Source organism: Lichenostomus cassidix, chromosome 5, assembly GCF_008360975.1.
Source record: "Lichenostomus cassidix isolate B80296 chromosome 5, HeHo_3.0, whole genome shotgun sequence".
NCBI lineage: Eukaryota > Metazoa > Chordata > Aves > Passeriformes > Meliphagidae > Lichenostomus > Lichenostomus cassidix.
This window is the reverse complement of record NC_139486.1, coordinates 26785593-27014564: the sequence shown is the minus strand read 5'-3', so window position 1 is coordinate 27014564 and position 228972 is coordinate 26785593. Positions and strand designations below refer to the sequence as shown.

General features: G+C 38.1%; 4 protein-coding genes across 20 annotated transcripts; 2 read left to right on the top strand and 2 right to left on the bottom strand.

The window, feature by feature from the left end:
- The first annotated feature begins 39403 nt into the window (after nt 1-39403).
- On the top strand, nt 39404-62739 carry COCH (cochlin). 3 transcript variants are annotated; one of them, XM_085061964.1, is made up of 11 exons: nt 39404-39756; nt 39836-39880; nt 45489-45645; nt 51964-52097; nt 53272-53334; nt 54192-54236; nt 54324-54471; nt 56194-56297; nt 57777-58003; nt 59741-60257; nt 60939-62739. In XM_085061964.1, exons 1-11 carry the CDS (start codon nt 39732-39734, stop codon nt 61112-61114), a joined length of 1641 nt encoding a protein of 546 aa, XP_084918090.1. In that variant the 5' UTR covers nt 39404-39731; the 3' UTR covers nt 61115-62739. The 3 variants fall into 3 exon arrangements, with proteins under 3 accessions (XP_084918090.1, XP_084918089.1, XP_084918091.1); XM_085061963.1 differs by having other exon boundaries at nt 39406-39756; nt 53269-53334; XM_085061965.1 differs by lacking the exons at nt 39404-39756; nt 39836-39880 and adding an exon at nt 42330-43199 and having other exon boundaries at nt 53269-53334.
- A 6158-nt stretch (nt 62740-68897) lies between these two features.
- STRN3 (striatin 3) lies at nt 68898-129064 on the bottom strand. Of its 6 annotated transcripts, XM_085061955.1 has the most exons (19): nt 128529-129064; nt 109977-110080; nt 104747-104820; nt 104035-104116; nt 103572-103751; nt 102974-103106; nt 101250-101391; nt 96096-96206; nt 90448-90588; nt 85360-85493; nt 80511-80686; nt 80318-80365; nt 78451-78572; nt 76649-76816; nt 76264-76404; nt 74219-74326; nt 71855-71941; nt 71540-71741; nt 68898-69068 (listed from the first exon to the last, which is right to left on the bottom strand). In XM_085061955.1, the coding sequence occupies exons 1-18, from the start codon at nt 128850-128852 to the stop codon at nt 71572-71574; spliced, it is 2445 nt and encodes an 814-aa protein (XP_084918081.1). In that variant the 5' UTR covers nt 128853-129064; the 3' UTR covers nt 68898-69068; nt 71540-71571. The 6 variants fall into 6 exon arrangements, with proteins under 6 accessions (XP_084918081.1, XP_084918080.1, XP_084918082.1 ...); XM_085061954.1 differs by having other exon boundaries at nt 68898-71741; XM_085061956.1 differs by having other exon boundaries at nt 68898-71741; nt 104035-104113.
- A 470-nt stretch (nt 129065-129534) lies between these two features.
- AP4S1 (adaptor related protein complex 4 subunit sigma 1) lies at nt 129535-149333 on the top strand. 2 transcript variants are annotated; one of them, XM_085061961.1, is made up of 7 exons: nt 129535-129820; nt 134215-134358; nt 136009-136209; nt 137619-137705; nt 138749-138817; nt 141907-141918; nt 148596-149333. In XM_085061961.1, exons 3-7 carry the CDS (start codon nt 136072-136074, stop codon nt 148722-148724), a joined length of 435 nt encoding a protein of 144 aa, XP_084918087.1. In that variant the 5' UTR covers nt 129535-129820; nt 134215-134358; nt 136009-136071; the 3' UTR covers nt 148725-149333. The 2 variants fall into 2 exon arrangements, with proteins under 2 accessions (XP_084918087.1, XP_084918088.1); XM_085061962.1 differs by lacking the exons at nt 129535-129820; nt 141907-141918 and having other exon boundaries at nt 134217-134358.
- Nucleotides 149334-150595: 1262 nt separating this feature from the next.
- Nucleotides 150596-212020, bottom strand: HECTD1 (HECT domain E3 ubiquitin protein ligase 1). Of its 9 annotated transcripts, none has more exons than XM_085061945.1 (43): nt 211866-212020; nt 209509-209784; nt 194441-194675; nt 193282-193509; nt 189705-189986; nt 189151-189439; nt 188754-188830; nt 188568-188666; nt 188134-188248; nt 187407-187581; nt 185859-185997; nt 185489-185659; nt 184191-184413; nt 184058-184102; nt 181291-181566; nt 181111-181187; nt 179586-179720; nt 179211-179357; nt 178751-178845; nt 178257-178362; nt 177189-177323; nt 176965-177104; nt 176127-176450; nt 175553-175719; nt 175203-175379; nt 171709-172545; nt 167867-168088; nt 166142-166275; nt 164157-164313; nt 163082-163304; nt 160589-160643; nt 160164-160346; nt 159598-159808; nt 159430-159515; nt 157740-157867; nt 156302-156503; nt 156020-156157; nt 155150-155757; nt 153596-153674; nt 153393-153486; nt 152932-153082; nt 151924-152068; nt 150596-151551 (listed from the first exon to the last, which is right to left on the bottom strand). In XM_085061945.1, the coding sequence occupies exons 2-43, from the start codon at nt 209646-209648 to the stop codon at nt 151414-151416; spliced, it is 7788 nt and encodes a 2595-aa protein (XP_084918071.1). In that variant the 5' UTR covers nt 209649-209784; nt 211866-212020; the 3' UTR covers nt 150596-151413. The 9 variants fall into 9 exon arrangements, with proteins under 9 accessions (XP_084918071.1, XP_084918077.1, XP_084918072.1 ...); XM_085061951.1 differs by having other exon boundaries at nt 171709-172404; XM_085061946.1 differs by having other exon boundaries at nt 181303-181566.
- Between the last annotated feature and the right edge of the window lie 16952 nt (nt 212021-228972).

Here is a 228972-nt window from a genome sequence, read left to right as displayed (position 1 = left end):
GGCCTCTGCTTAAAGGAGAGGTTATGCTTCACTCAGTCTTTTAAGTAAAATTGCATGTTGCTAATAAATATTGTGTGTGGCTGCATGGAAAACCAGGGAAGTTTGGAACTTTTCTAGCCCCTTCTCTCTTGATAAAGCTCAGACAGGGCCAGCTGGTGGATTCTGGCACAGCAGCTCCAGCCTCCACATCCCAGGACAGGCAGTTCTTCCCGTTTAGGTAAGTAAATTCAGCACAAAGCTGAGTGTCAAGTCCTGTGCCTGTCCTCAGGAAAAAAATTGGCAAATTAGCAGTCCAGTCTTCAGCTTTGGAAAATTGGTGCATCAATCTTTCAAGAAGTATGGACAAATCTTACAAACAGTTGCACACACTCACTTTAGAATTCATTCACATTTTGAAATTATAACCCTTTGCTTGCTTTCCTGTTTTAATTCAAAGGTTTTAGAGTATTTAGGTGGATATTTTGTGACTTAATGGTGAATTTAGTGCTTCTGTTTTTCAGAATTAGACACTCTAGGAACAGTTTCTGGAGACCAGCAATTCATTTAAATGCCCTTATTTGTATGGCACTTTCTTATGCAAATCAGATAGAAATCTTTCTTATGCTAGAAGTCATTTTTGCTATTGTTTGCATCAATCTGAATGGAATGTAAAATATCAGGGTTTTTCCAAAACCCATAGGTTCTGCAAAGAACCTACGAGGTTTAGGAGGTAAAAGGCTTATAAGTGGATACACAGAAACATACTTCAAAACTACCACAACTACATTCTTCAGATCTGAAATAAAAGGTGCTGGGCTGGAACAACCTCATATGCCTTGTTTACTGACAGTGGAGGCACTCACTCACTCTGTTTGGATCCTTCATTAGTTGTCAGTTGTTGCTGACAGATGGCTCTGGCTCAGAGAAAGCCAAGTCTGGCCAGTGTTGTGGTGGTGCAGAAAAGTTAGCCACAGTGTCAGTGAATTCTCTGTAGCTTCAGAGATCAGAGAAGATGTTCATATTTCTTACTGTGAATCACTAGATGAATTGACCCACTTCTGTTTTATTTGGAAGTGGCTTAGTAACCCTATTCTGTGCGGCAGTCTCAGTTGGTTTCAGGAATGTTCAGATATATTCTGCTCCTTAATGTGGTAGCATGTCACTGCAACAAACACCCTTCTTAAATGGCATACAAAAATCTGCATATTGAATCCACCAGTGCATCGTAATTTTTTTTCCTACAGTTATAAATCGTTAGGTAGTTCAATTGCCACACGAATTTTAAATTCTGATTATAAACTTTGTAGCTTTCCCTTTATCTGCCAGTGTCTTTCCCCTTATATAAACCAAGCAGGATTAAATTTTACATTCCCAAAATGTTATTAATACATTATTTTATTATTATTATTATTATTATTATTATTATTATTGTTATTCCAGCTGCTTCTCATAATTGCATAGGTTGACTTACTTGATTTGGTAATGGAGGAGTGATCTTTATCCTGTAAAACCAGACTCATATGCCCAAAAGTCTCAGAACTATCAGTTCCAGGTCCTACTTCAGTCTCCCCATCTCATGTGTTCGTTCCTGTTTCTGACAATATAGAAGGGGTAGATCATAGGCATAATGCTTTTACAGAAAATTGCTTTTAGCAGGTCAGCATGGACATGTAATATAACTACCGTTTACTGCTCTGAATTCTCACTTGTATTATGCATATATCATGAAAATAAACAGATGAAGATTAATGGATGAAAATGAAGTCCCAGAAGGGGTATGTAGCTTTCCTTAACAATAATTGGTGTGGATTCTTTCGGTAATTTTTGGGAGGTTTTGATTTGGTTTTAATAGCAATGGCCTGATATGAATGCAGTTCTCCATGGTGTTTCCTACAGCTAAAACCATTCCCCACCTTTTTCTCCCTCTCCAAATAAATTTGTATCTTCTCTCTACATACAGACCTTCAAAATCTTTCAAATCATACTGAAGATATAGTTTTAACAAAAAATAGAATTTTTCCTGTTTCATTTTGGAAAGTAAAATTACACAGGTCAGCTCAAATAATTTTTTGTGTGTTAGACTTAATTGAGCTGTTTAATTTACTCCCTGAAATGACCTAGGACCATTTGTACATTCAGCTAAAATGGCAAAGCTTCCTGAGTTCTTCCTGCATCTCTAAATCAGAATAATTGCATCACCTTGTATATGTTGCCAAATGACAATGGGAGCTCTGTTCTGAAATGTTGATTATATTCAATCTGATATGCTCTCAAAAGACTTTTGAGAGCATAAATAACCATAAATTAACACATACATATTTTATCTGTTTCAAGTGCAAACATCTATGTTTGTACACTTTTTCTAGACCCCAATACACATCATATGAAATAGATTGAATAAGGGCGACATTTTCTTCCATCTACAAATCCCATGTGATCAGTGTCTTCCTGCTTGGTTTGTTCATTATTTTATGCAGCATGTTCTCTGTTATGTGTCCGTAACAAAGGCTCTCAGATCGGGTCACAAAACCAAAAAAAAAAAGAAATTAGGGAGAGATGATGGATTATGACACAAAATGTTTCACAGGCAAGCACAGTTTTTTTGTGTAGAGCTTGTGTAATAGCAAAGCTAATTGTATTGCCAGTTTTGTTAGCATTGAAATAAACCCTCTCTTTTTATATGGGAATGAAGTGAAACACAGCTTGTGCAATTTTTTCTTCAGATTCCCTTACCAGTATGTTCCAGTCATCTCAGAGGATGTCTTTTGCTTCATTTTCCTGGGATTGTTGACAGCTAAACCGCTGAGCTCCAGCTGAGATGTGAATTCACCCTTGAACTAGAACATGAGTCCATTCCCACAGATAATTAATCAGCCATGGGCCCCATTCAGATATTATTTGAATTGATAACTCACAAAAAAAGATACCAACTCCTAAATGTCAAAGTCTGCCCAGCTGCAGTACTGGAGAGAATATTTTTTGTCTTCCCAGATAAGAAAGCTTTGGCTAGCCAACCTTCCCTCCCTGTAACCATATTTTGAAAGCAAGCAATGTGAAAATAAGCACTACTACACAGGGAAGATAACTACACAAATCTACCTTCTGTGGGTTTTTATCTCTGATCAGGCTGGAAGTCACTTTTAGCATATGAGAGATAAGAGGAAGAAACCCTCACATCATGCTGTGGGACTGTTTGGAAATTTTTACAGGGAAATTGTGCAAGACTTCAGTGACCACTTCACCAGCTTTCTGATGTTTCTGCAGACTGCACTTCTCCCCAGGGGAGGCATCTGTCAACCTTGCCTTACCAGCCCAGGGCTCTCAGGGAGGACAATAGTGCCATACTCACTCCTCACTGGAAAAGTTGAATTCATTACAGGCTCAGGGCCCAATGTGAAAACAGGTGACCCAGTAAGAGGTCACTCTTCCGCAGAGCCAGTTTAAGGGTTTTTTTAATGACAATATCTCTCACTAATTAGTTAAAATTACTTTTCTGTCTTTTCCTTATCTGTCCCTCTCAATTCACTGCAGTATTGATGAAAAGCACAGTCCCTATATTGTAGGATAGGATCCTGCTTAGTCAAACAGTCAGTGAAAACTTTGTGAAATCTGATGTTTTATAATCATGGCAGTCAAATCATGAACAGCAGGTCAAACAGTGATGTTTTCCAAATTGTTTTTCCTCCTGTAGGTGTCATTAGTAATTTGTTCTGCCATTCTCCTGGCCTGGCCTCCCTTTGTGCAGTCTCTCTCTGGTCAGGATCTGGGCTTCAAGTGCCAAGCTCACCTCTATCCCAGCCAGCCTCCAGTGTCCCAGCAGAGACAAGGATTTAGCCCCAAAATACTCGTATTGATACCTCAAAGGAAACAACTAGTTCCCTTCCCAAACCCACAGAAATATTTGTACAGCTAAAGTTCCTGAAGCAAAAACACATCACATTTAGAAGAATCCTTTGGCACAAGAAGACATTGCTTTCTGTTACCTATTTCTAATAAACACATTTTGGGAACAAAAACAGTGCTAAGAAAACAAGTGCAACTCTGGCTACAGAAAGGATGAGATCTGGACTGCATTCTTTGGAAATTTTCACAGTAGGATATTAAGGACACATGTCTATAATTTAGTTAATATGCCACATTTTGATGCTGTTCATATATATGTATTTACTTTTTCTACAATGACTATGGAAACGCTAAGTGACCTCTAAGTGTATTCGCTAAAAGGCAGTTTTACTTGTGTCCTCCTTCCTTTTACTTGAAATTATTAAATTAAAGGGATTCCTTTTGTTCAACTGTTTTTACCAGTTCCCCAAAATTTACCCAGTATTCCAATTTTTCTGAGCATGTCTAGTGCTCCTAAATGTAAGAAGATTTCCACTTCTGCAGCTGCATCCTAAAGAAGTCTGTAATTGAGCAGCCACTGTGTCCAAGTCCAAATTCTGAAACAGGTTTGCTGTTTATGGCTTTGGGTTTTTCCCTCCTCAGAATGGATATAAAACTGGAGAGGAAGGGCAGGAGTGATTACAACTTGCAGATGCCACCTGCCCACCACCTTTGTTTCCCGTGCTCTGTGGAGAACAATTTTGACTGTACCTGTAACCCCATTGCTGCCAGAGCATGACTCCCCAGCACAGCACGGCCGGGATCACATCCATGGCACACAGAGGGTCTGTGACAAGGACTCCATGGCAGATTCCCATGCAGCTGAGGCGCAGGAAGCCATGTTCAGCAAGGCTGGGGCCGTGGCTGAGCCAGGCAGCACAGAGAGCACAGCTGCCTTGGGAGGAAGTCAGCCAGCATCAAGGAGAGCCAGGAGGGACTCTCAGAGGGGCACATCCAGATGAGCCACCTTCCTCCTCCCAGCTGAGGGCCCAGATCAGAAGGGTTGGGGTGACACAAATGTGAGGAAGGGTTCATGCCTCTGGCAAGCCTTGGAGCCAATTTATTTGGCCTAGGGAAAGCTCTGGAGGAGTCAAATATTAAATGCTCATTGTTCAGTGTGGTGAGGATTGGTAACTGAAGTGGTTTCAGCTTGTCTTATGGAAGGAATGTGGAGACTGGGGCCATTCCCAAGGCATCAGGGTGTAGAGATCACTCAGGCAGCAGTGTGTGAAGGGGGAGGGATCATAAAAAGACTCCAGCACAAGTCCAAGGGGGAGAGTCTCCCCTAAAATGAAAATAAAGGAGACAAAGCAATCCTACCACTCAGCAAACCTGCAGAGACACTCCACAGGCTCCCGTGCCCTTCCCACAACCGTCATGAGTAGCAGATTTAAAAAAAACAGTGGGCTCCATCCCAGGAGTGGTCCCAGTATAGAGCCCTTCTCTCTCCCTTCCTTCTCTCTCCTTCACAGGAGGATGGCCAGGGGAAGATCAAAGCACTAAGTCATGAATCTCAGGTGACCACATGTGGTTGGAAGCCTCCATCACCAAGCAGAGCCAGGAGGGAAACTCCAGCATCCAAAAATGACACCCTGCTGAGCCAGGTATGAGACCAGATCCACACTGGCATTATTTACTAGAAGAATCAGCTAGCAAGGAACTGGTGAATAAATTCACATATTCGGGGACAGTACCGAATACCAGGAAGGGAGGAATGCTGCCCATACAAAGAGTATTTGTTGTCAACAGAAGCTATAAGCATAAAGAAAATGCAATTCAAGTGACTGCAGGTGCCTCTGAAATCTTGCACATTGTTTGGTGCCACAGCTCCAGTTCTACTGCATAAAATTTTGCAACTATACAAAATAAAGGTGGAGACGACAAACATTAGGTTGATCCTATGGTTTTATTGGAAAGTCTGGATTGAAAAGGAAACAAAATCTCAGCCAGGTCCACAATCAGATAGAAGTTGGACATTAACTAAAGTCATCTTACAAATACCACTACTGCTATTCTGACAAGAAGCACAAGAAAACATCCATTTATGCCCACAGTCAGGTTCCCAAGTCTTTTGGAGGGTAATTCTACAAGAATATGCAATTCTGTGAGGATCAAATTCTTGAAAAATAATGAAAGACCAGGTGTCAAGGAGTATCTAACTGCAGCACTGTATGCTGTTTTGTAATGGTGTGTTCTTTTGTTCATCCCCAAATTCATCAAAACTCATAAGAAACATCAGTACTTTATCTACTACAGTGGCAGACCTGCAATATGTATTTCCATACACAAATTTCATTATTAAATACAAAACATGGTTTTAAGAATCTTAACATTTTCCATATCACAGTGGTAATTAGATGAATGTGTTCCCTTCCTTATGAAGTGCTTTTATTTTATAACATCTTTGAAAGATCCGCATGTTTAAATTTAAGAAGTCAGTAGTCTGTTGTTTTGGGTATGGGTGAACTGTTGACATGATGATATGATTTAAAATAAAATTATTACTCATCAACTTACATCAAGTTATTTTGCTTGCTATTTAATTTAAACCTGACTGGTAGGTTGGTATTATGAGCCATACTTAAAATGGAATGCAATTAATTTGAAATAGATTTTTTTATTATTATTTTACTAAAAGTGTTTTTCATAACTCAGTGTTCCTTTTTCCATTCTCCACTGTGATCAAAATATAACTGCCTGAAAGTTCATCTGGCAGCAGAAATGTTTCCAGTTTGCCTACAGATACAGTCATTTCTCAGGGGCTGGCTCATAGCAGATGCTTTTGTAGATAGTCTTTAAACTTTGCCATTTCAGAGGCAAGCACTCTTGATCAAAGGATGAATAAAAAGAAAAGCCTCAGGAGATTCCCTCTCGGCTGACTACCTCCAAAGGGTCCTCTCAGGTTATGAGCTCTCTGAATCTCAAACCTACCTTTAGTTTCCATTTTTATCTTCCTAATTTCTAGACCTGTACACCTAAAAGCAACTGCAAGTCTTCCTTGTAGATTAAGCACACTTCATCTTGTTTCACACACTGCTTTTAAGGGAAGAGGGAAGGGGAATCGTGGATGGAAGCCAGCGCTGTAGCATAAATACCCAATTGATCCAGACCTCTCCTCCATAGGACAGTGCTGTCCCATGGACCACAAAAGAGGTTATGTTTGTAGGAAAAAGGCATGTTGCTTGTGTTGAGAACAGAGCCCAGAGAGCAGCAGGCATTTAGCGTGACGGTGCAAAGAGCAAAGGGAAAAGGCACCACAGCCACCCGTGTGAACACTGCCCCTTTTCAGGGACAGCGGGGCAATGGGAATGAAGGAGAGAGCCGTATGCACGGTGGGAAAGAAACAGCTAAGAGGAGTAAACAGCCACTATTTGAGTGAGAGTAGCTCTTAATGGGAAACTCTAAAAGAAAAGATGTAAAAGAAAGAACAGGCATGCACACATACAGAATTATCCTTGTAGGAGGAAAGTTTTTCCTACTTCAAGAGAAAAGGGCCTTATTCTACTGAAATGAAATACTGGCTACTTAACAGGACTTAACAAAAAAAGAAAAAAAGCATCTGAGAACAATGTATCTATTATAGCCTTGTTTTCCAGCAGATGTTTTGAGGTGACACAGAGCAGTTTAGTGGCTGGGTGTTCTGTTTTAAAGACCATGCTGTGAGTCCTTCCGGAACAGAGCTATTTTGGCTATATGGAGCTCTTAAATTACCATTTTTTAAATGTACTTAAGCTAGCAAGCTATGCATAGACTTTTGTTTGAGGAATAGAGGTAGGAGGCCAAGAAAGGTACCTCCAAAAGGAAAACAGGTTTTGTCAAATCAAAGTGCACAAAAAATACTAATCTTATCTGGTTTTTAACACAGCACTCTACAGCCTTAGTAAACTAGCGTATTTTACTTGAATTCAAAACTAACATTTCTAGCACGTAGAAAGAGCTTTTGCTTTGCAAAAATATTTTTGCAACAATCAGGTGTCTGAAAGCACTTCCCAAAGAATGAGCACATGAAGTGAATAATGATGCTATAAACTATGTTTGACCTTTCAACAGCTCTCATTTTTAAATGGGCCTTCACTGAAGTAGTGGCACTATTCACACTGAAAAACATTAAGCAAGGTCACTCAGCATGAACTTACCTTCCAGAAGTTTGAATAAATGAACTGTTATTTAAGTGGCAAGAAATTCAAGAATTTCCCCAATCTCATTAGTTCTTCCTATGTGACAAAAGGCCCAGGAGAGGTTGCAGGGCCAGTCTGGAGGTACCTGCACTGTGCTCAGACTGTGGGCAGTGTCCAAGTCCTACCCAGAGCTTATGCAAATCTGTGGGCAGCAAAGCACTTTATTTTACTCCTTAGAGCCCACCATAAATATATTGCTGCCAAGCCTCTGTTCTTGACCAGCAACTTTCACATCAATGTGATTAAACTATTTTCAGAGCTGCTCTTGCCCCTCACTGCCTGAAAAATCCTTGCCCAAAACACCTCATCTGAATGCTGTTCCACCATCCATGCTTTTATAGAAAAATATTAAATAACATAACTTCAAATGTCTCTCCAGCACCAGCGGCAATAAAATATTCAAATACATATGCTATAATTTAAAATGAAGATATGCGTTTATAAAAAGAAGTTTATTATAGCCAGCAATATTTACTGTTTTACTATTACTTCTGTCTACAGCAACCACTTGGAAAAGAGCATTTTCTTTCAGAGGTTAAACACACAAAGGTGTTTAATGTTCAAGCAGTGCCCTTAGGAAAATACATCTATCCAGGAGCTGTAGAGCTGTCTCTGAAGACACTCAGTTTATCTGAAGTCCTGCCTTAATGCTATGAGCTTTTGAACGCATCATGTTTCTAAGTCCAAATGTGTGAGAAAAATCAGCTGAGCTAAATCAATTTAAAATCCCAGAAATTGCAACCACAGTGAAAATCACAGGAGAAAGACAGCTTTCTATAGTTCCTGTCTGAGGGGTGAAGCAGTCTTGACACAAATGGGACATTCTCCAGCTGTGTCTGTCCGTGCCATGTCCACATTCCTGAGGAAACTCTGCTTCCAGCAGCCTCTTTGGTAAGCACCACGTGCACTGCAACAACCTGACACACACAGAGCCACCATGTTCTGCCATTTAGTCAGCCAGAATCTACACAAATGCTTAAATTACTGCACCAATTAAAACCTTTGACAGTCAGCTTAATTATTTTCATCAATAATGAAGAAATTACAGACATCACCACTACCAAACAAAACTCCAAACTATTGACATCTTTGCAAAGAGTTCACTAAGAAAATTTTAATAACCTTAAATGCTTAGTGATAACAAAGAACACTTAAAACTGTTTTCAGCCAAGTGTGTTGTATGTGTTCATTGTCACCAGGTATCATGTACAAGTATTTTTTCTTCCCAACCACTTAAATATTGAAAAGGTCAAGTGATTCACTATAGAGTCACACTTTGAAACCTTAAATACAAGAAGGTAAAATTCTAGTAGTAAAAACTGTTTCGTTTCTTCCTGACCCTCAAGCAATCCTGCCCTTTAACTTGAAGTTAGGATAATATTCACAAATTCTAAATCAGAAGATAAAGGGTCACAGTCTTGACTGAAAACTAATAACTAAAAATGACACATGGAAACAAATTATTTGACATTTCTACAGAATTTCCAGAATTTCTAAATAGCACCACAAAACTGAGAGTCTGATTACTGCACTACCCATGGCTTCTTTCATGAGCCTTTCAGAGCCTTTTACATACGTGGAAACTGTTCTATCAACAAAGTAATTTTAACCACAACTGCTTAACCATTATCAGTGAAAAGAAAGTCTATTCAACACTGCTTGTAGTTGCCAAAGCTAACAGATTAGGCCAATGTACTCATCTGGAAGTCCTATGTTGAGCTATTTTGGAGATAAAATGAGCCAAAACAGTTCAGAAAGTGCTCAAGCAGTGAGTTACTCTTATTTTTCTGAAGTAGGAAAATTTCCCAAATGCCTTTTCTCATTTGTCTCAATATTCATGAAATAAAATTACCCTTAGTGAAAGTTTACAGATGTACCAGATTAATTATTTTGGTAACAGTGAAGTCAGTGAATATGAAAAGTGAAAAGATATTTTTTAACATGGAAGTAAAGTCAGTCCCTGAAAAGTGAATGTAGAATAAAAACAAAAGAAAATTTATTTATAAGCATAAAACACTATCCACAGAAATTTCCCAAACCTACTACCCCAAACCACAGGAGAGAGAAAAGATTAAATTCTTAGCAGGTAAGCAAGTAGAAATATTACAAGAATCAAGTATTCTGTCCCTCTAATCGGCCAAGACCTTGGTTTTACAGAAAATTGAGGATGGGAAAAGGGGAGAAATGAAAGGACCTTAAGTTTCAGATGAAGAGGTTGATCTCTTCCTCTTCCAGAGGTCTATGGCCTCTGACTTTTTTGGCCATCCCTGTGGCAAGGAAGATGAAGCCCAAAGTATAGAACAAATAATCACAGAGGCGACAAAAAGGAAAGGTAAAAGGAGGGCAGAACAAATCTGAGAAGAAATATATATGGAGAACAAAAATCTGGGCTTTAAAGAAAAAAAGGAATTGTTTAACTAATGGGCATGAGGAAAGATCCTCTCCATAACACCTGACAAATTTAAATCATGCTTAAAAGAAAGCAAATGTTGTCAGGGGACTACATCTGGGGAAAAAAAACTAGTTACTAGATGTTGTGCAAACTGGGTAGCATTCCTAAATTTCATTTGAAAATACTTTTTTGAATTTTCAAAGTTGAAATTGAGTAGTATTTATTACAGTAAAGGAAGGAATGTTGCTCGGTGCTTGCTGGAGGACCAATTATTATTGAGACTGTCAGGTGAGAAGTGTTCTTCACAACTTGCTTGAAAATGATCAGGTTTATTAATGATCTAATAATAATCTTGGATCAATGCAATTTTAAAAAATCAGTCATTGAGAAATTAGACAAAAATCAAATAAATAAACAGCTCAGTGAAATAAGAATAGAGGGCTACCTAAATTTTTCCTGAAAGATGATGGTTTTAAAACATCCAGTCTTTTTCTGGCTACTCATGAATTTGGATCCACATCTGTGTGAATCAACACATACAAGTACCCAAGGGCAACCATTAGAGCACAGCTGAAATGTCATGAGTAGATTTATTCCATCACCTCGCTCACAGTGCCAGGCAGCACACAGGGGGACAGTGGCTCCATTGGGCTCAGTTCATCCTTGCTCCTCTCTGTGACACTGTGTTATCTCTCCACAGGAGTTCCACTTCTCCAAACAGGCAGAGGATGAGCAACACTGGGCATAAGAAATGGAGTTTTCCCACACTGACATTTTTAACATTCCCAGACACAAGGTCACTTTGAACAAAACTATTCCCTCCTCCTCTTATGATTTTAGCCCTTTCATCACAACAACATCCTAAAAATAATCTATTTTATATTAAAGCTTAGCTAGCATAACAATGGCAGTGAGTTTTTAATAACATTTACAGTAAATATTACTATTACAGTCAGTGAAGCTACTTGACATCATGAGAGATATTAAAGCCAGAATATGAAAAAAAACCCTTCTTTACACAAATTTACTTTCTTCAATCCTAAATTTCTTTTATGATCTAGTTATGAGGTTGATGAACATCTTGGGGAAGATAGGAGAAGAAAAGGGGTTTTACATAACAGCTATTCTAGTGCTGTCAAGGGGTAGGATTGGTGTACATATATGTTAATACACAAGAAAATCCAGTGTTTCCACACTGCTTCTGTTTGCAGATAAACCCTATTGCTGATGTTCTTCAACACACCCTGCAAAATGCTCTGCTTTTTCCTCGAGTTTGTTTGCAGTTTTCCTTCTGTCTGATTTAACACCAAAACTGTCAGTCACACGCACGTCAAGGCATTGCCAAGGATTTGTCTTTTGCTACATTTGACATTGATTCCTCTCTTACAGCTGACAGCCACCCAGAAGGTGGCAACCAGGACTTAGACCCTGCAAATCAATCTTTCTGGAAAAAGGGCAGAGCTGAGCTGATTTATGCAGGGCAGGAATATCTGCTCTGTCTAGGGCTAAGGAGAGACTAATGGTGCTGCACTCCAGACCACTGATCACTTGGAGCCCTTTACTCTCTAGGGTGGCAGCAGCCCTGGGGGATGTGATTCACACCATAGTAACCAGCTGCAACAATAGCAGAATGCAACAAATACAAAGGAGAGCCTGGAAAACGGTGAGTCTTAATCCCTTATGCTTCACTGCTGTGGTCACAGGGCAGAAAGAGGCTGGAAAGGCAGTGTCAAACGAGGCTTTGTTGCTAAAATGAGAAGTTGTGGGACTGCTTGCACACTGTGGAGTGCTTCCATCAGCACTAAAAGGCTTTCCAAGAAGGGTATAACCTATTCCAAATCACTTTCCTCAAAAACTGGCACACTCTTCAGAGCACATACCTAAACCCAGCAGACTTCAGGGCTACCTCTGCACTAACTAGAGCAGATCTGGTGACAGAGTGCTCTGGAGATCCCTCCAGAAGAAAATCTCAGAGCTAAAGATCAGAAAGGACTTTGGCTTGGGTTTAGCCCCTGGAACTCTGAAAATTGTAATTTTAATTTTTCCTCTCCCTCAGTCCCACTGGTGTTAGATTGATATTACATTATTATCTTTCTTACTCAAAGAGAGCAATTAACTCTATTAAAAATATTATGTAAATAGTTTGATGAAGGATGTAATTGCAGTAAAATGCAACATATAACTAACAATGTCAGAGCATATTGGACTAATTTCAAAACTCAAACAAACATGTCTGTGATTGACTTGCACAAACAATGAAACCTGATTAAATATGGTCTTTGTCACATTTTTATTTCAATATCATCACTTTCAAATAGGAGGCTTTTTGGAAGAGTGTGGCTCAATAGTATTTTGGCTGACACTATGAAACCTGGCAAAGTTGACACTAGTTGAAAAGCAGCTGGTAGGTCACCAGTGAAGCTGATTGATCACAGCTGGATCATGTATTTGCCATGTGATGCAGATGTTATCTTTCTATTTAGTAGAGGCTTCTGCATGCCTCTCCTCTCCTGCTCATCTCCAACCCATCTAAGCACACTGCAGTGCCAGCTCTGCCAGTGCCTGACCAGCTCCCAGCAGAGCTCTCATTTGGGTAGAGATCACCAGAGGTGCATTACAGCTGGTGCAGCAGTCATGCCCAGAGAAGTCACAAGTGTGGTTTTCATGCATTTATAGCAAGAATTTTGCAAGGATCTGAAGAGCAATGGACCTGTTCTCACACTAGGAAGGATAACATAGGTTGGACATTTTTCCTTGTTCATGGCGACACACATTTGCCACACAGAAAATGCCTTTACAGTAAATTCCCTTTACCAGTAAATTACCCTCACTCCTGTCTGCAGCTGGTTTAAAGAGAGCCTACCCAACACACTCACTACTTCTTACTCTTCACTAGCACTTCTTTCACACTTGTTAATGTGCTGGTGAAATTCTGCATTTACTTTACCAGCCAGGGAAACGTAATAAAAATAGTTGTTTATGTGCTAAGAAAATGTTCCAAAACTGGTACAGTTCTAATAAAATTCTTTTAATCCTTTAATCTTCAAAATAATCCAGAATGTTTCTTGACTCCTTCCCAAACTTCTCAAAAAAAAAAAAAAATAAGAAGAGGGAAAACCAGCCCAGTTATACTCTGTCTTTATTTGCATGCACTCATATCTCCACAGTGTTATTCATTCATGTCTTCCCAGGTATCACAGCCCAAGATGTTTTGCTCACATAGAAGACTGTAGTCCTGTAGCCAATAATTCCAGCTATTATTTAGCTGACATGCTAAATTGTCACTAGAAACAAAGCTTTATATAAGAGAACATTTCCCAGAAAACTACACTAGCAATTTGCTGACTGAAACCAGCAAAACAAGTGACTAAAACAAAACTAAGCTTTGATCTCATAACTTTTCCCACTACTCTTTTCCTCCAGTCTCCTTATTATCGTGCTATGTTACTTCTTCTCGACCCTTTTCTAAAATACTTAAGAGTGGGGTTTTTTCTAAGCATATGATTTCTAGCCTCCATGGACTGAAGCATTTTGAAGGAATTAGATTAACTATGGAAATTTTTAAGCATCAGAGGACCTGAAAACTCAGATAAACTGTTCTGTCATAGTCATGAATATCAGTTTTCCAAGTTGTAATATTGGTTTTTTACCCGAGCTTATGAATGTTATAAAACTACCATTAAGAAAAAAAAGGCAGGGGGGGAAAGGCAGTATTTTTCTACAACATCTACCAAAATTAGCTGCCAATTTTCCTAGGAATGTTACATAATTAAAACAGAAATGGCATGAAAGAATACTACAGCTTTTCATTCTGTGGCCCAACAGGGAAAAAAAAAACCAAAATAAACCCCAAGTATCTCTTACATTTATTTATTCTAGGTATACTGTTTCACTGAAATACAACAAAATATACAACATGTTCTCTTACTTGACTACATGTTTTACACCTTCTGCTTGCATAAAAAAGTGCATTTGGAATGACTAAATGTCAACAGATGTAGTGCAACATGATACAACACAAGTAAAACAGACATTGACTTACTGTGGGGTGTTTATATCCAAATTTTGAAACTAAGTGTTCTATGTCCCTAATCATAATGTTATATTGTTATGCTGCCACACTAACATTTTACATTTCTATAGTGTTTTCATCTGATGATCTAAACATAGCATGAAGGTCAATTTGGACTTTTTTTTTGTTTTTCTCATACTCAGGCTTACTATGACTTACAACTGTCATTTAGAGTAGGAAGCAAACTATGACTTTGTTTGGCATTAGTGCATAAAAATTGTAAAAATAAAGTGAAGAGCACTCAGTCCACAACTATGAAAGGAATCAGAGAACTGGCACACCACGTGCCAGCTGGTAGCACTGCTCTGGACAAGCTGGAATAGGCTAACACATAAGCAGTGGCATCCAGATGGTAACACATCCCCTGACAAGCCAGAGCAGAGACTGATTCTTGACAGAAGAAAACAACCCTTTGGATCAGGCAGATCTTGACCCCAGATCAGTGATACACTGTCAATCCAGTGTATCCCAGGAAAGTTTAAAGATTTCCTTGGAGAAAAGTTCTTGAGCCTAGCCAACTCAGTCTCACAGGGAAGAATCACCAAAACCCTCAGAGCCAGGGATGTGGCATCAGGCTTGCATCATCATATACTTAAGGGCTGACTAGTAACTGGATTCATGTCTGGGGTTCAGCAGATAATAGAAAAAAAAGCCTGTTATCTGAGGACAGGTGAATACTTAAAGATTTGAGGTTTTACCTGGTTTGTAGGTCTCACTGAGTACTCCCATCATGCTGGTCCCAAACTCACAAATAATAATAGCAGCAACAAGTACATGTGCTGCTGTCTTACAACAACCTCACCAAACAAAGACCTACTGTCCCTGTTTTAGATATGAGAAAATGAGGAATAGTGAGGTAGTAGCTGACTTTTTTCCAAAACTGGCATAGCTAGTAGCCCAGCCTCAGTCTTCTCAGAGCAGATTGAGAGGTTCAGCAGAGAGAACTGATGAGGCTTTGCCATAGCTCAAGGCCAGCAAGAGCAGAGGTTTCTACGCTGCTAATGAGGATCTGTATTGTCAGTCCAGACCCCAGTTCTATCCAGCCCTCTCAGAAATCCTAGTGTGTCCCAAGGATCACAAAAACCACAGATTCTAGTCATTTTCTGTATTCTTGCAAATAAATTGTTTCATCTCTCATTTTGTACCTCTCACCAGTGCATGCAAAATAAGCTGTTGACCTATCATGCTCTAAAATTTTGTGAAAGATTTCCAATTTCTGTGGTAGAATCTGTCTACATTATAAGTCAAGAGTTTCTCAGTGAAATTTCATTAACTTCCAAGTACCACTTTTTTCCAGGCCACAGTAACATGATGGCAGAATGCTCTGTAAACCTATATGTATGTGTGTACATAAGTCTTTTCTGCCAAGCCTTGTAGCTCTTGGACAAAATTCTGGCGGTTTGGAAGACATGAGGCTCTAGGATTAGTTACAACAGGACATTTGCATATAAATCTGTCTCTATTTATGAAGACTAAGAAGAGAAATGTCATTGGATTTTACTTTTGAAAATGAAGTATGAATATCTTCATATAAGTTGAGAAAATTGAACCTCTATCTCTAAAGCTTAAAGGCTCTCTAAGGTTTGAGTTAGGTTTCTAGGCATATAGATTATATCCATATTTTTAATGATAGGTGTTCAGATTGTTTCTATGGACTGGAACACAGCCACGTGTGTACACTGTGGAGGTTGAACTAGACTCATACTCTTCCCCTTCTTCCTTTTCTCCTGATGGATTTTCATTGTTTATTGATCCAGCTGGCTTGCTACAGTCTGCAAGTCAGCTTGCATGTAGTGGGTAGTTTGGATTTGGTTGCAAGCATCCAGATACACTTATAGTCATCTATTTTTACACTTAGTCACCACTTTCCAGGCAGGAAACTGGAGCAAGAGAGGCATATGAAACTAAGGAAGATGAGCCACAGGTTTTAGCAAAGTAAGGTGATATGCAATGTTGAAATTTGGAGTATGATTACTCATGTTGATACTATACCTGGGCTGCAATAAAGTCAGTTTTCCATACGTGAACAGAAACCCCACAACTCTGCTGAATCAACCCTACAATAACTGCAGCACTTCCTTATGAAATGCTCTTGGAAATCAGGAGTGTAATTTATCATAAAAATCCCTATATATTTTAAACTTATATTCAGCATCATCTCCTACCATTGCAGGAAAATGTGTCAGAGCTCAACACTCCCCATTACTAGCATTCCATTGGTGAAGTTTTCTTAATTTAAGAAGTTAAATTCAAAGTTTCTTCCAAGTAATTCTCAAAATCAGAAAAAATCTTAGATGGACATAGCATCCTTAATTTTGGATGAACAGATCAGTGTTATAAATGTGGTTTTAGAAGCAATACTTTATAACTGATTATTGGCTTCTTTCTACTCATTTTTGTGTCTGTCAACAGTTTTTCAGGGATTACTGACACTGTAATGGCCTCATTAAAATACCAACATCATAGATCTCTTGCTTCAACAGTACTTCTAATACCCTTAACTTCCCATTGTTGGCTCACTATCCTCCCTTAAAAACCACACAATCCTTCTATTAATATATACTTTAAAGTCTATGGAAATGCAGTTTCCTATATCTCTGCTCCATCCATGAAATAACATCTGCTCTAAGACAAGTAGCAAGCTGTCCCACTGCTTAAGCTGTATCTATCCTAGAACCAATAATGACAAAACAGCAAAATTAACCCCATTTTCACTGGCATGTCAGTTAATATTTTTCCAGGTATAATAAAACACATCAACTACAACTTTAAAAATTTATCAGCAATTTTTCATTTGAATTTGCCTTTAGTATAGCTTTAATTTTTAATTTTCTCATTAAATATCACTGAAGTCTAATGGAAGCACAGCAGAAATTATTTTAATACCCACACTGATACCCAGTAGCACATGTAGCATAAGGATCAGTTCTCTCTCAGCATCTCACCTCTTCTGCACACAACAGATTTTACAGACCAGTCTCCATGTGCACGGGGAATTCATGTCTGACAACTCATTTTACAAATCGCTTGTCTTACTCCTGGGCCAAATCCTGTAAGGTTTGTTAACTCCCACGGCACTGGACGGGAGAGACAGGTGGTGGCAGGGCTGGAAACTCATCCCTGTGTATATTGACACCTATTAAACACAAGAGCCACTGTTTTGCAATCCCCTGGATCAGTTTCTGACTGCGCTATACATATCATCAGGAGGATACAGCTGTTGCAGATCTGAAACAGCAGACATGGTCAACCTGATGCCAATGTAGGGAGACAGGGGAATTTGTCTTTCCATGGAAAAGAGGCTGCTGTGCAAAAAATGTGGAACAGGTCAATATGGAGAAGACAGCTGATGCAGGCACTAGGAGTAAGTTTTATCTCCTTGGATCCAAGTTCTGGATGTGCCTGTGAACAACCAATCTCCTGCACCACAGCAGACAAAGGGCAGAGAGTAGATGAAGGGGGTTGATGATATCAAAATTATCCACAAGAGCTTTATGAATTGAAACTCATGAATTAATACAGTTGAGTTCCAGAAGAGAAAATGTAATCAGACCTTGTAACCACAAGACTATGAGACTGGGAAGAGTTGAAAATTGTGGCAGTTCTTAATTTCTAACAAGATTCATTCAAGCACTATTTTCATTACGATAAATTATTCTAAATAACTGAGAAGAGAAGAATTAAAAGACTACATATTTTTTACAGCTCATAATGAAATGGAATGCATCTCCCTCTGCTGTTTTTCCTTTGGGCCCAAATCTTTGGATTTGTTCAGCAACTTCTAAGAGTGCCCTTCTGGTCAGGTTGGAGAGCAGGCATCACTCACTAAGTGCCCACTCAAACCGGGTGAATTTGTGTTTCTTGCTCTCACACAGCTTCACAAGTCTTCTATTCCCAGCCAAGTGGACTATATATAAATATTCCCCAAATTAATATTATAAAAATAAACTGTCCCATTGCACTTAAGCGATATGCAAGCCATGAGTCACAGTTTAAGAGAACAAATTTTTCAGAAAAACCAGATTGAGTTAATTTAATGAGTGACTGAGTGAATATGACCAAAAGGTCTATTTTTAAATTTTGAAATTTAAAAATCATAAATTAAATAAAATTTTTAAAATAATTTTGTGAATTATTTTTATCCTGTCAATTTTATGATTCAGAAACAGGAAAAAATTGTTGACATAGAAAATCCATTCAGCTGTTTCAAATACCTTGAAGACATCCAAAACCCTCTACTAAATTTCAATCACATGTTCTTTAGATATGTACCCAAATCAGAAGTAAATTTTGGTTTGGTTTATAGAATGTTAAATATGGGTGTTGGAATATTCTCAGTTGCTAATTTTTCACTGCAGATTTCTAATTTTACATACTGATATGCTATTGTCCCAAACAATCCAACACACAAACACAGAAAGGGATGATTCATGGAAGACAGTTGTAGAACTATTAACTAAGAGAGAGACAGCAAAGAATTCTCAGAGAGAAAAACCCACTAACAAACAACCTTGGCAGCTCCAGCGAGTTGAAATGAGATCACCTCCTTCATGCCCCTGGCTAACCCTATTGTTTTCAGCAAGAGCAGGATCAAGCCCATAGCTCCAAAGGTGCTAATGGCAGCAGAGGAGGTTGGCATCTGCTGCTCCTTCCCACCCCCGGCTGCGTGGTGCTTCCCTTCCGCTGCAGCTTCCCCTCTCCGGCTCTGCCACAACTGCTTGAGGAGCACAGGGTAAACCGGATTGCTGAAAATAACCCTTTGGTAGTGTTATATTTAACATGGATCCCTTCAAATTTTGTCAGAGTGGCCTCACAAGCCCTTGTGCACACGGGCAGTTGTAGAAGTGCAGGAAAATGAGTGGCCAAGAGCATGGCCAGGGGTGGAGGATGGAGAGGACCCTTTAATCTGGCTTTGCACCTGGAGGCAGGGAACTGTGAAACTACATCCAGGGTTAACAACTGCACTACAACAAACACAGCAGAAAAAATGCTGACCTTTCTCTCATAGCCATGAGAGAGCAATGACTTTCCAAAATGCTTAAAAATCATTAGAATATTTTTCCTTTCTTTTTCTATCCCCATAGCCAAATATATACACAGAGCTGTCTTGCAGTACTAAATAACTATTTCCTCACTTTTTTTAATCCTCTCAGTGTAATTAACTGCGTCTTCTAAAGAACTCCATCAAATCTGAGTCATGGGGTGTCAGAAACACACCCAAGAGAAATCTCTGCTAATAAACTGCATGGTCTTGATTCACAGCAGAAGCACTTAATTCCAGTGATAGTGACACAGCATCTTCTAGACCACTTTTCTAATGATGGTGTCAGAGAGGAAATAGTAGTACTTTTCAGATAAAAGTAAAAACATTGGCACACTGATAAAAACATGACGTTTTCAATCAGGAATGAAGAGGGGCACTGCTCTGAAAAAAATGGGAGAGTAGAGCTGTACTCGAGATTAGTCAGGGCTTTCCTGTCCACAGAGACCAAAAAGGTGTTTGTGTCCTTGCATTGCTTATAAGCACTGAATAAACACCAGAAGGAGGAATGAATCTTTTTCCTAAGAAGCTCTCTCCTTTATTTCTTGATTGATGAGTCCTACCCCTCATTCTCAGTAGCAACTCTCTTCTCCAAGTTTCTGGCAACAAGCTGCCAGGAGGAATTTTTTTAATAAAGAGGAAGTTTCCTAGCTCAGAGAACAGCAATAAAGGAAAAACCCACATCCCTGGATTATCGTTTCTCTCAGCACTTCCACGCATTCTTTAATAGTCATTTGGCTCCTAGCTGCCTATTTGAAGGACTGGCTGCATAAACAAACTGTTTTTCAGTTAATTCAATTGGTGTTTCTGCACTTAAACAGGACATCAATATTAGCTATTTTAGTCTTTAATTTTAGATTGTTGTTGATACTTTCGCAACTCTTGCACTCTGAGACTGATCTGGGATTGATATTGCAGCCAAAGAGGCTTTGGGGTGTTATTTTATCCTGTTTCTTTGCCATGTAACTAAAAGGCTTTTTCTTTGTTATCAATCCTATACTCCAGTTAAGTCAATAAATATTCACATCTGCCTGCTTCTTCTTGTAACTCCTGGCTGGACAAAATCCTCAAAGCATTTGAGGAGAGTACAATAAAATCAATGATTCCAATGGTAAGCAGGAAAAAAAGAACTAGAAATCCAGTCAGATCTCTTTTTTTCTGTCTTTCCTCTCCTTCTGTAACCCACTTGTCATCTTTTTTTCAACACCTCATTCCCTCCCTCTTCCTTTTCCTGGGCTTTTCTCACTTGGTCTCACCTTCATTTTCAACAGTTTGTTGCTTCTTTTTCTGAACTGCAGGTGACATCTTTTTGTGTCTTATCAGACATAAAAAAATTATTTCTGCAACCAGCTGCTGTTCTAGCAGAAGATTGTAGCAATACAACTCATTTACAATGCTAGTATTTGTGAATTTGCCCCCTAAATTTTCAGTGCTAACATTCTCATTACATGCTATTTCCTCTGTTATCTTTAACACGCTAAACCCTCCTGCTAACTCATCATATTTACTCTAGTAGTTTCCACACTTTATAAATATGTGTCTGTATATGATGTGTAGATAGATATACTTACACAGGTACAAATATAAGTTTTTTAAACATCTCCCCAAAAAAGTCAATCCATGTATACACTCTGACATGTACAGACTACTTCCTCCAATCCCCTGTTACCCATGTAACACCTGAATATTCATCTATCATTTTCCTGACTGCTCCTCTATCCACTAACATCCAATCTACCCCTAGCATACCAAAACTGTCACCTGGCTGGTGCTACACCACCTCCCTGATTTCAGCTTTCAATGCAAAATCATCTTGCACATTTAATAGCCTTTTCCATAACTTTCATCAGCTCTGACAGGTGGAACTCAGTTTTACACACAGTGCAAATCCATGCTTTACTTCCTACGGCTTGTGGAGATAGGGTATTCATGAGTGGCCAGAATTCCTGGGTCTCCATGGCATGGCAGGAAAGAGCAAATGGGGCCCCAGGCACAAGGCCACTAAAGGCACTTAATTATGGGAGAGAGAAATGTCATCTCCTGAATCACAGAATTATAGAAGAGAATCATAGAATAGGATCATTAAGGTTGGAAAAGACCTCCGAGATTGAGTCCAACCTTTGACCAAATACCACCATGTCAACTAAACTGCAGCACTAAGTGCCATGGCCAGTCGTTTCATCACTTCCAAGGATGGTGACTCCACCACTTCCCTGGACAGCCTGTTCCAATGCCTGACCACCCTTTCAATGGAGAAATTCCTCATGATGTCCAGCCTGAACCTCCCCTGGCACAGCGTGAGGCCATTTCCTCTTCTCCTGTTGCCAGCTGCCTGGGAGAAGAGACTGATCCTCTCTTGGCTACAGCATCCCTTCAGGCAGCTGTAGAGAGGGATAAGGTCACTCCTGCTCCTCCTTTTCTCCAGGCTAAACAACCCTCAACTCCCTCAACTGCTCCTTATATGAGCTGTGCTCCAGACCCTTTCCCACCCCATTGCCCTGCTCTGGACCTGCTCCAGCACCTCCCCATCTTGATTGTAATGAAGGATCCAGAGCTGGACAGAGGATTTGAGGTGTGGCCTCACCAGTGCTGAGTACAGAGGGACAATGTATAGAGTGTATACACTATTGCTGATCCAGGCCAGGATGCCATTGGCCTTCTTGGTCACCTGAGCACACACTGGCTCATGTTCAGCCACTGTCAACCAGCACAGCCAGGTCCTTTTCAACTGGGTCACTTCCCAGCCGCTCTGTCCCAGCCTGTAGCACTGCCTGGGGTTGCTGTGACCCAAGGGCAGCACCCAGAACTTGGCCTTGTTGAAGTTCATACTATTCATGCTCTACATCTCCCTGTCAGACATCAGTCACACTAGCTATGGGTTCCAAAATTTAAAGAAGGGTACGCTCCACTCATTCCCTCTCTTTTCAGCTAAGCACATCTGAATGAAATTACTCCTTTGCCTTTTGTAGCACCTGCAGAAAAAGTCAAAGGCAATTAACTTCTAAATTATCAGATGAGCTTGTAGTCCAAAACAAGGGGGTAATGAATATTTTCCAGAGAGTAATATCCAACATTCCCATTACAGTTTCTGCTTGTCAACAGCATGTAGGTGTATTCCATTTAACATTAGGGGGTCATCTCGTATTTGTAGTATATGACAAAACTTATGCTATGAAATACACCCTATACATTCTATTTTCTTCAAAATTTTATTCAAAAACCTGGAAAAGTGTGTCTTATCACTGTGTTTCCCAATGAGAAAATTAACTTGGCTAATTCAGTACTACGTATTGTCCCCATGAAATTATACACTTTGGAATTTGAATTTTTACTGAAAGTTGAATTGCGAAGTTAAAAATTAAAAATTAAAATGTCATTAAACTTGTAGAGATTTTCAAATAAACTAGTAGGTTTACATTATAAAAATGCATAAAATATGTATCTAATAATTATTCACAATGAAAAGAAAGCATTATCTCCAACAACAAAGGACAGAACGGGGAAACTCAAGAAGGGAGAGCTGCAGCACAATATATTTTTTTGTAACTGAAGTTGTGAGGAGAGGTTGTTTGTTTGGGTTTTCTTGCATTTGGTCTTTTTTCTCCTGGAAGCAAAGAAAAAACCCAAAACAGTTAGATGTGGCTTTGCATATGCCAGATGTGACAATGAGTTCAAATCCCTTTCTGGGGAAAGAATTGCTTCATGGAGTGTTTTATTTTGAAAGAGCTAGGATTCATTGTCTCTAAATTTTGCTGGATACCAATAAATGCTGGCATTAGTGTGACATTTCCCTTTGAAAGTTAGAGTACAGAATTAATCCTAATAAACAGTACAAATCTGCAGCCCTTGCTAAGGCAGAACAGTGCTCACTGTCACAGACTTCAAAATGACTCATGTGAACACAACTAACGGCTGCAGCTCCTGGGTCTTTTACCATCTACACTTTCATTTGCTACCTAGCAGATGGAATTGGTTTTTTTCTTATATTTGGATTATCTTTCAAGTGCCTGATGCATTATTCTTCTGATGAAGTACAGTGCTCATAGTGGTAACTTGCACATATTTAATCAGTTCAGCTCAGCATTTTTTGTAGCATTTACTAAATGATTAAACATTTCTTCAGATGTATTACAAAGTAACATCATAAATTTAGACATTTATTTCTTGCATTCTATCAGCTGTTTCACTAAGAAAAGCTTCTTAAAAAAATTAATGAGTTTATCCCCAAAGTGCCATAATAGGTTTACATCTCTCAGATTGGTCATAATAAAACACCATTTTCTCTCCTGCTCTGTAGTAAGTTACAGTCTACAAATAAAACTGTCTAAACACATTTGCAATGATTCTCTTTCAGGCACATGAAAGAAAAGTTCATGTGTGATCTGTTTGTTGGTGGTCTTCTTCAAACTATTTTCCCCAGATTTTTCATACACATGCATTTCATAGATGCATTTATATTGGCCTTCAGTCCTGCACATGGATCAGCCAACTTGTATTTGGTCTACATTGGCCTTAGCCCAGGTCTTGTGGGCCTTAGTGAGGCACAAAAATGTTTATAAAACTGAAGAATGGACCTCCTACTAATGTCCTTTTAAGAAATTGTCCATATTTGGATCAGAAACATTTTAAAAGTGTATTTAAGCATTCCTTTAGCATAATTTCCTGGAAGACATTCTTAATTTTAATGTAACCAATTAATGTTAATTAAACAGCTGCGGGACAAGCAAATAAAAAAAACTGAGAATTTAATCTTCCCCTGTTCAAGATAACAATATTTGTACTACCAAAAATAAAAAGAATCTTTCCCAGCAAGAAGCACTTGCAATAAATCAACTTGTGAGGGTTGCAGCAGCTCTTTTTGTGACACTGTGTGACATAAACAAAAAGTCTGAACATGAAGTACCATTCTTGGGAAGGAATTTGACAAAGCTGTAAGGTGGTCACCTCATTACAGAGAGACCCAATGATGCTAATAAAAGCAGATATTTTGGAGAGACAAATCCAGGGGAGGGGAAAAGTGAGGCTGCCACATCTGCTGCTGGCAAGAAGTACCAAAAATACTTGGCTTATGTCTTAGTGACTGGCCCTTTCCATTTATTGTTTTACCCCTATGCCATTCATATTTCATTGATTTTTCTTGTCTTCCCCCTTTACCTTGTCTGTGAGACCCTTAACACATAAATACAGTGTTTGACATTTTTTATGTTCTTCTTAATTACTTCTTCACAGTTCTGAAAAACAAAATTTTCCTTAATGGATTAAATTTTCCATCTTTACAGATACTGACTGCTTCACAAACACTGCGTTTGAAAATTCAGCATGTCTGTTTAATTTTGTGCATTAGAATCACCTACTCTATCAAGTGATATATGTAAATATTTCTTCCAGAATTTGTTTCACAGACACAAGCAAATGCATAAAACTGAAAAAAACCCTGAAGAATTATATTTTTTATGAATAGTGAATTATTCAGAAAACAGAACTGCAGAGAGATGCTCTACAAAGTAAGATTAAATCTGGTGAAAAAAAATCATATTTTTTTGTCTTTAACTAATAGTAATATTAGAATATTCTAATACATTAAAATCAGATGTTTCATTTCAGAAAAGCAGAGGGTTTTCAGTGCTTTAAAAATAAAACTGCTCACATTTTCAATCAAAATTTCATTATTTTTAATTGAAACCCTAATGTGAAAAAACCCCACTAATTAACTTTTGATCAAATTGAAATAAAAAACATTAAATTATGGTTCAGATACAAACTTTAAAAATCTATTATTTACTCTTCTAACAATAATCAAAATATGTCACAATTGTTACTACAAAAAGAAATTACTTACATCACAGTGCAAAAGTCATGCTATGCACAAATAAATGTGCAATTCAGAGACAGTGAATAATGATGATACCTGAGGTAACAAACTAAGAACTTCAAATCCTATGCCACATTCCCATTTTAAGAATTAACCAATCCCCCTGCCAAGCTGGACAATACAAGAACATACTTCCTCTCTTTTGATATCATGATCTGAGTGAGTTTTTAAGAGCCAACACAGACAGCAGTGTCAAAAGAAAGGAAATAAATATCAGTAAAACCAGAAGGAATTAAAACAAAAACCTGAGAACAAAGCGTACGAGTTTATGGCCTTTAAATCCTTTACAGGGTGTGAGTCTCAGAGACATCAAAGTAAACATTGTCATCCTAAACAGTTCCAGCAATTCTATCATAACACGTTGCTCTTAATATTTTTCCAAGCAGTTCTGAATTTAGGAGCTCAAACAGATCCTAGTCCTACAAAACTACGCCAGCTATACGTGAAAAAAATATCACGAATTTCTATTGCAAAGGGTTATGGCAACACCTGTTTTTAAAAATTCTCTCCATGGTAAGAAAAAGGAATGACCATTAATTTCTGTACTGCTTCTTTATTTCAAAATATTTTCTATCTCTTTCTAACTGGCAATAGCTGACAGAGAAAAAAATAAAGGTTTTGCACCAAAGTGAAAATCTGTATTCATCATTCAGCATGACTTTTTAAAATAAAAGAATCATTGTTTTTTTCTATCTTTTAGTCTCTGCTGTTTTGGAGGGGAAAATATTTCCTCTCTTTGATTTCATGATCTGAGTAAGTTTGTAAGACTCATTTAATAAGACAGAATACAATGTTAAAAGACAGAAATAAAAATCAATAAAACTTGAAGGAGCTAATCCAGAAACTTCTGGTAGCTCAAAACTACCATTCACTTGAACAAGTTTTAAAGAAATTAGTTATTCACTCCAACACTGTGCTGAATACTCTTTGTATAATGAATCATCTCTCTGAATTGACTGGAACTGGCGGAGCTAAAGGCCAATATACTGTTTGCTTTCTCCTCTCAAACTTGTGTTCTTTTGAAAGAAAAGAAAGAAACCAGGCTTGTCTCTTCCCATACCAGTGCACACACTGAAATGGCTCAAAGAGCAGCCTCACAAAAGGCCAAACACACATACTCATAGAGCATAAAACATTAAAAGACTTCAGTACATCCTTAGAGGACCTTAAAACCATCTACCCTTGGTGTTAAGCATTCCCCTGAAAAGCAGGGTTTCACCACCAAAGGTATTTCACCACCAGAGCCAGTCTGTGGCTGTGATACTCATCCAACCAGACAGAGACCACTGCACTTCAAGGAAACCTTCCCTCTGCACATCCTGGTGTAGGTGGCACCTTTGCCCTCTCATCCTGCCCTCCACTTGTCTGCCCAAGCAGAGATGAGTGATAAACCTGGCTAAGGATGGGTTTCAAAATAATTCTAGTTTTAAACCATTGGTTTTGTGGCAAATTAAATGCACAGGGTGAGGTCTTCCTTTTGCCTGATTCAAGAAGAGTTAAACAATCTTAGCAAGCACCCGTTCACCCTTACACAAAACCCAGGCATCCTCAGCCACCACTATCTAATGCCATAAAATGTCCAGAGCTCTTTACTGCTGCAAGAAGAAAAAAGGTTGACCCTTGCCATTGCCTTCAGAGAAAGAAAAATGCAAGCAATTTGCTTTCAGCTCTGTGCCTTGCCCACCCTTTCCATACCTTGAATGCAGTTACTGGAGGAGTTGTGTTTTCATCTGTACATAACTTGGCGTTAGGGTAAATTAGTGTTGTGGGAAATAATTCCCATTTTAAGAAAATATATTCAAGTAACTACTGAAGGGGGGAAAGAAGAACAGTGAAGGACTAATAGAGAGAAAAATACTCACAGCTCCATCTGTTGCTGGAGATGGGTAGTAATTCAACTACAAAAAATTCAAAAGCCAAGTCTACTACCAATTGATCCGAGTTCTAGCTAAAAGAACTGAATTCTAGGGAATAGATCAAAATCCAAGTGTAATAAACAGTGATTTAACAACAAGTGTCAGTCTTTTTTAAAAATCACCAAATTAGGAACTATAAAAATATTTTAAAACCCACGTAAATGCTTACAATGCATACAATACAATACAAAGGGAAATCTGAACTGAAAATTCATCTCTATAAGTGGTAGATGACAATGCCCTTGATTTTTAAAAGGAGACATTTAATCTCTAGAGACTATAAGCTGCCTTAGATCAACAATTATTCTCCCACAAGCCTATATAACATTGAACATGACAGAAACACAATTATTTCTGAATTCTCTGTGTTATCAGAAGCTCAGTATTAAATACAGATATAATGGTACCTAAATAGAAATCCTAAATCTGTTTACTTTGCTGTCATTAGAATTCTGCAAAAATATTTTAAACAAAAGATTATAATAATACAGAGGTATAAATATCATAATATTTGTTCTTTCTAGAAACTGAAAAGTGGCTCTTTTCAACCATCTGTGTAGATTATTAAATCCTGCTCAGCAAAACCATGAGTTTTTTCATTCAATTCATGAAATAAAGCTAAGTTTATCTTCCATTGGTTTATGAAATTCAAAAGCCCAGTGAAATAAAAGAGTTACAAATGAGTTTGCATTTTGTTACAAATTATTCTGATTTTGGACAACCCACCAGTGACAAATTTCTGCTTGTCAAAATGGCCAAGTACTGGCTAGTTTTGGCAAAATGTACTTTTGTGGACTAGCAATAAAGGAATGTTACAGAGGGTCTTTGCATGTCATGCACATTTACAAATATTTCTCAACTATTTCTTTTTCCTAGATGGGTTACAGCAATCAAGAGAAGAGGTACCACTTCAAATTTTAACCCACAGATATTGCTTGTTTCATTCTACTCCAATTATAAGGGGTTAAAGTGGGTAAACTGAATTCACTGTGTCTTCGTTTTATAAAGTTAGTCAGAAAATGTCTTTTTCATTTATGAAGATTTGCAAATATTGTGTGCAAATGTTAGTGCGCGTGAAGGGAAGATGAGGAATTCGTGTTTTTAAGAATGGCTACAGTGTGTGTGTGTGTGTGTGGTGCCCTGGATTACCCTCAAAATGTGCAGATGACCGCTACTGAAGGAAGTGGAAGGAACAGCATGTTCACCAACTCCAGAGCCAGGAATAACAGAAGCCACACATTCAACAACAGCCATATGACTGCAGGCAGGCTCCGATCGGGCACTTCCATTCAGGATTAACATAATGTTTATACAAAGCAGAAAAACGCACCTTGCTTACAGAAAGATACATATTTCTCTAAGATATAGGTACCCATGAAACAGGAAGCAGGACCTCCAGCCTCCTGACTGAACAGATGGATGAACCCTCAGACTACAGCTGCTAGGTAGAGAAACAGGATTTGAAATTCAGTTTCCAGAAAGCACACCTTGTGTTTCACACAGAGATCAGCATCCCCAGTTCTCAGGGTACAAAAGAGATGTTCTGACTGGCAGTTTACTCCTGCACACAATGGCATTGCTGCACCAAGTGAAACAGAAGAGTGAATGGGAAGCAGAGGGAAGAGTAGCCCCATCCTTGTCTTTATTGATTATTTTGGAGTCCTCAATGTTTTAACACAAGAAAGTTTTCAAAATGTTAATAAAATTACACCTCCAGGCTAACAAAGGTCTTCATAATATCCCAAGCTAAGCACCCAAGGATGAGACCAGAGTCATTAACTACTGAAATAATCATTAGAATTTTACACGTGTTTTTAAAATTCTTATGTGAGGTATGTCTTGGATTGATGATATGATAATCCTTTATCCCCTATCGTTGGCTTATATGCCCAAGAAAGAAAAAAATGTGTGGTCCTGTCCCTTTAACTGCACCCAGCCGCGGAGAGAAACGCGGTTTTTTTTGAAAACATTTTCCCCAAGCCTCGCTCCAGGGGAGGATTCGTCGCTCGGCAGAGACTGCGTGCTGGACGGGGGTCGGAGTGAGCTCTGTTCCCGTTTTTCCATTCTTCTTCTTTTTTCCTCGTTTGGACCCCTTCTCTTCGATCTGCTTTGCCACCCGGAGACCCAGGAGGGCCAGAGGACAGCAGAGCTCTCCAGGGAGCTCCACCCGGCCCCGGGTGGGGGGCGAGGAGGAGAGGGACTGCGTCTGAGAAAAGAACTTTTTAATCAGGTTGAATAACTGCCTTTCACCTTGTTTTTTCCCCTTCCCCTGTGCCTTGCAGGGCACTCTGCGTGGTTTTGTTAAATAAATAGTTTTTTCTTCACTTCCATCTAAGAGGTTCTGTTGTGGGTGGGGGAGGGGGTGTCGGGGCCCTTCGCTCTCGGAGGAGAGAGAGTTTTATCATTAACCCGGGACATATTTGGCGCCCAACGTGGGGCCTTGATTACTTGTTCTACACCTTTTGTGGGGTTAGAGAAAGTGAAGAAAAAACCCTAATAATAGCATTCTGGTTTTAATCGCTTGGTATTGAATTACAGCCATCAGTAGTCACTATGCTGTTTGATGGGAGGTTGTTTGATGTAATACTGTCTGTTTGGCACATAGGTTTGTTTCCCTACCAACAGGTAGGGGCAATCCTGTCCCTAATGTATAATTTCCACCAATCAGGGACACGACTCCGGCTTGTTATAGTAATGTGTGTGATACTGACGATCTGTAAGAAGGTATGGGAAACAGTTAAAGATGTACATGCTCTGTTTCCTCCTCTAGTTTTAGTAACCTGTTTTGGAGTTTTGTTAGTAATATTACCCAACCTGTTAGAGAAGTAGAGGGTGAAGCTTCCTGGCTCCTCACCCATCTCTTTCCCTTTAAATCTGGTATATCAGCTTTTGAGAATATTCAGTTTCCCCTGGATGTTAAAGAGACCATTAACTTGGTAGTACAGGTGCTTTACCTAGGAGTTTCCGTGTATATGATGTTCAGTGTTACCAGAATGATGGCTGAGAAGTCCAGAGGGGCTGAGCAGGAGCAGGCACCTAATCCAGATGTGAGGAAATTTGAATGGTGTGGAGTATGGGAGGACATAGGTAAAACTTTAAAGAAATTCTCTGTTCCAATAGACTGGGAATTTCCCCCTGGACAAATCCTGAGACCAGCTGAGGTGGGGAAGTATCTGAAAGAGAAGTGCAGAGACAACTGCAGTGCAATATGTTGGGCCCTGGCATATGCTTATCGTACACTGTCAGATATTATAGAACAGGAAGTAAGGGAGCCTAAGCCAATGGCAGTTGCTCCTATTACAAGGAGCAGGAAAGCCCAATTTAAGACTGATCGCCCAGATGACAGTGGGGAGGGACCCTCAAGGCCAGCAACTGAGTCAGAGGTCATTGTTGAATCCATGAATGTGAGAGACCTTCACAGCCTAAGAAAAGATTATGTCCAACGAGATGATGAATCTGTGATTAGTTGGTTAGTCCGTCTTTGGGATGCTGCAGGCGATGTTACACTTCTAGATGCTACTGAGGCAAGGCATTTAGGGACTGTGTCACGTGACCCAGAGATCAACCAAACTATACGAGATGGGCCTGACTGCAGCAGCCTCTGGAGACGAGCTATCAGAGCTGCGAGGGACAGATACCTACATCCCGACGATCTCTATTCGCAACAAACCCAGTGGAGAACCATAGAACAAGGGATTCAACGCTTGAGAGAAATGGCAGTGGTAGAAATTGTCTTCCCAGAGGACATAGCAAACCCAGATCTGATTATAGACCCAGATAGGATAGAATGTACACCTGTGATGTGGCGGAAACTCCTAAAGCTTGGGCCATCAGGGTATGCTTCTGCTTTAGCCATTATGAAGCAAGATGATGGGCATGAGACTGTGCGTGATATGACAAGGAAACTCCGAGCGTATGCAGATGTTGTGCATAGCCCAATGAATGCAAGAATCTCAGCTGTGGAAACAAATCTGCAGAAACTAGAAGATAAGATAGAGAAGAATCATGAGAAACTCAGTAAAGAGATTAAAGACAGCCTTCTCCAAATCTCAGCAGTACAGACCAGAGGTTCTGCTACCCCATGCAGACGCTCCTCAGCTATGAGAACTGGATATATCCCTCGACATGAGTTGTGGTATTTCCTGTGTGACAGTGGAGAAAACATGAACAGGTGGGATGGACAACCCACTGCTGTCCTGGCACGACGAGTGCGTGAATTGAAGGAGGGCAAGACTCAGAGAAGGAACTCCACCAGAAAGGAAGTAGCTCTACTCAATATGTCTGATTCCATTGAAGGAACCTCTAACACAAATACCCACCATGGTTAGAGGGGCCCTGCCTCTAGCCAGGTAGAGGCCAGGGAAAACCGAATTTTTTGGACAGTGTGGATTTGGTGGCCTGGCACATCAGAGCCACAAGAATACGAGGCTTTAGTTGACACTGGTGCACAATGCACGATAATCCCATCGAGACATGTGGGGACAGAACCTATTTCTATTTCCGGCGTTACAGGAGGATCACAAGACTTGACCCTCGTGAAAGCTGAGGTGAGCCTGACTGGAAGAGAGTGGAAAGAACATTCCATTGTGACTGGCCCAGAGGCTCCATGTATTTTGGGTATAGACTTCCTCCGAAATGGATATTTCAAAGACCCAAAGGGACTCAAGTGGGCATTTGGGATAGCTGCTGTGGAGACAGAGGGCATACAACAATTGAACACCTTGCCTGGACTGTCAGAGAACCCATCTGCAGTAGGACTCCTGAAAGGGGAAGAGCAACAAGTACCAATTGCAACCTCGATTGTGCACCGCCGACAGTACTGGACAACTCGTGATGCCGTGATTCCCATTCACAAACTAATCCGTGAGCTGGAGAGCCAAGGGGTGGTCAGCAGGACCCATTCATCCTTTAACAGCCCCATCTGGCCTGTGCGAAAATCTGAAGGAGAATGGAGATTGACTGTGGACGATCGTGCCTTGAATGAGGTGACTCCACCTCTGAGTGCTGCTGTGCCAGACATGCTGGAGCTCCAGTATGAGCTAGAGTCCAAGGCAGCAAAGTGGTATGCTACTATTGACATTGCAAATGCATTTTTCTCCATTCCTCTGGCAGCAGAGTGCAGACGACCTCAGTTTGCTTTCACCTGGAGGGGCGTGCAGTACACCTGGAACCGATTGCCCCAGGGGTGGAAACACAGTCCCACCATCTGCCATGGACTGATCCAGGCTGCACTAGAAAAGGGTGGGGCTCCAGAACATGTGCAATACATTGATGACATCATTGTGTGGGGGGACACAGCAGAAGAAGTATTTGAGAAAGGAAAGGAAGTAATCCAGATTCTCCTGGAAGCCGGTTTCGCTATAAAAAAGAGCAAAGTCAAAGGGCCTGCCAAAGAGATCCAGTTCCTAGGAGAGAAGTGGCAAGATGGACGGCGTCAGATTCCTACTGAGGTTATCAATAAAATCATCACAATGTCCCCCCCAACCAACAAGAAGGAGACGCAAGCTTTCCTAGGTGCCATAGGCTTTTGGAGAATGCACATCCCTGAGTACAGCCAGATCGTGAGTCCTCTCTACCTCATAACCCGCAAGAAGAACGATTTCCATGGGGGCCCTGAACAGCAGCAAGCCTTCACCCAGATCAAGCAGGAGATTGCTCATGCAGTAGCCCTTGGCCCAGTCAGGACAGGGCCAGAAGTAAAGAATGTGCTTTACTCTGCAGCTGGGAGCCATGGTCTGTCCTGGAGCCTTTGGCAGAAGGTGCCTGGTGAGACCCGAGGTCGACCACTGGGATTTTGGAGCCGAAGTTACAGAGGGTCTGAAGCCAACTACACCCCAACAGAGAAAGAAATCCTAGCAGCATATGAAGGAGTCCAAGCTGCCTCAGAGGTACTTGGCACAGAAGCACAACTCCTCCTGGCACCTCGACTACCGGTGCTGGGGTGGATGTTTAAAGCAGAGGTTCCCTCTACTCATCATGCCACCAATGGCACATGGAGCAAATGGATTGCCCTTATCACACAGCGTGCCCATATGGGAAATCTGAATCGCCCTGGGATTTTGGAAATAATTACAAATTGGCCTGAAGGTGAAAATTTTAGTCTGACTGAGGAAGAGGAGCTGGAACAGGTGACCCGTGCAGAGGAAGCCCCACCATACAACCAACTGCCAGCAGATGAAACACGCTATGCTCTTTTCACTGATGGTTCCTGTCGTCTTGTAGGGACAAAAAGAAAATGGAAAGCAGCTGTGTGGAGCCCCACACGACGGGTTGCAGAAGCTAGGGAAGAAGAGGGGGGATCGAGCCAATTCGCTGAGCTCAAAGCCGTTCAGTTAGCCCTGGACATTGCTGAAAGAGAGAAATGGCCAAAGCTCTACCTTTATACTGATTCATGGATGGTAGCCAATGCTCTGTGGGGTTGGCTGGGAAAGTGGAAGAAGGCTGGTTGGCAGCGTAGGGGAAAACCAATTTGGGCAGCTGAAGAGTGGAAAGACATCGCTAGTCGGGCAGAGAGACTACCTGTGAAGGTCCGCCATGTAGACGCCCATGTCCCCAAGAGTCGAGCTAATGAGGAACACCGAAACAACGAACAGGTAGATCAGGCTGCAAAGATAAAGGTGTCCCAGGTAGAATTGGATTGGCAGCATAAAGGAGATTTATTCCTAGCTCGATGGGCCCATGATGCCTCAGGCCATCAGGGCAGAGATGCCACCTATAAGTGGGCACGAGACCGAGGGGTGGATCTAACCCTGGACTGCATCTCTCAAGTTATCCATGACTGTGAAACATGTGCTGCCATCAAGCAAGCCAAGCGGGTGAAACCCCTGTGGTATGGTGGAAGGTGGTCAAAATATAAGTATGGAGAGGCCTGGCAGATTGATTACATCATACTGCCTCAAACCCGCCATGGCAAGCGCTATGTGCTCACAATGGTAGAAGCCACCACTGGGTGGCTGGAAACCTACCCTGTGCCTCATGCCACTGCTCGTAACACCATCCTGGGCCTTGAGAACCAAGTCCTGTGGAGGCATGGTACCCCTGAGAGAATTGAGTCAGATAACGGAACTCATTTTAAAAATAGCCTCATAAACAACTGGGCTAGAGACCATGGCATTGAGTGGGTGTACCACAGTCCCTATCATGCACCAGCCGCTGGCAAAGTGGAACGGTATAATGGACTGTTAAAAACCACCCTAAAGGCATTGGGTGGGGGAACTTATAAGAATTGGGAGCGACATTTAGCAGAGGCCACCTGGTTAGTCAATACCCGAGGCTCCATCAGCCGAGCAGGTCCCGCCCAATCTGAGCTTCTACATACAGTAGATGGAAATAAGGTCCCAGCAGTACATGCCAGAGGCTTGTTAGGGAAAACTGTCTGGATTGATTCTGCCTCACATAAAGACAAACCCATCCGTGGGGTTGTCTTTGCCCAGGGACTAGGGTGTACTTGGTGGATAATGCAGGAAGATGGAAAAACACAATGTGTCCCTCAGGGAAATTTAATTTTGGGTGAAGGCCACATGTAAGGTTGGGATGGCAACATACCACCGTTCACCGGTCGTGACATTATTTGTACATAGTTATGTGTATATATGTATATATGTATATATGTATGTGTGTATGTATGTATATAGGTGTGTATATATATATGTGTGTGTTTGAAGTTGGAAGATGTTAAGGTGGGCCTTAAGCCAACGCTATGGAATAAGGGGTGGAATGTCTTGGATTGATGATATGATAATCCTTTATCCCCTATCGTTGGCTTATATGCCCAAGAAAGAAAAAAAAATGTGTGGTCCTGTCTCTTTAACTGCACCCAGCCGCAGAGAGAAACGCGGGTTTTTTTGAAAACATTTTCCCCAAGCCTCGCTCCGGGGGAGGATTCGTCGCTCGGCAGAGACTGCGTGCTGGACGGGAGTCGGAGTGAGCTCTGTTCCTGTTTTTTTTCCATTCTTCTTCTTTTTTCCTCGTTTGGACCCCTTCTCTTCGATCTGCTTTGCCACCCGGAGACCCAGGAGGGCCAGAGGACAGCAGAGCTCTCCAGGGAGCTCCACCCGGCCCCGGGTGGGGGCGAGGAGGAGAGGGACTGCGTCTGAGAAAAGGACTTTTTATTCAGGTTGAATAACTGCCTTTCACCTTGTTTTTCCCCTTCCCCTGTGCCTTGTAGGGCACTCTGCGTGGTTTTGTTAAATAAATAGTTTTTTCTTCACTTTCATCTGAGAGGTTCTGTTGTGGGTGGGGGAGGGGGTGTCGGGGCCCTTCGCTCTCGGAGGAGAGAGAGTCTTATCATTAACCCGGGACAGGTAAATTTAATCTGTTTGCCCTTACTTAAGTTATTTTGTCCCCAAGCTTCATTTTATCCTCATGCCAGTGAAACCTATAAGATAATTATTTGAATTAATACAGCACTAGAACCCACAGAAACAAACATAGTCAAAATTTTATCATGAAAATCTCTTCAGATATAATTGTAAAGACCAACTCTCAGGTTACTCTGGAGAGCACACAACAGGACAGGACAGAGGTGAGATCAGTACTGATCATGGGTGAGAGATGGGTGGTCTTCTCCCTTTTCATGGAGAAAGCCCTGACAGGAGAGGAGACAGATTCACATCTAGTCCCTCCTCACAGAGATCTGCAGTTACTCTCTAAAATAAATTATTAATCTAAAAGGTGTAAACTTCAGGTAGATGAGGGTTTGCTGCCCCTCAGGAACTTTTTGCTAGCTTGAGCTCTTAAACATGAATTTTGCATGCCTGGACTCTTAGAAGAGGAGTCCTGCATGCAGCCACCTGTGTTCCTCAGTGCTCAGCCTACCAGGCTGGTGCACTGGAGGGTGGTTTCGCACTCCTTCTGGCTGTGGTAAAGAGCCCACTCTAGAAAAGCTTTCCTGGAGAGTTCTCCAGGCTGTGCAATGCCAGGGAAGCTGCCTGCTGTCTCTGTAGCCCCTGCTGAGGTGTCCCCATGGGCTCCCTGCCGTGGGCTGGTGCCTCTCCATGCATGTGAGCACTCTGCCTCCAAAGGAGGAAGGCAGTGTTAGATTCCAGGCTGGGAGCCCAGCAGTGGTGGGGGCCAAAGAGCTGCCAAGGAGCATTTCAGCAGTGGCACAGGAACAGTGGCAGAGCTACAATGCTCCAGCCTGTGCCCTGGTGCTGCTTAATACTATATATATGTATGCATGCATGTATATTTACATAAAGAAGCCTTTCCTCTGCCACGCCACACAGAGGGTATAAAAAAATCCTGTGTTACAGTCTTTGCTTTAGGTGTTGCTTCCACAATCATTTGCTTCCTTCTTCTGGTTTGAATGTTTTTATTTATTCGATGTGTATTTCCTAAGTGGAAAAGATTCTGTTTTGTTTTACTATCAAGACACTAATTTCGGAACAAAACAAAAACTAATGTTCCGTAAAGGAGCCTATCTAAGGTGATAGTTTGAATGGACAAATTGAGCCCCATGATGTCAGGAAAAGGTCTGTGTCCACTGGCAATGTAACATTTGTTATGTGTACCCCTCTAAAGTCCCTTCAAGTCACCTGTCTCTAAGGCATCAAACAGCCTTGCTACAGATGGCTGCCCAGCACCAGGCACACGTGTGTGCTCCACCAGCCTGCCATCAGTTTGCCTGTCTCATACCAGCATTCCTGGCAAACCCTTAGTTCCCTTTCCAAGCCAGCATGCTTTCAAACAAAAAAAAAAAAAATTCAAGCACAGCTCAGAACCTCTTGAACAGAAAATTGAAGGTGACATGCACAAATCAATGCCAAACAGTTTGGAGGATGATTTAAGTAGCCTTTGGGAAGAAGGTGTAAAGGAAAGCATTGTAGGTCTGAAAGAAATGCAGGGACAAGCCAGAAACACAAAATCCCAGAAAATGAAGGGAAACGGAGGAAAGAAAAATGTCGAAAGGAGATAATAGAGGGCTGCAAGGACGATGGGTGAATGTATTTTCCCAGCGAATGAACTGCAAGTCACAGGAAGGATCCTTCCTACCCGAGTGGAATATAAGGCTTAAAATTTAATTAGTGCTTTCTTCTGTCCTTTTTGATCTTTGCACAAAGCCTTTCTTCACACAAAGGACAGAGAGGTTTCTGTGGGGCTGTGTGGCAAGGCAGCCAATCTCCTTCGGTTCAGGCATTTCCCGTATTTCCCGGCATAAATGGGATGCCTCTCCCTGCTCTTCCTGCCTGTCCCTCGACCTCCGGAGGAAGGTATTCCCGGGACATTTCACTGCGACAAACACCGCGGCCCGTGTGACAAAAGTTTCTGCGGGGCAATTCGCTCTCGCCACCGGAGAAGTTGAAACATTAGCCCAGGACCAGCCAACACCGTCTCCCCCGCCCCGGCTGGGCTTGAGCTCGGTTTTTGTGCCGCCTCCGTACGGCCGGCGGGAGCGGGGCTGGCGGCGGGAGCTGCGGGACGGGCGATTTGCCCCGCCGCTGCCATCGCTCCCTGCCTCCCGAGATTTGGGTCTTTAAAAATAAAAATTGACCAAATGTCCCTTCTCTCTTTAATACCTCAGCTCTGAGGAAACGGGGCCGAGGTTTGGCACAAAAGGTGTGCCGAGCAGACTGCACCTGCGGGAGACACCGCACGGGAGGAGAGCTCAGGGACACACCTTTTGGCCGCCATTGTCACCGAGGCGACAGGTGACCGACCCCTCCAGGGAACCTCTAGCTGAGGAGAGGGCCTGCTGGAGAGCAGGAATTTCTTGACAAGATCCTGAGAAGATGAGAGAAACGCCAGCAGAAGTTCCTGACATCTGCATCACCCGCCCTGAATAATTTTGCATTTTAGATGCTGCCGCAGGAGAAGACCGTGTCATGAAGGAAGCATCGCCACCTTTATCCTGTGTGGGAAGCATAAAAATGTGTTTCTGGGACGATCAAAGCTGTGGGGGAAAGGGGTATCGTGTTCTCACCCCTTCTGTGCCTTTGCTTGAATTAAACTCCGGAAAAGCAATAAATTCGGGGAACTTACTCTGTCATGCTTTCTATTTTGATTGTATGGGTGATGTACCTCTGAATGGATCGCAACATTTAAAATATATTTATTTTCAATCATACGAGGAGATATTTCACAAAAGGCATTTTAATACGACCTGTCAAAAATTAAAAGGGAAAAAAAAAAAAAAAAGCACTCTTAAGAGAGTTGTCCTGGGCAGCTGCCTCCCAAAGCTGGCAAAGCCCGCTCACACTTAATTTTCTGCCCCGGCAAATCCTAATTCCCATGAGGTCTGAGAACTCATTTTTATTTAAAAGTTCATTTCTGGGAACAGGCGTCGCAGCAGAAGTCAAACAGTGGGTGCTGACAACCGATACAACATGCGATTTTAAGGCATTCGTTGAAACACACGCACCTCTGCCCACGATTGCCAAGTGACCTGCCCAGTGCACATCAGCTCCAGCCGGTACTTCACAGCACACGTGTGTGTGTGCATTGAGTGAGGAAACGGAGCAGGCTCTGCAGGGGAGGGTTCGGTTTGGTTAGTTTGGTTTGGTTTTCGTTTGGTTGGGTTTTAGGGGGAGTGGTCGTTTTGATTTTGCTGCTTTTTTTCTTTAATTTAAGCAAAGTTTTACTTAAATGAAAAGTAGGCACCTGCAGCATTTGCGCTAACATTTTAGACCAAACAGAAACGATACCCGAAACGCCGGTTGGGGTATTTCTGTCCCTTCGGATGATTCAGTCAGGCTTAAAGCCCGGCTTATCCCCGCCGCAGTGTCCAGCGGGACTAGGTAGGGCCCCAGCACGGCGGCGGCTGCGGCCGGAGGGCTCGGGGCGGGCGGGGCGAGCTCGGCATCTCCTCCCGGCACCTCGCAGTGCCCGTGACAGCTTTGTCCCTTCGCTCAGCCTCGAGCAAGGGGCAGATGTTGCGGCGAAGTAGCTGATGCCCCGCTCGCATTTCCCAAGACACCTGCAGCAAAGACACCCGACACGGGGCTTTGGAGGACCGTGGGTGGAGGGGATATCGAGGGATGCGCGGGCCGGGCGGGAATACAAGCCGCAGAGGCGCTTCGCCGGGCACGGAACGTCCTCACGCCTCCGCTGCCCGGCCGGAGCGGGCGAGTTACGGGGCAGGGAGGCGAATCGCCGCGCCCGAGCGCCTAGGGAAGCGCGGGGCCGCCGCTCCCGGCGGAAGGAGCCGGCGGGGGGCGCGGCGGGGGAGGGACAGCAGCACCTGCCGGGCTGCCCAGCCCCGTGCCCGCGCCCGCCTGCCCGCCCGCTGCAGTGCTCATGCGCCCGCCCGAGCGGGTTTAAAGCGGGAGCGGCGGCTGCCGGGGCTGTGCCGCTCCTGGAGGTGCGGGCAGCGCGCAGCCACGGTGCGGTGCGGTGCGGTGACCCGGCTGGCACTCCGCTCTCCGCCGCTCTCCAGGCTCAGCTCCGCGCTGCCCCATCGCCATGTGGCTCTCGGCCCTGCTCCTCGGTGGGTACCGCGGGGAGCGGCGGGGGCCGGCGGGGCGGGCGCGGAGCAGCGCCCCGACCCGCTCCCTGTCTGTTCGCAGGCGCCTTCCTGCTCTCCGGCCCGGTGCGCGGCAGCGACGGCTCGGGTGAGTTGGCCGCTGTCCCCCTTCCTTACCCCGGCGGGGTTTCCCCCTCGGAGCGACTCTGCCCGGCCCGTCCCGCCCCGCCGGGAGGTGGCGGTGCCCGGGGAAAGCTTGGAAAGCTCGGCCGCGGGTACTCGCTCGGCCCTTCCTCGGTGCGGCTGCCTCTGGCCGGGATGCGCGGGGAGCTCCCGCCGGGATGCGCGGTGGGCAGCGGGGCGCCGGGGAGGGTGGCGCGGAGCCGGCCGGGGGGAAGCTGCAGAGGGGCACGGAGGGTGTCTGGGAACGCTTCCAGGCGGGGGTGAAAACTCCTTCCTGGCACAGGCTGAAACAGCACCGTGGTGACAAGTGTGCCCATCGAGGGCAGTGCCGGTAGTAAGAGTGAGTGGGAGTGTGTTTGTGTGTGTTATAAAGGCACTCGTACAGTGCTTGGCAATTTGAGGATCTCTGGCACATTTTAGACCATGGAATTGATTAAAAACATTTTAAACCTGCCCTGCCATTATTTCGACCTGGAAAGCAAAAGAACATCCTTAGGATGCCTGGCAGGGTATGGCAGGGGCTGCCTGCTGTACCATCCTGTGTTGGACTGCATCCTTGCTGCTGGAGAGCAGGCTCTCCTGGAACCAGAATCAGGAGCCACGGGAAGCAGTTGGAGAAATAATGTGACAGAAGGACGCAAGAAGTTTGTCTGCCCCTTTCAGTGGAACCTTTCACCAAGGGAGGATAGGAGCCTGCAGAACAATGTGCTTGCAGATGCAGGCCTGGCCTGCCGAAGGTGAGTGACCTCAGGCTTTTCTGAATGGTTGTTAATGATTTCACAGTTATTAGGAAGCAGGATTTGCTGCTTATTTTGTGTTGAATAAAAGATTTGGAAAATTCTTTTGTGCTAAACTGATAGAGGTGTATGTGACATGAGTGCTATGGCTAAAAAAGGAAAAAATGCACAGCAATAGAAAACCTATCCAAACCCCAGTTCCTTTCCATTTTTTATTTTACAGGTGCATTATAGATTAAATGCTGATAGTCTGGCAGGAAACAAATGAAAGGTTTTCTGGGATGCTTCCTTCGGGGCTGAAGGTATCTGGAATTAGTTAAAATAGCATTAATGTGAACAGTTTCTGTAGGATATCGCCTCTTACCATTATTCTGAGCCTAAATTCAGCAGCATTTAGTTATTGAACTAGAAACTTGCAGGAATGTTTTTAACAGTGCCTAAATTCTGTTGTTCAGAGTAATGAAAGAACATTAATTTCCTCAAGAATCTGCTGTATTTAGGCTCATAATGCTTGGGAAGATCTTAGAGGATCTTAAAACTTTCTTTATACTCCTACTGGAATGGATACAAATGCTGCCAGGTTCAACAGTTCTGGTTGTCACACACGAGGCTGTGAGGGTGGGTGAACAGTGCCATGTGATGGCAAGTGGCCTTAAGCTGATGAGAAAAGGGCAAGTTTCAGATCAAAATGAGTGATATAGCCCTGAACAGATTTCTTTAAATCCCAGTGCCCTTGTCCAGATCAGGATATGTACTCAAGATTTACCTGAATTAGTATGCAGTCTGTGAACATGTTTTTCAAAACATAAGCAAGTGTAGGTTTGCTAGTATGTCTTTTTGTTTTTTCAACTGTGAATAAGGTACATGGGAGCATTCCTTGTGTAAGATAGAAAAAAGCAGGCATATTTGAAGCCTTAATATATAAAAGGTAGATATAAAAGGACCTAAAATATTTATATTTTGAAAAGAATATTAAACATTAAAAAGAATGGGAAGCATAATAGGGATGTACTTCTCTAATTACAACTCGTAATGCTATTTTTCTTGTAAGAACCCCTGTTTTTTATTTTGTAATAATGTATGTAGGATTTCTTTTTTTTCCTTTGCATAAACAAACTGTTTTCCTGAAGCAATTCTTGGAAATTTCAAGATTAGAAAAGCTCAGATTTTTGCCTATGGATTTTATTTCTCTAGAATAATTTAAAGGAGTGATTCCCGCTAAAAATTAAGTGAGAACTTTTATAGATTGACAGAAGAGGCAGCTCTTCACAGCAAAATCAGAGTACATGGGAAGAGGCACCAAAAAGATGGAAGTTGATGGAGTGATGAGTGATTGAAAACATGGGGTTTTTTAAGAGAGAAGTGATTTCTTTTTTTTTTCTTTTTTTAGGTCAACAGTGATGGAAGACATTCTACCTACCCTACCCTCTAAATATGGCTTAAATTGGGAAAAATTACAGTTTCTCTTCTTTGTACTTTGTTTTTGTAGGGTACTCTGATGTAGTGTGTTTCTGTGAAGCTTGAAGGGTGTGTGTCTTGACAGGATGGAATGATAGCAATTTTATTGTGGTTCTAAAGCTCTAATTTTATGTAACAGAGCATAGGTCTCTAGTCTTCAACAGAGTCCAGAATGGGTAGGAGTCTAGAACTGAATCCTTTCCTTTAAATTGTAAGTTTGTATGTATTTCTTCCAAAAATACTTGGATTTAGAGTGTTGTATCACATAAGTATTGAATGAAATGCCTCCACAGCTACTGCTCTTGCATTCTTCAATTACAGTGATTAAAACGTGGGTTTAATCTCAGTTACTTTATATATAGATATAGCTCTTGGGCAGTTTTTGCCATGTTGAAATGTCTTGGATAGACTAACAAAAACAAGCACTTCTGCAATTTCAATAGTAATATCATATATGAAATTTCTGAGAATGAGTATGTAAGCCATCAAAGAACAATTTTATATATTCTAGTACTCAGACCACATTAATACATTTTCCTGTTTGCAATGAAATGATTGAAGGTTTATGGATTGGATGGCTGATGATACATTAACAAACAGGGAAGAGCAAAAACCAATGCAGAGCTGATACCGTCTTAATTTTTGGCAGCAAAAAAAAATGGCTCTTATTTTGATACTTCAAACAGTTTGAATGTTCGTCTTGGTTATAGAGTTATGGCTTAGAGAAAACTGTATCTACCTACATAGAAAACCAAAGTGAAATTGTTGGTTTTTAATTAACAGCATCATTTACTTCAAAGTGTGTGTTTGTACCTCAGTGCTGATCCAGCTGAGGTGTAAACTGCTAAATCCCCTAGCTACAGCATTTCAGCTCTTCAGTTCACACAGCAGCAAGGTGCACCCTTCCCTTGGAAGCCTGCCTCTCATGTAGACAAGGATCATGACAGTCTTTAGGCTGCCAGTACAGAAGAATACTGTGGCTGGGTTACAATGGATTTCTGTGTTTTCATTGCCAGGGAAAACACAGAAAGATTATTTCTTCCCCCCATCTTCTGTGCTATGCAAAAGCCTGCCACATGACAGTAATTAGTAAGTACTTGGTGATGAGGGAAATACAGATCTCCAAGCGATGCAGGGTTTGTTAACTAGACATGTCTAATTACTGTCTTTGTCTGCACAGCCAGCCAAGGAATTCAGTCAAGTACATTACATTGGAAGCGACAGGAATTAAAACTTCCTGTGGTGTCTTGCACTTTTAGAGGCTGGAAAAATGTTGCAGGGTGAGAGGTACACACAGTGCTGGGAGAGTACCAGTGGTGCTTATTTCAGTAACTCCTCCAAGGATTTCCACCCTTCCAACTGCTGTTTGATTTTGAAGGTCTTGCTAGGGGTCATTTGCTGGATACTACCTGATCAGTGCCCAGTAACTAGCAAACATGCTTGTAGAACATCCATGAAAGTATTAGGGGAGTCAAACAGCAAAGCAAGTCAACTTCTTTTAGCACATCAATAATATAGCCCTTTTGACAATGAAAATATGGAGCCTCTAGATATAAGCACTGGAGATTCTGCTTGATTTTTTTTTTTTTCCCCCAGTCTTTTGTTTTTAATGGAAATAAATAAGACTAAGCATGGAGAGGATGTGAGTAGGTAAGACTAAGTACTAAAAGAAACTTCTGTATTTCTTAGAATACTTGAGAATGAGATTAAATCACTTTACAGTGTCTTGCTAGGTAGACAACTTTTAGTACCTTGAGATGGGAAAGATAAAGAAGTGCTTACTGCTTTCTTTTCTTCTTACTCTGGACTATGTAGGTAGATTTAGCATATATAAGTCCCATATTTGTACTAACAAATAGCAAAGATTTTTCAGGAAGGTATGATCAGGTAGTTCAACATAGTTTCAGCATAGCATTAATGACTATTGTGTACAATTAAGAGTAAAACTACATGCATAGTTGATGAACATGTGAGTTCAATTTACACAACCAGAATGAACAGACACACTTCCCTCTGCATCTCTGGCTGTGACTGTTCTGCTTTTCAGCTCTTAGATCAGTGAGATTAGCAGGAGGGATCATCTTTTCCATCCCCTGATGAAGAACAGCATATGCTCCAAGAACTTTCTTTTATAAGCAGCATATGTTGGGGCCAGGAAACACCCTAGGGTGAGAGGGCAGAAAAGCAGGTGAGAGACAGATTGCTGATACCTGGAACATATAGTCCTTGGTTGGAATGCTGTGGTGTATGCACTGATACCTTGGCCAGCCTTTGCCAGCTCTCACCTTAACACTGTGCAAAGGTAGTGTTCCAGGTGCATTTAAAAAAGGTTCTTGCACCTTCTAAGTGCAAAGGCAACATGTTCCTTAGGTAGTTCAGAATAAACAGCCAGGCATGGTTTGGGCTTGGGCTACTGAATTGATAATGATCTAAGCCAAATCTCTGCTGTGCAACAGACCAGCTGATTGTGCTATCTTGTGTAGTAGAAGGATGGTAGTTACCATGCAAGATAAAGACCTCTATGTTTTCCAAAGAAAAAGCATCAGTTTGCCAAGCAAAATTGTGTACTGATGTTAATCTGTGTCTGCATACCTTCATTTCACACAGGCAAGAACAGTGAAAGATTAATGATGATAACCTGAGGAGCAACTTTAGAAAAATGCAGAGTTCTATGTAAAAAAAATGCATGTGCCTCAGCTGAATAAATAACTTTTGTATTACTATGTGAATCTGACAGTCCTCTGCACAATGATAATGATGTAAACCTCACTGTAATGAATTGGTACCAATGTTCTAGATCTTACTGTATTACTGGAGCAAGGAGATGGGTATTCTTTTTTTTTTTTTTTTCCCTCACTGGCCTCAGTAGGATTTATTGTAGAGGCTAAGGGAAATTCTGCTGTCAACCTGCTTCATAGATGCTACTGGAGAGAAGATTCAGAAATTCCCAAGTGATTTATAAATGCCTTATGGCTGGAGGTTTCTGTGGGGATGTCAGAGCCATTTAATTTCTCCCTTGGAAAGTGCCACACACATCTGTGGTCCACCAGCCCTCAAAGGTCTTTCCCTTGCCTTTCTCTCTCTGCATTAAACTTACAGATGTGAATTGTTTTTCCTTGTGTAATGTTCCTTGGATGTTAATGTTGTTCGCTCCTTTTCACCTTTTTCTGCCACTTTTTTTGCATAAATAATTTTGAGGTATGTGCTGCCTTGTTATAACTGTACATTTGTAAGCTCCAAAGACATCTCTGTAGTCATTGTACCTAATTTCAAATTCAGACATTGCTTTAAACTTGGAAACTGTAGAGACATTAAAAAAAGAAACCCCAACAACAAACCCTTAAGATTTTTAGGTCAAAATTCTTATTTTCTCTTTAGCTTCTACTGCTATCACGTGCTTTACAAGAGGACTTGACCTTAGAAAGGGGACAGAAGATGTCCTTTGTCCAGCAGACTGTCCTCTGTGGCAGTTTTATGTTTTTGGGGATGGAGTTTATGCCTCTCTTTCAAGTATCTGTGGAGCTGCCATACACAGGTAAGCCAGATGATTGCTAATCCATGTGCTGAATGAATTCATGTAGCCTTTGCCACACTTATAAATCTTAGCCTTTTGATGCCATCAACGTAAAAATCTCTCTGGATTTTGTGTGTCCTATTAACTCAGTAGGAATGCCACTGGGAGAAAAGGAAAATGTCTGTGCAGCTTGCAGGTTATCTGAGTTGTGTTTAAGTGTTCCTGAAAACCACTTTGTTCCTGAAATGGTGCAGCATTGTCCACAGATGTACTTTCATTGCAAAATCACTTGTGTCACTAGAGGCTATGGAAGGATACAGTATAAATAGTAACTAATTGAAGAATAAAGGGAGGTTCACTTTCTGACTTGCTTAGCTTGAGTCAAACAAACTATTTAAAGGAAATGCAGGAGTGGTTTCAATTTTTTTTTTTTTAACATCAAGCAACAGAAGAAAGCTCTTTCAGAATATATTGATGTGATGCTGCAGCTATCAGGGTATTTTTTATGTTAAAAATAAACTACAAACTTAAGACTTTACAGCAATATAAATGGCTAGAAGATAAATGGGGAAAACAAAAGTTTTGTGAGTTAGTATTCATTGCTTGACACTTTAAATGCCATAAAAAAACCATGCTAAGCATTTAAAATAATATTTAGGGGTCTGTCATCACTGTCTAGAATCTTATTTAAAGTGTCAATTAAAATTCCATAACTTCTAATAAGACTTCCAAAATTTGGGCTGTTTGTGTATTATTTGAATGCCTAGGTTAACTAAAATGAACTCTTTTTTTAAAAAAATCGACTTGAAGAGGGATTTTGACTAGAAACTCTGGAATTTCTCAAATGCTGTAAAAGAGTCAAAGGGCGAAGGTACTATAGGAGGAGCTAGAAGGAGCTTGAGAGGTATTGTGGGAGTCTGTTTCTATTTGTTTTCAAAGCTTGAGAGTTTGTCTCATATTTACATGTCTCCATATGTATTTTATTGTTAGACAGACTTCCTTCTAATGCTTCTGTAAAAAGAATGAAAGTCTCCATTTAGTGTGCTATAAGTGTCTTCGTAAGTGTTAAAAAGAATAAAATTACCCTTTGTTTCTTCACTCTTCCTAGTTAAGGTATATAAAAAAAGTTTGTGAAAGAATCTGGATCAAATGCAGGTAGTGACTTTGGATTTGCTTATTTTGTTTTTTCGTTTTTGAACTGAGGAAAACTGAGACTTCTTTCCATTGTCATTTTTTTCTGAGGCAATGTTTGTATTTAGTGATGTTGCTATTTATTTTAACATTCCATTTATCTTGACATTCCATTTCTTGCCAAAGATGTCTTTACTTTAAGAGAAAAAAGCTCTTGCTATTGACCTATTTTCTAAAGAGATTAAATAAAGACTTGAACATTTTGTAAAGACACAGAAGTTCTTAACCAGTTCAACTAGGCAGTGTTCTTGAACTTCCCATGCCAGGGCTGTCTGTGACTAACTGTTAGGAAAGTCCCACCATGAAAGCTGCTGGGACTCAGTTCTGTCACAGCTGGGAAATATTTCTACAAAGGGAAGAGGAACAAGAAATGGAAGATGTGTATTTCTTTCCATGATTTGCATAGTTCTCCCATAGATAATAAAGCACAAGCTTTATTTTATTATATATCACTTAGCTCTTCCTTGAGATCTGTACCTTATAAACTATGCATACTATTATTCTCCAGCCAGAAGCATGAGATTGTAGAAAAATCCACATTTTTCCATAGTAAGAGTCAATATAAATTGTACAACTTGTGAAATATGCAAACCTTTTTGTAAAACCTGCATCTGATAATCTCTCTCCACAGACATTGTGAGAATGAGGGTTCTAATAGCAATAAAGGGATTAAACTATTCTCAACTTTCTAATCTGGACTTCCAGAGTGGATGTAAATAATTATTGTTCAAGCCTTCTGAATATGGTAGACTATAATAAGGTATTTTGAAAAAGCAGACAAAAGGTGAAAAATTATTTATTTAGGTGAACTGCTGTTTTTGAAGACTGCCATTAAATTGGGGGCTATTAATTCTGTTTGCCTTTCATACTCAGAACAGAATGTGAGAACACTTTGGTGGATTTGCTGCAGCTGTTAACAGCCATGAATAGCCCTGGCAAGAAAGGATTGATGCATGGAGGAGAGGCAATAGCTGTTTAGTTCTCAGCTAATTTTGGTGCAGGCTGCAAAATCCAACAAAACCTAGAAAATACTTGCTCCTTCTTGCCCTGTGTTGCAATGTCTAAACTCCATACTGGTGTGAAAGAAATTTCAAGATGATATTCCCAATAGGTCATCATAGTTTGCTGTTATTCTGATACACGTAGATCCGTGCATTGCAAATTGTGTAAATTTCTTCCAAATAACTGAACTAACCACTGGTTTCAAACCAGGTGCACCCTGGATTTCACTGCCTGGGGAGTGCAGCACAGCTCTGTACCTTTAGCACTGTTGGGGACTTGCCCTGTGTCACCTGCTGGGGCTGTTGCTGTTATCTTATGGAAAGCACAGTCAGACAATGCACAGCATTTCAGCAAACATCAGTCTTAGGAGCAGAGCTTGTTTTGTTTTTTAAACAGAAAATGGTTGTGTGAGCATGGATCTTTTCCCTTCCACATACACTTTATTGTGCATGCTGGGTCTATACGGAGGTTGGATCCCTTAATTTTTATATAAATCAAATAAGGCTTAGTCCTAGGAGTAATTTCATTACTGTGAGGCAGTTATTAATGCAAGAAAATACTATGTAATGCATGAAAATAATTTAGCAGCATTCAGCTACAAATAATTCTGTGCAATACAGATGAATAAGCTTTCTCCCTGTTTTACCTTGTTATATTTGGCTTTTTCTCTCATTTTTTGTGTAATTACTCTTAGGAAACAGAATATTTATTAAATATTGTTCTTTTTCTGGGCAGAAGAATAAAAGATTTATTTGTTGAGGGAAGAATGGAGAACCTCCTACCAGGCTGACACTATGTAGGCATGAAAAACTGAGTTAAATCTACCACTGAGTGATTAATTGGATTAATAATCAGAAGGTCAAATGAAGGACTAGTTTCTCAGCTTGTGCAGTTCTGTTCTAGTGCCAATTCCACTAAATGGAGACATATCCCAATGTGCTAGTATTTGGATGTTAAACAGGCATGTAGATTTTTTTCATAACCTTCCTAACTAGTCACAGGGTGAAACCATTCCTCATTAAGCTCTGGGGTCCCAGACCTCAAGCCTAACAAAAGCATATCATGGTATTTCCAAGCTGGCCACAAAGTGCCCATAAACACAAATGGCACCTGAGCTGCCCTAGTGTGTGCTAGAGGAATATTGACATAAATATTCTGGCTAGAGGGATTTCTGAGCAGGTGTAGATCCCCTGGGAAACTTTGGGATAGTGCCTGCTTGTGCTGCTGAACTTTGTTCCTGCCGAAAGCAATAGGGGTGCAGAGGAGACAGACAGAAAGAACACAGCTCAGGGGTCCAGAGGATGCTGGCATGAAATCCTGATCAGGTCTGCATCGGTGACTGATGGCAATCAGGCAGCAGCAGGAGACCAGTTTGGAGATGAGAAGGATATTTCTTGGAGGGATGGAGAAAGGCTGGTTATTAGGAAGGAGTTTGCAGATGATGACAGTAGGAAGGGAAGATGGGAATTCAGGTAATTCAGCTGTCTTGTCTGAAGTCCCTGAGGATAAACTGACTGCAGTTACATCTATAAAGCTCATCCCCCATGGCCAGAAGGCTGTTTTTGGTCTAGGCATCAGTTTTGATATGTAGACTCCTTGAAAAATTCATTCAAAATTCAGCAACACCATGTTATCTCTTTCTCCAGGAGTGCAAGTAAACAGTTCTTGCACACTGAGGATCTTTAAAAGTTTCCATTTCATCTGGTGATTTGCCTCAATTCAATTCAGATTTTTAAGTATGTTTTAGCTGAAATTCCTGTATTTAAGACTTCTCTTCTGTCCTTGCCTGGTATACTCTTTTGTGAGCTGTTGCACAGTGAGGTATTGGATTGCTGTCTTGTGTATCTGCTTTTCTATTTCATTTCTTACCATTTTTGAGCCAAAAATACCATTTAGGTATAAATTGCAGATTGTTATTAACAAGCTAGGCAAGAGAATGGACTGACAGCTTTGACATAAAGTTGCTGTCAAGCAGCACTGGCTGTAACATAATGAGTAGGGAAGTGAAAGCTGTTCCTGGAATATCTGCAGGGTTCCAGTTTAATCAAAACAGCCATGGCATGCAAGTCAGTCACACAGGAGCAAAGCAAGCAGCAAAAGTCAAAGCAGATTGTACTGACATAAGTCATTCTGAGGAATACATAGGCACTTCACTCTTTAAAAATCATTGCAGACCCACACAGGATGAATCTTGCTGTGAGTCAATCGTAAATTATAGCAGAAAGGGATTTGCCAATCTGGTTCAGAATACAAAGGGAGACTGGCAATATGTGGTTTATTCCATGTCATCTTATATAAACATGCACTCTGAGTAGACTCACTTGAAGAAACTCCCAGGTAAAACTGATGAAATTGTAAAAGGTGGCCTTAAACTGTTAATTCACCTACAGAACAAAATGGCAAGAAAGAAGGAGTAACTTTCATAAGGCTACAGTTCATGTTATGTTTACACCTAATATCAGCCACTCACATTAAAGAGAGCAGAGCTGTTGTATGGAAAAAGTGTATCCTCAGAAGGCAGTATAGAACTCTGACTTGTGTTCAAATATAGAATCAATTGTTTTCAAGAAATAGTGAAGGAGCAAATAAATCTAATCCAGCTTCACTGTAAAACTTCCAAATACAATGGAGACTAGGTCGATTATTATTTTTCCTCTAGAATTATTAATTAAATTTAATTATTTACTATTGTTGCAATTGAAATGTAAAATGCAATAGACAAAATGGAATGATATAAAGAATATTGATCACAGAGTGCTTAAAATAAGCTGAAATCATTGTTTCCAGGAATGCTGCTTAAGCTGAGCTTTCAATCTGGATGTTTTCTTGAGTTCAATTCAACCAACACTCCAAGATGTGAGTCCACAACAAAGTGAGAAGAGACACTGAGCTCTTCTTAGGAGCTAGCTTGGGCATGGATGAGGTTTGCTGGTGTCAGAACTGAAACAGCTTCACTAAAATTGAGAATACAAACTTAAAATAGAAACTGTTCCAAATAAACACATTCCATTTGACAAATTTCCTTATCCATTAAGACTGAGACACTAATGAAGGCTTGAATGCCTAGGAGAAAAAAAATTGTATTCTAATTAGACTGAAATATTCTAAGTACATTTATGTGCTATTTTTCTCAAAGACAATTTTGACTTACTGGATTTTCATGTCATTAAAAACTAACCAGTTAATGGCTCTGGTCTGATTTTCCCTCACTGTTTTTTTAAAGAACTATAGAGTGCTGTTTGTATTTGCCAGCTTTATAATCTGATTTTAAATTCATTCAGGATAACCTTGCTGAAGTTCCTTTGTTTACATAACTCTATAAAGTATTCCTAGATGAGAATATATCTGCAGATTTTTAAACTGTTATCATAATTTTCCAAGCTACAAGAATTAAATATATATAGCTACAGTTCAGTTTAAAAGTGCAACTCACATCCATGAAGTACAAATGTCTTTTAACAGCAATCCACATAGAAATTTATGTGGAAGTTGCTTTTGCCACAGATATCTAGAGCTCATATTACCAGAAACACTTGCAAAATTTTCTAAACTCTGGTCTTGATTATTCTACTTTCAAGACACTTTTTAAATTCAATTAGGCTGGGGCATCTTTTCAAGCAAGACAAACAGAGTCAAAAAGTAAACACAAAGGTGCACATTGCTGTTTAAATAGTCTTGAAATGATTGCTTGTCTCCTAGAACTGTACCTGCCCATGTACTACAAAGCATTGAGGTTTTGCTGCCTCTTAGAGAAGCTCGGCTTTGATTTTTGGCCTCTAAAAATAAATGTTCTTTCAGTAGCACATAAAAAGAGATCTGACTGTTCTGATGCCTCTTATTATCACTTAGGAATTTATATGGCCTGAAGCATCACTCTTCTGTATTAGTCTAAACACTGCCAGAATTTTGGGCTCTCCTGACTTTTTTTTAAATTATAAATCTGTGTAATCTTTTCTTCTCTGTAGAACAGTTTCCTTTAAAAATCTTTCCAGGAACTTGCAGATTGTTCTAGCCTGAACACAACTGCCTGCCTATATGGCACGTTTTCGAGGAGGCTGGTGATGAAAATTCTAATGATGGCATACCTATACTGCATTTTCTTGTGACTATGATGTCTGGTTTATGCCAACTCTTTTTGACCCTTAGGGGGGTGCTTACCAATGCAGGAGGAGCTGTAAGGGTGCAGACTCTCCCAGGACAGGACAGCTACCCTGCTGTAAATGCCAATGGGATCCAGTCTCAGGCTCTCTCCAGATGGGCTTCATCTTTCTCAGTGTCTGGTAGGTGGATCACACCTATTGTTTTGCAAAGTATATTTGAAGCACTGACAGAACTGTAGGACACTTCTCCAGTGTTCCTGTATGCATAAAGAAAGTGATTGTCTGATGTGTAGCAACAGTTTTCACTTCTAATTTGTTATTGTATCAATTACATAAAGAAAAACTATTCCAGCTAGAGTAGCTAGTCTGTAGCAGAAGCTGATACATAAAAATGGATCCGTTATTGAGAATATAATGACATGCTAGCAGGCAGTTGACAGTTCCATGGCAGTTCAAGCTGATCAAAGTCAGTGCTCCAATCCTGCCATTGCAGTCTGGTCCTGCTGCCACTTCCAGCAATTTAGTTTTATCCCTTCTCTCCCCCAGCCTGTGTTTGCGCAGGAATATGTTGCCCTTTGTCAGACCTTTCAAATACCTTGTGCAGTGTTCCATGCAGAGAGAACTCTGACTCTCCCAAAATAACAATAATGTCAACTTTCGTGTGATGTGGTCATAAGCTACAGTGCAGTGCAGTGGTTTTGTCCAGAAGTTTTTGTCCCCATCGTTGAGATAGTTGTTAATTACAAGTTGCCTAATTGCAGACCAGTTGCCATGCCTTGTCACTTAGATGAGGTTAAACTGCCCTCATAAAAACATGCAGAAGCATATTGGTTGTGTATGTTGTTGTGGTTTTAAAAATATGGAAGTGTGTGTGTTTGGTGGTATAGAAGGTTTGTGAAGCAGACCTCTCTAAAGTGTTCTTTTAGCTTATTTAAGATTTAAGCTTATCTAAGATCCTAGTATTCCTTGTGTAGTGCTCCTTGTGAGTTACTAGCTGAGAACTTGGAATTACAGGTAGTTTTGGTGAGAGTGAAAGTGAAATCCAGTTCTCCAGATCAAGTTCTCCCTTTATCTGCTAGAAATAATGGCTACTACAGCTCAAAACCTGTCATCTGATAAATATGCTGTAACTACTCATCAGCTGCTGTTGTTTCAAATGCAGAAATTAATTACCTGTAAAACAAGGAGCGCAATACTGGATTACACCAAAGGTTTGACTAGGCTTGTATCTCACTCCCAGAGTAGCTCACAGCAGATGACAAAGAAAGGTTATTGGAAGTACAGTAATTCTTCAAGCACTTGTAACAACATCTAAATACACTAAAATCCAGTAGAAGTGTTCTTGTTTTAGCAGGTACCAAGAACACAGCGCTTGAAGCAGTTGGACGGTCAGTGTCAACAGCACGTCCCTCTACAGGTATGCAATCTCTGCTACAAGGGAAGCCTCTGGTGCTGTGATGCACTGCAGTGTGTGAGCCCCTGGCTTAAATAACCTGTTTCATATGATTAACTTATTTTTGAAGAAGAAAATATGTACAGTGTCTGATTTTGAAGTGTACTTTTCATCAGAAAAAAGAGGAATCGTATGTAATCTTGGAGATTGATTCTGATCTCACTAATGTCCATGCAAATTAAATAAAACTTGAATGATTTTGGAAAAGTAATACAAATAACACAGAGGGAGGTAAGATTTCATGAGGTCATGGGATATTAATTTTTTTTAAGTGATGGAGAAGACAGAGTCAATGCATTCCTTCTTACAGAACTACTCCACAGCTGAGTGCTGTCAGGACACATGTACCAGAAATGTAGTTGATATGTGAATTTCACCACAGAAAATGATGCATTTAAACATTTTTTATGAAGGTTTGTGCTATTAAAATGCTTGACTTGGATGTTGTTTCTGAGCAGACCACTTGGTTTACTGTTTAAGTAATGGTTTGCTTCCAAACCATTAAAACTGGGTTGTACAGCAGAGTTGCTGTGAAACAGTAACACTTGGGAAGGTGAGGTACAGAAATCCAGCTGGCTTTGTACGACTCAGTAATCATACAGGTGGAGAAAATATTTCAAATATATTTCAAACATACATTTGGAAAAGAATAATGTCCAAGGAGCAAAGCAGTAGTAGCAGAAATTTAATCATTAAACTGAATGACAGTTCCTACTGCAGATAGATTACACTCTAATTTTTGGAGTCAGAGCTTTTCTGCTTTAGTTCAGTCCATTCATCTTCTTGTTCTTAAATGATTCATGCTGTTTTCTTCACTGAAGGTAAAAGACCTAAGAAGACTCTTGATAAAAAGGCTGGAAACAAAGGTAAGAACACAGAGATTTAACTTTTGCAAAGCGGAATACTAATATTTAATGGGTGTTAATAAGTCTAATTATTTTGGATGTTCACAGACTGTAAAGCTGATATTGCATTTCTCATTGATGGAAGCTACAACATTGGCCAACGTAGGTTTAACTTGCAGAAAAACTTTGTTGGCAAAGTAGCTGTAATGTTGGGAATTGGAACAGAAGGGCCTCATGTTGGAGTCGTACAAGCCAGGTAAGAACAGATCCACACAAAATATAGTGGAGTAATTGATAAGAGAAATAAATTAATATATCACTTCCTATTTTGCAGAATAATATCACTCAATAATGGCTGATGAATAGCAAGGGAAAGCAAACTCTTGAGCTGTAGCACTGTTTGCTCTGTGCTATACTGACATGACAAATTTGAACATCTTCTGTCTCTGTTTGGTGTTTGGATAGAGAGCAGCTGGACTTCCCACAGCCCCTCTGCTGCCGACAGCTTTGCCTCTCATCTTAGTAGAACAGCAGGAAACTCCCTGCAGAGGAGAGATAGCCCTTCCTAAAAATTGTAGAGAATAGTCCCACATGGTTGTGTACATGTACAAAACAAAAACCTGCTCTCACCAACTGATAGGTTATTATAGCTAATGTTTTTCAAATTGTAACTGGTCACTTTTTTATTTAAAGATTGTTCATAGAATCTTTTAGGCTGGAAAAGATCCTTAAGATCATCTAGTCTAACCATTCAAGGTACTGTGTAGTTGAAAAGCCACTGCAACATTCAGCACAATGGCTGAAGGTTTTTTCAGCCACAGCTCAGTTTGCTTGTGCTCAGCAATTGCAGTTTTCCAAGGTTCAGCCACTTTGGCTATGGCATCTGGAAAAAAGGAAGCACAGAGAACATACTTATCAAAATTAACTAATTTCAAGAAGATGAAGCATCTGCTAGATTAGCACAGGGTTTCTTTAATCGCATCTTTCTTTCACCATTGAAGCCTGTTCCTCTCCCTGCCTTTAAACAATTGTAGAGCAAATATCTGAGTCTGATTTAATGACCTGAGCTTGCTGTTACAGTCTCAAGCAAGAAAGACCACATTCATGGCAAAAATCATCTGAACTGCTTTGGATGCCTCTTTTAGGATATGATGAATTCCATCCTGAAAAATCCAGTTTCTGTCCACTTTAGACATCAAAAGCAGGGGAAATGAACCCCACTCTTGCTGTCCCTACTATAAGATGAAGAAAAATTCATGGAGAAAATAAGTTAACAGTTGAACATTCAATTCTCCATTAGAAATCAGTCTTACAAACAATAATCCTTATAGCCCAAAATGTACCATTTCAACAGCTATTCTCCTTGGCACAGGGGTTCATTCTAGTGATTCTGATGCAGAATCAGGCCATTTATGCACAGCAGCAGCTCTTTGGCTTGCAGGTGTTTGTCATTCTACCCTTCAATTGGCAAAAATAACTTCATTTCTTTTTGCTTTCTACTGTAAATTAAAAGTGATATCTGGAATAGCATACTTAAAGACTTTAACTTCTTCATCAGTAGTTAGCTTACCTTGAACTTCTCAAATAAAAAAACTCACATTGCCTTTTGCAGGAATTTTTTATAAGGAAGGTATTTCTCATACAAATAGCAGAAAACCTACCGATCTTTAATTATTCAGATACATTTAGTTTAACACCTGGCATGTTCTTTTTTTTCCCTGTATGTATTTTTAACCTAATGTTTTCAGCTGCTTGATAGGCATATGAATCAGGCTGTTATTAACTTGCCCATTCAGGTAGGTAATTCCTCTTGCTAAGGATTGTTAGACAGACTTAGCAAGGAGTATCTTTCTATTTTAGTAAATAAAATCCAGAGAAAAATATGTATTATCAAGAGCAAGATGATTCCAAGTGTGTTTTAGCTTACTAATGCCAGTATGAAAAGTGAACCTTATCACTCTGACTTATTTTTCCACAGTGAACATCCAAAAATTGAATTCTATCTGAAAAACTTCACTGCTGCAAAAGAAGTTTTGTTTGCTATAAAGGAATTAGGGTTCAGAGGAGGCAATTCCAATACAGGTGAGGTCATACTCCCACTAAAATAGAAATTACTTCTTTATGTATTTTTTATAAATATGTATATGTATGTATATGTGTGTGTGTGTGTGTGTAAATATTGAAATTCTTATAATTCACATAGGTGAGAAATTGCTTTAGATGTCACAGGTTCAATTTATATATGTGTGTGTGTAAATATTGCAGTTCTTATAATTTACATTGGTAAGAAAGTATTTTAGATGCCACACTTACCTTAATCAGATTTAATGTTTTTCCACTAGAACATTGCCACGTCTCACATTTAATTTCCAGAGGTTAGGGCTGCTTATTACACATTTGATTAGAGTACACGTGTAAATGTAAAGTACAAGTAAAAAATGTCTCCTGCATTTAAACAGTAATTGACTTTTCCCTAGTAACAGAATGATATCTTGAGAGAAATTCTTAAAAGGATTAGTGGTTCCTTCTTGTTGGGTGGCTAATCAAAGAGTTAGACTAGTAGTAAATAGTAAGGAGTTGTGAAAAGACATTTGCCTGTCGTGGTTTAGCCCCAGCCAGCAACCAAGCCCCACACAGCTGCTGATTCACTTTCCCCTAGTGGGATGGGAGAGAGAATTGGGAAGATGAAAATGAGAACATTTGTAGATTGAGATAATGGCAATTTATTAGGGAAAGCAAAAGCCACTCACAGAAACAAAGCAAATCAAAGAATTCATTCACCATGTACCATGGCTAGGTAGGTGTTCAGCCATCCCCAGGCAAGCAGGGCTCCAGCTCACCTAACAGTTCATGTCACGACTCCAAATGTCCCCTCACCTTCGTTCTTCTTCCCACAGCTTTACTTGCTGACCATGATACCATGTGGTGTGGAACGTCCCTGTGGTCAGCTGGGCTCAGCTGTCCTCCTTGTTCCCCTCCAGCCTCCTCGCTGGCAGGGTGGCACAAGAAGCAGAAAAGGCTTGGCACTGTGCAAGAGCTGCTCACCAATAACAAAAGCATCCCTCTATTATCAACATAGTTTTCCACACAAATCCAAAACACAGTCCCATACTAGCCATTCTGAAGGAAATTAACTATCACAGACCAAACCACCCAAAGGTTGCAACTAATCATCTAATGATGTTGCATTTCACAAGCTGAATTTAGGTCTCTCCTGAACTTTCTTCCTCCCAGTCCATTTGGCAGGTACTAATATATCTACTTCCTAGTAGAAAACTAGACCGTGAGCAAAAAAAATATTGTCAGGGAATTCTACCTCAGCTTTATCTGTGGGATTTTTTTGGGGGGGAGGGGTGTTGATCTGGGGTGGTTGGTTTTTAATGTAGAGGTTGCCCAAGTTTCATTATTATCAAATTTTCTGGGGTACCATTTCAATACTGCACTATGTTCGACCTGTAGTCATAACACAAATCCTGCACAATTTCAGATGGGAAATGGATCCCAGAATGAATCACCACTGTATGCATTATTTCTTCATATGCTTTTTCTGTTCAAAACAAGGGAAAGCTTTGAAGCACACAGCTCAGAAATTCTTCACTTTGGAAAATGGAGCACGGAAAGGAATTCCCAAGATCATTGTAGTGTTTCTAGACGGCTGGCCCTCAGATGATCTAGAAGAAGCTGGCATAGTGGCCAGAGAATTTGGAGTCAACGTGTTCATAGTGTCTGTAGCAAAACCCACAACAGAGGAGCTGGGAATGGTGCAAGACATTGGTTTTGTGGACAAAGTAAGAAAGAATGTTATTTGGTTTTCAGCCATGAATGTAATTCTGGAGAACTTGCTTTACAGTAAAATTCTAATGAACTAATATATGTATGTATAATAACTCATATAGATGAATAGATCTAGAAATATGCTCTCAAACCAGCTGAATAAATTATCCCTGCTCCTAAGTAATTTAAAAGAATAGCAGAAGGAAGGTTAAAGAAACACTGGAGATTTTTCCCTGCTAAAGGGGCCACACTAAGGTACCACTGTCCTCCCAGTTCAGAGGCTTGGCCAAGTTGTAGCTCCTGGAATTTGTAATTGCATGAAGACTCTCAGTGCAGAAAATTCCCCTATCTCAGGTATGGTTGATTGTGCCAAAGCAATGAAATGCTGATATGATATATTCTCTCTCCTTAAAGAGCAGACAGGAAGATGCTTATTTCTGTACCTACTCTGTGGATCATTATTTACTTACTGTCACTACAAAGAGGACAAAAAATATGGAAAAACATATCCTACCAAGTTTGTGTACAAGCCTTTGATCTTGGAGACAGAGTTTTGGATCTTGTTCTGTTTGAGTTAGAGTGGAAATTCAAACACCAATCATCTACTCTAACATGAGCTTTTCTGATCAGTAGGTCTTTACTTACTCTGCAGTGAGAAAACCCCTAATTTCCCACAGGGAAGTTTTAGATGTCTAATTTCAGCAGAAATGGCATGAACAGAATGAAGCTCTGCCTCTTCTAGAGATATCTAGCTGCTGATTCCAAAGGCAGTGCAGGCAGGTCCAACCCTTAGGCTCTTACAGAAGCACCGCAGAGTGGTTTGGGTTGGAAAGGACCTTAAATGTCATCGAAGTTCCCTACCCCTTGCCAGGGGCAGGGATGCCACCCAATAGTCCAGGTAGCTCAGGCTTGGCCTTGAACAGTTCCAGGGATGGGGCATTCACAACTACTCTGAGTAAACTCTTCCAGTGCCTCACCATCCTCAGTAAAGAATTTCCTCCTAATATCTAATCTAAATCTCTCCTCTTTTAGTTTAAAACTGTTCCCCCTTGTACTATCACTGTCTGTACCTGCAGAGGCACAGAAAGACAAGACCTTAAGAGACTGAGGCCTGTCCTCCCCTTCTGCATTTTGATCTTAGCCAGATTAGTTATCACACCTTGGAGAGCTGATTTTGAATTTAACCCCTTTCTCAGTTACCTTGTATTTTATATGCATCTTATGGAAGGTAGGGGGAAATAAATTTTATTTTGGATGACCTGGAGCTATATTTCTACTCATCTCTATGTCTGTGTTTATGACACAGACATTTTAGATTACAAAAATAAAGGTCTTATCAAGTTCAAAGAGAAAACGCAGAGGCTAATTTTCAGTGGATAAGAAAAAATAAGGAACTTTCAATGCTTTGGCTAATCAGTATCATCATGACTTAGTTCCCATTCACAAAACACAATTACAATTTTCAGTTGTTGCCGTTTTTGTGAATAAAGCTAAATTATTTGAAAACTTTCAGAGCCTGGGGGGCAGGGTTGGCTTTATTACTGGATAAAATAAGCTATATTAGAGCTTTCACTGACTTCAAGTGCAGATGTTTCAATTTCTTTAAAGACATATACACAAAAAACCTCACCCTAAGCTCCTACCACAAGGCTTCATTTCCAACCTGCCTTTGAAAGAAAAATCATAAGTGTCTGAGTATTATCCATTGAATTGCTATTGGCACCCACCCACTACATTTTGTTTTCAAACAGGCTGTCTGTCGAAGTAATGGCTTCTTCTCTTACCAAATGCCCACCTGGTTTGGTACTACCAAATATGTAAAACCTCTTGTCCAAAAGCTGTGTTCACACGAGCAGATGCTGTGTAGCAAGACTTGCTACAACTCTGTCAACATTGGTTTCCTGATTGATGGTTCCAGCAGCGTGGGAGAGAGCAACTTCCGCCTCGTGCTGGAATTTGTCAGCAACGTGGCAAAGGCTTTTGAGATCTCTGACATTGGCTCCAAGGTGGCAGCTGTGCAGTTCACCTATGACCAGAGGACCGAGTTTGGCTTCACAGACTACATGACTAAAGAAAAGGTGCTCTCGGCCATCCGGAACATCCGCTACATGAGCGGGGGCACTGCCACTGGCGATGCCATTTCCTTCACAACCAGGAATGTGTTTGGGCCAGTGAAAGATGGACCTAACAAGAATTTCCTTGTTGTTCTGACTGACGGTCAGTCTTATGATGATGTCAGAGGACCTGCTGCAGCTGCACAAAAAGCAGGTAAATTACATATTTTGAGAGGTGGTAGAAGTTGATCCATCCTATTTCTGCTGCACTGCAAATGTTAGGATTTTAAAGTTTGCAAAGTATCATACTTGCTTTGAAGTCAGCAAAATGTAAGCCTCAATAAGCTGTTTTCCATTAAGATGAAAAAACCGCAGCAACCAGTATTATGGAGTCAGGTATGAGCAGACTCACCTATAGCAGCTTAGGGGTCAACATACACCCAGTCTTATTTCCTTAAACAGTAGAGTTAGAATAAAGAGCTGAGTAGCTCCATCATCATCTAGGAACAGAGTAAGTTTTGGCCAAAAAGCTCACTGGGCTGATGATGCTTGAAGTATAAGTCCATAAGGCACTACGTATACCTAAAGGAACCAAACTTACTTTCAAAATAATTTTACACAGTGTTACTTGAATTTCAAGACTGACATTGTAACTGCTACCTTCATATGTGTCACTACAAGAACAACTCAGACATTAGCTCTTATGATACCTCATACTTCCTTCAGGATTTTTCCTTAGACAAATCTAATTCCTGGTATTTAGTGGCAAAATCTGATTATCTTTGACAAACTGCAAGTGTTGAAACATGCTTTTCAAATCCACATATGAATGCAGAAATGGCTGGTTTTCTTGTATCTACAGGCAAAATGGCGTATTTTTTTTTCCTTTTTGTAGGAATAACAATCTTCTCTGTTGGTGTTGCCTGGGCACCTCTGGATGATCTGAAAGACATGGCTTCTGAACCAAGAGAATCTCATACCTTCTTCACCAGGGAGTTCACAGGATTGGAACAGATGGCTCCTGATATTATTAGAGGCATCTGTAGAGATTTTTTGGACTCTAAGCAATAATGCAAAAAATCTGCTGTTCGCTATTACTACTTTGAAACTAAAAATCATGAAATCGAAATGGTCCCCTAAAGTACAGATGTTGTATTCTTAAATATGCTATCATAATACAGAGGAAGAAGAAGGAATACTTTTTGTTTCTGTAATCAGTCAAAGATTATTGTGAGCTTGATAGAAGTTGTACTTGACACTGAAGTGCAGAATTTGGCCAACAGTTAATATTTTCAACAAGTATATTGAATCCCGAAGTTTAAAGCTTTGCATATCGTGCACTTAAGGATAGCAGATACCCAGAGGAAATAATGCAGCTCTGACATTTTTTCTGCTACTTTCTAGATACTTTCTCATGAGTTCCAAATAATATCATTTTAAATACAAGGTACTATCTTCTGTAAGCTTCCCGTAGCTTCCAATTCTGTATCTTTGCAAAGAGTTGTGCTGATAACATGAAGAACTTTTAGCACTCTTGTTGCACAACATCCATTATTGCCAGGCAGCTTAAGAAAAGATATGACAGATTGTAGCTGAAAGACTCGATTTTCACTAGTTGGGGTTTTGCCATTGTGAATGATACTGCCAGCTGGTTGGCAAATTTTACATCAAAAGTCATTTAACTTCTACCCACAGATTTCTGTGGATCTATTTGGTTAGTTCTTTTGGCACAGAACTTGAAAGGTATTTAAAGCACAGTAGTTCTTTGAGGATCTGGATTCTAATATATTAGCTACTACTACTGGTTTCTGCACCACTGAAGTCAATAGTGATATTCCAAATGTAACTGACAACCGGATATTTCCTGTCTGCTGCCTCGTACTGTCTTGATTTGACGAAGTTGTTATTGGCTAGACAGAGACAGGAATCTTGCACCAAGAGATTAAATTAGACCACACACTGGGAACTGAAAGCATTCAAATTCAAGCATAGAGGTATCTCAAACCTCGAAACCTAACTGATATATATCAGATTACATGCTTAGAAAAGAAGAGAGTAGGCAGACACATTAAGTGGGGTTTAGTAGTTCACAGAATAACAACTTCATAATGGTATTAAAAACATCTCTATAGATGTGTGAGGTTCTCTGAAGATGAAAGAATAGTTTTCTTGAAAAAGACTTTCATTTGATTACATACCTAATAATGTTGATGTATTTATATGTACACACATGTGGTTAAAATGTGATATTCACCAAGTTATTCCAGAGTCCTGGTGTGAATAACAGACTCCAAGTATTCTTCAGAAAATAAAGGGGGTTTGCAAGTAAAATGTATAGTAGAAAACAAAACAGCACTTTCCCTATCAATCTGGGGTCTCCCTTTTTTCCTCTCCCCCACTAGTGATTGTAAAATTTCTAGTAGTTACGGAGTGGCACAGAAGGGATTGTATTCATTGGGCTTTTGCTGTGCACTTTTTAATAACTTATAACTGGCTATATATTACTCTAAACATAAATGGCAAAGATGCCTTGTATTTTTCTAGTAACTGTTATGCTTAATTTTGTTACGTGTTTATAGAAAAGCGTATTCAGCTTTTGCTGTATAAATTCATATGCTGTATCAATTTTGTGCAAAAGTTTAATTCATTTAGTTTATAAACTTTTTATAGAAATATATATTGCAAGAAAACTGGGACTGCTGCTATCTGTTTTAGTGTCTCATTATATATATCTTTTTATGATGAACCTCATGTAGTTTAGCTTGAGTAAGTTGTATGCAATGCTTCCTAACTGTATTATCTTAAATACCAAATAATAAGAGTATTGCTTTTACAAATATTTTAATTTGAATGAGCCAATATCAAAGTTTTAGTCATTGTTCATATTAGGTATGATGCTAGTTAAATCTTCTGAATATAAACTGTGTGCTGGCTGATAGAATCACATTTCCCCTCCTACTTTGTTTTTATTATTGTTGCAGAGGCCCTTAGGCAAATGCAAAGAAATAGACAGCTTTAACTCACATCATTCATTCATCAAACAAAAAGCAGGTTTGGATCCCTGGGACACTGAAAGCTGCAGAGATAAGTGTCCACAAATTTCCATTTCACAGGAATGGTGATGCCATGTTACATGCCTTCCTACATTCCTGTTACACTCAGGGAGTATAGAAAATATTTTAAAGACACAATGGTTATGTACCAGCAAGCACTTGTGAGCACCGTTTGTTTCAGTCTGGGAAAAACATCGCTGGGATAGGGATGAAAGGATTGAGACCTGGTGAGATACCAGATGCTCGATGGAAAGGATGTGGAGTGTACTGTAAGTAGAAGGCAAATTTGGAGTAACAGCATGGTAGCAGAGACAGTCTGAAGCTCTGGTTTGTTTAACAAGGTAAGTAAACCCACAAACAAGGATTCAGGCTTACGCTGCCAGACCAAACAGTACAAAAAACATGAATAGAGCTGCACCTACCATCAGTTATGCAAACTTCAGTTGGAAAAACTGCTGCAGATTTAGGGCTGTCAGTCAAGAATACAGTCTGCAGGGTATCAATTCTGTTCTCTTGTACAAGACACTGATAACCATTGTAAAGGGGCTGGACTATGTGATCTTCAAAAGGTCCCTTCCCACTGACACCACCCAGTGATTTTCTATGCCCTATTGCCCTGAAGAGTACTCAGACTCAGGGGGCCTCAGATTTGCGATACTAGTCTTGAGGATACAGCATGTCAATTAAAAAAAAATAAAATTAGATTGCTTCATTTAGAAAAGAGTAGAAACTCCTGAGTTTAGGGGGTTAGGTACTTAACTGTAACTCCCATTCAGCTGGTTTAAATTTTAAATGAAATTATAACAGAGTTCAAAACTCATCCTTCTCACTTAGGGCAACCTAAATTTACGAAGTTTCATATATTTGCTGTCCTAAATAAATTGAAATTGCTTTTTGTACGATGGTAACTTCCAGGAAGAGCTACAATGTACAGCCGTGCATGCATTGGTTAGGTCATACAACTGAGCACTGGAAGCATTCCCTGCCACAAGATCTCTCCTGGGTAAATTCTCCACTCACAGGCTATTCTATAACAGAAAGAGCACACAACTTCCTTTGTCATTGGCAGTATATCTGTCAGTCTTAGAACGAAACTCAGGCCAGTGTCTCTGATTCTGGTTACAGATTTTCTGCACCTGGCACAAATCTTAGGCACTTAGGTGCCCTCTTTACCATGAATCACCTTGTATATATATATGTCTTGATAGCATGGCTATTTCTAAGTCTGATAAGTGCAGTATATAGGGAAAGCAGGTATACAATCTAGGATTGAATGTCAGTAAACTGCAGAGAAATCTTCATACAGCCAGACCTGCAACTGGGTAGCAAAAGTCCTCTATATTATATCCTCAAGCTGAGTGCAAAATGGGTCTCAGAAATTGACTAACCTTTATTGTCATTGTGAAACAATTAATATTGAACCAGCAAGAAATGAGCAAGACCCAAAAGAAAGACCATCTGAACATCTTCAAGAGAAAACAGACACTTTAACAGTACTTTGCCTTTTAAAATCAATGCCAATAAACAGCTATGCAGAAACGAGCCAAAATCATTTGCATCAAAAGCCAACAACTATAATTCTCTAAAACTTATAAAGCAATTTTGAAGTGGGAAAGAGAAAGAAGAACAGGGTTGGGTATTTTGGCACATCAGTATAGTCTCATCAGAACAGTAGATTCTCCTACAAATATTTTAATTACTTCCATTTACATTTCATATTAGCATTGTCACGTAAGCTTTCCTATCTATGAGGCATGGCCCCATAAAATACAGATGTTGTATTTTCACCTTCCTTGTCAGGAAGAAGTGGGCACAACTTCTTGTGTCTTGCTTTTAAGCCTTATTTCTTATGGGGCAACTCTCAGTATCACTACCTAGGCTCCACCAATTTTGTCAACACTTTCTTTCATTAGGCTGAAGGGTAAGTCAGCTCCAGCAAGCATCTAAGCCACAAAAATGACAGAAAATTTCTCTGTTCCATGCAAGTGTCACAGCAGGCCTGAGCATGCTGTCAAAGACTATCAACTTTATTCTTAAACAAACTGCCTGGAAACTGGGAACTTAGATTCCCAGCCTAATAAAATTAATGATTTTGGTTTGGTCCTGGGACAAAATAAGAGAATAAGTGGTATTCCCAGGAAGTGGAAGCAGAACATGGCTGAATAGGTTGTGACCACCTGTCATCCAAACAGAGACACCAAATACATGGAAACCTCCAGTGAACAGTTTATAACTGAAGTATGAGCAACTTTTCAGTTATGTATGTCTACCAACCGGAGCACACATTATTTTGCCCTCAGTGGCCTCAAGAATTTTGCCTCTAGCTTCATCTGAAGGAAGAAAAGGTCCTGAAAATTTGCTGTCTATGACTAAATCCAAGATCTTAACCTCTGCTTTGAAGCAAATGACCGTTTTAAATTTAATCTCATTAGGATCAAAATTTCCTTTCCTTTCAAACAATCAAGTCTGGTTAGTGAAGTGTCCTTGATCATAAGCTGCTTTCATGAAATGAAGGGTATTGTTTTATTACTCTATCATTTGTTTACATTCATCTGCATTGATATACAAACTAATACTGTGTCCTTACTATTTGTCTCTGGATTCTACAACCAGAGCAGTTGCCTGTTAACAGCAGAGGCAGCTGATCTTTAGCCATGTCAGGATGATGAGGGGAAGGAGTTTGTCTGTCACAGCCAGGAAGACTAGGTAGCATCGCTTCCCAGCTGAGGCTCACGCTGAGGGATCTATCCTGGAAGCCCAGTGCTGTCAGTTTGGATAGACCCTCAGCCTCGGGGGATAACTGAACCTACAGCTGAACTTCATACTGGACCAGTTCCTAAGGCACTAGCATGGGAATCCTGCACTGCTGTTTTTGCTAGCAAATGTTAACTAAACTTTTCCAACCTTTGCTGAGGTCAGATATGGCCTTTACTACTTAACAGCAACTGGAGTATGACAGAATGTAAGCAAAGGGATAAAAACTATTTTTCTGCCCTGGTGGATATGATCAGATTACAAGTATGATAAACAATTATCTGCCAAAGAATACACGTTAGAGACAACAAGAAGTCAAAATATTGAGAAAAAGACTGGCAAGATTTAGGAAAATACTTTAAATTAGATGGGAAAATCACAAAAATTACTAACGGCACTATCAATTTTTTAGCAAGTTCCAAATAAAACAAACTGTATTATTAAAATAGTAATCAAAATCAAATTCATAATTATGTAGTTTCTGAAATAATCTTTACATCCTTGGGTATTTTAAGAATATACTGCTTGTTAAGAAAAGGTAGATGGGAAAGCAGCTTTCTCTCATCTAAACATTCTAAATTAGGTGAGATACACAATTTGTTAAATAATTCTGATGAGGACTAGGAGCCAGTTTAGAAACAAAACAGACCTGTCTGGCATAGCACGCTGGTAGCAAAACTTCAACAAGGAATCTACTCCCCAATGGTCAGATTTGCACAAATCTAAACAGAGCCTTGACTAATACAATTAGGAGAAAGTGACCACGATCAGTGGCTTCTGTTAAGCCCAAGTATCTGCCAGAAAATGGTTTCAGCCAGAATATAACGCATATGCACCATGGAAACTGGCAGGTGTTAGGTCACTCACACTAGGGAAACTATTTCCAGCTTCTAAGAAATTCTTCTGTACAGCAGCTGTCAGCTAAATCTGAACAGAAAAACCATGCTTATTAAGATTAGTGGAGTCAATCACCTGGGCTATCTCAGGCAAGACAGTCACAGCAGTAACTCAGGAAGCCAACATACAGCTCCTGCTCTTGCAAACATCTACCCTAGTAAAGAGGATGCATCAGTATTTTAAAAGATTTGCTGTCATTAAGAGGCAGTAGTATTTTCTAAGTAACACCGGAAAATTCCAGCAGAGGGAATCCAGGGAAAACCTCTGGCTACCAGCCAGCCCACCAAAAGCATCTGGCACCTAAGAGAGACGTGATTGAGACTTGAACACATCCCTAGTGCATGCAGAGCAGCTGCAGGCCCTTCCAAGAGCTCCTGCGTTTGAGCTCCTGCCCCCACTGCCCTTCTCCCAGAGGCCTGATACTCCTCAGCAGCTGAGCTGCAGCAGCCTGGTCTGCACACCCAGCACCCTCCTCCCTGCCCACTGCACACAAGATACTTCCCCAACACAGCCAAAGGATCTGATTGTTTTCCTCCCAGCTATTGCTGAGATTTCAGAAAGGAAGATACTACTTCCGCATGAAGTAGGAGCTCTTTATTCCCACTGCATTATCAGTCACATGAGAGCTTAGATGCAAGATGCACCTAATCCAATAAGCAGCTCTTTAGGAAGAAAAAAATCCCATACAGCAATTAAGATAGAATTAAAAAACAAGATACCCACCCATTTCAAGTTACAAAAGAGCAATTGGAGAGGAAAGGTATCTGAAACAATACAAAAAAAGGTGCTTAAAAAAGCCAATGAGGCTAGTCACCCAAGAATGTCATCACCTTGGGCAGCCCTCCTTTCATAGCCCTCTTCTGTTTCTGTGAGGAAAGGCTCAGAGTACTGGGGTTGGCCAACCTGGAGAAGAGAAGGCTTTGCAGTGACGTAATTACAGCCTTCCAGTAGCTGAAGGGAGCCTACAAGAAAGCTAGTGACAGGACAAGGGGAAATAGCTTCAAACTGGAAGAGAACAGGTTCAATTAGATACTAGGAAAATATTCTTTACTGTGAGGGTGGCAAGTGACCAGCACACAGGTTGCCCAGAGAAGATGCAGATGCCCCATCCCTGGAAGTGTTTAAGGCCAGGCTAGATGGGGCATTAAACAACCTGTTCAGTGGAAGCTGCCCATGGTGGGGGTACAGGCTTGGAACTAAATGATTTTTAATGTCCCTTCCATCCACCTCAGGCTTTTTATGAATCTATGAAACAAAACAGAGCAAAAATGCAAGCAGTCAGCATTCTGACCAAGGGGCTTTCCACTGATGTGAAATGGGAAGTGCTAGAGCAGAGTGCTATCAGCTTTAAAGTAAACTAAAGCACATAACAGCATGCCTGGACAGAGTGTGCTATCAATTTCAAAATAAATTAGCATACAACATGTGAAATGGATGCCCTCTAATAGTGTAACCTCAAACCCACAGAGTTTTTCCACTTGGAAAATCTACCACTGTTCTCCTGGCAGATAAATTCATCCTTAGTATTTCTAAATTAGGGAAGGTTCTTAACCAGGGCTTGTTACACTCTTTCCCACAGTATATGCTATTTATGTGGACTGCATACTACCATTTATGCTATAGTAGACTACAGTCACCACTGATCTGCTTAAAACAGTTCCTACAATAAAAAGCAAGATGGAGACTAAGTTTGTTAACATCAATTACACCCTAAATGCTAAATGCATTATTAAGCACATTTAGATTATCTTTCTATTCCGGTTCTGAGCACCAGTCCTTTGGGTCTCACAAAAGAGAAGTAAGTAAATATTTTCATAAGTTGAGGTGGTCTTGCTAAATAAACATTTAGCAAACACCAGGTAACATTTCTTTCAACACTATCATTTTCCCCATCACCAGTCCTATAGCTCTCTGTTCTAAAAAACTCAAAACCAACAAATAAAGATTTTAGCATGTTATACCCCACAACAAATAAACTAAGACTGTATTAGAAATAATTGGCAATATTCAATAAATGATGCCTCACTAAAGCATTGGATCCACTATGCATTGGTGAACTAAGATAACCATTAATATTTCAATTAAGGAAAATAAGCAACTATTTTTGGTTTTATCATTTCAATTTTAATACAATTAAAAAAAAAAGTAAATGTTATGCATGGTAATGTTTATTAAACAATCACATTTCATTTAAGCATTAAAATGCAGCAGTCTGGAAAAGCTGCCAGAAACAATGTTTGGCTTCAGAAAAGGCGATTATGAAATTACTTCCAATAAAATTCAAATACTCTCTTGTCTGTTGATTAGTTGAATGCTTTAGACTGGAAAGAACAAAAAGTGCAAAGAAGCTGAATGTTATTTTCAAAAGTAAAGTCTTAGTGTCCTACAAGCAATTACTGAAAGGCCTCACCTCAATCTTCATGATAAAGGACAAAATTCTCCAATTCCTATACAATTATAATTTACTGTAACATTTCAAGCAATGCAACATTATTACTAAAACAAAATTAATTCCAAAATATAACTGCAGTATTCTGCCTACCATGAGCACCTCTTTCCTTTTTTTTTTTTTTTTCAAATTCTAATTTGCTTGACATGAGATGGCATGAAATACATTTTTACTGGAAAACTGGAAATTTACATGGAACATTGCAGTTAAACCACTTATAGGAACATGTTCTAACTTTAGTTAATTTATACCTAAACATACTACTTTACATGAAAATATTTATATTGTGGTATTCTGTTTCTGCTGATACACTTTGAGCAAAGTGACTCATCACAGAATAGTTAAATGTTGACCTTCAGTTTAGTTCTTTGTGCATCATCTTTATGGGAGGAATTGGAAAGAAATAGACAAAGGTAAGATATATGGGAAAATTTTAAGCATTTAGAATTTTTTTTTAAATTCAACACAATTATTCAGTGGCAGTTTGAAATAAAACAGAGTACCTTTCTGGCTCCTAAATCGCTTCAGAATCACTTCATATGCAAAGATAATGAAAAATACTGCAATTATTATCTTATAAGAGCTGTAAGACTACACTAGCAATTTTCATTTTGTTCTTGTACAAATATTTTAAAACACTGTGGAAACATGTTCTTATATGTGGGTACTGCTGCTTGAAACTGAACAGTTGGTCGACATCCAGACAACTATTACAATCTTGCAAAAGCAAAGCAGCTTATCAGCATAATGAACAAATGGTCATTTTGCTAAAATTGAGACCTAATTTAGTAATTTGTAGAATGACTCTTTCAAACTGTGCAACACAAAATAATGTAGCCAACAGTAACATACAGGTACACCATTTAATATTTATTATATGCATTTTATATACATTATTTTTCAACAGCTGTACTTTTGCTATGTGGTACAATCTTAAAAATTTGCTGATTCATAGTTTGTAAAACAGAAACCTTACAAAACTCATCAAAACTCGCAAACTGATCAGAAAAGTTTTGTGGAAGACTAGAAAAAATACTTTTCTGTATTAATCATGCATTACACAAACAAAATTTTTAGTTACACCATAAACTGAAGCACATCTGAAAAATAAAATAAAAGCAGGGAATAACTAGTCAAAACACAGCAGATTTATGAATCTTGAATTAACTACTTTTGTATTCTATTTGAAATGCAAATAAAAATAATTTTCACTCCAAAGGTTCTGAAACAAGATTGTTTTGTTGGAATCAACTTCACTCCAGGTACTTAACCAGAGGAAAAATAATTTCTTGGTTTGCAACTTTAGAATTATCAAATGTCCCATTTTCTCATCTATTTTAGACTGTTCAAAGAGTGCCATTACAGATATACAGGGCCCTTTAACACACTACATAAAAGGATATAAAGACCAACAAAAAGTGAAATAAATAACAATAGGCCATTAGCAAGATGGGTAATCCTTGATAAATAAACTCGTAAATACAGTAAGATGTACAAAATATCACATAGTGATAGGATGCCAAGATTAATTTTTTTTAAGAGTTCATTCAGGGGTGTTAACCCCTCTGTGTTTCATTTGAACACATTTTAAAGTCCTTTATTTATGAAGACAGTTATGCGATGATGATGAATTAGCATCCTTAAGCAAGGACTTAGCTGAGCTGTATTAGGCAAAAGAAGGGAAGATTGTGGTTACACAGCAGCGGGTCAGTGAGATCTCTGTGTTTTAGGGTTCTATAATGCAGAAAAACATTATCAATACAATCTTGAGCACTGTTGTGACAGGCTAAATATATAAAAAGACTTATAAAAACTAGAATTTTATCCAAACATTTTGTGCAACTAATGCTAAAATATTTTAAGTTAAATTTCCTTTTCTTTAAAGCAAAATAAAAGTTTAAAAGGGGAATCTGTGGTATTCAACTGATAAACAGAAGATTACTAAGAGATGAAAAGAAAGCTACTCTTGGAGCTCACTTCCCCCCACAAGAGCACCACATTCCTAACCCTAAGGCAGCACACAGAGTCCAAAATAAAAGTCTTTTGTAAGATCAGACTCCACGTTTGCTTAAAGACACCTAAAGAACAGACATACGCTCAGTTCATATCCAGTCAAGGCTACAAATACTGGTTTTCTTTTTTGTATTTGTCCCCAACCCCCCCCAAATACAGTAATTACAGTTAAATGAATGAGCCTGACATTGTTCAGGATGTGGTGACTTTTCACCAACTTATACCTGCCCCACTTAAGAGCCTTCACCCAGGCAGATCAGATGTAGTGTCTTATTGGTAACCTTATAATTGATGGCAGTGACGCATTCCCTCTTTTTTGTCCAAACAGACCTGCTGTTATGATGCAGGTTTGTTCTGCTATGTCACACAAATACTTTGGCAAGGGCATCAGCTCCTGCACTGGCAATATATGCTTTTGATGGATGAAATGCTACATCATAAATTGATTCATCCAGCTTTTTCCTATGAGCTGTTATTTCTTGCACACATGTCTTGCTGTCCAAATTCCACAACCTAATGGAACAATCATGGCCTGTTTAGGAAAGAAGGAACAAGACAGAAGACAAGGTTATATTTGTCAGACATTCAGTGCATCATAAATGCAAAATTTATATAGAGCATACAGAATATGAAAAAACCGCTTACTTCCAGACATTAAATAGATTCCGTTAGGATCTACAGCTAGACTTGTGACAGCATCCAAGTGAGCAACCATAGAATGGATCATTTTACCTAAAAGCAAAATAAACAGTGAATTTCCTGTGAAGTATTGTTAATTTTAAAAAAACCCCAAAACATTCCCATTAAATGCACTATAAGGTAACATAGTTATTTACATTCGAGTAATATTTGAATGGTCCTATTGCATTAGAAATAACAGAATTTCAACTGTAGACTCTTGTATAAACATAAGGGTAAATGACACACAACTCAAAATGGTATTCCCATTGTAAGCAATTTTTTAATCCACTTGGCATCTTTACTGGCAGCAACGGCAATGAAGACCAAGCCTAAAATGACTGGGTGAGAACCTCAATTTTTAGTCCCTTAAACATCCTAATAATTGCCCCAGTAGGAGAGAGTATGGATGAAGCTTTGTAAAATGAGACTTACTGAGCCATACCAATGGTCCACCTAACTCTTTCAATGACAGGAGAGAAAAATTAGGCAACTATAGGTGATTCTTGCCCAAAATACCGTGCAGCTTCTAAAAATTAACTGTTCGGTTATGTCACAAACCAGAAGGGTTAACTCTGCATTCCACTGCTCTTAATGGATTTCTTTTCATTGACCTCCATTCCAGGACTCTTAATAACATCTTTTAGCACCTCATGATGCTTTTTAGAAGGAATTCTGGAATGTTTAACTGCACAGAAGAACCACTACCTCTTTTCCATTTTGAGCCTGTCACCTGTTGGGGATTAGCAACTGAACCTTATTGTGTTTTCATGTGTTGAAAATGAGAGTAGATAAATGCCTGTAAGACCATGACCAACATGAAGAAAGTATATAAACTTTGTCCAGTTCTTTGAATTCCTGAAGAATCTCAGTCTATTTAGTTTCTAAGATTCTTCCTGAGGAAGCTAAAAGCTATTGAAGACCTTTGATCATCTTTTTAAACCATTCTTTGAAACATAATAATTTCGCTATATCACTTCTAAGATAAGGGACAGATCCCCTCAAAGTATTCATGCAAAGGTATTAAAAATGTTCCCTTTTGCTGTTTATTCCTTTCCCTCCTCCTAACATGCATTTTGCTATTCTGACTGCTAAGCAACAAACTGGTATTTTTATCCAACCTCTCATTATAACACCAAGGTTTTACTTAGAATAAGAACAGCCAGCCCAGTGATTATTATTTTATATTACAATGTTTATTTTTCCTTACATGTATCATTTCACATCTATCTACATGGAATTTAATTTGCCTGCTTTTATGTCAATTAAGATCTCCAGTTCTTCCTTGTCAGCGTTCACATTTAATAACCTGAATTAATGAATGTCAGTTAACTGCCAATATACCATTCTCTGTTCAGATGACTCATTATGTTGAACTATTGCTGATCCCTCCAGACCTGCTAATATTTTATTCCACAAAAAGATCATTTACTTGTACACTCTGTTTCCTGTCTTTGATCCAATTATTTGTTAATGCAGATATTTTTCCTTATTCTACATCTTTGTTTCTTCAAAGCAATATATCATCAGCAACATCAATGCAATGCATGTAATGACCACAATTCAAATACATACATTCAAAGTTGAAAAAATTTCCAGCCTTTTCCTTTAGAAAACAAAAACCTCAGGAACACCATCTCCTACTTGGCCCAAACCAAACACACTTCTAATGGGGGTTTTGCACGTGCTTACTTTAGGTGAGCTTATCTTGACTTTTTTTCTTCGAACTTTGATAGGATAACATGTAGGAAGTTAGAAGTAATTTACCAAATGGGAAGTTTAATTTTGTTCTTACAATTATTCCAACATTTTTGTCATGACAGAGAGTGCAGTTTTCCCCTATAGTCTCCTTTACCCTCTTTCTTCCACATCCTTTTGTGTTTTATAAACTTAACAACTGAAGTATAACACAGGAATTCATTACCACAATGAATTGCTCTAACTGGTACTAGGCAATCTTTTTTACTACTGAGAGGTGAAAAACACAGCTGACACATGCTTAGAGTTAAAAGCCTGGAAATGATGAAAGAAGGAAGAAAGCAGACATACTCTATAAATTAGGAAAGCCCTAAATTAAAGACCACTTTCTTGACCCTCACAACTCTCTCTGCCTGTTTTGAGAGTGTTTCCTGACATCTGAAGTCAAAATTGCAACAGACATCACTATTTCACAGAGAAGGTACTGAAAAAGTTTAATCCTAGAAATACCAAAAGTTCTGTTTTATGTAAGACGACATCACTAGCTACTTTTCTACAAATGGATTCTTCCTATATCATCCTGATTTCTTTCATCATATTTGTATGTACAAATTAGGTTCTCTTTATCCTTACCCGTTTTGTTGTCAAAAAATTTGATGTGTCTATCTTCATGTGCTGTAATAGTTACAGGAAGTGTGGGATGACTTACTACCTGGTTAATGTGAGTATTTGATTGTACACCTGAAAAAAAAATAGAAGATTATTCACCTGCCTTAAAGAAAGTGTTGAAGTTAAAATGACAGTATTTTAGCATTACACTTTAGACTACCATATTAGTTAATATTATGTAAGCAGTATTTTAGGATCAACAGATCTCCTAAGAAATAAAGCTTCTTGCTTTACAGGATGGGGCAAAATGAGGTCGATTCTAGCCAATGTACTGTAAGGTTAAATCTTACAAGTAGTTTACACACATGAAAGATTCTTGAGAAATAAAACTCAGCAAGTATAGCAGGGCAGCACTAGCCAAGTAGAAACAAACTGTAACATGTGTAATATGTGTTTAGCAGACAGCTCTTACACCTCCATGATAAAAAATATTTAGCTGGGGGGGGGGAAGACAGAATCATAGAGTGGTTTGGGTTGGAAGGGACACCTTCTACGAGACCACAGAATCCAAGTAACTAAAGTCAACCTAACCTCTTAGATCCTGTCAGATATATTTGTGACTTCAATTTCAACTCAAACAATGAATGGTTCAAAATTTCTTCAGAAGTCTACAAGATACTCCTTTAAAAAACTTTATCTTGATATCTTAATTTCTGTGCTTAATTTTTCTTGATTCTATTTAAAAGTTTCTCTTCAAACTAGAAAAGGTATTTCTCCAAACTGTGATGTTCCTTCTCACTTCAATGTCAGGCTTTGTATGAGACATCTGTAAGATAGCTTTTACACAGTTTTGTAACCTGTGTTGAACTCTGTAAATTTAATAATTAAAGTAAACTAGACTACTTCGAGGGGAGAAGCAAATTCCCTTCCACTATTCTTTTAGATCCCATTTTATAGAAAGGATTGACCAGAAACTGGAGGTTTTCCTCATGAAACACTTTTGTAGGTTCAAAAAAAAAAAGAAGTCCTCTCTATCTAGAGTTTCATCAGATACATGCAATTACTTCTTGATGAGCTACATCTCTGTAACACTTTATTTGCAGCAGCAGGATTTCTAAAAAGTTCCACAAGAAAGTATGTTTACTCCCAACCTGTGCAGAATTCTATACTGAACTAAATTTGCTGTTTAATTCACCTATTATTCACCTACTTGTCTTAACATCCTCCATGTCAAGGCTATATAATGAAAACTGGTTTAATATAGAAATCAGACAACTGAATCCTGAGAAATCTGAGAGAACAGTAACTGGTGCTTTCACTACCTTTAAATACTTTCAAATCCTGCTGATAGAATCATAAAATGGCTAGAGTGGAAGGGACCTTAAATATCATCTAGTTCCAATCTCCCCCACCACAGGCAGGGGTGCCATCCACTAAACCAGCTTGTTTAAAGCCACATTCAACCTGGCCTGGAACACTTCCCAGGGATGGAGCATCCACAATTTCTCTGAGCAACCTGTGCCAGTGCCTCACCACCCTTACAGTAAAGAATCTCTTCCCAATATCTAACCTAAACATACTCTCTTTCAGTTTGAAACCATTCCCCCTTGTCTTGCCACCACATGCCCTTGTAACAAGTTTCCCTCCAAGTTTCTTGTAGGCTCCTTTAGGTACTGGAAGATCACAATGTCTCCCAAGAACCTTCTCCAGACTGAACAACTCCAACCCTCCCAACCTCTCTTCACAGAAGCAGTGCTCCAGCCCTGGGATCACCTTCACGATCTTGCTCTGGACTCAGTGCAACAGGTCTATGTCCTTCTCATGCTGGGGGCCCCAGCAGACATAGATGCAGCACTCCAGGCAGGGTCTCATAAGAGCAGAATAGAGGGGCTAAAACATTTCCGTAGTCTTTGTTCCATGCATCTTTAAGACTCTAACCATCTTTCAAACTAAATGACGCAGAAGAGGAGTAAAACTTTTTCATTTACTACACCATACAATGAAGTACCATATAGTACCACAGGTACCTCATCCAATATGGGTATTTATTACAGAAGAGATCTACTTACCAGATTCTACTTGTGATGAAAACATTACCACTGACTGGGATGTTTCTAAATCATAGATGACTGTGCTGCCAGTGTTAAAAGATGCCACCATATGAGCAGGGTCACAACCTATAAAGTCGACTGATGTAGGTATTCCATGCTCTAGGAAAGAGCAAAAAATATCTTCAGGAAGAATGAAACACTTTTAAAATTTCTGACAGTTCAAACATTTAAGCTCATACTTAGAGAAGCAATTTGTTCCTTTCTTTAAAGTAATGCTACAGCACCACGATTATTTTACTAGAAGTTCTTCCTTTAGCTCTGTTACCTAGTTTGGCTAATAATGAACCTGGATGCATCATGAATTGCCTCATAACAGATTTTCAAAACCACTGCAAAAAGTTACCTTTCTCTCCATTGTAAGTGCAAATACAAGGTATTTTTTCCGGTGGGTTCCATAACCTAATAGTGCCATCTGCTGAACAAGAGAGTAAGTGATTCTTTACACCACTGTAAGCAAGACCCCAGACTGCATCTGTGTGAGCAATTAATGTGCCAGCTAGAACGTTTGGCTCTGGAAAAAAGAATTCAGAAATGAAACATTTTTAGTGAAGAAACATTAAGTGTTTCTTGTACCTCAACATAAATTAAATTCTACATAAAACAATCATATATACCTCCCTGCCCTTCCTGTTCAAGCAACAGCTAGAATATTACACAAGTCATTTTGCACAACCACTGCCACCATTCCCAAAAAAAACCAACCAACCAAACAGGAAAACAAACAAAAACTCAAACAAAAAAAACCCTACCAGACCAAAGCAGCCAACAAAAAAACCACCACAAGCAACTCAAATAACTACGTCCCTTTTTCCAGAATTATACACTGTTATTACCACCTCCTCTCTTATTTCTTCCTTTCAAATTCTACGTCTTAAAGATGCTTGATCACAGCCCTTCCTTTGTACAAGGCAAAGAAAATCAGCTTTTCACTTAAACACTGACGCTAAGTGCTGTTTTCACTCAGCATACTCTGCTGACACATAGATATGGTCTAAAACTCTCAAGCACACTAATCATAAAAATAGGATTAATTTTTTTCCCGTGGAACTTGGAATCTTATTTTCATCTCCCTGATACTTTATAGCTGCCTTTTATAGAGGGTTTAAAAATCTATTCTCTATCAGGATTTGAGTAGAGAAGCAAAAGTAAAAGATAAATGGAAAGGCATAAAGGCATGTAAATCATTAAAATTTAGTTTTGCAGAAAACTAGAAAGAAGTTGATCTTGTAACCCAAAACCCTGACCACAAGCTTTAGGGAGGAAAGACATCCTATTAGAGCTCTCTCTTTCAACAATAACTTTGTCACTTGACTAGAGATAATTTTGTCTGAGGCCCATAAAAATTTTACCAAGAATCCAACCTGTATTAACAAAAAGGACCATTTTTGGTGATTAAACTATATTGAATATATTTTTAACAGAGAGGCCTACTAGAGGTGTATATTAGCTTTAAGGGACAGGGTGTACTGTTTTTCCAACACAGCACCCATCCCTCACCTTCTCACTGCCACAGACAATGCAGCCTTAGTGTTCTATCAGCTCACTCATTACACTGACACAAGGGACAGGAGAAGAGTTCTTGACTCTGTCCCACTCAAACTGCAGTGGAATTGAACCCTTAAAATTACACTAAGGACAAAATGCAGATCACCATCAATGGCAGGAGAGGGGTATTTTCCAAGCAGTTATCAGCTATTTAATTTTAGAGACATCTAAAATTAAAGATGTCTAAAGTTAGGGAACTGCAATGCAAATCAGAAACATAGGACATAGAATCTGAATACATTTATCTTAGTTTTCTGGTAAATTTCCATCAGAAGAAATAAATATTCATTAAGAAGCTGTAATTCTGGTTCAAAATTTTTTTCTTCTCAAAAGTGTAAGTTATGATGAATTTTTTCTTTATTGCATAAATCTCAGGAATTCATAAGTCTCCCTATTACAGTTCTACACAAGGTACATCACCAGTGCAAGCAGGAATAAATAACTAATGTTTGCCACACATAAGCAGTTGAAAATGTGCAGTGTAACTGATAAATAGCAGTAATATTTTACAAAAGCACTAGAAAACAGATTAACATCAAGTGGAAAAATCAATGTTCAAGGCAATGGTCATAAGCTGTTTATCTTTTAAAAGGTACTTACCATAGGTATCATATGGATCCACATTAGGGCTAGGCATGTTCCACCACTGGATGGTTGCATCAATACCACCACTGAAACACTGTTCTCCATTGGAACTAATTGCCAATGACAATACAGGTCCACTATTGGGAGACAGAGAAAAAAGCTAATTGATAACTGCCTACAGGATAGAAGTGAAAATCTGGCTATTTTAAAAAAAACACTTGGATTCGCTTAAAAAGTTAAGAACCCCTTAAACTACATAGAAACAATTCTACTAAATACTTTTTAAGTCTCAACAAGTGATATCAACCTCTATTAAAATAAGTAATTAACTAAAACTACGCAAATTGAAGCAATTCAAAGAACAGCACCTCATTGCTCAGAAGCAACAGTAAGTACACCAACAAATGGTGAGTTTTTACAGTGCGTCTATGCCAATCTAAAGCTAGTTGTGTGAAAAGAGGTGGCTATAGCCCCCTGTCCCTGGCAACTATTTTCTCATGCTACTTTTAGGAAGTGGATAGTAATCTGTGCTCCAGCAAACTGGTTTACAGAAATTATACCTTATGGCCAAAGTCAGGCTCCAACAGGTTTAACTTCTTCAACATACTTGCTGTATTACCCAACATGCACAAGTTGTAGCCCAAAGGAAGAAACAGATCTACTACTCTGGACACGCTACTACCACAGGCTTAACTGTACTGTAAAAACACACCCCCAAAATTAGCTGTCTGGGTAATTTGACCGCTATGTTCATGATATAAATGAGCACAGATAAAGTAGAATTACATATTTGAAGATGTTGAAAAGAAAGACTATTGGCTGAATCCACCTATATATTTAGTAAAGAATTCATTCATTGAAGAATGAAGATAGGCAGAAAGGTAATGTTGCTCAATAATTGCCTGAGGGAAAAAAATAGTAAAATTACTGTGTTACATCACACTAGAAGTCACAGAGTGGGGATTAGCTCTGTATCAGAACTTCCCCAAACCTTACCTTTTGGTATTCACTATTCACTATTTGGTATTCACTATTCAGAAGAACAAATTCAGAAGTAACAGCCTACATTTCAACAGAGATCTGGACAATTCAACTGGTCAGTGACCCTCTATCACTCACAAGAACTTATATTTCAACATGAGGACAAACTGGTCACCCAGTTTTATGCTTTAGCTAGTAAGTGCAAAAATAAGACATTACATTCTATCATGTGGTGTAAGGGAAGGAGGAGGGTGATAATAGCATGTGTAAATTTCCTAAAACACACTAAAAATTAATTTTCCTTTTTGTTGTTTTTCAAGCCAGCACAAGAAGTGCCTTGCCTTCCACACTTATCACAGAACTCCCTTGAAGCCTACCTGCTAACTGGGTTGGAGAGTGGATCTTGAATTATATAAGCAAAGTACTACTCTGGCTATCAACTGTGCCTTTTTCTCTTGCCTTCTTATTGAAAGAAAGCAGAATTAAAAATCGGCAAGTGAAACTCAGGCAGTAATAAAGCACTGAACAGAATCTGAAAAATCACTAGGACTCAGACCTGCATCTGAAGATGCTAGCCAAGACTAGCCTCCACTTTACTCATTTTTCCCACATATTATTTATACAGTCCACAGTCCAAGACATGTCTTAGGTGATTTCATTAACATCATCTGTAATCTCTCCACCGCAACTAATCAAATTTGCCACTTTCTTGTCTTTGTGTTATCATGGACTCTGCAACTCATGACTGGGACTTGGTATTCAGCTGTTTTACAAAGTACAATGGGCATTGTCTAAACAACGTAAAAACAGTATAATTTGTAGCTTTTACACTGAAGTTCCTTATGAATACATGAGATAACAATCACATATTTATCAGCCATGAATAATGTCAAACACTTACATGTGGGCCCTAAATGTGTAGATGGGTTCTACATCTAAAGAGGCACTCCTAAAAGAGAAAGAAGAGTTATTACACTGCATGAAATCTCTGCTGAAAAGGTCTGAAAATGTAAGTGTTTAATCAATTTCAAAGGCATTTAAAATACAACTGATATAAAAGTTGGGGTTTTTTTTATAAAAACCCATATACTTGCTTTTTGGCAGGAACCGTTTTCTGCAAATTCCAGAGTTTTAGAGTATGGTCCTCAGAGGCTGTAACCAGCACAGGCTCTACAGGATGAAAAGCTAATGCTCGCACTCCATCAAAATGACTGCGTAGCGTATACTTAGGGTTCCATGTCTTTCGGAAGGCATCTTTATTAGCTGGCAACTTGAAAGAAGAAAGGAAAGGACTAATTTTATCTTGGATTTTAAAATAGGTATTTTATATATACCCCCCCATATTTTTGGAAAACAGCCTTTGCTTGATTCTGCTAATATATATTCAATCTTAACTTGGCATTTATCTATTGATTTGTCTAGATGCATCTATAAACCCATCTGGTCAGCCAGTCTCCACATTTTTCTGTTGTAACAGTTTCCTCTGACCTAGGCTGGAATGATACATAAGGTTAAATACCCAGACAAGAAGACTTGATTTTCAAAAACTGATTTTAATCCTTTTGTGCAATGATACTAATTCTTCTTCCCTCAAGAAAGGGAAATGTTTCATTGCCTATCATGTTGTCTGCACCCCAGGAAGAGATTATAGCTGTTAAAAGCTCATTTATCATTAAAACACAATAAAAATGAACTTGAGGTGCTCAGTGAATGATCTTCCTCAGGTGAGTAACTTGATTGAGATTGACAAGAAACATACATAATTCTTGAATATTGCTACACGTGAAGGCATGTACACAGAAATAGCTAATTGAAATTTCAATACACATTTGCCATGACTTTAAACACAACATTACACAAATATTTTTGAAGTCTAAAGAGTTCTAAATATATTTGTGAGATAGTAACTTAGCTGCTCTGTGAAGCAATATATATGAACTATGCATTTATATATTGTGAACATCCAATTCATAATCTTAACCTATAGACTGTTAGGCTAAAATATAATAATTATAGCTGCTTAATATTAATTATAGGTAACTCAGAAGAGTTGCCAGAAAACTTCAAGCCCTTCTAGTGATTGCAAGAGACTAATTTACAGCTCTGAATACAATTTGTATTTCTGCAGCAAGCAGACCCTTAAAAGACTACATCCCATCCTAAGCCTCCATCATAAAGACATAACATATCCAGGTACTTCTCTCTTCCCCTAAAAGCAGTTTAGAAAACTGACTTTAATCAATGACCAAAATAAGCAAACTAAGAATGAATGGAAGCTAATTGTATCCTTTGCCTTACACACTCTCTGTTCACCATGTAACTGCTACAGGCAGTTTCTCGACTGTAGTCCAAAATATCTTGACATCCCAAACTAATTTCTGCAACACTAGCAAGATATTAAAATCTCTGATACCTAATGAAATCTTATTACCTTATATCTGTCAGGACTGAAAATAATCAGATAATAGTGTAACGTGTACTGTAATAAGTATTCTTGGACCAAATCTATAACCTGGACTGAATTATCACTACTTACTCAAACCAAATTCAATTCTATCCAACAAACAAAACAAATAGGCTCAGACAATAAAATTCACTGTTCTGAGTTACAGATGTGCAGATATTTGCTTTTCTGTTATATTTATGTAAATTTCTGTCCTAAGTGCAAACTTTACCTAATTCAGATCAAGTCATAGAAATTTGTTTTACCAGACATGTAATCTGAATTTTGAGGGTTTTTAATACCAACCCAAAAATACATGTATTAACAAAGCATTTTGTTTGCAATCTTCCTACTTCAGAGTACACTGAATATTGCAATATTTTTACTGAGATTTAAGCTATTTAGCATTACACTGCATATCATACACAAGGTTCATAAAAAGAATAAACTTTTGTTACAGGAAGCAGAGTGGAATTCTGGAGTTCTGTATTAAATTTAATCGATTTTGGACCAAATTGTATATTTATTTGCCTCCCCGAATGTACAAGAGAAAGGGGGAAAAAAGAAAGAAAAGGTATTTTCCAAGCAAATAAGGTTCCTTGATATTTTAAATTCTCATTATGTAACTTATTCACCCACCTAGCTAACTTACATTGCCTTACATACTTGTGGTGATCTGGGGCTAAGAGAAATAAAAGCCAAAACCTTGAAACAGCAATCCTTAATTTTAGCACATGGTATGTCCCAGATTATGCAGAAGACTTTCAATTTTTTAGGTGCAATGTGCATCCACACGGCAATAGTTTCTACCACAGTTGTGATGAAAAGTCATTCCAGAAAACCAGAACTGGATACAGTGATCCTTATTTTTCAAAATATGAAAAAAGTTCATTGTATCTCTTTTTTTTTCATTTTTGTTAAAGGGCTGTTGCAAGGATAATTTTGTTTTCAGCAGTACAGTGAAACCTGCTAAAATGCAAGGTACAGAATTCACACAAGTTATGGAAAGTAAGATACACTTCCTATTTAAGTATGGCTTTGAAGCCTTAACTTTTTTTTAAATGGACTGGAACATCTTAGTTCTTTTAGAAGACAGCACATACACTTTACTAGAAATCTAGTTATACAGACACCTTTTTTTTTTTGTTTAATTCTTTTCCCTATCCATGTTTTTAATGAATCTTGACATTCTTACTGCAAGAGTAAGCAAACAACTGATACATCTTTAAAGAGCTCCTTGCAATCTCTAAGAAAAAAAACAGTAATGTATTTATAAAAACAAACAAAAAACCCAACCCCATCTCAGAAAAACACAGTCAAGGACTTGGAAAAGGGATTTGATGATTATAAAGGAAAAATGTGAGATTATTCCACAAAATGGGCCAGAGAAGACAGACTTGCCTAGGTCAGGAGACACAAAACACCTTATGTGTCCTAAAAACGTTTAATGCAAAATCTCCTTAAACTTGGAGCAAAATGAAAAAAACTATACAAGCCATAGATCACAAGAAATTGCTACACAGATTACAGGAGCAATCAGAATTGGAAATGACTGCTTTATAATTCTTGCTCAATCTAACCTAATAAAAATCTCTTTTTGTCTTTGTATTTTTGTCTGTATAGGATCACAGACAAACAACCCATTCATTCTGCCTTGGAAAGCACAGGCAAACCAGACTGAAACTACACCTGAGCTAAACAAACACAAACAAAAAACCAATTTCCTCCCACCAAAAAATAGGCACTAGGAAATGAAGATCTTCCTTGCCCCCGCAGTCAATAGAATCCTAACAGCAGAGTAAGGAGACATGCATTTTCCTATCTCAAACAAGTACTCCCCAACAGCAAACAGAAATTTTAGAAAACAGTAATGAGTAACTGCAGTGTCTTTTCATGTTTTAATGTTACTTTTTTCTTGATAATGTTGTAACTTGTTGGAGATTTCCAAGTTTACATGCTTTGATAAAGGAGGATTTTCCATTTTTCAGTCAGTCCTACTGCAGAAAAACACCACTCTCTGCAGCTATGGAATCCAAAAATATACAAATGGGAGCATTTGATTTGGCAACATTACTCCCTCAGCTTAAAAACAACTACATGCACTGAGGTCAATAGAAGTAGCTAAATAATGAGAAAGACATGACTTGAGATGGCTGTACTGTTTAACAGATGACTAGTCTTGCAGACAACTTGTGCACTGAATCAAATACACAGAAAGCTTTTGAGCTATAGTTGAAATTCCTAAGATTTACAATTAACCTCCATCCTTTATTCATATCCTCTCCTTTTCAAAATACAACACTTGTCAAGGAGTGATACATGAAAGCTAGTGGAACCCTGCTGCGGCTTTATTTATTCATATACTCTAATGGCTCAGAAAAGCTATTTGAAGGGCATGGACCTATTGGGAGGAAATGCATTAAGTGTTCTGGTTTGAGGTGGTTTTCGTTGTTCTCATTTTACTTAAACATTAACTTAGTGTTACACCTCCTTGTCTGGAGATACACTGGAAAAGGAGAAGACTTCAGCTAACCTTATGGGGCATTACACTAAGATGCCCTACAAGTACTGTATTACAGGTAAAAGGGAAGACATGCCCTTATGTGCTGCAAATCCATAGCTCTGAGGAAACATCTTCAGAAATTAAGGACTATCAAAGAATTTTTAACCTGAAGAAACACCATGAAGAACTAACTGCACCTGAATTTCATTTCCTCCAAATTCATGACAGGACAGTGTCTTCTTAAATAAAAATATTTCAAAAGTCTTGCCATCTGTGCTATTTTTTTTTTTTTTTTTCTGACACATGAAGTTAGAAGCCACTGTGCATTTTTCAGCTATGCTTTAAAAGAATGCAATACTTTTTGAGTTTAGTCTTGGCTGACCTGCAAATATCCTTCCATCCTGGGATAAGCAAAATGGCTACGCACTGTTCTATAACGAAGTTGTACTTCACAGAAGATAGCAACAGACTACAAAGTTCCAATCTGCAGTCAAGCCAATACTACAAGACATTTTAAATACAATACTGCATGCAAAACTTACCTGAACACTTCCCTAATGAGCCATCCAATGTTAACAGCCAATGAAAAATTTGTTTAACACTACTGGTAGAAGCTTAATGAATATCGTCATAGGAATGTCAGAACACACTCATAATTATAATTATAATACAAATACCCCCTTAAAGCTTACATCTGAAATATACTACTATATATATAGTCTACCTTGTTAACACTACTCACTCACCAGAAGGACAGCAAATAAGTTAATATCAGTGAGAAAATCTGAATTAAAGTAGAAAAAACTCAAGTCATCTCACTTAATTTTGGTTACCCAAATTACTTAGCTTATTTACAAGATGCTCTGTTTTTCCAAGTAACAACTTTTGCTAATGAAACCTCTGTTCTCTGCATCTGTAATGTTCAGGGTGGAGGAAAGGGGACCCAACTATTGTTGGTTAAACTGTATAAAGAATTTTAAAATAAAATTGCACTTACATCATAACTATAGTCTGCATCATTTGTTACTGTCAAGTCTGCAAGGTCTCCAAGGCCCAGTACACTTAACAACACATCATCAGAACCCATAATAAATGACTTGCCTCCTCCAGGTGGAAACGTTATTGGCTCAGCTACAAAGAACAAAACAGTTTCTTTAAGTCTCAATGTAGTAATTCAAACTGATGAAAAGCTGCATTATTCATCACTTAACAGCAAAGCAGAGCTTAACACTTGTATGTACTACATACAGCCCCAAATAAAAAAAACACAAGAGCATGAAGACACGCGCACATGTGCAAACACACACACATTATATACACAATTCTTGTATCATGCTTTGTCATTTGATTTCAACTTACTTCACAGAGGTGTTAATACTACTGACAAGTGACTTGACTGACATTACTTTAGACAGCAGTATCAAATGTACATCCCAGATTCCCAAATTCTCAGCCGAGTTTTTTATTCCTTACACCATGCTTCCTGCCTTCTGTCCACTTGCAAGTCTTTGTGTTTTATACTAGTTAACTAATCTCCACTTGCACATTGAAGTATTTTTTAATCACTCAGGCAAAAGACTCCTGCAAAACATCTCTTCTACTTTGAGTTTTTTCAGATGATGGAAAAAATGAAAACATCTATTAGTCCTTCATTTCCTCTCTTAGTTTCTCGGCATGATTTTGAATTCTAATTTTAAAGTACACTCAACTGATATTCATGTTGTCTACCTATGCCTTCCTCAAATTAAAATTTAACATTTCTGTTAATTATCATTTAGAAGGAATAAAAGTTATGTATAGCCATGCACCATGAATTCACATCTGAATAACAAAGTTAAAAATATTCACCCATCTTTACACTCTTCAAAAATTCTTCACATCTCCCTCAACCCACAAATATCAATTTAGCAGTACGGAATAGGAATGAAGCATTAAACATTGTAACATTTCAGGACATTTTAGAAGCTACTTTTACTTATCAGTTTTCCATGCAGAAATAGCAATACTTTTTAAGTAGAGTATGTAAAGTTAAGGTATGTGTGAAATTCAGCGAAGTACAAGCATATGCAAAATATGTTAAATGATATTTGACATCTTGAAAAATTAAATTTCCTTGACTTTTGAATTTCACTGATCTGGCAGAGAGAGTTATGGCCTCACTTTAATGCCACTCCTCATTTCTAATCCTCCTAGAAAACCCTTCAATCTCAGAGAAAATAGTTTCCAGTTTCCTGGTTTTTTGTCTTATAAAAGTAGTTCCAAACAAGAGGACTAATGATCAACACATTCCTGTTTAGAACACACATCGCGATTATTCTGTATTGTCACTATCTGAACCTAGATCTGTTCTAAAAGTGACTGAAACCAGGTGTAAAGTTACACGTCTGGCACTGATTCTAGGGCTATACAAAGAGGAGTCAGTTCAACTAGATGAGAATAAATCACTTCTCAAAAATAAAACAGGTTCTAATGCTTCAGAGTTACCGCACTATTAAGAATTGTAACCTCCTTAGCACAGTCAACGTAACTGTGAGAATCTAACATGTTTGTGAGAATCTAAGAATATAATCTATATAAGAAAATAGACTGCTGTTCCTACAATTGCATAAAAAGAGCAAACAATATTCTAAGTATGCACAATCACCTCTTTTAAAAATATTCACAATCCATACAGAGGTTTGACTCCTAAGAATGCTACATTACATTAACAGCCCAAAATGGCTTACCATGCCCTTACATAAACAAGCTTTTCATTTCCATTAGTATTTTACTAAAACTCTAGATTTGACAGTCTATTATGAACCATTTATATTTCATAAAAAGCCGCATTTCTACAACACACCTTTTTAGCTTCCTGTTACTCCTTTCTGATCTTTAGGACAGGTCCACAAGGTTTAGGTAAGCCCTGTAATTTGTTATACTAATTCTCTGTGAAATTAATGTCACCTGACCGTAACAGATCAACTTTCTTACGCTTTATACTGAAAATTAAAGACTATTAAGAACTTATACTTAAGAACCTATTAAGAACTTATATATCAAGACTATTAAGAACTTATACTACAAATTCATCAAGCTTTGTTTGCATGAGTAACTATCTCTTCATTTAAAGCTTCAAAATTAATGTTATCTGAAATTCAGAAGACTATTTCGCAGTACTAAAGTTGCCAGTAAGTACATACAGTATGTTGTATAATTTGTGTATTTTATTAAAGGCATATTTGAGAAGTTTAAAAAAATGGTAGCAAACTGCTTTTGTAAAAAAATAAAAGGCAGAATAGTAACACAATGAAAAATGCATGATGTTACAGCTACTAAAAATAAAGACCCACATCTTCACATATCAAAAACAACGCATCAATAGATATATGCAAATGACAGTTAAAGAAATTACTTCTTAATGCTTTTCATCTATAAAAAAAAAATCCAAGTATTTTTCTAACACAGTACAGTATTATTCTCAGCATAATATAAATGTTTAACTGAGTTTGCAATCAATAAATAGAAAGTAAAAATGTGATAGTACAAGTTCCTTTGTAGGTGAAACTAGGTGAAATAAATATTGAAATATAAAATGGTATTATTAAATATTTGCTTAGCCAATCCTAACCAGCACTTCTTACCTTCAAGTTCTTGACATCATACATAATTAAGCCAAAATCAAGCAGTAATATTTGTACAAACAGAAACTGCTTTAATCTCTGATCAGATATCTATGTTCATATAGGCTGCTGTTGTCTACTATATAACAGGGACATCTTAACCTTGTTTTCCATGCAGTTAATGTGTGATACACCAAAAGCAGCTATTCATACCCAAGCAATTAGCTGTTACTGCCTTTTTACTGTCAATCTGTAGATTGACACTTCTGCAACCTATAGATAATAAAAATTAAAAACAACCAGTGAAGAAAGTAGTTCTCTGTACACGGGATGGCAAATCATCTTGATACAGTTTCTGGAAGTCATGCAGTATGTTGAAATGGAAACTCTAATTTCTCAGGCAAAAATTATCAAGTGCAATTATGGCAAAACGTATTTAAACAGGCACTCGATAATGAAAAAAACAAAACAAAACAACAAAAACCAAACTCTCAGACCTTTAGAGGTATCAAAGTTATATTCCAAGCCAGTTAGAGCCAATTCCTCCCTGAACCTCCTTCAAGAAAAAATTATCAACCACTACCTCAGAACTGTAACATTTCAAAGTGTAGCATAAACCTTCCATAGAGTCACAAGAAAATTATCGTTTGATAAAATTAATCAGCATAGGCTCGTGTCCCAGGAAGAAAGCCTGAAGTTATCTGCAAAATCTTGGCCTTTAAAACACAGCTAAATCAGTAATTCAGTAAACTCTGTATTTGTACTGCATGGTGCAAAATCTGTATTTTTAGATACAGGTATGGCCCAGTATTTGGCCTTGTAACACACCTAGAAGGAATTCAAGTACAACACTGCCTTTTTGTTTGCAGCTTTGCACCATATGGTGCAGACAAACTCAAAAAGCCACATGGCATTCAGGATAGAAATAGCAAGATATACACCCTGATATTAAAGTTTAAAAACTGTGCAGAAACCACAATGAGCAGATGAATAAGAGAGATATTAATATTACTACTATTAATGAATAAAGGCCAAACTGCACTGACGAGTTAAAAACATATGGACATGTTAAACAGCATGAAAATATAAACATGAAAGCAGTTTATTTGAACAGCGTGAATAATCTTTATTTGAAGGCTAACAGTGTTTGTGCTAGAAGAACCAGGCAAAAAAAAAGTCAGTCCCTGTCAAATTCAAATTTAGCATCTATTTCTTCCAATATTATTTTAGATGTAAAGCCTCTGAGACAACAGCTCTGTCCGTAACAAGGTCTGTGTTCCTTTGCACAACATGTATGGCCTAACAAAAACAGCCTAGGACAGACTTAAAAATTGTAGCTCTAGGGTCACATGGCCCTAATACCTAGGCATGGCTAAAAGGCAACCTAAAGCATGTAAACACTAAACCTAAATGCACCCTAAATATAGGTATAGAAGTTTTAGCAAGTGAATTTTCATCAGTAGATTTTTCAATTGCACTCCACTGGTAAATTTGATACTGGTTCATCTTGAAGCTGGAAATAAATACAAAGATGCAAAGGAAGGCAGTAAAAAAGATGATTTTTGTAAAATGACAGTTTGGGAGAGCAACAAAAAAAAACTCCTTGAAATGTGGGTTTGGTTTTTTTCTGCTTGCCTGGTGACAGGCATTTGTGAGGCCAAGGGTGAAGGAAGAACAGCAGAAGCAACAGATTACTGGAATCAGTAGTAATGCAAATTGCACTTCTGGTATAGCTGATACCATGCCAGGGCTTACGGGTCAAAGATTATAGTAAAAGAGCCAAATCTGAATACATCTGAGTATTTTGAATGAACATGTTCTAAACAGACGACAATTTACATAATGGTATTCTAATTTCAAACCTAATACAGGAAAATCATTCCTTTCAAACAAAAAACTTAAAAACCGAATCTAAGATTTTTGACTTCTTATATAAGAGTTTACCTCTAACTGCCATTGTCAAAGATAATCCTGAAACTAAAACAAACACTTTGCAAAGAAAAAGATGGTGTCTTTGTAACCTTGTGTATGTACACCAGGGGAATTTTATAAAAGAGAACATTAAATTTGAGGAAAAGAGACTGATTAGTCCTGTAACTTAAATCACCACTTTTCATTTTAAAATCCAAACTGTGTGTCCAACGTTAATACTCACCTTTTTTGCCCTCAAAAAATACCAACCTATTTTGAAAGGTTTTGCTAATGCGAGGGTGTCTGCAAACAGGGATTTAATGGTGAATAGTGTTGGAACACACTGCTGTACATAAAGTTAATTAAAAATAACTATGAAATAATGGTGAGCTATGATAAGCCACAAAAACTCAAGCCATATTCTCATAAAACCATTTAGGAAGAATTGCAAATAAAATAATAAAGTGGCAATCTGCAACTGCATTAAGGTTTATAGAGGGGATAATAAATTACACTGTGTGCTTTCTAAAAGAAATCCCCTGAAATATAGTAAGTAGCTGAATTTTTTGTACCTTCCTCTGCTCTTGCACCTTCATGATCAGTCATTCTAGAAGAGGGTGACCTAGATTGATTAATGATTCCTGAAGGGATGTGGGGTATCTCATCATCGCCCAGATCAGCTATCATGTCGTGAAGTTTTGTCCTGTTGACTCCTGCAAATTAATGTCAGCAGCAAAAATTCATTTGATTGCTACCGCTTGACTTGACTGAAGTCTAAAAATCCATTAAATAAGAATAATTACTGATGGGACCTCCTTAAAACAAATAGTGCTTTGCTTTTGTTTAGTAATATTTTGGAAATCAAAAGCAGGAGTTAATACATCAATTCTGAAAACTACATGCAAACAATTTTAATTCACTAAATCAAATAATAACTCCTTTGTGTTCTGTAGATCTATTCTACAATTTCCTGTAGGAAAGAGAAAAGAATCATCTTACAGCCCTACTAAAAAGTCAAGCCAAATATTAAAAGAACATTAACTATTCAACAAAAAACGTATGAGTTAAACATTTTCTAATATTATACAACTTTAACTACACTAAACAATTTAACATTGAAAAACAGAGTGCAAATTAAAAATAAGCTTAAAAATGAGGGCAAAAGTACAGACAACTCATAATGGGGGTGCAACAAACAATTAACTTTCCCTGCTTTGAATGGTATTTAAATTGTATGAAGTGTTTATTAAACACAAGAGCAAGAATACTTTCATCACTGGTATAAAACTGCAGATATATATTACCCTTATTATAAAAGCATGCCTCTAGAAGCAAAGCATTCTGAATTACATGTGCATTTAATTAATTACATAGACATTAGCAAACAAAAATAGTACAATTTAAAGTATTTTCAAATTACGAAATCCATTCCTGCTTTCACCTTTATAGCTTCCATGTCAAAAAATCAAGCTTCAATCATAAAGTGCATTTCAGTGAGAGAGCTCCTTCAGAGAAAACAATCCACAATGATTGAACACACAAGTGAATTTTAACTAATAAAACAGACCTTTCTGGGACTGCAGGCAGAGATATTGCAGACCATTTAGCAAAGGAAGTATTGATGAACAAGTTCTTATACTGAGGTGACATGTACCACTTTTAATAAAAGCGAAACTGAAACTAAACCAAAGCCTTTACTGTCAGAAAAGTAAAATGTAAACATTATGATTACAGATAACTTATGAAAATCAGAACTGTTCATCCAAACAGTTAAACACTAAAAAACATTCTTTCAAAAAGTTATCAGATTTTTTCAGATCTTACTAGTTTAAATCAATGTATTCAAAAATAAGTATCCACGAATAACAGAATTCTCTAAAGACAACAGAGAATTTCCTGCAGAGAGTGATGACAATGAAAAATATTCTTGAAGTAGAATTTTAGGAAGTATACCTCACATACCCCTTAGAAGGATGCTATATAACTATTCTCATTAATATTTGCAAAACGTTCTCATTTTGCCAAGTCATAGAACTCCCTACATTTACTTTTTTCTGCTTTTGGTATTTTTTTTTCTTTCCTTTAGGGAACACTTTAATATTCCAGTTAAATATACAAAGACTGCTACCCAAAAGCAACTTGAGAATAAAAATTACTTCCAAAAGCTTTCCTCACACAACAGATCACTTAAGCAGTTTTTTTTTCACTCTCGTGTAGAAATTGTGTCTAAAAACCTGTGATCTCAGCTAATGAAGTGAGTGTAATATAATAAAAATGAGAAATGTCTCTTTTGAACCAACTGTTTCTTTGTTCTAACAGGCAATACGCTGAAAGGATTTAATTTCAAAAGAATAATACTTAATATTGCAGTCAGCAGGTGTGATATCATAAGAAAAGTCACTCTTGAAATGGCCAGATCTCTACACCATACAGACTACAAAGCTTGTCTTTGTCTTTAAACTGGTCAGCCATCAGCTAGGCACCACTGTGACCAGCAGCAGATATATTCTTGAAGATACTATACAGCAATCAATAAAATGACAGGATAGAAGTCATGACTGGGACCCTAAACTGTTTACTTTAATGAACCCTTTGCTTTCCAGAAGAAAACACGATTTGTCTTCTCCATGTCGATATACATGGACTTTTCAATACATTGATGAAAAATGCCAAAAATAGCTTATAAAATCTTCATAAAACTGAAAGCATCTTGTCAAGGTGTTTTCACACGAAACATACGAGCATGAGAACTTTACCTCAAAGCACACTCAGAAGCAACTAGGAGGAGCCATCTGCTCTGGTACCTTTATGCTGCCATTCATTTAGTCTGTCACTGATTAGGTATTTAAGAGTCTTGCCTTTTAACGTTTTTCGGTATGTTTGAGCACTTCTTGCCCTTCAGACATAATCTCAGAACAGCCCTCAATCCATCACACAGGAGAGAGGGACGTTTACAAAGGAGCAGCTGCTGTTCTGAACTACTTCTGCGCATTTCATGCTGAAAAGTGTGTCAATATTCAAGACTGTGCCACCACTACAGAAGACTGCACAGATTTCTCCTTTGAAGTACGTGCAAGTGTACCTTCACATAACTGTTCAAATTTTGTAAATGCTACAAAGAGATTTTTGAATAAAAGAATGTGCCATCTCTGCATAAGCAACTATTGCTCAAGGCACAAACAGGATGACCGTTTCACCCTCAAAAAAAGCAAGGACAAAAAAAAAAAAAAAAAGATGAACAGACCTGGTATGAACAGAAGCAAAACAGTTACAGTACCATCTCAGCGTACTGTCCTTCAGAGATCAAAGTGAAAGATAACTGAATATTCAGTGATGAAAAGTTTTAGTCTGAAAAGCCTTAAGCAGAGTTCTATTAGGTCCAAGATGTATTAGCCTAAGTCTGAATATAACACAGAGATCCTTATATATGAAGAAGAGGTGACAGTAACGAAGATAGCAACATTCAGATTTGCTTTCATTCCTATCAGCTATTACACTATTTCCAGAAATCAAGGCTAGGGAAGTGAATGGGATGGATCATATTTCATAAGTACAGAACAATTCCACTGAAGGAAAAGAGCAGGAAATATAAAAAGTGTGAATAGCTTCAAGGAAACTAAGGAAAAACAGTAACATTATCTTAATTTCAACAGTGATATACACATACATATATACAAGATGTGAAAACTATTTTTCAAATAGCTGAGAACACATTATGCTGACCTGATGGTATGAAATGAGATATACATCACCTCTACTATTACATCCTGCAAAGGTAACAGGCTATATCTGAAAAACAGTCATCCCCTGACTTACCTGCCAAAATCGATCTTATTATTAGCTGGGCAAGAAATAGGCCTTAAATTCAGCATACTACTGCAAAGGGAAGCCTGGTTTTGTAGAAATCAAACCTAACTCCTTATCTATGTATCACAGTAGGTCCAGGATAGGTGTGGCTAGTTTTTCTGTTTCTGGGGCTTTTTAATGTAAGAACTCTTCAATAAACAGATTTTGAATTATTTTACAGCTGACATTGAAAGGAAATGAAAGTGTGGGGTGGCGGATCTTTGTTGTTGTTTTGGTGGGATATTTTTAAAGATTCTTTCATAAAGATGCAGTATTTCCACACAACATGGTGACTACCTGGACAGACACCCTCTTCCTCCCCAGCAAACAAGAATATTACTTAATGGAAACCTATGTGCTGACAGAAGATGAGGGATACAGACTAGAGAAGTATCAATATAGAATCAGATCTATTTCTGTTCACTTATTTATGTCTACATGTGGAATGAAAGATTCCATTCCTGGCACCAGGGCTGACTGCCCCGATAAGTTACAATGTAAATACAGATTATGGCAGTTATAGATGCATATCCAAGAAAAGAACCCATCCATCAGAATGTCTGTCCTATTATGCTGTCTTCGAAGTATTGCAAGAGATGACAGTTAATGCACATTTGTTTGACGTTTATGATGATATATATTACCATGCAAGTAAGTTCTGATAGTGCTTAAAACAAATTCTGATAGAAGTCAAAATACAGAAGAGCAAAGTAAGAGATAGGTATTCAATAATGAAGTTACCAATTGATCAGCTATGAGAAGCAGGAATAAAGAAGGCTTTCAACATTATTTTCAGTCTCAGAATGTTAAAAAGCTGAGAAAAAAAAGTCTACAAATCTGCCCAACCTTGAATGCATACTTATACTCCGTGTCTGGAGTTCTTTCATTCAATTAGCTCGGTGATTTAGAGGCCAATTTTTAACCAGAAACTATAATGAATATGTGACAAGTAAATGTGACAAGTAAAGAATAGCACAAACCACCTTGTGAGACTACATGTGTTCAGAGTTTCCCAAAGAATTTAAACTTAAAATGCAAAAAAATTACTTAAGTAACTTGTCAGCACCGTAACACACAGTTGTCTCCTAAATATTTTCTTACATGAACAAATGAGGTCTAAATTACTTTAGATGAAGAAAATTTTCTCTTCTTTTGCAGCCACTATGGTTCAAAATGTCTAAATTGTGAAGAATTTAGTAGGAAAATTTTCAGATAAAAGAAGTCTGTTTTGATATTAAAAAGGAATTTCTAATCCTACCAAATAGTTCATGTGAATTTGGCGTCAACTGCTGATTTACATGTTAAATGCTGATACACATTAGCATGCAGATGACTACTGGAAGCTTCTCCTTAAAGCAAAGATGAGGTAAAAATCTTTGCTTTCTCAAAGCTTTTATGTTCATGTGTGGTTACACGTCATGCAAAATTGCTGAAAAAACAACCACCATGCACTAACCGACCTGTAATTGTTAGGTGGTACAAAGTAAATTCAAATCTTAATTACAGAATTCTTCATGAAGTATTATGTTTTGTTATTTTATTGGAACTAGATAATCTTTAAGGTCCCTTCCAACCCAAACCATTCTATGATGACAGATTTAATACCACTTTATGCACGAAGAACTTTGTATCATTGATAACAATTTCCAAAAGCATTTTTACCAGGTAGTTTAACACTGAAATTTGTTTTAAATTATATAGTTAAAATAGGTCGACTGGTCAGAAAACTCAAAGAGTAAAGGGATATCAAACAAAGCGTTGGTAAATGCACAGAAAAGTGAAGGGCACCATAAAATAAAGATTACCTCCTAAATAAAGCCACCAAAAAGTTTATATTTACATTACAGGCATTTTTTAATTCTCTATGGCTGGGACTGTAAAAATAATTACAAGCCCATAAACAGCAATTATAGCTTGATTCAAGCTCATATTAAAAAAAAAACCCTAAAAACCCCCAACCAAATAAACTCAACCCATCAACCCCTAAAAAAACCCCAACAACCATCACTCCCAGAACAGTATTACAGTATTATACTTTCAGAAAGCAGATAGTTTAAATATTTCAGAAAACCTCTCAGAATAGGAATATCCTCAAAATGCAAGTTGTTCATTATTTTTACACTAACATTTCAAAGCATTTAATTTACTTCTTTAACCTTGAATTTTTATGTTTTCAACATTTATCATTTATGAAATGGCTGTCAAAGGTTGTGACATTCATATTCAGCAGGTAGAAAGTTAAAGTTGGTTGCCCCCATTACAGAAAATGATGCTCAATGAAAAAAACAAAAACAAACAGAACTCGTGAGAAAAAATATCTGCTATACAGATAGGCAAAAAGTGTTGCATTACAAGATTCAGAATCTGCACTTACTCTTTACCCCTTTCTTCCCCTTTCGTTCCTTCTTGTACTGTTCCTTCAGTTTACTTATTAGTCCCTGGTCTACATCCCAAACCTCAGCAGTTGGGGACAGGTCATCTTTGTCTACATGCAGCATATTATTAAAAGAAAAAAAATCAGCAATTGGCAATGCAAGCTGTTGGTGATTTACTGTCATAGCTGTATAAGAGCATTAATAGAAGTTATTAATAAATCTTTATTTTAAAGGTGCAGTCTCAGTTTTAAGTTTATAAAAGACAAAGTCTCATTTCATACAGTTTTCCAAGGCACTGTATATTATCATTACATACTTTAAAATTGTACATTAATTTGTTACTAAGGAGTAAACAAATTAAGCTTTATAAGTAGCTGCTTATTTTAGATACTTCAAAATACACAAAAATTCATTGATGTTCAGAAACAATTACTGCATCTTTAGAAAGACAGTGTTAAGAAATTATTCAGCCAGTGTTGAATAAGCAAATAAAAGTATTCATGCTATATCTCTCATGAAAATGCAAGCTGAGTAAGTCAATGCCAGTTTATTCACGAAGACCACCATGCATCCTCTCGCATTCATTCTACATGCACAAGAAAGAAACTTTGGTCCTACATATAACCAGAGAAACAAGTCTATAAATACAGTTTTTCCACAGAAAGATGAGGAAAAGTAATTAGCACAGGTGGATATCCCACTGCATTCCAAATATTAAATCATAATTAGCACAAATATAACATTCCACAGTATTTTCAGAAGACATATCTTTTTCTGTTTGAAAATATTGCAGAGTTCATGATTCTTTATGAAAAGTCAAGTCTCCACTTTTCTAAACTATCCATGTCAAACATTTCTGGAAATTTAGAATTAGTGAAAACAAACCTGTTTCTAAGACAAGGCAAACATAACATTTGCAGAAGCACTTTTGCCAGTAGACAGCCAGGCAACAACCAAACTTGGTTTGTGTGCCAGCTCAGCTTTATGCTCACAAATTCCTTAGGCATAAAGTAATAAAATTTAGTTCCTCAATTCCCAACTTCCAATCATACTTAAAATATGATTGTTCCCATTTTTGAAGTTATAACCATCATAACCATTATAAAAGGGCACAAGAAGAGTCATACACAGCAGAAACAAATTAACATGCATTTGGGATCAAAACAATAGGAGTTATTCCAAGTTCATGGCAAAACATGACAACAAATGAGCAGACAAGATACCCTACGATACTGATGCATCTACCATCATTCAATGACAAACAATCTTGGTCACAGAGGTGAAATATAGAAATGCCAAGGGCAGTGAAACGTGAAAAGGGCAGCATAATGGCACAGTTCCCTGAGCTGTCCACAAAGAACTCTAGAGATGAGAAGGAAACAATAACATCATCCTACACCGAACTACAGCTACAACTACCAAACAGCAAACACAAAGACATCAATCTTTATGATCACTGGGCCAAAATATTGATAGAGAGGAATAGTGATTACTCAGGAAACACAAGAGGCACATAAAGATAAGTCAGAGGATATGCGCAATCAAAAGAGGAAAAAAACCACATCAAAATCCCTGAAACTCAATGAAAAGAAAATTCCATTGAAAACTAATTAAAACTAATAAAAAGAATTTCAAAGCACCATTAATAAAACGAAAATAATTAGCTAGGTTGGAGCATTGCAGAGAAGGATTAGGGAATTAAACTGAACCAGAAGATGACCACATGTAACATCAATGTAATGCTGTTGTAAAAAAGTCATTTTGGTATGTTTTTAACAGTGCAGTGTATTAAACCAGGACAGTGCTAGTGATGACAAAATTGAAGTAACATGTTCAGTCTGTGTTCTACACTAGAAGTTTAGAAAATGTCTGTAGAGTGCAAAACAAATAGGGCATTAAATATCAAGACAAAGAATACAAAGGAACTGGGCTCATTCAGTCAACAAAAGACAGGAAAAGCACAAGCGTGCAAACAAAAATATTCAAAACCAACACTCTTGGCTTCAGAAATGTAGGTTGTAAATAGAAAACTAGATAAAACACAAATTCTGATTATCTGGGTAGTCTGTGAAACGAATTTCAAAGAAGATTTTTAGGAAAAGCCAGCAGTGTTTCTCTCCAGCATGCCTAGGTAAACTAGGCTATTTCAGAACAGAGCCATGTAACTAGAAGACCTCTGCAATTCCCCCAAACAGTAACTTTCTCTGCACTAAACTGATACCAGGATAGCACAGAGGACCCAAGATGTCCACTGACTAGAATAACTGAGTGCAGAAAGGCTCTCTTTAAATTCTTCTATTTTTTTAAAGTGTTTTGAAGGTGATCCAAGAGACTGAATTTCAGTCACACTGCCACCCAGAATTCTGGGCACAGTCAGTCATTCTCTGACTCATGATCTATCTGTAAACAAAACTTTTGTGTTTCGTGGAGAAGAGAAATCCAGTGATGAACACATAACTACTGAAACCATAAGCAGAATAAAGAAACTACATAATATGTTAAATCTGTAACATGTAACACAATATATAACTATATATATATTCCTGTTTGCTTAAGCAAACTGAAATTACATGTGCATTTTTTCTTGATATTAAATCACCACAAGGAATTCACAGTTTTTTTAAATCTAAAACTGTACATTCTTTTTTAGTATGTCACATACTTTGACTCTTCATTTAACACTACTTGAACTTGCTCATCTTTCACTATCTTGAAGATAAGCTGTTCCTAAGTAAAACATGTTGCATGACAGGACACTAAGTCACAATGTTGGAATTAATTTAACACTCAAAGTATGTTAATTGAGACACTTACAAAAAGAGAATGTGCTCAAAAAAAGCCATAATATAGAAGAAAAGAAATGCAATCCAAACTTCATAGCACTCAGTGACTGGTTTGAAGACATCTCCAACAGCAACAATGTAACTATCAAATTTGGCACTGAAATATTTTAGGATATTGGAAGTTGGACCTACAGATAATACTTTGCAGTTAAGTATTGTAAATAATAATAAAGCAAGACTAGGCAAAATGTTTAGAGTCTACACATCAGATGTTTGTTTTCCAGATACTAAAAAAAGCATTGTTACTAATTAGACATGTAAATATTTACATTTTTTTTCAAAATACTTAAATGTTTGCAAGACTAAGAAGTGATAGGAGTCTAATGACAGGACAACTAAAACAGGAAGAAAAAAAAAGATGAAAACAGAACAGAGCAACTCCTACATTATGAAGAAAATTTTGAATTTCAACTGAAATATTTAAGTTCGCAATTTATGCAATTGTTTAGGAAGTAATGGTATGTATTAATTTAAGTTTCCCCTCAAATAACTAAGTGGATGGACCTGGATATTTGAAGTAACAAAAGTTTCACAGAGTTCAAAATAATGTGACAGGCAATAGGTTTAGGCAATGCATAATTTTATTTAAGAAAGCATTTAAGTGGGATTGTATTTAAAATTTTGTGATAGTTAACAAAGAAGCCATGTCACATTTACACACTGATCTTTAAAAAAGTAATATAACCCCACGATCTGATGGACTGTATCCTTAAATGCCCATTTAAGGAAAGAACATCTGTACTAAAATCAGTGACATACTGTGAAAAAATATTGCTACTACTAGTTGTAAGCATGTCTTTGACTGATTTAAACAGTAAATTACAAAATATACAATAAACTTATGAAAATTGTCTTCATATGGCAAAACTTAAAACATACTTTGAAAGATGAAACAATGTTTATGTTTTATTTCCTCCTTCCCACTTGCTTGTCTCAGACATGAGTTTTTTGGTAGCAGTTGGACTGCTGCAGTTAAATCTGTCTCAAACTCCTAAAATGCTCTGCCTCATTTTGCTTTAGGTTCATTTAAACTGTAATAAAAAACATTTAAACTGCTCTATGAAAAGTGTGGTGGGTAAATTTGATTTTTAAAATACACCTTAAAGTTGAGTAACTACTTGAGAGAATGACAGTGATAGAAAACACTGGAAAGTAGTCTTTGGAAACAATGACTTGGAATTTCAATGGAAAAAGCTAGTTCAAACAGTAGGTTTTAGCAGTCTGCTGTGGATAAATCTTTGTATGAATTACAGTATCTAACTCTCTTGCCTTTTATATACAATAATATGTGTAATAATAGAACCAGAACTTTCTACATTACTATTTATTTGAAGGGATGTTGCAAACAAAGTCAAAAACTCTGCTTCAGATTCTATGAGACATCTTACACCAAGAGATCTGGCAGTGTGCCTAAATAATCCAAGACTGGATTATTTTCCTGGAAGATGTGCCATTACTTTAACTTGCCCACTGAGGTGTTTACTGATGTATGACTTCATTGTCACAATGACATAAATTACTCAAACAACATGATCTAATGGCACTTTGGGGCTTACAATTTAAGACTTACAGTATGTAATTACAAAATTACTTGTGTCACAGTTAAGAAACTAAGATAGTCAATTTCCCATTTAAAGGCAGAGATTAATCACTTGTATCACTACTCTTTTTCCTACACAAATTTTCTCCTTTCAATCTCCTCTCTTGAAACATGTAGGTTGCAGTAGTTTTTGACTTAACATATTTTATTTCACATCAAATTACTAATAAAAAGTTGGGCTATTAGAAAAGGGTCGGGAGTTTTTGTATTTTACTAATGCAAGCCATATTAACAACATCTAAAAATCTCAGAAAAATAAAAGTACCAACTGTCCATTTTTCAAGTAAACCAAAGTAATTAATTTAACCTAAGTACAGAAAGTTTTAAGGTCCTAGTAAGAAACAAATAGGGGGAAAAAAATCTGTATTTGAAAGCAAATTTAATCCAGGTATAAAAACATTCAGAATCTGAGCCTTTCTTACCTAAGAAAGAAAATATTCTCTTCTTACTTTTGAAATCAAACCCAAAACCTGAAACAAATGTAACTACAATTGTACTTGTGGTACCTACAACAACATCTATCTATATATATATCTACATATATATAGATATGAAAGTTTCACCATACAGTATATAATTTTCTAAACACCAATATCTGATCATCACATTCATCCTCACATCCACACCATTTTAGCAGGTATTACAAAACTCTTAGATACTATCATGAGCAAGTGTCCCCTTATTTCTAAATGCTTTTGTTAGTGTCTTACCCCACTCTGTTCCATCTCCTGAACTTCGAGCTTCTCCAGCTCCCTCACCATCTTCAGCTGTCACTAAAAAGTCAAATTCTTTCAAAGCTTCTTCAGTATCAGGGTCGTCTGTAAGGTCAGCAGCTAAACCTTCATTACCAATCTGCAAGAAGATAAGTATTTCCCTGCATTTGAATCATGAATAGATTTTCTAATCATTTAGGTTAAAAGGTATATAAGGTATTCTCACTGGGTAATTTGTGGAGAAAACAACTTTTCCAATTTAAAATGCAGAAAAAGAAACTTAGATCTCAGTTGGCTTATCAAAACAAAAAAGAGAGAGGTGCAGCCTAGTGAACATCAGGGAACAAAAAGAACACGGACACTAGCTTTAGCAACAAAGATCCCACACACCCCAGTCTTCAGCTTTTTTATTTAACACATAACAATTAGAAAACTTTGTTGATTTCCTTGCACTATCAGTAGCTCTGCAGAGAATGCTTAGAAACAAACTATGCTTTCTACTGGTCCAGAAACCTTTCTCCCTTTTTGCTTTCCAGTTCTATTTCAGTGTCAAGAATATAGAGCACTTTAAGAAAACTGTCTTTTTACTGTTTCTAACCATACCTTCACCTTAAACAAAACAAAAAAACCCTCTACCAAGGCATCAGTGAAAGGTTCTGTATAATTTTTCAGGTGAAGAAAATTTCCACATCAGGTTATTAGCCCAATGATCTTATTTTTGCAAAAAAAGACAATTTTCATAAAGATAAGCATAAATGGTTCTTTTGCTTTCCACAAAAAACCCCAAGCTTTGTCAGAAGTCAAAAAGTGAGCATAATACCTTCATATTTGCTTAGAGATTTACCTGATAACCTTTTTATCAGAGTATCTGCTGCCTTCTAACAAAAGGGATTCAACTCAATCTGTTTACCCAAAGCCCAAGGTATGGTGGAAACCCTTCCTGACAAATCAGTTTGGGAGATTAAGATATGCATCAAGCCAAGCTAACGCTGCCAAATATTTAAGAAAATCCAATGCAGCTAGAGGGTCATCATGCTACAGAATACTGTTCTGAGCAAAAAGTAACAAAATTGTCAATACAATATTCTTAAATCAATAGAGAAATAAAGAAACCCCAATGACGAGAATTCAGCACAGGAGAAAGAATTAAAATGAGACAGGTAAATACCCTCTATCCTACCTAGAGAGCTGCCCACAGAATGGAAAACTAAAGACATAAACACAACACAACTTCATAGAACCTTAAATAAAAGGTTATTTGAGACATGTCTTGGCTACGTTCTTAAGGTATTTAGTAAAAAACTGCCTAAAAGGAGGACTTAAACATGTATTAGATATGGAAGCAGCTTTTTTTTTCACATTATGTAACTTCACTTCCTCTAAGGAAGTGCTCCTATCTTCTTCAAAATTCAGAAAGGATGCACATTGTACTCTGCTAAAGGTGACCCATAAAGGGACTCAAAGTATGCAGAGAAGGTGAGATGGCCAATTCATCAATTAATTCACATTTGCAAACAGCTTGGTTGATTGTTTTTAAGTTTACAATGTAATGTACAAACTAAACCACCGAATTTACTAATAATGCATCTGCTTATAATCCATTCAGATAACAAAAAGTGCAACAAACACTTTAACACACATTTATATCATCTCTGGAGAAAAAAAATCCCTTTCTAAAGGGACTTTCAGATCAATTAAAAAAAAATTTAAAGATCTTTTACTTTGTGTTTCTTATTTATCCGATGCTTTTCTTTTCCTTCTGCAATATCTTCTATCATATCATTCTCCTCTTCTTCATCACTATCATCAGCATTTTCTAAGAAGTTGAATGTTTCAAGAACATCACCAGAATTCCTACATAAATAAAAACATTAAGAGAGACTCTGTTTTACTTGCTGAAGAGATTTAGACAATTAACCAGGTTAAACAAAATTGCTACCTGACAGCTTAAGAGCTTTTAAACTAGCAAAACAAGAAATCACTGAATGAAAAGTTTCGACAGCTGCATAAGCCCTTATTACAAAAGCACCACTCAGCAGACTCTTTCCTTAAAAAAAAAATCTCCAAATATTACATAATTCAATATCAACACACAATTTTCCTGTATACAATATTAGTATAACACTCATGTATGCATTTAATAGGTGCATATGTTCCTATATATAATCACTTTCATTTAAGTTCATAATCATTTGTGGTCAGCTACACTAACACGTGTTCAGGTACTCTCCAGCCGAAAGTTCAATTTGAACTGACCAGTACATGGTCATCAATGACTAAGCAAAACAAACTTTATGCATGTCTTATCTCTTCACTTACCTTTTGATTTCCTGTCCCTTTTGTTTTGACGAAGGAGATTCACCCCCATTCAGGATCTGTTCTAAGTTCTTTGTCTCTACTGAACCATTTGGTTCTGAATTGGAGAGCCCAAGCAAAGACCTTACCCGCTGAGAGCGTACATCCAATATTGTATCTGTATAACCTACTTCCTGAAGATACCTAGATGTGTTAAGAGCAGAAAGAAAGACGAAAACATAGTTGAAGAAAAAGGTACTTTACTATTCACTGTTAAAAATGAACGTCTCTGTTGTATCATTTACGGAAAAATAAGCTTTGCTATCCATCACACAAGGAAAACCTTACTCTATTCTGCTTAAAGCTCAGGACTACAAGGTCCTGAAAAATGAATCACAATTTGCCCACCTCAGTTACTCTGTTTCACAGAGCTCCACGAACTGCAGAGAAAAGTATGAATACACCAATATCCAACAATGCTACTTACTGTCGCAGTAACTGTCTGCCTTGCTTCCAGGTCAATTGGCTATTTTGAGGTACTGCAGGAACCTCTGTATCTTTGGTATCTTCTGAAAGACACAGTGTCATAGTTAACATCTAAATTACACTGCTTTCAGACACAAACAAAAATTCCCATCAAGCCAGAAATACGCATCATGATCCCTAGTTTCAACTGGGTATAAAAATACCCCAAAATGTGGCACTTGTAAAACAGAAAGGGAAAAAAAGGGAGGGTGGCATATAAATCTGTAGACCACAATTTTAAGGCACACTATACAAATACAGGACCAAAGACTTCCCAAAGACAAACATTTCAAAAGAAGCCAAACACAATTCTACTTATTAAACAGCCCTGCATTGTTAGGAGAAATGCTTTCTTCCATCTGCTATACTTTGAAGAGCAAAACTGGTATTATCAGCTTGACATTAACAACTGCAAAGTCAGATGCACTCCAGAAAAGCAATAAGGATAGCCTATTTTTTTCTTTTGGAGTTTTTTCTTTGATTTAAGACAAAAACATTCAGAGTGCCTTCACAAAAGAAAAGGTCAATTAATTTTGATTTACAGATTAAAAAATATTTACCCCATGCCAAAACTTTACTTGATATCTTCCCTATAACACACCTAAGAGGGGGGTGGGGAGAAGACTGAAAGCTGCAATAAATTGAACAGACAAAATCTATTGTAAAGAAGTTACCTGATTCAAAAGTTGGCATTTTCAAGTCACCTTGGTTCAATTCTGTGCCATATTTTAATTTATGATATTTTGCCCTGAAAAAGTATGCAGATGTTTATCAAATTAGCATACAAGACTTTGATCAACTCAAAACATTCTACTGTTTCCATTTAAAGCGACCATACCAACACAGTACAATTAATCCAACTAAAACTGTTGTGATAATTATTGCATCAAACCATTCCTAGTCTTTCAAGAACACAGTTTTGACATAGCATTTTGACAATTATCCACAATTATCAAGTTTTGTATGCTCCCCAAGAATGCGGGGTTTTTTCCTGTCTATCAGCTAGTAAGAGACCCTTTCAAATACCAGCAGGTTCAAGAACTTAGCAGGAATTTTTCCAGTTGTACTACTGTCACAGGTAGCCAATCACACTACAATGAACGAACCTCTTTTTTGGGATTCCTGCCTATCTGCCACTTTCAATTTCCACTTCCATTTGTCTCTTGCTCTCTTTGCTTAAGACATGTATCCCTCTGAAGAACCATATTAGAGTGGTAGTTTCTCTCATCACCTGTATTCTCTTATGGATTTTCTCCTCCTCATTGACTGAAGGCTTAGCTTCCAATTCCTACTTAGTCCACCTATGCAAATGTGCCTCAGTCCTTCCCATCTTCTGATCTCTTCTCCTCCATCTGATATTGCTAAAACCCAAACAGCAAGCCTAAGCCTGAGTTGACTTACAAGATGAATCTTCAGCATGATGCAATTAATACCATCAAGATTCTTTAGTTAAAAATAGATGATCAAAACATTTATATTAGTTGCTTTTAATGCCAAGCCAGCTATTATAGAGATGTCTATATAACCTTGTGTAAGATAAATTAAGAGATTCTCCCAACTAATATCCCTAAAGGCTTGTTAGTAGGAGAAATCTTCTGAACCAATATCCCCAGAGGCTTGTTAGTGGACTATTTCAGGCAAAAACCCTCCCAGCCATGGCCTGGGCTCTGGCCCTGGCCAGCTGGGAAGTGGGCCATCAGAACCAGATGTTTTTTTGCACAAAAACTTAAACAAGTCATTTGGCATTGTGGATTTGGGCCTACAAAAGCTGGACCCCTGGCGAACCTGAGACCTCACCTACGAGTGGACACACCGTGTAGGATTTTCCCAATTACTGGGAAGGGTTCTCCAGGTCCTCACTGTGAAACAGGGCTCCCCAGCAATTGCAGACTCTGAATGATGAAGTATTTAGGCAACTGGTGATGTATCTTTCTCAATCACTATTCTCCTTCTCTTGTACAGTAATCATTACACATATTACCTTGCTTATTTTTGCCTGTTGCTAAAGCTGAATGAGTAATAATGTTACTGCTTTATCAAATGTATCCTCTTCTGTGTTGCCTCAATAGTAATAGCAAAACAATAGCATACTTTCCACTGGTGTCTGTGTCCATTCCATCACCCTCACGGACTGGCAAAACACTATCACTTTCTAAAAAATTGGTCTTGGTGATAATATTTCCATGAAAGTATGCATGAGCCTTCAAAATCTTATTCTCTACGCAAGCTGCCTATCAAAATGTCTTCAGCTCCCTTTATAACCACGAATCTCATCTGAACTACCTATGCCTGTATCCTGGAACTCTCAAACTTTACCATTGATCTTTCACAGTTTGACTTTTGCCTCATAGATCCTTTGCAAAAATACTCAAAATCTCAAGGTTAAGAACTCTTAGTGTTCTGCAGTAGAGCCAAGGTGAAAAATCTCTGTAAAAACATTACCAGACATATTTTAAAGAAGACTCTAAGAAATGCAGTTGCCTATTATTCTAAATGAAACATTTGACCCAAGGTAACAACTATTTTTGAATATGCAACTTCCCAAGTAGAAACACATAATGGAACACATGCTGGACAAAATCAAGGATTTCAAAAAAAACTTCTCAAATGCCTGAGTCACTATTGCAAGTATTTTCAAACTGAAGGAACAGGTACATCTCAAATGGTGCCTGACATATTTGACGGCAAAGATTTTCTTCCAGATTACACAAATTTCTGCTAAAATTGCAATTAGGAAGTCTCATTAACAATCTGTCAGTAGATGGCACTATTGACCCTTTTTAGTAAGATAAAAATCCCTCATTTCATGGCAATCACATTGTAACAAAAATTGTAAAGCTGCTGAAGACTTTTGTGTGACCTGAATCTGACTGCCAACTAAGTAGAATCATATCTTTCAACTATTTATGCATATGTTCACAGTTCATCCATGCACTACTGTCTACCGCAGGTGCTCTCTTTAAACAGAGAGACAAAGCTTTGAGCCACATTTTAATCGGGCAATGTTCCACTGAGCTTTCCAGACAGGAAAAGTATAGTGAAAGACTGGAGAAAGTAATCACTCAAGACAACTGAAGTGCGTCCAGTTAACTTAAAATTGGATGGGTTAGAGTTTGCTAAGTCAATGCCTTGTGAAATGCTTGCTTTCGATTGAATGTTTGGTTTAAAATTTGCCCTTTTTTTTCTAAATTTTGCCAGTAAAAGTTTGTTGTTTAATCTCCTGAGAACATTGTCGTATTTTCCCATGCACCTGCCTCAGAGTATAAAAACAAAAACTAAACCCCTTAAAGAAACTCATCAAGCAAGTCTGGGGCTTTACAAATACATAATATGATTTATATGCCCTATAAAGTACTGTCCATCTGGGGAGGGTAAAAGACCCCAAGCAAAGCACCATAAAAGAATGTGTATCTACATGCTAGATACAAACAAAAAACCTCCATGCATGTATCTGCATAGGACCTAATTTTATTACTGAAAAAATGATACAGAACTATCAAAGCATTTAAGGACACTAAAATATTAACATTTTACTTGTCTAAAACATTATCACACATACTTAGAGATAAGCACTAGAGATATCAAACAACTTTTTAACAACAACTGCATTTTATTTAGTCTTACACACTGATGTTCTGCTTCATAACCTATTTCTGAGAAATCACAACAGTTGTCTGAATGAGTTTATTCCTGACTCCTTCAAATTGGCATTTCACTTCATGAAACTTTTTGATGGCAACAGGGAATTAGCAACAAGAAAAGGAGAAAGAGGGTGGGGGGAATCTGGTGCAACACTGAAATTTGCTGCCAACAACCTTCACGCCTGAAATTCTCCGAATTTATTTTGCTTTGGAGCTGGTGTATTGTCATTAGTTCTGATTGCTCACCAAGAGCAAAAAAGGCAAAAAAATAAGATGTATCATCCTGAGCACTGAGTGCTACAAGCAAGAAACCAACACAGTATCATTCTCACTGGCAAGTCAGTACCTGCTAATTTTCAATTACTTAATCCATCATACTTTCACAGCTAGATCCCCTCAAACTACGGGGCATTTGTAGCTTCCTCATTGCTCCCACACATTCACCAGCCAACTCAAGTTTCAGTTCCCACTTCTAGCAATCTTCATGAGAATTATGTCTGGAACTTAAGCCAGAATCCTCCTCTTGAAAACTATGCAGTGTTGGATTGCACCCACTAGCCAGAAGAACTAAAGCTAACAGTATATTCCTGCTGTTATTCTTCTGGTGTACATGTTTACAAGTTTTTTTGCCCATTAGATTAATTTTAGAATTTCGTGGAAAGTCTATAAAGGCAGCTTCACTACAGGAAAGGAATGAGGTTTCACCAATGCCATTCAGCTTCAAATTGTGCATCCTGTTACAGGATGCCTTCACACCCCAGCTGAAATTAAGTGCCTCTGATTTATCTCAGTAACCAGGCAATTCTCACAGCTTTACGATGTACATTTGCTAAAAGTCTCTGTGCAGTACACAGTTCATTACTGCCAAAATAAGCAAAATCTTTTCCTTCAACTTCAGAAAGTTACTTACATGCAAGACACCTCCATGTGCCATAACAGCATATTATTCCTTTCCTATGCTCAATGTTCTTTACACCCCAAGATCCTGCATACATTTCATCTGCCTTGAATGCAGAGTGACTTATACATTACCTATAGGATATGACAATGTAACTTTTAGTTTTACACTGGCTGGAAACCTTCAGTCATTTTCCATTAAAAACACTGGTCTGAATGAGGTAATAGATCCTTTCTGCCTATCACTTCACCAGAAAACATGATGTGGTGATAAGGCTTTCTTTCGGTGTGAATACACACTGTTTTCTGAAGCACCTCTACTGGACACTTCACACAGTAGAATGAAGCTATCTTGCCAAAACATTAGGTTTTAATATGGAAACAACAGAAACTTATTTTTCTACTAGTCTCTTGCTCATAATACTGATTCATAATGTAAAATAGATTTAGACATACTTACATTTGGACAACTAACTTTAAAATATCCAGGTGAAGCTTCACAACATTTTGCTACAAAATTTAAGTTTAGTCTGGAAGGCATGTTCCCCCCAATCAAAATGAACAAGTAAAGACTACATATTTTGTTGCCTGGTTGTCAAGATGTTTCACTATTGGACTCAGCTACCTTTTAAGAGCAAGATAAAATTAAAAATAAGAACTGAGTCCACTATTGAAAGTATAGGCACATGACAAGATTATTTCCCAAGTGTTTCCCAAGTGATTTTGCAAAATTAAGTACCAATTTTGGTTAAATGAAATAACCAGGCAATAAAAGAACATGTAGGTTTGAAGGACATTAGCCTGTACAGACTGCACAGAGTTTTAATTTTTTAAAGCAGTAAATTAATGCTACAGAAAATGCACTTAGGCTAAATATGCAAACATCTACCACATTAAAAAAAAAATTCAAAATGCAAGAACAATTTTTAAAGGATTTTGTTCTGTCACAAAATATCATTTTCATCATGTGACACATACAATATGGTTGAAAGGGATCAAGAGAGCAGTATTTTTCACCCTTTCAAGTTTAATGCAGCTAAAAGCACAGATAAAGGTATGAATCCTTCGGGTATGTTCATTCTCACACAGTATACCGTAACTCTAACCCAGAAAAGGGAAACTGACCACTTTATCTATTTAAGACACGAGTCCAAATATTTTGAAAATTATGCAACTTTTTAGTGTGGAAGACACTAAGGATTGTCAGAAAACACAACGTGAAGACAACCAACCTTAAAGACATTTTACATAAAGTAACACAGAATCATCTAATAAAGACAGTTCACTTAATGTGAGGGAATTCCTCTTAGTCTACTAAGTTTTCCAGTTCAGAAAAAAAAAAAAAACAGACTATGCGTGTACCTACCTTTCTTGTTTTAATGCATATTCTAACATTTTTATTCTTCTCACTAAATCTTTCTTCAAATTTTCTTGACCCTTTCTTTCCCCTTGTAAAAACGCTATCCGAGCCTGAAAACACACACAAAAAAGGAAAAACATATTTTATTCCATTCTGTAACCAAAATACAGCAACGGAGTCTGCCTCAGAAGAAAAAAAAAGAAAAAGCAAGAAAGAAAAAAACTGTTTCACATTATTTCAGCAAGTCAGTAACAACAAAAGTGTTTCTGCTCTAGACACTGATTATTATTTTCTGTTCAAGATGAACAGGTATTAAAAGTCTGTATAGTACCTCTCCAAGAAGGCACAAACAGCAATCATATGAAACATTTTAATATATGCACATAGTTTTGTCCTTACAGCGTTGTTAGCATAAGTTCTATTACACATTTTCTTCCAAACCCAAAGGCGTAGTAAATTAAGTACACTGCAATTAGCAATTCAGCCTTTAATGGCACCATACTGAACAGATTAAGAAATTATTACATAAATTCAAATACAGAATTTACAAGTCCATTATACAGGCAACAACTATTTTATGGATTCACATTTTACTTACTACTGAAAACAGCTGAGTGTTAGAATATCAAGGGAGAACTGGGTTTAGTGTGCTGTTCTACATGGAGAAAAATAACACTTTTTTTTTAAGGCATCAATCATACTACCCACCGAATTTAAAAAGAAGCAAGGAAGATTCCTATGTGCCTACTAACCTAGTAGATAATAAATTCAACAGAACATATAAACCATCTCAACTAGAGCAAAAAAATTATAGTTGAAAAATGAAGGTAGTAAGTTTGTTGAGGAAAAAAGTAGTCTCTTCACTACAAAGTGAAAGGACTTGTGTTTTGACATTTGCAAGCCAAAATTCTAGGGAAGACAAGGGAATTTGCAGATGTGAAGACAAAATTTAAATGGTTAATGACATGAGTGGATTGGCCACCTTTACAGGAATATCATTAGACCAACTCATTTATCCACCCAATGACTTTAAGTTGACTGAAGTAATTGAATAGGTAATTAAGTACTAAATTCAATATAAAATTTCTTAGAAGAGGGATTTAAAACAGAATGAGTAAAGTAGAGACCACATTGCTCTACTGATCTGAAGAGCAACAACGCAACTTCATTACTAAAGGAGGTATGCAGGGGAGGGAGGAAGTGCTACAATCGGCACCTAATCTATCCTTGAAGATTTTTTTAAAGGGAGTGGTTGGACATTTTCATCACCCAGTGGTTACAGCCCGAAACAGTCTAACCAAGGGGAGAGCATTCTTGCATCACTCCTTTCTCGGCCCAAGTGATAGCACCAAGTGAGACATCATGCAGCAGCCATGATTTTAGCCACTCTGGCCTTGTGCTCAATGGTGAGCCAAATTAAAACATGTTCCTTTACCTTGCATAAGTTATCTACTGATTAAATCAATTAAAATCCTAGTTAGAACAAGGCAGTTATGAGTATTTCCATTAACAGTCTGTCATGAAAGCACACTCAACTAACAACTGTCACTTGGTGAGAAACAGTAAGGAATCAGCATATGGTAAGGGAGGAAGGGCTGAGGGGTGGGGAGGAAACAACACCAACTCCACACCAAAAAAAGCCAAACATACCCAAACAGACTTTGTACTGATTGCACAGACACTTCAAGATAAAAGGTAGAGAACAAAATCCAGAAACAGCAAACCCAACTACACTCAACTGCAATTATGCTAGAGTCTAAAAAACACTCCAAAACTGACTCTAATAAAAGAGAAAGTTAACAGCCTTCTGCAGAAAACTACAATTACACATAATTTGAGCTCCTCTAGTACCCAAGTCAGCAACTGACCAATTTCACAACCCTAACATACTAACCTAATTTTCACTAGTCAATGCACAGTTGTTCCACAAATGCCACAGTACACATGAAATAATTACAAATGAAGGTTTAAAAAAAAATGTTACCTGCACATATGCATAACAACATACTTCAAATATCTGGAAGTTACTGCTGCCCACAGACTCTATCTACAAAAACAAACTCAGAACTAAATACGTTGGTATTTAATGAAGGTTATGAAAGCTCTTATGCCCTTTGACTTGAAAGCAGTTCTCAATTCTTTGCAAAATCAAGGTCTTCTGTAAGTGATGGTCTTCTCCCCTCTCACCACTTTTCTTGCACTGGCCTATGGTAACTATTTGACAAAGCTTAGTTGCCAGCTGCAACTGTTATTTCAACCTCAGAGAGGAAAACAATGTAATTGTAACCTACACAGAGGAAGGCATCTGCTTCCTAAATGCTCACAGCCAAACTTCTTCCTTATGGAAATTCTTCTGGATACTTGGCCAAGCAGAATCAAGTCCCCATATTCAAAAGGTATTGACTAGATCTCATACTTTTCAACCAGACAATTTAACAAGCTACCTGATCTTGAGAATTATTATACTACAGAAATAAAACTGTATAAAAATAAAATTAAAAAAATCAAATTAAAAAAAATTGCCTTACATAAAAAGACAAACAACTCCCTTTTATATAAAACAGTATTTATAAAAACTTTTACAGGGTCCAGTAAGGTAAATAGAAAGGTTACCACACAAGAACACACTTTGTAGTTGAGACTCTGGCATTTTTGTCAATATTAGCAGACTTCTTTTAAAATTGATTTGTGTAATTGCTTCTATACATGTTTGACTGAGTCTGGGATTTAATAGTATTTTCTCATTGTAACCATCACATGGGTAAAACATCACAGAAGTTATCTCTGCAGAAGTTAAGAGCTCAATCTTTAGAAACACAGGAAATTAATTTAGACTTGAAGAATCTTAGTCATCAAGACCTTCAATACAAAACCAAGAATCAGATCACCAAAAATTTGCTGTATAAACTAATCAGCTTGTTTCCTTCAGTCTTGAACTAAGAAAGGACAAGTGTCAAAACTATCCCCTGATGTACTGCATGACCATGAGCCCTATTTTTAAAAAGCAGTAAATCTCAGAGTCGATAAAAACACAAAGTAAACAGATCACTCTCAGGGGTGCTGAACCTAGGTTCCATAAACAAACACTTAAAACATTACCTCTACATAATACAACTTTGACAATCCTTACATATTCATTTCCTTTGAAACAGTTCTCAGAAGAGATAGATTTGATACCATTTTTAAATATACTGATGATTTAAGATTGTCTAGCACTGGGAAAAAAGAGGGAAACAACAATCTCGTACTCACCTTTCCAGCCCACACTCCACTCTCCCCGGTTACAACAGAATTCTTTCCACTGCCTTACACCAAGTTTTAAGTCCCCAGGTTGATAACAACAGGAGCAATCCTTCTCATATTTCTGTTCCTTCTACTGTGCTGACACACATCAAGTCTACCAAGGAAATAATCCTATTTTTTTTTTTTTTACTTGGTTCTGAATTACGTCAGTTTCCTGATCCTACTCTGTCTGTATAGCCACAAGAGTAACTCAGGCTGGCACAAGGGATGCAAACAGGATACTGAAATAACAGCCCCTTTCAGTAACAACATGGTCTTATTAGATCAGCATAAACTGATCATGATATCATAACATGAATGTCCAGGGCACAAGAGCTTCAAACACATGAGCAGAGAGACTAAGAAAGTCAAATACAATACAAGTCTTAACTCTTCTAAATTGAAAATTCCATCAAAATGCACTTTAAAAAATGCATTAGTAACATTTCTCAAGGGGGAAAAAACCGCATTCTTTTATAAAACATGTAATAGGTCTGTAATCAAAAATATGGCCATTCATGGCTTAAAAAATTCCAGCCAATAATCCAAATTTAGTTGTGCACAGATTCTGTTAGAATGTTTTTCAACAGGGATAAGGACTGTGCTTCCGATTCTTCAAAGCATAGGCTTTCATTTTCAGAGCATGTACCTTCTCTTCTACCAGACTGTAAATTTTCATCTTTTCAGTATTTTCACAAATCCCCGAGATCCACTATGTTTCTACAAAATTGACATTTAATAATTCTCGGTTCCCTCTACACCTTGGCCCTCAGCTGCAAGTAAGAGTACCACTACACCAACTTGCTCAGCTTTATTACGAAAGTGAATTCAGGGAGCTCTGAGAAGTAGTTAAGAGTGACAGATACTTTGTATTTGTGCAAGGATGCATTAAATAATGCCTGAAACTAGGCAAGATAGAATTCAAGGATAAAAAGAATTACTGAATAGCTACTTGAACAGTATGGATCCCACGACAAAGAATTGTCTGGGGTTAAAAATCTACAGAATGCACATAAAGAAAGGAACAAATAAAAATTCTAACATCTAATATTCTAGACTTTGTAAACTTAGTATTGTTTTAATAGCATGTTGCATTTCAGACATACATGCATTTTGCAATTGAAAGTGGTTTTATCTTTTGAATAGGAAGTCTGACCATACTCAAAACAGTCAACAGTCTTTCACCCATACTCTAAGATCTCAAACAAGAAACTTAACTTTCCCTGAAATGATAGGAATAATTAAAATCACTTATTACACTGATACTCCATATTCCAAGTATGCAATTATTCTGTTTTATTCAAGTGTAACAGAAGATTTTAAGTAGTTTAGTAAATTACTTGCACATAACTTTAAACTATTAAAAATACTCTATTTCATATAGAAACTCATATATCAAAAATCAAAGAAAAAGCTTCCTGAGAAGAAAATGAGGATTTTTCCCCCTTATTTTGAAAGAATTATTCAGAATTATTCTCTACATTTCATACAGCACCACCTATGGCAGCATTCACATTAAAATTGCACTTTATTGCTTTAACTGCCCAGAAAAGCCTGACAATCTTCATATTGATCAAACATATTTCTCTTAGCCCTTGAGGAAAAAGGAGGTAAGCCATTGCAGCATTTTGGCCAGGTAAAATTGCATATGTAACCTAAAGTCTATATAATAATTAGGATATCCATATAGGATTTCATAGTCTTATTTTATTAATAAATCCTGACATGCAGTATTAGAAATATTTGTTCAGCATCTCAAACCTAGTAAAACATATTAAAAGGGAATAGGCATGAAAGAAACCTGGCTGGTAAAGCATGGTGGACTGATGAAAAGCCTTATCTTCCACTGGTGAAACACTAACACTTTCCCGTACAATTTAAACAAACAAATTCTAATGAGTTCACCAATACAGGACTACACTCAAAAAATCATCTCTTTCCATTTCAGTTGTAAGTACTGTTATCTTCTTAGTCTCTAAAAGTTCATTTGGAAAAAATTCAACTACATGTAAAGCAATGCCAGCTACAATGCAATGCCTGTGTTTTGTTTTTCTAAAGTCCATTCAGACTTCTAGAACGAAGGCAGGAAAGGCCTGTAGCAATTTTGGAAGAAGTGCAAACACTGAAACTACTCAGTGCACAACAGGAACATTTTATCACACCATAATATTAACCTAATCTTGATTTTTAGGTGTTTATTATGCTGAAGGTGAAGTAGAACACTCTTTTGGAAAACTGAAAAATACCAGGAAAGTGGAAGATTTGACTCCTAACAGTCATTTAAGAGTGAACACACCTGTGCAGCTATTAATGCTCCATTAACATTCCCATTCACAGAAGGGAAACAACATAAGAGAAGTCTTCACCCTCAGTTTTCAACAAATATAGTCTGAAAATTCATTTCCTTCAGAACATCTAAAAGCATGATTTTTAGTGCATTCTTACAGATCTGATTACATTTATATCTTTATTGTGATTACAACTAATCCTTAAACTGTCAACTGAGGACTAGAAGAAGAAACTTCGACTACTATAAATAAACATACATATAAATAAAGTAAGTCATTATTTTGTAAACTAAAATCTTGAGATTCTCTCTCTAGTAAGTTGTGCAGTATGACATGTCACTGGTAACATCAGGATCATATGTGTTTCAAAGGCATATTACTTTTAAAGATCCTGTAGAATAAAAAGTAATTGAAAGACAAAACAAAAAAACCCAACCAGAAATAGACACCACCTCATATCTTAACAGAAAATCTTTACTTCATAAAGTAAGCTCAGGTTAAAGATATGGAAAAAAAAAGATCTCAACAACTTGTTAATACCAGTATACATTTGAATAACATTTGCAAGTAAAGAAGGTAATTTTGGGCACAACCTTATGAACAGTTAGCTAAATACCAGGATAGTTAACTACTACACTTACAGTAGTAAAGCTACTGAGATGTTTCCCAAAGGTTACATTTTTACAGATCTTTTCCATTTTAGCTCATCATCATTTCTTGTTCCCCAATTTATATTTTTTTCAAAGACTCAAGTGATCACTTTCTGATAGCTTTTTAAAAGCAAATCCTAACCACTAGAAAAGTGACATGCTTGATCAACTATTGGACAAGAGCAGTAGAAACAAGAAACTCAGCTAGCTCTACAGAGGTTAATGACACAACTGACATATAAGAGGATTTCCTCATCCATAAGTCCCCGTCCGTCCAGCAATGCGTATGGGAAAGACCAGGCTTGCAAAACTTTCTCCTTTCCTTAATCTGTCCTTCCTCTTTCCAACTACCACCACATCACTTACATTCAATAGTTTGCCTCTTCACTACAGGGCCAAGTACTGTCAAGTTTAATCAGGTTCTTTGACCAACTTGCAGAAAATCCAGCCTTCAATTCCATCCTTTTCTGTGCTAGGGTCAAATTCCTAGGTTACAACTTAGATTCAGCATACAACTGCCTTCATTCTGTCACTCTTCCTTAGCATTTTTTCGTGGAATTTTTTTTTCCTAGGATTTTTATAGCCACTCTCTTAACCAACATGGTGTTTAGGAACAGAATAGTAACAGAACTCACACAATTAATAATAGTGTTTTCAAAGTCTAATAACCCTCTAAACATCATGGTTTGTAAACAAAGTAAACCAAGGGCCTGTCCATAAACTCGTATTCAGTACAGAAAAGCCAGTGCAGGGCGGGGCTGAAGAGAGACTATGTCCAAAAAAAGTTGAAGGCAGTAAAAGCAATGGATTCACACTCTGGTAGGATGTTCAAAAACTAAAATGCACAGGTGTAAAAACTGGAAACTAGAAAACCTTTTTTTTTTTTTAATAACAAATGTAACTGCCTTAGGAGTTTATTATTCATTGACCACTCTAGTAGTTATGTGCTCTTCATGCAAGAACAGGCTTCTAAAATTGTTTCAGTTAAAAACTTACCAAACACTGAGCACAGTTAAATTTATAAATTAGCTTTCCTTTTCAGTTTCAGTCTCAGAGACGCTCCTTCAGAAAGGTAAGCTCCTGCCTAGAAGTGAGTAAAAGAACTTTCATCTTCCTGAAAGAATACTCCATTCTGTAATACTCAACTATTACATTAACTTCAGGAAAAGTGAAAATGATCTGGTCATTATCATCAACATACTGTAAAAGAACTACCAAAATGCTCCATGCCACAATGTCAGAATATGGGTCACTGTCCCTATACACCAGCTCTCCTCTCCACAATCAGACATCAGACCCAAGATCCAGCAAATCTTATCTGACAGACATTATTTCTTTATTCAACTGACAGTTAACAGGAATGCTTGGAGCTGGACATCACCTAACTAGACACAAATGCTCATTTTGACCTCAAAAAATGCTCACTCATTTTTATCTCCACTGATTATTTTCTTCACCAGTATCCATATAATTCTACTGAGGAATTACAGTCTTTCCAATCTATCCAATTAAGTGTCTGAATACCATATTTCAACTGGATTTCTTAAGCACGCTGAATAATCCACAAAATGTGTTTGAAAACAACCTCCAATGACTTTCAGGCAGTCGTTCCTAATAATAATTTAAGAAAGCTCTGCAAACAAACACAAATTAAACTAATTCTCTTTACAATCCAGACTGATCATATATATTCCTTCCTCAAAGAACTTCTTGAAGATCAAGTCACAAAGTAAAACTAATAATCCTAACTCTATTTTCTGGACAGATTTCCTATGGAATTTTAATTTGTCTCACATCAGTTTTTCCAATAAATAAAATAACAATTTAAGTGTTCATATGCGTTTTACAGAAAAAGGTTAATACAAGATGTTAGGTGATCATCCATCTCATGATGTGTTTATCCAGCTGTGTGCTGGACATTTTGTCCTGAAGGACACTGTGAGAGATGGTACTAAAAACTTAACTGAAATCCAAAAAGATTACATCAGCTGGCTGCCCTAGGGTTCAACTAGGTGGGTTACCTGGTCATAAAAGCAAATCAGGTTTGATATGCAGGGCTTTCTTCTCATGAAGCTGTGCTGGCTGTGACCACTGCATTGTCTTTCAGGTGTTTTTCAGTGGCTCCCATTACAATCTTCTCCATAATTTTACCAGTTACTGAAGTGAGACTGACACTCCTGTTGCAACCAGGGTCATCCGTCTTGAAAACTGGGGCGTTAGCCAGCTTCCAGTCAACTGGCACCTCTCCAGATTGCAAGATGTAGCCAAAAATTAAAATATTTTTCATAGATGAAAAGAAATTCTTATTGGACTATTGTTTGCTAAGAAATTATTCAAGTTTTACACTTTTTAAGTCTATTAAGTCATGGTATTTTCCAAATGTCTGTGCTGGAAAAAGCCCACAACACAACTTCAACACCAATGACAAAAATATCAGCCAAAAATATCAGCTACCAACTTTAAGTATTCCCTCCCTCAACTAACAAGACTGTATACAGCATTTCCTATGTAAAATTTCTATTTTGAAACATCTTATACATTATTCCAGTCTGAACTGCTCACGAGATGCAAAGCTAGTGAGCAGTACCTTCTCTTCAGAAAAACTAATGAATGCCACAATAATCAGAGATTCAAAAGGAACCCTTTAATGTGCTTTTATCTTCTCTCCATATTACTGAAACACAGATAATAAGGGTACACAAGATAGATTTGCAATTTTCAGATATTGGTACAGAATGATCCTTACTTACAGCACTAACTGACTGCAAAACACAGACTGAAGTGCAGTGGAACCAGAACACTGGTAAGGGAAATTCTTAAAGAAAGGTCAGGATTACTTTGCAATTGAGTCTTAGAATTTACACTGTAAGGGTTCTTCTTTTCTTCTAACTTTAGTTTTTCAAGAACAGCTTCTGGCCCTGGACAGGCACATTCAACAACCCACCAACAAACTAGTGAGCTACCTCTACTTTGATACTTGCCTTCAAAAATCTGCTTAGGTCTCTGCTTTAGTTATTAAACGAAAAGGTCACTGCTTTGCTTAGTAGACACTAGCTCTGTTGACTACATTCCACCTATTACAATATAGATAGCCCTGGCTTCCTTCTCATTTAACACAGCCAATCTTAAGAATCCCTTATTAAGAACCAAGAAATCCCTTAGTTCCCTCAGTTCCAAGGGTCCAGTTCTTCACTTAAGTTGGATGCCTTAAGAAAAAGCATGGGAAGAACATACAAACTTAATACCAGTAGATTAGACTACAGAGATGGCTTCTTGTGAATCCATTTCTATTTCTTCTTTGTCTCCATGTAGAAAGGATTCATAAATTTTCATTGTATAAAAAATGTTTCATTGTTTTATACTTGCCTGATTATTTCTTTGGCTGTTGCACCAAAAGAAAAAACAAAAAACTCCAAAAATCAAATGATCAAAACAAAACAAGAACACCCCCTGAAATATCCACAAAAAGAAAACAAGAAACAACAACAAAAAGCAGTTACCAAACTTCACGTATGTATCTATCACACTATTTACACACCTTCACTGGGACTTTTTTTTTAAGATGAAGTTCCAGTCTGCTGTGTCACACCCCTTAAATGAAATCATTTTCTACTGTAAATTAAAAAACCTCTGAGTAAGTCTAAAACCCAGTGAGGCACCTAATAAGGCTACCTCTTAGACTGCTTTCTGATTTACCAAGACTCAATTCTAAACGGATCAGTCTTTAAGATGTTGATTCCAGACCTCAAACCGGTTCTATGACAAATTTCCAGCATTCTTTTCAAAACTATTACTAAACATTGCGGCATTATACTGCAATATTGATTTTGCCAGTTCTGTACAGACCACAAGACAGAAATCACTTCCCAGTTTCTGTATTTATAGCTCCCTTATAGCACTTATAAAGTCAATGATCATTTAGGGGATTTATTTATTTCTTTTAGCAGGAAATTCACAGAAGTCATGGAAGAAAACAACTCAGCATGACTACTTCAGCACAAGTTCATCTTCAGTTACAGTTGCTCATTCATTCACTATCATCTCTATTTTCCACATTTCTCTTAAATGTATGAGTCTTGCAAATAACATCTTTGAAACAAAACCTAAAAGTAGTTACACACTTGGACCATTTCTATCTGAAAAGATTCATACATAATCTTTTAAAGTGCTTGGCATTTTTGGGAATACATTATGCTAGTAAAAGAAATGTCTTTCCAATAAAGTAACCACTACAACCAGTAAGACTAATTATATGTATACACACACCAAAAGACAGTATTTGAATGTAGTAAGATTAAAAATATCTTTACTGTCAGCACTACTATATTGGCACATTATTCCATTAACATGAAGCTACTTTTGACAAAGTGCCACATTTGGAGCCTCATTAGATACTTAACACTAAATAGAAATAAAAATATTAAGCTCATTCTGTTCTCTATTACTAGTATTTGTAGTACAAGGGCACATAAATAAAAGTGAAGTTGTATACTTTGCAGCGTGGCAGGTTCTTACAGTCACTGTAGAGCTGAAAAGGAAAGGGAGGAACTGCAGTGTGGCAAACATCCTCAAGAATTTACACTTCCTTTCCAAAACCAGGAACACCTATTTATTACTTAGGAATAAAGAGGAAAGTATAATCCAGAGCAGACTGTGAACACAGTGATCTGAGCTGTTCCAGTGATGAACACTCATGTCAGTGCTCATCAGCTGCAGGTTAGTAGCACACACTCCTAAAGGACCATAGAAAGAAAGAAATAATTAAGTGTTTGAATGTAAGAAGCCATACGTACAAAAAAACATATATACATACATACATGTATAAAAGAATAGAATCTTACAGAGTGTAGAGAGCTTTGCATTAAGGCGATGGCAACACTGACAATAACAGGATCGAATATAATCAAGCTCATGGAATTAAAAGTTAAGGAAGAGTAAGACAGTTAAAATAAAAGTGTATAATGGAGTGTTTTCAGTGAGGCATTACAGAAAGTTGACAAGGAGCAGGCATTTTGCACCTCCTAAATATTAATCTGGCTTCTTGGCAGAGAACATTGCCAGCACTGTCTAATTTACACCACTTCACCAGAGAGTTAACAGAGCCAGTAGTCCTACCTTCTACCAATACAACTGTAGTAATCTTGCTAAAGATATGAAACAGAATAGGTATTATAAAATCTGTAAACATGTTTAAATGTTCTCCTTGAGCTTTCTTCTGAGAAATCTGTTTGCCAAAGCAGGATGTTTTCTTTTCGCAGGGTCTCAAGGTGTATTGCAGGATTCTGTTCCTGCACCCTGGGGTCTCATCCCCAGTGCAAACCACCACAGTTTAAGTTAAATATTGGAGTCAAGCATTCTCCAGCCTCTTATATTGGTCACTGGCATAAAGTCAAGGGACTTTCTTCAGTTTTTTTTCTTCTAGGAGGAATATTACAGGACAATCAACCTCAAATTTGGTAGCAGTTAAGGAGTGACCCTGTTTTGGGTGAAAACAAAACAAGGTGAGCAAATGGAAGAAATCTTACAGCAACCAACTGTCGGGGGGGGGGGGTGTCTGTCCTGCCACACCAACCCATTTAAATTTATATATATATATATATGTAATCAGAAAGAACTTCAGGCATCTGGACTTTCTAGAGTTCATTCTCTATTTCAAGATTATTTCACTCATCATTCAGAGAAGCACACTTTTTTCAGAATGTTACAGCCAACACATGCAGGATTTTTCCATGCAATGATGATACTATAGTGTCAGAAAAACCTACAGACTGCTTAAATTCATGCTGTACCTTCAGGACTGGTCCTGAAGAACAGCCAGCTTCATAATTGGCTCTTAATACCTGTTCGAATTGCATTGATAAAGGCAGAAGATATCATTAAACTAAGTATCCCAGTGAGCATGGCTTAGGATAATTCAAGAACAGTCTAAGTGACAAAAAGTAACCATCAGATAGGCAAACAAAGCTCTTGCAAGTCATATATTTGTCCTGAAGGTACATCAAATCACTGGAGGATCCAACTTGCCTAGCCAGTCTATTAATCAGTTAGGAAAAACAAATCCATCATCACTTTATCCTGACTTCTTAAATGACAAGAGGGATCAAGAACACCCACCACTACCTCAAAACCTACTTTCAGCATGAAATAAATAATTATACCAACAGATACTTCAACTTTCACAAAATATTCTCCAAAGTGAGATTTCCCAAAGAGCCCTTAAATGTGCATAGGTGTAATTGCAACGAAACTAAGAAATAAAATGCGTGCCCACTGTTTAAAAAAAGAAGTAATTCTTCACCAGGAAGTGTTATGTAACTTATCTGCCACACACTTCTACACTGTGGCTAAAAGGAAACCTCACCAGAGTAACTGTTACAAAATAACAGTTCTGTGCACTGATTCTAAGTAAGAGTATTATTACTGTAAATAATCATTTATGAAAAGGCAATTATTACACAGTAAAAAACACTTTTACACCAAGTGTTGCTGGAAGGGAGTTATTGAGAAACAATATTCCAGAAAAAGTGACACAACTACTACACTGACCAGTATCCCATATATAAACCTCATAGCTATCCAGGTATTTCCTGTTCCTGTTTTTACATGGAGCTTAATGTAATTCCATGTCCTGCACTCTTTTATTGTTTTGCCTCCACAAGACAAATACTGCAAGAAAATTTTACAGAAATGTTAAGTATCTATATCAACTGTTTCAAAAATAAAATTGGAAGAATGAGGTTATCCATACACAAAAAGCAAGCATCTCTGCAAATTTTAATTTGAAAGTCTTGCCAAGACACCTATGAAGAAAGACAAGATCTACCCAGACACACAGAAGAACAGACTTTCAACCTTCAGTAAACAGACACCTGAAGTTCTACCAGAGGCAATGTGCCTGTTCACACAGTTGACTTAACTGCTTATGGAAGCCACAGTAGGGAAACCCTTGATTATGTCTAATTGCCCACCACCCAAAATACACAGAACTCTCAATTCAGTGCTTCAAACTTAAAAGGGACTTAACTCTACAAAATATGTAGCTGTTTTCACCATTACCTTAGAAAAAATTATTAATGAACAGAAGTTTCTAGGTTTTAACTTCCTATGTGTATGCTATTTTATACAGAAAAAAGGCTTCATTATAAGGAAAAGGTATTATATATTCAAATACTTTATTACGTGAATAAACATTAGTTATTTGTACCACAAAGCACTTCTGCACCCACGACAGTAAGCACCTTAACAGTTTGCGCAAACAGCCAGTTCAGATGCATGTATTACCCTCACACCTTGTGGCATTTACAGGTATCACAGATAACAACGCTGATCAACTTTATACAACCTACTTCATTTTATTTTCAGTCAGTATCAGATCAAGTATCCCTTGGGGCTTTTTAAGGATTGATTTAGATTTAGTTAAGCTTAATTTCATAAAAATTACTGAGATCCACCTGTAAGATTCAGTGAAATAGTCTATCAACCATATTTCTAACTTCAGCTATCTAGAATGCAATAGCTAAATAATCATGTAGTTAAAACATACAGTGCATTTCCCAACAGCAGCATCTGAATTTCCTGTCTTAACCGTGCATATTATATCACAATTAATGCCCCTGATATCCATTAGGGTTTGTGTTTTAAGAGAAACAGTATTGAAACAGCATCAAAACAGCATTCAATTCATTGTCAAACAATCAAATCAAAGCATTTTCCTGCCCATGGCAGAGACGTTGGAACTAGATCTTTAAGGTTCCTTCGAGCTCAAACTGTTATGTGACTTCATAAAAAAGACAGTATCTTTGAATTTAGACACTCCCAGGAAATTTTTTCACATGAACTTAACCAAACCCTTTTTGATACAAGAAGATGTCAGCATTTATGGTAGTGCCCTGCACAAAATGCTGCTAATTCCTAAAAAGTCAGGGTTTTTAAAAAGAACTTAGTTTTACTGCATGCTCCCTAGTTGTTGAGACACAGATTGTTTCCAACAAACTAATGGCCATTCTACAATCCCCATAACCACTTCCACTTGCAATCTATCATCAAACTATTTGCTTGCCAAAAGCAAGGCAACGTCTATGTTATGAAAAGAATAAATTGTTCCCCCAAGTTTAAGAGAGAAACATTCCCAACATTACCCCCCTCCCCCTTCAAACCTGCAACAATGTAAACCAAGGAAATAGAGATAAATATTTCAGCAATTGATTCTTTCTACACTTTGTAAATGTTGAAATACAGCATGACTGTATATACAACACTGAATATGGTCTCATTCTGTTCACGATAACACTTTTACATGTTATCTGAAGATACATTTCTTCTTTAAAGAACGTGCTGTACAAAACTCCTTCAATGTGCCTGCTCTGCCACCCCCAGCAGACAGGGAAAGGGGGAGGCATACAAATAAAAACTGAAACCTATGGGGTTTGGTGGTTTGGGGTTTTTAAACACCTAAATAAAGAATACAAAATGTTAGAAAACATGCTTCCATAGTGTCTCTAAATATCTGGGGGAAAGAGCATTTGTAAAATAACAAACTAGGAAGTTTAGCTGTGCACCACCAAAGATGTCATTTTATAGGACAGAAAATGTATTAATCATAGTAATCTTCATGCACATTTAAGTTACTTAAGAGGCTGTATAATGTTTAAACTAAAATTGCATATATTTTGTTCTGAGTGTTTATGTTTCTTAACTATTCTTCCTATTCATTAAAGCATTTGGAAGTACCATCTACTGGTAATTCTCTCCCAACATATTCTTGTGTGATTCTGAAGAATCAGAGAATATTCAATCTGGTTTTCATCTAGTTCAGAAAACTGCACAATTGAGATCTTTATTCCAGACACGCATTATCAGCCTGTAAGCCCCATAAGAAAGCGGATCTCTCGATTTTTCCCACCAAGTTGCAAGCTTTCCTCTGATACTCTGTTTTGACACAACTTTATCTTCCTTAAGAGTTTCTGTAGTGCATCTCTACAGTGTTTTCCCATCCAAGTTTCTTTTTCTTTTAGGATACTATGGAGCCACTTACCACTTTGAACAAACAGTTATTTCTAACAAATGCATAACATTCAATATGGACTTGCTATACCTCCTCTAAAATGCATAGATGTCTTAGAAAAGACAGACCAATTTATCTCAGCATAGCAGCTACCAACATCAAGGTCATTAGACTGGCAGATCAAAGTTACACTGCTACAGTGAAAATCATGTAGTTCACCAAACAGTCAACAGGTCACGTCCATCACTTCAAGTGTGCAAGATGCTATGTAAGGCCAGACAGTTTATTTTCAACACAGCAGTCAGTGAACACTTAACAAGTCACTGCAGCAGCCAATATTACAAGTGAAAGAAGTGTACTATGTTTCAAGTACTGCACTCCTGATATTTGACATTTCTGTACTTGATACTCTCGTTTGCACACACAGATTTGTCCAATGATTATGCTGCTTCACTTTTGCACACAAGCAGAACAGCCATGCACCTGAGGTGAAAAGACAGCATAAAATTATCAGCATTTTAGATTCAAAGTCTGATGCAAATGTAGACTTAAGTCTACCAGTACAAGACTTCAGATTCAAAAGGCTTGAGACCCTCTATCAGCCATTACAGCCACAGCATAAATGCTTATACAATGAAGTAACATACACTTTAATTTATTTATAAAAATATGTCTTCTAGGTAGAACAAAAAAAAAGTCATTACAAGATCCCAGAAAGAATAAACTGTTACTGCAGATCCTCTCCCCCTTCACTACCACCCCACTGTGCAAAGAGCACTCCTAGTAGACGTGGCCAATTCTTGCAGTCACTTGAACTACAAAGGTGAAGAAAGGGAGTGGGTGGATAAACCACACAGGAATCCCTTTAATTCACACCACAGATAAGAATAATAAATTATTGGATTCAGAACACGTAACTAAAATCACACATACTGCTAAGTCATTTGGTTTTCCACATACTTTTTATAAAGCATGGTGAGCAAAGTTATAAAAAACTTGCAACTGCCAGCACTGAGAAACAATGTTTATAGAGTTTACTGCCATCTTGAAAGAATGAAGAAAAAAGAGGAATGAAATTACCCGCACCAGTAGAGTTGCAGCTAAATCATTCAACACCCACTTCCATATAAATTATCTACTGTTGTGCTATGGAATTACTGTTTTCCTTTCAACCCAGGAGGCCTCAATCATCAAAAAACTCACACTTGTACCTAGCATTACATAATATGATTAACACTCTCATTAGTCTCAGTGCACAAAACTGTTGTTTGGGGTCCAAACTATTATAGTTTTATTAGCCACAGAATATGCTGTGACTTCGTATCTTAAGTTGCACAACCAACAAAAAACCCCAAAGGCCTAGTAAACATTTATCTTCACAAAATATTCTCAACACATTTCCCCAGTCTTCACCGTTGTATAGGCTGAGACCCAAAATCCAAGGGTAATGTCTTCCCCTCTTCTATCCTGGGCTTCTGAAGTTATAAAAAAAAGCAACCCAAAACACCCTCGTGTATAGGAACCATGCGGCAACTCTGCTGTCTCAAGCCCATGACATATGCACACAAATGTGAACCAACACATATATAATCAGGGTCAGAACTGCTACCATACCTCCACAAACAGGCAAGTGAAACAGTATGGCCGTGGACAACAAACAGCAACCACAAAAAAAAGCAGCAGAGTGGCTACAGTGCATCAGGGAGTCTAGAGGCCATGTGAGTTCAGAGAAGCATGTTATCAGTCAGACACAACTTTTCAAGTCTCTGAACTGCTCTTCACGTTAGGGAACAGCAGTATCTCGTTTTAAACTAACAAGCCCCTACATAGAATAAATATTTCAAGATGGTTTTGTTTGGTAATGAATAGCACAAAGCAACTTATTTATAAACATAATGCTGTATCACTAAGACGCTAGAGAAAACAGAAGAAACAGTCAATTGCTCTCCACTAAAAACACCCACTGATGTCCACCACAGAGTTTAAATCCAGCCATTCCACGAGGTTTAAAATGGAAAGACTAGAAGTAAGTAAGAAAACAGTGAAACCTCTTCATTTGTTTTCCCTGGTGTTTTGGGTTTGGTTTTTTTTAATTCTTTCTTAATTATAGTTGTATCAAAAATAGTGCAAATTACATGCCTATTATAGAGCCAAAGCAGCTCTTAAAGAATTGCCCAGGCTCAGGTACAGTTCTTGGTTCTGAAATCTGAAAGTGAATGCCTTGCAAAAATCGCCTGCTGTTGCAGTGCAGTTTGATGGAATGTTACTTCATGACTGTAAACATTCACCCAGTACAAAAATGACCAAAAAATTCCTTGGAAGCAAAGAAGTCTGCTAACATTTTTTACCATTGTTATTGTGTACATTTCTGTCCTATAGGCTACTACATGGATACCTCACATTTAGGGGATTTTGTAATCTGTTCACAAACTTGTAATACTCAATGTCTGATTTTATTTTTACTTGCAAAATTAGTAAAGTTATTCTGTTACTAGAAGCAAACATTAGTGGCAAGAAATGTACACTGCAACCCCAACACTTGCTCTCTGTCCTGAGAAGTTAACCAATTTCCGTTCCCAAAATGCAGCTGGTATTTTTTTGTGTTCTGAAATGACCACGCTGCAGACTTATCGACTCCCCACTCTTCTCCGATACAAAATCTCCAAAGAAACGAGTCCGAAAGAAAAACACCTGCTTCAAACTGCATGCCTGGCTAAGTCCTTTACTTAAGATTTAGCTGAACTCCTTTTCCTCGTCCTGCCCTTGCAGGGCACTCCAGCCTCCTCCTAACTCCCTGTTTTCCCTCCAAAGCCAGAGCTGGCTGAGCTTCACGGAGGCGCCAGTCCTCCCTCGCAGGCCCGGCGGCTCTTGCTGGCAGCAACCCGCACGGGGCCGAGGAGCCCCGGAGTCATTGTGCTGCGGGAGCGGAGCGCAGCTGTCAAGGCGCAGCGCAGCTCCGGCGGCGGGGAGGAGGGGGAGGAGGGTCACAGCCCCGCGCCGCGGCAGCGCCCGCCCTTGCCCGGCCCGCTCCGGGCCCCACACCGCGGCTCCCAGCGAGCGGCCTGCGGGCCCGGGGCCGCTCCGGAGCCGGGCGGACGCCATGCTACAAACCAAAATGGCTGCCCCGGGGAGGGAGCCCGGCTCGGGCCTCCGCCGGTACCGCCGCTCCGTCCGCCGGACCTCGCCCCGGTACCGTCCCCGGGCCACGGCGACCGGCTCGGCCTCGGGGGCCCCGCGGACCCCGCTCGGCCGGGCAGCGCTGCCCTCGCACTCCGCGTGCGGCCCGGCCCCGGAGCCACCCGGGCTAGTCCCAGCTCGCCCTCGCCCCCCGTACCTGGAGCTCGGCCCGCTCCACCTCCCAGTGCGCCCTCTCCATCTCGAAGCGAGCCCACTCGTGCTGGATGTAGTGCAGGATCCCCGGGATGGTGTAGTGCTGGGGCCGGGACAGCTCGGCGGGGCCCGCCGCCTCCTGACCGGCCGGGGCCGCGGGGCCCTGGGGCTGCGGCTGTTGCCCTCCGCCTCCTCCGCCGGCTCCGGCCCCCACGCAGCCCCCACCCGACTGCAGGTTCATGTTCCCACCCGCTTGCGGCGGCGGCTGCTGCGGTCTCGGGGCGGCCGCCATCCCACCGCCTCCTCCGGCTCCAGGGTGCTCGTCCATTGTCTGCGGGGAGCCCTCCTCCTCGTCCCGCGGCGGGGGCCGGGAGCAGGGGCCGGGGAGGGGGCGAGCGGCGCCGACTGGGGCGGGGAGGAGGGGGCGGGCCGGGCGGGGGGGCTGCGCCGAGCGGGTCCGGGTGTCAGCGCAGCGCGGAGCCGCCGCCAGCCGCCATTACAGCCCCGCGGCCCTCCCACCCTCCCACCCGGCCGGGCGGGGAGCGAGCGGCGCCTGCCGGGAAACCGCGGCCTGGCCTCGCCGCCTCCCGGGCCCCGCGCGCCTGCGCGGAGGAGGTGAGCGCCGGGCCGGGGCGGCGGGACGGCCCGGGTGGGAGTCGCTGCTGGCGGCGGGCGGCCTCGGGCGCTCGCTCGATGCGGGCGCTGGCAGCCTGGGCCCGGCTGGGCGGCTCCCGTCCGCCCGGGGTGACGGTCGGAAGTGGCGGCGAGGCTCGGTTCGCTCCGCGCCTCGGGGTTGCCGAACGCCCTGGGAGAGTCGGCGGGAATGCGCCCAGGCCGGGGCCTGCGTCCTAAAACGGCGCGCAGCCCGCGCATCGCGGGTTAAACACTTCGGGTTTTGAGACTCTGCGCGGTTTAGTGATGCGTTGAGTTTGCCCTACAAGGAGGTGGTTTAGAATAGATGTATTAAATTTATGGAATGTTTCTGGAAGCTGGCTAATCTCTGGTCTTCATGATATCTCGGTTGTGATATGTGTAATGTATTCTCCCCTTGATGAGGAAGAGTGTACAATATACGCTGTTCAAAAGTCTTTTCCACGTGAGGACGGTTTTGCAAGAAGCTACTATTCTATTTTTGTCTGGCTCAGTTTTATCGGTAATAGCAATGCAGTGTTTGATGCCGTAGTTTGAATATGATGTAATTACCTCGGATGCAAAATACTACTCTGAAATGCAACACATAAAAATTACCATCCCATCCTATTTCAAATGATCCCTAGGTCACCCATTTTAAGTAAGGTATGTCTTTGGTTTTGCCTCTTCAGAATTTTCACGTGCTGTACCCATTTACAACATGGATAGTTTTCTAAAAAAGGTTCAGTCTTGACAGACCTGGAATTCTTTTAATTACTGGGGAAAAAATACTGTCTGTCTCAGTACTGGTGTTTCCTTTCTTTACAAATCTCTCTTTAGGTGTGTTTTGATAGTTCAGTTAGTTTATCCAGTCCTTCCATTCTTGTCCATTAAATCATTTCCTACTAAAATGTCATTGTACATTCTTCCTGATTCCATGCTGATTAGGCAATCTAAATCCATCTCCTTTCCACCTCAGCTGATCTCTTTTCATTGTCTACTGACAGTACCTAATCATTGTTAAAAATTGAGACTTAGCTCATAACCAGTTTAACCTTTTGTTTAGCTCAAATTGTCCAGGACATTCCTCATTCCTGAGTATATGGGAGTTATTGCAGTTTAATTCCGTTACTATATTCAGCCAGCATTTTGACAGCTCAACCACAAGGGAAAACTTTTTTATTCTTTCCTTCCTCTCTTGACTTCCCTAGATATTTAAGGTTGCTTTTTTAAAAATCCCTGTCCTGAAGTTGAACACAGTGTTTTATTTTGAAGCCACACAGATATACTTGTTTCATCTTTTTGATTAATTGATATGGGCACAGTAATAAACTAGAATACAAAAATTACTTTTCCTGATCAATTTAAAATTGTATATGGTTTTATTTAAAGCCTTGTCCATGGTCAGAACAAAAGTAGCAAGACCAAGTGTTCTGATTATGTGTGTGGTCTTCATTTGCTATATGGTTTTGTGCAGTAAATCTATAGGAAGCTCAGTAATCACATACATAAAAGATATTTGTTCCTGTGTTACACCTGCTTGTGCTTAATGCCTCTATTATTTAGCCATTTTAAAATTTACATTAATGTTTTAATTCCAGTTTAACCCATTTTGTTCTACATTTGGTGAAGGGGAAGAGAAGGGGCAGGTGCTGATCTCTTCTCTGTGGTGACCAGTGGCAGGACATTAGGGACCTGAGGGAATGGCCTGAAGCTTTGTCAGGGGATGTTTAGGTGGGGTATCAGGAAAAGGCTCTTCACCCAGAGGGTGGTTGGGCACTGGGACAGGCTCCCCAGGGAAGTGGTCACAGCACTAATCTGAATGACTGACAGAGTTCAAGAAGCGTTTTGCAATACTCTCAGGCCCAGAGTGTGACTGTTGGGGTTTTCTATGCAGGGCCAGGAGTTGGACTCGATCTTTAGGGGGCCCTTCCAACTCAGAATATTCTATGATTCTACATTTCATACACACATAAAGTGCCATTAGATCTCTGCATCCAGAAAATCAACTTGTTTAGAGTTGGACAGTGCAGTACATTATTTGCCTATAGTTCTTTCTAAAATTATTTTTAATTCTTGAAGTAGTTCTGTAAATACATAATCATGCATTTCTTCTTCGTGAGATTTGATCTCTTACTTACATTTTAGCTGAGAGCCCTAGAATGTTGCAAACTTTTCTTAGAGTACAATAACTAAAATACTTCTAAATCTGGAGACATTGACTGGAGTGGTTTTAGTTTGAGAGACAGATGTCTGATTTGTATTACAGCTGTACTGCAAGTACAATTCAAACTTATGTTGTGTTTCTTTTTTTAGAATTTGTGTGTCAGACTGTGTATAAATATTGGTGAAATCTGTGACAAACTAAATAGAGTGCTTATATCTATACCAGAGCAGTAATTAAAGTTTTGTTTAAAATATTTTTTATATTACTGCATGTAGAATCCACTCGGTTGGCCTCACTGGAGACTTAAGATCTTTTTATCTGCAGAACAGGTATTGCAGGCTTTGTCTCTCTGTGAGGTCTCAACTGTTATCTGAAAATGGGTGTCACTTAAACAGGGACAAGTTACTTTGAGGTGTCTCATGTGGTTATGCAGCCTGCACAGCTGAGATGTCCTGGAAGCTGATGCTGGCAGTGTGAGTCACACAGGCCAATCATGATATGAGTTTTCTCTCATAGATATTTATCTGTGAGAGATACTTTAATGAGGGTGAGATCTAACACACTGTAACAGCTCATATTTAAATCACAGTAGATAAACTGTATGTCATCTGTATGCATACCAAATTATCCTTACAGAAGAAGGATTTTGTAAGGGAAGTAAAGGAGGGTGCTACTTAGTCATTCCAGAAGGTAATTTCTTTTGAAGGAAAGATTGCAATTTCCAGACTTTTTACATCTTCCCCAAGTGATACCTTCTGAGGTTTTTGTTTATAGGGAGTCTTCTTTCAGTGAAAGAGTTTTGTAGTTTTTTTGTAGATTGGAGATGCAGTACATCCAGGAAGCACATACCATAGGCTGTTCTGGACAAAACTTCTAATGCATGGTTCACTGGGATGGAGAGAGCTGGACTTGACAATCCATCAGGATCTCGATAGTCTCTTCCAGTCTTCGGTTCCTAAGCACATTTGTGATGCAGATAGTTGTCCAGTGACCTGGAATGAGACAACCTATTCATTTCTGACAAACAGCCTTCAGATAGTAATGTCTTTTCATTACTAAAATGAGCAAAATAATGGCAGAGATATGAAAGGCTTGTATCTTGTCACCAATTCCCTTGAACCATTTGATTCTGCATGCATAAAAGCATTGTAATCTGTGTGTATGTGCATGGATACACGCAAGCATGTGCGTGAGAATGCTCAGAAAAGCCTGTAAGAGTTGTATCAGCAGAAATGTAGTTGGCTTTGTAAGAAGAGTACTGATTATTGATCATAAAAGGTAGTTTCTCAAATACATAGAACTTGAAGGAAAGGGGTTTCTTTACCCATCAACATGCACAGATATGCTTTTTGCTTGTTAATTATACTGCACAGGTTTCTTTGCACTCTCCACATGCAAAACTCATTTTAACATGTTTTCTATATCTGAAATCCAAGATGAAAAGAGAAGAAATGAATTTTGTTAGAAAAAATCCTCAGTCATTTCCCTTTTTTGCCTAAATTGTGCAAGCAAATGCTTTTATTACTACAAGTGACTTTTTTCAGAATTAGTTCAAAAGGAAATAAAGAAACCCCCTAAGATATTTTTAACACTGGCATTATTCTCACAGTCAGCTAAGCTTGCATGCTTTTTGTAAATTTTTATAAAATTGTTATTTGAATTTGTTAATTTATTCCAGTTTTTCTGCACAAAACTGTGTGGTTGTGGTGCCATTTATATGAACAAAATTTCTGCTTAAAATTTAAAGCTAACTTTGGGGCTGGTGGGAAAATACGGAAATGGTTACAGAAAGAGTAGACCTCTTTCCTAGAGATTGATTACCTGTTGATTACGTGTTCCAATCCTATGAATAATAGTTGTCTCATAAATGACAGATAACATTTTTGAGTGCTAATATGGTTCTACCTCTGTTACAACGTCATTCATTTTTTTCCTTTTGAATCTATTCTGGATAAGAGCATTTGTGCAGATTAAAAAAAACTAATCTGGTCTAAATATTTTCATTTGTAAAACAATCCAGGCCATTCATAAAAATACATGCAGATAAAATGGTCATAACATCAGAAAGGTATTAACCATGTACAAAGATCAGGTTAATAAAGGAATAATTAGGATTAGGGGCCAATCCTGCAATAGGATCATACATATCAATTCGTCATATGTTTTGTTGTTATATATTGCTTAACAGTAACTCAGAGTACAACAGCTGTGTCAGTGCTCCTGGGGTAGTTGTACTGTCCTCCCTGTTCTCAAGCCCTTGGTACCATATATGACTAAATTCTTAAAACAGCTTGGATCAAAACAGAGACCCATTAATTGTTGTTTCCGCAGTGCCAAACACAAAGATGACAAGTAAAACTCAGATGAAAAAAGAAAAGGTGTTAACCCTGCTATTATCTGTTTAGCATGGACAGACATGTTTTGCAGTTGGCCTCCTGTGTCTGAACTTGCTTAAAACAATGGGCAGCATTTCTTAGATTGTTTCCTTTCCATGCCACAGCCCTTTCTTAAGTAGCTTTAAAGCTTCAGGTTCCTTGTGTCATGAGGTTGACCCTTGTTAGGAGGCCTCATTCTGAGCTGGAAGGAGTCGTTCATTCTTGTCCTTGAAAGGTTTGTATCAAAAATTACTACTGTCACCTCACTGTGTCAACTTTATGCTTAAAAATATTATGACATCTTATTGCAACTCTAACTTCAAGCAGCAATTCAAAATATAATGTGGGAAAGAAAAAAGAACCACATACAAAGATTGTATAGCAACGATTGTATAGATGGTATTCTCCCATTTAGTCATCCCTGTCAGCCTACTTGCCAACCAATGGTGAAGATCACATTATACGTTTCTATCTGGGCCCTTCTTTGTCTTAATTACCTGGTTCATTCTTTCTCACAGACGAACTCATGCTGATTCAGAAGCCCTGGGTGCAGTGCACAAGCCACGTGCCCCTCAGCAGCAGCACTGACCAGCATCCATGACTCTTCTGTCCGAGTGACTCACGAAGTGCGTTCCTGAAGAGACTTCATGCGCCTGGCGGAGGTGAGAAAGCTCTGAGACTGTCATGATTCCAAACAGATTCTGTTGTCCTGAGGACTGATTCAGAACTATGTGCCACTTAACCAAGAATGAATTCTCAGTATCATGTCAAATTAGTAAAAAGACATTTGAAATTACATACAGAAATCTAAACTTCTTTGTAGATGGAGTAAACCACAATATACTGAGAAAAAGAGGGTCACTTTCTTGAGATCCAGGTGATCATAAAAGAGGTGGTTTTTCTTTTAGAAAACAGTGACCACTGTGAATCAGAAGAAAGCAATCATTCATGTCAGCACAATATATTGAGATTTTTTGCATCACTGTCATGAAAGATTTGTATGTTATGATGCATGGATGGTATATAGTTTATTCAAGTTGCTAATAATATGATGCAGCATCTATGCAAGCTGCCTTGTATTTTTTCCCCTTCTGCTTTTCTGCATTGATACACTATTTTTACATGAAGAGCTACACTGTATTGTTTTGTGGATTCGTGATACATTTTTTTCTGTTTTTATCACCGAAGCTGTGAGACCTTAGGTGGTAATAGTTGCACCAGGTACGGATGAACTCTTCAGAGCTGACATAAAAGGAGTATCTTTTGCAGTATTTCTAGTGCACAAACCTCAAGAGTATTTGGGCCAATAAACCGGGAGTGCAAATAGAGTCAGATGGAAAATGTTACAGTGATTCTTCTCAGGCATTAAAGAAAATAACTCAGAACTTCTATTTCAAAAAATTACATCTGCAGCTTACCCTATTTTCATGCTTTTCAAAACATCAGAGATGACACTTGTTTTAGCAAGCAGATTCTGATATATGCTGTGCTCTTTTTAATGCCCTTTTTCACTGTACATTGCACGTGGTATATTTGTATCCTACAGCTTATTTTTCAGTGGTGTTGGGTGTATTAATATTTATTTAGATTGAGATAAAGCTCTTTTGAGTAATTAATGTGAACAGATTTCTCTTTAGCTATTGAAGACCCACACTTAGTTTTCTTTAAGTGCAGAATCTACCTTTTGCATCACTGTGGGAAATTAGACAGAAGATGGATTTCAGTAGATCCTGGTCCAGCTCAAGATGTGTGTTGATACTGCAGATCCCCAAATATTTAGGAATCTCTCATTCTGCATTAAATAAATGATTATGTGGCTCTTGCATTTCCCTTTGTCATCTCTCCCCTTCAATTTGCCATGACAATGGTATGAAGGTAATTGTTAAATACAAGTTGGGGAAAAAAGGTGCTTATAGGCAAATTTTTCTGTTAGGAGCTGTATTTTGGTATTGAGCACATTTCTGATAATGTTCTCAACCCAGTTAGCATGCAGGAAGCAAATAGTGCATAGATTTATGGTTATGAAGAAGTAATTGTTTACTCCTCCAATTTCCCAAATCCTATCAAGAAATTAATTTGACTGAAATGTGAAAATTTCAAACGTGAAAGTTGTTATTTATTAGATTGTGATTAGTTGTATGGGGAAAAAATGGAGTTTTACCATGGGATGCATGCGAAAGATTCAAGATTTTTTATGAATAATCTATGTTTTGACAATAAATTCAGTCATAAATATATGCATATCTGGGCTGGCTAGCTTTTAGGAAGTCTTTACTCCTATGTATTACTAATCTTTTTTTTTCCCCTCCCAGAAATACTCTTCTTGATTCCTGTACCCAAAATTGAAATCTACCACTGAGATCAAGAAAAAAGAAATGATAAAATTTTTTCTTATGGTTAACAAACAAGGTCAGACACGACTGTCCAGGTATTATGAACATGTAGAAATCAATAAACGGACAGTGCTGGAAACTGAAGTAATCAAAAACTGTCTCTCCCGTTCAAAGGATGAGGTAAGTTTTGTAGTTTTTATTTTATCCACATCTCACACCTTTCCTGTTGAAAGTGCTGAAACCCATTTTCCATTGCAGGTCATTATTTCATTTCATTTGTACCAATGAAGAAAAAGATTGAGTTTCTAGATTATGGGTTGTCAGTTGAACTGTTACTCTGTATTGAAAAAATGTTTTTCTGAGGCTTACAGAGATTTTTGTGTTGTGTGTATCACTGTTGTGAACATTCATCTTGTTTGTTTGAAGAAGCTCAGAAGTCCAGGAAAAACTCATTTTATCCTTGTATTGTTTGTCTGGTGGAGATGGATGGAGGGGTATTACTGTTGTTTTGCCAGAAGGTAGAAAGCAGAGTACTGACAGCTCTGAGTTTGAACAAAAAACTTTGAGGATTCCAAATTATGAAAACCTTATCTAAAGCATAGGGGGGCGTTGGGAATACAATTTTTTAGGCCTCTGTATTAGACTTCTTTATTCAAAAAAAGTGTTCATATGTTCTCCAAGAAAGTCAGAAAACCCAGAAGTTGGAAAATTTCTTGGATGAAAGTTGAGATTTTCATGGCTTACTTAACTGAACCATTGGTTCTTTCAGAAAATCACCAAAGTTTTGTACGTTGACTTGAATTAGAGGAGAAATACGCAACTTAGTGAATGAAGTTTTTTGGTTTGTGTTTTGAAGTCAGCTTCTTTATTTTTCATTTAATGACGTGTGTTCTTGCACAGCGCTCCTCACATACTTCATTCTAAGAACCCTTCAATAAAAATAGCAGTTCTTACAAAGTACCTTAGCTCGCAGCTTTACAGCGGTGAAAGGAACGAGCCTCTCCGTGCTGCTCCTGCGGGGCCATTTCCGAGCGCAGGCTCCGGCGCAGAGCTGTCGGCGCTGCCGCTGCCATTTCCGGGCCCGAGCGCGATTACAGCGAGAGGAAAGGCGGCGGCATCTCCTCTAGCGGCGAGGAACGGCGCCATCTCCTGGCTCCCTCCTCTTGCCAAAGACGTGTTCGTTCCGCGCTGGCTCTGCAAGTCTAATATTCCCAATTTTTACATTAAGATATGGATTATTTTTGAAATAGGAAAATTACCCTTAGGTCTCTTTTTGAAAGGGCTTGCAAATGAAAATTATAGGGAAGTATTGGATGCCTTTTTAATCCCAAACAAGTCAGTTCAGTTCTGCATGTTTCAGTTTTTCCATTTAAAAAGTGGTGGCACGTTTTCTGCCAGCAGATAGAAAGTGTTGTTTAATAGTTACCATATTAAATTTCTTTCAAGTCAAAATTGATGGATCTTGGGAAATCCATTATTCTCTGTGGGTCTTATGAACCTGAAAGCTCAGGCCCTTTGAGTAATGTGCTTTATACTATTGTATGCTTAGATAGCTGCTGCTATATTTGACTCATTTTGCTTCTGCCTAGTGCTCTTTCATTGAGTATAAGGACTTCAAGCTGGTGTACCGACAGTATGCAGCCCTTTTCATAGTTGTTGGCATTGACCAGACAGAGGTAAGAAATTACACACCTTGTTGTAATGAAAGTTTATAGTGATTATCACAGGCTAGAGCTCAAGTCTCCTTCCAGTATGGACTTTTTCAATAGCAATTACAGAATTTCAAGGAGTCATTGTAAAAAAATTTTTAAAAACCCAAGTCAAACTAACAAACCCCCCTACCCCCCAAGTTTTATTTTCTGTGAAGTGAGAGAGCTATAAAAGCAAGTGTGCTATGTTTGACTTCGGTCTTTAGCAGTAGACTGAACTGTTACCATGAGGTAGTGTTCTTGAGCCTTGTACTGGTTCTGCACAAATTTATGTGGGGTGGGGTTTCTCAAAAAATGTTAGCATTACAGCCAGGTCAGTTGTCTCATCTGTAGTGATTTCCCACTGTTTTTGATGTTCTTGGCCTAAGAAAAAATTGCTATACTGTCAGCTACAAAGATGCCATTTTGCTTTTCAAAAACGGGGGGAAAAAGTATCTGAGAGCTGACAACTACTGTTATTTCATTTGTTCAGGTTGCACCTGGGAGGCCTTAGTTTTTGCATTAATTCCTGGTTCTCAGAAATTAATTCAGCACTTACTATTGGAGACCTTAACAGGGTGGTGTGGAAGGTAGTTGCTGCCCACCACAGTGTCTGCAAGTTGGGGTTATCATGGCAGGCAATTTGGGACAAATTATTTTGGCTTTGCTACAGAGATCGCCCAGCAGAGGCTGGCTTTGTGCTACAGCAGGCTGGTGTGGCTTCAGCATGGGCAAGTATAACCTAGTTAGCTGTGCCTGTCCATATAGCTGACCTGGGTGATGGTGGAACAAAGGCAGCCCTGGGGAGAGAAATCCATTGGATAGTGCAGTGCTGCTCTGTGGGGCTGAGCTGAAGCTCTGGCCTGAGCACTGTCCAGCTCTTGGCACCTCTGCTGGGTAACTGCAAGGCCTGAGCAGAGGCCTTACTGTATTATCTGGTTGCTTTGCATTCACCACAAACTGAAATAACACAAAGAATACTATTACATTTTCTAGCTATTGATTTAATATTCAATTGGTTTTAATTTCAGAATGAGATGGCAGTATATGAACTAATTCATAATTTTGTGGAAGTTTTGGACAAATACTTCAGCAGAGTGGTGAGTGAGACACTGAATCTATTTATTATGAAACTTCTTTTCTCTTTCAAAACTTTGGTGAAAGTGTCATTTCAGAGAATAAATCAAAGGATAAAAATATGTAATATTTTAGTATTTTGAATACTTCAGCATAAATATTATCACTGTGGGGGAAAGCAGTATGAGTTGATTTTTCAGAGAAGTATACATGGGTTATAAATCATCAGACAAGGAACACCAGAAATATTTCTGTTAGAAAAGCATGTTTTTATATGCTATGGGGTTTCTTTGGGTCATGGATTCTTAAATTAGCCATGGGCATTTTCCATGTTTTAAAGAAATAAAGAGGTTTTAGTTTGCAGTTCTTACACAGTTTTAAGCATTACATTCCCCAAATGAACTTCATTTATGATTAAGATGGTGTAAGCATGAAGCAGGGAACTGACATCACTCTCACTGAACAAGATCAGAGGAATCGAGCAGAAGAAACCTCAAAAACCAGTCTGTACTTGTACTCCCCATATTGTTGTCAGGCAACAGTGGATATCTGATAAAACAGCTATTATATAGTAATTTTGTTAAGGATTCAACATCAGACATAACTCCACTTAAAATGACACTGTTCCTTTTGGTGGGAGACTTTTTTCATGCTTGTTTTTACAGAGTTTGAAAATGCAGCATTATAATTCTGGTTACAACATTCATTGTTTAATATAGGGTTTGTCATAATCTCCTTACAAAAAAGAATTAACTGAAATCATAGTTCAGTGCAGTTTCAGTTAACCTTTGCTGAAATGTGTTGGATATCCCTCTCAGAAAAGAGGACTGGATAGTTTCCTCTGTAGTCCATGACTTGAGTACTTGAAGGTACTACATTGGTAACTGTACATACAAGATATCATTATGCAGGGTCTGCAACTGCTTTCCCAGTTCTAGAACCACAGTAGGCATGGCAGAGCTCCCTTGTGAATGCTTGAAAAAGTCATCTGCACCCTTCACTGTTTAGATGCTTGGCAAATCTTTTAGGCTGTTATCTCAACTGACATTGCCCCAGCCCACTGAAACTGCTGGTACTAAATATATCACCTTCTGACTGCACTGAGTTCAGAAGTTGTCTCTTAAAATTGCTGATTGCAGTCCCAAGCTAAGCAGTGATAACCAGGAATGCACAATAAAATTTAGTCACATCTTATTTGTCTGATTGGGTGAATAGTTGCTAACCACCTCTCAAGTTTTATTTTCTTCAGTTAAAGCAGAGCAAAAATAGATTTAGTTCTTATACGTAAAAATGTGCTATATGTACAATTCTTTGACCACACATATAACCTAACCACTGATAGCTGTTAGAAATTTGCTGAGTTCATCATACCAGAGAGCTTTTTTCTATTTTCCATAGCCTTTCAGGTTTGAGACTAGAGGAACCTAAAAGGGGGGTGGTAAAAGAAATCTCATGCCATTTGGTGGTTCTGTTTTTAATATCATGTAACACTATAAATGGCAGAGCACTGAAGACAAGGCCTGTAATTCTAGCTGGGGTTTCTGGCAGTAACCACAGAGCAAGAAAGTATAAATCTGTACTTTTACAGATTAATGTTTAGGATTTGCAGACTTTTAGCAGAATCCCAAATTATGATTATGGCAATGGAGACAGAACTCTGGGAAAGGAGAGAACATCTGTCCCACTCTAGAAGGACATTTTTTAATCTATTATTTTTAGACTTGAGAGCTTTAAACATTCTCACGTACTCTATTTTTATCTAATGGAGTTTACAGAGCTTGAATTCAGATACGAGAACAAATATTAATGGAATTAGGGGGAAAGCTTTCAAAGTTGCTTGTGAGATGTAATTTAGAGTCCCGTTCACTTTTATATGGCTACCCAGGGAAAATTCTGCATACTGTTCAGAATTCCAATGTCTCTAGCTACTTTTTAATCATTAGAAAGGTTAAACTCATCAGGCTCTTAAAATGCAATTTTTGTGATGCATTAAAAACTTCTAATTGAAGAATGGCAGCGTCACTCACAGAGGCCTGTAGACTAAAATTAGTCCAGTTTGGATCATCTTTAGACCACGGAAGTAATAGCAATTTTACCAGTAAAACCTTACCATCTTTACTCTGCCTTAAAACCAGATTTAGATCATGAATGAAAACTATGTTATCAAACTAAATTCTCTAGGTAGCAGATAAAGATTTCCTCTTTTAGTAGAGACTGGGTAATCTCCACCCAACTGTGCAAGGTCTTAAGTGCTAGGGCTGTGATTAATTGTTTCTAAGTTTAGATATTTAACTGAGGCACCTAAGTTAGAAATTTGGTCATCGTAAGCTCCCATTACTGGCAGTGGAGACCGATGAGTATCTCGAGAAAGTGAGTCATGCCTCAAGTGTGCCGAGTCAACTGGTGAAGATCCCCATCTCTTCTGCTGACTGCAGAGAGACCACGAGGGCTCCTAACTCAGACATTTTGGTTAAATGAATAATACTTCATACTTTGGCTTGGGTAAAGCCAAAAATAGAAGGGAGATGATGATTATATGAAGAATTGTGTCGCTGGGACTGGATAATACTTAGAAGTGCTAAGGGTCCAAAGCTTGGAGTTGCCTCACCTTTCCTAATATATGCAGTCACTACCACAGCCATGGGTATATCTAGTGTTTAGATTTTGCTGTTGAAATGATCTGCAGCAACAATTTTAACTGTGTAAACTTGACATTAACATCCTGGTTTTGCAGAAGGAGGAAGAGAGAATATAGAGCAGGAGCTGCCATGATTAGAGCTGCTGGTTTTCTACCCACTCACTCAGATGGCACTGCCTATATTCAAATTGTTACTAGTGGGTGACTTCAGTGGTTTCTTCTAGGTAAAACATTAGCTTTGATTACACAGGCAGGTAACATATGTAAAGCAAAGCAGTCTTGCATGAAAGTACATGTAATTGTCCAGTCCAGAACAGAAATCTGAATCACTCTAAAATTTTCTATCGTTATTTTGAAGACTTTCTTTCTCCTTTGAAGGGATGTGTAATGTTTAATGATTATGAGATGAAATGAGATCATCTGAGATAAGAGATCAAACTGTAACTAATGGCTGCCTATCTCTTTTCCTTGCAGAGTGAATTAGATGTATCCTTTTCAGTATGAGAAATACATTTGTCTATCGCTTTTTGGTGTATATTCCAATTCATACTGTCTTCATAGCAGTGACTGTCAGTCAAGTCAATGCAGAGGTTCACCAATTTTGCACTTGGAATAAGTAGCACCATTCTGGCACCTTTCTGAAAGCATAGCTGATGTTCACAGGGGTCACCTATTTAAATCCTACGTAATTAAGATAAACCTGGTTCCATTTAAAGTAAGACACAGAGAGCTTGCTTTGAGAGAACTAAGTATATGAAAAGTTAAATTCATGAGGGAACTTTCCAGCTTAACTAATTACCAGCACCCCCAAGTCCTTCTGGGCAGGGCTGCTCTGTTCATCCCCAGCTTGTGTTGATACTGGGGGTTGCCTTGATCCAGGTGCAGCACCAGCACTTGGTCTTGTTAAAATTTAGGGGATTCCCATGGGCTCACTTCTCAGGCTTGTCAAGGTCCCTCTGGATGGCATCCTGTCCTTAGTCTGCACTGTTTGGAGAAATTATTGCACTATATGCCAACACTAATGTTGGCAATGGGTGCAGAACCATGTCTGAATGATTCCTGTAGAAATTCGTCTATATAGGTCTCATCTGCATGATGGTGTGAATATAAATATTTGGAAAACAGGAGTGTGCATTACAAACTTACTTGGTAATAGTGGAAAAAATACTGGAAAAGTTTGTGTCTGATATGTCTCTCCTTAACAAATATGACATATGAATGAAGTATGTAACTTTAGCATTCAGAAGTGCACTTTTCTGTGATATATATTTCAGGAACAATTTTATAACAAAGCATTTTACTTATATATATGTACAAAATAATTCTCCCATTTAGGAAGAAGGGCTTTTCTTAAGTTGAAAGGCTACCTAAAATAGTCAAAATGAAGTGAGATACCCCACCCCTATTACATATAAAGTGGAGGTGTAACTCTGAGGAAGTGGGTTGTTCAGGACTGTGTTTATTTTTGACAACAGCTTGAATAGCTGACCGAGAAGAACAATCTGGACAAGTGCCTTAGCTATTATTGCAGTGCAAGAAATAAACCATCAACCTGCCTTTCATAATGTGTAAGAAAATATCCTCCCCTGAGATTAAACCACTGCCTTTGCCAAATGTCTCACACTAACCCTAGTACCCAGTACAGTTAGCTTGGATGCAATATATCTGACGGAGAAGATGTCTGATGGTCTGCAACCAGTGAGCACCAAGTATCTTTGTTTACAGAGTATCTTGCAGGAGACTCTCACAATTTCCTGACTCTGTGCTATTATTTTTGTGTACAGATCCATAGGAAGTTTATTTTAAATGTCATAGTGGCTATTCTATATAGCCAGTAGTGTTTACTAACATGAAAAAATAGCAGGAAATTACATGAAATCAAAACCAATTTAAAATAGACCATAATTACTATGACTATTCAGCCATGCACAGAGCAAAGCCCAGTTAAATCCAAAGGCTGAGAATACCACACAATTGAGATGTCCCTGGAGCCCACACCAAATCTGCAGCATGTGCACTGGATCTTGCAGCTCCCAGACACAGAGCATGGCCCCAGTATTCCTGGCAATGCAGCTCCAGCTGAGGCAGAGCTCCAGCATTCATTTAGGTCCACACCTGAATTCATCCAGGGCATCCACGCTGTAGCTCATGTCATGGTCTGTCTGAAGTCAGATGTCAGGAAAGGCACCTTGGGCACAAGGCAGGGACTGGGTCTGATGTGAATCCTTCCCAACAGGATTTACACATCATGTTGATATGTATGACATAGGCATGTATGATGTTCAACAATGCATGAACAATTAATTGCACGGTTCTCATGTATACTGCAGAAATGCACACGGATTAGCTACTGGCCAACTAAGTACTTGAGAACAGCCAGCTTTTTACAAAAGCTGTCATGTGTAAATTGTGAACCACTTAGTCATTATATGATCTCCACTTTGATTTTGAGAGTCAGTTGCACACTTAAGAGTACCTATGCTGGAATGACATAACATTCCTAAAGTTAATTGGATTGTTTTTAAAATATCAGTAAGCAGTGTTGTTGAGCCAGTTGAATGAACAAGTACTGAAATTGTCCTAGGGGTGTTGTAGGGTGGTGTAGGTACTACTTTCTTGCTATGATGAGAACAAAAGGGACTATAAAAATACAAATACTAGGACAGCAGCTTTATGGGGAACAGAACACTGGGAAGTATGACTGCTTCTAAAATTACTAAAGGTAACTTTCCTATTGCTTCAACTGAAGCAAAGCTTACTTGAAGACACATTAACTTCCAGAAGAAACAGATACTCATGCTCCCCTTGTGGGAAGGGAGGGGGTGACAGAGTGCTCCAGGACTAAGCATCTGAAGAATGTTGTCTTGATCCAAAAAAGCCATTACATTCCATTGCAACTAGCTGCTGCTGCTCCTCCTAGGATAGATAAGAAGCTTTGATATAGGGAATGCTTCATGAGAATCAGCCGTATTCTTCAGTCCCCTGTGGGACAACACTGAGAATACAGTGCATTTAAGGAGTGAGAAAATTGAATGATGAATTTATTCTGAGAATTTGTAAGGATACCTTTCCGTTTGCACTGTAACATAAGTGGATGAAATGAACATAGCTTAAAATTAGCTTAGTTGTTCTACAATTTCACAGAACTTGAAGGCACTTTGTCTCCTGTTTAATGTCAGCATAGTCATTTGAGGAAGAAACAGTCAGAAAGCATTTCATGGGTTTCAGTACCTTAGATGTGCCTGCCATTAGATAGGCTAAAAGTTATTGAATGTGAATATTAGCAAAGGTAAGTCAGAATGTGTGAGTCTAGACTAAATAAAGAAACAACTCCAACTAATCTCTAGTTGAAGATGAATGTACAGGATGGAAATGAAGGGTTTGTAGTGCTCTCTATTCAGTAGCAAACCATTTGCCCCATATGTACCTGTGCAGTAATCTACAAAGCCTTTGTTTGTACTCCTGGGTGTGTTCTGTGATCACAAGGTGCACTTCATCATCTCTTAAGCCTGGACACACCCTTAAATTACTTGCCTGGAAAATCCTGAGATCTCCTAAAATGTTCTATATGAAGAAATTATTTATTACATGCAAGTCCTAAATGTGCCTTTTTCCCTTCTTTCCTTCCCCTCTCCCCTGCTCAACTGTCTATATAATGTTTTGGGAAAGGAGACACTATACTTATGTCACATTTACCTTCTCTCAGGATGCATGTGCCATGAAAACTCTGGGACAGTAGAAAGTACCATTAATGTCTTTAGGAAGGGTGGATTAACCAAAAGCCAGCATAACATTTAAAATGCCAATTGTGTAGGTACCATTTACTTCTGCTGCTTGGTGTGCAGCTGCTGTAGCATTGCCAGAAATCGGGAAGCTAGAGCCAGGGAGGGCTCAACTTTGCCCAGGCTGGCATGCAGAGATTAACACGTTTTGTTCTGCATCCTTGTTTAAAAAGTCCTGTTAGCCTCTGCATGGATCTAGTGAAAGTCCCTTAATCCTCTTCTTGTGGGCAGCCAGGATTCTTACTGGAAGCAGGACCTTAAATGACAGCTCTGGGTGGAGCACATGGCAGTGCAAGCACCACATACAGCTTTTTCCTGTTGCCAGCTGCTCAAACTGGTTTGCTTTGCTGCTTTCAGTTGGGTGTGGATCTATGACTTCAGGGCTTTAAACCCTGAAATTTGGGGTCACTTGCCAAACAAGTGACAGGTGGGGAGGATGAGCTTTGCTAAGCATCAAATACATATCCCTCCCTGGGCAGGGCATTCAGACGTGAATGGCTGAGCTGTGTTGGGCAAGATGTAACCACAGAGCATAGGTGAAATTTACAGGAAGGGGAAAAGGGCCACAGTTGCTCCCTGTACAATCCAGTTGTTTGCCAAGAACAGCGTGGTGAAAGGAGGTGGGATGTTAGGTTGAGGGTAGGGGTTAAAGAATGCTTTGTGACCTTCCAAAATCAAGCTGATAGATCTTTCCAGAATGGTTATTAGTATCCCCAGTCAAAGTGCAGATGAAATTACTGTTTCTGGAATGATGACAGTGAGATTACCTCATTAGAGATGGACACAAATCACACCACTTCTCTGCATTGGAGTAGGCCCATTTGGAAAAAGTCTGGAAGGGCCTGCAGGGGAATTGACATCTCATTGAACCACACTGGGTCCAAATGGAACAGCTCCAAGATTGTTATTGGCGTGGGTGCAGTTTTCCTTTGACATGGTGTTGGTTCTTCTGGAAATACAGCAGGGGAAAAAGCAGTGCTAGAGGTGATTTAAATGTTTGCTTAAACAAGATGATGCAGAAAAATAAGACAGGAGTGGCAGGTTGCTGCATCGTCACTGATCCTGGTTGATTAAGTCGTCTGGGTTTTAAATTCTTGGAACTGTTAAAGGAAGAGGAAGGTCTGGACTCTGCCATGGGAACTGGGGCAGTGTGAATCAGTGGTAGAGTGTAAAAATTAAAAGCTAGAAGGAGTTGGCTTTCTCACTTGTTGAAACTTGAATGGAATGTTATCTAACTTCCTTAACAGATCCTGTAGCCCAGTGCAAAGCAGTGCCAGAGGTGAACTAAGCAGCAAAACAGATGTCTTTCTAAAAATTCTCACATTACTGGAATAAAGAAATCCTAACTTTTTAGATTAAAATATTTCTGTAAAGGCTGATTCACTCAATAAATTTAAACTACCAAGCCAAATAAAGCTACCACCTTTGTCACTGGCACTACAGAAATGGTGACTTGTTTGAAGTTGTAAGGACAGCATTGCTCCTAGGTATTAAAAGGCATGACTCTGATTTTTAGAAACAATGGAGGCCCTATGGTCAGATTCAGGAAGAAGTCTGGTATTTAAAATATAATTTAGAATTAAATTGGGTGGCTAAGTTGAGGTCAGCAAATTGGAAGCAATTTGATGAACCATGGGTATCCCCAAGGCCCTGTTGACAGCTATGGTTTCTCACGTCACAGTAACTAGTAGAAAAGTTGTTTGGGGACCTGAATTCTGCTACTACACATACCTAGACATGCTGTGCTCTTAGTCAAGTGGAACACTTCTGCTGGAGTAGAGACACAATTGCTTCCCCTTCTGCACAATTACACAGCAGCGCCAACTTCAGCCAAGAGCATTCACAGTAAGGAGGAACAAATACACCCAGATATGTGGCTCCTGAGCTGTTATCATTTGCATTTGCACTCACAATTCTCCTGCTCTTTGGCAGAGCAGCGTGGCTGACTGCTGAAGTCAGATCCACTGGCACTCATGAAACAGAACAGTCTTCTTCAATGCCTGAGTCATGTTCACAAAATAAGACTGATATTTATCACACTGAGCAGAGGAAAATGTTGATGCCTTCAAAAATCTGATGCTTGCAACTCCACTTTTAGCAGGGAAGTCCACTAACATAAATACATCAAGGACTACAGCAAAACCAGGCTGTCTTCCTGAGTTCAATCCATAGTGTCATTGGTAGCACAATGGGCAGAGAAGGCACTCAAAACACTGATATCAAAGCATGGGAAAAGCATTGAGAGATGTATTTAGAAGTTACTGTATGAAGTCTTGCTGGCTCCACTGCAGTAGTCATCAATACACAGGCAAGATACAGAAGGTACAAAATGAAGGCAAAGCAGATCTGTTGTGCTCAGCATAGAACACATGTAAAGAGCAGCAACAGGTGGAGAGTAAGGCGGATAAAGGGTTATTCATGCTCTGTATATGTATGTCAGTGAGGCATAACAGATGCACCCAGCAGGCTGCTTCGCTGTGCCTGTTTCCATTTCAGGTTCTGGTGATAAATGGCACCATCCGAATCATTTTTCACTGCATAACCCTTGGCAGTTGTTCAGTGGATGCACTGGGCACTCATGCCTGCATGTATGCACTCACGTGTCATGAATGCCCACCACTTCATACCCCAGTAAGGTCTGTCATCGGGTTTTTTGAGACAGATGCTGTTAGATAAAGGAAAGACAGATGCGGTTATGGACTAATTTCATATATCATGACTGTATTAATTCATATGGCTTCAGATTATTTTCCTTTAGGTGAATATTAGAGATTATAAATATATTTTATAAAATATTTAAAATATGAACCATTTATTTACTTTTGCTCCTCTTTATGAGATTTACTGCTAGATCAATGACTCAACTCCATGTATCAGCATATTCCTCTTAAGCTATTTCCAAGCAGATCAAATACTGTTAGTAAGTTAGGGTAAGGAAATTTTGATAATCTAGTTTTTAAGAACTTAGCAATTACTTTTCTTGGAAGAATGCAGAATTTTTGCACCTTCACATTCAAGGTTGTTACCCCTTGATAATATTTTAAATCCGAACAATATGTGGCACACAGGCAGACAGTAAAATGAACCACCTACCTCTAAGTTTAAGTTTACCTGGCTTTTGCTACTATGTACTACTTCTATATTCCAGGACAGGATACTGCTGGAACTTCAACTTGTCTACTTTTGACCACTGTATGATCAGAAAAAAGAGTCAGTCCAACTGTTTCCTTAGCTTAATTAAAATAATAGTAAATAAACTAGAATAAATTAAGAAATACCTGTTTTTCTACATTTTTATTAAAGACTTAGGTGCCTGCCTAAGATTTTTTTCTGAATTATCTTCACATTGTTCAAAATAAACTTAACTTGAAATGGTTCTAGATCATGTTCAATTTGGACAGAGTGCACATCATTTTGGATGAAATGGTGCTAAATGGATGCATTGTGGAAACGAACCGGAACAGGATTCTTGCTCCTCTGTTTGTGCTCGATAAAGTGGCAGAAAGCTAGGAAGATGCAAGACTAAAGCATTTTACAAAAGATGGAAAAAGCATCAAGAATGTACTCGTAGCAGTTTTCTGATGTTGCAAGATTGAGTCATGAAGTATTCAAATTAGGTGGAAAATATTTTCCATTTCTCTTATACTCCATATACCTTATGGGAAAGATACAGCTAAACATGTGGATGCATTCAGATGCAGCTTTACTGGCCCAGTAGAAATCTTCCTAGAATGGTTGACAATTTTAAAATATTTCGGGGATGAAAAAATGGAAACTTACCATGACTGACTAGGTATCACTTTGAATTATGTAGTATCATGCCAGACCTAGGAAACAAAACACATAGGAATATAAATTCAGACCGAGTTTCAGTCCTTTCCTTAAGCACCAACTTGATTTTCATACAAATTTACTGTTAATGATAGTTCTGTGACTTTTATGGCCACTTTTAAACTACATTCATCCTTCAAAAAGCCGGTATCTATCCCTTTGCTATTCAAGTCATGGACATGAAAGAAAAGTACAGATACACTTAGTATTTCTGCATACTATGCAAGTTGTAACTGGAATTATTTAGAACTTAAATATTATATTAATAAAATATTATTAAAATCAAAAGTCTAATGCTCATTTATCATGTTGGCTTCATAAATTACACAAAATCTTTTCTGTCTTGGCACGCTGGTGTATTTTTTTTTCTCTTGTGTATTCTATCCACACTTCAAAACCCTTACAGAAGATAAGTAATAAAAGTTCCTCAGTAAACACAAGTTTCTCAGTACCAGGTAGGCACCAAGTCAAATCTCCCTTCTTGAGCAAGAAGCCATAGCTACACTGAGTTGCATTCCCAGGCACACAGCATGCGGATTCACTCCTGCACGCTACTCTGTAAGTCAGGGGAGAGTCAGCAATCTAAGCTTACTTCCATTTACCTTTCTAGAACTGTTATCTGGCTCCTTCTTCTTAACCTCCAGCCCAAGCCTAGACATAACCTGATACTGAACAAGCATATTCTGTGTGAGCTGTGTGTGTGAAAGCACGTACTGGTCACATAGATACCTCCCAGAAACCAGGAGCTAAGGAGCAGAGTGTTGTGTGTGAGAATAGTCCACGGAGCTTTCACACAGTAGCATGTTTATCACAACAAGATGACATTGGGTCTGGAGCAGAGTTCCATAAACTTGGACACAGGTGTTTGACTGAAGCATGACAGTCACAGGAGTGGGTGGGATGGTGGATATTCCCCTCCAATTCTGCATTAGGGAATATCTAACAAACAATGCTGTAAAGTCCTGCAAATAATGCTAGGAAAAAAATCCGGCATCAACCTGATGTATATATGCAAGGCAGAGTCTTTTGGCAAACCCCTCTCAGCAGTGGCTCAAGAAAAGGTTGTTACAAAAGAGAACTGGCACAAAGCAAAACTTATTACATAGATTCAACTACACTAGGTTTTTTTTCTGGTTTGGAGTACTTAAATACCTTTCAAGACATAGTGTCATCTTGCTTTATGATGTAATCCACTTTTTACCAATAAATATCATGTGCTAAAACCAAGACAGCCACTCCATCTCAAGTAAAGCTGAATCAGCTCTATAATCTGACCCAGATTTTACTCCAGTGTGATGAAGAACTATAGTCCCAGGTCATATGGGCTCACTGAAGAGCACCAAAACCTGTCACATGCAGGTTTTATCACTGCCAGACTCATTCTTAAGAAGTTGCACTAATTCTGAAAAGATTTGAACACAGAGATGAATTTGTGAGATCAGTAGTTATTTTATGTAGTTCTTTTAAACCTTTAAAAAAAGAACATTGGCACATTGTTTGGAACATGTACAGAGATGTAGTAAGTACTAATGAAGTATTCAGAAGAGACATTTTTATATGTTGCAAACATTTTAATGATTACTTTTGAGCTTACACATTGGGATGTTTTTTTTTTAAACTTCAAACTGCAACAAGTTAAATAAATGTTTATAATATACAAAGAAAATACAACCAAAAGTAAAACTTGCTTTAAGTGTGCCTTGCACTAGGAACCAGTGTTTTTTAATAGCTTTATTGTTGAGCTGCACAAACACACTTAAGGATTTGATCTTTATAGCAGGGCAATTGAGAAATCAAAATGTATTCCCACTTGAAAGAAAAAGAAGGAAAAAAAATGGTTGTGCATGATTATACGCAAAAACCCACTAAAATACTCCAATAGTGCAGGCACCATTAAAAAAGAAAAGGCTGGAGATGCCCATTAAGTCTAAATTTTAAAGGAAGCAAGTTTCTGACCAGTTAGCTTAAAGCCAGCAAAACAGGGATCAGTGATGGCAACTGTAGTGTACAGGGTATTAAAAGACAAACTTTACACAATACACTGTTAGAAATTTGTATCAGTGAACACTGAAAATCTGATGATCTGTTCTTTGGAACAGTCAAACAGAAACACCTTAATTTCCAGTTGTGCAAGCCCTTGAAGCATCACACAGTGTTCTGTGCCAATTTCTTGCTGGCTGTGTAGTTACAAGGATTTATTTTGTCATTAGCAGCTAACAAACATTCCACATTTTCCTAAAGCCTCACAGGTGAAAAAAAGGCAAGTCTCATCAGAGCACAGCGTGGAGATCATATTTTTTGCACACAAACACAAGAGGCTTCGCTAGTATCAAAAAACACTTTCATGTCCCAGGCTGCGGTCAGCGGCTCAGTTGAGATGGAAGCCTTTCTCCATGGTAGCAGCTAGCAGACGCTCCCTCATAATCTCCTCAGAAGAATACTCAGGCAACTTTAGGTAATGCACACATGTATTCACAGATGGGTAACTTGCATCTGTAGCATCAACCTGAAGAAAAAAAAGAATCTTTACTGCAGTTGTTCACAGCGCTTGGTACAGAAGGTAGAAGTTGTAAAGTCCTCTAATTCATGGCATTTACTGCATATATAACACCAGTTGTCAAGAAACAGTAGCATCAGCAAAGCTATAGGCCAATTTATAAATATATTTGCTTTACATGTACATTAATACTTTGATATTTCAATATAAATTATATAAATATAAATGATATCAGAGAACAGACCTGAAACAAGAGGTTAGTACTGCAAATTTAGCATAGTGCCATAAATTAAAATAACTAAAAAAGTCATCACTGTTAATGCAGAAACTCCTCCATTGCAAAGCCAGAGCAGGTGCTTAAATGGCAAGCAGAAGCCATACCTTGCGCACAACAGTGAGCCGGGGATGGAGGTTTGCCAGTCCTCCTGGTGGGAGTGTTGAACAACCAGTGGTGAACTGGAGAAAAGCCTTCCTCTCATCCGAAGACATACCACACAAGACTCTCACAAATCGAAGGAATCCAGGGCTTAAAATAAATGAAAATTATTAGTTCTGATAATAACTCACACACACAAGAGAGTGTGAGGCTTCTTTATATTTCTCTTAACTTGACACAGTAGAATTTTCATCTTTAGTCATGTTTAAGTAGACATTGTAAGATTCTAGGGCCTGTTGAATATTAAGAACAAAAGATCTTAAAAAAAAATTCTTTAATCTCCTTGCAGAGTATTACACAGAAAAATGTAGGTACATACTTATCTTGGGGTGTTATTTAGCTATATTGTATTTGAATGCATACGACTGGGTAGAGAAGTAGAACTCAAATACTTCAGCAGGCTTATTCTAACACAGTTCCAGAAGTAATTTGTATGTTATTGCTACCAAATATGACAAGCAGCAAAACCAAATCCCAAACCAAACAAACCGGAAAACATCAAGACTACCTCTTGACAGCCAGTCACCAGTAAGTGTGTTTGTCCCCTGCATAGTACACTTTCTTTTTTAACTAAACTTTAAGAGAAAGAAATAAGAAATACGGGCAAAGTAACAATTGTACGCAACTGGAAAAATTGTATCTACTATCAAACATGAGAATAAAAACCCTAAAATGTTATTTTTAATAGTCTCTATTAGCCGCCATTATGTTTTCACTAGTTACTTACATTTGAATAATTTTTTAATCTTCTCCCATCACAAAATTACAAGTGCCTTCTAACCTATCTGTTGTAACATACATGGTTATTTCATGCAGTTTTAGACAATCACTTACTCCTCAGTAACCACCAGTTTCATCCAATTTGGCATCTTCATCTACTGAACATTCTGGACATTCTGTCACTTAACATTATCTTTTAGCTACTACTTTAAAATCACCCAGAATAAAAGTACCTATCTCTTGTATATCCCAGTTTGGGTTCAGTGTAATTGATGATATCCTCGGCTGCCCAAGAAGGTGATTGATTTCCACAAAGAATCATCTGAACCTCTTCATGGCTGAAGGAACTCAGCTTCTCCATTGGAAAGACTCTGTTGAAGCCATCTTTAATTTACACAAAATACAGTTATAAACATGAATCCAAATAATGTTTATAAAATAATGTTAGCATCTAAGTTGTATTTTAGTCAAACCAGAATCAATCAATATTTTGTTAATCAAGGTAAATGGAACCTCTTCATGATTAAGAATAGCATAACTAATGCAAAGGTATTCTGAAATTAGCATCTCACCTATTGCATTCTTAATTAAAAAGTTTCTTTTTGAAAGCCATTCTATGCCACCACTTCAAATCAGTGCACCCTAAATACCCATTATTCCACCTAACTGCATTTGTTGTTATACTTTAAATTACCTCTGAAGGCCTCCATTTGTTTCTGTATACCAGTATGCATGCAGAAGTCAAACATGAGATCTACATACTCCTCTGCATTATCCATTGTTACAGTCTGCAAAAAAAGTAGGTAATTCTGTAAGAATTCACTGTTCATTAAAGTTATTGTTGAGACAATAAAAATTTAACTGTGGGTAAATTGTAAAGGTAGGTTGTTTCCTTACCTCATCTTCACCACCTGGTTTAAGATCCACAGCTGTAAACCCATATACTTTGGATGAAGGGCAAAACTGAAAATTTAAACTTCAAAATACAAAGAGAGTTAATTACTGCTAACAAGTCTGCTACCGCTTTTGTAAACAGATTTACAACCTTGTAAATAGATTTACAACTTTGTAAATAGATTTACAACCTGCACCTGTCACACCCAGAAGCATCTCACTAGATTTCAAACCATTGTTAGTGGATTACTTTGTACCACTGTTCATGTATATGCAAAAGTACAGAACTACAAGTAGTAGTGGACTACACAGATAAGTGTTTCAAATATATGATATGCAAATACATATGCTCACCCTTCTATTTATTTGGATTTGATAAACATTGAAAATTACATCAATTTTGATACCTTTAAGCTATCAGCTTCAAAACTACTCAAACCATTTACATCAGTTCGCAAATTCAAAAAAATAATTTCCATTAATTTCCAGCAATAACAACTGTAGAGCCACTTAACCTATTAGGCGTTTAGGCCCTTCAGTAATGCTACTTGCTTTCTCTCCATAACAAGCCAGGCTAATTCCACAAGCCGTTTAAGGATAGAAAGCTATTAGAGATCATTGATAGGAGAGCTACAAAGGTGGAAAAGGGTTTACAGAGGAAGCCATGCAAGTGGCTGAGTCACTTGGTCTGTTCAGCCGGGAGGAGAGACCTCACTGCAGTTGCAACTTCCTCAAAAGGGGAAGAGGAGGGCAGACACTGATCTCATCTCTGTGGTTACCAGTGACAGGACCTGAGCAAACAGACTGAAATTGTGTCAGGGGAGGTCTAAGCTTAGTATTAGCAAAAGGTGCTTCACCCAGAGGGTGGCTGGGCACTGAACAGGCTCCCCATGGAAGTGGTCACAGCACCAGCCTGACAGAGTTCAAGAAGTGCTTGGACAATGCTCTCAGGCACATGACTCTCTCAGTTTGACTCTTGGGCATGTCCCATGCAGGCTGATCCTTGGGGATTCCTTCCAGCTCAGGACAGTCTACGATTCCAAGGCCATAAGCAATTACTCGACTCTGACACTAAGCAATTTTTGTGGCACAATATGATTATGACAAATAACCTGTAATATTATTGGTAGAAAAACTGTTTCAAAGGAAATGTTTAAAACTAGAGAGGATGACATCTTGACATGGGTAACATTTCCGAAAAGTTAACATATGCTCTGTTTAACGTGGATTTAAACACTGCACTAATGTCAACCTGCCTTCTTTAAAAGCTCTCAGAAAAAACTGATAAATTTCAAGTTATCACAGCAAAGAAATTACTGAATCACCCTTTTCCAGAGTCATACATCACTGCAGCATAGCCACATTTAAGATTAGGAAACTGAGCAAGTAAGAAAAGAAAATCCTCAAACCAAGAAAAAAGAATATGACTGCATCTCTATTGATTCCTTTGGCAATAATGCCATATAAAACTAAGAAATCTTCATTTTTAATTATGTGTTGATGTTTGTCTCTAACATAACCGTTTAGCTATCTATAAATAAATATGAAAACTCTTACCCCAAATCCTCTATGCTAAGAGGAGGCCCCGAACCTGATGGATTCTTCAACATTAATTCCTGCAGTTTTGTGTTCTTTTCATCTTCTGACAGATTTTTGTTGCTTAAAATTTGACGTCTTTTAATTGCAAGGTCCTTGATTTCTTTTAGAAACCTAGCTCTATGTGGGTTTACTAATTCAAAGTCTTCCCATGTCAAAATTCCATTAAACCAGGCAGGAGGCTTTGGTTTTGGCGGATCAAGAATAAATTCTGATTTGGAGTCTTCTTCCAGACTTCCTACTGACAAGGAATCATGGCCTTCTTCTGTAGAAGCCTCCGACTGACTTTCAGTGCAGTGCAAGTCTCTGTCACCCCGTGATTCATATATCAACTTACTCATGTTACTTTTTATGTCCCCCATACACATGAGTTTAAAAAAAGGCTTAGAAATGGGTAAATCCACAAGTCTATTGTCCTGAATGCATTTAGCCAAGAAAATTCCAAGGAAATGAAAGAGTTTGGTTATTCTTTCAAGTTCATCACTATCTTGTGGGAATGGTGCTGTAAACAGTCCACATGATCTCTGTACATAGTAGCCAGGCGGTTTCAATCCACCACCAATATCAACCTGATTTAAGAGACACACAAAAAAAAGCAGACACAGTTAAAGGTGAATTTAATTATATATCTGCACCATCTAACTTATTATACTCTACTTCTCTGCTGTAAAGAGAACAATTGAAAAATCAAATGCTGGACCAAAGTGGTCATTCTTGACCATGATGATGAGCTGCTGCTGTATGAACATGTGTTCTTCCTTCCTGGATGTCTTGCTCATTTCTCTTTTTTTTGGTGCAAGTACTCAGTTTAAAATGCAAATTAAAATATACCTGACGAGACTCATCATCTGGAAAATCATCATCACAAAGCCAAGCTCCCAAATCTGTCCTCTGAAATTCTGCTGCCACCAATGCATAAAATTCCAAGGTAGGACCCAGGCCTGTTCCTTCCTCCCCTAGAAACTCAACCTAGAAAAACATAAGGAATGTTAATAGCAAAAGAAAATCCTAGTGAAACGTTCAGCATTGGTTATGGAACAGGATATTCAATATCCTGTCCAGTACTTTAGCAATAGCTATCTAACCTCGCTCTGCTAGGCAGATATGCTTTACCTCTAGAACAGATTTTCTGTCTGCATGAATCTGCATGACATTTTCTGCCCATTCCATCAAGGATTCACCTCGCGGAACTTTCACTCTTTCATGTTTGAGGCGTCCAACTCGGAATTCTCCTGGATCATCACGTCGCACTGTGCTTGTGGTCCTTGTCCGTTCAACAGTGGCTTCACGTCTGTTCTGCAGCCATACAATTGCTCTGGTAAAAAACCAAAACCAGTTGTTTAAAGCTTCTGTGTCTACCAGCATGAAAACTTGAAAGTAGTCACCATAAAGAGTTACTTGTTAAGTACTAATTACCTCCTAATTTTTTTAAAGTATAAACCAAAGTATTTATCAGCCTGAAATGCCCCAAAGTATGGGCTGCTTCATATTTTGTGAAGTCAGAAAACGAAATAATTTCTAATATAAGCGCCAGGGTCTGATTGTAGCATCTATGAAAATATACAATTCTATATCTGAATTCCAGCAGTTTTCACATTACAGTGGAAATAACAAAAGGCAGCATTTACTGTTGAACTTTTAATTAATCACAGATGCTCAAAACTGTTTATAGACATGTATTAGACCTTTTGTTATACACTGTAAGGCAGCTACACAATAAGAAGATTTAAACTGATGTCTTGCAAGACAATACCTTTTCTTGTCTTCCTTTTTCTTTCTTTTCAAATACCTCATTTTATACTCTTCATGAGACATTTCTACTGCATATAAGAGAAAACAGTAATTTCCGCAATTCTCTCTCTACCCTTTGGTTTGGAAAACTAAGTGTAGCAACAACAGCCAAGAAAACCCTCAAACGCTAATTCTTCCTTCTCATTACAAAAAGTATACAAGCAAAAAGGTTTACACTGTCTCAAGCTAATGACTGCTGCAATCAAAATATTAAGGATTCCTGAGTAACAAAGAACTCTAGAGGATACCTTTAAATGTCTTCAAGTCTGTTTATGTTACAGTTTCATTATGCAGCTAATAGTAACTTTCAAAATAGCACATTTTTCTTAGATTTTTTTAATTTTGTTAAAACATTATTGAATTAAATGAACCAAACAATCACAAAACAGCTGCAGGAACTATAAAAATCTATGTGCTTAGGTGTATGTTTTAAAAAACCAGTTAATTCACATGATTCCGCAAATGTTTTCTATTTTGTTTTTCAGTCCTTTATGCAATGAACTGCAACCCAGTCAAATTGGCCAATAGCATAACCTAGCTATAAGTACACAAGCAATTTGTCATTGAAAGTTAAAAAATGAAATCTCTTGTCATTCTGAAATTTTCCATTTTCTTCCTTATATTATCCAAATCTATTCACAATTGGCAAGCAAAATTTGTCTCTTTAGGATTAAGGGCCTTCTGTAAACTAGCAATTCAGAAACTGCTTAATATGTAGAAAATTAAAAGGAATCAGTCGTGCTTTTTACGGTTTTTTTACCTTGATGCTCCAAATGCTGTGCATGTGAAGTACAACTGTCTTGTTTCAAATGGAATTAAGAAAGGACACTTGCTTGTTAATTGCTCACACCAGTCTGGCAAAGCTCCACTTGCTAGTGCCAAGGGTTCCTGTAGTTTAATGCAAGAGGGGGAAAAAAGGTTTTAATAATATTTGACTTAGGTGGTCCCAACAAGTCTGTAACTAAGTACATACACAGCAAATTCACCAAAGTACAGAGTTTTTATCTGTGCTTGAGTAGGTTTGTTTATTCTTAACAACTGAGATTTTTTTTCCCTCTTTTAAATGCTATCAATATGGAAGCTGTATGAGGAGTGGCTGAGGTCACTTGGTCTGTTCAGCCTGGAGGAGACTGAAGGGGAGACCTCATTGCAGTTGTAACTTCCTTGGGAGGGGAAGGGGAGGGGCAGACACTGATCTTTTCTCTGTGGTGACCAGCAACAGGACCCGAGGGAATGGCCTGAAGTTGTGTTGGGGAAGGTTTATGTTGGACATCAGGAAAAGGTTCTTCACCTAGAGGGTGGCTGGGCACTGAACAGGCTCCCCAGGGAAGTGGTCACACCACCAAGCCTGAAAAGTGTTCAAGAGCCATTTGGACAATGCTCTCAGGCACATGGTGTGACTCTTGGGGTGTTATGTGCAGGGCCAGGAGATGGACTCAATGATCCTGATGGCTCCCTTCCAACTCAGCATATTCTGTGATTCTATGATTCTCAGTCCATAAACTTTACAGGACTCAAGAGTGGACAAATGGATGCTTTGACACAGACACTAAAAGCTGTAGTAAATCTCTGGGATATACAATACTCAAAGCACTGTGGGGAGATCTAAATACCCAGTTACCTGGAGAGAATTACTCCTGAGTTTTGCCCAAAAGAAATTAGGTATTATCTCCTCAATATCACAAGAGATGAAAGAAACTTAGTGGTAGAAAAGATAGCCCTTTGAAATATTACTATAGTCCCTTCTAAAATACAATTATAATACAATGTACTACAGAACTTATTACTACAAGGATGTTCACAGTACTGGAACAGTCTTTTAAAAACACAAAATATTGAAACTCTCTTTTAAACAAATAATTAGGACAATGTGACTGTAAAAAAAACCCTGAACCTCAAAAAGCATGCAAGGGCTAAGTAAGCCGAGAACCTTAAAATCTTTGTTAAAGAAGAGGTAGCTCTACTGAAGAACTACATCTGAAAGTTTTCTTTTTAATGTATCTAACTAACCTGGTACCAATAAGATGTTTTCTAAATGCTATTTTTGAAAGCTTTACATAGAATGTATAAGCAATCAAGTATCTGTGAACCCTCACATAACCAATTGCCTTTTTTACGTCATCATCAAGCAGACATACAGACACTACATTGTAACATTGATGTCTGGTACAGAAAAAAAATTATTATTATTATTCATAACCAAAATATATCAAGTAAAAATGTTTTGTATGCTTTGTACAAAAACAAACTGTATGTTTTTATTCAGACTAGTCTGTTCTTACAGAATTTACTCATTCAAAATATAAGGAAGAAAATATCTATGAAACAATTTAAACATCAAAAATGGCAAAACACAAATTATTTCAAACAGTCAAGGTAAGGAAGAGAATAACAGGATCCTAAAAGCAATATTGCATATATACACTGTGTATAATATACTAGTGTAATACCTCAATCTGTTGCAGAATCTTGGTAGTAATTTTTTTACTTGTGAATTCATCTGGTGGAAAGTTAAACTGAGGATGCTCATCTCCTTCTGAAAATAATCAAGAGAAAAGTTTTCCTTTATTTTGTTTTCTTTAAAATACTTCAGAAGCTCTGCAAAGTCACTAAGTTACCTTCTTGAGAAGTGCGTGCTGTGTAAGGGTCACTGGCAACTATATACAAAATTCTAAGTAACTGCAGAACATCTTCTACTCCACAGGAGTTCTGTCCACTGCCAGCTTTGGCCTGAGGTTGTTCCTTGGCCAAACTAAGGATATCAGAATTTTGAAGAGTAGAAATGGCCCCTTGACTCAATCCAGACTTTGATCCATGTTCACAAAAATCCTGTAACAAAAAAAAGAAAGGTTAAGAAAGAAAATTGTGTGTATTGCTGTCTTTAGGAGTATGCAGTCCAAGTTGATGATTTGAAAAAATCAAAACCATTACTGTGTTCAAACTTTAAACTTAATCCAACTGTGCATGGTGCAAATCATGACCCAAATGCATTTCAATACAACTACATTTAACAGAAGACATCAAAATACAAAGGCAAGAGCAGCAAAACCTAAATTTGATACTGGCTTTTGAACATTCAACTTCCCTACAAATATCATGGCTCTCCCTCCACAAGAGTCTTTAAAGCTGCAAAACAAAGCACACAGCCATTCATAATAAAAAAAATTTGGATGCAGACATATACCTTGTATGCAGCTATGAGCTGGGAACAATTTCTGTTTTTCCTAATACTTTTATTAGTGCCGGTTAATTTCCAGTGGCGCAGGAAAGCTGAGTCTGCATTCTTCTGCAGGTAGGTTATCAAGTCATTCTTTGGTAATTCATCAGTGCCAAGGTACTGCTCCACATGCTCTACTGACCAGCAACCCTACAACAGGAACCACCAAATGTTGGGTTTTTCCTGATTGTAAAGTCTAAGATTTCACATGCAATATATAATGTCTTTTTTGAAGGAGCATGCATTTACAAATATACTCACTAATATTCTTTAAGTAATTGAAAACTGTTAGTTTTTTTTTAATGTAGCATTTCAAAAACTGCAATAAGATTTCTTTTGCTTTTATTAAAACAGCCATAAAACACAACCAAAGGCACAGAAGTAGGTCTTACCATTTTTCCACTTTCTTTTTCTTTATCAGAATCCTTCATTTCTCTGTACATGATTCTAGACATCAAAACAATGAGTTAATATTTCATACTCACAGCACATCCTCTAAATTCTGAGGTTATACATTGACTTGTTAGATTTCAGTCACATATAGATAATATGATGTAAAACAGCAACAGCAGCTGCTCTTTGCTGCACAGAATATCTGGGATATCCAAATGCAGCAAAGTTCTTAAGCTCTATTTTCATGATGTTGGTATTTATCTCGCAAAGTATTTCATTTATGTTTACTTAAGTGAGACTTGGGTAATCAAACAACCTTCATTGTGCCAATTTCCCAAACCAACTTTAGATTTTTCACTAATCTATATGCACCAATTCTTTAAAATTTTGAAGCCCTAAGGAAACTTGCTGTGCATTAACTTAGAAGATATGCACATTTACAACCATTTCTCATGTTTTCTAACTAGAAAACAGTTTCTTACAGCATGCAATATTTGACAGAAGGCAACTCGGAAAACAGGTGCAACACACAAGCACTGATAAAATCTGAAATACAGTTAAAAATACTGCACAGCCCCCTCTTATTGCAGTTGTTGCTTTCATATACATTATTCTTCTAGTATGACAGTTACATTGGGGTAAATAAATGGAAAACACCATCATATAGTCTTACAATTTGTCTATTATTATAAAGCTAGTATAGTCAAATTACCATCTAGAGAATAGCAGAGGTTGGAAGGGCCCTCAAATATCATGTTTAAATAGGATTTCCTGAATTTCAATTTGAGCCTTTTTTTCTTCTTGTCCTTTCACATGTCATAACAAAGAAAAGTCCACACTCTAGCTTTCCTGTGTCCTCCCATCAGGTATTCATACACACTGGTAAGAGCCCACAAGTCTTTTTTCCTCCAGGCTAGACAGACTGAGATCTGTCAGACTGTTCTTAGTACAACAGAAACAATAACCCTTTTAATCATCCTAGCAGCCCCTTGCTTTACTCACTCCAGTGTCCATATGTTTCTCTGGTACTGAGAAGCCCTGAACTGAGATATAGCACTGCAGGTATGTCTCACCAGTGCTGAGTAGATGGGAAAGATCACCTCACTCAACCTTCCAAATGCAGCCTAAGAGTGCTGCTGATCTTTGCTACTGGGGTCTAGAGCTGGCTCATGTTCAACTTTATGTCCACCCAGACCCACAGGGCCTATTTCAACAACCTCCTTCCCAGCTAGCTTGCCCCCAGCCTGACTAGCACGTGCAGAGTTATTTTTGCCCAGCTGATAGACTTTACATCTCCCTTTGTGAAATGCCATGAAGCTTCTGTCTCCCCATTTCTCCACCATAATGAGGTCTCTTAGAAGGGCAGCACAATCATCTGGTCCAACAATGACTCTTCTCCAGTTTTGTTTTGCCTGCAAGCTGACGGTCTGCTCTGTCCCATCATTCAGTCCACTAAGGTAGACCTTTAAACAATCCTGGCCCTAGTATCAACCCTTGGGGTACACCAGCTGGCCTTTACACCAAGGCCCACAACCATCTGAGCCTGGCAATTCAGGCATTTCTCAGACACTATCTAGTCCATGCTTTCTAAGTTTGTCAGTGAGAGAGAAAGTGTTGAAAGCCTTCCTAAAGTTGAAGAGCATAACATCTGCTGCTTTCTTCTCATCCTCTGAGCTAGGCGTACAGTGGAAGGCTGTAAAGCTGGTTAAGCATGATCTTCTTCATAAATCCATGCCACCTACTTCCAATCACATTCTTGTTCTTCAGTGCTTGAAAATGGTTTCCAGGACTATCTCCATCACATTCCAGGGATTAAAGAGTTTGCAATTCCCTAGATCTTTTCTGCCTTTGTGGGAGGCAGTAGTGACACGTCCTTTCCTCCTGCCCTCAGAAGTATCTCCCAATCCTCATGACCTTCCAAAGACAGAGTGGGGCACATTCCATTGTGTCCCACAGACTTGTATGTCAAGTGTTCACTAACCTTTTGCCATTCACATCTCACCAAATTCAGCTCCAGATGTGCTCTGGCTTTCCTAATGCTCTACCTTCAAGTTGGGGCAAAGTCCCTATATTCCTCCTAGACCACTTGACCCTTCTTCCATCTTCTTGCATGCCTCCTTGTCCTGCTTTTTTGTTCATCCATGCAGGTTTCCTACTGACTTCCTACATATTGGGAGGGACTATTCTTGAATCTGGATGAAGTAATCCTTGAAAAAAAATCAAATCAACAGTCCTGGACTTCTCTTTTCTCTAGGACTATAACCCCACGGGATTTTTCCAAGCAGATCCCTAAAGATCATGATTGTTTTCTTTGGTTTTGCAGGCACAGCAGTAGTTCTGAAACCAGTAATAAAATCCTGACATAAATACAAAAAAATTTAATTCTAGCACTGCTTATTATAGAGGAGGAGTTAAAAAATTAACATTGTTTCACATCCATTTCCTATTCAGTCACAGTGTTCTCTACACAGAATATGAACTGGTGAACTTACGTGTATGTTGGCTCCCAAATACGTCTAAGTTTGTCAGATTTCACATTGCCATTACAGGAAAGCTGTAACAATTTCTGTACATAGTAAAAGATGGTAGATCGAAAGTTTGTTAGGGGTAGTTCCACTTCTCGAGTTGTTCCAAGACCTGAGACTTTCAAGGTAAGCGCTAAACGTGGCGAAGGCATGCACTCAACCTCTTCCAAGAGTTCAGAATGAGGGGTACCTGCAAAAATCATTTGAGAACCCTTAATACAAAATATATAATAAACGACAAAGTGGCTTAAACATCAATAATATAGCTTAATAAGGAAGTGCAATGACTTAGTGCACACATGCCAAAGAGATTAGACTGTGAACTAAATCATAACTGAAGCACTTCTTTATGCGTAAAGTTAACCGAAATTTCTGAAATCCCTATTGACCCTTACATCTTGGTAACATCTCCTCAAATATTATCACAGCATGTGCATTCTTCTTTTCATACACACTGTCTTCCTTTCAGTTCTTCAAAACAAGCAGTGGCTCATTTCCACATATGCTAAAACCTACTTATTCCTCTCTGTAATGAACATTGAGTACATCACAGTGCTGAACAAGAAAGAACTAAGGAGCCAAGTGGCAAGATCAGATGCTGAGCTGCTGATTGTATACACTGCTCCATCACTGCATTACCTTGCCCCTGCCTCAGCTTCGCACTGTTTCAGCATGCTCTCTCCAATCAAAGCTATTCTGAGCAGCTTTAACACAGTTAAGTTCCTGTGGGTGGAACCAGATATACCAAGAGACTGATCACATCTTTATAATGTCAAGAAATTTTATTATTTATCACAGTAAGAGATGATCCTTGTTAAATTCCTACATTTGCTTATTTTACATAGCACTTAATTTACTTTTCCCTCAGTAACGCTTAGACCTGCAATGTAGATGAAACTCTAATTCAAACAGAGAAAAGCCACACAGCCACAAGAGCATGTTGTACCGGTTAATAGCAGTAGGATCCCCAGAGCCAGTGGGCCCTTAACTGTGAGCCTCCATCCTAAAGTCAGATTAATCATCACATATCTTGTCAGCATACCTGGTGGAGGAATTTCTAGGTCAGTTGTCTGTTGAACATTAGTACGACCAGGTCTTGGGTCAAAAGCAGGAACCAAAGCAGAAAACTGCCGTTTCAATACATAATCATCATCCCATGTTCTTCTACGGCCTCCTTTGGTTTCATACTCCTCTTCTTCCTAAAGAAAACCAAAAAATAGCAAAACAAAAGAACAACCCTAGTTGTTTTTTCAATTGTGCTAAAAAGAATCATTTGATAAAAAAATTGAGAGTTCATTAATACAGCAGTCACATAAACTAAACTGCAACTCTACTCAGCTCTGATGAGGCTGCATCTGGAGTGCTGTGTGCAGTTTTGGGCTCCTCAGTCCAAGAGAGACATGGAGCTCCTGGAGAGGGCCCAGCGGAGGCTACGAAGATGATTAAGGGACTGGAGCATCTCTCTTACGAGCAAAGGCTGAGGGAGAGGGGCCTGTTCAGCCTGGAGGAGAGGCAACTGAGAGGGAACCTCACCCGTGTGTGTAAGTATCTGAAGGCAGATATCAAGAGGATGTAGCCAGGCTTTTCTCAGTGGTGCCAAGCAATAGGACAAGAGGCAACAGGCAGAAACTGATGCACTGTAAGTTCCACCAGAACAGGAGGAAGAACTTTACTATGTGAGTGATCACACGCTGAGACAGATTGAACAGAGAGGTTGCGGAGTCTCCCTCATTGCAGATATTTAAGAACTGTCTGGACACAACTTTACAATCCTGTGCCATGTGCTCTAGGATGACCCTGCTTAAGCAGGGAGGTTGGGCAAGATGACACACTTTGGTTCTTGTCAACTTTACCTATTCTGTCATTTTGTTATGTCTCCATTATGCTAAATTTTCTCTATAAAATCAACGTAGAATAAATCAAAACTGGCACATAACAGTTCCAGTTAACTGATCAAGCAGGAATCAGAATTATCAAACCCACAGATGTACAGAAATCAACATAAATGGACTAACCTTAGAACAGGTGTATTTATAGTTTCTGGAAAAAATTAAACTGTGTCTTGTTGTGTAGTTTCAAGCAAAGTCTATTTTACCTATTTCTGCTGCTTTCCATGAGCAACCATAGTAACTCCATTTAAAATTTTTTTAAAACTGGTCAGTTTTTCTACAAACTAAAGTTACTGTTTGCACTGTAGACCCCTTTAAGTAGTACTGGATTGGGGTTTTTTCCTAACTTTGTATCTTGTGCAGAAGGTAAAACAATACAATATTTAATAATGTACTTGAGTTTCTATTAAAAGCATAATCACAGTAAGTTAAAATATTTTGGTTCAAATTAATAAATATTTGCATATTAATTACAAGACAAAGTTTCTACAATTCCATAAAACAATATTTATACTGTAAAACATTAAATTAGCATTAGTGAAGCCTTGTATTTTTCCTCTTAGATCTTGCAGTATTCATTCTGATCACTTCAGTGATGGTAGTAGACCAAGCATTATTCATACCACTAAAGAACAACCAAATGAAAAGGCAGAACTCCTGATAGTGTAGACAAGAACCAGGTAAACTACCAGAATTGGGTTTTGTCTAGCCCCCAGTCCATTGGTTTTTGTTGGGTTTTTTTTTTGAGAAGATATATTCCTCTGGCAAATTTTTGCTTCATACAAGCCCACAGTTAGACACACCCCAGAACTGAGTCAAAATGCAGCAGCTGATCCACAAAGTTACACCATTTCATTAGCCTGTGAACTAGTGATCCATCATTTCTGTGGTCCGTCAACTTGTTCCCAGCCTGGTTTAAAGACAGGAATTCTGACCTGTAAGGTCTCAGGTAAGCTGGTGTTTAAAAACAGTTTTCTTGTACTTTTGACTATATGCAAGAAACTAAATAAATCTAAATAAATTTGTTTTAATTAATGGAGATATTATAGCTAGGAGTTCCTACTGCCAAAAAATATTGGTGGATTTTTAATACACCTGTTAGTCAATTAAGATACCATCTATGGTAACTATACCATACCATAACTTCTTCATATTCTTGATCTTCTTGGTTATCATCTTCATTTTCATCATCTTCTTCATCTGGTTCAGGTAGATCCTCATCATCATCTAACTCTGCCAACAGAGTACTAGCTCGGCAGCTATCAAGAAAATCTATAACACACATATATACATATATATTTACATACAGAACAAGAGCCAAGAAAAACTTTTAAAGCAGAATTTTTAAAACTAACAAACAGAAGCATTGAGAAGAGTGAAAAAACAAATCTCACTTAAACCAGAGAAACTAAAACATTGCTTATTGCATAACAGGAATAAAAGCTGTGATAAAAGCATACACCTGCTAAAAAGTTCATGGATCTAGTCAATAGACTAACTATAGAAGTACTTACTATTGGTACAATTAATAGTGATCAGCAAGAACGATCAGTTTCTCATTTGCTTATAAGATTTTATAATTACACTTATTTTAAATTACAAAAGATCACCAAAAAATGATGCACAAATGCACACTCTCTGTTTCTACGTCTCATTAATTTTAAAAACAGGTGAGTGATGTAATTCCCACTAAAAATGTGTGGTTTAGACCTTAACTTACAATGTAAAGGACATATAAGATAAACATTTAAGAGTGATACTTTAAAGATTTAATTGCTAATTAATTACTGTAACAACAAGTTGAAGGCAAAGTTCCATTTTACTCACTTAATACTAAGACTTAAAATACAATCTTTGTATTGTTGCCACCACTCTTACTGATAGCTGAATGCACTCTATTTGCTCAGTTGTTGGTGATACATTTTAAGACTTGTCACCCAATCAAATATCAAATCAGACTTAATTAAAAGAGTAAAGGGAAATGGCATATGCAGATATATTAATCAACTGCCTCCAAGCAGCTCAATTCCAATATCCATTGAAATGACCAGAAATTTTTCAAGGAATTTCAACAGGAAACAAAATAGAACACAATCTCAATCCAACAATATTTTAAACAAATCAAGTGTATTTTCTTTCAAGAGCGTCTCGCAATTCAATAAACTTTACATTAGAAAGTATTTTCCCATATCCAACCCAAGTTTTGCCTGACTTCATTTTATCAGCTTGATTCCTATATATTACTGACCAGGTTATCTAAATCTTCTTTCACAGTATCCATACACCTCAAGTAAATTCTGTCCTAAAGTCTGTTTCTAGGGAATAGCATCCATACAACTCTGGAACTGTTTGTCAAACCATGTCATTTCATTCTTCCTGCCAATTTTTTGCAATTACTATTATGGTATTGAGATACCTGGAAGCCATTTTAAGGGTACAGTGTGCCTAAAGGTGGATGCTTTTCAATCAGAGTAATACAAGGTACATCAGACTGTGCATGTAGCATGCCTATACAACACAACAAGAAATAACATTTTGATTGTAACTAGAAGTGCATATGCTAACTACAATAGGAACTAAACTTGATGAGGGAAAATATTTAAGTGCCTAGATAAACTATATCATAAATAATAGTAATATGGGATAGAAACTGCTAGATAAAGATTTGAAAACATAAGGAAATACTACAACGTTAACATTATCTTACTCACTGCCTTACAGAACTAGTAACATATGAACAGGTCAACTTTCAAATACTTTTCAGTAAATAAACTACTACATGAGCAAATCATAACAATGGGAAAAAAGGAAAAGTCATTAATGGGAAGTCTAATGCTTATGTTCATTTAAAAATGAAACTTACCATATAAAGAATATTCTGCCTCCTGCCCTGTATCGCTCTCACTAGATGTTGATGTTAGGCTAGTAGTTAGAGTATTACTAAGCGACTGACCAACAGATAAAACTGTAGTTGCTGTAGCTACATTGCTGCTGCTAGTAACACTGGATGTAGACATGGTCACTGTTGATGTGGTACCAGTTGTAGTCAGATTAGGGAAACTTTGGGCACCCATAAGAGGAGAAGCTATAGATAAAGATATGGTAAGATAAAATAAATGATTTGATGACTTGAAGAGTACAACTTACAAGCATGACTCCTGAGCTGAAAAATATATTTGGTGTTGAAAATTATCAGTGTGTTATTTTATAATAAAGAACAACAGACTATAAAGGGGAAGGGTTTTCCAATCCAAAAGTACACCTTACAACACAGATGTCCATTTCTGAGCTTACTCCCTTGCAAACATTTTAAATAAATAATTTTATCAAATAAATCCCCAAATCCCACTATAAATCTGAAATTACTTAATTTCATTTTCAACACACATAAAAAATTTCTGAAATCTGTTACTCCAATGTTGTGATCTGTTTTTAAGCCTAAAATGAAATTTAACATCTAAATGACAGCATTATACAGAGCAAACAATTTAACTATATATAAGTGAATTGAGAACAGCACATACTAAAACAAATGTGAAACTTGCGATTATTGTGCATCTTTCTGTGGTTCTTAAATCAGCTCTGACTTGTTATTTTTCACACTACTAAAATATATGTTCATCACAGTCAGCAAGCCTGAGTTGACAGTACTGTGAAACACGACTTACATTGGAAAATTTATATAAATAATTTTCAGAATAAGCAAGCAACAACTAAAAAGTTACCTTACTGTACATTCAAATAAAACACAGTAAATGCATTTTAGTTAACAACTGGACCAAGAGTGAATTCACTGTAGACTCAACAGGAAGACTTTCAGATGGTGTACATAGCTGAGTATAAGTTATACCTATATGCAGCTACACATTTAGATTCCAGTCTACAGAACATGTTCTCACATGCTTATCTTTAAACAAGGAGATTAATCACAAGTTTGGACAAGCAAATTTGAGGGGCCACCTATACTAAGATTTTGAGCCTTAGGTTCTTCAATCCACTTTTTCTAAACTTTATCAAATGCAAGTTTTGCAATTTTAAATAAACATTTTTGTTATTGTCATTTATGTAAATTGAGACATTGCTTTCTTAAAAAAACAAAACGCCTCTGAATTTCACATTATTATTATTATTATGATGAAAGTTTGCAAAGATTACTACCCTAGAAGAAGGATATAACAAAGCTTCTTCCCTTAAGTGAATTTGGTAAATTTTTGTGAAAATAAATGTTACTGTTTCTGCTTTCCTTCTTTGTTACATACAGTTACTACATACAGTCTCCATCCCTTAGGAACTTAAGTAACATTTGGCAAATAAAAATCTAACAATGCAGGGAAGGTGTGAAATAATAATATAACAATGAGGGAAAGTGCAAAATTCAAATTTAGGGTTGTTAATAAGTTTATGCTTATCTTTATGGAAGAATGGAAATGCAATACCAAAGGGTTTTCCTTTTATTGCTCAAGAACTCCAAAATAAGTTGTTCAGTATTCTTTCACCCTCTGCTAATTAAAAACAGCAAAATCTTTGCTGTTACAGTAAACAGAAAAATCTTTGCTGTTACAGTAAACAGAAAAAGCCATTAAGCATCAGCATTTCATCAGCTCTGAACTGAAGAGCCAATTGAAAGTGGCTACCCTAGACGCTGCTTAACTTCTGGCAAATACTGATGTTTTCAATACAACCAGTACAGCAAGTAGAGAAAGACTTGTATCACTAACAATTATTTCAGTCTTGACTTTTGGAGTGTTGGGTTGCTGTGGATGGTTGGTTTGATGGTGAGGTTTTCTTGTTTGGTTTGGTTGGGTTCTTTTAACCTGAACAGGCCAAGAAAACCAAAAAAATTTAAAAAAAAAAAAAAAGTCAAGCTTTTTACAATGCTCTAATTGATCTCTGGTGAGATTGCTCAAATTTAGTCTCTGATCTCTTTTTGGAGCATGAATTACCATTTACAGTTTCTACTCATATAAAAAATATAAACCAAAATAATTCCTGCATGAAGGATAATATAATGTATGCCTGTTTTAATCACAGAATCAAGTTTTTAAGTTGCCCCATTATTTCTAACTTTTGCACTGTATGGTGTATCATATTTATAAAATCTTAAATATACTGTTGAAGTATTTGACTATGTTTTTCAAAGGTGGTGTCTTTTCTCTCCCGTCAATACAAAACTGCTTCAGAACCAGAACCACTATCTGCCTAAAAGGGAATCAGTTGCTACAAAGCTTTCTTGGAGTATCTTACTTATATTTTTGTTGCAGGTTGCAAAAGATACCCCCCATCCCCACTATCACCGTATGAATGTAAGGATACATTTTTTTTAAAAAATCCTCCCAACAAAAAAAAAATTCAGTATTTAAAAACACTAAAAGCAAATGCCACATTTCTAAATAAGGAAGCATACAATCATAGAATTTTTAAAGTTGGAAAAGACCTCTAAAATTAAGTCCGACTGTTAACCCAGCACTAACATGTTCACTGCTAAACCATGTCCCCAGGTGCCACATCTACACAACTTCTGAACACTTTCAGGGATGGTGACTCCACAACTTCCCTGGGCTGCTTGTTCCAATGCTTGACCACCCTTTCGATTAAGAAATTTTTCCTAGTATCTAATCTAAATCTCCCCTGTCACTTCTTACCTGGGAAAAGAGGCAGCCCCCCACCTCACCATAACCTCCTTTCAGGCAGTTGTAGAGAGCAATAATGCTGAGGCTCTCCTGAGCCTCCTTTTCTCCAGGCTAAACAACCCTCAGCTGCCCCAGATACTTCACCAGCTTCACTCACAATTATGACAAGCATGACAGCTTAACAAGAAATTTATGCTTTTATTCTAGCTTGGGTAATTTCACTTTTTCTGACTTGCCCACCCCATGAAACAACTCTCTGGTTAAAATACTATCACTATCAGAGAACAAACTACCTAACAAGTAACAGTTCTAATGGGAGCATGCTCCAAAAAGAGGGAACTAGCAAGAAGCAGGTTTACAACTTACCTTGCTACTACCTGGATCCTACATATAATCTGAGAACATGCAAATGTTAAAGCATGTATGTAATGTCATTTAAAACACTGTTAAGTGCAAACTTCCTTACATTTAATATGCCTGAACAGTTCACTGAAATCTAAGCCTTAATGATCATACCATCTCCAGAAAACACACATAGTATTAGAGTACTTCATGTTATGCAGCTTGACAGAATCAAGAATCTGCTAATATTTCATTATACTGCAGTTCACTTTTTCCCTTTGTACTGTGTTTTAAGCTCCTATGCTCAGAGACTTCACAATATGCACAAGCTGCCCTTCCTGAGGAAAATGGAAAAATAACAGAAATAGTCATGTACAAGGTGAATATGCAAAATCTACACAGATCAGAAAGCCTAAGTACCTGACATTAGCTACAGTTGCCAGACTTCCAACCTCTTGGCCTAAACCATGCTCTCTCCTTCAACATGTAACATCCATCAATTTCAAATTTCTTTCTATTTGATGGGTACCACAGTGTAATCTGACAACACAGGGCAATGTAATGCTTTTCAGCTGACATGAACTCTGTGAGTCCATGAGCTCTACAGGTACACACAAGGTCAAAGCTGCTCTAAGTACATTTCTCTATTAGGCCAACACAATCCAAACTTAAGTGTAACAAAAGCCAAAGAAAAAACAAAATCCTCAACTGAAAATAAAAATTGCTTACTTACTTGCAGTACTCACGACATTTCTTCCCAAAGTATTGGTATTGTTATCACTGCTACTCCGGCTTAAATTCATGTTGTTTGTGGCATTGGTACGTGCTATGTTTGCCACTCTCCGCACAAAGGACTCCAGGCTAGAGGTTTCTCGAGACGATAAGTTCGGAACACTTGCACTGGAGCTCATGGGTGCCCCAGCAGCCAACAAAGAACTGACTGAGAGTCTGTTACTCGCTGAAGAGCTTAGAGGTCGTTGGGAAGCTGCTTCTTTATTAGTCAGTTCGGAGACTGAACTCACATCAGGAGAGCTTACGCTAACAATTCCCATGGATATAGCACTGGACTCCCCAGGAGTACGTATTGAGTTATCAGGACCTAACTTCCTCTCTGCATTTTCGTTTCCCATGTCCGCTGTTAAGGTGCTGGTGCTCGCACTGGAAGATGACCCTATGTCAGCCTGAGGCACACTATCAGCGGAAGACAGAACAACAATTGGTTCATGGACGTCAGCGCCTGAACCTATATTTTGCTCCAATACACTTTCTGATCTCCGCTCCATTTTGGTCGAACCCAAGCTGATGTCGCTGCTACTTGCCACGCTACACACAGAACTGCTGCTTCCTTTTCTACTTGAAGAGCCTGCAGCAGCAGTCGTCTTGTCTGGACAGTTGTTTTTCACCAAGCTGCTCCATGACTGCGTTGTGCCTGAAACAGTGGATGAAACAGGTTTGGGTGATGCCGCTGAATCAGGGTCGTACCCTGGTGCAAGCTTGAGGTCAAACTTTCCTTCTGCGCCCATACGGTAAGAGTTAGAGCCACCAGCATCCCAGGTGACATCAATCCAGCCTGGAAAGGGACAGGAGTTTGTGAGATGCAGCAGAAAGCAGACAGGAGGCGTGTCAGACAGTAGCTCCACAATGTGGGATCAGCTTCTCATAAGGGCTGAATGTCTGAATCAATGAAATCACTAAGCAACCCTTAATGCCAATTAAAAAGGAAGTAAACAATTTAGCATTTTGTAATGTCAATTTAGAGGGTGCTCCTTCTTGCCACCTCAAACTTCAGGGTCACAGAATCCAGCCAAAAATAAAGTTTCCTCCAGGAAGGAACCTGACATACAAGAATCTCTCAAAATTTTATTAGCATCTATCAAAATTAACAGAATTTTTTCTCTAATAACAGAAATGTATATTAAAACGTATCATAACTTTATTAGTATCTGTCAAGAAGCTGTAATTATCGCAAGGACATTCAATAACATTTTTCTTTGTTGGATGCTTGCAGATAAGCATATTTACCCAACAGAAGACATATTATGAAACTGCTTACTTTCAGATTTCTTAAAGTGAAAGAATTAGTTTATTGATACACAGCTTTTTAGTTCAGTAAGTTACCCAGACTCAAACATTCCTTATTCATAGAAAAAGTCTTATGGCAGTGAGGTAAGGGCTACTTCAAGTAAAATTTCAGGGTTGCAAAGAGAATGTTTCATAGAAAAAAACTATCCTGGGACCAGAACAAAACTCCGAAGAGATACTACTCTTCAGTTGCTTTGTTAAATGATTATTTTGAGTAGCAAAATTTTTTAACATTTAAATATAATAAATCTGCCATAATGAGGGTAACATGCAAAATTTAGCTAACTAGGACAGAAATGGGGGCAAAATGATTTATTTTTACTTGTCTAAATATGTACCACAATCTAAGAGTTACCTAAAAAATCCCTTCTAATATTTCTCATTGTATCTTAACTGCAATAAAGGTTGGTGTAATTATTTTAATTGATACGCATTTCCTTCAAAAATGAAATCTCTAAAGCTTAGTCATCTTCTGCATCTCAGACAAAGACAAAACAAATGTCAGGTCCAGATACACATATATTTTTCTTTATTAGAACAGAAGAGAGCTAATATCAAGTAAAATATTCTTGTTATTACTGTCAGGTCCATCTTCAGCTTTTAACTATCCAAAGTCACCACTCCTACACCAAAACAGGTGATCATAGGCAATTTGCTATTTAGCAAAATCACTCTAGAGGAAAAGTAGTTAAAAATGGTTAAAGTTTTCTGATATGATACATAGGCATCTCATCGCCAAATGAAGCTCAGATTATGCTATTTCTTGTATGATTTTACTCCTTCTTCATGAGCTATAGCTGAGTAGCTTCATGTCACTAAACCTTTGAAGGGTAAAGCTGTAAAGCACATCTGAATTTTTTTCTTCTACCATTTATTTGCCTTTTTTATTGAATACAAAAAAAAAAGTTCCATACTGTAGTTCAACAGTTTAATTTTTCTCCTTTATGAATATCTGAACCAGGTATTTTGTCAAAGCAAAACTAAATACTTGTTTTTGTTTTGCATAGTTACTTTCCCTAATATATTTACAGGCAGTTTTAAATCTGAACAAGTCTTTAAGTACATATTATGTACTCGAAGTTGTACTGCTACATCATTACAGGCCTAAAACAACTAAAAATTTGTCTAAAAGTGCGTAACGACCAAAAAAGTAAATGAGATATTGTTTTCAAAAATTTTTATGAAAGAAAGCTGTGACAGAAACAAGATGGTTTAACATCACCACCAATTTGGTAGGATACTACTCACCAATAATACCTAAAGTCTTCAAAGTTATAATGGAGCTATGGATACTGCAAATCTGATAAGAAAAATATAGAAGTGATGGAAGACTTCCCTACAAGCTATACTGAACAGCTTAAATAAGGTTCAGTTTCAAAACATTTTCAGACATGGCACTTTGGACATTTCTCCATGTTTGAGAATTGACAACTCAACAATAGAAGAAATTTTCAAGTCTGGCTACGAATGAACCTGACAGTGGCTGAAGGTGCTTCAAAAATAAAGCAAGTCTTATATACCTCAAAAAGGGGGAAAAGAAGAGAAAAGTCAGAAAGCATGTTCAGCTGACAAGACCATCACCTCTCCTGATGCTTCTTCAGTATCTTAGCTTCTTGTGTACTGACTTCCCTGGCTGTTGCAGGCTTTTAGTTTGCTCTTTAAGTTAATAACTTTTCACGCTTTAACTAAAAAAAATAACTTGATCCCAAAGAAGCTTGCAAGGTAGGAAAGGTATAGTATATAACAAAAGTCAAGAAAAATACTGCAAATGCTCAGCTAGAAGAAATGGAGAATGTAATTATAGATTTTGCAGGCCCAAAGCTTAATTTATCAGTTTGCATCACTCACCTTGATATATTTTGTAACAGATGCCTAAATAACAGTTTCATATTTTGATAACAGTTTAATATTTTCATTACCCAAAGCTGTGTAAGCTTCATTTACAGCAATTTCTTTTTCACGCATTCAAATGAAATTTCACAAATGGACCCCAACAGCTGTAGTATTTTCAGCTTCTTCCCTCCAAAGTATTTAAAATTTTATCAACTTTATCAAGACATTACAAAGGAAATACTTTAATGCTACCCACTCTGCATGATCTAATCATGCAACAGACACTTATAAATTCAGGCAATTCATGCTCACCATTATGCAATTCTCCTGTAACAGTGCCTTCACCCTGTGGGCTTCCATCCTGATCTCTCCATTTCCAATCAATTCCTCTGATTACACGAGCTCCTGGAACCATATATTTTAACACCTGAGAACGGACCAGACGTCGCTGCCTTCTCAGATTTGCTTCAGCTTCTTTAGCAGCTTTTCCTACAAGAAATGTAAATTGAAAAGACTAAAGTATTGAAATGGGAATAATTTTGAGCTTATTTCTAAGTAAGTTCAACTGCAGAAGTTAACCTCCTTTTTCACACTGATTTTTATATTGTGTGCTCATTAGCATTTTAAAGAAATCAATAGGATAGACACGTTCTTTTTCTTACCCAGCTGATCTTCACATACTCCATTCACAGTGCCATAAAGTTCAAATCCAGACAGGGAGAGGTAGTGTGTTTGCCCACTGGCGTTCTTTCCCATCTGTTTTATTCTAACATGTCTCCAACCTTGTTTCTCATCTTTTGGAGGATCTAAAGGCCATGTTGCTGTAGACCTTTAAGTTTATTAGAAAGGGGTGTTGGCAGGTAACGGGGAAAAAAAAAGCAAGACCAAAAAAATTTTAGTACCAAAGCAAACAAAAACATAATGCTGATCATGCATGTATATTACAAGACATATAAACCTATTAACACCAGTGAAATACTTTGGATGAGTGTTGGTGTTACAATTTCATCAAAAAATAAAATGCAAAATTTACAATGATAGAAAAGCACAAATGGCATTATGTGAACCATACTGAGAACTTATGAATCACTTATTCTCCAGCCCATTCTTGATAATTTGTATCACCTACCACTTTAGATAGATACATTATTACAAGTACAGTACACATTAAATTAGTCAAGTACATTTTTAAGTGCACTCAAGTTTTATGAAAAGTAATGAAATCGATTGACATACCCTGGTTCATTGAGACTACAGTCATCAACATGAGTATACAAAGTAGTCCAGTTCTGTCCATCCTTAGATACCTGGAAAACCCAATTTCTGAGAGCAGATCGTCCATAACCTCGAGCATGGCGTAATGTGTAAGCTGATGGTACAACCCAAAGGCCAAGATCTATGGCAAACCAAGCATTCTTATCATCATTAGTGTGACAATTGAGAGCTGAACTGTCACGGCTCAGGATGTCTTCCAAACGACCGTAAGGCAGATTTCTTCCTTCTGAGGATGTAACCACTACTAATCCATAGGCTGCTGGATTTACCCACTCATATGCAGTTCTGTATTAATAAAGAGAAATGTACTATTCCATTACTACTTGCATAAAAAAACTGGTTTCAGCAACATTTGACATTTACTGTAAATTGTATATGACAGCTGAGTTTATCACAAACCAAAACTATCAATATAATTTTAGATAATTAGATAACTTTAGATATGTTCCAAACATCACTTTGTTTGTTTGGGTTTTTTAATTACAGTAGCAAAGGGAAAAAAAACCCAAACCCCGATCAACAAAATCAAACAGAACCAAGGCAAGCAAAAACAAAGACCCAAACTTCACCACTCCATTACTTAGGGAAGCATACAAACAAATGGTCAACATAAGTGATTAATATTTTTCTATTATTTAAGCAGATCCAAAAGAAATGTAATTCTGTTGATTAAAAGATACCTCCCATGTCTAAGAAAATAACAGATTTCATTTCATTATGAATTCTTTGGCGCATCCTGGCTCATGTACTACAGTTTTTTAGTGTGTGACTTTAAAATATGTAGCTTTGAAAAACTCACTTTGCATTTGTTCCAATCCAGTAAATAATTCCATTTTCATCAAAATCATGTTGATGCCTGAACACAAATGTTTGGCCTTCTCGTAGTTTTCGTACAAAAACAAATGAAGCCCTATCGAAGTCGTACCATTGCTTTGCTACCTAGATACGAAACAAAAGAAATCAAATATTGAAGAAGCAGAAATAACCATTCCTTGTGAACTCTGTGTGTGGTATATAGCTCACCATTTTCAGGAGATACTGTTCTAGAGATTCAACAGTTGCCAATGGCTCCATCTTGAGCATTCTGCCAGTTCGATCTATTAAAGATGTCTCTCCTGAGGCACGTTCCAAACGAAACCTCAAGCGCCTTGTCAATATCTGAAACAACAGCTAAACGTTAATATAAGCTTTCCTGTCTAGGTTTTGGAATTTTAAGAAAAACAGTGTATTTCACTACAACTGTTTCAGTGCCCTATCAAGTATCTCTGTTGCATAACTCAAGCACTATATTCTAACCAAATGCTTTAACTAGTACTACCTTTTCATCAATTAACCAAACATTTCTTTACTACGACAGTCAAGGTATAAGTCAATTGAACAGTCAGCTAACATTTTCTCACTTTTCCTATGTCTTCCTAGCTTTTATTTATCGACTAGCAAATACAATAATACAGAAACTGAAATTTAAAAAAAAATATATATCAAACAGCAACAGTGGCTTTGGAACTTTTTGCAACCATTTCCTAAACATTTAACATGAAAACACAAATATTTATACTTCCCCACCATGTTCCAAAATCTTGAACTGTGGTTTCAAATAGAAAAATTTAAGACTCCACACAAACTGGGAAAAAACAAGTAGCATTTTTAGCCAAAACACCAAGTCACCTGTATAAGAAGCTGCTGAGCCCAAGCATCCTGTATTACCAAAAGAACATACAGCCCTAGATGGGACCCTTCAAATGGTTAAAGCTCATTCCCTGTTCTTATAAATAAATGTATTGTAATTGTAGTAACACGTCCTCTAACTAGAGGGCATGTTCCTATATAAAGACAAAAAAACCTGAAGACAAAAGAAAGAACACATTATCTCTTCAAGTAAAATTTACTTTTACCTCACGGTGTTAAAGTGACAGTAGAGGAACACCCATGCATTAAGGTGTTAGAGGAAATAGATGCCAAAATTTGGTTGTTCTTTACCTAATTCTATTTACTGCTACAAGAACATGATTCTCACAGACAAGGTGTGCAACATATAACCTTCAGTTGTGCATTACTCAATGTGGTATGTTGTTATCATTGTGCATTTACCTGAAGATTGTATGTAGATCCTGGTGTATCATACAAGTGGAGAGGTAGACGTTCAATAGATTCTAACACTGCTATCAATTTCCGAATTAATGCAACTGCTGGGCGACTGTGAAAGAGAACAGTTACTATGTTACCACAAAACAAACAAATTCTACAGTATCTCCGAAAACAGGATCCAGCTGAGGCAACTATCTCAGCATGCTGTTTCTACTGATGATAGCTGTTTTAGTCACATGGTTACAGCACAGTAAGAAAGATACTAATCTGCACAGCAATGAACTAGTCACCTTTATTTTGTCAACAGATGTTCTGTAAGTTGACTCAAGAGATAAAAACTTTCAATTGCTACTTCAATATCAGATGCTGTCTTTTAAGATGAATTTTCTATTCCATTGAAATGGAAAGAACAGGTACTTTGCCTATAAATTATTTTAAACACACCATACTGTTTCACAATTTCAAAAGGGATTTTCTTGGCTTGGTATTATTTTTACCTTTCATCATCCTCATTTTCACTGAATGCGGTTTTGAAAACGTTTATCCTCTCTACCAGTTGACTACAGTCTTGTTTCACATCTAAATCAACATTCTAAGAGAAAAAAAAAGTTATATTTAATACAAAGTAATTTTTCTTTTGTACAGGCAACAACATCTGTGTTGGCTCACTGAATTCCCTATTTAAAATCTATACGTAAGAAAAGCTAATCATCAGCCATTAGACCAGACCAGTGTTGATATAAAGAGTTTTAAAGGCTCATTCAAACTAAAGTCATCTCCTGTGATAGCTTATCTTCTACAGGTAGACCATCAAATGGAGCAAGTCTGCCCAATTTTCATCAAGATGGGAAAAACACACATTTATAATGGATCTTTTAAATTACAGCACACACCTTCATTTCCTTTTTGGTTTTTTTTAGAAAGTTTTTCTTTAAACACTTATGTCTATAAACTTACATTATTTAAAACTGTCAGCAATGATTGAACTAAGCCACTACTGCACATTTCATATGGAGAAATAGTATTCTCATCCTTCAACAGCACAATTAGGTTTTCCAGAGCAGTCTTCATTAAATCTCTCCAAGTATTTTCTCCCTCAATGCACTGAAAGACAAGAAGATCATTATCATGAAACAAGGTAACAGCCTGTTCACTTGCTTCAATTGAAAAATAATGTCTTAGGAAAGTACCTAACTCAGTAATACATGCATTAGAACTCCCCACACTGCAGACAGATATACTATGACTCTCCTATACATCATTACAGACTAGTCTGAACAGTATGGGATTTCCACTGAAGTCATATATTAAAAATAGAGGAGATACACTTACCTGCCTGTTTGCATGAAGCTCCCATGCAGACTCTAACTGTGTTGCTATGTTCCTCAGCGTCACAACTACTCCTCGAGGCATACTTTCAACTGCTTTAAAATGATCATCATATAGATCTCTTGCCATAGTGCGTACCTACAAATGGATTTTGATAATCAGAGGTCACACCCTACTGTAATGAGACTGTTATTGTACTCCCACACACTGCAAATTTGGTCATCTTTTTTTTAAATTTGTCCATGACAGACAGCCAAATAGGGAAGAACAAAAACCCATCGTGTATCATGAAATGGCAAAGGTTGTGAAAGGAAAAAGGTACAGGAGAAATAAGTAGAAATATAACGAATCTTACTGACAGAAATGAAATTTACCATCACATATTAAATTACAAAAAGGTAGGAGGAAAAGGTATGACTCTCTGTCAGCTTTTCTTTTAGAACTGTATGATGGATCAAGTAATCTTTTTAAATGTAAAATTAAGCAGGTTTAATATGGTTAACATTCCTTAAGCCAATTCACACAAAGTCCCTATATGACCTCTTATTGTAAGAATCTTTTTACAAAGTAGAAAAATTGGTTCACACAAAATACAGATTGAGTAAGTTCTTATAAAACAACATTTTTCTTGCAAGAAATTTCCCCAAAAATGTTTCCTTTTCATTATCATTATATGTGCTACACTAATACATTACACAAGCTTCAGAGCTACACAGTGCAATTTTAGGTATCTTTTCTCAACACACCTATTATGATTCACACCCAGTATTCCAATTTTCAATTTAGTGTCACATTTCCTAAGACATATGTCCTTACATGCTGCAGGTAAAAAGTAAAGAATATATTGGCTGCACTGTTAGAAACTGCATGACAGTTCAAGACTAAAGATTAGCCTGACTCCTTGGCATCAGTGGATCATAGAAGGTATTGTTATTTTGTGGGGTTTTTTGTAAGAGCTTAATACTTGATTTCCTAGTTCCTCTTTTTTCCCCCTCAGTTTGAGGAGAAAGAAGAACTTAAAAAATATCTAAAATGAGGGTGTTTACTCATTTTGCTTCACTACCACAACTCTTACAATGCAGACTGTTAACTTCCAGCACCCTGGCACGATATCCAGCCTGAAATTAGTACCTAGATGAGCAGAACTATTATATGCCTCTGACACAACTGTAAGATCAGTTATAACATCTTTTCTTGTAGCATAAAGACGAAAAAACAAACCATGAAACCTACAGAATTATACAAATGCAAGTCAGGAAGATGGGATTTTCCCATGTTTTTTAACAAAAAAAAAAATTCCTTTTCCTCTAGAGGAGCACAGAGTTTACTAAGAGTGTTGGATAAAAGCACCTGAAGAAATGCTTTGTTCTGACTGACATTTTTCCCTTCAAGCCTCACATAAAATTGTGTCTAGTCAAAATCACAGATTTGAATCCTCTAAGAGAAAACTACATCTAACATAAGAATGTTATAATATAAAACAAACTCAATTAAATTCTAAGTATAAAATTTACAGATGCTCACCAACCTTTTGCTTTGTCTTCTCTAGTTTAGATTTCAGTTTCCTTCCTCTTTTGCCTGTCCAGCCAGTCACAAATTCTGACCCTGCAGCATATGTTTTAGAAAAGTCACATTTTCTCATAGGTATGAAAAGCAACAAATAAAACTACCTCATATACACTTGTTCCTACCTGCATGTAACACATACCTACATACTTACCCAAGGAAGTTTCAGCTGTAAACGAATGCTTTGTTCCTCTGTTGGATTCAAACACAAAGCCTGGCAGATCTTCTTTCAGTATTGTAGCTTGCTGACCATCAGAATTGTGAATAGCAATTTCTCCTTCTTTTAAACAGGTCAGTGACCAGTTTCCTACTGTAAGTTTAGTTGGCCCTGGTGTTGATAAAATTGGCTGGCTTGTGGTAGATGGTTTTACTTGGCTTCGAGCTCTCTGCAACTTCTCAAGGAACTCACTCCTACTTTCTATTTAAAAAGAAACAATTTTTTTTTCCAACAACTGCTTCCATTACTATGTATCTTAATTTTTTTTTTTGCAAGAGCAAAACAACTGAGTACATTCAATGCAAAATTAAGTTTGAAATTAAGGGTCTTAAAGTGTCCTAAATTTCTTCCCAGTGTATTTCTGTACTTCAACAGAGATTTATTCCACAATCGTAACAAAGCTGCAATGCAACAATGCAACTCTTTCTGAAAGATGCTATTCAGATGGATTAAATCATCATTACAATTATAATAGGAAAATCAAAGAAATTCATTATAAACTTTTTATCTTTGAAAAATGGAAAAAAAATATCAGTATGGCTAGCATAAACTATTCTCAAATGTGAGTTTTCAGAAATATTAAATTAAAAAAATTATTCCAAAAATATCACTTTTAATTAAATACTTATATTTAATTAAAAGTTTAATTTTAAACACTAAAAGGCTGAGTACATATTCTTTTAAAAATTCCATTTAAAGTAAAAATGGAAACACCTCAATAAAGATTATATCTCAACTTCAAAGTTAATAAATATCGTTCAGCATACTGATTTGATAAATACAAACTTTGTGGCCTATACATTTGTAAAACTGTTGTTTTCCTTTTGCTGCAATGACAAGCTCTAGGCTTTTTAAGTCTGCTCTTTTATTGTTTTATAATAAAAAAATCTTTATGCAAAAATAAATATGCACTGGAGGCATGACATTCTTTACTGCTTAGATTTCATGGCATACACAGAGAAGATTTACAAAAATAATTTTGAGATTTGATATGCAAATGAAAATTCTGTTAATTAAATGTTTTTAAATTTCCATAATTATATTTTAATAAATTTATTATATAACATGTTGTACTGAAAGTACTATATTTATACATGGTTGGGAATAATTTCAGGTTCCCTTGGACAGAATTTTGAGACTTCCTGGAAGCTTCAGAATTACCATTAAATTTCAATTTTTGCATTGAATTTTTTTTTCTAAAAATTCAAACAAAACAAGTATAGAGTTAATGTGGAGAGGGGTGAGTACAGACCTTCCAAAATGTTGACAGTATATATACTTGCCTGTCCACCCCAACTTCCATCATGCAATACACACTAACAGATTTCACTACTCAACCCTCTATATTCTTGCCAGTTGTGAAGTTACTAAAAAATATACCATGAGATTAATCAGTAATGATTTAGGACAGCAGAACATATAGTACAGTTCAGGACTTAAAAGACACTATTCTGAGTCTATACTGTACTGCAGTCATTTTAGTTAACAAGTATTAATTTTTTAAGTAAAAAAGGCTGCTACACATGCTTAAAGCTCATGGTTAAAGATCAGGCAAATTACAATGCAACATCAGCAATCTTAGTAAATGTCTGTTTGACTACATATTGCAAGAAGCCTCATTTAATTCTACATTTAGCTCCTTTCCCTTCATAATATCCACTATTTAACAAGACACTATGTATCTTGTTAAAAAACTTGGGATTTATTCAATCTTTTTCAAAAGACTGATTTGAATAATGTCTTAAATGCTCAGTCTGACTTCTTCTCTTTTAAGTTCTCTTCACTCCAAATTCATCTGAGCTGTACCCATTCCACTCATCTTGCACAGAAATAGTCTCATCCCCTTGCCCACACTATTTGGAAGAAAAAAAAAAAAAAAAACACTGGCATACAGGGGCTATGAGAGTTTAAAAAACTATCTTCATGGATCTTCTTACAATTGTATGATAAACAAGTATCTCAACACAGGACTTGTTTACCTCTTAAGGTATTAACCTTATTAAAGAGAATGCAAAGATACATTTTCCGACCAAAAATACACTAAATCTGTAAGTGGTTTCCAGCTGCATTATAATTATAAACACTATATTGCATTTTGTCTTCTTGCCCCAAACTTGATGCATGAAGTCATTAACACTTCATGTCCATCCTGAATCATAATATGTTCTGTTAATTCACTCAATGGCTTGTTGAAAACATAATAATATTGCAAAGCATTTTAGGTCTGCAGGTTCATAAATGCATGAACTGCTGCAAAAAAGATGAAACAATAAAAGGAGGGTTGTTTCTGCATCCAGAACAAGTTGTGTATTCTGTACAGAAAATCAGAACCTGTGTATTGCCAGTGCATAAGGTCTGTTCCCTTATCCTCTCTCCAACAAACAATTAAGACACTGTAATTTGTTTCCCAATCTCAATGAGAAACTTTCCATTACTTTGTCTTCAAACACATGCAAATTCATTCTGCCAGCTAGAAGCAAACAACAAATCACCATTTCAACCTGCTTTTCCTGGGATGGCCACTACAGAGTGCTTTTAATGACTGGGGTGAAACAATTAAGTACGCATGAAGAAGAATCAAAACAGTAAGTTAATACACTTTTACTGGCAAGATGTTTACTTAACACAATTCACCACGAAAGTCAAGTTATGGCCACATGCTATCTGATAAAATGCATCACAATTAACTGACCACCTTCCACCTGTTTACATCCTTTACTATTTAGTAAGCCAATTCCTGCAAAACAAAATAGCTCAAATCAAATTATATAAACAAAAGTAACAGTCTCAAAACTTAACCTGGACTCAAATTGTAAAAAACCTACCTGAACTATCAGATCCTCCCTCAGGGCTCCCACTGGAATACATGGTGGCCAGCTTTCCATCCAAGATAAATCTGAACCATCCATTACTACCATTAGATAGCTCCAGGGCTGCAGCATCACTCCAGATATACAGGCAGTCTCTTCCCCTAATGATAGACCAGTCTCTCCAGTGGTATGGTTTACCCTGCTGCAGTTCTTTAGCATCCTCCTGTGGTTCATCCTCCTGTAATAACATGGTATTAAGCAACAACAAGAACCAAAAAAATCTCCAATCCATTACAAAAAAGGAAAAAAAACACCAAAAAACAAACAAAAAAAATACATCAACACACAAAAACCACAGACATTTTTAAAAAGCTTTAGGAGAGAAGAATTATTAAAACCAGAAGTGCAGGAACTATACCACTTCTGCCCGCAAAACGTATCCTTAAAAGTAGTTTTTATTAGAATAAGACACTTAGAAGTTTCCTTTCACATACAGCTTTATCTACTTGACAGTAACAACAGCCTACTTCCTGCAATATCCACCTCTGTTCAAAACTTGAATTGTGAGAAAAGGATCACAAAATGATTGAGGTTGGAAGAAACCTCTGTAGGCCATCTAGTCCAAACCCCTGCTCAGGCAGGACCATGTATGACTAGTTATCTAGGACCATGTCCAGATGATCTATAGTATCTAAACACCAAAAAACAAAACAATAAAAAAAACAGGCCCCCCCAACCGAAAAGAAAAACCCAGACAACCCAAACCCCACAATAAAGAAGTTTAACTACACATTTAAGATTTAACTATAAATTTAAATGAATTGGTAACAGAGGAAGTCTGTTATCCATTCAGTTCATCTGACGGGTAAAAGACTTAGAAATTAATAAATAACTTCAATATGCACTTACTGCTTTCATTTAGCAGAAAATTATTTTCTTTTTTTATATATTTAATATATTTCATAACAACATTTAAAACATCTGGAATTATTTGATGCATGAACATCTAAAGAGATACACTTCTGACATGAATACACTTCAAGAAGGATTCATTTTGTTTACCCGTCACTTTCTAAACACTGGACAAAATCAAGTGCCAAACAACTTGACCACAAGGAAGTATGAAGAGGAAAACTCAGCAGATAATAATATGTTAACAGAAAATGAAGGCAGAGAACAGAACCAGTGGCACACAGTAAGCGTTCATTTAATATGCTAACTACCTTGCTCTGGCCATTTTCACAACAATGAAAATTTTACTAGAAGCATCGGTCTTACAGTAACAAATGAAGCTATCAATTCCATAAACTTACCTTCTCAGGTTTAGACTCCTCTTCATTTTCATCATCAGATGATGGCCCCGCCAAAGTTGACACTTTACTAATTACACCAAGTCTAGCCAGTTGGTCTAGAAAAAGATCACCACCTTTATCCACTAAATCCCTTATGATTTGCAAGGCTAACAAATGGCCATCATCATCATCCTGTAATACATTGGAATGAAAAGAAAATAACAAAGGAGATCTTGTTACTTAAATATATCATTTCATGCTGAACTTCACATGTGGTCACAGATGGACACTATAAAATTTTTAGGGTTATTAACAAGTACATGCAATCAATGAGTATAACTCCCTTTTTTGTACTGGTTTCCTAAAGGGATAACATTTTGTTTCTTCCTACCTCTTGATCAAGCACTGTAGCTGTTATCTCAACCAGTATTGTGGGCAGATTGTGGCCAGCATCAGAATCACAAACCTCTTTCAGCAGTGCCTCAGAACAAAAATGTATCATTTTTCTAATGAGCGCAAGACTTGCTTTCCTTTAAGAGATTGTAGAAAAAAAAAAGGGTTCTTAAAACGATAAAGCAAACAGTAATCAAAGCAACAAAAACATTCAAGATAAAACTTCTTTTGTACTCTATGTTTTTGAAACACAAAAAATTTAACCTGTTTCAGTTTTCATTGGTACCAAAATTAGTTAATGATAGTAAGCCCTAGATTATCTTTAGGACTTATGCACTTCTGGTATTTTTTGATTCTACAGCACTAACAGTCTAACATATACTTCTCAACCCTTTCCTAGGTAAATCTATTTTATGTCCTTTTATCCACTATAGGTGGATAATTTATGTTCTTATATCCACATCTTGTGTCCTTATATCCTATTTTATTCACTTCTAGTGCTTGCAATTCACTTCTGCACACTTTATCACCCTCAGAGGTATCCTGGCTTTCATTTTAGTCATATATTTCCCACGTTTCGAGATCCCTGTAATTTTTAGCTCTAAAAGTACTATTAGATCACGCAGCTTTCCACACTAAGAACCATAATTAATTTGAAAGCAAATCACTCCTGTAGGGTTAAAGATGAATTTTTTTTACTGATTTCTAAAAACATAGTTTTTCTGATTATTAAAGATAACTTTCAAATAGAGAGCCAGCTACTTCTTTGCACAGTCTTCAATAACAGCTAATCATGCACGTATTAACATAGTTTCTCATTTCATTCATTTAAAATGACCTAGTTTAAGCTTTCTATCATCAGTTCATGTGGAGCCTCTCTCTACTACAGGCCTTTCTTATCTTGCACTTTCACCCAAAGTACCTACAAACGTTGGAAACATAAATGAGAGATCAGAATAAATGTCATATTTGTAGTATAAAAGGCTAAGAGGGTATGATCAGATGCAATTTATCACATCCATTATGCCGTGCACAGTATTCCTTTCTAAGTAATAAATAAGACTACAATTTTGCAATTCAAGATGATGACAAGGAGCATCTTCTCCAGTAAATAAGCTGTTAGTAAGTCTTCTAAAACCTTCTAAAACAGATTTTTCTAATCTTGCTGATTTTTCAATGACATCTTGATATCATACTTTGTTTTCCTCTACTAAATTCCAACTTTCATTATGGTGGCTACAAACACCTGTAACCAAATCCTGTATGCACAGTGTATACCACATACTATATGAACATTGCATTCTTTCATCATGCTGCTATAGTTAAGAGTATGCTCCGCTTTCCCATGACTAATGAACCATGTTTTTTCCAACACATCACTTCCCCAGAACGGAAAAAATGCTGCTTAAAATCACTCCTGCAACACTTCCCAAACAACCACTTCTATTCAAACAGAAATATGACTGTCAATTTCATTACTTAAACTTTTAGAATTACTTTGACTTTTTTAAGCATGTATTAAAATTGTCTGTCATGACAAAATTACCTTATTGAAGGCAACATAGTTTGTTGAAATGTTTGTGCAAACACAGGCAATAGTCTTTTCAAGTATATGGGTGCCATTTCTGGATCTCCTTTGGGTTCATTACATTCTTCCTCATCCTTGTTTGCATCTTTCTTTTTCTTTTCATCCCCTTTGTTGACAGGACACATCCAATCCCCTGAAAAATTTTGTCCTCAATGCATTCAATTGCAAAAATCAACAAAACAAAAAAATCCTTCAAAACATATAGTTTTCTTTACTAACATCCAAGTACCTGAACAGGAACATGCACTCCTAAAAATATAAAATTTACATGAGCATGACTTCTTGATTAAAAGTATTTGATAACAAGCATCACCTGTGGCACCAGAATTCTCATAGACAGGGAAAGTACAATTCTCATGTAGAAAGAAAGGACACCAGAGAAGCTACCAATGCTGATAGGCTCTGTGTCCACAACAAAACCCCAGTCTAGCCCCATTCCACTGTTGAAGAGCAGGACAAGTGGGACTGTTCATGCCCACTCAGTCATTTCTTCAGTAATTCCCCTCACTTGACAACACTTTAAAATACTAAGGTTTTCATGCATACTTCATGGTTTAAGGAATGTTGGTCACAATTTTCGCTTTTTAAATAACCTCAGTACAGTAAAACTCTAGCAACTGCATAACTTTACATGCATCAGCATTTCTACTATAGTAAGTGTTATGGAATCAAAAACTGCACTCACCTGGAGACTGAAGAATAGCTACTACTTCACTGTGCCCCCTTTCCCGAGCTTTGTCCAAAGGAGTTTTCCCATCTTCATCTCTCAAATCAGGATTTGCACCATGTCTTAAGAGAGTCTGAGAACAAATATTTTTATGTATGAAAATAATTGACATCTTCTTCCAAAGTAGCAAATGTGTTTTCCCTACATGCTTCCTACAGTCCTCTCATGCTTGTACGCATTCTGTCTTTTTTAGATCTATAGAAATAACATAAAACCACTTCTATTCATGACTGCCCTATTATAGTGAAAAATCTGTGTTTTGATAAACACTGTAAAGAATACATAAATATTTGACAGCACATGTGTCCAACATATTGCCTTGAAGACATTATGAACAGAACAAGATGAAAAGCCAGTAGCTAAGACTTCCTAAGGGTCAGTTTGAATCATACCTTTGCTACCTGAGGTCTTCCAAAACATGCTGCATAATGTAATGAGGATGACCTCTGACCTCTGTTAACATCAGCACCCCTTTCACAAAGAAATTCTACCTGTAAAACAAGAAAAAGGAAAAGAGTTTTTTAATCTTTCTTTACATAAATAATGTCATTTCTTAACGGTCTATAAATCTAATTTACCATTTCCTGAGTTCCAAAAGCTGAGGCCCAGTTTAAAAGAGTTTGTCCTACATCATCCATAAAATTTACTTCAAAAGCTGAAAGACACAATTAAATAAAATAGTTAAAGTTCCCACAACCATAAACTAAAGCTTACCAGTATTCTCTACATAAAAAGCAGGTCTTAAAAAAGTTAAGCATACTCAATAATTCTGGAGAAGTATTTATGCTCTTAATTGCAATAAAAAAAGGTGGCATAGGTATGACTACTAACAAGACCTGTTGAGTATTTAACAAAGTAAGTCAACTTGTACATAAAAGTTTTCAATGAACTACACAAGCATTTGTTATGACACCACAGATTATAAAAATCAAAGACAAAGCATCTAATTTTCTTTTCTGGAGTATTTTTGCTTACCTCCTGTATCAATAGCATCTATTAGTGCATCAGTATCCTTACTGCGGATGCAGTCTATCAGTTGCCGATGAGAACGTTCTCCAGAACTATCCAATCTTCGCAATCCTGGGATTCTGCCTGTAGATCCAGCACTAGATTTTGGCAGGGCTTTTCTCCCTTCGAAGAGTAGCACCAAAAGAAGATCTACTAACCGCATGGTATCCAGTACACATCTCTCATCACCCTGCAACGCACTTTCTATAGAATCTGGAAGTTCAGATCTTAGGAGATCCTGGAAATAATTAAAAGTCTGAACAATAAAAAATATACAGGGCTTTAGAAAATACTATCAGAATTGGGTTTCACTTCCATATGAAATGTTTCCTTTTTTCCCCTCTTTATAGACAACTTGTGTGTGTGCATGTGTGTGTGTGTGTGTATAAATACAGAAAAATAAAATCTCTCAGTAAGTGTATCTATATATAAAATAGCAACATAAATCTTGCATATATTGAAATACACAAAGGGAAAAGCCCCATGAAAACAAAAAGCTGTAGCATAAAAGGATTTCTTACATGTGTTACTACTGGAGAGCCTCTACACAGGGTTGACAACAGGCTTACAATAGTTGACACCTGATTACTTAATTTAGAGTCTGCAGCTGTAGTTGGTGCTCCAGTGCTAGTCCGTCCAGGTTTGCAAGCTGAAGATGGTCCTGATACTGTCCCACCAGCAGCTGCCATGCGAGACAACAACTCCTCAGTTAATCCATGCTTAGCTAACGGGGCTGGGTCAACTCCACGCCGTGTGAATCTGTCAGCTAATGAAGCAAAGCATCTCAAAGCTCCATCTGAAACCTAAGAAAAACATGCAAGAGAAACTGATGAAATATCTTTTACTTAAGATGAGAAGATGCTAAGGGGATATCCACAAGAATAGAGGACACATACAAGAACTTAATTTTCCCATGTTCCCTTCACAGTCAATGAAAGGAGGAGTCTGGCCAAAAACTCAGTGTCAGACCCCAACAGTGCTCTGAACTACTCACTAAAGGACTGTACTGTTGCTGTGGTTTTTCCCTGTTGATAATATATAAAAATTAAGAAAACTATTTCTGAGGATCAGCATTAGGAGCATGTCCTTACCTATATGAGCAAAACCCCAAATGAACCTAGAAAAACATTCTTAATAATGAACTTGCCAAATTAATACATGTTGGAAGCCCTTTTCAAAACGTTTTTAGTTACAGATCTTCTTGTTACAGGAAATACAAGTATTTATAATCCCCACTAGCAATTGACCATTCTGACAATAGTTTCAAAAAGAATCAAAACCAACCCACAGCTTGGTATTGAAATAGAGAGTACTTAAACCTGTGGGTTGTTCTGATGTTAGAAACTGTTAAAGTAGCCTTCTAATAATAAAACTTACACACACACCCCAAAAAAACCCTAAAACAGCAAGAAATGAGACTATGAAGATTTACTTCCTAGCTTTCACACATTTACTGAATTTCAAATTTGTGCCTCAAGGAACAATGAAAACAAAACTTTCTTTGTAGTTTTATCTTCTATATTTACAGAATATCAAATATTATGTTATATTTTTACATATATAATTCATAATCAACTAATAGTACAGTGTTATATTAATTTGGTGCTTTCTATTAAAAGAAATGCTATCAAGCCATTAAATGATGCACCAACTAAGAACTCCCACAGTATATTGACAGTGAAGCTTGATAGTTCAAGTTATATTTAAAGGTCTACATATTTCTCTTAAGCACAAGAAATTTTCAATTGGACCAAGCCTAAAAATAGGAAAAAGTGGGAGAAGCAAATTTTACTCTTAGGTAACTCAGATTATCCACTGAGCACTTGACACAGGGACACGTAAGAATTTTTGTGACAATAAAATACAAATTCCCAAATATAGGTTTGTCACTAAAGGGAGGAAAAAATCCAACCAACCAACCAACCACACAGAAAAAACCCCAGTGACACTGCGGAAACAAGGCTTACTGATGATCCTCTTAACAATGCAGCAAAAAATACTGCTGGCCAACTGCCCAGGAAAGGATCCAACATCTTTTCATGTCAGTGTTGAAAAGAAAAGAAGGTTTTGCCTTTCACATCTCTCTTATCTATACACTAAGAGTGTCTCAATCTTTCAGATCAGGAGGTTTGCATAGGCCTATCAAGATAACTTGCTTCAGGCACATTTGCCTTTAAAGATGAGCAGTAGTAAACCACACAGATGGCAAGAAATTGTAAAAAAAAAAACCCCACAACACCTATTCTTTACCAACCTCTAAATCACTACAGTTCTTACTCCCTCAATTCAGCAGTCCATTTTCAAAACAACTGTCAGCTATCATAGACCAAGGACTTCAAGACAGTTACTCAACAACACACAGAACAACATTAGAGCTGTTCTAGAGCCAGACTTCCTGAAAACAAAAATCTTAAATCTCCATTAAGTTTGCAGACTTCTGGTATGGTCTGTGCATGCCAAACATTCTGAATTATCAGTACCCTTTTGCAAGAGATTTTTTTCTTTAATGTGTAATGGTCACTGCTTGTGTCATCTGGCATTTTGCTCCAGTTCTTTGACAATGCAGATTAACAATTCTGCCAATCTTTACGTAATTTGTATATACTTTATGGATCTTCACCATAACAGCTGTCAGAAATACACAATAAAGGTTCACTTATTTAACACACTGCATTAGTGGCACCAGTTCACAAAGCAAAAGAGTACTTAGAAAATATTTACATTTCTTCTCCCAAATTGCAAGTTTAACACAAAGGTTAAAAAAACAAAGTTACAGATAAGCTGTTCTTGGGGGCACATTCATCTGGTCTGAACTCGTCCCTCAAGTGGTGTTACTAACTGGCAGCCCATACAAAAAGTGACCAAACCCAACAGTGTAAAAGGATGAGGCAGGGAACAACAAAACTTGAAAAGGGACATTACTGGACAAACCTGTAATACACATCCAACACCCACTGTAATCCTGAGGTTTGTTTCATGCATAACACATTTCTCAAGGATACAAGTACAGATTTATTTTCTGTCATCTGGGTCGAATCTTAAGCACACTTATCTTTAAGCTTAACTGCTGAACAATTAAGTTAATTTGAACTCTCATTCACATTTCCAACAGTTCCAGCAACTGATTTTTTCAAACACCTTATAAATTGGGAAACAGTTAAAATACTACAGAGACTTAATGGTCTGAATTTCAAGATTAGGTTGCCTCAGATGATTAGTGTATTAATAAAATTATTTAATGGCTAAAACCCATGGTAGTTTGTTCTGAAATTGCTAGTGTATGACAGCACCCGCCAACTTTTTGGATCCAAAAATTTTTTTTAAATTATCTCACAGGCAAAAAGATTTAGTTTCCCAAATACAATGTGCTTAATAAACCAGACTGGATGCTAGATGTGTGCATGTAGAGAAAGGAATGAGGACAGAGGTGGCAGTGAAATGGGAACTCAGAACTGAGTATGGACAAGAAGCCTGGCCAGGCTACAGCAAGAATTTGGCTAAATGGCTATTTCAAAGCATTAGTACGACATACACAAAAGGATTCTACTAGTAGGAAGGTAATATCTCTGGGATTCATTTTCTAGATATTGCAAGAAATACATTATCTCAAGTTAGTAAAACTGAAATGAAGTGGAGCAGCATCTCTACTAGTATCATTTAGGCTGGCTTACAGTGTAATACTGTTGCATGAACAATGGATTTATTGCTTCTCTTAGTTTGGCAAAAGAAACACAAACCAAATTAATTTTTGTCTCTTACTTATGCTCAATTATATAGTGATTGATGTACAATCATAGAACAATAATTACTTCAGAAAGTGTCTCAAAATGCACTGAAAAAAGTTACAGGCTATTTTTCAATACAGTTTCCAGAGGTTAAATAAGACTATATTCAAACACCAGCACTTGAAGTCAAACACTAAGCAGTGTTTTTATTCTCTTATCATTAAAACAATGAAGGAAACCATTGTAATACCCAAATATAACAACTTCTTTGTAAACATAGGGTTAGGGAGGCTATATAAAGTTACCTAGTCATTCCTTTATTAAGCACAATGAAAGTTAAATTCACAGCACATTGAGCCAACTATTACATTACCTGATGGTCTTCATGTTTTAATAAACTAGATAGTGATTCCACACAGATCTCTAGTGAAGAATCCTGAGGCTCCATTTTGCCGCAGAGTCTGGATACTACAGCCATAGCTGAATGCAAAGTATCTTTATGAACAAGGTGTCCACTGTCACGAATGAATGTCAGAACACAATTCAACCCTCCAGCTTCAAACACAGCTCCTGACTCACGGGTACAGATTAATTCTAACACCTATGACAAAACAAAATTTAATTTCAATGAAATACACACAAGAAGTCAATTAGTTATATTCATAGTCAGATATTTATATCCATCTACAGAACTGGTTAAGAAAATAAAACAACAGGAAAATAGAAAAACCCCTCTCTTCCTCCACACCCAACAGAGGCCAAAGCCCCTCCAGTACTCTAGTTGTTAGTAGTTGCAGCTTTCTTCAAAAATATGGGATCTAATACAAGAAAATCCCCCAAAGGCATGGTCATGACAGGCGTTCATGAAGACAGGTAATAGTCTCTCATCCTGGGAGAATAAAGTCTTTGGATAACACACAACTGAGAGTTTTGAAACTTGTAAGAGCACTGTTACGCCAGTGATGCACTCCTGAGTAGACTGGAACTAGTAAATAAGAAATACATGCATAAATTCTGATGCCATGGTGATCAAGGCCTCCAACTATTTGCTACCAGATGGCCATGAGTTATGCTTTACATGTGATATTGGAAGGGTCTTCTAAATTTTTTTACAAACTTCACAAGGGTGCAGGGGAGCTGTAACTAGCACTATTGAAGAGGCAGCAGACAATTTTTTTTACAATAGGTCATTTATCTGTATCTGGAGCAATTCTTCATTTCTTTTGTAGCGTATAAATAGCCCTTAGTGTTCTATTAGCATTCTAGTCATACATGATAAATATAAAACCTTTCTTCTAATGTTTGTTTTTGTTTCTTTTTGTATACATTTTTTAAAAGAAAATTGAGCTGTGAAGAGCAGCAGACTGACAGTAAGGATAAGCACTCCTTAAAAAGTGTCAGCATGTACACTTTTGTCATAGTCTATGTTTTTGCATCACATTTTAATAAAATAAATAGAATGACGAAGCTCTTTAAAAATTGCAAATTATCCAGTTACTTCATAAAAACAAGCAGTTATTAAGTACACATACCTTCACACATTGCTCAGCCAAATCTCTGCTTGTTCTGTTGTTAAGTTCCACAACTACTAAACGATTACAAAGTGCCTTGATAGCTCCATCCACTCCCACAATCCTACGGGTGCACTCAGCTGATACATCCAGGTAATATGTTATGGCACGAGCTGTTACTTCCAATACATTGTCTGGAGCACTTTCATCAAGGAAAATTTTGCATAGTGCTGGCAAAAAAGTTCGAGGAGGGCATCTGCAGGAAGAAAACCCACAACACATTACTATGCTGTGCAAACTTCTCTACATTAAGCAACTTCATACACTTCCACATTAACACATTAATGCTTTCCACGCACACATCATTTTCTCAACTAAGTTGATAGTTGGTTCAGAACATTCCTCTAGAACACTACATCTCATAGACACATGAAAATTCAAGTAGGTAATCTGAAAAGATGATGCTTTACGAAGCCAGAAGAAAAAACACTATTGAAATTTTACAGTCATACAGGGGAAAAATTTGTCTTGCTGGGAATTTTTTCTAGGAATTAACCTCACAGTACCAAACAAAATGCATGTTTTCTTAACAGAGCTTCAAGGTTCAGGATGATTAATAGCTACCTACTTAATAATGAAATTTTATATACAAAGACTAAAGATTTTGGGTTTAATACACAATTTAATTCTGAATAGTCCTTCTTCTCGGTGTTATTTCCCTTGTCTTTCTATCCTATTTCAGTCTCCTCCCCTACCCCCTGCCTCATTATTTTCCCTTAATCACACTGAGAACATATTTAATTAACATAGCTTGCATCTATTGCATTTTCTCTCCATATCCATGTCTCAGTAGCTTCTGGCTCTCCTCTTTATTGTTAGCCTCATTTCCATATGCAAGGATGGTGAAGAACATCCCCAAAACTTCGAAACTTCGAAAAAAGCAAGCTGCAATGGTCCTTCTTCTATCCCTCTGATAATACGGAATACAAACTGAAATAATACTTTGCATTATTAAGATTGCTGTGGATAAGACTGATTTGGATCAAAAGTTCTAAGACATGGAGCTATATTTTAAGTCCATTTCTTTTCTAGTAGCGTATTTACTTAACTCTAAATAACTTAGCGTTATGATGGCTCAGCACAGTGGTACAAGACTTCCCAGGTGATGGTGGGGAATTAAGTGAAGGGGATGTATACTGTGACAGTAGTCAAAATAGCTGGATCCCTCAACCCCAGATATAGGAGACCAGACTAAATCTACAGGAAGCAAATATTGCAACTTTTTCTTCAAGTAGGGTTTTGGTTTTCAAAAGATGGCCTAAAACTTTCCTGAATCTCAAAAAGAAAGAATAACAACATGTTTTTTGGTCTGGAAGACAGGTGAAGTACTTGTTGATGAGTCATTCTGAAGACTCAGAGGTCATTCAGTATCCTATCTGGTATGCAATGACTCATACAAAGGTACCAAATCCTGGGACAGCAAAATGCTCATAGTTACCATCAAGATCTTACCATGTTTTATGAAGTAATTAATAATGCTGCCTGACAAATAAAAAACATTACCCAATGATACTTAATGACAAATTAACAACTGAAGCTTCAATAAAGCCCAATCACATATGTAAAACTTACATTGGCCTATCCAGCCTATACTGTCTGCTGTTCTTAAGAAATTTGCTATTTAACTCTGCATGTTTAAGAAGGGTTTATATAGTAACTTTGTATTTTAGACATTATCCACTGTGGGGAAAAAAAAAAGTCTGAAATTTGTACTCATTATTAGATGACTACCATGTGCTGACACAAGAAGCACTTCGATACATAAAATTTAAAGTGGGCAATGTGCTCAATGGTTTTGGTGCTGGATCTTTTATATTGAATTTTATGCAACACCAGGCAGGTCCTAAAACATTGTTATGAACAATGTTCTTCAAACTATTTTACAAGAAAAAATATCCAATAAACATAAATCTTAAAAAGCTCCAAACAAACCAAACCCACACGTGTTTTACGAAGTGGAAGGGAGGGAGCTCCACTGTCTACTTTAATGCTAGTAGGAGTAGTAAACCATTTTTCTTAGATGGCCAGAAAGCTGAAGAAAGTTAAAAGCCATATTTTGCAAATATAAGACTTAGTTTTTAACCCTATGATTTAAGAGCTTTTAAAGAGACACAATACAAAAGGAACTTGGATGTGATTTTTTTAAACGGAAATTAAAACATTTGGAAGAAATCCATTTCTGTCCTTAAAACACCTAACCCCTGGAGCCAATTACCCAGCAGACACAGCAAAAATACTAAATTACTAAGAGCATGTCATTGATATTGAATTCTTTGTCAGCACACAAACGCCAGTGCACTGTATCAGCAACGCTCCCCTTACAAAAACACAGCTCTCTAGCAAAAACTTAAGGATTCTGGATTATTTTAAAATGACCTTTATGCCAGAACCTCTAGCTACATTAGTCACAGGCCACACTTTTTCAATCAGCAAGTACAGAACAATCTCCACTTGCTGTCAGGACACTTATTTTCTGACTCAGATGAATGCTTTCCAGTCCTCCCATAAGAAAACCATGTTTTATCATAACATTTCAGGAGGAAACCCTAGTTAGCTACACAGGAACTCTTGGTAGATACATACAGAATCATAGAATGGCCTGGGTTGAAAGGGACCTTAAAGATCATTCAGTTCCTGTGGCTAGCACAGGCCTTTCCCATGAGAACTCTTTTTGTGTTTTATAAATAAAGATAAAGTTTGGATGTTATTAAAAACAGTGTCTCAAGATCTGGATGGTGCAGGCCTGGCCAATCAGGCCTAGGGGGAGGTTTCTAACTGACCAATCTGGGTAACCTTTGAAAACTCTATATATATGATGAAATCAAAACAATAAAGGTCTTTCCTTCTTGCCACTGAGAACTGACTTCATTACTCTACTAGCTGCTCAACAGCGACAAGTTCCAACCCTCCTGCCATGGGCAGGAACACCTTTCACTAGACTAGGTTGCTCAGAGCCCAGCCCACCCCTGCCTTGAACACTTCCAGGCATGGGGCATCCACAGCTTCTCCGGGCAACTATATCAGGTTTGTGTGGCCAGGTTTTGGTAGCAGCGGGAGCTACAAGGGTGGCTTCTGTAAGAAGCTGCCAGAAGCTTACCCCCTTGCTCTGTCACTACATGGTCTTCTAAAAAGTCCCTCTACAGCTTTCTTGTAAGCTTCCTTCAGGTACTGGAAGGCCCTAATTAGGTCACCCCAAAGCCTTCTCTTCTCCAGGCTGAACAATCCAGATTTTCGCAGCCTTTCCTCACATGAGAGGTGCTCCATCCCTCTAATCCTCACAGCCCTCCTCTGGACTCACTCCAGCAGGTCAATGTCCTTCCTGTGCTGGGGACCCCAGAGCTGATGCAGCACTACAGGTGGGGTCTCACCAGAGCAGAGGGGCACAATCCCCTCCCTCTCCCTGCTGCCCACACAGCTTTGGATGCAGCCCAGGATACCATTGGCTCTCTGGGCTGGGAGTGCCCATGGCTGGGTCATGTCCAGCCTTTCACCCAACAGCACCCCCAAGTCCTTCTGGGCAGGGCTGCTCTGCTCTTCCCTCAGCCTATGCTGATACCAGGGGTTGTCTGAACCAGGTGTATCACCTTGTATTTCATCTTGTTAAAACTCATGGGAATCCCATGTGCCCACTTCTTGAGCTTGTCCAGGTCCCTCTGGATGGCGTCCCATCCTTCAGGCGTGTCAACCACACCACTCAGCTTGGTGTCATCTGCAAACTTGCTGAGGGTGCACTCAATCCCTCTGTCTGTGTCACATATATGAAGATATTAAATGACACTGGTCCCAAAACAGATCCCTGAGGGACACCACTTGTCACTGATGTCCATCAGAACTCTGAGCCATTGACTACCCTCTGGATGTGACCATCCAACCAATTCCTAATCCATCGAACAGTCCATCCAGCAAATCCTTCTCTCTCCAATTTTGAGAGAATGGTGTTAGTTCCTGTCAAAGGCTTTACAGAAGTCCAGATCAATGACACCTGTAGCCTTTCCCCTGTCCACTGATGGAGACACTTCATCATAGAAGGCCACTTCCCTACAGCAGTGTTGGTCAGGCAGGACTTGCCCTGGGTGAAGCCATGCTGGCTGTCTCAAGCCACCTCCCTGTCCTCTATGTGCCTTAGCACAGCTTCTAGGAGGATCTGTTCCATGACCTTCCCAGGCACAAAAGTGAGGCTGACAGATTGGTAGTTTCAAGGGTCCTCCTTTCTACCCTTTACAGATGGGCTCAACATTTTCTTTTCTAGTAACTTGGGACTCCCATGACTTTTTATGGAGTCATGGAGAGTGACTTGGCAATTACAAACAGAAAGGTTGTGGAGTCTCCTCTGGAGATACACAGATTACACTCATAAGCACACACAGGCCATACGGATAAATTCAGATCTTTTTGGATTGCTCGAGTGCCCTCAGGCCTTATCAAAGCATAAAGTTCCAGACGAGAGACCAGACAGTACCAGTTCTGTCATTCACACACAGTCTAGATCAACAGTTCAGCCTGCAATAGCAGACAAGAAGAGTATACGAACATATCCCTTGTGCTCCAGACATGATCTTCTCAAACTAGTGGCTAAAAAATTACAGCATAAAATTGCCCAGCCATCATTTTGAAGGACTTCAGTCTTTATGCTGTAGCTAACTTTTCTATCATAACTGCATACAAACAAAAGTACACAGGTCAGCTTAATAGCAATCACCCTTTAATCCCCACATCTGCGCTAAGCTATAACATGAGTCTCCTGTGGTTGAAACTGTGAGCCTCAGCTCTACTTTGTCTCAGGGATAAGAAAATGCCTGGGTGAGTAGTGCCAGAGAAAGAATTAGCAGGGGTAGGTAGGAACACCAGCCCCACAATCAGAGATGAGGTGCAACACCGTCAGAGCCATATAGCAAATGCCCAAAGTACACCTCTCCCTTCTGTTCAGGGAGCTCCACTGGCATTTGACCAACAAAAGGAGAGGGAAAGTCTTGCCCTTATTCAGTGGATGGTTTTTATGCCTCAAAATTGTGAAAATGGGTTTTTAGACTAGCCCTTGAATCTTCATTCAATCCAATCCCAAGTGAAGGCACTAAAGCATAAGCAAATAAGCAGAGGGAAGAGAAATCCCCTGCTTACCTAGACGTAATTCTAGCAAACAGGCCACGCACAGCACCTTCTCAGGACCAACCCCTCTTTTTAATGAAGCATCAAGTAAGCAAACACAGTCAACACCAGCAGGAACCAAAGAGTGAGTCAGACAAATCACGTTATGTATGCATCATTGTTACACCACAATTCCAAGGTATATCCTTACTGGCTTCCTTAGGCAGGCCAAAATGGATCAAAAGGACCTCAAACTGCTTCAAATTATTTGCTGTGGAAGATTAAGGACCTTTAGTGATATACACCTTATTGCTGTTCCAACTAAGGCTATGCTCCAAACTAAAATGTATTTTGACAGGTAGCAAAGCAAAACATTTGAGGAGTGTCTACACCACAGACAATGGCTGCACATTGGACTCACCTTTAAAATACAGTCTACATGGGAAAAACAAGGTTATCAAAACTTCCTGGGACAGAAGGGAGGCTGGGACCAGAGCTACAGCACTGAATGAACTGATGTGACAGGATAGCAACCAATGGTCAGCTTTTAGTACACTTCTATCAACTGAAAGATGATGCTTTTGATTTCAAGAGAAAAATATACAAATAAACCTTCAACTACTGTAAGCATCAACACCCACCAAGGAGAAAAAAGCTAAGTGCATAGTTTCTAAATCATCCCAATATCAAAACTGGGTTCACATGTTGCTTTTATCCAGACTATATATTAACTGAAAGTAATATATCTCAGAAAAAAGAAATTATGAAAAATTCTTAAAGTTGTGGGCAAGGGACCACTGTTCACAATGACCTATTTGCAGTGGAATAAGCAAAAAGACAGTGGTGAGTTTTCTTTAACAAAGAAAAAATTATTCTTTAATAGTTTTTATTCTTTCAAATCAGAAAATAAGGGTAAATTGTTACCTCCAAAGTTCAGGTTTCTATCTAGGCCCTTCTTGTAATAAATATGAAAATGAAAGGAGAATCTTCTTAGATTTTCATTTCTAGGGAGCTGTATTAACATCACATTGGGCACTTCCTAAAGTACTTTAAATGTGTACTTTAGAAGAGTGATTAGGGACTACTTAGTGAATTAATGAGGTCACTCTGTGCTACTCCTTAGTGAAAGACCGACTTCAAGTTAATGAGGTTACTCTACAACCCACACTACAGCTCTTGCTAATTACTTAAATTCTTGCAGCTCTCAATGTCCACCCAACTTCATTCCTGCACTCCCAGGAGAAGAGCTGCTGTTACTTACTATCTTCCAAGTTTTCCACCCACCAGGTTTCAAAGATCTTACTGAAAGACAGGTTTGTCCAAAATAGGTACTATTCCATATCAATCTTCACCATTTATAGTCTGATCTATTAAGATTAGGGCATTAGAGCATTCTCTGTTCCCTGTACTGACATCAAGAAGTACACCACATTAAAAAGTGCTGGTTTTGTATAATTTATATTTAAATAAATATATCCATACTTGCAGAGTTAAAATTAGTTATTAGGTTATAAGGAGCATAATACACAAATTCTTTAATAAGCATTCTTTCTCTCCAAAAAATTTACATTATCTAAAAACATTTTCTAAATATCATGATCATCTTGATGTCAAGAAAGGCTAAGAAAATTTGTCAGTATAATTATATTTCTACAGAATTTACAGCACTATAATCAGCGTAAGTCCATATGCTGACACACTTCTGAACCTTTACACACACACACCCACCTCCTGAGAAACAGAAATATCCATAGGGATACAAAATTCTTAAATAGCTACAGCAGTAAGCTCCTGCCAGTGCTAATCCCTTAAACTCTAATGAAGTGACTCAGCTGATTTTACAGCCTGCCAACGTAAAAAGATACCAAGGAAGTAAAAATAGGCACTGTAAACTCATTTCTGTAATTACATTTCATATTTTAATGCCTTTAAAATCCTTAGCTAAAACAGAAATAATAATGGTGAAGACTACTGCTGTGCTTAAACAAAATCCAAAATAATGAAAAAAGACCAGTCCGGTTCATCCCGAAAACAGTTAACAACTCCTGCTAAGACTAGGGTGTGTTACTCAATTCCAGAGGAACCTCTGGATTCAGTTGATGCGGAGTCCCTGGCATGTGACAAAGCCTTCAGCGAAGCCGCCTGGTCCAAGACATGTGACTTGTGGCAGAAAACCAAGCCCAGCTGCCTGCCAGCAATAGCTGGATCTTTAATGCATACCATCTGCTGAGACCAGTTAAAACTGGGAAAATAAGGAATTATATGTGTCTACACTACTTAATATATAATAATTTTAGATAAAAACTAAAATACTTAAGTTAAATCTCACATCAGTAATAGTTTTTGAGGAAAAATATACCTGATAAAAACATGTCACACAACTTTAAAATTTTTAAGAACATCTTGCACAACTGATTTGTTCTTAAAGCAAAGCTAGTTTCAATTAATTTTTTATTAATAATTGCTTTTCCTTTCTGCAGTTCTTTCTATGGGAGGAGATCTCAGACTTTTCCTCATTGTTTCTTTTGCTGACAGGCTGTTTTGTTTCCACACATGAACCAAAACCACCAGCAAAGTAATCAAGACCATCCGCAAGAGAACCCACGCACCTGCACTGCCTGTTATGTATTCTTCTGGATCCATTACCCAAACATATTTTGCAGTGTTTTCATATAACACCATGACAATACAAATAAAGTCCAGAAAACATCTACTCCTGCATAAGACTTTAAACACACCATACCATATTTTAAAAGCACAAGGAGAAAGCTACCAAAAACTAACAGGCAATTTAGGAACTTTTTCCAGAATTACAAAATATTAAAACTTGCACAACTCTGAATTTCTACTCTTAACTGAAATCACAGCTCAGGCCAATAAAATTCAGCTGGAGAATTAACAATTCCATCCTAGATCCATTCCAACGGAAACTCTATTTCATTAGAAATTCAAAGAAATTAATTTAGAATTCAAATTTGACATTCAAAAACACTTCTGAACTTCCTTTTAGCTAAATAAATGACAGAGCTGAACCCTCTTCTGAGAGTTCATTACTAGGCAGGAAGACAATTAGTATTAGACATTTAGTATTCAATTACACATTCAATAAATACCAGTTGTGTAAAATGAAAAATAAGAAAAATCCATACAAGGAAACAGCTTCTACAGATAGGTAAGCTCTGTATTTCTAAATAAGTTATCATTGCTTTATTCTTGAACTTATTAAGGACGTGGTTAGGCTGCTTTTGGCATTTTTCAGCATCTTACAAAAGCTATGCCACATCTCAGGGCAGTAATTCCACATGTTTGTTCTCCAATCTCCAGCATTTTGTAAATATTTTACAGAAACTTAGTCCACAACAGCTGAATAAATTAACAAATGTGAAAGTACAGGTCTTTCTGCCTATGATTCCCACTAGTAGCAACCTCAATTGTGCAAACAGATAATGCTTTGAGTACATATTACATCTGTCAACATTTCAAAAGGAAATAAGCAATTAAAACAAAAAGTATGATTTTTGTGTATGTACCTAAATATGCACATCTCCCCACTAGCTTCTACTGGATTCCCAGGTGCTCAAAAGGAGAACTGACTTACACAAGAAAACTTCCACTTCCCTATTAGCAATCTACATAACATCTCTGCTATCTATACCTCTTCTTAAGAGGCCAATACTAAAAATCACTTGACTGGTAGTCACTCAAGAAAGGAAGCCCACAATTTGAAATTCCTATAACATCTCTTTTATTGGTCTCATCCAATCTGCTAGTAGCTGACTCTTTCAAAATGTCATTAACCAGCTGCCTTAACATTCTGTACCCATCTTTTGCATAGTATTTGCAAGAATCATTTCAGTTTTATCTCACACACAAAATTCTGAACAAGAAAAGGATACTTGATGATACTACTAAAAAAATTTTTTTTAAATGCCAGACTAATAAATAGTGACAATGTGATGAGTTACACAGTTGTCTGGAATACCCAGAGGCATGGGCTCATTTAAACAAAATGTGTTCTAACACATACAAATACCAAACTATAGATCTTAGTCTAGGCAACACATCAAGCCATACTTAAGCAGCAAGCAATCATATCCTTGAAAGCAACTCTGAAGATAGATAACTAAAAATATACTTACTGTACAATGTTTTGGAAACCACTAACTAAACTTGGCATGTTTAACTGTTAACAGTAAGTCAAAGGTACTACTATAAACAGCATGGACGATAACAACACTGGAAAATATTTCTGAAGAACATGTAAACTGAAGAACAAGAAAAGGGGAGGAAGATCAAGAGCTGATAAAATCTTTGTGTGCAGGTACATTCACAGTGAGAACACTAATGGCTTTTAATCTAAATAGGAAATGGTGAACTGACTGCTGTCTACAGAATGCATCAGTCTGGCCAATTCATATGGAAAAGAACAAGCAAATTTCAACAACGAAGGCAACTTAGGCATCAGATTTAATAGCAAAAGAGAGGGCAAAATTATGTAGGATGCCCTCTCAGAACTACTAGGTACACATTATGCTTGTATCAAACAAAATGCTCAATCCAGTAATAACTGCATAAAATATAAGGGCCGGAACAGAAGAGAGGATGTCAATTTAGACTTAATCTTCCCCTCTGGCCTTTGCAACCACTGAGATTCTCAAAATAACTAGACAAGGTTAATTAATCTCCACAATACCAGTGCCAATGAGACCACAATTCCTATTTTACAAAGAGCAACCAGAAAGACATCAGTATTTTAAAATTCTTATAACTGAAAAACAGACCAAAAAGAACAACAGATTTAAAAATCAAGAAAAATTCCAAACATTACATTGTAACAAGATTGCTCCCTGAAAAATACAGAACACACCATTATTTCCATCTCAGAAAACCGCTACAGAATGCTGAAGATCCCACCATATTGGAGGCCACAGAGTAAATTACTCCAGTGCTGGTATTTCACTGCTGCCATAGCCCTCTGCCTTCATTAACAGAAAAAAAACCAGTAGGAATCACACGAGACTTGCCATTATAAAGGTTATAAAATTTCATTTGGGAGAGATGTCTGCATTAGTCCAAACCAATAGTTCACTAAGAACATATGCTTTGCATGGTTTAAAATAATTAAAACTGCAGTCTATTGTTGACAGCAATACTTATTCTAATTTACTCATTGCTGCACTCCAGCACAAAACTGTAACAATGGTCTGACTTTATTTTTTTCCTTAAAATAACAAAACGAGCAAATCTGTAGGACAAAACACGAAACCATCTTGATACCAACAGAGCTGTTCTCTCAGCCTGTTAGTTTTGCCACGACTGTCAGACCTGTTAAAGGGCACTTTGCTGCCTGAATTACAAAGATGCTTGTAAAGGCAGTCCAGATTGTAAATATGTTCCTGAAAATCACCACTTTGGATTCCTATCCCTATCTCTACAAGAAAATTTGGTTTTCTCTATATAGCTTTGATTTCCTGGAGTTTTAGAACCTTGATAAAGACAGGAGAATGTAGTTCTAAGCAATCAGGTGGAGGTAAAGCTAAACTGTTCCATATTACTGCACATCTCAGTAGCTCACATCAACAGTCTTCGGTTCACTAGAATTTCTTCTCATAATTGTTAGCAAATGCAAGATAAAGATATATACTTTTTCCCTGGTGAATAGATACTTTGGGAAGAATGAGGTTTAGTGTGAATTAAAGTAAACACATATGATCCATAAAATAAACTGAAAGGATTTTTTTTTTCATACTAGAACCCTAAAATAAGACTCTTTGTATAATTTGTTTCTACTTGTCAAATGAGCTGACAACTCCTGATATTTTTTTGCTTACCAAATCTGTTAAGGCTAAATATACAGAGGTGACTTAGGGAATAGCCAAAGACGAAAATATGTTTTCTTCTTCTGAGCATTAATAACGTCTATTTCATCTGCTGTGTAAAAAAGGTTTTAATCAGGTCTTAGTTTGTTATATTAGTGTCTTTTTCTAAAAATTTTCATTGTAATTAAGGAAAATATATAAATAATATTTTTCTTGCTAAGTACTTTTACTCTGGCAGACAGGAAAAGAAAACAGCAACAGAAAGCCCAACCAGAAGAGTTCTCATTTTATTTCACCAAAATATTTGAAACAATCACAGGAGGTGAAAAAATTATAATTTGAAACACCTATGCAGAAAAGGGTTACATTAATAACATGAGGTTGTAACTAAGGGCCTCTACATACATTTCAATTGTTATAGGTAAGTTAAAAGACAACCTCCCCCCATAATTTCAATTAAGTTTATATAAAATGCATTCTTTAAACTCCTGTTCAAGTGGATTTAATAGCACGCAGTTTAACTACAATTTGGAACTAACACTTATAATTACAACAGTTTCACTGTTTCACTCCAACTCAACTACTTAACAGAACCATTTCTCATTCATAAAGTTTCTGTAGTTCAAGCTACTGGCTTTTGCTGCTGGTAAAATGTTAGCCATTCTTCATGCAGTGTTTGTGACTCATTATCACCAGAAGATGAATATGCCGCTGATTTTTGTAATGTTAACATATGAGTAAGTTCGAAAATAATGTAATTGGATGTAACACGTAAATCTGGGAAGAAGTAAAGAAATATCAATTATTTGGCAGCACTACCTGTTAATCAGCTGCATACCCCAATATCTGCTGTGATGCTGCTAGAACTCTGCAGGAACACTATGAAACACACCACCCTGCACATGTGCCTGCTTCCAGTTTTGAGCTGATCTGAAACACTAATTTCAATATCCATTATTCTTGTAAAGAAGCAAACTATTAGCTTTATCATTAACTATATCATTTCCTTGAGAACATGTTTGCAAAGTAACCTGGTTACTTTTTTTCAAAAATGAAACACAAGATTCTGAGTCCCAACACTGCAATACTTTTTCCCCCCTCCAACTTTGTACTTTCTTTGCTAAGTGAGATTGCATATTGCCCTTAACTCTTTAAGAAATCAGTCTGGAAACTGCGTTGTGGTTTTAGAGAAGGTGCATAGCATTCATGTCAATATTTTTAATGTGGTTTTGTTTCACAGCTTTGACAGTCCTCACCACATGCAGCTTTCCATCACCAGATGTACCTCACTAAAATGATGAGCTTTTTCTTAGCTTACATCACAAAGCCAAATAATTTCTCATGTAAATGTGGACTGACACTTAATATTTAAAGTCACTCTGAGCTCTGAAAAACATTTCATTCTCCAAGAAACTGTTTTAAGAGTCCACCTTCCATCTGCCAGTTGCTGAGTTTCACAGATGAAAAATTTTAAGTTCTGTCAACATATAACTAATAAAAAATAAACAATTCCAAGATCTTCAAATAATATGCACACAGCATCCAAAAACTTGGAAATGCTGTTCTTACTAGATGAAAAAAAATTTGTAAAGTCTAAAGGCTGGTTTTCTTACCAACAGAAAAATGTATCCATATTCTAGACCAGCCATGCACTGAAAATATTTTCAAAATTAGTTCCTGAAAAATGGGGGTTTGGCAGCCCTTCTGTCATACAGTAAATCTCCCATTTCAGCAAACAACAACTCCTTTTAAAAAACAGCCGAAAAGAAACTATAAAATATTATCTGTTATTATTTTAGTTACACCATCCCAGCACATGACAATTTTGGCTATTTGAACTGTCATTTGGAAAGATTTTCTAAATACTTTTCAAGATATCATCCACTTCTTAGAGAGTTTCAAAATAAATAAAGTCACCTTGAAATGCAGGCACCCATAAGCACCTGAGAAAATCCACTGGAAGTTCCCCACGGAGGACTGTATACCTTTCTCTGCTTCTCCCATATTTCCAGTTATGCAGTTCCACCTCCAGTGCTCATTAGACACCTCTCTATATGCTGTAACTCACTGAAACAGCAGAAAACTAACAACCACCTCCAGCAGGTTTAAAGAGCAGCTTGCTCTTTCAGGGAATTAGAGGAGTCCAATAAGCTCTGACAGTGGCAGGAACAAGAATATTGTTGGGAGGAATAAAAGCAGTGGGTGATAAATGGGAATAAGGTAACGAGCTACCATGTCAGCGCACCAAATACATGGTACCAGATCATATACTTCAGTATATCATCAGAGCCAATAAAAAGTAGCAGTTTTAACATTATTGCAAAATCACTTCAATAGGCAGAGAACCTTGGTAAGTTCTTCCCAATTTACATTTCATTCTGTTCTTTTTGAGGAAAACTTAAAAGACCAAAAGAAATAGAGAGCTTAGAATACCAGTAAAATTAAACTATAACAAGACTCAAACCGAAAACTAAAATGCCAAATGGCATTTTAAATATTTCTTCTTTCAGACATAAATAACTTTAAAACCACAACAGTGCAATAACAAAGCACTCATTATGTACATTTTAAGGAAAAAAAAAGCACTTGGACTATTTAGTTCATTTATTTTGTAATAAGAGTCTGTTCTAAATAAGATGCATAAAACCCACAACTGCTTTATATGTTGAAACATTGACATTTCATTCCTGTCTCTCAAATACTCAGAAGATAACCTTAAAAACGTTTATGCCTAATTCTACTTCAGTATAGAACAGAATATCCTGAAGCAGGCAGTTCACCCAGACTCGTCAGAAAAATTCATTCTTAACTACCAAGTTTTCCTCTACAGTGGTGAACTCTGAGTATCAGTATCAGTAGTATGAGGACAGATAGGGAAGTTGAATGGATCTCCCTACAGTAAGGCTCCTCCAAGTCAAAAGTTTACCTGTAAGCTCACCAAGGCAAAGAACAGGCAATTTCAAATTCTAAAGCACCGAACAAAATTGTGTTCAATGTTCTGCAACTACTACAATTCCAAATTTTAGAGATGCGTGAATTTTACAATTCCTGTAATAAATGCAGTCATGAGAACAGCTTCTAAGAGGTGTCCGAAAACTGTTTCCTTCAGAGCTACAAAACTAAACAGTGTAACAGATACCTTCTTAAATGCCTCTAAATCCATAGTACTAAAAGCAGGATGTATCTAAAAAACACTAGCCACACTTTATTAGGAGAAGAAAGTCAGAGCAATGGAAAAAAAACATGGAAAAGAAGAGAGGCAAGAGCATGAAAATCAGAACTGAAGAAACCAACAAAGAAAGCAGAAGTTGTGATTGCTTACACTTTTGCTACCTCTTCCAGACAAATGGTGGGCTCTCACAGAAAGCAGTGTAACACAAACACAGCAACACCCAAGTAACAGAAGTGATTATATCAGCATTTTGTGCTGTGAGAAATGTAAAAAGGTGTAAGTGCAGAGACTGTGCTGTATGAGGTGTACAAATGCAGTTGAAAAGGAGGGTGGCATGAACAGCAAAATGCGTGAAAGAAGGGGCAAAATATATGTGTGAACAATGGTTATTATCTGTGATTTTTGCTTGGATTTATAGAACTCAAAAAAGCTACTATATCCCTTGATAAAAGTATTATGAGAGTATGGATGGTTAGATAAATCTAGGTGATCATTACAACCCTAATGCAAAAAAAACTTTTTCTCTACCAAAATACCAAAAACAAACCAAAAAAAAACCCCACAAAAAAACAAAAGCCCAAAAAAAGGCCAAAAAACCCAGAAAACGAAAAACCAAAATGAAAACCCAACCAAAAAACCCAAAGCAAACAAAAAACCACCACACCAACTCCACCCCCCACCCCAAATCCACATCTTTTAATTTAAAGAAATGTATTAAGAGTTGCAATCAGTGTCAGAACAGGCACAGCACATCACCCAAACAACATTACATTTTTAATCAGACAAGGGCACTTCACTTGACATTAACAGAAACACTTGACTTCAGTGATCTAAACTAAAGTTCATTTGTAAAAACATATCTGAGGCTGAAAGTTTCTAGGAATGTTAAATATTACATTCAGCTACAGAAAGAGGAAAATAACATTCCATAAACGAAAGCCAAAACTACTTACGTTTCAAAACAGCGATCCACGTTGTCTGACATCAGAAGCAGCATGCAGAGCTGTTCCAGTGCTATTAGCTGCATATCCCTTTCATCCCCCTGCCCCATCTGCAGCCATTCCAGCAACGTGTCTGGGTCCACATCTGCCATGGTTTTTTATTAAAAAAAAAGCCGCCTCCACTTCAATTAAAAAGTACCAAAAATATCCTTTAATTGTTGAAGCCAGACTAACTTCAGCACAATCAATTCCTCTCTTCAGTCAGCCTCACGCTTTTGCAGTTTTCACCTGGCAAGAAAAAGTAAAAAATGTAATCAACATCACAATCTTCTTGTTAAACTTCGGGTATTTGGTCCTCTCTAAAATGTATAGCACATATTTGGGCTGAAATTAAGGAAACTTCCACATATTTTATCGGCAAATGGGGTTTTTTCAAGCTTTACAAGCAAGTAAACAGTAATGAGTTTCTTCTGTTTTGAGGAAAACTCAAAATTAAAGCTAGAAAAATCATGCTTAACCCTTTTGTGTATTCTCAGAGCTAAAAGAAAGAAAGTGATGTCTTACCCATCCTGTTTCTCTAATATCACTTCATTATAAAGTGTTCAGTCTTATGAGAGATGGATTACCTCCTCACAAAAATATTCGAATATAGAAAGATAATTACACATTTTAAATAGAAATCCATTAAACAAAAAACTGATACGCACAATTACAGACTTGCAGAATCTTTGGAAACCTTTTATTAATCCTTCATCTTTTAAAATAGCATTCAAACATAAGGAAAATAGGCTTTTTGTGTGAAACGATAAAAAAGACAACTTAGAAATCACTTCCATTTTCAAGAGTTAGGGGTTTGTTGGGTTATTTGGGGGCTTTTTAAAAAAAATTAATTCATAGCTTTCCAAAAAATCCAGTGAATAATTCAAATAATTCACATATATGTAAGGAAAACAACATTATTTGCTGGCCCAATGCCATAGTTGTAATAGAGGCTGAAGACCAAAAAAGTCCCTTTAAAATGTTGAGATATTTTTGACCCGTGTGCTTACTTTTTTACTTTGTGTTTAACAAACAGTCCAATTCACCTCCCTTGCTTAAGAACACAGCAAACATGACTATTTTCATATAAAAGCTAATGGGTTACAAACCAATCTCTCCAAATCAGATACACAAGAAAAAAAATACTCATTTAAAGTATAACTTCGAGAAGAAGAATTAGTTTATCAAACTCATACGTAAATAAGAAATGCTGGACAGTGTCCCCACAAGCTGGGGGGAGGTGATGTGGGAGGGAGAAGCTTGATCTGGACAAAGTCTGCCAACTTGTTTACCTGCTGCTAATGAGTTAATAGTTAAAAAATAACTCTATCAAGGGCATGTCTACAAAAGGGACTCAGAAATTAGTATTATATGAAGAAACACACACTGAATCAGCAGTGCTCTTTCACAATAGCTTCTTTCACACAGCTTTGAACTCAAAGATGTGACAGAAGTACAACAGATAGGATTTTTATGTAATTTAGGACCATAATATTACAGATCACTCAATTATGCCAGTTAGAGATTTGATATTATCTTGCTCTAAAAAGTAATTTAATATTAGTAAATTGTTTTTCGGTGTTTTAAACAATGCCTATGATTCTCCGAGCTGTTTACAGACTGCATTTCCTGCTCTAATCCTAAATAAAACTACTTTCAGCCAGTAAAAGTGGGATCGTGTTATGTGTTCTACCTCTCCTTAACGCGACTAAATCGTTATTTCCGGGAGCGGGGAGAGGGAGAGAGAGACAAGAAAATAGCGAGAGAGACAAGAAAATCAAGAGAGACAGTGAAAGCGGGGTAAGTTTAACCCAGGCACCTGCTGTTCTCGCAGCCCAGACGGAGTGTAAAGGAAGCACGGCACAGCACGGGGAGCGTGGCGAGCGGCCGGGACTGCCGGGAGCGCCGCACGGAGCAGGGCCAGGCCGCAGCCCGGCTCACGCCGCCCGCCCGGGCCTGCTCGCACACAGCAGGTTTGGGCCCCGGGCCCGCGAGCCGCTTCGGGCCCCTTCCCCACACGGCGCCGCCCGGGGCACGACAGGCACCGCCTCCCCTCCCCGCCGCCCCCGCACGGGGCACCCGCTGGAGCGAGGGGCTCCCGGCACCGCCGCCCCGCTCTGCCCCGGCCCCTCGCGGAGACTTCCCGGCACCCGCCGCCTCCCCCCGCCCGCCGCTCCGGCCCGCTCCCTCCCGGCCCGCCAGGCCCGGGCAGCGACGCTCGAGTTCCCGGCGAGCCGCAGGCCGCGCAGGGTGACCCGGCCTGGCGGCTCGGGAAAGGCGCCGTCTCCCAGCGCCGGCAGAAGAGGCCCCGCGCCACCGCCACCGCTCACCTCAGTCTCCCGCAATCTCCTCGCCGGAGCCGAGCCCTCCTCAGCGCCGCGCCGAGAGCGGGGCAGCGGCGCGGCGGCGGCAGCCCGAGCCCCGCGGCAGGCGGCGGCCAGCGGCATCCATGGCGCTCCGCCCGTGCGGGGTGGGCGGGCGGGGCAGCAGCCGCGCTCGGGGCGGAGCTGGGGCGGCCGGGCGGCCGCTGGGGGCGCTGCGGCAGGCTCGGCGGAGAAGGGCCGAGCCCGCGGGCCGCTCCGCCCCGCGCCGCCGCTGCGGAGCTGCGAGCGAGGGCGCGGGGAGCTCCGGCCGCGGCCTGCCCGGCACAGGGCCCTCCCCGCTCGCGTGGCCGTTCTCTGGCCGCGTGGGGATTTGTTTTCTTATGGCTTACACCTAATTTCATTTCTTGCCATATTCTGGTTATTCAATATAATATTCTTTGCATTTTCGGCGGGGCTTACACTTTCCAGGGCCCAGTCTTGAAAACACTGGTCCCCGTGCAGCACCTCCATTAAAGGGGATCTGGTGAGCGGATTGAACACCGCAGGGTTTGAACAGGGCCTTGCAGAGCAAGAGGGTTTCGGTTGCTCTTACCGAGTAGTGAGTTTGAAGTGCTGCAGCTACGCTTGAGTGTAGCTTGAGACGCCTTTTGCAGTAGAGTAGTCTGTTGCCATGTGTGCTGCAAAATGCTGTGCAATTACTACCTTGCAAAAAGACAAAGGAAGCAAACGGCTAGAAACTGAAAATCTTTGAGGATCTTCAAAATAATTTCCTTCTTTGTAGGATGACATGTTTTGCAAAGGAATTTAAGCCTATTAAATAAGATTATTGTACATTTGAATGTCACTCCTACCTACATCATAGACATTTCCTGTAATTAGGAGGCTAAAACTACACACTGAACAAAAAGGCGATAGTAGTCATGCTTGGTTAAAACTTGCCGAATGCCAACATTTTTATTGCTCAATATTGTAATAACACCTCGAGAAAGTGTTGTCTTTATTGGTGCAGGGGTTTTCTGATTTCTAAGGCAGCTTAGCCTTTCTGTCTTATCACATTACATCTCTGTTAACAGCAACCGTGTTCCAGCCCAGTCAAGATTTGCATGTGTATCCTTTGCTTGTGCGTTTCTTTCAGAAGTCAGGAAGACTTCTGATATGCTTAATGTTTAGGACACAAGGCAGTGGGAGGACTGAGTCTACAGTCTTTTAATTTAGAAACTTGGTCTTCTTTCGCTTTTCACCAGTGCAGAAGCAGCAGAATTAGGCCAGACTTATGAGACCTGCATCTGCTGAGTGACCTTGCTCCTGTTGCATGATGCTAGTTGCCTTTGCTTTTTTTGTGGAGAACAGTTTCAGTTAAAGAAATACTAATAATTTCTTCTGAAGACCAAAAATAAGTCCCAATTGTTGATTGTAGAGACCAAAAACTTTGAAATCAAGCAAACGTTTCACTCTTTTCACATAGAATGCAGTTTCTGGTTCAGGTGTCTGGACAGATACATGGTTATTTGTGGAGAACACAAGGATATAAAAATACAGATCAGTTTAGGAACAAAATAAAAATTTTAAATATTGTACATGAAAAGAATATGAATAATGGATTTAAAGTACTATTAAGGAGGAGTACAAAACTTAAATACTGGAAATAATTTTCAGTGCTGTATATAGTTATTTCTAAACATAAATACTTCTATGTCCTGTTGCATTAATTCCCTAATTTCATATGTCCAATTTTTTTTTTTTTTTACTCAGAGAACTATATTGAGTAATGTATTATTGCTTCAGTCAGGAATCAGGATCTTTTTTTCATTTTGATACATCTGCAATATTTAAGAGTTTGCTAGTGATTTTTGTTCCTCGTTTGCAATTTCTTCTCACCAGAGCAAATCTGGAAAATAGCACTAACTAGATAATTTCTGCTTAATTTATTATATACTTCTTACAATATATATATGTTCATTGACTGATTAATACTTTTTTTCACTTCCTGTGCTGAAGGGCATTGAAATTAGTTTTGGCAGTTGTCAGAGAGTACACCGCTGAAATTCATAACAGCAAGTGATTCCCCTGAAGTTACTGTTTCAGGCTCCCTCTGTGATACAGACTAGAACTGCCTCTTCAAAAGTGCCTGCTCTCTAATGCTTACTGAGAAGGAAATCACTAGCAAGTGAGAGTGCACTTAGCAGATAAGAAAGACCTAAGAATCACATCAGTCATTTTTATGGAGTTACTCACATTTGTTTGAGTTTTCACGTGAGTGGAGTTTTGTTCAGACACCCAAATTTCCAGCCCATGTCTATTGTTCCATTAGTGCTAGGCCTAAGCCTTCTGAGGAAAAAAGACTTTGTGTGGATTAGTGCAGCCACAAGGCAAGTGATGGCATGTACTGAAGTGACAAGTAATGGATCTTGGCTGCCATAGCTGCTTTGAAGGAAACCACACTGAGCATTGTGTAAAACTTGCAAAAACATCTCCAGTTCCCCGCACTTGTGCAAGGTATGTATTTTTCATTCAGTTAGAAAATGACCTAAATGCTAACACTAGCTGACACGCACTTCATGGATGACCTTGGCCTAATCCCTTAATCACTGCATGCCTCTGTTCCCTCCTTTACAAAATAAGGAGATAGTAATGCCGGAGTCAGAAATGTCTTAGCACTTACGGAACTGTGAGTTGCTGAGGCATGTTACTATATTAAGTGTTAAATAATGCTATAAAACAGAATTCCTCTTTATGACTACACTTGAGCAGACCACACGTGTAAGTGACTGATGATGCCTTTGGAAATTAGGCCGCATAGGGTCAACATAGATTGAACTTTGTTGAGTGTTATATTGAGCAATGGCCATCATTTTTGCTGTGTATTTACCTGAAAATTAAAACTTGGCTTTAAAAGGGAAAACATCAGCACAACTACTAGAACAATGTCAGGGTCACATGAACAACAGCAAAATATGCCACGGAGGGTAGCAAGGATCAGGGACTGGGTTGCAGACACAGAGAGATTCTGAGACGTGTTGTAAAGGACACCCCGCTTTAGGCAGCTTCTCAACTAGAAGGCATTGCAGGTGTTCTCAAAAGGATTTGATTCTCTTTGAAAAGAAGTCACTTTTGGCTAGGATTCCACAAAATCTTCTCACAATGGGGAAAAACCTAAGTGTTTTTTCACTTGTAGCTCAAAGAAGAATAAGATTTCATTACTGCTTTTATATTATATTCAGGCTGGTGTTTTCTATGTGGTTTTAGCTGATAACAGAAGGAAAATCTGTCATGGGCACTCTTAATGTCACAATGTGATAGTAAGGTTTGAAAGCTTCAGACTGGAGTTATTGGGCTTTTGTTAGAGAAAGTACAAAACTGACCAGTAATAAAACTGAAATATACCTGCAATTCAAACACAACAAGAAGACTCAGATTCCTTCATATTTTTTTTAATTGGTACAACAACTAGAACCCAGGATAACTAATGTTTTTGTTAGCTGTCTGCCTACTTCTGCATACGTGCCAAGTTGATGTTTCCAAAAATATCATTCCTCTGTAGTAAATAGATCAGAGAGTGATATAAGCAGACCCTGAACACCTCCATAAATGTAGGTGGTAGTTTATGCTGAAGACCAGGTCTGTGCCCAGTCAAATAAAACTGTTAGGATATTTATGGATTATTTATTCTTCTGCTCTAACACTTTTTTTTCTGCCACCCACACAATAATGTAGTTGAAAACAGTGAACGTACCTACTCTTCCAAACCCAAAAGATTAATAATTCCATACATGTCAATTTTTGGATTAATATTAGACTTCTAAAGAAAAACTTACTAAATGTTTACCGCACATTTCAAAGTAATGAGGTCATATATTACAGAAGCTTTCTGGTTGTATCAGATGAGATATAGTTTTATAGAATTTGTCTATTTAAGTATATTGTTAAGATTTTGCTATGGAAAACTTTTTTTTTCATAAATAAAATGCAGTCATGAACAGCTTTTTTTATTTAAATCCTCCTACGTTATCACAGTCTCAGCCTCTCTACTGTTGCACAAGCCTAGGGAGCACAAACATAGTGTCAGCGTCTTGACTTTCCAAAAGTACGTGCCAGCCTTTGCAGCCTTGGCAATCAGCAAACAATCCTGTGCTGCTGCTCAGCGAGGTGTTTACGATGTGGGTCTGACGCAACACTGCAGCAGGCGCTGGGTGAGAGGTTTCCTCTTCGGGAGGCCAACTCTTGCAATTACGCGTCCGTGTGGTGAGCGCACGACTGACGCTGACATGATAAATATGCGAGTGACATGCTGGTGGCCGGTGTTTACTGAGGTACAGGGCTGAGTCATTGCTCGTCTTGTAGGACTCCTCCTCAGGAGAGGCTCAGCTTCCTGGAAGGTTCTTTTCCATAGAGCTGACTACGGAAGAGCAGGTTTTTCAGAAAACTGCAAATACGCCGAAATTATCTTTCCTTCTTTCTGAAATTATTGCTCAAAATCATATACCTTATGGTGCTTTTCCTAAGTAAACTCACTTTTGTGTGGCTTCTTTGTGGAATGCTTTTTATTTTAAATTTACATTTTTGCTGTTCCAGGCTAAAGAGTGAGAAATTACTAAACTTTGTATCAGTTAACTACTTTTTACCTCAGTTTAGCTTTATCTATATCACTTCTTTGGCCATAAAATAGAAATTAAGCTGCCCTTACTCATGTTCCTTTTACCTCTGATTGCCAATGGGAAAGTGAGACAGAACTTAGGCAAGAGTTATCTATTTCAGGCTGTTAGCTCTACCCTGTCCACTGGTACCAACCATAGGAAACACCAATAAATCTCAATCCAAGACAAGTGCAAAGAAAGATTGGTGACTCAGATCACAGGACTTCTTGCTGTTTTAATGGCACAGACTACATAATAACTTTCTGAATCAGAAGGTTAATTAAGATTTGGTATTTGTTCCTCGCAGTTCTACTCTGTTCTTACAGGAGTAAAATACATGTAATCCTATCAAGCATCTGATCAAGTCTCCCAAAACTTCAGTGAAGTATTATGAATTAATTTGAATGATCTTTGCTGACAAGAAGACTTACAGTAAGAAGAAAGTGTCTTTGTCACAAAATGATTCTTCCATGTTCTGAGATTAAAAAAATCCAGCTACTTAGAGTTTTATTGTAATTTTTACATACTTAAAAACTTACTAATGCCTTTTACTATTCTTGTTATGAAATTATGCCCTATTCACCACCATTGAATATCTTGACATGCAAAAGGAAGAAACAGTCTCAAGGTCCTAAAACCTGAATTTCTGGAATAGTCGCTAACTGAAAAGTGCTACATCATTCAAACCAGGAAAAATAATCACAATAGTGTGGTAGAGCATGGCAAACTTCAATAATAGCACTGTCCTAGGGCACATGAGACAGACAAGAAGAAAATTTTATCATTTGCTACTGTAAACAGAAAAACTTCCTTGCCCCACTGATGACATTTAGGGAAAATGGGAAAGTAGTACACTTCACTGATGGTTTATTTGATCAGAAAGTTAACACTCTGCAATCTCAATTATCTTGGATTGTTGGGTTTGTATGAAAGGTGCAATTCAAATACTTAAATCCTTGTCAGAAGTGTGAAATGACTTTGTTTAGGATTGTTCTAGTGATGTGAAACCAGATTTCTGCAGATCCTCAAGTCTATACCCCTTCAAGGAAAGAATGCATATTCCTTATGGAATATATTACAGGCAATAAGTTGTGTACCAAATTTTCTCTTCATTCATTTTTATTAATAAATTAAGATCACATTATGCATGTATTGGGATTTTTTGTCTATTGTAACATTTGAACTTACTTCCAGGCTACAAACTGTATTAAATAGAACTGGCTGAAAATGGGGAACTGATTCTGGAAAGAGAGATGAAGGACTTTTAATATCAACAGTGTTGCTTTTCATTCTTTGCCCATTGCTAGTGAATGCAGTAAATGATGCTGTGGGTATTCCTCCTATTTTCTTAGCTTTTGTTTCCCTTTTGTTGATCTTCCTTTTTTTTTCGTAACTTCCTTGACAGAAATATTTTTAAAAATAGCAGAAATAATCCCCAAAGATCAAAGTCCTGAAATTCATTCTATTATATTGAATGTGAGGAAAAGGATGAGAAACACAACGAGGACATTAAAAACAAATTGACACATTCCTGTTTAAAAAAGTTCTTAGAAAAAGCAGGTTGTGAATGAGAAACTCATATGTCTCAAATGTGCTTATACTAGGCTGTGTTGGATTAAACATCACTTCTGGCAGGAGAAAAGATGTGGATATATAGTTATGAAGATTCCAAACACTATCTTTGCTCACTGCATTTCAAACTGTGACCCAGGCTAATTGAGGAGATCTTTTTGATCTGATAGTAGATAGCTTTGTGGCAGAGCTGCATTTTCGGAGGAGAATAAGTGGCCATGGAAGAAAATTGGTATAATTATCAAATCATTTGCCTAAGAGCTTTCAGTTAACTATTCAGTACAAACAGAGGGAAAGCTACAAGTTGCTTATTTTTTAAAGCATGGTTATTGAGCTTTTTTTCTAAAAATTCATTACCTGTGTTTTAACTCCTTAGGAGTTCAGAGATCCACCTGATGAGTGAGTAAGTAGCACAGGATAAATGATTCATATCCATTTTTCTTTTTGTACCCTATGTTTTACCCATTTTGGACCCAGTGACTTATGCTGGTAAAATTGAATATCCACGAACAGGTCACAGATTACTTCCACTAGCGCACAGGATTTTATATTTCAGTTCCTGTGCCCTTGGTACCAATGCCTTAAAAAGTGAAGTCAGCTGTAAAGTAGTTCCAGTCCAATTTCAGCCCAAGTTGCTGCAGCTAAACTTTTATCAGTGATCTGTTTGCATTGACTCTTAGCTATATACAGTAAGACACAAGAATTATTTTCTTATCCAAGCATATTGCATGTGCTTTTCCTATCAGTCCTTTGTTATAAGTTTATATTTTTGTACTGTAAAACAGTAACTCTTTGGCACTTTGCTGTCTGTAAAATTTCTGTGTAAACACTGGTCACAGTGGACACAGGTAACTTATTAAAATGATTAAGTATTGTGTGTCTGAGCCTGCATCAAAGCAAGAATGTACTCTACCCATTTTTTCATACAATGCCATCCTTTAGATCCACAGGCCAAATGATCTTTGTAAAGAAATGCCATTCTACAGATGTCAATAAGGCCTCACCAGTTTGGGTAAGCATGCAACTGGGCTCAAATACTAGCACTGATTATTGGAGTTTAGCTAAACCGAGTCTACAGAAATTTAAAGCTTTGTACAAGATTCTTACCTGGCTTGACATTTTAAGGTGAGACCCAGACCCAGACCCAGATCTAGTGGCAGTTCTCATCTGTTCATTTAAGAAGCAGCAAGTTGCAGATTGAAAGACTACAAAGACCTGATAGGCTTTCTGCTTGTATTTCAGTGAGAAGCACCATTGCTTGCTCTTGCAAGCTCAGTCATAGGGAGCATTGGACAGTTATTTTGACAGAGAAATGTTATCTGCTTACAATGTGTTCTCAAAGTAAGTGGTATGCTGCACTGACCATGTCAGCAGTTATTCTGGGGAGAAATATTTGTCTGTCATTTTTACAGTAACAGTTCACATATAACAATTAATCTATGTCCCAGTCCCTGCTCTGACCCCAATGAGAGAAGGAATAGCCTGGGGCTGCTGAATCTTATGCAAGTGATTCCCAAGTATTTCACAGTGGAGGACCTGTGCCATTGACAGGCATTTTAAATATTGAAAGGCCCTAATGAAGATTCAGGCCTTGCTGTATATGTGAGATAAAAGACATCTCCACCTCAGAGTTAACAGTAAACAGAAAATTCAGACAAAGGCTACAAAGCAAATCAGAGAGTAACACAGTCCATGCTGATAAGCTGCTTAGTAGTTTAGCTCCAAAGTCTACATGTTAGCGGTCTCCCAACTATCTTTTTGTTGTTCAAAGAAGGCCAAAAGGAAACCAGAAGCTGCTCTGCATTTGCAGTCCATATAGATCATGGCTACAAGCCAACCTGCACTTCCTGGCCCAGAGGTGACCCACAGATGAGGAAGATGTACCTAGAGGAAAGGATTCTGTCTCAGCACTGGAAAGAAAGGGAGCACAGCTGGAAGGGAGCTGGCCTTCCCGATGTCACACCAACTCAGGGCTTCTTTCTGTTTTGGGAAACTTAGATAACAAACCAAAGCCAGAATACAGCCCCATCACACAGGCAGGGCTGGTACTCTGCCTGGTAAGATTGCCCAACGTTTAGCATTACTTGTAATTTGATAGGAAAGCAATAAGCAAGTTTTGAGAAAAACAATTCATTACTGGCCATGGAAGTTATATGCAAATATATTTGCAAGTTATCTTAAGTAGGTAACCTTAGGAAGCAGACTTAAGACAGCTATTTGGAGGTGAATTGTGCCCACTATAACAACATGGTACCCCACTGATATATGAAATTCAATCAGTAAATAATAAAGATAATAAAGATAATGAAGCCTTCAAGATTATAGCCCTGCTTTTCTTCTGTACCTTGATAAACAATTGTGGTAGATACTGATACCCAGATGTCTCCTAAAACAGTTAGAAGATGCAATTATCAAACCATTCTCAGCTGTAAAATGATACACAATTTTGTCTCCTTTATAAGCTAAATATGTGATTCCTTACTGCCTTCCAGTATTAACCTGTACCTAAGGTAGGATGTTGTGCCCTGACACAGAAGTTTTAGACACCCCACAAGGCTGCTTTAGTTGTGCAACATAATTTGAAATGTAGAGAGAGTTTGTGTCATTATCAACCATATTCTGTAAATCGTAGCTCACTAGGGACATAGTAGGGACATTCCAAAATAAGAGGATTTGAAAACACCACCACCAATACCACACATCTACATTGATTGCTTTTAATGAAAGGGTAGCTCAGTAGAATTGTACCATGAGGTATATTACACATTTAGCTTAAGAAAAAAAAAGAAATTGTCACCCTTGGTCAGTACATCATTAATATGGCTGAATTCTGTGTAAGGTGGTGCTGACCCTGTGTTAACTCCAGGTTTGTTTCCCTCCCCACCCTGCTTCTGTAGCTAAATTAATCAGCTTTTTGCACTGGCAGGAGCCAACACAATGCTGGTGCATGCTGACACTTCTCAGCTTAGCTCAGTGATGCTTTATGCTGTCAGACTAAGCACAAATCTCAGGTGAGAACTAGAAGCAAACTTAATTAATATTAAAAGTCATCCTACCCGTACAAGTTGTGATTTATAAAAATACAGAAGACCAAAATAGAAAATCATGCAAAACTAATCAGTCTTGTACTGTTGATCTGAAATATGCAGTTACATTAGAGAAGGATTCTCTTTCTGATGGCTTTAGTTATAAATAAGACTGACAATTTAATTTAAATATTTGAATTAATTTTTTTTAGTATAAATTATGTAAATAGAAATGGTACTTTCAGTATCACTTCACAGTGATGCTGCCAGGTTTCCTTTCAGGCGACCTCTATTGGTATAGCTATTTGGCACAGTCAAATTAAGACCAATCCTGACTGATAAAATATTTTGTTCCTCCAGGCCTTTCATGTCATATGTAGAGCATTTCTGGGACTGTAGCAAGACCTGTCCCAGCATTCCCTTGAAAGAACTTCCCATTCTCTCTCCCTTTTCCCATACCACTAACACCAACTCTCTGTTTGGTGCAGTTTCCACAGAAGTTTTTAAGGAACCACGTTTTAGTCTCCAGAACGCCTTAAATAATTTTCTAAAATTATAACTTATGAGGAAAAAAGGGTTCTTTGGGTTTTCCATCCTTCAAACAGGCCTCTCCCACCTCATCCTTCAGATGCCAGACACATCCTACACATGAATGAAGTAATGTGATTTTAGACCAGAAACAAACGAGGGAAAAAAGCTTCCCTACATTTACTTATATGAACATTTTACTGTGTAGTGATAAATAGTCAATTTTCTCAAGTTTACAAATAATATAAAAATATTATTAAATTTTGGAGGTTTCCAGGGATTATTTTGTTTTCAGGATTCTGTCTTCTGCATACAATGTTTACCCTGGTACAATGTTAATTACTGAGAATTTATTCACCAGTTCTAGTGATCTAGTTAGTAGAAGAGGAGCCAATACTGACAGCACAACTGAGACACAGGATAATCTTGGATTTAGAAATGGGAAAAGTTTAAAACCTTGACCACTTCACAAACATTATTTTGCAGTGGAACAACTCTGTTATCAATGTCAATTCATTGGTCTTGGTGTAGCTGCGAAGAAATTCAGCAGCTCTGTTTTCTAGACAGCATTTCCAACGAGCTACTATAAGGACTTCTAAACCAGATAACCTGTACAGCAAGAATCCTATTTGCATGACAGTAGTCCATGTGGCCTCAATGCATGTCTACCAAGGTCGATAAAGCCGGCATTTTGCAAGTAACTAGACCCTCTCCTGTGGGGTTGGGATGGGGAGGCACAAACACGGGCACAGAAATATTCACTCTTCACAGCATGTTTTCTCTGGCCCTCCATGATTTGTTTCCAGTACCTGTCTGTCTGCAAAAGGACAAGTATATTTATTTGTGTTTTTAAAAATCAGTTCCCATATTAGACCCTACTTTGTGCAGACTGTGTTATCAGCAGCTTCCATTTCTTCTTAAGTGGGGAGTAAGAACAAGCTATAATTAAAGGCTGAAGGTATTTATCCTCTCTTCCCTGCCCTGAAGGCACTGAGCTGTTGCCAGCAATTACAGGCAGTTGGCAGTTCCCTGGGATCACAGGAACCAGTAAGCTCACTCTGGTGCCATCTACCCGCCCTAGAAAAACTCATCCACCACTGAACAGTGACAAACACTTCTCAGCTCTGTGCTTTCTCTGGCCTCTGAACATCCACCAAGAAATGGTCTTCATTTCCAAAGACTTCCCATCCATTTAAGTCAAAATCCTAATCTAAGAATAGTGGTGAAAATTTTGCCTTCAGTTGACTCCTTATAAGTAATTTCAAAATCCGTTGATGAAAGCATCCAGAGTGTGTACACGAGGTGTTATAGTCAGTACTGAAACGGCAATGGAAACCAGGGCGTGTGCCTGCTCTTGCGGCCGAGTTACATCACTGCAAACTTGTCTTCCTACTTTGCATAATATTTTAAATTTCCTGGGGTTTTTTGTGTGTGGAACATATAGTGCTTTCTGATGAAGTTTCCGTCATTGCAGTGGCTGTTTCCATGGTTTACTTAGAGACTCTACAGAATGTGATCCTGTGGTGGTTACTTTGCATATTTTATTAACAGATAGAGGTTCCCAGTATTGTATGCAAGTAGCTGCGTTACTTTTTATAGTAATGTTGTGAATTTGTCTCATCCTGTGCTGCTAGTACAAAGTGCTGTGCTTTGATTTACGTGGATGGTTGACAGTCTCTTATTTTCCTAAATAATAAGCAATACAAAGCAGAACAAGCAAAGCTCATGTAACAAACAATTGTGTGGTCTTTACAAATCAGAGCAGTTTAATTTATAAAATATTTTTTAGGATTCTAGTCAACTATGATATTTCATACAGGCTGTTTTGAAGCAATGAATCAACAAGATGACTGATTTAATTATTATTTTCTCTTCCTTCTTTTACTGCTCATGTGTGCATCTCTTGTTCTGCTTCCCCATTCATTCCTTTCTGTCCTGTTCTGTTCTAATCCTTCAGCATTTGTTTGATTTGAAAAATCTCTCAAGAATGTTGTTGCTTCCTCAGCAGCCTTTGTATTTGCTGCTCTCCTGCTGCTTTTCCCTGTGACCTGCCCCATCTCCACAGCCATCTCTCCTGGTTCGCTGTCTGAAGCACATTGCCCTCAAGCACTTGAACATAGCAGAAGTCACTCAGCAAGTCCTGGCTGGGTGTTGGCTACCTGAACATAAGGAAGACAACCAGAAGAGATCTCTGACAGCAAGGTGCACAGAGTCCTGAGATATCAGCATGAAGAGGAAATGAATTTTAGATACTTACATGTCTGCCTAAGTTCTTGCACTTAGTAGAAATGCACAGATTAAAAAAAAAAGTAAAAAAAAATCAGTTGTTTTGCAGGAATTCTGTGTAGTCTAGGTACAGTTTCACAAACCTAGAGGATCATGAGAGAACCCCTGACAGTTAACATATTCACTACCTCTTGTAGGAGAAAATTATGGCACTGAAAGCCATTCCTTTAGGTAAACTCCAGAACAAGCCAGTGAAGAATATAGTTTCAAATCCTGACCACGAGATGTAAAGTTGATCCAGCCAATATGTACTGCAGCCAGTTTCCACAAGAAACTGTAGTCTCTCTGCTCTATAGCCAGTACATCCAACAGCCATTTCTCTTCTGTCCTGGCCAGAAAAATCTCCACAAGTCTTTAGGAATCCCTGTTGCTTGTCCTAAATCATTGCAGTTCATGGTTCTGAATGTTATTGCAAGTGCACAGAGTGAGCAGGATATTGTGTGGATAAATGCACGTGTGTTGATAGGCTTGAGCAACTGCTATTCTGAAGGATCTCAAGGAGAGACATCCTTGCATTGTGGCACAATGTGAAGAGCAGCTCAATTCCATGTGTCATTTGAATTTATCCACAAAGTCTGGTAGCACTTGACTACCAACAGTCTCAGCACAGGTCCAGGCCACTGTCATGTACTGAGCCACACACACACCTCAGTGTTCCTGAGCAGTGGTAGCTGCATGGACCAGTGGGATCCCTAAGCAGTGCCTGTGTGAGGAACAGGTGCTCACAGAAAGCTACTGCAAAGGTAGGAAACTGCCTACTCAGAAAATCAGTTCTTCACTCATAGCTTCCCGGAGTGCAGCTGCCCTCACACAGAGAAAACTACTTTGGTGATTCATACCAAGCCCACTATCTTTCCTCCCTGTACCTAGAGGGGGGCACATCTCCAAAGTTATGTGGGAAAATCAGGATAGAAGACTGCAAATCTTTAAGCCCCAAGGGTCTGCATGTATCTACATTTACTGTATGGTTTAGAAAGTGCATAGAACTAAGGATGGGTTGTTCAACTCAAGACCACTTGTTCCTGAGACTGTCTCTCCAACCAGCTTAAGAACTCTCATTTTACAGAAGTAAATTATACCCAGATTTGTTGGCCTCAAAAGGGAACTGGGAGGAACGGACTAAAAATAAACCTATTTACCCTCCCACCCTCCCCCTGGCCACATTACTGTGTGGCTTGACTCCCTGGCAGCTAAACACCAGCTTGCCTTGTGCCTTACATTGGACGGGAAAATACATTCACTTGTATTGTCTCTTCTATTCCTCCTCTTCATTTAATATTTCATATTTAATAAATGCAGTTGAAGAAGTACTTGATTTTTTCCTATAAGCAAATTATTATATTCCCTCAACTGAATTTCAGATTAATTTGGTGTCAGCAGCTTGAACCAGTTATCCTTGTGTTTCCCATAAAACATGCACACATCTGCGACAACTTTTTCTTGGTTTGACATGAATTTTACATGAGGGAATATGAGGTTAAGAGCATTTGCCTTCATAATGATAGGTTGTATTTTCAAATTGCATAATATTTCTATTTTTAGATATAAATCAAAATTGTTTCCAGAATCCCTGAGGCCTCCACTTCATACTTCCACAGAAAATGTGTCTGATACAAAAACCTTCTTTTTTCTTGTGGAAAAGGACACAGAACTGATGCACTGGGAAGAAAAGAAAAATGCTTACAAAAATACCATAAACAAAATTGTTCCCATAGAAGGTTATAATAAGGAAAAAAATCCCCCCTAGTAGCAACAGGGACTCTCAGTAATTCTACATTGGCAGAGAGATAGTTCACATCAATTTTAATACATGAATATTAACACTGGTTAAAAAAATGCTTTTTTTTTTAGGCCACAAAATTGCAAATTGTAAAGCTGTAGTTTAGAATGGGACTTTATCAACCTTCATCATTACTAAATTCAGCTTATCAGCAACTTTTAGAAACAGATTTTCTTCATCTGCAAACCTCTTTACATGCATAACAGTAAGTTTTTCTGTGCAATTATGAGGTAAACTGACACATGCAGTAATATGCACACAGACAGCAGGCTCTGCTCTGGCTGCTCCTCATCCTCACAACTTGTTTTCTCCTGCATGTGCCACCATTAAGCATCTGGAATGCAAGCACAGTGGAAAAGGATTTGATGCCACATTCTTCCTTCTAGAATCAGATTTTGCACTTCACATAAGTGGGACTATGGAAGTGGCATCAGACCATAGAGCAAAACAGATATTTGGCTGCAGAGTGTGTGAATATGAGTAAATAACCACAGGTTATTGCGGGAGGTTTTAAAAGCTCGCTTTTGCACTGACCTGTTTCTCAGACAATACCTTCACCCCTACTTTTGCTATATTTAGATGTAACTTCCTCCTTCATTGTTATATGGAATAAACTATTTATTCTCCAGAGAATCCAGAGAATATTTTAGGAAAAAAATAGTTTCAAAAAGCCACAATTGTACATCAAAATCAAAGTGAGAACCACACATTTTGGATGGGTTGGTGGCATAGCGCTGACATCTTTAAGGTTTCCTTGTGCAGATAAAACAAGGTATCCAATGCAGTAGTCTTATTTCATTTTGCATCATCAACTTTCAGTACTCCTTACTTTAAATATGTTAGAGGCAGGCAGAGCATGTCATGTGTGCCCAAATATGCTTTTTTATTTTTATGTCTTTGAATCTATAGCCCACTATTATTGAACAGCTTGAACTGCTTGCTACATCCTTCAGCTAATTGAATGGGAGTCCTCTGTGAAACACCATCTACAGCAACAGCTCCAGGATTGCTTTGACTTGAGTGCTGTGGACACATCTGAGCACTTAACCCTTGGCTGCACAGAAATACAGTTTATTAGCCAGTTTTTAGGACTAGATGTTCTTATGTGCAAAATCCCAGGTATCTAGGAACACCCACAGGATCAGGGCTGGCCAAGGAATGCTACTTTCAAGACACAATAGAATGACTCTTCCTGTGGATTTTGACACCACGGTGCAGAGAAGTAGACAAATAGTCTATCTTGCTGTATGTTCTTCCCAAACAAAGTGTTCATTGTCTAAGGTTTTTCCCCCTTGCTTTCGTGTCTTGTTTGAAGTATCATTGTCTAAGTTTTTCACTGTCAGGAAGCATAAGCAGTTTATTAGTAGACCAGTATTGTTCAAGAAACAACATGCTTTTCTTGGAAACAGTTTCTGACTTACTGTCTAGTGATAAAAGAGTTACATTTCAGGAACCGGAAAACAAAACGTGTACCTAGTGTTCAGATTAGGGATGAAGCTTTAGAGGAGACTGTCACAGTGACCCCTCATGTCTTGTTATTGTAACAGATACATCCAACTTTATTCAAATTGAAACTATATTGAAATGCTGTTGAATTTTCCACCTGATTCCCTATTAAGCAGTATTACTGTTATTTCTGATAACTAGCAAACTATCCTATAACCCTCCACCACTCCTGCAACAACTCACTTTGATACTGCTGTGGCAGTCTTGAGAGGAAAAATCCTTTGGAAATTCCAATTAGTAACTGACATTTATTAATAGAAAAATCTGCTATGCTTCCTATGCATTTGATAATCCTATTTTATGGTGATATGTGCATCACTTGACTGATACCTCTCTCAGCCTGAAGGTGACTCCTGCACCTTGGAACACACCGGGCTAGTCTCAGACTAATTCTAGATTAAGTAATACTAACAGAAAAGCTGCTTTTTCAGCTGCAGTATCCAATTTCAGACTTGTATCCAATTAGAATCCACCACATCCCAGCTGTGTGATGCTTTTGCAGAGTTTTGACTAATTCTGGTTTGTTGCAGTCAACAAAGTTGTCTGCAAATAATTTTTGCATAGTACTTCAGTAGTACATTCCATGATGTACTCATATGTGTATATACGCATTTCAGGTTAGGCATAGACAGAATCTTTTGTGACACAAACCCATTAAATTTCTTGTATATAAAGAGTGGAAACATGTAAAAGTAAACATGCATGAAGGCTACATGCTTCATTGCAAAGACAATTTACTGGAAAAAATTTACTGGCGCTTGTAGAGAAATGGCATAAAAAAACAATCAGAAAGGAGGCAAGGGACACAGGAAGCAGGAGTGCTGAGAGTGGGGCTTAGGTTTATGGCTAAACATATGTTTGGCTCGTTTTGCTTGGCTAAACATGAGAGCTTGCATGCCAAGCAATGCCTAAAAAAGAAGAGTGGAATTAAAACCAAAACTGCTCTATGGTCTTACTTATTTCTTCAGGGAAAAGGAGAATTATGCAAGTTCCTTGTAAGACTGCATCAAAGACACCTGATATCAAAAGGCCAAAATATTTTTGTAACTGAAACAAGATTATATCTGTAAGATTCACTTATCTTAAATTAGTAGATTTATTAATGTGGTCCAGCTCATTGTTTTTTGTATACATAAAGAAAGTAAAACTCAGGGCACAGGTATTTTTTCTATGTGGATAAATTAATTATCTGGATAAATGAAGCTCACACATTCATCCTAATTTACAACTATCATTAAGAATTAGCAGCAGTTCTATTTATTGGAATCATTTTTGCTTCTGCAATACACAGATATGTTGAACATGGTACTTTTCCACATGTGGCCACAAGACTTGATCAAATCACATAATTATGGCACTTCTTAATAGCTCAGTTGTGAGCTACTGCAATGAGAACTTCTAAGAAATCGAGGACTAAGCTGCACTAAACTTTTAATTTTTGGCTTTTAACAGCTTTTTTGTGCTTTTGCAATTTGAATATACTTCCTAAAAGTTTTTTAGCAAAATAGGGTTTTGACAGATTGTCTTACCAACATTAAAAAAATGTTGGTATATTGCTATACATGAGAGAAAAAAGTAGCCACAAACACCTTTTGTAGCAACTAACTTCCTCAGCAATATATTTGGTCATTTTGATAGCAAACATGACATGAGTTTCATTTAAAAGTTTTATGTTTTATAAGAATCTATGATTTTCCAGAAGCAGCCTTGGGAAACAAAACAAAACAAAAAACCCCAACAGTAAATATGGACAGGAAAAGCAGTGAGATAAAAAGATATTA

Bases quoted from the DNA above. Each gene is read 5' to 3' on its own strand.
- STRN3 (XM_085061954.1), bottom strand. From the start codon at position 128,852: ATGGACGAGCACCCTGGAGCCGGAGGAGGCGGTGGGATGGCGGCCGCC. The intron at 104,821-109,976 runs GTAGGTACACGC...ATACTTTTTCAG, and splicing joins TATGCATTAAAACAAGAAAG to GGCAAAATATCATAAATTAA. The intron at 90,589-96,095 runs GTAAGTGCAGAT...ATTAATTTGCAG, and splicing joins GGGGAAGAAAGGGGTAAAGA to GAGTCAACAGGACAAAACTT.
- AP4S1 (XM_085061961.1), top strand. From the start codon at position 136,072: ATGATAAAATTTTTTCTTATGGTTAACAAACAAGGTCAGACACGACTG. The intron at 136,210-137,618 runs GTAAGTTTTGTA...GCTTCTGCCTAG, and splicing joins TCTCCCGTTCAAAGGATGAG to TGCTCTTTCATTGAGTATAA. The intron at 137,706-138,748 runs GTAAGAAATTAC...TTTTAATTTCAG, and splicing joins TTGGCATTGACCAGACAGAG to AATGAGATGGCAGTATATGA.
- COCH (XM_085061963.1), top strand. From the start codon at position 39,732: ATGTGGCTCTCGGCCCTGCTCCTCG. The intron at 54,472-56,193 runs GTAAGAACAGAT...ATTTTTCCACAG, and splicing joins GTTGGAGTCGTACAAGCCAG to TGAACATCCAAAAATTGAAT. The intron at 58,004-59,740 runs GTAAGAAAGAAT...GTTTTCAAACAG, and splicing joins ACATTGGTTTTGTGGACAAA to GCTGTCTGTCGAAGTAATGG.
- HECTD1 (XM_085061945.1), bottom strand. From the start codon at position 209,648: ATGGCAGATGTGGACCCAGACACGTTGCTGGAATGGCTGCAGATGGGG. The intron at 181,567-184,057 runs GTCAGTTAATTG...CTTTTTAAATAG, and splicing joins ATGTAAACAGGTGGAAGGTG to AAAGTAGGAGTGAGTTCCTT. The intron at 177,105-177,188 runs GTGAGCTATATA...TTTCGTATCTAG, and splicing joins AACAGTATCTCCTGAAAATG to GTAGCAAAGCAATGGTACGA.